The sequence below is a fragment of the Mobula birostris genome, chromosome 1, assembly GCF_030028105.1.
Source record: "Mobula birostris isolate sMobBir1 chromosome 1, sMobBir1.hap1, whole genome shotgun sequence".
NCBI lineage: Eukaryota > Metazoa > Chordata > Chondrichthyes > Myliobatiformes > Myliobatidae > Mobula > Mobula birostris.
Genome location: NC_092370.1, coordinates 109,786,062 through 110,074,419, shown reverse-complemented (window position 1 = coordinate 110,074,419; position 288,358 = coordinate 109,786,062). Strand labels below are relative to the sequence as shown.

General features: G+C 41.1%; 3 protein-coding genes across 10 annotated transcripts; 1 reads left to right on the top strand and 2 right to left on the bottom strand.

Annotated features, from left to right (window-relative positions):
* Positions 1-138,739: 138,739 nt before the first annotated feature.
* On the bottom strand, positions 138,740-163,674 carry snap47 (synaptosome associated protein 47). 5 transcript variants are annotated; one of them, XM_072260079.1, is made up of 7 exons: positions 162,554-163,673; positions 158,614-158,703; positions 156,332-156,886; positions 148,224-148,405; positions 147,909-148,022; positions 145,303-145,415; positions 138,740-140,190 (listed from the first exon to the last, which is right to left on the bottom strand). In XM_072260079.1, the coding sequence occupies exons 3-7, from the start codon at positions 156,829-156,831 to the stop codon at positions 140,044-140,046; spliced, it is 1,056 nt and encodes a 351-aa protein (XP_072116180.1). In that variant the 5' UTR covers positions 156,832-156,886; positions 158,614-158,703; positions 162,554-163,673; the 3' UTR covers positions 138,740-140,043. The 5 variants fall into 5 exon arrangements, with proteins under 5 accessions (XP_072116180.1, XP_072116190.1, XP_072116159.1 ...); XM_072260089.1 differs by lacking the exon at positions 147,909-148,022 and having other exon boundaries at positions 162,554-163,674; XM_072260058.1 differs by having other exon boundaries at positions 147,909-148,405.
* Positions 163,675-164,004: 330 nt separating this feature from the next.
* jmjd4 (jumonji domain containing 4) lies at positions 164,005-219,970 on the top strand. Of its 3 annotated transcripts, none has more exons than XM_072260039.1 (7): positions 164,005-164,849; positions 166,656-166,821; positions 170,207-170,332; positions 172,086-172,353; positions 174,009-174,155; positions 201,408-201,601; positions 218,729-219,970. In XM_072260039.1, the coding sequence occupies exons 1-7, from the start codon at positions 164,594-164,596 to the stop codon at positions 218,967-218,969; spliced, it is 1,398 nt and encodes a 465-aa protein (XP_072116140.1). In that variant the 5' UTR covers positions 164,005-164,593; the 3' UTR covers positions 218,970-219,970. The 3 variants fall into 3 exon arrangements, with proteins under 3 accessions (XP_072116140.1, XP_072116158.1, XP_072116150.1); XM_072260057.1 differs by having other exon boundaries at positions 218,322-218,818; XM_072260049.1 differs by lacking the exons at positions 201,408-201,601; positions 218,729-219,970 and adding an exon at positions 175,684-177,365.
* LOC140198856 (ALS2 C-terminal-like protein) lies at positions 177,853-285,842 on the bottom strand. Of its 2 annotated transcripts, XM_072260016.1 has the most exons (27): positions 285,736-285,842; positions 260,756-260,962; positions 258,359-258,464; positions 257,448-257,634; positions 256,464-256,529; positions 245,662-245,818; positions 243,404-243,532; positions 224,753-224,863; positions 221,461-221,531; positions 220,097-220,163; positions 216,435-216,637; positions 215,071-215,136; positions 211,522-211,617; positions 210,132-210,293; positions 207,590-207,701; positions 204,290-204,367; positions 200,129-200,259; positions 197,453-197,680; positions 195,902-195,989; positions 194,987-195,144; positions 193,092-193,148; positions 191,828-192,004; positions 185,830-185,872; positions 183,414-183,475; positions 181,680-181,829; positions 180,540-180,636; positions 177,853-179,344 (listed from the first exon to the last, which is right to left on the bottom strand). In XM_072260016.1, the coding sequence occupies exons 2-27, from the start codon at positions 260,894-260,896 to the stop codon at positions 179,288-179,290; spliced, it is 3,000 nt and encodes a 999-aa protein (XP_072116117.1). In that variant the 5' UTR covers positions 260,897-260,962; positions 285,736-285,842; the 3' UTR covers positions 177,853-179,287. The 2 variants fall into 2 exon arrangements, with proteins under 2 accessions (XP_072116117.1, XP_072116127.1); XM_072260026.1 differs by lacking the exon at positions 224,753-224,863.
* Positions 285,843-288,358: the final 2,516 nt, after the last annotated feature.

Here is a 288,358-nt window from a genome sequence, read left to right as displayed (position 1 = left end):
TTCAGGCAACTTTAATTCTTTTCTGTCCTATCCTTGTCACTAATGCAATGTCTATGTCCCTCTGGGTTCCTTGTACCTCATCACTAAAGTGCGGTCTATACAGAGTAACTTATAGGATGCAAGGAGAACTCAAAATGCTGTGCCAGCTTTATTAAAAGTTCTTCTGAGATTGTTTACATGCACAAAGCAATATTGACATGATCAATACATCATGCAGTAATGCTAGATATAAATACCACAGAAATGGATCCAGTCTCTTTTTGAAATTTGCTCTTCAGTCTGCATTCACCACCCTGTAGCAATGCATTCCAGATCAGAATAGTGCACATTTCATCACTCACCTTTTCCATTTGCTAGTTACTTCAATTCCGTACTCCCTGTTGGTTGACCCCTGCGTTATGAAAATGCCTAATCAATTTAAACGCTGTGGCGGCTTGCCCACACAGCAAGCAAAGTGGCTCCAGCAGTCGCGGGCGAGTCCGCAGCCAGCGGCAACTGAGAGGGCTCTGAGTGTGGGGCAGACCTCGGCCCAGAAGCCAACGTCACTTCCGCCCCGCAAAGAGCAGGGGATGCTGGGAGCGGGCACTTAAGCGCGCGCAGATTGAAACAGTAAACAGTTCAACCAGACCCTGCTCGACTCAGTGTGTTGTTTTCACTCGTTGCGTATCAGTGCGACCACATTGGTGACCCCGACGGTCCAAAGGCATTTGGACCCAGCATGAACTACTCGGCTCTGCAGAATGCAGTTTCCCTTAAACTGCCAACCTTCTGAACCACTCAACCCCTGGTCTGGATCGAGCAAGCAGAGACCCAGTTCCAGGTCAGGCAAATTGTCTCAGACGCCACCAGGTATTACTACGTGGTGAGCGCTCTCGACCAGGAGATGGCGGGCTGTGTTATCGTCTTTCTGCATCAGCCCCCAGCAACAGGCATGTACGAGGCACTCAAGGCCCTCTTAAACCGCACATTTGGCTGTTCCTTCCTTGAACGGGCTGGGCGGTTACCGCATATGGACGGCCTGGGCGACCGTGCGCCATCATTCCTAATGCGTGACATGCTAGCACTGGCAGACGACCTGCTTTTTGAACAGATCTTCTTGGAGAAAATGGCAGGAGACATCCGCCTCCTGCTAGCAGATGAAGACTTCAGAGACCCGTGCAGGGTGGCTGCCCACTCGGACATGCTTTGGAGCGCCAAACAAGATGGCAGAACCACCATCGGAATTAGTGCTGCAGAAGTGCCAAGAGTCCAGCCCTCCCGCACCCCAGCAGCGGAGCACTGAACACCCACACCAAGGGATGGCACCACTTCTGAGTCTTGGTGTTTTTATCATCAAAGGTGGGTTCCGGGGCCCGCCGCTGCTGACTGCCATGCTCATTCCAGGGAAACGCCAGGATCAGCCGTCACTGATGGCTACGGTGGCTGGTCACCGTATAGCCTCCTCTATGTTTGGGACAAGCCCTCTGGGCGAAGATTCCTGGTGGACATGGGGGCGGAAATTAGTGTCCTACCCCCCTCGAGCCACGATACCCAAACTAGAAGAACAGGACCAGAACTTACGGCAGCCAACAGCAGCACCACCTGCACCTACGGCACAAGAACCATCCCCTTGCAGTTCGGTTCCAGCTGCTTTACATGGACATTTACGCTGGCCGCAGTATCACAGCCATTGCTGAGTGCAGACTTCCTCCGTGCGCACTGCCTGCTCGTGGATTTGAAGGGACGATGATTGGTCGATGTGAAGACATTCCAGACTTTCTCCCTCAGTGAGGCCAGGTTACTGGCCCCGCACCTGGACTGCGTCACTTATTCCGACAACAAGTTTGCCAGAGTGTTATCGTAGTTCCCATCTATCATCACGCCACAGTTTTCATCAGCAGACCCCAAGCACGGCGTGATGCACCACATCCCCACACAGAGACCTCTCCTTCATGCCCGGGCCCGCAGGCTACCGCCCGACAAGCTCCGCCTCGCGAAAGAGGAATTCAAGAAGATGGGGGAGATGGGGATTGTGTGGTGTTCTGACAGCCCATGAGGCTCTCCACTCCATATGGTGCCCAAGTCCGCGGGAGGGTGGAGACCGTGCGCTGACTATAGGAGGCTGAATGACACCACCACGTCCGATCGCTATCCGGTACCACACATCCAGGACTTTACGGCCAACCTGCACGGGGTGCGCAACCTTTTGAAGATTGTCCTGGTTCGAGGGTATCATCAGATCCCAGCCCATCCGGACGATGTACCTAAGACAGCCCTCATTACCCCCTTTGGCCTGTTCGAGTTCCTCAGGATGCCGTTCGGGCTCAAAAACGCAACGCAAACATTCCAGTGCCTGATGGACACAGTAGGGCGAGGCCTGGACTTTCTGTTCATCTACCTGGATGACATACTTATCGCCAGCCGCTCCCGCCAGGAACATCTAGAACATCTACACCTGCTCTGCCGCCGCCTAAGCGACTACGGCCTGGCTATCGACCCCGCCAAGTGCTAGTTCGGCCTACCTGCCATCGACTTCTTGGGATACCAGATCAACCGCCATGGAGCTGTTCCTCTGCTGGCGAAAGTTGAAACCATCTGCCAATTCGCCAGACCCAGCGCCGTTAAAGGCCTGCAGGAATTTGTTGGGATGGTTAACTTTTATCACCGTTTCCTGCCCTCGGCGGCCCGGATCATGCAGCCCATTTTGGCTTGATGTCCGACAAGGTCAAAGAGGTCACCTGGACAGAGAAGGCGATGGCGGCTTTTGAACAAGCCAAGAACATGCTAGCAAACGCCACACTCCTGGTCCACCCACGGGTCGACGTCCCCACTGCCCTCACTGTGGAGGCCTCCGACGCAGCAATTGGCGGCATGCTCGAGCAGCTCATCAAAGGCCAGCGGAAGCCATTTGCTTCTTTCAGCCGGCACCTACGACCCCCGGAACTTAAGTACAGCGCTTTCACCAGTGAGCTGCTGGCCCTGTACCTTGCCATCTGGCACTTCAGGTATTTCCTGAAGGGAGGGAGTTCACTGTCTTCACAGACCACAAACCCCTCACTTTCGTGTTTGCTAAAGTGTCGGACCTGTGGTCGGGCCGCCAGCAACGCCACCTGTCGTACATCTCGGAGTTTGCCACCACGATCAAGCACATCTCCGGGAAGAACAACGTGGTGGCCGACGCGCTGTCACGCGCCTCTGTCCAATCAGTGCACTCTCTGTCTCCGGGGTTGGATTATGCAGCGTTAGCTAAGGCACAATGACTGGACGGTGAGATGCCAGCGTACCAAACCGCAGTGTCAGGACTCTGCCTAGAAGACATACCCATTGGGCCTGAAGGTAATGAGCCCCTTTGTGATGTGTCCACCAGGCAACCTCGGCCCAATGTCCTGACCGCTTGGAGGCGCCGCGTTTTTGATGCGTTGCACGGTTTAGCCCACCCTTCCATCAGGGCGACCATCCGGCTGATCGCAGACAGGTTTGTGTGGCACGGCCTACGCAAGCAGGTCGAGCACTGGGCCAGGATATGCATGCACTGTCAAACCTCCAAAATCCAGAGGCACGTGAGGGCCCCACTGCAACCAATACATAGGAGGTTTGAACATGTCCATGTGGACATCGTCGGCCCACTGCCGGTTTTGAGAGGAGCGAGATACCTGTTCACCATGGTGGACAGGTTCATGAGGTGGCTGGAAGCTGTCCCACTCGCTGACACGGCCACGGAGACATGCGCCAGAGCCCTGATTACCACCTGGGCGGCACGGTTCAGACTCCCAGCCCATGTCACTTCAGACAGGGGTGTGCAGTTCACATCGGCTTTGCGGTCTGCACTGGCACAACTCCTCGGAACCCAGCTCCACCGAACGACTGCTTACCACCCGCAGTCTAACGGCCTGGTGGAACGTTTCCACAGGCACTTGAAGTCGGCCCTAATGGCACGCCTCTGAGGGCCAGACTGGGTTGACGAACTCCCCTGGGTGCTGCTTGGTATCCACACGGCACCCAAGGAGGACCTGGCCGCATCATCGGCCGAACTGGTTCACGGTGCCCGCTCACAGTTCCCGGTGAGTTTGTGCCAGCACCCCGTGGCCCGGAGGACACATCTGCTGGGGTCCTAGCTAAACTCCAGGAGCAGCTTGGAACACTTGCCGCAGTCCCGATGTCCCATCACAGAACAACACCCTCTTTCGTGCCCAATGACCTATAACAGAGCAAGAATGTTTTCATTCACCAAGGCGCGCACAGATCACCCCTGCAGCGACCATACAAGGGACTCTACAAGGTGGTGCGCCATAATGGGACGACCTGCATTCTCGACATCGGCGGTCGTGAAGAGACTTTTACCATTGAGCATCTCAAACCCACGCATCTAGACCTTGAATGCCCGGTTGCGGTGCTAGCCCCATGACGACGTGGCCGGCCACCTAAAAGAACTGACAATGTGCAGGCTGCGGACTCTGCGCCTCCTATCGCCGGTTCTGGGGGGGGGGGGGGTCATGTGGTGGCTCGCCCACGCAGCAAGCGAACCGGCTCCAGCAGTCATGGGCGAGTCCGCAGCCAGTGGCAACCGAGAGGGCTCTGAGTGTGGGGCAGACCTCGGCCCAGAAGCCGACGACACTTCTGCCCCGCAAAGAGCAGGGGATGCTGGGAGCGGGCACTTAAGTGTGCGCGGTTTGAAACAGTAAACAGTTCAACCAGACCCTGCTCGATTCAGTGTGTTGCTTTCACTCGTTGCGTATCAGCGCATCCACAACGCCTTCATTAAACCTCTCTAAACTCAACTAGTCACAACTGATTTTGTTTACTAATAGAACAACTGGGAAATTAAAAAAGGAGTTATGGACAAATATCCCATGAGATGATGCCTTCTAGATAACTCATAACAGCACAGATATCCAAACTATAAATAGGAATATCTACATGCCTTCTAATAGGGTGTCTGGGAACCTCTCAAACTTGGTTCAATTTCAGAATAAAGTTATATTGCCTCTTGCAGCTGTCCTCAAACCTTTTAGCTTTTATCTATCTGACACCAGAGTTGAAAAGCATCATAAATTTGAGTACAAAAGACTATTTAGTCCATCATACCATTCAACCTTCCTATTCCATTTCCATACGCTGTTAAAACCAGTCATGAATCCTACTTCAATGGTTTTCAGAGAATATTCTATGTTCGACTAACTCTCTGTCCTGAGACTCTGGGTGCTGACTTTAGATTAATACAATATACTACTTACATAACTACAAACACTTACTCCCGAGTATCATGCTAATAGTTTATGATCAATCTCTGCAATCAAACGTTTTTTTTTCTTCAGATTGAGAAAATGGGCAATGCAAGTTTTTAAACAGCAGCATTGTGAATATACAGTATACTGAATGCCAAGAAAACACTGTTACAGGTATTTCTTAAACCCTGAAATAAATCATAGGAAATAAATTTTATTACAACATATTTTTTCACATTTTATTATAGTTCTCTTTCTCTCTCTCCCTCTCTCTCTCTCTCCAGAAATTGACACAAATGGCAAAATGGCAAGGAAGGCTTCCTGCTTGAATTTCATCTTTTTCTCATATGGTTTACTGTAACACATCAGGAAAAAAAACTTCAATATCCTAACTACTGTCCTAACACTGGTTCTATTCATAAAAACTACCAGCAGCTTCAGTTACAATTTTGTCAATTTGTCAACTTGCTTAACAAATGATTTATCCAATTGTTGTTTTAGGAAGGTTGTTTTACACTACATTCATTGATGCCATAGTGCTCAAAGAGTAGAACTTCCAGCCAGTGAGCGTTTTACGGTAATTGAAAGCTAGAACTGTCTTCGTCCGAAAGCTGTGAATATGAGACAAAATGAGTTTGTGTAAGTGAGATTGATGTATTTTTACGGCAGAGAGAGAGAGCTAATGTGAATAAATGGCGTTTAAGTGCAGGTTGTTAACAACGTAATTGAATGATGGAATGAGCTCAAGGGACTGAGTGGCCTCGTATTCCCCTGTTTCCTTGTCTGCATGCCTAACACCACTTGTGTTCTATTCCCTTGAGTGCTATTTTAATGTAAACATTAGGCTAATTTAAAATAAATTTGCCTAATTTGCACACAGGGCCATAATATGATTATATGAAGTTTTTTTTAAGTGACATTTCCACTCGCAAGTATGGATGCATTTTTTAATTTTTAAATTAATAAAAAATATCTGTACCACATGCTCTAGAATGAATGACCTTATTCTTGACCTAATTCTTTGAATTATACAAAAGAAAATTATTCAGAATTTAGTTTTTTTTCTGGAATATTATTTTGGCAACTAGTGATCTTTTCTGCTCTGGCTTGATCAGCAGTAAGTTGGTGTACTTTGACTGAATTTTGTTGGCAAGGAAGCAGGAGTATGTTGGCTGGTTGATTTGGCAGAATTTTTTTTCTTACGTTAGTTGTACTGAGAATTAAACTCTGTTTTATAAGACAATAGCAATCATCCATACTGGTTCGGCAGGATCTGCAGAGGAAGAAACTGAATTAATATTTTAGGCTGTTACACTTAGAGCATAATGAGAAGATTTAAACAGCTTTTAAATCATAGTCAAGTGAGGGAAAGAGATGCTAGGGAGGGTGAGGTCTTTGATAGGACTGATAGCACAGCTAATTACATAATAAAGTTCCTGATAGTGCAAAGTAAAATATAGTGATGAAAGGACAACTAAATACACTCAGTGGCTACTTGATTAGGTACGTTTTATATCCCATACACTTAAAGGTTTAACGTGTTGTGCGTTCAGAGATGCTCTTCTGCACACCACTGTTATAACGTAACATATGGTTATTTGAGTTACTGTCACCTTCCTATCAGGTTAAATCAGTCTGGTCATTCTCCTCTGACCTCTCTCATTAACAAGGCATTGTCGCCCACAGAGCTGCCACTCACTGGACATTTTTGTACCATTCTCTGGGCGGTACGGTAGTGTAGTGGTTAGCACAATGTTTCACAGTACTAGCAACCCGGGTTCAATTCCCACCGCTGTCTGTAAAATCTTTGTACATTCTCCTAGTGACTGCATGGCTTTTCTCCAGATGCTCCAGTTTCCTCCCACAGTCCGAAGACATACCAGTTGGTAGATTAATTGATTGTGGTAAATTGTCCAGTGATTAGGCTAGGGTTAACTCAAGGGACTGCTGGGCAGAGTGGCTCAAAGTGCCAAAAAGGCTTAATCCACATTGTATCTCAATATATAAATAAATAAGTAATCCTAGGAGAGCAGCTTTTCCTGAGATACTCAAACCATCCCATCTGGCACCAACAATCATTCTGTAGTCACTTAGGTCACATTTCCTCCCCATTCTGATGTTTGGTCTGAACAACATATAAACCTCTTGACTGTGTTTGCCTGCTTTTATGCATTGAGATGTTGCCAGATGATTGGTTGATTAGATACTTGCTTTAACAAGCAGATGTTGTACTGTTGTGTTGTAGGTAACAAAGTGGCCACTGAGTGTAGATAATAAGGGTCTGGATAAGATAGAAATGATTGTGTCAGAATTGCAGAGAGATAAGAAATAATGAAAAATCTAACGTAATGCTGTTGACGCTCCATTTTCAGGGCAAGCGGTAAATAGTCCTTCATGTTTTTGACTTGTGGCCCAGAGGAGGTGTCAGGAGGTGAATCACTCATCATTGATATCTGTACTCTTCCTGTAGCCACATTAATTAGTTTTTGGTAGATGGTAACCTTCTAAGGAATCTGTGATGATAATGCCATTGAATTGTCAAGAGTAGAAGGGTGGACCCTATCTTGTTAAAGATGGTCATTGTCTGGCACTTTTCTGGTATCTAAGTTGCTCGCCACTGAACAGTCAATATTTGAGTATTGCCAAAGCTTTGCTGCATATGGAAAGGGTGTGGGGGATTGAAGGGCAAGACTGTTTCATCTACCTGACAGGCAAGATAGTGACATTGTAGGGTATGGGCAGGTGGGTAGAGCCATTGCCCCAAAGCTCCAGCAGCCAAGGTTTAATCCTGACTTTAGCTGCTGTCTGTGTGAAGTCTGCACCTTCTTCCTAGACTGCGTGGTTTCTTCAGGTGCTCCATTTTCCTCATAAGTCCCAAAGACTTATCTGGTTGTAGGTTAGTTGAACACAGTAAATTTCTCCCGGTACATAGGTGAATGGTAGAATCTGTAGGAGGGTTTGGGAATTCTGGGGTGAATAAAAATGGATTGTGTGTAGGATTGGTGTAAATAAGTGTTTGGTGGCCAGAGCAGACTTGGTGAACCTATTTTCTTGCTACTTGAGTTCATGACTCAAAATTTGAAATTAACTTGAACATTATGCAACCGTCAGAGAACATCCCCACTTCTGTCATTATGTTAGTAGTTGATGGAGCAGGTGAAGAACAAAAGCAGAGAGAACTTAACTTTGCAGGTGATTATGAACTTTCCTGGAGTTCATTATGGAAAGTCAATGGAACAAATTACACTTAACTCGCTGACTTTCATGAAGGCAGGAGAATAGGGTTGAGAGGGATAATAAATCAGCCATGATGGAATGGTGGTGTACAGTAATAGAGTCATAGAGGTACAGCACAGAAACAGGCCATTCAGCCCATCAATGGGCAAACTGGCCTAATTCTGTTCTTATGTCTTATGGTCTTAAGATCTTATGAACAAAAATAAGTAATGGTTCTTTTAATATTCAGGGAGGTTGCAACATCCAACAAGGGATGTTGATACATAAAATGTCAGTTTGGTGGTCATGAGGGCATCTGGAAGGGCCCTCCAAAACTTTCCAAAGAATAGTAAATGTGTTCAGTGCCTACTCACACTTACTATGTAAGAAGATACGGATTTTTTTGTTTTATCGGTCCTTATTGTCAGTCATTATCACTGGCAAAATTGAATTTATTGTTCAGCCATGTTACCCTTTGAAATGGAGTTGCTGAATCCTTCATTAAATGCTTGTGTAAGTTTGATATGATGGAGCGCCTTGTTATTTCCATTTTTGTCAACAGTTAAGAGACAACCACATTTATATGAGACTGGGGTCAGATTTAGGCCAGTCTGGGGCAGGATGGCAAGTTTCCTTCCCTGGAGGATGTTAGTGAGCCAAATGCGGTTTTCGTGACAATCCAAAGATTCATTGTCACTTTTCTTTTAGTAGCTCCAGTGTTTAGATTTGGAAGGAGTCAGATGAAAATTCAGAAGTGTAAGAACTGGATCCAAGGGACCTGATGTGGCAGCTGGATCAGTATTATAAACAGACAAGGCAAATAAGCAGAGATCACAGCATAGACGTTGACCCAATAAGCTACCCAGCAGAGGGTCAGATAGAATGCTCTTTGATGCTAAAGTCTCTTTTATTAAAAACATTCCATTAACTCGTGAATTTAAGAACTACTTATTACAAATAGCTACAGGTATTGCCTAAAACATGTTAGACTATATAAACATTGCAACAATTCTAACAGGAAATCCAAAGGGCCTTAACGACTCCCTGAGAAAGTGTTTTAATTATAAGTAGTGTATTATTGCAATGGTAAAATCTCTACAAAAACATGAACAACTTTTTAAAACATGAAGCAGTAATGACCATTAACCACCAGCAGCAGTCAGGAAAACCAAAGAGAACTGATCTAAACATTAGAAAATGTTACAGCATTAGAAATCATATATATATTTCACCTCTTTAAAAGTATTTCTGATCATCAATAACAATTCAAAAACTAAGTAGTCACTGGATTACGAGGGCAGCTTCTGACTTGTCAACAGTGGAAAGGAAAGACACAGGACTTTACACAGGAACAAAATTCCTCCTCCTCTCTAAAGTACAGTTGACACAGCTGTCCATACGGAACTTTAGACTGCAATTTTAAGTTCCCAACAATATAGAAAATAAAATTAGAATCAGGTTTATTGTCACTGATGTAAGTTGTAAAATGTCTCGTTTTATGCAGGAATAACAAATTACTGTAAGTTACAATATAAACATCTAGATAAGTCATGCAAAAGAGGAATAGCAAGGTAAAGTTCATGGACCATTTAAAAATCAGATAACAGAGGGGAAGAAAATGTCCTAAAATGCTGACTGAGTGTATTCAAGCTCCTGTACCTCCTCCTTGATGTTAGTAATAAGAAGAGGGCATGTCCTGGGTGATGAGGGTCCTTGAAGATGGATGTCACGTTCTTGAGATACAGCTTTTTGAAGATGTCAATGACGTTGGGAGAAGTTGTGCCCCTAACAGAGCTGGCTGAAGCTACAACCTTCTGTAGCATCCTGTGTATTGGCGCCTCCATACCAGGCAATGATGCAACCAGTCAGAATTATCTCCATGGTACATCTGCAGAAATTTGCTAGAGTCTTTGGTGATATACCAAATCTCCTCAAACTCCTAATGACATACAGCTGCTGGTGTGCAGCCTTTGTGATTGACTATAAGATAATAAGACATAGGAGCAAAATTAAGCCATTTGATCCATTAAGTCTGCTCCTCCATTCCATCATGACTGATTTATTATCCATCTCAATCCTATTCTCCTTGTCTTCTCTCAGTAACCACTGACACCCTAATTAAGCAAGAACCTATCAACCTCTGCTTTAAGTATACTCAGTGATTTGGCCTCCAGAGCCATCTGTGAAAATGAATTCCACAGATTCACTACCCTCTGTCTAAAGAAATTCCTCCTGATCGCTGTTCCAAATGGATGTTCCTCTTTTCTGAGGCTGTACCCTCTGGTCCTAGATACACCCACTAAATGAAACATCCACTCTATCTTGGTCTTTCAGTATTCGATAGGTTTCAGTGAGATCCCCCCTCATTCTTCCAATTTCCAGTGAGCACAGTCCCAGAGCCACCAAACATTCTTCACATGTTAACCCTTTCATTCCTGGAATTGTTCTCATGAACTTCCTCTGGACCCACCCCAAAGTCAGCACACCTTTCCTTAGATAATAGTCTAATTCTGAATTTTCCCTCCATTTACAAAATAGTCTTCATCTTTATTCCTTCTACCAAAGTGCATTACCATACATTTTCCTACATTATATTCCAAAATATTACATTCCATCTACCAATTTTATGCCGATTCTCCCAATCTGGTTGAGTTCTTCTACAGACTTCCTGCTTCCTTAACACCACTTGCCCCTTCCATGTATCAGAATCAGAAACAGGTTTAACATAAGTGGCATATATTGTGAAATTTGTTGTTTTGCTGCAGCAGTATATTACAATACATAATAATAAAAACTATGAATAAAAATAAGAATTATATTATATATATTTTTTTAAATAAATAAATAGTTCAAAAAGAGAGGAAAAAGTAGTGTGGAAGTCAGCATGGATGCATTTACTACTGACTCCTCAGTTAATGAGAGGGCACCATGGTTGGGAACCCCTGTTTCTGAGGAATCACTTTTTTAAAGGTGTACTTAGTGCTGAAGAGGCTTGGTCCCATGATGAAGCTGGCTGAGTTTACAATGTTTTTCCAATCCTGTGCAGCGCCACCCCCCCGCCATATCGGACGGTGATGTCAGCAGATAGAATGATCTCTGTTGAATTTTTCAGGTGCCTTTGGTGAGATACCAAATCTCTTCAAACTTCTAATGAAATATAGCCATTGTAATGCCTTCTTTGTAGCTGCATCAATATGTTGTGCCCAGGATAGATCTTCAGAGATGTTGACACCCAGAAACCTGAAACTGCTCACCCTTTCCACTGCTGATTCCTCGATGAGGACTGGTGTGAGTTTCATAACTTCCCCTTCCTGAATTCCATATCAATTCCTTGGTCGTGCTGACATTGAATGCGAGGTTGTTGTTGTGACATCACTCAACCAGCTGATCTATCTCACTTCTGCAGACCTCCTCATCAGCAACTGAAATAGTTGTGTAGTCAGCAAATTTATAGATGCTGTTTGAGCTGTGCCTAGCACTTGGGTGCAGAGAGAGTAGAGCGGTGGGATAAGCATGCATCCTGGTGATGCAACAGTGTTGATTGTCAGTGAGGAGGAGGTGTTATTTCTGATCCCGGTGTCCTAGTGAGGAAGTCGAAAATCAATTTGCAGAGAGGCATGCAGAAGCCCAGGTTTTGGAGTTTGATGATTGGAACTGAGTGTGTTATTGTGTTGGTCACTGAGCTGTAATCAATAAACAGCTGCCAGACGCAAGTCCAGGTGATCCAAGATCGAGCGTAGAGCCAGTGAGAAATTATCCACTGTCGACCTATTGTGACGATAGGCAAATTGCAGTGCATCCAGGTCCTTACTTAGGCAGGCGTTCTGGCCGTGACCAGTCTCTTAAAGCATTTCATTACACTAGATTTGAATGCCACTGGGTGATAGTCATTGAAGCAGCTCTCCCTGCTCTTCTTAGGCACACGTATGATTGTCACCCTTTTGAATCATGTGCAAACCTCCGACACAGCAGTGAGAGGTGGACAAGCTCCTTGAACACTCCCACCTACCTTCCTATCACCTGCAAACTTGCCCACATAGTCATCAGTTCCATCATACAAATCCTTGACATATGAAAAGAAGCAGCCCTGCCCCAGCACCGATCCCTTCAGAACACCACTAGTCACTGGCAGCCAGCCAGCAAAGACCCCCTTTATTCCCACTCTTTGTCTCCTGCCTGAGAGTCAATCTTCATCTATTCTAGTATTTTTTCTGTAGTACCATAAGCGCTTGTCATGCAAAACAGCCTCATGTGTGGCACTTCATCAAAGGCTTTCCCTGAAAATCCAAGTAAACAACATCCACTGACTCTCTTTCTCTATCCTGCCTGTTACTTTCTCAGATTTGTCAGGGCAGATTTCCCCTTAAAGAAACCACACAGACTTGGGCCTAGTTCATCATGTGCCTCCAGGTACCCAGAAACCTCATTTTTAATCATTGATTCCAATATCTTCCCAACCAGTGAAGTCAGGATAACTGGCCTTTAATTTCCTTTCTTCTGCATCCTGCCATTCTGAAAGACTAGAGGGTCATTTGCAATTTTCAGTCCTCCAGAACTATTCCATAATCTAGTAATATTTGAAAGATCATTACTAATGCCTCCACAATCTCTTCAATAACCCCCTTCAGAAGTCTGGGGTGTTGTCCATCTGGTCCAGGTGACCTATTTACCTTCAGACCTTTCAGCTTCCCAAGCACCTTCTCCTTTGTAATGGCAATTACACTCACTTCTGCCCAGTGACACTCTCGAATTTCTGGCATAATGTTAGTGTCTTCCACAGAGAAAACCGATGTAAAATACTTGTTAAGTTTGCCTGCTATTTCTTTGTCCCCCATTACTACCTCTCCAAAGTGATTTTCCAGCAGCCCAATATCCACTCCAGATTCTCATTTACTCTATATATCTGAAAAAAATACTTTTTGTATCCTCTTTTATTTTACTAGCTAGCTTTCTTTCCTGTTTCATCTTTTCTCTCCTTATCGCTATTTAGTTGTAATCTGTTGGTTTTTAAAAGCTCCTAATCCTCTAACTTCCAACTCATTTTTGCTCTATTATATATCCTTATTTCCTTTTATGCTATCTTTGACTTCTGTTTGACCCCTCAGTCTGCCTTTGAGTAAGTTTAATTTTTGAAGTTACAAATACCTGCCTATATTCTCTTTCCAGAACCTCCTCTCCACCTATCCTATGTCTTTGATACCAATATGTACCAGGACTTCCAGCTGCTCTCTCTCTGCCTTTGCAATACCGTGGGTCTGACCTGAGACATCCCTGACCCTGGTACCCAGGAGGCAAAATACCATCTGTGTGTTTTTTCCACATCCACAGAATTTCCTGTCGACTCCTCTGGCAATGGAATCCCTTGTCACTACTGAACTCCTCTTCTCCCTCCTTCCCTTCAGAGGCACAGAGCCAAACAGTGCCAGAGACCTCACAAACAAGAGAAAAACTGCAGATGCTGGAAATCCGAGCAACACTCACAACAAAAGAACTCAGCAGGCCAGCCAGCATCTTTGGAAAAGAATACAGTCAATGTTTTGCCCCAAAACCCTTTGGCAGGACGGAGGATTACTGGCCCGCTGAGTTCCTCCAGCATTTTCAGAGTGCCAGAGACCTGTTCACTGCAGCTTCTCCCGGTAGGGTTTATTGAGGGGAATAGCCACAGGGGTCCTCTGCACTGGCTGCCTGTTCTCTTGCTCTCTCCTGATAGTCACCCAGGTACCTGCCTCCTGCAACTTAAGGGAGACTACCTGTAGCTTCTACCTATCAACTCCTCATTGTCCCATATCAGCTGAAGATCAAAGGTTTCAAAGGTTTTAAAAGTACATTTAATGTCAGAGAAATGTATACAATATACATCCTGAAATACTGTTTCTTCACAACCATCCCCAAAAACAGAGAAGTGCCCCAAAGAATGAATGACAGTTAAATATTAGAACCGCACAGGTACCCAGCTCCCTCTCCCACGCGTAAGCAGCAGCAAAGCAATGACCCCCTTCCCCACCAGCAAAAAAAGCATCAGTGCCCCACACTGAGCACTCAAGCATGCAGCAAAGCATGAATAAAGACACAGACTTGCAGTACCCTAAAGACTACTCATTCACCCGGTAATTCAACATACCACAGGCTCTCTCTCTCTCCCTAATAAGGGAAAAAGAGGTGTCTCCGTTTCACAGCGAGAGGGAAGATATAACAAACAACTCACTGATTTGTGATGTTAGAAGTCGATTCTGTCACTTTTTCTGAGCTCAATCCGATCATTAGCTGCAACGCCAGTTCCTCAACACGACTTCTAAGGAGCTGTATTTTGATACAATTCACGCAGAGATAGTTATCAGGGAGACTGGAAGACTCCCAGAGTTCCCACATTCCACACAAAGTACACTGACTCTGAACCTTTTCTCAGTGAACTAGTTATGGGCTAATGGACAAAGAAAGAGAAACAAAAACTTACTAGAAACTTACTTAGAACCTCTGCCTGTCTTGCCCAAGCCTGTCCTTGCTGAAACCTGTTGAGTGAAAGCCTGACCACTCTAACACTGGCCCACTCCAACAGTGGCTGCTCTCCTTATACATCCCTTCTTCTTACTGGCTCAGATAAAACTTACTCCCAACAAGACTTGTTCTTCTGCAAGTGTTCCAGCCTTGCAATCATGTCTTTCTCTCACTCACCGCTTCAAATTATGACACATTCCTGTCGAGAGGTGATCTTTAAAAAAGGCTCCCTCCTTGTAAGCATCTCTCTCTCTCTCTCACTTGATTCTTCAAACTCACTCACTCACCAATCTGTTAGACCCAGGCTAGATTATCTGAGATGTTGACACCCAGGAACTTGCAACTGCTCACCCTGTTGTGGATTATCATGAACTGGCAAGCTTAATTGATACCTTTGGGTCTGTTTTTGGTCCATGCCCATAGTTAGAATAAGTTTGGGAAGATGAATTGTTTAGCTGTAGTACTACCCTTACCCATTACTCAGTCAACAAGTATAAGCAAGGGAAACTGTATGCCCAATGTCGAGATATTATGTTCCACTTGAATCTAGATCCTTATCTATCAGCACTAGAAGATTAATTGATTAGCAAGAAGATAAAAAATTATCACAAGTAATGGGAATGCATATGTGAAGGTCCATAAGATTCTCCCCACCTACAAAACTACCTTATGCTTTTTCTTCATTGTTACTATGCTATCATGTTTTGCAATGAAGAAAATAGAAAAAAATTGGAGGGCAATTGAAGGCGTAGGTCAGACATTTTGTTGCAAGGCTAGCAAGCAATAGCTCTGCTTATAAGACTTTAGGGTTCAAAGTGGACAAGAAAGAAAGAAAGAGTACAACATCTTGCCATCACTGTTCTGGTTAGGTCATTGCATTTCTTGCAAGAGCACCATTCAGACCACAACATATCCAAGTTTGAGGTTTGAGACATTGGAGTGGAAGATTCAGACTGGCCTTGCATCCATAAGTCTCCTTCCAAAACCTCATTCTCATAAATGGGTAGTGTCATAAAGTCATACAGAACAGCAACAGACTGCCAAATCCCACCATCACACACTCATTCACACCAATCCTACTTTATACACTCCACATTCCCACCTTCTACCCCCAGCACACACCTAACTAATCTATTAATCTGCACATTGTTAGTAATCTGGGAGGAAACCAGAGCTCCCAGAGGAATCCCATGTCAACACAAGGTGAACTTGGTGATTCTACACAGACATCGCCCGGAGTTTGGGTTGAATTTAGAGCTGCAAGGAAGCAGCTCTCCTAGCTGTATTACTGTGCCACACATACCAACATTGTCTTTTCTGTCCATAAGAAATGAAACATTTGAAACAAGGAGATTTTATGAAGGTGCAGGCATTAAAATTGGGGGAGGGGAGAGTGTAATTTACCTACACCGAACTAACTGATTTCACACAATAAAGTTCTGAACCTCATATGCATGACTTATTTGGTGAGACAATAAAAAGCCAGTTGAATGTTTCCTTATAAATGAAGAATGGGCTATGTTTCAGAATACTTTACTGCCTCTGGTGACATGTCATGGTATATAGACAGAGACATCTGTTATTGCTAAGTCCAGCATTTTTTGTTATCACCAGTCTTATGGCTTTAAAAAGGTGAAGAGCTTTCTCCTTGAACAACTGAGTAACTTGCTAGATTGCCTCAGATCCTGATAATGAGACAGCCACTTTGGAGTTGGACAGGAGCCTGACTAAGTAAGGACACTTGGATTCCTTCAGTAGTGTTAACTAGCTGGGTTTTCACAACGCTTCTTATGCTCTCAATCTCCTCACTAACTTTCAGTTCCCTGGCCCTGATTACCTCATTCTCACCATGGATGTCCAGCCCCTATCCCCTTCTATACCCCATCAAGAGGGCCTTAACGCTCTCTTCTTCTTTCCTGACAATAGACCTAACCAGTTGCCCCCGATCACCACCCACATCCATCCAGTAGAACTGGTGCTCAAATGTAACAATTTCTCTTTCAGCTCCTCCCATTTTCCCCAAACTCAAGGCGTAGCCGTGGACACTTGCATGGGCCCCAGCTAAGTTTGCCTTTTTGTTGGCTTCGTGGGTCAGTCCACATTCCAAGCTTTCCCTGGTGTTCCTTCCTCACCTCCATTCAGGGCCACAAACAGTCCTTCCAGGTAAGGCAATACTTCACCTCTGAATCTGCTGGGGCCATGTACTACAACCGGTACTCCTGATGTGGTCCCCTCTATACTGGTGAGACCTGACATAGATTGGGGGGGGGCACTTTGTTGAGCACCATCACTCCATTTGCAAAAAAGCAGGGTTTCCCAGTGGCCAACAATTTTAATTCCAATCCCCATTCCTTTTCTGACATGTTGGTCCATGGCCTCCTTTACTGCCATGCTGAGGCTACTCTCAGATTGAAGGAACAACACCTGACATTTAAACTGGATAGCCTCCAACCTGATGGCATGAGTATCAATCTCTCCAGCTTCCTGTACTTTTCCCCCTCTGCCCTCCCCAATCTCGCCCCCATTTACCTTTTCTCTACTCCTCACCTTCCTATCACCTCCTCCTGTGTCCATTCTCCTTCCTTTTCTCCCATGGTCAACTCTTCTCTCCAATCAGATTCCTCCTTCTCCAGCCATTTACCTTTTCCACCTATCACCTCCAAGCTTCTTACTTCATCCCCTCCTCCACCACCCACTCAGCTGCACCTATCATCTTTTAGTTTGTACTTGCCCCCCACCACCCCACCCTCTTATTCAGGCTTCTTCCCCCTTCCTTTCCAGTCCTGATGAAAGGCTCTGAGCTGAAATGTCAACTGTTTATTCATTTCCATAGATACTGCCTGACCTGCTGGCTTTCTCCAACATTTTGTGTGTATTGCTCCGAACTTCCAGCATCTGCAGAATCTCTTGTGTTTTTGATTTTTCACACCAGTGTACAGCCACATGGTCATTTTCACTAATATTTCACTTCTCTTTTCACTTTTATTTCAAAAGTAATTCATGTAGTCATTTAGTCATAAAGTATGCAACAGAGAGAGATGGGTCTTCTATGCTAACCATTTTGCCTATCCACACTAAATCCCATTTTTCTCAATTAAGTCCATATCTTTCAATATCTTGTCTACTTAAAAGCCCACCTAATTGTCCTTTAAAAGTAATTTTTGTTATCTGACTCCACCACCTCCTCTAGCAAGGAGTTCCAGATATCAGCTACTCCCTCTGCAAAAACCTTCCCATCAAATGCCCTTTAAAATTCCTTTTCCTCATACTAAACTTCTGCCCTTTTATTTTTGATACTTCTCTGATGGGAAAAAGACTCAGCCTAGCTACTCCCTCTCTCCCTCTTGCAATCTTATATATCTCTGTCAGGTCACTCTTCATCTTCTTTTTTGTTCTAGAATAAACAAGTCCTGCCTACCCTATGGAATAGCTGTGCCTATTTCATTGGGTATATTTAAGGCAGAGGTTAATAGGTTCTTTATCAGTCAGGGCATCAAAGGTTACTGTTGCAATGAGGCGTAGGGGAGCGGACCCAAGTGCAGAACACAGGCACGGAGAGCGGGTTAAGGTTCTTACGCAGACTTGAACATTGACTTGGACTCGGTGCCCGGACTTGGACTTGATTGGACACCGAGCCTGGACTTGGATTTGACTTGGACATCGAGCGACAAAACCAAACAACAACAGACAACTCGTATCGTGGCTCGGAGCAGCGGCAAACAGCCTGCAATACTCAGCCAGACACAAGGTGACAAAAACAAACAACGACAGACAATTCATATCTCGACTCCAGGTAGCTCATGAAGTGGCAAACAGCCAGCAAAACTCAGCTGGATGACAGGCTCTCGACTCGACCCAGGAACAGCAGATTTCAGGCTCTCAACTCGACCCAGGAACTGCGGGTGACAGGCTCATGATTTGACCCAGGAACTGCAGACAACAGACTCTCAACTCAACCCAGGAACAGCAGATGACAGGCTTTCGACTCGACTCATTCTTGGCAGTCCGGAACGAGCATAGCCGCACTGCTGAGGTGACGAACCAGCAGCGAGTAGATGTAAGCCAGAGTTTTTATGCTGCCGGTTCGAATGAGGATCAGGTGCCCTCATCACGGAGCCCGGTGGAACATGGGGAAAAGGAAACGAACTGAAATGAGAAGTCAACAGACCAGACCGTGACAGTTACAGGGACAAGGCAAGGAAACTGTGGTTGACAGGAATAATAAATCAGCCATGAAGGAATAGCAGAGCAGTCTGGACGGGCGGAATGCCCTAACTCTGCTGTTATATTTTACGGCCTATACAATAGCTCCCCACGACTAATGTTCCCCAACCTAGGCAAAATCTCTCGTAAATCACCTGCACTCTCTCCAGCCGATCCGTACCCTTCCTACAGTTTGGAGACCAGAACCACACACAGTTTTTTTATAAAGTTTCAACATAACATCTTAACATACCTTCTATCCCCTGACCTATCTATCTGATTTCTGACCTTAAGGGATCTGTTTATCAACATTCCCTAGTGCCCTCATTTACTATACTATATTTATCTCACTGTATGTGACTTCTGAAAATACACCAGCTTCTGGTTGTTAGGGTTAAATTCCATCTGCCAATACTCCACCTAACTTTCCATCTGAACTGCATCCTGTTGTAGCCTCAAATAACCTTCTTCATCATCCACAACACCATCAAGTTTCGTGCAAATTTAAGAATCTATGTTTCAAACTACCGTGGATTATTAATCCCATAACACCACTACTATAGTGTTTACTCTTATTTTGACTTTAATTTTCTAAGTGCCAGACACTTTAAATCCAACTTTAGACAAATACAATATGAGCCTTGAGAGCCAATTTGAATCATAGGCTGACCTTTGGGAATGATCTGACCTGATCTGTGAAGTGATTATACAACATGGTCTTAAAAGTCAAGCCAAGCAACAGTCAGTACTTTACAAAACAAGGTCAGGCAGTCTCAGCGCAGATGCTGAAATCATTTCTGTCACAGAGAGAGAGCAGACAGTTAAGGGAAACAACAAAGAGCTGGAGACTCATCTAGCATTTGCCAATCATTACTTAAGGTTTGTATGTGTGGAGGAGTGTTTTAATGTTTTCTATCTGGTCAGTCTTTTCAAAAACCAGATGCCTGTTGATTTATTGCAAGACCTTTGACCTCTGTATCAACAGTACAATCTATGGATTCTCGTCCACAGCAAACTTGGACATATGCGGGTCAGTATCACATCTTGTAGAGTTGTCTCTCAAAGTACCTTCCAAACTAATGAATGACCCTAAAGTGCAGAAACTGTCACTGCTGCACAGATGAAGTAGCTACCCAATACCCATCAAGAAAATAGCCAGCCTAGTAACATTTCCCTTCATGGTGATGGTTTAGGAATGCTTTCTGGTCAGGACACCTGTAAACAGCTGGTTGCCCAATCTCCAAACAGCTAATCTTCCTCAGCCCTGCACTAAGGTGATGGGCTTCTACAGAGTTTCAAACTTCCCAACCTTTGCACCAACAGACAGAACACAAAATACTCCGCAGATGCTGGGGTCAAAGCAACACTCACATCACGCTGGAGGAACTCAGCAGTTCGGGCAGCATCCGTGGAAACCATCAGTCAACATTTCGGGCTGGAACCCTTCGTCAAGACTGAAGAGGAAGGGGAAGGGAAGGGAAGGGTCTCTGCCCTTTCCCTCTTCAGTCCTAATGAAGAGTTCTGGCCCGAAACGTTGACTGACCATTTCCACGGATGCTACCCAACCTGCTGAGTTCCTCCAGCGTGTTGTGAGTGTTGCACCAACAGACAGACTCTGCTCCCGAAGTCTGGATGCCAGGTCTCCCAGCAACATAAACTGCTGAGTGGCAGGAGGCTTCAGGTGGAGTGGAATCAAAGGAAGAAATGGAATTTATGTCTCAATCAGAGATGGGTGAATGGAGAAAGTGTAGACTTCTCCTGTGGTTTGAAGCACAGCCTTACATACTGCAGTGCTGCAGCTAGAAGAAAGTGGTATTGTAGCACCAGTTTTCTAAATTCACTTCTGACCTCTGGTGATGTCTCTAAGGTTTTCTTGCTCACCCTGTGACCACTTTTCTTAATATGTTGTAGTTTCCTCTATCTGCCGGAGACAAGCCGTATTGGTCAGTGAACTAACCACAGTAAATTGCACTGGAAGGCGAATGTGAAGGAAGGTGAATCACTAATACTATCAAAATCTGGAGGGGTTGCTGGGAAATGTGGGGTGTGTGATAGTTTATGTGGACTCAGCCTGTTGCTGTGTTGTATGAGTCAATAGCTCATTGCAATTTGCTCACTCTATTTATCACATGTGCATCAAAACATACAATAAAATGTGTCATTTGTGTTAACAACCAACGCAGCCAAGGATACATTGAGAGTCGTCTGTAAGTGTTGCCACACATCCGGTTACCTACATAGCATGCCCACAGAGCAACACAGAACACAGCAAGTGACAAAATGTGCATGAGTCGCAACAGGTTGGTTTGCAGGTGCAGCAGGCTATCAAGAAGGCAAATTGAATGCCGGCCTTCATTGCTAGAAGATTTGAATTTAAGACCAGGGAGGTTACGCTGCAAATGTGAGGCCATACCTGGAGTACTGTGTGCAGTTCCGGTCTCCTTACTTGAGGAAGGATATATTGGCTTTGGAGGTGGTGCAGAGGAGGTTCACCAGGTTGGTTCCAGAGAAGAAGGGGTTAGACTATGAGGAGAGAATGAGTCGCCTGGGACAGTACTCGCTGGGATTCAGAAGAGTGAGTGGCGATCTTAAAGAAACATATAAACATATGAAAGGGATAGATAAGATAGAGGCAGGAAAGTTGTTTTCTCTGATAGGTGAGACCAGAACTAGGGGACATAGCCTCAAGATTCAAGGGAGTAGATTTAGGACAGAGATGAGGAGGAAGTCCTTTTCCCAAAGGGTGGTGAATCTAGAATTCTTTGCCCAATGAAGCAGTGGAGGCTACCTCGGTATATATACTTAAGTCAAGGTTGGATAGATTTTTGCATAGTAGGGGAATTAAGGATTATGGGGAAAAGGCAGGTCGATGGAGATGAGTCCATGGCTAGATCAGCCATGATCTTATTGAATGGTGGAGCCAGGTAGCCTACTCCTGCTCCTATTTCTTATGTTCTTATGTTCTAAAATAATAATGGCAAATTAAGCCCCATTCTTTCCACCAAGCACCCAATGGATTCTGGCCATCAGGCATCAACTTCCAATCGATCTCCAGGCTTCAAGCTTTGGTCTGGTCTCCACGACTCTCCGATCGCTGAACACTTGGTCACAAACTCCAGACCTGCCAATGACAGGATCCCAAACTCTAGACCTCAATTCTGGTCTCACCAATTCACATACTTAGGGAGTGATCAGCCCTTATTCCTCCCATCTGTATGGATCACTAATTCCAGAAGCCGCCAACAATTTGCTGTCCCTGGGCAGGAGGGGCTGTTCACCAGCCTTCATCCACATTGTTCTGGTGGCCTGACATCTGTTTACAGATGTCCCACTTCCAAGTCGTTGGCTTGAGAGAGTGACTGTATTATATGCCATACTGTTCTATGTTTAAACTGTACTTCAAAGATTTCAAAGGTATATTTATTGTCAGAGAAATGTATACAATATACATCCTGAAATACTTTTTCTTTGCAAAAATCCAGGAAAACAGAGGAGTACCCCAAAGAATAAATGACAGTTAAATGTTAGAACCCCAGTATCTCCCCAGCAACCCCCCCCCCACACATGCATAAGCAGCAGCAAAGCGATGATCCCCCTCCCCCACCGACAAAAAAGCATCGGCGCCCTCCACCGAGCACTCAAGCGTGCAGCAAGGCAGCAATAAAGATTCAGACATGCAGTACCACAAAGACTACTCGTTCACCCAGTAATTCACCATGCCATAGGGTTGGGTCTCTGGGCACACAGCCAGCAGCCAGCAACCAGCTTGCTGCTTTCGATCTTCCATCTCCCACAACACACCAATCTCCTGCAACGGCTCCGATCTCGAGTCCACCGGCCTCCAGAGCCACGAAATCCCAGAACCTGAAAGCATGATAGTCCTTGGTATATCAAATAGCGGCCAGTCGTGAGACCCTGACAGCGGGTCCCGTTCCTGCAAAGAACCGAAGTCAGCCTGTAATTCCAGGTCAGGGTCTTCAAAAGAACCCTGAAAGGGGAAAATAGAGACAAAAAAACATTTGGTATTTTGAAGAGTCTGTTGTGTAGTTAGTATGGCCGGCTGCCAGGGTAGTTGTGAGCAGTAACAGGAAGTGAAAGGAAGAGGAGTGTGCCCTACGATTTAATGGTCATTATTCCTTTGCCTTAGTGTGTAATGCAAGAGTCTGCTGCAATTGCCTGGCATTCCTGCATGTCGGTTGTGAGCTGTTTGTACTTTATTCTCCGTGTCCTGATTTTATTTGTTTGGCACATTCAAAGCTGTACACTGCAAAGTGATGATGTTAGTTACTTGTGTCAGATTTGTAGATTGTCCAGTTATTTATTTTGGAAGCCTTGTAAAGGCTGTGCGCTGTCTAATATAAAACCTCACTCCTCACTCCCACTCTCCTTTTTTTAATCAAATAATCACTGATTAGTCTTTCAAGAAGAACCTGCCTTAACTCACTCGAGTCAACCCCCTCAAAGCGATTCTCTGTACTGGTTTTCGTCTGTATAGTTAACCGTCAAAATCTAAATCTGGATAGAACTGGGCTAATTTGGGAGTGGCCATTGTGGGAGGGGCCAGTGTTAGAGTGGGGAGGCTTTGGCTCATAGAAACTTCAGTGAGATGAGATGGAGACTGTGGATATTTTGTTTTTCATTCTTTTTTTTTCTTTCTCATTCCATTTTTTTTCTTTCTCTTTCCACAATTAGAGCAGCGGGAATGCCAGGCCCGTTAGTGGAATGCTCCTCTTGCGGGAAGTGGGACGGCAAGGAGATTTCCTGTGTCACTGACAACTACACCTGTAAGAATTACATTCATCTGCAGCTTCTTTCAGACTGTGTTAAGAAGTTGGAGCTAGAAATTGATGAACTTTGGATCAATTGGGAGGCTGAGAATTGATCAATAGGACAAACAGGGAGGTCATTACATACAAGGTGTGGGACACGGGTAACTGAGTGACCAACAGAAGAGGTAAAGAGGGTAGTCAGCCAGTGCAGAGTACATCTACGGCCATTCCCCTCATCAACAGATATACTAGTTTGGATACTGTTGGGAGGGATGACCTGATAGAGGAAAGACACAGCAGTCAGGTCTCTGGCACTGATTCTGATTCTGTAGCTCAGAAGGAAAAGGGAAGAAGATGTGAGATATAGTGAAAGGGAATTCAATGGTTAGGAGATCAGATAGGAGGTTCTGTGAATGAAAATGAGATTTCTGGATGGTATGTTGCCTCCCAGGTGTCAGGGATATCTCAAATTGAGTCCATAGCATTCTTCAGTGGGAGGGTGAGCATCCAGAGGTCGTAATCCACGTTGGTACCAATGACATGGGTTGAGAGGTCGATGAGGTCCTGCAAACTGAGCTCAGAGAGTTAGGTGCTAACCTGAAGGACCTCCAGGGTTGTGATCTCAAGATCACTACCCATGCCATGAGCTAGTGAAGCCAGAAACAGGAAGATCACACAGCTTAACATGTGGCTAAGGAGATGGTGCAGGAGGGAAGGCTTCAGATTTTTGGATAAATAGGATCTCTTCCAGGGAAGAAGGGACCTGTACAAAAGGGACAGTTTGCACCTGAACTGAAGGGGGATTAATATCTTTATGAGAAGGTTTGCTAGTGCTGTACAGTGTTATGTTTCGTAACTCCAGAAATTAATTGAAAGAAAAACACAGCAGCCGCAATATGTTTTGTCCACTTACTTCTTCTCTAGTGAGGCAGGTGCAGGTGATGTTGTGGCAGAATGACGTATTCCATTCATGTACTTCTTACATGTAACCCATAATCAATTATGTAAACAATGAAAAATGCTTAATCAAATAATATACTTACAAAAAAGATTTAGTGCTTTCCCGGTGTATATGATGAATAAACTCTTTTTGGACTTCCAGCTGGGTACAGGTATTGATTAAAACCGATGTTTCGATGACAAACTCTGCCATTTTTATCAGGGATGATGCCTGCGCTTGCCTGGTCTGGTGGAATTTATACTTCCCTCCTGATTGGTTAGTACTCATCCAATCAGGTTTCCACTCTCCCACCTTGTTTACATTTGAATTCCAGTTCTTACTTAGAGCGAAACCTTCGTCTTTGTTAAAATTCTTTTCCTCTAGTTTTATTTCAATGGCTTCCTTCACCAGGCAGTCCCAAAAGCCATTGGTGCAGCTCAGTAGTCTTGTACCATTGAAGTCAACCCTAAGTCAACCCATTGTCAACCCTATGGCCACTACATATGTAGTGTTCTGCTACCGCCGATTTCTTAAAACTGATTCCTTAAAAGGGCTGACGGAAAAACCAGAAAATCTAACAATGGGGAGGGGCCTTTGGTACATTGGCCTTTATTAATCAAAGTATTGAGTATAAGAGCTGGAATGTTATGATGAGGTTGTATGGTGAGGCCGAATCTGGAGTATTGTGTTCAGTTTTGGTCACCAAATTACAGGAAGGATATAAATAAGGTTGAAAGAGTGCAGAGAAGGTTTACAAGGATGTTGCCAGGACTTGAGAAACTCAGTTACAGAGAAAGGTTGACTAGGTTGGGACTTTATTCCCTGGAGCGCAGAAGAATGAGGGGAGATTTGATAGAGGTACATAAAATGATGATGGGTATAGATCGAGTGAATGCAAGCAGGCTTTTTCCACTGAGGCAAGGGGAGAAAAAAACTAGAGGACATGGGTTTAGGGTGAAGGGGGAAAAGTTTAAAGGGAACATCAGGGGGGGCTTCTTCACCCAGAGAGTGGTGGGAGTGTGGAATGAGCTGCCAGACGAGGTGGTAAATGCGGGTTCTTTTTTAACATTTAAGAATAAATTGGACAGATACATGTATGGGAGGTGTATGGAGGGATATGGTCCGTGTGCAGGCAGAAAATGGTTTGGCACAGCCAAGAAGGGCCAAAAGGCCTGTTTCTGTGCTGTAGTTTCTATGGTTTCTATGGTTCTATGGGCCTGTCTCTACCCTCTGTCTTCCCTATATTTCTACAGTTTTTGGAAGGATCACCAGGATCTGGAAGAAATACCAGATTAATACCATCCACAAACCAGTGAGGAAGCTCAGATCACAGTTTATGCAGATCAAAGATGACTTGGGACTCAGGACAGCTAGTGTTTACAGGATTCCCTGTGAGTGTGGAACAGCATTTATCAGCCATACGGGATGCATGGTGGAAACCCGTATCAAAGAGCACAGGAGGTGCATCTGTTTGGGTTACCCAGAGAAATCGGTGGTAGCAGAACACTGCATTCACAATGGCCATTGGATTGACTTCGACCGTACAAAACTACTGTGCCACGCTAATGGCTTTAGGGATCGCCTGGTAAAGGAAGCCATTGAAATGAAACTAGAAGAAAAGAAACACAGAAACATAGAAGAATTACAGCACAATACAGGCCCTTCGGCCCACAATGCTGTGCCAAACATGTACTTACTTTAGAAGTTACCGAGGGTTACCCATAGCCCACTATTTTCTAAGCTCCATGTACCTATCCAAGACTCTCTGAAAAGACCCTATTGTATCTGCTTCCACCACTGTCACTGGCAGCCCATTCCATGCACTTAACACTCTTTACGTAAAAAATTTACCCCTGACATCTCCTCTGTACCTACTTTCAAGCACCTTAAAACTGTGTCCTCTCATGATAGCCATTTCAGCCCTGGGAAAAAGCTTCTGATTATCCACATATGATCAATGCCTCTCATCATCTTATACACCTCTATCAGGTCACCTCCCATCCTACATTGCTCCAATGAGAAAAGGCCAAGTTCACTCAACCTATTCTCATAAGGTATGCTCGCCAATTCAGGCAACATCCTTGTAAATCTCCTCTGCACCCTTTCTACAATTTCCACATCCTTCCTGTAGTGAGGGGACCAGAACTGAGCACAGGACTCCTTGTGGGATCTGACCAGGGTCCTATATAGCTGTAACATTACTTCTTGGCTCTTGAACTCAATCCCATGGTTGATGAAGGCCAATACACTGTATACCTTCTTAAACACACAATTAACCCGCGCAGCAGCTTTGAGTGAGCTATGGACTCCAAGATCCTTCTGATCCTCCACATTGCCAAGAATCTTACCATTAATACTATATTCTGCCATCATATTTGACCTACCAATATGAACCACCTCATACTTATCTGGGTTGAACTCCATCTGCCACTTCTCAGCCCAGTTTTGCATCCTATCAACGTCCCGCTGTAACCTCTGACAGCCCTCCACACTATCCACAACACCCCTAACCTTTGTGTCACCAGCAAATTTACTAACCCATCCCTCCACTTACTCATCCAGATCATTTATAAAAATCACAAAAAGAAGGGATCCCAGAACAGATCCCTGAGGTACACCAGAATTTTAACAAAAACTAAGGAGTTGTTCTAAGTAAGAACTGGAATTCGATTGTATACAAGGTGGACAAGCAGAAACTGTTTGGATGAGAACTAACCAATTAGGAGAGATGGACTGCAGAGATTTAAATACCATTGGACTAGACATGCCTGATGAAGCTGGCAGAGTTTGTCATCAAAACATCATTTATAATCAATACCTGTACTTGGCTAGAAGCCCGAGAAGAGTTTTTTCATAATATAGTTACAATATTACACATATACTACTGAAATATTTAATACCTCATCCCTGCTTAGCTCTAAACTCCAACTCTATATAGAATGCATTTCAACTCAAATAAGTTTTGTATAGCCCTCTAGTCATTATACTATATAAATTTTACTATGCTGTGGATATCTATTGCGTAGTTATATTATATAGTATACTCACTATATAATATATAGTAAGTGTGTGTATATAGTGTGTGTGTGTGTGTGTGTATATATATATATATATATATATACACACACACATACACAGTATACTGTATAATACAGTTGCTCTATAGATATTCACAGCATAGTAAATTTTAAATTGTCCCATTCAGGACTAAAGATTTAATTGCTCTGCAGGATTTCTTACTCTTGGGGGAGAACATCTTTCCTGACAAGTGGGGTTCAATCTGTGGCTGTGAAACAATCTCGGGTTGGGGAGCCTCCTCTGTAGTGTTTGTAGGAGTTGGCTCAGGGACTGCAGGAAATGGTGCTGACAGCTCTGGATACCTTTCTTCTGGACATGCTGGCATTCTAAACAGTGCATGGCAAGCTGCTTGATCTGCTGATCTATCCCAGGCTACCAGACAGAACTTCGAGCCAACACTTTCATTTTGTCCATTTGCAAATGACTGGCATGTAGCTCCTCCAGCACTTCAGCTCTCAGCTCGAATAGGATAACAACTGTTAATCCCTGCATAAGGCAACCACCCATTAAGGGCAAGTTCATCCTGGGGCTGGTAAAAATGGGGTACTGGAATTTCTACTGCACATTCCATTCATTTTGGGCTGCCATGTAGACCTGAGACTGTGTGGAGTTTTTTTTGCTTTTCCTTTGGATCATCTCTTCCATAATAGGGAGAGTTTCGATTTGCTTTAGGTAGAATATGTCAAGAAGGTTCGTAGAGCACCCTTCTGTGGATTGAAACTAGACATCAGTGGTTGATGATTAGCAATGAGGGTAATCTGTCTTCCATACAGGTACTGGTTGAAATGATTTATGCCCCAAACTAGACTCACGGCCTCTCTGTCAATCTGTGCATATTTTTTCCCTGCAGCAGTAAAGGAACATGATGCAAAGGCTATGTGGTGTTCACGTCCATCTCTCATAACATGTGACATAACTGCACCAATACCACAAGATGAGGCGTCATAGTCAAGCTGCACTTGACGATGTGGATCATAATGTGTGAGTACAGTGTTCAACGTCATTATTTCCTTTATGTTTTTTAAAAGCCACCTCCCACTGTTTTGTCCATTGTCATTTCTTCCCAACCTGTTGTAATAAGTTCAAGGGGTGGAGCACAGTAACTAGGTATGGCATGGACCTGTTATTGTAATTGTCAAATCCCACAAAGGACTGCAACTGTGACACACTCCGTTGGCCTTGGGGCATCCATCACAGCTTGAATTTCCTGAACATCCTTGTGTAGACCCTGTGCATCAATGGTGTGACCACAGTGAATGATGCTTGGATTAAATAACTCACACTTCTTGCATCGTTCTCTGTGCCCGTAATCTTCTAATCTTTTTGACACTGTCTTAAGATTTTAGAGATATTCCTTGTCATCCTCACTGGTAAGAATAGTGTCAACTAGGTAACACTGAGTGCCTGGACAGCCTTACAGGGCCTGGTCCATAGCTTTCTGCCAGAATGCAATAAAGCCCTTTTTCAGTGGGCAGGGGATATTGATCTACTTCCAATACTGGGTTGATAGTGACCTTAAAATCACCACATTTCCTGACAGACCCATAATTTTTAGCCACTGGGAACGATAGCGTTGCCCGTGGACTCCACTCAAACTTAAAAAGAACACTTAAGAAGGAAATGAAGAGAGCTAAAAGAAGGCATGAGGTTGCACTACCAGACAAGGTGAAGGAGAACTTCAAGGGCTTTTACAGATATATCCAAAGCAAACGTATAGCCAGAGACAAAATTGGTCCTATGGAAGATCAGAGTGGTAATACATACATGGAGCTAAAAGGGACTGGGGAGATCTTAAATGGCATTTTTACATCTTCATTTACTTACGAGACGGACACAGAGTCCATAGAAGTGAGGCAAAGCAGCAGTAAGGTCATGGACCCTATAACAGATTACAAAAGAGGAGGTGCTTGCAGTCTTGAGGAAAAACTAGGTTTAGTGACTCAAAATGCTAGAGGAACCCAGGTTAGGCAGGTTAGGCAGCATCTGTGGAAATGGATAAACAGTCAACATGTCAGGCCAGGACAGTTCATCGGTACTCGAAAGGAAGGAGAATGAAGCCAGAATAAGAAGGTGAGAGGAGAAGAAGGGATACAAGCTTGAAGGTGGTAGGTGAATCGAGGTGGGTAGTGGAGGAAAATGAACTAAGAAACTAGAAGGAGGTAGGTAGAAAAGTTAAAGGGCTGGAAAAATAAGGAATCTGGAGAGGAGAGTGGACCATAAGAGAAAGGAAAAGAGGAGGGGCACTGGGGAAGTTGATAGGCAAGTGAAGAGAAGAGAAAAAATAAGTGGAAGGGGGCAGAGTGGGGAATTGAAAAGGGAGGTGGGAAAAATTACCAGTAGTTGGAGAAATTGAAGCTCATGCCATCGGGTTGGAAGCTACCCAGACTATATGAGGTGTTGCTCCTCCAGCTGAGAGTGGCCTCATTGTGGCAGCGGAGGAAGCCAGCAGAAGTGGGTTTGATTTCAACATTTGAGAGACATTTGAATAGATACATAGATGGAAGAGTGAGAATTGTATGGAAACCTATGGTCTAGGTGCAGGGCAATTGGACTTGGCAGATCAATTGTGCAGTATGGACTAGATGGGCCGAAGGGCCTGTTTCTGTGCGGTAATGTCTATGATTTATGACTATAACCTGCAGGAGATTGCAGAATTGTTGGGACAGTGTGGGAACAAGGAATGACATGTGCTGCAGCCATTAGTACCCAGAAGGTACCCAGCAACCAGTGGATCAGATGATCTAGTTCAATGCCTCACCCAAAACAAAAGCTCTCACTGATAGTGCTCTATTCTTCTGGACTATGTAGAAATAAGTAGAATCTTGCGTGGCAGTAACAGACCACTCAGCCGAAAAGATCCATGTGTGTACTTGTGATCCAGTGAGCATCTGCCCTCCTTGTATTTACCACATATGTAACTATTTCTTTCCTAATTATATTTCTTGACATCTCACTTCAATGGCTCCATGTTGTAAAACATTCATAAATGACAACAGTCCTCAAAAGATCAGATTCATCACAGAACTTTTTCTGTTTATTGACTAATTTATATTTAAGCCTCCTAATTTTGAATACCCCACAAGTGGAAGCTTGGGAGTAAATCAGGCTGGATGTAGTCACTGATTATAAAGTCAACATGCCTTTGGCTCACAACCTCACAACCAATTTGGCACATGGGTCTTCATAAATTTTGGCATACTGGCCTTCATAAATCAAAATATTGAGTACAGGAGATGAGATGTTATGTTGAAGTTGTATCAGATGTTGGCGAGGACTAATTTTGAGTATTGTGTGCAGTTTTGGTCACCTACCTACAGGAAAGATGTAATTAAGATTGAAAGAGTACTGAGAAAATTTACAAGGATGTTGCTGGCTTTGGAGGACCTGATTTATAAGAAAAGATTGAATAAGTTAGGACTTTATTTCTTAGAATGTAGAAGATTGAGAGGATACTTGACAGAGGTATACAAAATTATAAGGAGTATAGATACAGTAGCTAGCAGGCTTTTTCCACCGAGTTTGGGTGGCACTACTACCAGAGGTTATGGGTTAAGGGTGGAAGGGGTATAGGAAAGGAAACTTCTTCACTCAGAGGATCGTGAAGGTGTGGAATGAGCTGCCGGCACAAGTGGTGCATTCATGCTTGATTTCAAAGCTTAGGCAAGGTTTGGATAGGTACATGGTCCCGGTGCAGGTCGATGGGAGTAGGCAGTTTAAGTGTTTCAGTATGGTCTAGATGAGATAATGGGCCTGTTTCTATGACTCTATGCTGACCATTATGCTATGTACACTAATCCCACAGCTGCATCCACTTTATATCCCCCTATACCTGTTCATTTAAGTACCTGTTCAGATGCTTCTTAAATGCCGTTACTTTTTCCCTCCCCCCCCACACCTGCTTTGGCAGCTCATTAGCTACAACAGTTCATTAGCTGCCAGCTACACTTCATTTGAAAAATATACCCCTAACATCCCCTTTAAAATTCTTCCCTCTCACCTTAACCCCAATCCCTTTAGTTTTAGACACCTGTATTATGAGATGCTTCTCATAAATTTATATACCTCTGCCATGTACCCTCTTGGTCTCCTTTCCTCCTGAGAATGTGACCTAGCCTATCCAATCACAAACAAGAAGTATCTCAACTCATATCTATCACAAACTGCTGAGTTCCTCTAATATTCTGCGTGTGTTGCCCAACCTATCCAATCTCTCATTATAACCCATGCTCTCCAATCCTGGCACCATCCTGGTGAATCTTTTATGCACCTCTCCAGTTTAATCACGTCATTTCTGTAGTGTGGCAACCAGAATTGCATGCAGTACACCAAATGCGACCTAACCAACGACTTGTACATCCGTAATATGATATCCAAACTCTCATAGTTAATGCCACAGCCATATACCTTGACATATACCTTGTTCACTAACTTATATACTGATACTGTCACTTTTAGCAAGCTGGGTACTTGTAACCCAAAGTCTCTTTTTATCTGAAACACTTCCCAAGCCCCTACGTTCACTGCTTTTTTTTCATCCTGCCCTGGTTTATCTTTCCAAGTATGCATCACTTGCCTGAGTTATATTCCAACAGCCATTCACTTGTCCACTTTCCCATCTGATCAAGATCCCTTTTTCCGAAAGCAAATGAAGTTCAGTCAGTCCTACCTAAGAATATACCTGCCTCTAGCAAACATGAATTGAATGGTCTGAGCACCTGTCATTCTACTGTTACTGCATTCAATATGGAGTTCAGGATCCAGATGAGCCAGGATTGTCCAGTTTTACATTAAGGATTCCACCTCTGCAATCCAACGCTCAGCAGACCCAGCATGGAATCAGAATTACAATCCACAAATTGGAGCCAGGTAGGAAGAATGAAGTTCAATTACCTCTTTTTCTTTAAAATAATCTTTTAAATGGCATTTTAGTGCTTCAATCAATTTTTTTTAATTTCTTGTTTAAAAACTCTTTCATCTTTTTACTTTATAATCTTTGAAAGTAATTTTAATTATTTTTGGGTATCTCTGAATATCAGAGACATCTTAAATCTTTTACAATGCCTTGAGAAAGCTTTAACGGGGGTGAGGCTCCAGTTCCAGCCTTGCCTTCTGCCAAAAGCTAACAGACTGTGGCTTTGCTAAGCTTCGTGCATCCTGGGTGTTGAAGGCAATCTGCGTTAGGAGTTAAGTAGATCCACACTAGCTGAATGTGGTCTGGCAGTGAACTGCAGATATTGGGTCTGGGGTTGGGCTGAATCGAGCTCAACATAACTTATCTTTTCCATTTAATCCCAGGTTGCTCAGACCATTGGGATAGTTATGCTTTTTTAGTCACTGTGCCTTATTTTAAAAGATAGCCTTGCCTTGGTTGCAAGCATTGAATGTGCAAATATAGCAGTGTTGGATATTGCACTCCCTTTCTGAAATTAGCTTTTACTGAAGTCATTTTTTCCTTTTAACTTGACCAGCCAATCTGTTCTATAAGTTCTCTTTGTCCTACAGCTATCCTTTAATAGATCTCTGCACATTTTTATCATGCTGATCTTTGCTGTATTATGAAGCTCAGGTTTATCATAAACATTTTTTGTGTTTCAGATTCTTTAGGCATTCACAGAGCTGTTGTTTTGAATGTGCTTCCTTTCCCCCTCATGGTTAACTCCCTTCTGAGATCACTTTCGAAACAAATTCAATGTCAGCTTGGTTCACTTAGTAGCCTGTACTTCTGAGTCAGACATCATCGGTTCAACTTCTCCACAGCAGGACTTGGCCACCTCAGCCCAGCATTACAGTTCTTGTCTTTGTTCACTTATGTGGGGATGCTGGCAACTCTACATTTTTACCCTGGGAAAGTAACAGTGGGTCTTCTTGAACCTCTGCAGTTCTCATGGTGGTTCCACAATGTGTCAAATATAGAGTTTCAAGGCAACATTTAGAAGATAGAATAGAAGTAACTGCTCTGGGAGGTGCACCAGGGGATGATGGTGCTTCTGTAACCTTGGTGCTTTCTTGTCTTCTTCAGTTACTGTGTAATCTCTGCACTTTCCAAAGGATCTGTGTTTACGTGGCATATCCAATTGAGGACTGTCTGCATATTCATGTACACTCAGAAGATCCAGTGTCAGAGGTTGAAGCAGAGTGCTTCAAATTAAAAATCTGAAGGACCAGCTTTATTCATCATATATATTTATATGTACTAGGAATTTGGTGTGGTGTATTGGCATGACAGGCAACAAAAATCAACAACATTGAACAATTGTATGAATAAAAAAATATAAGAAATAAACTTAGAGATTGAACTATGGATATAGAATAAAATGTGCACCAATTAATAGATATCATTATAAACAGCATTATAACAAATGGTTTAAAGTGTTTATAGTGTAGTGCAGAAACTGAGGTAATAGAGTGGGAGGCAGGGGTGGTTAACTAAAATAGCTGATCAGATTAATTGTTGAAGGCACACATATTACAGAAACAGGTTTAGAACATAGAAGAGCATTGCTCAGCCTCAGGAAAAATGAGGGGAGCACTAATCTAGGAGACATTGAGGTTATATGGACAGCGAGAGAAGCATTCATCAGCCGCAGGGGCAAATAGAAAGAAACCATTGATCAGTTGGATGGGCAGTTTTTAATTAAAGAGTTATCACCTGTACGGCAGCTGCTCGAGTTCTGTAGAGATCATTTTTATGCAGTATTCACCAGCTTTACAATGGAAGGTCATAGACTACATCTCAAAACACAACAAGCAATGAGGTTATTCAAAATAACAAACCAGTATTGGGCCCAGATGAAAAAGATATACTGTGAAAACACTCTTTGCAAAACATACCAAGGACTGGTGATTGACATAGAACCTTGAAAGCTCCACAGTCTGGAAAGAGAAGGAAGCTAGGATATTGATGCTTTACTGCTGCACAACTATGCAGTAAATCTCTGTCTTGCACTCAAGCAGAACAACCTAAAAAGCAATGGCAGGCAGCAGTTCTGTGAGACTTGGAGAGATGCTGGTAACCAGAGAAAGAGAAGGGAATCAAATGTAGAGTGATAACACTTTAAGTGCAACACGGAACAGGGTGAAATGCCAATCTCAAACGTGGAATGAATTGGTAGCCTTGGAGAGTATAAATGAGCTTGTGAGTCAGTCAGCCTATTTATGGATAGAAGGCTACTGCAAATAATACTTTTTGGAGCTGAAGTATCATTGTAAAAATGTGCAAGTACTGCTTTAATTGAGCAATATAAGGCCATCTCAGTATCAGATACTACCTTTGAGGCCTTCAACATATTTACTGTTCCAGTAGCTCCACACAAAGGCAAAGATGTTTCATTCACAGAGGTAGAGCAGAAATTCAAGGATTATTTCAATCCACAGATATTTGAAATAGCAGAGTCTTACAAATTTGGCACAACGAATTGTTAATTGAAAGTCTCGTCCAGACGCTGGGCTGTGGGATGGATTTGTGTGTGGCTTAAATGACAAGCAGGTTTTCTCCTCACTGCTAAATACACACTTATGTTTGACCTGGCTTGCAAGTTGCAACCCAGATGAAAATAGCAGTGAAAAATACCAAATAATTTCCTCTACCACCAAGTACAGACATGATGGCAGCTTATGTAACATATGTGGTAACACTGATTGATGTCACTTTAAGAATAGCATCATGTACTCCAACTGAAGAACCTGCATGAATCAAATGGGATAAAACAGGTTAGGAGAAATAAAGGCATCCAAGCTGCCGAATTTCCAGGCAAGCAGCATGTCCAAGGAATGGAGACACTAGAAGGATTTGTACATGCTGTATATTGATCTGGCTATGGCAGGTAAACTAGAGCAGACTAAAGATGTTATTGCATCTCATTGATTGCAAGAGAAATGAATTGTGCCATATCGTAAAGCCCTCAAGAGAGACCCTATGGAATGTATTGGATGCATTACAAGTACATTGCAGCCTGCCAAGAAATGAAACTGTTGTTCAGCACACGTAACCAGGAGCAGGGGAAATGCTCTTACTTTCTTAAAGGAGCTAAAGCCCAGCAAAGAGTTGCACTTTCCAGGGACATTCATCATAGTTGAGGTTATTTGTGAAATGCAGGAATCCAGCCTGAAGGCATGGCCATTGAATGAGATAGGGCTAACATTAAAATAAAGCATGCAGACATGTGCATAGCTGTCCAAAGTAGATGAGAATAACTGGATGGCAAAAAGAAAAGTGTCCATGCGCTGAAACAAGAGAGAAAAAGCAGAAATATACAGCTTTGATGTTGCAAGTGTACTGTTTAGCTGCAGAAGAAATGTCTGGCATACAAGGAACAATGAAAATATGTGAATTAGAAAATCACATCAATAGATAGTGCAAAATAATGAGGACATTGGAAGTCTGTAGAGTGGATGAGATAAGCCCTGCAGGACAGATACTGGATCAGGTTCAGAGAACTGGGGACAATAAAACACCTGGTGCCAAGCAGGGTCAATTCTGTGGAAGGAACACCCACTAGATATAGAAACATAGAAACATAGAAAATATGTGCAGGAGTAGGCCATTCGGCCCTTTGAGCCTGCACCGCCATTTATTATGATCATGGCTGATCATCCAACTCAGAACACCACCCCAGCCTTCCCTCCATACCCCCTGACCCCCGTAGCCACAAGGGCCATATCTAACTCCCTCTTAAATATAGCCAATGAACTGGCCTCAACTGTTTCCTGTGGCAGAGGATTCCACAGATGCACCACTCTCTGTGTGAAGAAGTTTTTCCTAATCTCAGTCCTAAAAGGCTTCCCCTCTATCCTCAAACTGTGACCCCTCGTTCTGGACTTCCCCAACATCGGGAACAATCTTCCTGCATCTAGCCTGTCCAATCCCTTTAGGATCTTATACGTTTCAATCAGATCCTCACATGGAGAGCAACCAGTGATACTTCGATTTGATGTCTTCTTGAAGCAACCCAGCAAAGTTGAGATGATGCAATTAAAACATGGCTACACAGAAGCCTGCTGGTAGATGCTCTCTGAAGGTCGTAAACCCAAAGAATTAAGAGAGCTATAATGTAGATGTTATTTTACTATACCAGAAAGATGACATTCTTATACTTGAAGATTCACAGTACAGTGATGGGACTGGTAAAGGCACTAATAAAAATTGCTTCAACATGGAATCATTTCAGCCATGCAGCCTACAGCCTAAATTACAGATGTCTTTGTTGGAACATGAAAATGAGAAGCCAATTGCCATTTAATTCAAAATGAATGGATGCAACCAGCAGTACACCCCACTATGGTGTGCTCCAATAACCCTCCTTGAAGCACAGTCCAATGTTCCTCAAGGAGAACCTTAAAGGTTGAGTTTGATGGATAGACTAAGGCAGAGGCAGGAGATCTGTTGGATGTATCAATGTCCAGCTATTTATCATGTAAGGGTGCATTGAGAAATCATGTGGAAATCTGAGAATCTGCCCTGGCATAAGCTGACCCACTTCTCTACCCCAACAATAAATGTCCTGAAGAAGAGTCTCCACCCGAAACATCTACTCTTTATTAATTTCCATAGATACTGTCTGACCTGCTGAGTTCCTTTTGTATGTGTTTCTGCAGAAGATGTTTTGCCAGCCTTGAGTAGAGCAAAAATTATCACTGTTTTCAAAATTCAAAGATTATCAATGCATGTATATGTCACCATACACCAGCTTGGTATTCTTTTTCTTGCAACTACTTATGGGAAAATAAAGAAATACAATAGAATTTATGGAAAAAAAACTATACATTACAAAGACTGAGAAACATCCAATATGCAAAGGAAGACAAACTGTGCAAATAATAAATTTAAAAAGTAAATAAATAATACCGAAAGCAAGAGTTGTGGAGTCCTCCGAAGTAAGTCTAAAGTTTGTGGAGTCAGGTCAGCGTTGAGGTTAGTAAAGTTACCCATGCTGGTTTAGGAGCCTGGTGGTTGGAGGGTAATAACTGATGGTGTAGGACCTAAGGCTCCTGTACCTCCTACCTGATGGTAGTATCAAGAAGAGAGCATGGGGCCTGGATTGGGGGGCTCCTTGATAATGGATGCTGCTTTCTTGTAAACATGTACAATGACGGGGAGGGTTTTGCCTGTGTTGAGTTATGCTGTATCCACCACTTTTTGTAAGCTTTTCCTATTCCTGGACATCGGTGTTTTCATACCAGGCCATGATGCAACCAGTCAGGGTACTCTCCATTGTGCGTCTACAGAATTTTGTCGACGTTTTAGATGACATGCCAAATCTATTCAAACTTCTAAGAAAGTAGAGATGCTGTCGTGCCTTCTATGTGATGGCTCTTATGTGCTGATCCCAGGACACATCCTCTGATATGGTAATGTCAAGGAATTTACAGTTACTGACCCTCTCCACCTCCAGTCCCTAATGAGGATTGGCTCATGGATGATAAGCTTCTTCCTCCTGCAGCTGATTATCAGATGCAATCAATGGGTTCTGGCGTGTAGAATTTGAAAAGCAGAGTTTATATTTAATCTGTTTTAGTAGTTGCTGTGGGACTAACAATTGGAAACAAGACAGCTCCAGGAGATCCTCAGTAAAGTGTGCTCACTGCACATGGAGTAAGGATCAAAATGGATGATTTATTATTCATTGGTGAAGGAGAAACAGAGAAAAAATAAATAATACTTGGAAGCTGAGGGCCTTGATAAGCAGAATTATCTGAAACTGAACATTCAAAAGTTGAATTTCAGAATGAAGGAAGTCTCTTTTCTGACTCACTTGATCTCCCTAGACAGATCCAGTAAAACAAAGGAGATACCATGTGCAAAAGATGTTGCAGGTGTAGATCACATTTTTGTGGGTTTATCAGCTATCTGAACAAGTGTCTGCTTTTTCTCAATGAGATGTGTGAGTCACTTGGACGAGTGACCAGAAAGAATATGGAAAGTGTTGGTAGAGCACTCATGAGCAAACTGACACAGCTCCAGGAGAGGAAAATAGCAGTGTGTTTTAATACTCTAATGAAAAGCTGACATTATCCCTTTAGACAGGTGCCTCAGGAAAAGGTCTTGAAGCAAATATTTTGCAACCGAGTCAAGCAACAGTACATTTTCACAGACTGTTTTTGACAGACATTACGCAAAGATTGAGAAGCTATTAGCTATGATCTTTGGAAAGAAGAATATTTTCCATCAGTGTGGGTTTCCTCTGAGTGCTCCGGTTTCATTCAACATCCCAAGATATGCAGGGCAGTGGGTTAAGTGTTTGCTGTAAATAGTCCCTAGTGGGTAGATGAGAAGTGGAATCTGGAGGCAGTTGATGGGAAGGTGGGGAAAATGAAAATGTTATTAACATATGATTGTAGTAAGGAGCGGAGGAGGAGGAGAAGATGGCGGCGTGACAGCAGCGCGTGCGGCCACTTCGGTGGTGATGTCTGTTACCTGTCAAGTAGGGGACTGTGCACAATTCTGATTTGATGGAGATGGACGTGAGAGTACGGAGGAACATCTGGAAAACTTCTAAAATGCCTGCTTCACTGCCGCTGCTACTGTGTGGTAACGAGAATCTCCGGAGCAGAAGACCCCGAAATCCTCGGCTTTGTTTGTTTCAGCGGCCAGAGCGAGGTCAAAGGTGTTAGGCAGAGGATGGCACTCGGGAGGCTGTATCGGAGAGGCAGGTCGGAAGCTCGAAGTTTTCAGATAGATGGACCCAGTGTCGGCTGTGGTCGGCTGCTTCCAATGCATCGGCAAGTTGACGGTGCCTGATGTTTATGGCAGGGAGTTTCTCCCTTTTGTCGCTTGCTGTGGGGGACTCGGGAGTCGATCGACTCGGGGACTTTTGAGACTTTATTTACCGTGCCCATGGTTTGTTCTTCATCAAATTATGGTATTGCTTTGCACTGCTGTAACTATATGTTATAATTATGTCGTTCGGTCAGTCTTTGGTTTGTCCTGTTTTCTGTGATATCACTCCGAAGAAACATTGTATCATTTCTTAATGCATGTATGCATTTCTAAATGACAATAAAAGAGGACTGAGTGTTCTCATAATCTAATCTAATCTAAATGAATGGTTGATGACCAGTGCAGTGGGGTGAAGGAGCTGCTGTATCTCTCTATGTCTCCATGACTCAGTGGTACACACATTAAAGAACAGTATATGTTAAAAGTGACCAGAAGTCATTTCTGATCATTCCTGTTCTGTCCATTCATTGAGCACCAAAGAGATCACAGATCATTCTTGCGAGAAGTCAATCATACAAAGTAAAGTTTCAGTACTGTCTAAAATATACATTGCTGCAAATGCACATAGCTGAGTCCGTCTCAAGGACACGAGGGATGTTAAAATTCAAATCAATCAACATAGTGAAAGATATTCCAGTCTCTCAGCCACTGATGAAGGTGGTAGAAGAGTCAACTGGACAAGAGGATACAATGCAAAGGCAGAAGCAAGTGATTCAGACAGGATGGGAAAGTGCACAGACACTGATCCTGTTCTCAGACCATCGTCCATGTATAGGATGAACTAGGCAGGGAAAATGACTTGCTCTTCAAAAGCGAAGTGACAACTGTTCATAAATAATTATCTAAAGGCATGGTCAAAGACTTACACTTCTCACATGTGGAGGTGAATGGTTGCCTGCACAGAATAAATGGGAAAGCAGAAGCCGTGTGCAGAATCCAAGATGTTAGATGGCTAGAAGGAAACCAGCCAAAGAAAATACATCATTCCCCATTAACTCCCAGGAAGGCACTGGGAAAGATTTAAGGAAGGTCTGTTTCACCCTTATCTTAAGGCAGTTTGTTTCTTTTTTCAATTTTTTTTCAGAGAAAGTGTTCTTTGAGAGCAACGACTCGACTCAGTGCTGGGTATGGAAACACTGTAGTTCTGATCACAGTTAAAAAGCCACAGTTCCCAGTAGACAACCTCTTGTCACATTCTCAGACTTATGGAATGGAAGGGAATGCTGTGAAGGAGGGATCAGACTGCTGAAAGAAGATAACACACAGTTCAACTGTATCATAACATGAAGACAAAGGTATTTCTGACACTCATTTTCTTTTTCTGGATCTCTCAGTCTCCATTTTGGGCACCAGACTTGCCACTGACATCACCTATAAGTCTAACATCTCCCACAACTACCTTCACTATACTTCCTCCCACCCTTTCCCTGTAACGACCATCCCTTTATCTCGTCTCTGCCTTACTCAAGTTGAAGTCTTCTGCTCTTCAGCCTTTGAACAGTCTTCTGGAAACATGACTTCCCCTCTGTTCTAGGTGATGGAGATGTTGCATACATCTCCTCTATTTCACACAAGTCTGCTCTCGCCTGCCCTCTCTTCAGGTGGTACAGCAATAGATTTCCCTGATCCTTATATTTCACCCCACCTAGGTCCATATCCAACACCTCATCCTGTGCCATTTACACCAACTCCAACATGATCCCACCACAGTCCCATCTCATCCTTCGACCCCATTTTTGCTCTCCACAGGGACCCACTATATGCATGATGCCTTTGTCCACTTATCCCTTTCTATCCATCCCCCTCTGTCCCTTGCCACTTCTCACTGCAGCCATAGGAAGTGTAACACCTGTCTCTTACCTCCTCCCTTACCACCATCTAGAGACATGAAGTGCCTTTCCAGTTGAGGTAGAGGTTCATCTGCACCATATCTCACGAAATGGCCGCACGTAAATTGGTGAAGCCAAGCATAGATTTGGTGACCATTTTGCAAAGTACCTACATCCTGTCTACAAGGGGCATCTCAGGCTTCTGGCTGCATGTCGTTTTAACCCTCTTCCCCACTCCCTCACTGACCTATCTGTCCTTGACCTTTCCCATTGTTGCAGGAATACCAAACGTGAATTAGAAGAATTCGTATTCCATTTGCTGAGGAAACCCTGCATATCAGGCAGCTTCTGTGGAGAGGAAGACACAGCCAAGTTGAGCAGTCCTGCCCGAAACATCAATTACTCCTGAAGATGGGTCTTGGGCCTGAAATGTCCATGAGATTAAGCCAACATTAGGAGGACATCAGAAAGGCAGTGGTGTCTGCATCTACCACACTCCAGATTATATGCTGAAGGAGGGTGTCCAATTTTGGTGGAACTGGATGACTGCTGAAGAAATATTTCTGACCTAACCAACAATCTAGATACTGAGGGTAGACTGCTAACCCTGCAGTGACAATATCGCACTTCAAAAGCAAATCCCTGGTGTCCCATCATCAGTTGGGACTGAATTTAGAATGGTAATTCTTTGGCCTACGTATGTGGAAGACTATGTGGTAATATAAAGCAGAGACTGGGAACTTGTTTAGTTTGTTTGTTTCTTTTTACCCTTTTGGGTTTTTTTTTTATTCTGTCGTTCATCGTTACCGTTGGGTGCCTGTCATATCCAACGATGACAGGAGACCTGTGTAGGAGAGTTATTAAAGTGGAAAGGCAGTTGCATTCGAGCAGATCCACTCTCTTGACCTTGGAAGTCCGGATTCAGTGGTACGAGTAGTCGTGACAAACTGGGATCTTCCTTGGTTGTAGTGGATGAATATGACTTCCTCTGTGCCTTGTCATACCCTTCACTCTCAACAAAGTGTTGGAAAACCACCTTCATGACCACAGGGTCTCACAGTTGATCTCATCCACCCAGTCCACCAGAGCTGACTTCACATGCTAGGATAGGCGTGCCCCTACTTCACTGGGGTATGAGACTCACCACCTAGCCCCAGCTGGTTTAGCCCACCTGTCAAAGCAGTGTACCGGGGTGAGACCACTGTTGCATACTAACAGCTATTTGGAGCCGTAGATGAAAGCTGAGGTTTAGGTGGGGCCCAAAGTTAAGTGGGCTGTCCTAGAATAGACATGATAAGCTCCTTCATCAGAGGAGCCACCTTTGCATGCACACCCCATACACCCCTTTTCATTATTAACAGAATGATATATGGCAGCTTTGGTTGATACCAATTTTAATTGTGCCTTGCGTCGTGTAGAAGCTCAGTAAGTTTGTGAAATAAGCATGCAATCGAACTGTTGTTTCAGAATTCTACAGGACCTCATGAATGAAGGACACTACTAGCATTTCTTTTGTTAGCTTATTTTATCATCCATTCTCAATATCTTAAAGGGGCTGAGATGGCTCTTACTTTCAGAACCGGTGACAAAATCTCAATTCCTGAAGCAGGTAAAATATTAAGTGGCATAAGTTCTTCTGTAGGTTCATTGCAGTAAAATGGGGCTGGGCTTTACCACCTGACATGTGGAAGTTAACCCCACATTTTTTGAAAGACATCAATAGTCCTTAAATTGAGATACGTGGATAACTTTTTTATTTGCTGATAAAGATTGACCAGAACTCTGATCTACTTCAGAAATTGCTAATATTTTGTTACTATTCATTGGATTGCAGTACTTTGTATGTATGTTATAGATCCCATGCCACTATACAAAAAAGTACATAGAGTCTTTCCAGAGCCTGAACAAAAATCCACTCACAAACAATGTCATTATAAAAAACTTATTGAATTTCATTGCTGTTTGAAGTTTTTTTTAATGGGTGCCTACTAATATGAGGGCAATTACTTACTTCATAATAAATAACTTTATGTCCAATAGGGCAATTTTCTTGGCTAGTGTCAAATATTTTCAAGGCAATGGTCTCACATACAAAATAATCAAAAATCACTGATTCTGAATCGGTGTCCATCAGCCTAAATGGATAACATAACTCAAGCACACGCAAGTGATGCAACTGTCCGTTCTAAGCACGGTGTAGTGCCTAATGGTCACACAAGTGCACAATCATCTCCTGTCCCAATTAAGTGGCATAGTGTCCCAAATAAACAAAGATAATCCCAGCTATTATCTCAATTAGTCCTTGTTCTTTAAGAGTTGTCCCAAATAAGCGGCTGTCCCAATTAACCGATCCACTGTGTTTATAAGATGTGACAAGGTTGTCTATAAGCATATGTGCTCTGATACCACACTACCTTAACACTATCCCTCCAAGGAATCCCACAAGATTCTAGAACAGATGTTTTAAGATTAGGTATGATCTGTCAATTCACAAGCTGCTTGGAAGAAACACTATATACTTCCTTGAAGATTGCCATTTTCAAAGATAAACCAAGCAAATTTGGATCATCTCCATGAAATTGGTAACTACTTGTCCACATTGAGGCCAGGAGAAAACCTTCCCTGTTCTGAGAAATTTTGCTGCCTCTCAACCAAAGACACAGATTAAGGTTCCTGAAGTTAGTTCAGAATATCTTCAATCGTGCCCCAGGAAAGTTGTTGTGCTGTGTACTATGGGCAGAAGAAATAACTTGAGAAGTTCCTGAGTCAGAAATACTGTAACTCTAGAAACTACTCAGAGTTCTGATTTCATTCGTCAAAGGTGACCTGATAGAGATAGAGTGGACAGCCAGCACCTTTTTCCCAGGGTTAATAAGAGAGGGCATAATTTTAATGTGACTGAAGGAATGTATAGGGGATATCAGAGGTAAGTGTTTTTATACAGAGAGTGCTGAGTACATGGATGGCAGTAGAAGTAGATACATGAAGGGCATTTAAGACACCCTTAGGTAGGCACATAGATGAACGAAAAATGGAGGGTTTTGTGGGAGGGAAGCATGAGATCAATTTTAGAGAAGGTTTAAGGGTTGGCACAACATTATGGGCTGAAGGGCCTGTACAGTCCTGTACTGTCCTACATTCTATCTTCTATGTGGAATTTCTATCCAATATTTTCTTCTACCGTCCTATCCACCATTAGTTAATTAATCAATTAAATATTAGTTACATTATTCATTGCATTTATTAAATTGATATTAAAATATAATTTAAATAAATGACACAATTAACCATTAGTACAAAGCAATCCTTTAAGATCAAACATATTCTGTATAAATCCATGAGTACTTTGGTCACTTTTCCTGCCAACCAAATTATTAAGCATGCTACGACCTTGACAGTCCTTCATGTTTTGTTTGAATAAGAAACACTGGTGAACTAGTGACTTAAAATATGCAGCAGCAGGTGAAATTCTTGTTAGAAAAATTAAGTCCAAGTATTTAACGGACATTATTCTCCCCCAGAGGAAGGGACGGAAAAATTCCAAGACATCAATCACAATTCCCTCTGGGTAAAGGACTCTCAGTGCATGTTCAGTGATAACAGCTGGCAGGAAGGAATAGGCCAATTCTTTGATCGCACGGATGATGGACATGGTTGCCTTTTTCGTAAATTGAGGATGTGTGAATTGAAAAGGAGGTCACATCAGATGATTTGGTCACGTCAGTATAATAAATCCTCAATTAGAACTAAAAACTGTGGAAATAATCAGCCATGGAAGAAACATTTGTTAACTTTTGAATGTGGGACCTTTGCCAGAATCATGGTTATGGCTGCATGGGTCTGTAGTGGTCATCATCATGGGGCTGCAGACCAACGGTCCCACAGTGCAACAGTGAACAGAGATGCTGCCTCGCAATGCTGGAGACCCAAGGACAATCCTGACCTCAGGGGATGACTGTGTGGAGTTCACATGTTCTCCCTGTGGCTATGTGAGTATCCTTTGAGTGCTCCAGTTTCCTCCCACATCCTAAAGTTAGTAGGTTAATTAGCTTTTCTAAATTACAGCTGTAAATTAATAAGAATGTGGCAAGCATTGACATGGAATGAATGTAGCTCAAGTGTAAATGGGTGGATGACGGTCAGTGGGGACATGGTAAGCTAAACGGTCTATGCTTCTGTGACTCATTGGATTGAAAAAGAAAAGGATCTAAAAAGGAAACGAGCAGTCATGTAAAACCTTTGATGCTGGAAAGCACATCAAGGTATTACACAGGAGCATCAAACTGACGCTGACAAAATGGGAGAATTAGGTCATGTGAGCAAAACCTTAGGCAAAAAAATAACGCCAACTCTTAAAGGAGCTGCAGGAGTGTGAAGGAGGGTGTTCGAGAGCTTATGGTCGAGATAGTCAAAGACATGGTTGCTAATATTGGGAAAGGAAGTGAAGCAAGTAAAATAAATTAGGATTGGAGAAATGTTGAATTATTATTGAAAGACCAGGGGATGTTACAGAGGTGAAGCACCATTGAAGTATTTGAACAAGTGGTAAAGAATATTGAAATCAATGTGTTCCTGGACTGGGAATTAATGGAAATGGTTAAAGCAAGAAAAACTGAGAGTCCAGACTGCTAATAATTTCACAGGGATGGAAGATAATTTCGCAGGCAGGGGGATAAAGGGATCAGCCATGATGAAATGCTGGGGCAGACACGACAGCCAAATGGCCGAGTTCTGCTCCTATGTCTCTTGGTCTTATGGTCTTATAAGATTTAATAGCAGTTGTCACTAATATAGTAGAAAGTCAAAGAGTAGAGAAGTTCCAGAACAATTGGTGAATAATTTGTTTATAATTTTAACCTATGTTTTCCATAGTCAGAAACATTTAAAATGTTTAAATCCAACACTGCTGCGTATCCCAAACTCTGAGACCAGGGAGGTAATGAATTTGCAAGGAAAAACACAAGATGGCAGAGCATTAACTCAGCTGCTTTTTCTGTCAAAGACTTGTTATTCATGTGAACTTGATGAGGAGAGTGCAGCATTTTGTGAATTTCTGCTGACCGAATTTAGTTACGATGGATGCAGCACACCACCAATCCATTGGAGTATGAGATAAATAGTGGAATGAACCTCGCAGGGTGTGAGAAAGTTTGTTGTGCTTCAGGCACAATAACAGGAGGCAAATATGGACAATCTGTTTGATGCTTACTTCTTTTAAAAAGTACCAAAAAAGTAACAAAAGAAAGTACATATATACAGGGAAGAAAAAAGGCTTATTCCAACACTGTAAGAATATCCTGATTCATAACCAACAAGGGCTTATTTGCGCAATTTTAAATAATGCAAGAAGACTTGCAGGTGAAGGTCCTTTTTAAATCTTTTTCTCATGCCACACTTTCTCGAGCTTAGTAAGCAAATGGACTTGCTGGCAAGGAACCCTTGGGAATTAAGGTAGAGAAACACTGAAACAGTCCGTTTGACCTGAAGATATTGCATATTTCTTTATTTTGAAGTTAATATCTTAGAATTGAAGAAAAAATATACATGTATTTAAGAGGCAACATCTGAAAATTTTCAGCAAATCTTGAAGGATGTACAAATCCGTCATAGCATCAAAACTCCTAAAGCAGTTCTGACCCATGTGTAATCTGCTTATTCTTTCACAAATGAGTAGATAACGTAGTTTATGGTATTCCCTAGGACTTTGCAATAAAATCTTTTTCTGGAGCTAGTAATACCCAATATAAAATCAAGAGGGAAGGTCATTGAGGTTGTTCGGTAAAGTGAGACTATTGTAACGCTAAGTAGAGACATAAGGAAGAGAGACATCTGGAAGGCTGAGCTCAACTGACTGCAACAACACAGTATCCTTTGTAATTTTGGCTTTGGCTGTAACTATGCATCATTTAACTTGCAAAAAATGGCAAGTGTTTGACTCTTGGTCCAAGAATTCATCCTTGGCAGATATGTCATATAGTATTACAAAATTTACATTCCTAACAGAACCAAGTCACACGGATCAGGAGAGGATGTAAGAAAACTTGGACAATGACTGTCAAGTAATTCAATGCCCTAGTGTTGAAACATACTTGTATAAGTGTAAATCAGAAATTATCCAACTGGCATTTCTTTGGAATGTGGTTTAATGCTGTGAGGAAAATGTGCCACGTTTACCCTTGGCTCGGTGGTGACATTCTCGCCGCTGACTTTGAAATATTTTGAAGTTGAAGCCCCATGGTAGATTTGAGCACTGACCTTTCAGTACTCAACAGCTGGACCGCTGCGGCCTCTCAAATGAGATACTAAGCCGGAATTCTGTTTGCTCTTCTGAACAGAAGCATTCCCCATATATCATGCTTTAAAATAAACTCTAATCAAGTCACTAACTGATTAACTAACTAGTTATATAATTACTAGTTGTGCAAATATTGGCTGCATTATCCGCATGCAACAATAATCACGCTTTGAAAGTAATTACTTGGTTTTCCAAGCAATTTTGGAAGTCTAATGTACATTCTAATGTATATTTGCACATTTTATCGGAAACTTATACAGGCCAGCAGCACAAATCTTAAGGAATAAGATGTTTATAGAGCTTAAGGAGCAGTTACTTTCCCTCATCCATCAGCCTCTTGAACCAGAGGAGATAACTTCACTCTACTTCACTCATCCGACTCTGAACTGGTTTCACACCAAGGGACTCATTTTCAAGGACGTTACAGCTCATGTTCTCAACATTTATTTCTTTATTATTATTATGACTATACGTTTCTCTTTTTTGTATTTGCAATTTCTTGCTTTTTGCACATCGGCTGTTTGTCTTTGCAGTTTTTCATTGATTATATTGTGTTTCTTTGTATTTACTGTATATGCCTGAGAGAAAGAGATTCTGAGGGTAGTATATGATGACATATACTGTATGCACTTTGATAATAAATCATTTCAAATATTTGAACTTTAAGACAGTATCCACTATAAGATTATTAAAAAAAAGTTTCATGCCACAACTTTAAAAATCCATCAGTGTCTATCACTGAAGTCTTGGTTAATTATTATTCTTTATCCCACACCTAAAACAGTTAAGTACGGTACTATAATTCTTTCTGTAAGTGGTTGTGAAAGAGCAGGGAAATTGATTAGATTTTTAAAAGGTGTAATTAATATTGTGGTAGTCCTTTGGATTCGAAGAAGACATGCTGTTATTCAGTTCATCTGTGGAAAAACTTCTGTGATGAATCGCACAACAGAAACCTGTGTGTGATGGTGGAACAGCCATTGTACAGGGGCAATCCCACTCTCTTGGCAGAAGAGACCTTGATCCAGTGACACGGACAACCGGTACGGCTGGAGAGCTCTCCTGCTTCAGTGGATGACCAGGACGTCTAAGTGCCTTGTCGTGCTCTTAGGGCCCTACAACGCCTACTGGGCCTGTCTTCTTGACCGTTGGACCATTAATCAGTCTCCTCCACTCAATCTGCCAGGGCCAGACTACACACACTGGGATAGACAGATCCCCTACCTCACCGAAGGTCGAAGATCCGTCAGCTACCCTCACCTGGTTTGGCCTGTCTGCCAAGATGGTTTACCGGGGCGTGGCCGCTGCGCGTGTTACAGCTACTTGGAGCCACAGGTGAGAGCTGAGCGCCAGGTGGGGACCAAAGGTAGAGGAGCTGCCCTGAAAAGGGCACAGCAGGCCCCCCACCAGAGGTGCTACCCCTCCTAGACACCCCATAACTAATAAAAGAGACAATATTGAACAGTTCATGTGGAGAAATACTAATCCATTAGAGAGATTTTGTCGCCCAATATTTCAAGACAAATTTATGTAAATCAATCCTGCATTTGCTTACAGGAATCTCATAACAATTCTTGCCAATTGAACCATTTTGTTGCTGTAGTGCAGGAAACACTAAGAGCTAAACTAGAGCTCTCTAGGAAGAAACGGAGCCAGCATCTGTACCTACAACTATACGCACATCATCACTAACGGTGCTATAATGCTGATCTGTTTTATTTTTGCGATCAGAAGCAGGTGGAGAGACTTTGCCTGGGATAAGGGAAGGATCCCTTTATTTGGGTTTGCTGCAACATGTCAGATTCACAGTTTGTTGTCTTTTGCACATTGGTTTTTTGTCCAAACTGTTGGGTGCAGTCTTTCATTGATTCTATTATGATTCTTGGATTTACTGAGAATGCCCGCAAGTAAAAGAATCTCAGGGGTGTATAAGATGATACATATGTACTTCGATAAAAAGTTTACTTTGAACTTTGAATTTCCAAAAGGACCTTCACTCCAATGAAGTGCAGAAGTAGCATATTTGAAATAATCATAGAATTCATAGAACAGTACAACTCAAAATGACCTAAAATGTTGAGCTGAGCTTTTAACCTGCTCCAAGATCAATCTACCTCTTCCCTCCTATATAGCTCTCCATTTCTCCTTCCTTCATCAATGTGCATATTAAAAGCTACCTATTAGCTCAATCAAATCTGCAGGGAAGCATTTCTCTACATGAGCGGACTGGTCTGATTGTAAATGCCTTTCATTCATTGCATCTTCCTAAACGTTAATTTTCTATTTCCTCTAACTACATATCTTTCTCATTTCCCATACGCTTTAATGTCTAATTCACTCAGCTATTCACTTACCACTCCTACAATAAACCAGTTCTGATTTTCTAATTATATTCTACAGCAATTAAAATACCTTGTCTTTCAAACAACTATACTATTCCCTCTTAAAATAATACAGACTCAACTTCATACAGTTTATGATGCATCTCCACACTTCTCCGCAGGGTATGTGGTAACAACTCACTGATGGGTCATTCTGTTTAATCTCCTGTTTGTTGGCTTTGTCATAACCAGTTTAGATAGATAGATGGATACTTTATTGATTGCAAAGGAAATTACTGTGTCACAGTAGCATTACAAGTGCACATTTATACAAATATTAGAAGAGAAGTAAGAAAAAATAAAAATAATTTACCTTAAAAATAAGAAGTACAAAATTTCTTCCCCAGCTATAGGTTGACTCATTGTAGAGCCTAACGGCCAAGGGTAAGAATGACCTCATACAGTGATCTTTGGAGCAGTGCACTTGTCTTAATCTATACTGAAAGTGCTCCTCTGTTCAGCTACGGTGGAATGCAGAGGGTGAGAAACGTTGTCCAGAATTGCCAGGATTTTCTGCAGGGTCCTTTGTTCTACCACAGCCTTCATTGTGTCCAGTTTGACTCATTTAACAGAGCCAGCGTTTCTAATCAGTTTATTGAGCCTGTTGGCATCACCCATATTGATGCCATTGCCCCAGCACACCACTGCATAGAAGGTTGTACTGGCAACATCAGATTGGTAAAACATGTGAAGGAAAGGCTTGCATACTCCAAAGGACCTCAATCTCCTCAGGAAGTAGAAATGACTCTAAACCTTCTTGTACACAGCCTCTGTGTTGGTGCTCCACTCAAGTCTGTCATCCAGGTACTTGTGGGTCCTCACCACGTCAATAGTATCAAGGAGCAATGCAGGCTTGGTCTTCCTAAAGTCCATCACCATCTCCTTTGTCTTACTGATGTTGAGCTGCAGATGATTCAACTTCCATCATTTGACAAAGCCCTCCACCAGGGCCCTGTATTCATCCTCCTGTCCTCCCTTTATACACCCAACTATTGCAGAGCCATCAGAGAATTTCTGCAGCTGACATGATTCAGTGTTGTACCTAAAGTCTGAAGTATACAGGGTATACAGGGTAAACAGGAAGGAAGCCAAACTGTGGCCTGCCAGTCAGGTAGTCTATTATCCAGGATACAATGGAAGTGCCAACCTGCACTGAACGGTGCTTTTCCCCCAGTGATGAAGACTGTATGGTACTGAAAGCATTAGAATAATCAAAAAACATGATCTTCACAGTGCTGCCCTGCTTATCCAAATGGGAGTAGGTCTGTTCAGAAGGTAGATGACAACATCGTCAATTCCAATTTGCTTCTGGTAGGCAAACTGTAGGGGATCAAGAGCTGATCTGATCAGGAGTCAGAGGTGAGCCAGAACAAGCTTCACTAGGATCTTCATGATGTGTGAGGTCAGGGCCACTGGGTGGTCATCATTTATGACTTTCAGTCCACCTTTCTTGGGTTCTGGGTCCACATATGATGTTTTCCACATAGTCAGGACTCTTTCCAGGCTGAAACTCAGATTGCAAAAAAGCTGGAGAACTCCACACAGCTGCTTAGCACACTCCTTCAGGACCTTGGGGTTCACACCTTCTGGTCCCAATGCTTTGCAATGTCTATGTTCCCCCAGAGCCCTTCTCACATCTCAGTAGAGAAGGTGAGTCCATGATGACTGGGAAGTTGGTGAAAGGTGGGGGCTGGGGGAGGTGAAGATCGGAACAATAGCAGTTGGTATGTGGTAGGTGCAGGGGAAGCAAGGGGTGTGGACATCTGTAGCCTGTGTTCTTCATCCACATGTTGAACTAAGGGGGAAGGAGGGAAGAGGGGAGGCGTTGGTGCTGAGGGAGCATTGGGTGTCTTGACACCTGCGTTGATGTGCTGAGGGGAGTATGAACAGGAGGGTAATTGTCAAACCTACTGAAGAATTGGTTTAACTTATTAGCCCATTCACGACTACATTACAAGGCTCTACAGCTAGTCTGATTGAAGCCAGTGATGTGCTTTATGCCTCTCCACACCTCCGGTGTACTACTCCACCCAAGTTTGTTCTCCAAAGTCAGTTACTACAAATGAATTCGAAATACTACACATTGGAGGTAGGAAAGCTAAAAGTATTATAGGTTTTATCACAATATATCACATTTAAAAAGCCAAGAGGTAGCAACAATGTTGTACTGTCTCGTATTTTATGAAGATACAGTAGTGGTATATTACATAAGTCAATGAGGTCCATCCAGAAAGAAAAAAGTAAATGAAGTTCAAGAGCAAAAAATGAGAGAAATTACTTCACACTTCAGGTTTCTGATATACACATATTATATCACTATGTTTAAAAAGCTCTTAGCCACTATAGACAAGGGACATCCCCCGGTCCAAAGAATTTGGGCATGGTTTGACAGAGTTAAGGTTTGGTGTCATTCTGTGCCTTCCCTCCTACTACCCACACAGTGAATAATTGTGCCAAGTTTTGCCAATGCCAACTGTCAAAAATGCCAAAGTTCTTCCTTGCTAATCCTCCAGCTAATGTCCACTCTAATTTTCAGTGCAGGAGCAGAGTGTTATTTGAATCTGAACCAACTAACATGCAAGTCCAAATCGACAAAAACAGGCCAAGCTCGTCTTAATGCACTGTAGAAACAAGTAACCCAGGCATTGGAATAGAAAACCTACTGTAGACAGGTTCTAAGAATGCAATAACAACCACATTTGCCTGGAAATCACACTGATTTCCAAACAGTACATTTCAAAGGGAGGAGAAGATGGCGGCATGACGCAGCTTGCAGCAGCCTCTCCAGTGAATGATATCTGTTATTTGTCAGGTAGAATGCCGTGCACTATCGTGATTTGATGTAGCCAGACCTGAGAGTACGGAGGAACATCTGGTGAAACTTCTGAAATGCCTGTTTCACTGTCATTGCTACTGTGTGATCTAGAATCTCCGGAGGGGAAAGCCCTGATTCCTCGGCTTTGCTTGTTGCTCAGCGGCTGAGGCGGGGTCGAAGCACTCGGCAGAGATGGTGCTCGGTGCTCGGTGTCGGAGGCTCAAAGTTTTCAGACGGACTCAGAGTCGGCTGCGGTCGAGTGCTCCAATGCATCGGCAAGTTTGCAGCACTTCCGTCTGCGTGAGATGATGGGGCTATCGGGACTTGAGACTTTTTTTTACCATGTCCATGGTCTGCTCTTTATCAAATTACAGTATTGCTTTGCACTGTTGTAACCATATGTTATAATTATGTGGTTTTATCAGTTAGTCTTGGTTTGTCCTGTGTTTCTGTGATATCTTTCTGAAGGAACATTGTATCATTTCTTAATGCATGCATTTCTAAATGACAATAAATGAGGACTGATTGTCCTCATAATCTGAAAAAAAATGAAGAAGTAAAACAGAAAATGATATGTAAAGAGACTGATGATTTAAAAAGAAGAAACTTGCTCTGTTAAGTTAAAAGGATTAAAATAAACAAATCACAATTCATATTATACACCCCAGATTCAAGTTATGGCAAAAGGCAGCTTGTAATTGTGAGGAATTCTTTTGTTAAGAAGGACCACTGATGTCACACAAATTGAAAGAGTCTGGAAACTGGTTGGAAATTCCAATTGACTGCAGCTGTCTTTATAGACTCTAGAGAAATGCAAAAAGCCCTTTACAGTGAAAGTATTTGGAAGAAAGGTTTTCCACAGTGACATCAGGCACAGTGAGGTAATACTGGCACCGTGGAGAGGGAATGGACATTTTATCTAATGACTTAGACTGCATTATTCCTATCACAATATGTTCAGCAGGCACTGCAGTAAAATATTCTTAAAATATTTTATCGGACCAAAGGGGAAATTTGGATTTTCTTTGTACTTCGTTCTGACATGCCGTTACACATGTTACAACTAACTAAAGTAATCTTATTTTCTCTTGTGAAAAACTGTTGCCTCCAGTGTCTTTGTAAGCTAGAAATATAGTCCATTCCTTAACATCGAAATATGCCAAATTGAATTAGAGTCAAATATGTAATCCTGAAGTGTAGTAATTGCTATATTATAAAAAACACTGTCAACAACTTGTACACAGTAAAGTTCCACAGCTTCAGTCTTCTTGCTTGATGGCTAAGCATTGGTCAGGGCATTAGTGGGCAGCTCCATAGATCATAGAACATAGAACACAGAACTGTACAGCACCTTATCAGCCCTATGGCCCATGATATTTGGCCCAATCAGTATAAACATATTCCATAATCAATGTAACTCTTTCCTTGTTAACAGCCCATAACCATACATTTCCTTACACTTATGTGCCTATCTGAGACTCTTAAATGTCCCTATTGTATCTGCCTCCACCACCATCCTTATCAGTGCATTCTAAGCACCCACAACTCTGTGCAAAAAACCTACCTCTGACATCTCCACCAGACTTTCCTCCACTCAAATTAAATGGACCCTGAATAGTCTCCTGTAGTTCTTTGCTTCCACCTAAGAGCAAAGACAAGGTTGTGGTTTGACAACTCTTCTACAAAATGCCACTTTTGGCAGGATAAGTTTCGATGGTGTAGTCAAATTCCTTGAGTGATACTTGAACCATCATTCTCAGACAGAGTGTGACCTCTAAGCCAGGATTGAAACTATGAATCATCCTGTCTCTTCTAGATTCCCCTTCTCTGGTGTACTAACCACCTCTGTAAAGCAACAAGGCATACCTGTAATTCATTACATGAACCAGTATTAGAAATCACACAGCTAATTAAAATCATATCTGTGAGGTCAACAGGTGACAAATACTGCCCTCATTTCCTCAGTCTTTCATTTGTCCCATAAAGATGTTGGCTATCAGTAGGCCACTAATAATGATTGTAGCTTTACATTCTTGGTACTGGACAATGCCCCTTCCCTCAGCCATCTAAGTGTCAACCTTGGCATTCTCTTCCCTCTGTGTAAGATTATGGGCTCAAGTCACTGCCCAGAGGCACAAGAATATAATCTATGCTAACATTACACTACAATACTAAGTGAGTGCTGCATTCTTGGGCAGTGATGACTTTCATGTAAAGTAGTAGAGTAAGATGCATATGAGCTCTCAAGTGGGCATAAAAAAATCCAATGCCACTATGCAAAACGTATGTGTGTTTTCCCCATTGTTCTGACTGGTGTTTACTACTTAAGCAACAGACCAAAAAAAATGAACTAGTTACCTCACTACTGTTAAAGTTTTCATGCTGTGCATAAATCTGCTTGTACACATTTCTATAAACATAACTATGGTGATGTTTCCTTAAGGTTATTATAGCTGGGGTTGGTTGTGGGGTCAAGCTCCCGTTACCTATTAACGGCTCCCAATGGCTTGCATCTCAAATAACCTCTGGCACCCAAGTCCAGCTCCTGGCCTTCACATGTGGCTTAGCTACTACGCCCAGCGGAACCGTTTCTACTGACAGGAGATGGGACAAATGCAGATTACTGGCTCCTTAAGACCAGTTGGGGCAGATGGGGCTTGTCAGCAATGATTGGAAGCTCATCCAGGAGAAGGAAAACTCTGATCTCAAGCCTCCACTGCCTTATAGCTATACCCACTTACAGGAAAGGCTTCATGAGTAAATCCTGAGGAAAAATCTGGAGCTGGAATCCCTACGGCAGTCCTACATTCAACACAAACTGAATCGGTGCCAAACTGAATGGGTCTCTGCCATTCCTTTGGATTCATCAGCTGCGTGGAGAGGGTGAGCCTGCAACATGGGCAACAGCTTACTCGCCATATCGTCCTGACCTGGTTTGCACATCATGTAGACAGCTGGGGTGCAACATCCATGCAACAGAGGGCCTCATACCTATGGTGACTACATTTCAACATATTGGAATATTTTGACATTGAGAGCAAGAAATAATGCAAGATCTTAGATTACTTCCAAATAATCCTCTACTTCCACTACCATTGCCACTCAAAAGAAACATGAACATTTATGATTCAGTCCTACATATATGACGGAATTACATAGAGAGACCATTCAACCCACCAGACTATGTCAGCACTTGTACACAACTCTAGTTTCCTCCCACCTTTTGTCATTTAAATCTATTGGTAAAGCCCTCTATCTAACCCTCATATGGTTGTGCTGCCTCCCCTTAACTAGAGCTGCACTACTGTTTTAAACATTTCGGTCTCGTAACAAATTCCACATTCTCACCACTTTCCAAAGACCTTTCTTCTGAATTCCCAGCTGAATTTCGTGATGACAATGTCAAAGTGGAGTTTCATTCACAAGTACATGTATGCACAAGTGCAATTATAAAAAAGTTATTTGCAGCAGCAACTTGACTTGTTTTCATGCTCTTCCCCACAAATCAAAACATCTCTTTGCATCCTTTCAATCAAAACTTCAGATTTTTAAAGACATCAGTCAGGTGGGCCCACAAATTTTATTTTCAAGAAGAATAAAATAATAGTTATTAGTAACTTCCAGGAGAAAACTTACTCAACTAATGATAGCCTGCCCACCATACAGTGGAGAAGGAATGCAGGATTATTCCTAGGACTGTGACTTCAGCCAGAATGGTATTAGCATCTTTGGGCTCAAGTAGGAAAACTACATACCAGATTCTATATAGATTATTATCAGTTGCCTCATAAAGAAGGCAAGTAAATGCAGATTCCAGACTAGAGCACACACAACTTTATCCCACCAAACACTGGTGCACATTGTTGAAACTCCATGTCTTGGCAAAGCCTTTAAAAAAAAACATTTGAATAAATTGTCAGCACAAAGCAAATTGTAGAACAGCAAGTCTCAGAAAACGTCTCCAGAGAAGAGAGGAGAATTTAAATGTAAAGGGAAAAACAATTACCTAAAGGAAAAGGGAGAGCTGATGCTATCCAGATATATGTTTGATTGCACGTTCACATTTATTCAATTAAATACTTCCAGGTTCTCTACCACTGAGATTAAGATGGCCAAGAATATCAATATTGGCTGCAGTAATGGAACTCATCCATTTAATCCTGGCAATTAGGTTGCTTGAGTGACAGACTCCATTCTTTTGGTCTTCATTTCAATTTCCATAGACCTTGGGCAGATTCCACATGCGTGCATATAGGTTCACACCCATCATCTATCAGATTTAGCTCTGCTTTTTCCACTCTCACATGCAATGACCCAGAAGTCTTTATCAAACATCACGACTTGTGAGGCAGTCTTGGTGGAGCTAAGTAAATGTACATTGATGCCTCCCATTAATAGAACCTCAGAACTGGAATTAAAACCAGAAGCAAGGTTATAACCTAATGCGTGAAGATTGGAACCATCTGGAGAGTGGTAATAAACTACAACCAGAGGAGAGTTACTTCCAAGACTTACCACAGTCAGTGAGTTCCTCGATCCTACAGGAATAAATCTGGCCTGTGGATTGGCAGGATAATCAGCGTCAAGCCTTTATGGTTGACGTATGGTAGATATAAAACAGAGCAGGAATCTAAATATTAGTTAAACAGAGTGCAACATTAAAGAACTGTTTGAAAAAGAATATAAGAGAATTGACATGTTTAGCAGGTTTCCATAGTTTCCATTATATTTCACTGGAGGAAGTCAAATACCTAAATCTCATTCTCATTAAACTGCAATGAAATCTTGAGTTGTGGATTTCTCTTATTTTTTCCTAAGGAAAAGTGGTTCCTAACAGTCTAAAAGGACTACCAAAATATAGTTTCAGTTTGTACAGCTCGATAAGGTTTCTGAAGATTCAGCAAAGCACTGTAATCAAATAATAGAAGTAAAATAACAGAAGGAGATTAAAGAAATGAATAAATTTAGCCACTGATGAAGAGTTTTACTGCCACTATACATAAGTCCTATTTTTTTCTCTTTTCAGAATCCTACAACATATTGTCCAATTGAATTTTGTGTCTATTTGAATCAAAACCTTTGATATTTTTCTGAAATCATTGGAAAGATTCACTCTGTTATCATTGGTTCTATAAAAATATCTGGGAGGTCAGGAAGCATGTGTGATAAAGAAGTAAACAGATCAGGTTGATGTCAAGGCCAAAAAGGTCCACAAAATTACTTTGGGGAACGGGATCAAGGAGAATCTCAAGGAATTTTATACTTACTTTAAGAAAAGGAGGGTAACTAAGGAGAGGGCATATGCACATAAGGATAAAGGGTGGAACTCGAGCTTGAAGTCAGAGCAAGTGGCTGAGGTCCTAAATGAATACTTTGCATTGGCATTTACCAAGGAGAAAAATTTAGAAGTTAATGAATGTAGAGTGGGGCATATAATGTATGAGGACAATTTGAGATTAAGGAGTAGGTAGTGCTGGGTCTTTAGAAATTCATTAAGGTGGATAAGTCCTCAGGACCTGAGGGCATATATCACAGAATATTGAAAGAAAGAAATTGCTGGGACTTTGACAAAGATTCTTGAGTCCTCATTAACAACTGGTGAGGTTCCAGAGGACTGGAGTGCAGCAAATGCTCTGTCTTTGTTCAGGAAAGGCATTTCTAGTCCTGTGAGCCTTACGTCAGTGGTAGCGAAGATACTGGAGAGGATTCTAAGGGATAGGATTTATGCGTATTTGGAAAGGCAAATGCTTATGGGCAGTCAGCATGCCTTTATACAGTGCAGGTCATGCCTTACAATCACATTTTTGAGGAAGTGACAAAGGAACTTGATAAGGGTAAGGCAGTGGACATTATCTACAGAAAATGGGCTTTAGTAAGATATTTGTTTGGTCATTCATGGTAGGTTATTTCAGGAAATAAAGATGCAGGGGATCCAGGTTGAATTGCAAGTTGGACTCAGAACTGGCTGCCATAGAAAACAGAAAATAAGGGAAGAAGGTCGATATTCTGGCTAGAGGTATATGACCATTGGAGTTCCACAAGGGCCAATGCTGGTATCTCTGCTGCTTGTGAAATATATCAATGATTTGGATGAAAATATAGATGGATGGATTCACAAGTCTTCAGATGACACCAAGATTGATGGAGTTGTGGACAGTGTAAAGGATTATCAAGGAATACAGCAGGCCATTAATCCATTAGACATAGGAAGCGAACTGGCAGATAAATTTTAATCCAGGAAGTTTGAAGCGTTGCACTTGGGAAGGTCATATGAAAGAAGAAAGTATATAGTTTATGTTAGACCTCTTAATAGCCTTGAGGTACAGAGGGATCTTGGGGTTCAGAGGGTGTGAATGAGGTTTACCAGGATTCTGTCCTGATTAGAGAGTATAAACTATAAGGAAAGGTTGGACAAACTTAGGTTATTGTCTCTAGAGCATTAGAGGCTGAAAGAGACTTGATAGAGGATTTTAAATTTATAAGAGGTATAGATAGAGTAGACAGTCAGAATCTTTACCTTGGGGTAGAAATGACAAATACCAGACGGCATGCTTTTAAGGTTAGTGGGAGGAAGTTTAAAAGCAATGTGAGGACCATACTGAGAGAGTGGTAGATGTTTGGAAGTAGTCCCAGGGTGGTAGTGGATTCAGGCAGTTTGGTGGAATTGCAGTGGCTTTTAGATAGATACATGAATATGAAAGGAATGCAGAGATGGTGCACAGAAGGAGGGAATTTTGCATACATTGGCAATAAAATTGACACAATATTGTGGGCCAAATGACCCATTCTGCACTGTAGTGTTCTATGCCGTATGCTTTGTGTTCAAAGTCCTGTCATTTATCTCTGATTTCCAGCATTCAATGTTCTGCTTTTACTTCCATCTGTATGTTTCCACCACAGTCCAAGTTTTCTCCTTCCCATTACACCATAGTCATTTGGCATTCTTTCCACAAGCTTCCTACCTTCCCGCTCAGTTTAGATCAAGTGGTCTATAACTCTGTTATCCAATTAGACCATTAATCCTCTTCAATCCTTAAATCTTGGTTCTTCTGCAGTAGAAATATTAGAGGTCAATATGACCACTGACATTTGGTGGGAATTCTTTGGGTAGGATATTAGAATATCAAAATTTTCAAACCCCAAATCAGAGTGAAACTGCCTGTTTTGGATTTTAATAAAGGAAAGCTGGAGGAGTAGGTAAATACTTTACTGGTGTGGCTTGCCTTAGCATTATTGCACTCTATTCTTAGTTGTTGTGCTCCTGACTTCTGTGGTAATCAACTATAATATATTATGTATAACACTTCTTACTTAACAAAATGTTTCTTGATGCGTTATCGCCAGAATTTCATATTTTGAAACATTGACAGTTCCTTTCCTTCACGGATGCTGTTTCTTCCAGCAGAGTGCTTTTGGTCTAGTTTCCAACATCTGCAGTCTCTTGTATCTCTTCTCAAAAGTGTTATTTTTAATGATTAAGCAAAAAGTATTAGGAATCAGGTGCATTTGTTACGGTTTGAAATATACACCATTCCTTATGTGCAAAATTAATAAGGAATCAATGTATTTCTGACTGTTTTCAGAATGTGAAAGATAACTTTTGGTATTGTCTATCCTTAGATATCCCTGACTGTCAAGCCATCTGTCAGGGAAGGGATAGAGAACTACTTAAATCATGTGAGAATATTAGTGAACTAGTTGGGAGATGGTCATCTAGAACTTCTTGCAAGCATTTTTTTCTGGTGTTAGTCCCTATAAAACTGATTTGTTTCAATTTTAAAATTTATCATGGTGGGATTTTGAACTCATGTCCTTTGGGTTCCCAGAACAGTTTGACAAACATTATTTCTCTTTTCTTCTTTCTTTCAGGAAAATGTTTTAACACTACATTGGATTAACAATCTTAATAACCCATGTTTCCTCAGTCTTATGGGATCTCTAATAAAGAACACACTAATTATCCTATGATTATGGGTAGGACCACTGTTGGACCAGAGTCCATTGGGATATTGGACTGAATGTTTTCAGCACATTTCATGTAAGTTACAGCCTCCCACAGCTGTTGATAAAAAGCAAATGTACCATCTGTTTGGGTTTGAATCAAAAGCCAAATCTCAGAAGTGAGAAGGAAAGTTCGAACATATTGCTCCATCCGCCTTACTCCTCAGGACCAACATTATTTGAACTGGCTGAAATTAAAGAATTTCATTCTTGAGTTTAAACCCTTTCAAAAATAAATCATAGATTTATGAATAGAAGCAGAAAAACCCCATTCAGTCTGCTTAGTTTCTGAATAGATCATCCTGCCCAATTCCTGAGGTCTTGTATAGGGGCAGCTGAATAACTGGACAATAACCGAGTTAGGGAACTGGAGCTGGATGGACTTCGGATCATTCAGGAGGCAGAGGCAGTAATAGATCGGAGTTTTAGGGAAACAGTCACCCCTAAAAGTCAGGAGACAGGTAACTGGGTGACTATCAGGAGAGGGAAGGGGAATAGACAGAAAGAGCAGAGCACCCCTGTGGCCGTTCCCATCAACAATAAGTATACAGTTTTGGATACTGTTGGTGGGGACGACCTACTAGGGACACGGGACAGAGAGGGTAGGAACAGGAAGTTATGGCAGATAAATGTGTAGCTGAAGAGTTGGTGCAGGAAGCAGGGGTTCAGATTCCTGGATTGTTGGGATCTCTTCTGGGGAAGGTCTGACCTGTACAAAAAGGACGGGCTGCACCTGAACGGGAAAGGGACCAATATCCTGGCGGGCAGGTTTACTAGAGCTGTTGGGGAGGGTTTAAACTAGTTTGGCAGGGGGGTGGGAATCAGAATGTGAGAGCAGAGATTAGAGTAGAAGGACAAGGGCATGATGCTATGTGTTCTGAGTTGGTGAGGAAGGACAGGCAGGGGACAAAACATAAATGTAGCCAGTTAGAGGGGATGAAATTTGTCTACTTCAACGCTAGGAGTATTAGGAATAAAGGGGATGAACTTAGAGCATGGATCAGTACATGGAACATCGATGTTGTGGCCATTACTGAAACTTGGCTGGAGGAAGGGCAGGATTGGCTGATGCAGGTACTGGGGTTTAGGTGTTTTAAAAGGAATAGGATGGGAGGTAGAAAAGGGGGTAGGGAGAGTAGCATTACTGGTCAGGGATAGTATCACGGCTATAGAAAGGGAGGACACTGCAGAGGGAGTGTCCACTGAGTCAGTGTGGGTGGAAGTCAGAAATAGGAAGGGATTAATCACCATGCTGGGAGTAGTCTACAGGCCCCAAAATAGCCCTCGGGACACTGAGGTGCAGATAAGCAGGCAGATTTTAGAATAGTGCAGGAAAGACATGGTTGTAGTTATGGGTGATTTCAACTTCCCTCATATTGACTGGCACCTCCTGACTGCAAGGGGAACAGATGGGGCTGAATTTGTCAGGTGTGCTCAAGAAGGATTCCTGACACAGTATGTGGACTGGCTGACAAGAGGAGAGGCCATACTAGATCTAGTTGTGGGTAATGAACCTGGTCAGGTGGCGGACCTCTTGGTGAAGGAGCATTTTGGTGAGAGTGAAGAGTTAGCCCTTCCCCAGTTAAGCACTTTCCCATTTTGTCTGTTTTTATCCTTTTCCATAGCTATGCTGAAGCGAAGGGAGTTGTGGTCACTCTCACCAAAATGCTCCTCCACCAAGAGGTCTGCCACCTGACCAGGTTCATTACCCTGAACTAGATCCAGTATGGCCTAACTATGAAGGGATGAGGCAGGAACTAGTGAGAGTAAATTGGAAACAGATGCTCAAGGGTGAAAGCACAGAAGTAATGTGGAGGAAGTTTAGGGGCCACTTGTGCTGGGTTCAGGATAGGTTTGTCACACTGAGACAAGGAAAAAATGGTAGGAAAAGGGAACCGTGGCTGACTCGTCAAGAGGAAGAAGGAAGCATATGTTAGGTATAAGAAGCAGGAAGCAGGAGGGGCTCATGAGAAATATAGGGTAGCCAGGAAGGAGTTAGGAGAGCTCGAAGGAGGCATGAGAAGGCCTTGGCATGTAGGATTAAGGAGAACCCCAAGACATTCTATGCGTATGTGAAGAACAGAAGAATGACAAGAATGAAGATGAAGGATAAAGAAGGCAACATGTGCCTGGAGGAAGAGGAGGTTAGGGAGGTCCTAAATGAATACTTTTCTTCAGCATTCACAGGTGAAAAGGACCTTGATCAGGGTGAGGTCGAAATAGAACAGGCCTGTGTGCTGGACAATGTGGAGATTAAGGAAGAAGACGTGTTGGATCTTCTTAAAAACATCAAGATTGATAAGTCCCCAGGGCCAAAAGTGATATACCCCAGGTTGCTGTGGGAAATGAGAGAAGAGATCGCTGGAGCAGTAGTTATGATCTTTGAATCCCCTTTGGCTGCAGGGAGGTGCTGGAGGATTGGAGAATGGCAAATGTATTTCCCTTGTTTAAAAAAGGCAATAGGAAGAATCCTGGAAACTATAGACTGGTGAGTCTTACATCAGTGGTCTGCAAACTATTGGAAAGGATTCTTAAGAATAGGATCTACGAGCACTTGGAGAAGTACAGTCTACTCAAGGATAGTCACCATGGCTTTATGAAGGGAAGGTCATGCCTCACGAGCCTAATTAAGTTTTTTGAAGAGGTAACAAAAGAAGTTGATGAGGGTAGGGCTGTAGATGTGGTCTACATGGACTTCAGCAAGGCATTTGACCAGGTCCCCCACGAGAGACTCATCCAGAAAGTCATGAGGCATGGGATCAATGGAACCTTGGCTGTTTGGATAAAAAATTGGCTTAAAGGAAGAAAGCAGAGGCTAGTAGTGGACGGCAGGTACTCTGCCTGGAAGTCGGTGACTAGTGGAGTGCCGCAAGGATCTGTCCTGGGAGCCCCGCTCTTTGTGATTTTTATAAATGACCTGGATGAAGAGGTGGAAGGATGGGTGAGTAAGTTTGCGGATGACACGAAGATTGGAGGAGTTGTGAATGGAGCAGTAGGTTGTCGAAGGTTACAAGAGGATATAGACAGGATGCAGAGTTGGGTAGAAAAGTGGCAGATGGAGTTCAATCTGGATAAGTGTGAGGTGATGCGTTTTGGAAGGACAAACTAGAAGGCTGAGTACAGTGTTAATGGTTGGTTACTTAAGAGTGTGGATGAACAGAGGGACCTTGGGGTTCAAATCCATACATCCCTCAAGGTCGTTGCACAGGTTGATAGGATAGTTAGGAAGGCCTATGGGATGCTAGGCTTCATTAATAGGAGGATTGAGTTCAAGAGTAGAGAGGTCATGTTGCAACTCTACAAATCTCTGGTGAGACCACACTTCGAGTATTGTGTTCAGTTCTGGTCACCTCATTATAGGAAGGATATCGAAGCTATGGAGATGGTGCAGAGGAGACTTACCAGGATGTCGCCTGGATTGGAAAACAAGTTTTATGAGGCAAGGTTAGCAGAGCTGGGACTTTTCTCTTTAGAGCATAGAAGGATGAGAGGGGACTTGATAGAGGTCTACAAGGTTATGAGAGGCATAGATAGGGTGGATAGCCAGTACCTGTTTCCCAGGACACGAATAGCGAACACCAGAGGGCATATGTACCATGTTAAGGGAGGGAAGTTTAGGGGAGGCATCGGGGTAAGTTTTTTACACAGAGGGTTGTGGGTGCCTGGAATGACTTGCCAGGGATGGTGGTGGAGGCTAAAACATTAGGGGTATTTAAGAACCTCTTGGATAGGCACATGGATGAAAGAAAAATAGAAGGTTACGGGGTAGTGTGAGTTTAGTAAGCTTTTTTTTAAGGAATATATGGATCGGCACAACATCGAAGGCTGAAGGGCCTGTACTGTGCTGTAGTGTTCTAGTGTCTAGTGTCTAGGATCTAGTAGTAACTGAATAACGTGCGTGGAATTGCAATTGTCAGATCATTGAAATCCCCTCAGCAAGTGAATTTTCAACATGAGTTTAGAGAACTCCAGCAAAAATCCAGGTACATGGTACCTTTACAAAGTGCCTGTTCCTGCACACTATCATAGAAACATAGAAAACCTACAGCACAATACAGGCCCTTCGGCCCACAAAGTTGTGCCGAACATGTCCCTACCTTAGAAATTACTAGGCTTACCCATAACCCTCTATTTTTCTAAACTTCATGTACCTATCCAAAAGTCTCTTAAAAGACCCTATTGTATCCGCCTCCACCACTGTTTCCGGTAACCCATTCCACGCACTCACCACTCTCTGAGTAAAAAACTTACCCCTGACATCTCCTCTGTACGTACTCCCAAGCACATTAAACCTGTGCCCTCTTGTGGCAAACATTTCAGCCCTGGGAAAAAGCCTCTGACTATCCACATGATCAATGCCTCTCATCATCTTATAGACCTCTATCAGGTCACCTCTCATCCTCCGTCGCTCCAAGGAGAAAAAGCCAAGTTCACTCAACCTGTTTTTATAAGGCATGCTCCCCAATCCAGGCAATATCCTTGTAAATCTCCTCTGCACCTTTTCTATAGTTTTTACATCCTTCCTGTAATGAGGTGACCAGAACTGAGCGCAGTACTCTAAGTAGGGTCTGATCAGGGTCCTATATAGCTGCAACATTTCCTCTCGGCTCCTAAATTTAATCTCACGGTTGATGAAGGTCAATGCACCGTACGCTTTCTTAACCATTGAGTCAACTTGCGCAGCAGCTTTGAGTGTCCTATGGACTCGGATCCCAAGATCCCTCTGATCCTCCACACTGTCAAGAGTCTTACCATGAATACTAGATTCTGCCATCATATTTGACCTACCAAAATGAACCACTTCACACTTATCTGAGTTGAACTCCATCTGCCACTTCTCAGCCCAGTTTTGCATCCTATCAATGTCCCGCTGTAACCTCTGATAGCCTTCCACACTATCCACAATACCCCCAACTTTTGTGTCATCAGCAAACTTACTAACCCATCCTTCCATTTCCTCATCCAGGTCATTTATAAAAATCACAAAGAGAAGGGGTCCCAGAACAGATCCCTGAGGCACACCACTGGTCACCGACCTCCATGCAGAATATGACCCATCTACAGCTACTCTTTGCCTTCTGTGGGAAAACCGGTTCTGATCCACAAAGTCTTTTGACTTTGATGGGATAGCAAAGTGGCTGAGGTGCAGAGGACAGAAGTAGAGCTACTAGGACTTGATGTTTCAATCCCTATGGTAAGTCGGCATTCTCAACGTTGGCAGTGGGTTTGGAGTGGTGACAAGGAGGGAGGGTAGGTACGTTATCAGGATCATCAGGCGGGCACCCTCCTTCTTTGACATTTTGTTTATAAGCCCACGACGTCTCCAGAGGGCTCAACGGTGCTACCTGGCGTCCCAGATACACCTCCCTCTGTTCCATACCCTCCTGTCTTCATCTTGCTGCCCAGTTGTTGTCTTTCCTTTTAATCCAAATCAAATTGCTGCTTTCTTCTGCTGCATTTGAAAAAGGACTTGATTGCTTGTTGGAGGGAGTGACCCTTCGCCCCTATCTTCTTCAATAGACTGGTCATAGATGTAGCAACGAATCCCCTGCATCCCACTTCTACAGGGAAAATCTTGGTCTTCCAGCCATTCTAGGAAGCTTCAGTTGCCAGTTCAGAGTACTTGGTCTTTTTCCTCTCATAAGCTTCTTCGACACCATCTTCCCATGGTACTGTCAATTCCACAGCATATGCCAGCTTGGCTGTTGTGGACCACAGGAGCATGTCTGACCGGATTGTTGTAGCCGCAATGTCTGGGGGAAACACAAGCATTTTTTCCAAGTCCACATCCATTTTCCAATCCCGAGCAACTTGCAGAATGCTTACATCTTTTGATGTTATATGGTGCTCTGGAGATTGGCCTGCTGGTACAAATCGTGTGATGTGGACATTTCCTGCCAATGTTTGTGGGAGAGCATTTGTGGTGATTTGCCTCTGTTCCAAGATTGATGCCAGCTGTCTGAGAACTTGGTTATGCCAAGTGTACTGCCCCTGGGTGAGGCTCGTGGTGCATCCTGTTAAAATGTGCCTTAGTGATCCAGGTGCTTGACAAAGAAAGCAAGTGGGGTCTTCTCCCCATCACTGGTTCAAGTTCTGGGGTGTGGGTAGGAGGTCATAAGTGGCTCTGATGACAAAACTTAGCCGAGATCCCTCCATCTCCCAGATGTCACGCCAGCTAACAGATTCAGACAGGATGCACTTATTTATAAACACTTGTATTTGCATAAAACCCCTGTATTTTTTAAAGGTAAGTATTATGTTAATGAAGTAAGGAGTTCTGTTAAAATAGCAAGGTTATTTACTAACTTAGAGCTACATTTGCATAGCTTGTTTACAGTTTACAATTACTGTTCTATGGGTGTGCTAAGTATGCTCGCGGAAAAAGAATCACAGGGTTGTGTGTGGTGATATGTATGTACTCTGATAATAAATCTTACTTTAAACTTTGAACTATATATCAGAAATCTATTGTGCATCTTCTATCAAAATGTTTCAACCACTTAAATAGTCCAAAAGGATAGACAGCATGGAGTTGAACCTATGAACTGTAACACAAAACAATTGTTTCTTACTTTTCAGTGGTATGATTCATACAGTGTCACTGCAAGGATCCTATCCATAGTTTCTATACTAAAATGTATTTCACAGTATGTGGCACCTAGGGACAGTGCATTCTAATAAGAAGCCATTTAAGAACTATATCCCTTCTTATCATCACTCTGTTTTACTATGTATTTAATCACATACTTAATCATAAAACAAGTACAGAACCTTTGCTACTTAGGAAGCTTGGTGACATCAGGTGGCAGGTGCGACATGGACATCAAAAAAAGAATAGGGATGGCAAAAGACACCTTTACGAGAATGAAGAGTATACTGACCAATACTAAACTAGTCATGACAGCCCGCCTCAGAGTACTGAAATGTTACGTTTATCCAGTTCTGTTATATGGCTCAGAATGTTGGACAATATCTAGTAACATGAGGAAACAAACTGTAGCAGCAGAGATGTGGTTTTTGAGGAGGATGCAAAGAATATCATGGACGAAACGAATATCTAATGAGGATATCATGAACAGAGCAAACACAAAAAGAGAAATAATGTATGAGATCATGAAAAGGTAACGTAACTTCATTGGACATGTGATTAGGAAAGAGGCGTTAGAATGCACGGTAATTTTGGGAAAGATTGAAGGGAAAAAAGCAGGAGGAAGACAAAGACAAATGATGATGGAGACAGCAGACAGAGAACTGGAAATGAATACCAATGAATTGATCCACTTGACCCGAAACAGGAGTGTGTGGGCCATGGCAGTCAAAGCTCAAACTGGGCATGGCACCTGATGATGATGATGATGATGATTTAATCACAAAAAACAAGAAGAACACCACAGGAGTAAGTTATCATAAGATTTATTTTTCATAGGTTAAGAATTTATCTGTTTTGATGAACTGTGGATCCAGCCATGTGGTAAAAAATCAACATGTATTAGGAGTCCTGTCAAGCAGCCAAAGATTACATTATCCATGGAATGGTTAATCAGTTTATTCATAGAGGAAAGTACCGTATTGCCCACAAATCATGTTATAATTTATCCACAGACGAATAAACAGTTTCAATGTAATAAACAGATTATTGAAAGGTTAAAGCAAAAAAAAAAGGCTTCTATGCTAACCTGCCTATGCTGAGCTGAACAGAATGAGATGATGTGTGAACATACAGTAGTTGCACATAGTAATACTATTGTATAGAATTTATTGGATTGGTGCCCTGATTCCCTGTGAAATCAGGCAGGATCATATAGAGAATGAGGAAATGTAACTGCCCTACTAAAGCTATACTTTGTACAGTCCCTGCTCATCATATGTTATGATCTACAAGTTTTGATACCCACTCCTTTGAAGCCTATTTTAAAAGTCTAAATTCATAGTGGGATGAAGTAACTTCAGAAATGAACCTAGAGGCAACACTACCTACTTTCAACCCATGCCTCACGTTCTCAATTTCCCACTTCCAATCAAATTTTTAAATCAACTTTGCTGATTTCCCCCATATGCCAAGCACTTAGTCTTTTCTCATGTATCACATTGTCAATGACTTTTCTAAGGCTTACTTTGATTACACCTATTGCATCCCCATGCCATCATCACTACAGGCCATGTAGCATATTGTATTACCTCCTCAATGAAGCAAATAAAACTTCAGAATTCTCCTCTTCAAACCAGCTGGATTTTTTTCCCCTGTGACATTCTAGCATCACTCACATTTAACAAGGGTAGTTATCCAGAATGTGCCCAAATCCCTCCAGGTCTACTTGAGTACTAGAAAGCTGGTTTTCTGAAAGTGCCTAGCCCTAAAATAAAACTTGTGTCAGGAAAAGAATTATCAGATCAATGTGAAAATTCTTCAGATTCATTAATGTCCTTTAGGTAAGTAAATCTATCATTTTATACCAGTCTGGTTAATATGAAACTTTACTCTCACAAAACTGGCTTGACATCACATCAATTCTTTCAACAACATCATGGTTTTGAGAGTGCAGGGGGACAGAGAAACTATGATGTGCATGTGCATAAATCATTGAAAATGGTTGAGTGTGAGAGACCAGTTAACAGAAATATTTAAAAAATGGAAAAAAGGTTCAAAGATCAAAGTAAATTTATTATCAAAGTACATATACGTCATGATATACTACCTTGAATTTAATTTTCTTGCAAACATTCACAGTAGAAAAGAGAAATACAATAGAATCAATGAGAAACTGCACACAAAGACTGATAACCAAAGGGCAAAAGACGACAAACTGTAAATTTAAATAAGTAAATAGATAGATAGATAGATAGATAGATAAATAATCATGGAGAACATGAATTGTAGAGTCCTTGAAAGAGAGACTATAGGTTGTGGAATCAGTTCAGAGTTGAGGTGAGTGACATTAACCATATTGTTTCAGGAACCTGAATTTGAAGGATAATAACTGTTCCTGAAGCTGGTGGCGTGGCTCCTGTACCTCCTTCCCAATAGCAGCAGCAAGAAGAGAGCTTGGCCTAGATGATAGGTTTCCTCGATGACGGGTGCTGCTTTCTTGTAGCAATGCTCTTTGTAGATCTGATCAAAGGCTTTGCATGTGATGAACTAGGCTGTGTCCACTACTTTTTGCAGACATTTTTTTAATTTTGGGGCATACCAGGCCATGCTGCAACCAGTCAGGATACTCTCACCTACAGAAGTTGTCAAAGTTTTAGATGACATGCTGAAGTGCTGCAAACTCCTAATGGCTGTATATAGAAGCATTACCATGTCTTCTTTGAGACAGCACTTACATGCAGTCCCAGGACAGACCCTCGGATATGATAATATATAATCAGTGTAAGAATAGAAACGTTTGGTCCTTTGGTCCTGCTTCGCTTTCCAATATGATCACGGTTGATCATCTAAATTCAACAACTGGTTCTTATTTTCTCCCTTTAGTTAAAAGAACTGCAATTCCTTCTTGAATACATTAAAGATTTATCCAACTTCCTTCTTTGATAGAGACTCCACAGGTCTGCAATTCATAAGGGATCCTGGGCTTCATAAATAGAGACATAGAATACAAATGTAGGGAAGTTATAAACATTTATAAAAACAGCATTGGTGCCCAGGTATCCAGTTTGGTCACGTTACTTTAGAAAGGAATTGAAGACCCGTGAGTGGGTGCAAAAACAAGTCACTAAAATGTCATTTTAGCCAGGCTTTTGAAAAGGTCCCACATGGCCGTATGCTCAAAATATCTCATGGCAAGTGGGGTGAAAATGCAAGTTGGATTCAAACTCAGAAAACGTTAACAGTTGACTGATATCTTTGTGACAGTGAGGTTCCACAGTATCAGTAAACATTCCCTCATATTTAATAACTTAGATCTAAATGTAATGTGGGCCTTATGCCTGGTGTGGGAATTGTACCTCCCTCAATCGCAAGACTCTTCAGAGAGTGGTGCTGACAGCCCGGCGCATCTGTAAATGTAAACTTCCCATGATTCAGGACTTTTACAAAGACAGCTGTGCATAAAGGGCCCATAGGATCATTGGGGACCTGAGCCATCCCAACCACAATCTATTCCAGCTGCTACCATCAGGGAAATGGTACCATAGCATAAAAGCCAGGACCAACAGGCTGCAGGACAGCTTCTTCCACCAGGCCATCAGACCGATTAACTCACGCTGATTTGAGTGTATTTCTATGTTACATTGACTGTTCTATTTATTATTATTATAAATTACTATGATTGCACATTGCACATTTAGACAGAGACATAACATAAAGACTTTTACTCCTCGTGTATGTGAAGGATGTAAGAAATAAAGTCAATTCAATTCCAAAGAATGATGTTATGGATGAAATGGGAGGTGAGGACCTCGATAAAATCACTGTCACTACAGAGATAGTGATGAGCAAACTAGAAAGCCTGAAGGTAGATAAGTCCCCTGGTCCTGATGGGATGCATCCCAGGGAGCTGAGGGAATTGGCGGAGGTTACAGTAGACGCATTGGTAATCATTTACCAAAACTCTCTAGACTCTGGGCAGGTCTCGCAGAATGGAAGACAGCAAACGTCACACCACTTTTTAAAAAAGGATGTAGGCAAAAGACGGACAACTATAGGCCAGATAGCTTAACATCTGTAGTCGGAAAAATTATTGAAGCTGTCATTAAGGAAGAAATAGCAAAACATTTAGAAAGGAGTGGTTCCATTAGACAGACGCAGCATGGATTCAGAAAGGACAGGCCCTGTTTGACAAACTTACTGGAGTTCTTCGAGCACATAATGAGTGCTGTGGATAGAAGGGAGCAGGTGGATGTCGTATACTTGGATTTCCAGAAGGCGTTCGATAAAGTGCCACACAAGAGACTTATAAATAAGATACGGATGCATGGAGTCGGAGGAAGTGTATTAGCATGGACAGTGGATTGGTTAACCAATAGAAGGCAGAGAGTTTGTATAAATGGGTGCCTTTCCGGTTGGCTGTTGGTGGTGAGTGGGTGCTGTAGGGGTCAGTGCTGGGCCCACAGCTGTTTACTATTTACATTGATGACGTGGAAGCAGGGACTGAGTGTAGCGTAGCAAAATTTGCTGATGACACTAAACTGAGTGGAAAAGCAAATTGTACAGAGGATGTGGAGAGTCTGCAGAGGGATATAGATAGGTTAAGCGAGTGGGCCAAGGTCTGACAGATGGAATACATCATTGGTAAATGCAAGATCATCCACTTTGGAAAGAATAATAGAAGGGCAGATTATTATTTAAATGGTGAAAGATTGCAGCATGCTGTTGTGCAGAGGGACTTGGGAGTGCTTGTTCATGAATCGCAAAAAGTTGGCTTGCAGGTACAACAGGTTATTAAGAATGTTGGCCTTCATTGCTAGAGGGACTGAATTCAAGAGCAGGGAGGTCGTGCTGCAACTATACAGGGTATTGGTGAGGCTGCACCTAGAGTATTCTATGCAGATCTGGTCTCCATACTTGAGGAAGGACGAAGTCCTGACGAAGGGTCTCAGCCTGAAACGTCGACTGTGCTTCTTCCTATGAATGCTGCCTGGCCTGCTGTGTTCCACCAGCATTTTGTGTGTGTTGTGTGAGGAAGGATATACTGGCTTTGGAGGCAGTGCAGAGGAGGTTCACCAGGTTGATTCCGGAGATGAAGGGGTTAACATATGAGGATATGAGGAGAGATTGAGTCGCCTGGGACTATACTCCCTGGAATTCAGAAGAATGAGAGGGGATCTTATAGAAACATACAAAATTCCATTGGAAGAATTTATAATTTACCATTACAATGGGATAAGCATCATTTATTTAAAATTAAACAAGATTGGGAAAATGAACTTAGAACCATAGAACCATAGAAACTACAGCACAGAAACAGGCCTTTTGGCCCTTCTTGGCTGTGCCAAACCATTTTCTGCCTAGTCCCACTGACCTGCACACGGACCATATCCCTTCATACACCTCCCATCCATGTATCTGTCCAATTTATTCTTAAATGTTAAAAAAGAACCTGCATTTACCACCTCGTCTGGCAGCTCATTCCATACTCCCACCACTCTCTGTGTGAAGAAGCCCCCCCAATGTTCCCTTTAAACTTTCCCCCCCTCACCCTTAACCCATGCCCTCTGATTTTTTTCTCCCCTTGCCTCAGTGGAAAGGAAGGGGAAAGAAGTCAGAATAACGAACTGCTGTAAGAACACACCAGCATAAGTGCCTCTCCTGACTGGAGTTCCTCCAGCACTTTCTGTCTATTCCAGCATCTTGTGTGTATAACAAGCCCAAGCATGGAAAATCTGTAAAGAGGGTCTAAACTCAATGTGCAGTAAATGGATGGGAGATTGACTTGGGAATGATGAAGAATTTGAATTACTTCAAACTTGGGCAACTAGAATATTAAACATTCAGGAAGAGAACAGTTTGTGGATCAGCTGCTGGCTGAATTTGTGGGAATTGATAGGATGGAAGATGTGCTGTTGAGACTTTTACAGGCACCCGGGAAAACAATCCAGTGATCCTACTGAAGAAAGTTTCTTGAGTTTCAACCAGGCAGTTGTAAATCAGCTCAGCAACTAACCCTTTCAGTGTAATGGTTGAGAAGAACTCATTCAGAATGATTACGTCCTGTTGCAGTGTTCAAGGTAAGCAACACTTCTCATTTCTGAGTATGTGGTAAATTGAAGCAGTGACTGATAATTCATTGTTGCTTTGCATTTAAAATTCTCAGTCCGAACAAAAATAATTAGGGGCAATGGATTTTATCTTGTATGACATTATGAGTTTGAATTCCAGTCCTTTTGTTTCTGTTGGAAAGTGTGAGTACTGTAGCTTTAAACAATGTGTATATATTTTGTACATGAACACCCTACTTTGGAGGAATGTTTCTTTCCTGAACTTAATTTGACTTTTATGACGGAAGACTGAACGCGGATTCTGAAGTTGGTTAACTCTTCTTCAATCTGTGCTAGTCATTCACTGATTCAATTTTAAATTGTACATCGTTACTATTTGACAAAGGAGAAATTGTCTAAAATGTCTCCTAATGTTGATCGTTATTGTGATAGATGTAAAACTGAGACAGCTACACTGACACACATGTTTTGGTCATGTTCTATACTGGAACAGCTCTGAAAGTCAGTTTTTTCTACAATTTCTAAAGCACTTAAAATTAACTTACAACCTAGCAAATTAACTGTGCTGTTTGGAATAATTCCTCAAAATATCCGTGGTATCTCTTTGTCTGACCAACATGTTATTGCATTTGTTACATTGATAACTAGGAGGGCCATTTTGTTGAAGTGGAAGGATACATCAGCTCCCACTTTGTCACAATGGTTCTCTCAAGTGATGCTATGTCTTAGTTTGGAGAAAATTAGAAGTCGAACTTTTGAACCTATGTTTGATTTTGAGGAAAGGTGGGCTCATTTGCTCGTTACTATCATTTGAGTTAATTGATAGATTTCCTCCACGATCTAATTGTAAAATCTTGTTTTTTTTTCTTGCTGGTGGTTTGATGTTTATCTTTAGAAGCTTTTTGTATGACGCATGGCTCCGGAGTTGAACACCTAATGGTTTTTTTTTTCTCACTTTTTCTTGCGTAGTAGGGTTTTTTTCTTTTTTTTTGTCACCAAAATTTTTTCAATCCTTAAAGCAATGTCTTTTTCCTTGAGACATTGTAAGTGTTGCTTACTTCGATGTACTCTTGTTAATTTTGGATAATAATAATAAAAAGATTTGAAAAGAAAGAAACATACAAAATTTTGAAAGGGATAGATAGGATAGAAGTAGGAAAGTTGTTTCCATTGGTAAGTGAGACTAGAACCAGGGGACATTGCCTCAAGCTTCAGGGGAGAAGATTTAGGACGGAGATGAGGAGAAACTGTTTTTCCCAGAGAGTGGTGAATCTGTGGAATTCTCTGCCTAGGGAAGCAGTTGAGGCTTCTTCACTAAATAGATTTAAGATACAGTTAAATAGATTTTTACATAGTAGAGGAATTAAGGGTTTTGGGGAAAAGGCAGGTAGATGGAGCTGAGTTTAAGGACAGATCAACCAAGATCTTATTGAATGGCGGGGCAGGCTGGATGGGCCGGATGGCCTACTCCTGCTACGATTTCTTATGTTCTTATGTTCTTATGTAAACATAATAGAAATTGGCCCAGTGAATGACGCAAGGAGGAAAGCTACAAATTGCAGAAAGATATAGATGACTTGGTCAACTTGGTACAGAAGAGGCAGATGGAATTTAATTCCACGAGGTATGAGATTCATTTTGGGAGGTGCATAAAAGGAAGAAAATACACAATAAAAGAAATGTTGTTAAGTGATGTAGAGGAACTAAGTTATTGCAATTTATATCCATAGATCCTTAAAAGCAACAAGGATGATCAATAAGGTAATTAAAATGCAAGCAGGAGGATTTTCTTACTTAAATGAGCATGTAATAAAGAAGCACGGAGTTTATGCCATAATTGAACATAATGTTAGTTGGACCTCGTCAAGAGTACTGAATAAGTTCTCGTCAGCCCGCTGCAGGATAAATGTGATTCAACTGGAAATTGGCAGAGAAGGTTTTCAAGAATGCTGCCGGGAGAGGATAATGTTAGCTCTAAGAAAAGACTAGATAAGCTGGGTTTACTTTCTTTAGAAGAGGAGAAGTTTAAGAAAGACTAATTTGAGATATGACAAATTATGACTGAATAGAGTAAGCAGGAAGGAGCTATTTCCACTGAGCAAAGGAGTCAAAAATCTGGAGAATCTGAGAAGGGATTAAGAATAATGCTTCCATACAGAATCAAATTAACTGCCTGGGTGGGGGCGGGGGGGGGAGTAGAGACAGAAACCTCACAACCTTTAATCAGTTATTCATTTTGACTGTAGGGTAAGGGTCAAAGTAATGGATGTTGCGATTAATCTGAGCAGATTTTTGACTGATACAGAAGTCATGGGCACAGTGTGTTGCAAATTTTCAATGACTCAAGATCCTAAGATTCTATACGTTAAGTTGTTTCAGCTGCAAGATTACACCAAATAAGCTGAACTTGTTCTCTTTGGGACAAAGAAGGCTGAACAGGGATTTGATCAGTTGCATGTAATAATGATGAGTGTAGATAGGATAAGCAGAGAAAAGTTACTCCCATTGGAGGATGCCTCCAGGACCCAGATATAGATTTAACTTGACGGGCCAAGGACATGGGAGCTTCAGAGAGTTTTTTCATGTGAAGCTTTTAATCATCAATAATTCGCTGCGTGTAGCTCAACCAGAGTTTTTACAAGGAAGAAAAAAAACCTGAGGAAGATCATTTGCTGTGATAAGGGGAAGGAGCAGGGACTGATGGGATTTCTGAACAAATAGCTACGATAGACCTAATGGACTGAATAACAAGAATGATTGCAGTACTGAGAAAGTGCAGTTACAAGTTCTGTACCATAACAATTTAATGGCTCAATATTGCACAGGCTATCAGCAATAAATGTAAAAGTGCCAAGCAGAGAGTGCCATAAATACTCAGCAAGTCAGGCAGCATATGTAAAGAGAGAAAGACAGATAACAGCTCAGCTCACCAACATTTCAAGCTGGCATTGCCAAGAATGGATACATCTCAAGGATGTGGTTAGACAAAATGCAGTAAACAAGCAGGACCAATTGGCACAGTGAAATCTGATTTCCACAATCGTTAAGAACAGGGTGATCAGAAAACAAACTGAATGGAGTAATTTGCTGCATCCATCATGAAGTCGGTCATAGTTCTTCAAAAGGAAAACACTTAAACCAATATGCTTGAAACTAATCAAAATCAGTCACAGTTTGATTTTGATTTTTTCTGAATGTTTCTTTTCTGTGAATAAAGAACACATTTCACATCTCAAGCATGAAAGTATTCAGACTAAACAAATTTCTGCAAATTGAGAAACATGGCTTCTATTTTCACCAATCCATTGAAACAGATGCTTCTCAAAAATATCTCATTATTATCCAGTCATATAAAAAGAAGCTAAATTGTTATCTAATTAAAATGGGTGTGAAAATTACGAGTAATGTATTTCTGCTTACACAATTTTAACGTAACATGTTCTATGAGGTAACGTATCATCTTAATTCATCAATACATACCAAATCAAAGGAGAAGACTTCAATATAAGTGACCTTAATCTTTGTCTTTGGAGATCAAATTTGTTGGAAGTAGAGGTGGGAGTAGTGTGCATGTGTTCCAAACAGTGTAATATAGTTAAAAGAGATCCTCATGTATCTGATTTTTTTGCCTTAGCTTGATACTGCATTTATAAATATCTTGGGCCATGTGCTCTTCTTACTGCTACCACCAGGAGTTACAGAAGGCTGATGTTCCACATCACCATGTTCAAAAACACCTTCTTTCTCTGACTATCAAGTCCAGGAACTGTCCTGCACAGAGTTAAAAAATACATGTGGACTAAGATGTTAACTGTCCTGTGCTATCACCAGTGGGATCATCAGATCCTGACTATCAAGTCCAGGAACTGTCCTCCACAACACTAATTCTACCTCATCAATGGAACAATGCAGGCCACCTCTTGTGCAACCATGGACCTATGGGTTATGTTGTACTAATGCCTCACCTTCTGCAGATTTTTTTTTTAAAAATCATTGTCCTGTATAAATAATGCATAATTTGTGTATGATTTATGTTTTATGTGTTGTCTGAATCTACGTGCCTGTGATGCTACCTCACCCCAATGTGCACGTGATAATACACTGGACTTGAATGCCCATGCTAAGTTCAGTGTCACTGTGGATGCAATCGGGAAGTTGCAAAGGCACCTGAGTATATTAAGTGTCTGAAAAAAAATGAGGATAATAGAGTTCAATGTATGGAAAGGGGATTTTAAACCAAAAGAAGATATATTAGAGTATTTTCTAAATCTGAAAGGCTGAAAACTTTGAAAGAAAAGTGGTTTTACCAACATTTACTCAAGTAACATGAAATCAACAGAAAAGTACAAAAATAATTTAAAATGAAATAATTCCATATATGATGGACGTTAACCTTTATTTCAGAAGGAGTGTAATGCAACAGGTAGAAAAACTCAACACATTTGAGAGGCACATTGAGAAGCATGTAAAGTTCAGAAACCAACAGGGCTACCAACTATGGTCCAGTCGTCGCATGAACACTTACATTTCTGATTGGCAGACACACAAATGTGACAAAAAGCCTGATTCCTACATTAAAATTTCTATAATTCATTGACAATTTATTTTGTACAATCCATTGGGACAGGAATGCACCTCTGGACCTCACAGGAAAAACGTTCGTTATGTCAATTGGACCTTCCTCAACTTGTAGAAGGGCCTCCTGAAACCCCTGCATTACCTCCAGCCAGCATTCCACCCCCTTTCTGGCCTACCACACTCCAACCCGCAATCACTCTTGAGTACCGCAGTCAGATCTCTCTGGTCCTTACTTGTGGCCTTCTAGAAAACGTTCTGAGGAAGACTTATGGTCTGATCTTTTCTGTTCCCAATGACATCCTGTGAAAATTGGGGTTTGAAATCCACACTAGACTCTTAGGCTCCCTGACTCCAAATTCATCTATTAAATCTACTGTCTACTGTCTTGCCAATCTCATCATTCTCCAGCCTTCTGTGGTCAGAAACTTCTTTTGTCTTCTTCTCTACCTTTCCTTTCACTGTGCTCTTGATTCAATTTCCCACTTTAAAGCCTTTCCGAGTCTGCTGTTGATTCTCTTAAACTCAAGTTCATTTCTTCCCCACTCTTTACTCTCTTCTCTCCTCTCTCTGTGCTTGTCTTGGTTTCCTTTTCAATAAGGCCTCCTTTTTCTTTGATGCCCACTTGCCTCCCAGACTTCCAAGATCCTCTTGCAGCTTTCTTTCTCTCTTCTTTGCTACTTTCTAGTTCTAGTTCTCTTTGACTCCACAGATCTATCATAACCTTCTCCCATACATTTACATTCTCTTGTCTGTTCCTTCCTCACTTATCATCCACCTCTCCTCTCCACTCAGATGTCTCTGCTTTGGTCTTAGTTTGAGTGATATGTGGTGATAAACCAGTATGAACAATAATTTCTTTTTCCAAGGGCAGCTTTTATTTAAACTTGTCAGCGTGAGAAGCTTTTGTACAGTCGAGTCCCCTGTTGGGAAGATATATGAGATACCAAGTGGCTGTGATTGATGAGAATTTGCAAGAGCCAAGTTACAAAAGGAGAACATCTGCCTTTCTCAACTTAATCAACCTACAAAATGTGTCAGCAAAAGGAGCTAAAATAAGAAAATAACACTAGAGTCACAATGATTCAGGGTTTCCTCACTCTGGCTACTCCTTAATCATATGCCATATAAAAAAGAAAAGTAAATTCAGACCACAACTGAGATCAGAGGCATTAAATCAAACAAATTCTATAAGATCATCACTTCTAAACTGTCTGGGCGTTTTTGTTCCCAGACTCGAGTTTTGTAAGGTAGGAAACACCAGGAGTGGAGGATAGGAAGCTAGGCCCAAGGGTTGAGTTTGGCTTGGCACTGGCTGTGCACCTCCCACGTTCTACAGATCAAAGATTTCATCTGGAAAAATTGAAAAGCATTTGGAATCACAGTGAGTGTCATCAGGAAATGATGTTCAGGCAGATTTCAAGGTTTCCTGTTTCACAGCCTTAAGAGCCGACCTTTTGGACACAGACTCACTGGGGAGAAACTTATCTTTGCATGCTGAAGTGTTGAGAAATTTGACCTTCAACACCTTTTTTTCTCACTGTTTGCACTAGCACAGAAACGGCACGATTTCTTTTCCCTATCAAAGTATTTGCTAACTATTACATCATTTACAAAGCAATTAGATAGTTGTAAGTGAAAATATAAAGGAATCTGAAGAAATTACATTATGAGTTCGTAAAATATTAAATGTTTTAAAGAGATTGGGATGAGTGAGATCAAATAATGTGGAACTTTGGTGTGTGTTGAATGCAAAAGAGATTGGCTCAGACTGGGTAAAGCATTAAAGGCTATGGAAGGGGAGATGCCAAGATGTGATTTGCTCAAATGGGATACTAAAGGAGAGGCTGGAAGGTGATGACAAAAGAGCATGGGTCTTCACCTGGAAGGCAGATGTTCATGTGCTGTTTAAGTGTTCCTTAAGGAGACAGACCATACCTGGGTGATTGATGAGGCGTCTACTACAAAAAGTTAAAGCAGGAGGGGAACACGTTCCAATTTCCCATTTCATTGCCAATATTTCCAACTGAGTTTTTATTAAGTGGAGTGCCCCCACATTCTCTCTTTCTCAGCTGAATCATCCCACAGCTTCCAGCAATGGCTCCACTTGAGATTCATTGCTTTAGGAGCTATGGATACACATGTAGGTTGCATCTTGATTTCTGAATTTGTGTATAGTAAGTGTAGGTAAACTTGCTGAAGCTTTGTGAATCATATCAGTCATGCCGAGTTCAATTTTAGAGACTATTTCATGCTCAGTGCAATGCTGAAGCCCACGTGTCTAAGTTGGTACAAGATTGACGTCTATTTAAGCAGAGAGGTTGGAAACATCAATATACACTAAATTTCTAAGTGATAAGAAGAAGTCAAAATAAACTTAGTGACTATTTAAATGTTGTAGAGAGGTAAAGAAAATAATGACACGAGTGGAGTGCTGGCCCTTATATGTATCTGGAGGACTAGAAAACAAGGGAGTAGAAATTCTTAAAATGAAATGAAATGAAATGAAATATCTTTATTGTCATTGCATAATACATTTTGTCATGCACCAATACAGCGAAAATGAGTTTGCAACTCTGGTACTCAATGCTATAAAACAACAAATAAATAAATGAATAAAATCAAGTAACCAGCCAGTACAAGCAATGTCCAGCAGTACAAAAGCACAACTCAGATGCATGACGGCCATAAAACCAGTATTAAAGTAACAATATAACACATTTATGGATGATGCTTGATCGATTGGTTCAGAGCAATTATAGCTCTGGGGAAAAAGCTATTTTTCAGTCTGAAAGTGCAGGCATAGAAAATCTTATAACGTCTGCCAGATGGAAGAAGTTCAAACAGATGATTGCATGGTGTGTATTGTCTTTACAGATGCTTGTAGTTTTCCTTAGGCAGAGTGAGCTGTAGGTGTCCTCCAGGGCTGGGAGCTGTGTCCTGATGATCTTCTGTGCGCTAGAGACGACCTGCTGGTGTATATGCCATGAAATTATTACCACTGGTGTACAAGCCATGAAATTTTGCAACAGCGTATCGTACAAAGACAAAAAAAAACATTGTAAATTACAAAACTGTATAAATAGTGCAAAAAAAAGAAACATCAAGGTAGTGTTCATGCATTCATAGACTACCCTGAAAATGATGGTGAAGGAGGAGAAGCTGTTTTTGAATTGTTAAGTATGGATCTTCAGGCTCCTGTAGCTCCTCCCTGATGGCAGAAACAAAGTGTCTCTCAAATCGCAGTGTCCTAAGTGACGGATGCCACGTTCTTAAGGCCCTGCCTCTTGAATGTGACCTTGACGGTGGAGGGGCTGTGCCTGCGATGGAACTGGTTGATTCCACAACATTCTGCAGCCTTCTCTGATCTGTATATTGGAGCCTCCACACCTGATTGTAATGCAACCCGTCAGAATACTTTCCACCATATATCTGCAGAAATTCGTAAGTCTTTGGTGACATGAAATTATACTACTGCCACTGAAAGCACTACATGTCCAATGTTGGAGCACTGTTAGCATTTCTAGGCATCATATCTCAGAGAGGATACACTGGCCTGAGAGGGCATGAGAGTGTTTAGATTTACCATAAAGTCACCAGGACACCCAGGATTAAATTATGTTCTAGTTAGACAAACAATTTATTGGAATATTAAGTTATGATTTAGTAAAGATAATGGGACAAAGTGATGGTCTAAAGTTTAAAATTGTGAGTTAGAAAATAATTCTACTCATCGGGGTGGTACTGTAGGTGTTGAATACTCTTTTTCATTCAGGATTTGCTGAAAGTCAATTGTTGAATCTAAATTTTTGATTGATAGATTTTCATTAACCAGAGGTATCAGGGGATATATTGCAGGGCAAAGGGAAATGCATATGTAGAGATGATCACAGATCTGCCATGATCTTTAAGGGATGGTAAAAAGGCACAGAACTAGTGTGTCTAGACTAAATGGTACATTGAAAAATACTGGTAATGGTCCAGGTCAGGAGGACTGAGCAGAAAAGTGGGGTTAGCCTAAATGTCAAATGAAAGAATAGTATCTCTAGATTATAAAATTGTTAGGTAGACTAGGTGATATATTAAGAGATACTGGAATTGAGCAAGCCAATGGGATTAGTGTTGGTGCTTTAAGTGTAGAAAGGCACCGAAACAACTTGCTTGGGACAGTTTCAATAATTTATAGCTAGGAGACGGCAGAAAAGGTGCCTAGGTAGATGTATTTGCAATAACTGATGCAGCAACCATTGAATGTGAAGTGGAAGTGGAAGGACAAAGATGAGCCTTGTGTTAGAGAAACAGAGACAGATCTGGGCGTAATTACATATGAAAGCTTGGATGAGCAAAGACCATTTGGCCATTTAAGTTTGCTTCTAGCATCGTCACTGGACTTTCCCTTAAAGTTTTCCCACTCACTAAACTGAGTGTAGCGATTATGTTCTATTATTTCCTGTATCGTCTATTTATTATTAAAACAAGATTCCTTGTGTGATTCACTCTTTTCACCTGGACTCACTTATTCATATATTATAAGTAGGAGAACATCACTTCTGCTCTCGTTTAGACACAATATTTCAACACTCCATGCCAAAATCAGTTTCCCACATCCTTCAGTCATACAATTTGTCAAAACAAGTTCAGTCTCTGTGTTCAACTTGCCAAGATCATCTGCCTCTGACTGAGAATATTCAAGCTTTATGAAATAAAAACAAAAAATGCTGGAAATATTTACCCAATCAGGCAGCACTTGTAGATAGGGAAACATTAAATTCAGGTTGCTGGACCTTCATCCGAACGGAGAAGTATGAAGTCAAGCATATTTTAAGATGCAGAGAAGGGGGAGGGGTGAAGTGTGTTATGGGAATATCTGTGATCGGGCGCAGACAAGTAGAGACTGAATGACACGAGCCTTAATGGTGCTGGCTGGTTGAAGATAGTGAAGGGTTGTTAGCAAAGTTGATCTGTCTCAAAGATACATAACAGGATGTAGATGAAAACAGAGATAGAATGAGAACAAAAAAAAGATATGAAGTACTAAACACAGGCAGAAAATGCAAAAACTACTCAGCAGATCAGGTAGCATTTGTGGAGAGGTGATAAGATTGTTATTGTTACAGGTTAATGATCACCAGAGCTTTCAAGTTTTCATACAGACCTGAAAGGTTGGTTATTTTAAATTGTTGAAACGTTACATCCTGATAGCAGATACAAGCCTAACCAGAAAATGAGGTGTTTATTTGTAACCATATGTTGGGTTTCATTAGGACAATGTAAGTGGCCAAAGGCAGAAAGGTCTGTGCTTGTTAAGGATTAAACTGACAGATAACTAAAAACTCCGGATCACCTTGGGAACTGAAATAACAAGTGTAGTCACCTAATGAACATGGTTTTTTTCAATGAAGAAGCAAGTCTTTCTTGTTTTTTTTTAATTTAAGCTTTATGCCTAGCTCAGCTAGGTAGGGTGTAGCCCATGAAGGTACCAAGTCATAAAAGTGTATAAATCAACTAACTTGCTTTTTCACTGTTTCAGACATTCCTTAATGGAGTGTAGGCCCACAGATTGCAATGATTTTGTTGCTTAACAACCTTCAATCACATAATGCTTCCGAAAGAGAGAAAAAATACAGGTACCCACAAAGGCAAGAGCAAATTGCACACTAAACCATTCCATGTTCCAAGCTTGTCCAGGTAATGATCCCCAACTCTTCCTGTGCCGCAATTGGTGCTGCTTCATACACTCATGCTGAGTTTGTCAATTTCATCAACTTTGCCTCCAAACTTCCACCCTGGCCTTAAATTCACGACCTATCTCTGACTACTCCTTCCCATTTCTCGATCTCTCTGTCCCCAACTCTGGAGACAATCTTTCTACGAACATCTTTTATAAACCTACAGATTCCCATAGCTATCTTGACTATATCTCTTCCCACCCTGTCTCCTGTAAAAATCAGAATCAGAATCAGGTTTATTATCACCGGCATGTGACATGAGATTTGTTAACTTAGCAGCAGCAGTTCAATGCAATACATAATCTAGCAGAGAGAGAGAAAAAATAATAATAATAAATAAAATAAAACATAATAATAATAAATAATCAAGTAAATCAATTACATATATTGAATCAATTTTTTAAAAAGCATAAAAACAGAAATACTGTATATCAAAAAAGAGTGAGGTAGTGTCCAAAGCTTCAATGTCCATTTAGGAATCAGATGGCAGAGGGGAAGAAGCTGTTCCTGAATTGCTGAGTGTGTGCCTTCAGGCTTCTGTACCCCCTAGCTGATGGTAACAGTGAAAAAAGGGCATGCCCTGGGTGCTGGAGGTCCTTAATAATGGACACTGCCTTTCTGAGACACCGCTCCCTAAAGATGTCCTGTGTACTTTGTAGGTTAGTGCCCAAGATGGAGCTGACTAGATTTACAACCTTCTGCAGCTTCTTTCGGTCCTGTGCAGTAGCCTCTCCATATCAAACAGTGATGCAGCCTGTCAGAATGCTCTCCACAGTACAACTATAGAAGTTTTTGAGAGTATCTGTTGACATGCCAAATCTCTTCAAACACCTAATAAAGTATAGCCGCTGTCTTGCCTTCTTTATAACTACATCAATATGCTGGGACCAGGTTAGATCCTCAGAGATCTTGACACCCAGGAATTTGAAGCTGCTCACTTCTGATCCCTCTATGAAGATTGGTAAGTGTTCCGTCGTCTTACCCTTCTTGAAGTCCACAATCAGCTCTATGCTAATCCCTTTCCCCAATTTCTTCATCTCAGCCACACTTGTTCCCAGGATGAGGCTTTCCTTTTTTCAAAGAACAGGGTTTTCCTTCCCCCACCATTGATGTTGCCTTCACCCACATCTCCTCCATTTCCCAGACATCCATGCTCACACCATCTTCCCAGCATGTTAATAGGGTTCGAGTTCCTCCCGTCCTCACCTACAACCCCATATGCATTCAGAAGATCATTCTTCGCGACCTCTGCCATCTACAATGAGCTCCTACCACCAAACACATCTTTACCTACACCCCCCCCCCCACACTACTCTCTGCTTTCCACAGGGATGACTCCCTCTGTGATTCCCTTGTGCATTCATCCCTCCCCACTAATTTCCCTCCTGGCACATATCCCTGTAAGTGACAGAAATGGTACACCTGCACATTTACCCCCCTCCCTTACTTCCATTCAGAGCCCCAAACAGTCCTTCCAGGTGAGGCAACAATTCACCTGCAAATATGCTGGGGAGGTCCATTATATCCGGTGCTCCTGATGCAGCTTCCTCTACATTGGTGAGACCCAATGTAAATTGTGGGACTGCTTTGTCCAGCACCTATGCTCCATCTGCCAAAAGCGGAATTTCTCATTTTAATTCCTATCCCCATTCCCATTCCAACAGTTGATCCATGGCCTTCTCTTTTGCCACAACGAAGCCACTCTCAGGGTAGAGGGGCAGCAACTCATATTTTGTTTAGGTAGCCTCAAACCTGATGGCATGAACATTGATTTCTCCTTCTGGTATTTCTTCTTCCCTTGTCTTCTTCCCCACTCTGGTGCCACTCTTAACTCTTCACCTCCTCACACCTCCCCCCTGGTGCCCAACCTTCTTCCCTTTCTCCCATGGTCTACTCTCCTTTCCAGTCAGATTCTTTCTTTTCAGCCTTTTATCCTTTCCAACCCACCTAGATTCAGCTAACCGCCTTCTAGCTAGTCCTCCTTCTTCTCCCCTCCCCACTTTTTTATTCTGGAATCTTCCTCCTTCCTGGCTAATCCTGAAGAAGGGTCTCAGCCCAAAACGTCCACTGTTTTTAGATTATGAAGACACGCAGTCCTCTTTTATTGTCATTTAGTAATGCATGCATTAAGAAATGATACAATATTTCCTCCGGTGTGATATCACAAAACACAGGACAAACCAAGACTGAAAAAACTGACAAAACCACATAATTATAACAAATATTTACAACAGTGTAACAATACCACAACTTGATGAAGAAGTCCATGAGCACAGTAAAGTTCAAAGTCTCTAAAAATGTCCCACATCTCACGCAGACGGGAGAAGAAAGAAAAACTCTCCCTGCCATGCCGACCACAGTCCGACTCTGAGTCATCTGAAAACTTCGAGCTCTGATCAGCTCTCCGACACCGAGTACTGTGCGCCATCTCTGTCCGAACGATTCGACCTCAATCTCGGTCGCCAACAGCAGGCAAAGCCGGGCATTTTGAAGCCTACCCGCGCAGTAACGACAGCAGCAAACGAGCGTTACAGAAATTTCTCCAGATGTTCCTCTGTACTTTCACGTCCATTCTCCATCAAATCAAAATTGTCCACGGCCCCTATTTAACGGATACAATATTATTTTTCACCGGAGGGCTGCGCAAATAATAATTTAGTTATTATTCTCTGTACACTCTCTGAATTTAAATCATTTACAATATTATTCCCAATCAAACAGTTTCAATGCCTAAACTGATGTGAATTGATGTACACCAATAACTTTCCCAATAAACTGAACAAGACAGAATCCTGTAATTTGGGGAGCCAAGTCTCTGTTGGCCTGCAGATAAAGTGAAAAAAGCAATCAATTCATGACAAGTTACCTTTAAATAATGAGCTATTCACTTTATCTCTGTTGTAGGTGAAAGAATAGTGTTCAAAGTAAATTTATTATCGAAGTATATATATATCACCATATACCACCCTCAGATTCATTTTCTTGTGGGCATACTCAATAAATCCATAATAAAATAATAACCATAATAGAATCAATGAAAGACTGCACCAACTGGGCATTCAGCCAATGTACAAAAGACAACAGACTGTGCAAATACAAAAATAAAAAAGTAATAATAACAATAAATAAATAAATAAGCAATACATATCAAGAACATGAGATGAAGTGTACTTGAAAGTGCGTCCAAAGGTTGTGGGAACACCTCAGTGATGGGGCAAGAGAAGTTGGGGAAGTTATCCCCTTTGGTTCAAGAGCCTGATGGTTGAGGGATAGTACCAGTTCTTGAACCTGGTGGTGTGAATGCTGAGGCTACAGTACCTTCTTCCTGATGGCAGCAGTGAGAAGAAAGTATGGCCTGGATGTTGGGGTTCTCTGATGATTGCTGCTGTTTTCCTGCAACAACGCCCCGTGTGGATGTGCTCAATGATGGGGAGGGCTTTACCCATGATGGACTGGGCTGTATGCACTACTTTTTGAAGGATTTTTCATTCAAGGGCGTTACTTTCTACATTCCAGGCTGTGATGCAGCCAGTCAGCATACTGTCCACCACACATCTATATAAGTTTGTCAAAGTTTTAAATGTCATACGAAACCTTTACAAGCTCCTATAGAAGTAGAAGTAGTGTTGTGCTTTCTTTGCAATTTCACTTACGTGCTGGACACAAGGCAGGTCCTCTGAAATGAAATGATAATCAAAATGCCATTTGATAGCATTGTCAGGGACTTCTTATTTTCCTCTGCTGTTGATTGAGAGTAAATTGATTAAATGGTATTCAGCAAGATAGTACTTTTCCTTTGAAAGTTCAAAGTTTAAAGTTCAAAGTGAGGGCTAATAACTAGTAAGTAGTGATGTGGATTTTGCTAATGTGGTAACAGAAAACCGCAAACAAAAATAGAGACCTGAAATGCAATGATAACACCCAAGTTTCAGGAACTTCACTAATTATGTTACAGCATACACACATAGTTGTAATAGAAAATTGGATTTATTGTTAGACCTGCGAGTAACCATTTTATTCTGTAATCTGAATTTAGTCTGCTACTCAATTAAGTCTTTCTGTAGCCACTATTTTCTTATGAAAATGTAGTTTTACTGGTAATCTCATCAACTGAGAATGTAAAAGCTATACCAAATTCATGCTCAGATAGGTCCATTTTGGCTGGTCTGGTGCGCACTAGTTTTTTAATAAACCGCTCATTATTTCAAGCACCAACTCTGTGTGATCTTTCAGTTTGCTCCTACAATCTCTTATTTTTCTGTAATTATTATGATTGTTTTCTGGAGATTTAAAGCAAATGTGCTTCCCTTTAAAATGTCCAATGCAAAGTCACTGCAGAAAATGATTGCTTCAAAAGGGTGTCACAGACACCAAGCTGTGACACTTAAACTGAGCAATGCAGGGTATAGGACACAGCCATGACACACAGTCCAGGTCACTATCCCACACCCTGCAGAGTAGAAAGAAGGAAAATAGAGAAAGTAAGAAGGAAGGAGAAAAGATTAATTATTCCTTCTAATCTGATAAATCAGTGCAGAACTCAGTGCCAATACTTTTCGTGATTTTGTGAAGTCAGAGTTAGAACAAAACCTTAGCTAACTGTTCAAATGAATGTAACAGATCTCTATGCAGTTTCTTTGATAAAAACATCAGAGCTGAACAAATTAATCCCTCATCCAAAACAAACAAAAACAGATTAACTGGCCACTCATAGTGTCATAAAGCAATCTGATTCTTTCATTTTAGTACTTTTGAGTCGTATTACTGTTCCATGGTATGAACAGTATGCTGGAAAAACAAAAAGCAGGTGCAAGGTATTTTTAAAATCTTTTCTAAATTATCCTGGACAAAATGTACGCCTAGTACAAAATCACTAATAGCAAATTGTCTGGTTTTGGGAGCTTGCATTGCCGAGATTAAAAGCCAGGTCTCCCAGTACTCTTAAAGCGACCATAAGTTTATTGTGAAGTTAATCAGCATGCCCTGCGGTTGTGAAGAGAAGTAACAGACATGCATGCCCTTCTTTCTCAACTTGGGGGAATTACCTTACTGTTTGGTCTCTACTTGATTTGATGCAACGAAGTGGAAAGATAATTGTGAATTTCTTAGTTTCACTCAGTCTACTCTTCCTTTGCTCATTTCCATGTTAATTCTTAATTCTGGTAATTTGAGGCAACTGTGAGAGCACAACATTTTCTGAAAGTGCTTTTTTTTAAGGTGATTTTATTATTGCAGTGGCACATTGGATGGTATAGCCATTAGATCGCCCCTTTATAGCATATATATGCCAAATCATAGCTAGCTCTGAATAAACCATTCAGTTCAATACTGGGTCAAACATATCCAGATGAGGACTGAATTGAAAACTAGTATATGGTATTCATGTATCTGAACCAAAAATTTTGAATCCGGATATTAACTAATTTCCCACAAATCAGCCCTCTACAATTTGTGAGATGATAAATACCAGCTGGAATTTCATTAACCCAATCCTGTCAACAGATTGGACTATATGTGACATGTCACAGTGGATGCATTATCAGAACCCACATACAATGACACCAGTAGAGATACTGATGACACTCTTGAGTGAGATAATGGGTGAAATTTACTCTTATAAAGCCTTCACCCAGCACATCAGAACCCCCAGGAGAAGAGGAGGGAAAACTGAAGGGGGAAAATAATTATGTTCAAAATGAAATACAGGAAATATGACAGAGCTATGACTGCAGGTTCTATGAAAGCACAATAAATTGCTCAATCTGGAGGAATATCATTACTCAACTTGGAATTTTTACAGTTCAAATTTGAGTTACTGGTGCAATTGTGTAGCTAGAAAAACACAGGGTTGTTCATTTGGCAAGAAGTAGAGTTGTGAGGGAACAGGTAAATATCTGAGCAAAGCGAAGGATGTTAGCTTCCAACGTAATATCACCAAGTTCAAGTCACCATGGTGGTCTGATACCTTCAACTCTTAAAATAATGAGTTCATCATCATTAACATCGTTTCTCATCTTTCTGATAACTTGATACTGTGTTTAATTCCAACTATGCTACCTAATGGTGGTGAGTCTGTCTGGAAACACTGCAGCTGTGCTTGGCAAGTCACTGTGAGCCCTAAGGGAAGTCTCAGTGTTGAATGCCTCCTGGTATGCTGTAAAGCCATTCAAATAATAAAGGTCACTTACGATGCCTCCGGGTAATTAAAAACCATATCGTGGAATTTAGCTAGGAAAAGCCTATTGCCTTTGCACTGTGCATACCAATGAAGAGTGAGAAAGACAATGCTCAAACAGGAAAGGAAGATTCACAATCACAGGTGGGATCAAAGGTGCCATCAATTCTTGTTAAGGTGCTCATTCATACTGTCGTTGATTACAAAGCATTGTTGGCTATACAGGTCTTCATTCATGTCATGGCAGTCTGAAGAATCTAGCAGTGAACAGCCTCTTTCTTGAAATGACTGTGATACCGTTTATCACATTTCCAAACAGATTGTCACAGGCTACTGTTGTTGAATTATCAAATTTACTCCAATATAACACTTATATAGATGTAGAGAATGTAATCCATTTGAGGACAATTTTCCTATAACAACTATGGAGGTGACAAAAAGTCCAATATCAGAGCAAGTGTATAACTATACTTTGAGCGGTAAGATTGATCTGAACACATTTGGGCAAAAGTATAAAAACTTTCCATCATAAACATCACAAACCATGCGTGAGGTAAAGCATGTGGGATCACGTATAACCACACTAGAGAAAATCTCATATCTAATCTTGGGACTCATGGTTTTCTTGAGCAGATTTTATGTGATAACAGTTCACAGTGTTGGTTATTCCAATGTAAATAGCTTTAGAAATGAAATGAGATCAAACATTGCTTCTATCACCTTATTATTCATTATTGAAGCTGACAGTCCTACGTCAGAGAGTCATAGAGACATACAGCATGGAAACAGGCACTTTGGTCCACTGAATCCATTTCCATCTTTAGTGACCCATTTCCACTAGCCCTGCATTAACCCCATTTTTTTTTATTTTTGTTACATTCTCATTAGCTCTCAGTTAGATTCTACAACTTATGATTGCACTAAAAGCAACTCAGAGTGGCCAATTAACCTATCAAACTGCACATCTTTGGGATGTGGGAAGGAACCAAATGAAACTGGCATGATCACAAGGGAAACAGGCAAACTTCACACAGACAGGTCAAGATTGAACTACAGCCTCTGTCGCTGTGAGGCATGGGCTCCACTAAGCTGTATCACTGCACTGCTCCAATAAGTATGTGTGTGGACTTTAGCAACAATTTACTTTGCTTTTATAAATTTGTTCTTGGCTCCTTCTAAAAATCTAAGCCATGCTGGTGGAAACTCCAAATCTGGAGCCTTAAAGCTGCTATTCATTTTTTTCTTGGCCTGTACATGTAGTAAAAGAGACGTTGAAGAAACAAGTCATCTAAAGCTTATTAGGTCTTAAAGCAATGACTCACTGATTTCCTTAAGATCCGCACTCCATGACAGAATACCATGTTTGAGCATGGAATATTCTCAACATATTTGAGAATTATTTAACTAAATATGAAAGGATAAGAAGAAGAAGGAGACAAATGTAATAAAGAGTGAAGAAGTTTAGTTAATGAGAAGGTTTGTGTGCTAACACTGCGAGAGGGGAAGATGGCAAACCAGAGACACTATAATAGAGATATGCAAGATTTATCATATTATCATTATCATCTTCTGTAGACAAAGTGTGATGAATCTGTGGATTTCATTGCCACAGATGACTGTGGAGGCCAAGCCACTGGGTATATTTAAAGTGGAAGTTAACAGGTTCTAGATTAGTAAGAGCATCAAAGATTAAGGGGAAAGGCAGGAGAATAAGACTGAGGGGGAAAATTAATCAGCTATGATTGTTTGGTGGAACAGACTTTTTTTCTTGTCCTATATGATGTCTCAGAAAGGCAGTGTCCATTATTAAGGATCTCCAGCACCCAGGACATGTCCTTTTCTCACTGTTACCATAAGGCAGGAGGTACGGAAGCCTGAAGACACACACTCAGCCATTCAGGAACAACCTCTTCCCTTCTGCCATCTGATTCCTAAATGGACATTGAACTCTTGAGCACTACTTCACTTTTTTAAATATATATTATTTCTGTTTTTTGCACGATTTTTAATCTATTCAATATACATATACTGTAATTGATTTACTTATTTTTTTTCTTTTATATTATGTATTGTGTTGAACTGCTGCTGCTAAGTTAACACATTTCATGACACATGCCAGTGATAATAAACCTGATTCTAATTCTGATTCAGACTTGATGGGTTATGTGGGCTAATTCAGTTCCTGTGTCTTACGGTCTTATATACAGATAGGCAAGAGATTCAGAAAAATTACATGTAGACAATTTAATTACAGCATAATCTACTCAGGAGGAAGGTAATGAGTCTGAATATACTGCTAAATTGTTGAAGAGAGATGATGCAGAACATAACTGAAGAAAGTCAAGAAGTTATACACTTAATGAGTCCATAGATGGGTGCTGCATCATCTTCTGTTGAGTCTCTAACGTCCACACAAGCAGCACAAGTAGAGCTTCAAATGTAAAGATAATTTTAAACGTATTTTATAAACTAAATGTAAAATTCTAAATGTTGTTTGATTAATTTCTCAGTTTCTTTATTAAATGTAGAAAATTGTTCATGTGTGTGCCCTTAAATAAACCAGGCACATTTTCAAGGCTGCCCTATGTTTCATGTGTATTAGTCTGCAAAATCCAAATGTTACTCTATGAGAAACTAAGAGCCCTCATGGGCTTATATATTACATAATAGATTTTTGTTACAGGGGAAGAGTGGTGCCTGATATACCAAGCTCCTAATAAAGATGGGAAAAGTACAGAAATCCTCATAGTTTGTTTAAAAAAAATCCCTCTGTTGATTTAAATAAATCTCGATAGCTCTGTGTATCTACTTGTGGGGTCTATCATTTTTGATTGCCCTCACAAATTTTGTAAAGACTTCCAATCCAGTAACTCTCTGAGAGCCCCTTCATTTCTAGTCCAGTGGAGCTACAGCCAAAGAAATTTAAACTCAGTCGATAAATAAAATTTGTAAAACTCTAAATGTTGTTCAAGCAGTTTCTCTATTTTTTTTAAATGGAGAAAATTTTTCAATGTCTGTGCAGAAAAGATATCAGCATAAAAGCTCCTGGATGATTATTATAAATACAGTTTCAAAGAAGAGACACAGTCACTCAGCCAAAGTTTAACATCCATCCTCATGTCAACATGACCTGATCCTGTCAGAGACATTTCCAAACGTGGTCTTCCCCAAATTCTCTGCTAACAGAGACTACCTTATTTTCTCTCAGCTCTGATGAAGACTGCTGTTTATTGATTACAGCTTAGCATTCAACACAGTTGCACTTTTAGTTCTAATTGACAAACTCCAAAACCTGGGCCTCTGTACCTCCCCCCGCAACTGGATAATGATTTCCTCATTAGGGGACCACAGTCAGTGGGAATCAGAAATAACATCTCCTCCTCACTGCACACCTCTAGGATGCATGCTTACTCCACTGTTCTACTCTCTCCACACCCACAATTGTGTGGCTAGGCACAGCTCAAATACCACCTATAAATTTGTTGATGACACAACCGTTGTTGGCAGAATTTCAGATGGTGGCGAGGAAGCGTACAGGAACAAGATGGATCAGCTGGTCGAGTGGTGTCACAGCAACAACCTTGTACTCATTATCAATAAGACCAAGGAATTCAGGAAGGGGAAGTTATGAAACTCACACCAGTCCTCATCGAGGGATCAGCAGTGGAAAGGCTGAGCAGTTTCAGGTTTCTGGGTGTCAACATCTCTGAAGATCTGTCCTGGGCCTGACATATTGATGCAATTATAAACAAGGCACAACAGCATCTATATTTCATCAGGAGTTTGAGGACCCCGGGTACGTCAGCAAATACTCAAACAAGTTTCTACGGGGTACTGCAGAGAACATCCGAACTGGTTGTGCTACCATCTGGTATGGAGAGGCCACTGCACAGGATCAGAAAGTTGTAAACTCAGCCAGCTCCATCATGGGCACTAGCCTTCCCAGCATCGAGGACATCTTCAAAAGCCGATGCCTCTAGAAAGCAGCATCCACCATTAAGGACTCCCGTCACCCAGGATATGCCCTCTTCTCATTTTTACCACCAAGGAGGTTGGTGGCACAGGAGCCTGAAGACACACACTCGAAGTGTCAGGAACAGCTTCTTCTCCTCTGCCATCTGATTTCTGAATGGACAATGAACACACGAACACTACCTCACTATTTTTACGCTACTTAATTTTATATACAAACGTTTGTGTGTATATATATGTATGTATGTGTGTGTGTATTTCTTATTGTAATTTATAGCTTTTTTATTATTATATAATGCAACATAATACTGCTGTTGCAAAACAACTAATTTCACAACATATGCCAGTGATATTAAACCTGGATTCTGATTCGAGACCTTGTACATCCTATCCCACTGAGAGGGCAACCACCAGCAATGGTGACACAGTGAAGTACTTCAGGAAAGGAGTGAGTTAAGGAGTTTTCCAAAGTGATTCCATTAGTCTTTGACTCATGGATCAGATCAAACACAAGAAAAGAAATCCTCTGATAACTACTCACTATGACCTGATGAATCAGTACTTTTCTTGTTGCATGACAAAGCACTGAGGTTAGCAAAAGCTCAGAAGATACTCTGTGTTGGGTATGTCAGTATTTATCGCCTGATCTAGCTTCATACACCAGCGCTCATCCAACTGGCTAAGGTCAGAGGAACCAGTCAACCAGGAGAATGCAGAATAGAAACAGAATGATTACATTCTACAGAAAGAAGACCTCCAGCCCCTTATAGTTCTCTCTTTTTTTGTCTCCTCTATTGGAGCAATTCACTGGATCCACATGAACTCTTTCTCCAGTAGCATTGCAAATTTTTCTCTACTGTGTGTATTTATGCAATTTCATCTTGAAGTTTGTAATGAATGCTGCTTCGATCACATCGACAGATGGTACATTCCATATTCCAACTACACACCCAATAAAATCATTTCCTTAGGTCATCATAATTTTCTTTCCCTTTATTTTGTATTTGTGACTTCTAATCCTTGAGCCCTCCACCATCATTCCGCCATCCACTCAAAGAACAGAACATACTGCAGTCCAGCAGAAGAACCGGCCCTTCTGCTCACCAGGCCTACACCAAACAAGATGCCAATCCAACTAATCAGGGAGAAATAGAGCATAGGAGCAGGCTTTTCGTCCCAAGCCAATTCTGATGCCACCAAACAAGTGTCGTTTGCCTGCGTTTGGCCCATTTCTTTCTAAACCCCTTTTATCCGTGTACTTATCCAGAGTACATTTCCTGTTTCCTACCTACTCATTTGTATGACTAAATGTCTCTTAAACATTGCTAATTATATCTTCTGCCCCTTCCTTTGCCAGCATGTGTGCTCTCTGAAGGTGCTTATATACCTAATATCCTGCAATCCTGGCAACGTGCTGGTGAACCTCATCTGAACCCTCTCCAAAGTCACCACATATTTCTTTGGGTGTGGCGACTGAAACTACACACAGCCCATGAAATGTAACCTAGTTAAACTTTGTACAGCTGCAACATGACTTCCTAACTTTTACAGTCAATGCCCCAACCACTGTGTGTGAGTATGCTGTATGTTTGCCTGTCCACTTATGTTACGACCTTCGGGCAACTACGAACCTGCACCCCAAGTTACCTCTGTACTCCAGTACTCCTAAGCATTCTATCATTAATTGAGATCTTCAAATTTTCCCATTGTAACTACCTGCTAGTTTGTGCATTTCTCTGTAATTTCTGTACATATTTGCTTCCCTAGATCTTTCCCACTCATTAGTGATGGCAGCTTAGCAGTTAGCCCAACGCTTTACAATGCCAGCCTTAAGAATGGGATTCGATTCCCTGCCTCTGTCTGTAAGGAGTTTGTACTTGCTCCCTGTGACCATGTGAGTTTACTTTGGGTGCACCAGTTTCTTCCCACATTCCAAAGATGTACGGTTAGGGTTACTGAGTTGTGGGCATATGATATTGGCGTGAAAGGGTGGCAAAACTAACAGCCTGACTGCAAAATCCTCACTGATTTGATTTGACACATACAACACATTTCACTGTATGTTTCGATGTACTTGTGACAAATAAAGATAATCTTTAATCATTCAGTTTCTGTTTTTGAACACTATCAATGAAGAACCGCTACCCTTCATTTCTTTCCTTCACTTCCTCTGTACTCTGTCCATCCAGAAGTATTTAATGTTCGGTCCTGTCTGAGCCGTGTTTCTGCTATCACTGTGATATCATATTTCCATGTAATTATTTGTGCCTGCAGTTCACCAACATTATTTACCACATATTCTACATTCATTTACATGTACAGTAAAATAAATTAATTGTCCTTTCATTTCTATTTTCATTGATGCTGACCAAATCCAGTGCGAATTGTGAAACCCCTTTTCTTTCCGGGTGTCTCAGGAAATGGCACGTTGGCCCTCACTGGCAGTCTCCCAACTCAGTGCCAAGGAACCCACATTCTCTGGCCTCGTGGGTCTAGGGTATATACACTCCAGTCCTGCCAAGTCCGTGAGATTGGGATGACTCGCCCAGCCAAGCCCCTGTCTGTGTGAAAGCTGTCTGATTTGCTGCTTGTTACAGCTCATCACAGAAAATAACAGATCACACACTGCATACAATTAAAAAAGGTATAAATGGTGTAAAGACAGTAAGGTAGAAGGGCTGAAATGTGTGTACCTCAATGCAAGAAGCATCAGGAACAAAGGTGATGAACTGAGAGCTTGGATACATACATGGAATTATGATGTAGTGGCCATTACAGAGACTTGGCTGGCACCAGGGCAGGAATGGATTCTCAATATTCCTGGATTTCAGTGCTTTAAAAGGGATAGAGAGGGCGGAAAAAGGGGAGGAGGGGTGGTATTACTGGTCAGGGATACTATTACAGCTACAGAAAGGGTGGGTAATGTAGCAGGATCCTCTTTTGAGTCAATATGGGTGGAAGTCAGAAAGAGGAAGGGAGCAGTTACTCTACTGGGGGTATTCTATAGGCCCCCTGGTAGCAGCAGAGATACAGAGGAGCAGATTGGGAGGCAGATTTTGGAAAGGTGCAAAAATAACAGGGTTGTTATCATGGGTGACTTTAACTTCCCTAATATTGATTGGCACCTGATTAGTTCCAAGGGTTTAGATGGGGCAGAGTTTGTTAAGTGTGTCCAGGATGGATTCCTGTCACAGTATGTGGACAGGCCAACCAGGGGGAATGCCATACTAGATCTAGTACTAGGTAATGAACCGGGTCAGGTCACAGCTCTCTCAGTGGGTGAGCATCTGGGGGACAGTGACCACCGCTCCCTGGCCTTTATAATTATCATGGAAAAGGATAGAATCAAAGAGGATAGGAAAATTTTTAATTGGGGAAAGGCAAATTATGAGGCTATAAGGCTAGAACTTGCAGGTGTGAATTGGGATGATGTTTTTGCAGGGAAATGTACTATGGACATGTGGTCGATGTTTAGAGATCTCTTGTGGGATGTAAGGAATAAATTTGTCCCGATGAGGAAGATGAAGAATGGTAGTGTGAAGGAACCATGGGTGACAAGTGAGGTGGAAAATCTTGTCAGGTGGAAGAAGGCAGCACACATGAGGTTTAGGAAGCGAGGATCAGATGGGTCTATTGAGGAATATAGGGAAGCAAGAAAGGAGCTTAAGAAAAGCCTGAGAAGAGCAAGAAGGGGGCATGAGAAGGCCTTGGCGAGTAGGGTAAAGGAAAATCCCAAGGCATTCTTCAATTATGTGCAGAAAAGAAGGATGACAGGAGTGAAGGTAGGACCGATTAGAGATAAAGGTGGGAAGATGTGCCTGGAGGTTGTGGAAGTGAGCGAGGTCCTCAATGAATACTTCTCTTCAGTATTCACCAATGAGAGGGAACTTGATGATGGTGAGGACAATATGAGTGAGGTTGATGTTCTGGAGCATGTTGATATTAAGGGAGAGGAGGTGTTGGAGTTGTTAAAATACATTAGGACAGATAAGTCCCCGGGGCCTGACGGAATATTCCCCAGGCTGCTCCACGAGGCGAGAGAAGAGATTGCTGAGCCTCTGGCTAGGATCTTTATGTCTTCGTTGTCCATGGGAATGGTACCGGAGGATTGGAGGGAGGCAAATGTTGTTCCCTTGTTCAAAAAAGGTAGTAGGGATAGTCCGGGTAATTATAGACCAGTGAGCCTTACATCTGTGATGGGAAAGCTGTTGGAAAAGATTCTTAGAGATAGGGTCTATAGGCATTTAGAGAATCATGGTCTGATCAGGGACAGTCAGCATGGCTTTGTGAAGGGCAGATCGTGTCTAACAAGCCTGATAGAGTTCTTTGAGGAGGTGACCAGGCATATAGATGAGGGTAGTGCAGTGGATGTGATCTATATGGATTTTAGTAAGGCATTTGACAAGGTTCCACACGGTAGGCTTATTCAGAAAGTTAGAAGGCATGGGATCCAGGGAAGTTTGGCCAGGTGGATTCGGAATTGGCTTGCCTGCAGAAGGCAGAGGGTGGTGGTGGAAGGAGTACATTCAGATTGGAGGATTGTGACTAGTGGTGTCCCACAGGGATCTGTTCTGTGACCTCTACTTTTCGCGATTTTTATTAACCTTCTGGATGTGGGGGTAGAAGGGTGGGTTGGCAAGTTTGCAGACGACACAAAGGTTGGTGGTGTTGTAGATAGTGTAGAGGATTGTCAAAGATTGCAGAGAGACATTGATAGGATGCAGAAGTGGGCTGAGAAGTGGCAGATGGAGTTCAACCCAGAGAAGTATGAGGTGGAACACTTTGGAAGGACAAACTCCAAGGCAGAGTACAAAGTAAATGGCAGGATACTTGGTAGTGTGGAGGAGCAGAGGGATCTCGGGGTACATGTCCACAGATCCCTGAAAGTTGCCTTACAGGTGGATAGGGTAGTTAAGAAAGCTTATGGGGTGTTAGCTTTCATAAGTCGAGGGATAGAGTTTAAGAGTCACGATATAATGATGCAGCTCTATAAAACTCTGGTTAGGCCACACTTGGAGTACTGTGTCCAGTTCTGGTCGCCTCACTATAGGAAGGATGTGGAAGCATTGGAAAAGGTACAGAGGAGATTTACCAGGATGCTGCCTGGTTTAGAAAGTATGCATTATGATCAGAGATTAAGGGAGCTAGGGCTTTACTCTTTGGAGAGAAGGAGGATGAGAGGAGGCGTGATAGAGGTATACAAGATAATAAGAGGAATAGATAGAGTGGATAGCCAGCGCCTCTTCCCCAGGGCACCACTGCTCAATACAAGAGGACATGGCTTTAAGGTAAGGGGTGGGAAGTTCAAGGGGGATATTAGAGGAAGGATTTTTACTCAGAGAGTGGTTGGTGCGTGGAATGCACTGCCTGAGTCAGTGGTGGAGGCAGATACACTAGTGAAGTTTAAGAGACTACTAGACAGGTATATGGAGGAATCTAAGGTGGGGGCTTATATGGGAGGCAGGGTTTGAGGGTCGGCACAACATTGTGGGCTGAAGGGCCTGTACTGTGCTGTACTATTTTATGTTCTATGTATACTTATGAATCTTAACTAAAGAGTTAGTAGACAAAAGAAAGAAAAAAAAACAAAAAGAACCCATTGTAATTAAACAGTCAAATGTGCACAGGTTAGAGCTCAAATCTTCCAATATTCACATTCACCAATCCCCAGTCGAATTCCGTACATTCACTCCATCGAGTCACGGTCCCCACTGGATCGAATCCTACGACCGGTTCTCTCCAGTGTCTTATCTCTTCATCTCCTGCCGAACCAAGACAAAGACTCCCACCAGCCTTCCTTGTTCCTTCAGTGTTTTGTGCGTGTTACTCTGGATTTCCAGCATCTGCAGAATCTTTTGTATTAGTTTCTTTTCTCTCCTTTCTAATTCTACCCTGAGATTCCCAACCCTACCAAACCCTAAACCCTCTTCATCAGCACAAACAAACTTCCCTATGTAGATAGTTGTCATATTCATGATAAAAGATGCTTCAATACACGAGTGTAATTGAGAACAGAATGAGTGTTATTCTGGATAAATAAAACACAATAAAAATAAAGAACACAAAAAACAATAAATATAAATATAAAATAAATCTTGTAAAACTCAATGTACAAATAACTGTTATACGCACTTGGTGTCCACTTTATTAGGTACACCTGTGTACCCACTCATTAATGTAAATATCTAATCAGCAAATCATGTGGTGGCAACTCAGTGCAAAAAAAAACATGCAGACATGAAACATAGAAAGAGAAAACATTCAGCACAATACAGGCCCTTCGGCCCACAAAGCTGTGCTAAACATGTCCCTACCTTAGAACTACCTAGGCTTTACCCATAGCCCTCTACTTTTCTAAGCTCCATGTAGCCATCCAGGAGTCCCTTAAAAGACCCTATAATTTCCACCTCCACCACCACCACCGGCAGCCCATTCCACGCACTCACCACCCTCTGCGTAAAAAACTTACCCCTGACATCTCCTCTGTACCTACTTTCAAGCACCTTAAAACTATGCCCTCTTGTGCTAGCCAATTCAGCCCTGGGGAAAAGCCTCTGACATGGTTGAAAGGTTCAGTTGTTGGTCAAATCAAACATCAGGATGAAGAAGAAATGCAATCTATGTGCCTTTGGCTGTGGAACAATTGTTGGTGTCTGACGGTCTGGTCCAGTGAGCGACAGTTCTGTGGGTGAAAATGTTTTTTTAGTGAGAGAGAAAAGAGGAAAATGACCAGACTTGATCAAACTAACAGAAAGGTGACAGTAACTCAAATAACCACGCATTACAAGAGTTCACATTGAACATTGAAGTGGATGGGCCATAGCAACAGAAGACAACCAACATCCACTCAGTGCATAATTAAGAATAAGGTGCAGGGGGTAATATCATCCTGCCTGCCTTGCCTCATTTGAGATCTTGGAGGACTGATAAGGTTGTTCCATTATTCAAGAAGGAAGCCGGGGATGACTGTAGAAACTATACAGCAGTGAGTCTCATGTCAGTGGGAGAGAAGTTACCGCAGAAAATTCTTGGGGATAGAATTTTTCTTTTTAAATCTTTTTATTGAATTAGTACACAAAAGGTAAACCATGTAGAAACTAATACACTGTTGTAATATAAATTTACAAGAGATATTAATACACAAAAAATGGTACAAACAGTGCAGTTTAGATATAAAATAACAAGGTAATATAATAGTATACTAATTTTCCATACATATCAATAAAGAGAAGAAAAAACCCAAAAAAAACCCCCAAAAAAACCCACCGTGCAACTAATCTGAAAAGCAAAGCAAAGCAATGGGCTAACCAGGTATCAAGTAGACTTAAACAACTTAAAACAATCACGTCCTCAAACCCGACCTCCATTAAAAACAGTTAAAAAGCAAGAAGGGAATGTAAATATGGGCAAAGAGAGAAAAAAATTACATTAAATGAAAATGTTGAATAAAAGATCTCCAGGTCTGTTCAAATTTAACTGAAGTATCAATAAAGATTACTTCTGATTTTCTCCAAATTTAAACATAGTATCATCTGAGAAAACCAAAAGAACATAGTTGGGGCATTAATCTCCTTCCAATGTTGTAAAATACATCTTTTCGCCATTAGAATTTATGAGCATTTCAAAAACCATGGCCGAATTAGGGAGAACCAGCATGGCTTTGTGCAGGGAAAGTTGTGTGTTACTAACTTGTTTGAGTTTTTGACGAGGCAACAAGGTAATTGATGAAAGTACAGCTGTGGATGTTGTCTACATGGATTTTAGTAAGGTGTTTTACAAAGTCACTCACAAGAGACTCATCCAGAAGATTAAGATGCCTGCGATCCATGGTGAATTGGCCGTTTGGAATCAGAACAGGCTTGCCCATAGAAGGTAGTGATTGAAGGGACTTATTCTAGCTAAAGGTCTGTGATTAGTGGTGTTTGGTAGGCATCTGTGCTGGGACCTCTGATGTTTGTGCTGTACAGTATATAAATGAAATGGATGGAAATGTAGATGGGTGTGTTAGTAAGTTTGCAGATGATATCTTGTGGATAGCGTAGAAGACTGGCAAAGAGTGCAGCAGAATATAGATCAGTTGCAGATATGTGCAGAGAAATGGCAGATGGAGTTTAACCAGGCAGATAGAGTTTAACCAAGCTAAATGTGAAGTTTTGCAACTTGGCAGATCAAATGTAAAGAGATAGTACATTGTTAAGGGCAAGATGTTTAACAGTGTTGATGAGCAGAGGAATCTTGGGGTCCAAAGTCAAAGCTCCCTGTAAGTGGTTACACAGGTTGATAAGTTGGTTAAGAAGGCAAATGGCATGCTTGCCTTTGTTAGCCAAGACACTGAGTTCAAAAGTCAGCAAGTTATGTTGCAACTTTATAAAACTCTAGTTAGGCTGCGTCTAGAGTATTGGTTACAGTTCCGAACATTCCATTATAGGAAGGATGTCGAGGGTATGGAGAAGGTGCGGAAGAGGTTCACCAGGATGCTGTCTGCATTAGAAGGACTAGACTAGCTTGGGTTCTTTTCTCTGGAGAGGCAGAGGAGAGATCTGATCGAGGTTTATAAGATTATGTGTAGAATAGATGGAGTAGATAGACAGTATCTTTTTCCCAAGGTTGAAATGTCTAATACCAGAGGGCATGCATTTAAGGTAATTTCAAAGGAGATGTGAGGGGCAAGCTCTTAACACGGAGAGTGGCGGGCCCTGGAATGCACTGCCTGGAGTGTCGGTAGAGGCAGGTACACAGGGACTTCGAAGAGATGTCTACATTGGCCCATGAATGTGAGGAAAATGGAAGGGTATGGACATTGAGTAGTCAGAAGAGGTTAGTTTAGTTGGCCATTTGATTACTGATTTAATTGGTTCAGCACAACATTATGGGCTGAACGGACTTGTTCCTGTGCTGTTCTGTTCCATGTTCTAATAAAGTTGCCACTGAGTGTACTTGACAGTAGGTGATGTGTACATAGTAGTGGTAGGTGGTGGGTGAGGTCATGGGTGATAGTGTTGATCAGCCTGACGGTTTGGGGGAAGTAACTATTTCTGAGTCCAGTGATCTTGGCATGGACGCTACATGTGCTGATGGGAGTGGAACAGGCAGGATGGGTGGAATCCTTCATCATATTGCTGGCCTTTTCCTGGCACCTTTCTGTATAAAGGCCCTGGACAGCGGGTAGACTGGTGCAGGTGGTGTGTTGGGCAGTTTTAATTTCCCTGCAGCGCAGTTTCCACACCACACGGTGAGGCAGCATGTTAGAATGCTGACCACTGTGCACCTTGTTGAAGTTCAAACCATCTGGTTTATTGATGTTCCATCTCTATCAGAAACAGTCCCATACACCTGAGGATCTAAAGCCTTCCTTCCTATACCCTTGGTGATTTCATTTGCTTTAGCTAGCTATTTCACTTTCACTAACTAATGCATAGCTCTGGGAGTATCCTGAAATTGCTTCCATTGAAGTCCTGCTTTGAAGCTTCGTAAAATACCTACAGGACTCTACCACCCTATGATGCTGGTGCTGATCTGAACCATAACTTTGGGCTGTTTACCTTCCCTTTGAAGATGATCTGCATCCATTCAGTGATATTCTTGACTCTGGCATTAGGGAAGTAATGCACCATGCTGAAATCACATCTGCAATCATAGGAAAGCTTGTCTGTCCCTCTATTAGACCCCTATTTTTATTTTTTTCCTAATTTTTCCTTAATTTTTTCTAATTTTTCTTCCTTCCCGCATGCACAGCTCTGTCACTCCCTTGACGAATTGATCCCACCATCAAAATTCAAAAAGGAAAATTTGTTTTTAGGCATGATGTACTCAGAGGACTCCTGTGCAAACAGCTTGTTTACCTGGTGGTCACCCATTCCCTCTTTAGCTGCACAGACCTAAACTGTAACATGACCAGTTTGATAAAGCTGCAGCAGACAAAGTTCTCAACTGTTGGTGACAAAGTCCTGCTTTCACGCTGAGACTTCTCTCACATACATTGCATGGCACTAACGCTGTGCTAGTGGGACAGATGCAGAATGGAGAGACCACTGCAAATCTAGGCATCCCTGAGGTAATATGGACCTTCATCACAAAGGGATTCTACGCCTCCAAAATCCGTAACTTCCTTGTCCAGGAAAGCTCTCTCTCGAACATGACCATTGAGTGGATGAGGTGCGTAAAAGGCATGGCAGGAACAGCAGGCACATCTTAACATTAGAAGCCAGGACTATAAGCACGTCAGAATAAGTTTTTTTATCAATGCCTCATATGACGTGAATCTTGTTGTTTTGCAGCAGTCATACTGTGCAAAGACAGAAAATTACTATAAATCATAAAATAAATGAACAGTGGAGAAAAAAAACAATGAGACAGTGTTGAAGGGTTCCATGACCATTCATAAATCTGATGGCAGAGGGGAAGAAGCTATTCATGAATTGTTGACTGTGGATCTTTGGGGGCCTGTACCTCCTCACTGATGATAGTACTGAGAAGAAGGCATGTCCCAGATGGTGCGTCTTTTTAATAATGGATGCTGACTTCATGAGGCGTCGCCTTTTGGAGACGTCTCAATGGCAGGGAGGATTGTGCCGTGACAAAGCTGGCCGAGCTACAACTCTGCAGTCTCCTGCTGTCCTGTGCAATGGAGGCTCCATATCTGGTTGTGATACAGCCAGTCAGAATTCTCTCTGTGATGTGTGGATCTATTCCACCCCCCCCCCCCTTAGCACTACTTATTGATCTGTTGTCTACGCATGCAGATTGTACTCCCTCTCTCTCGCTGCAATGTGAATACACCAGTTAAAGCCATCTCCCATGTGCGAGCTTTTATTTAATATATATGTAGTTGTGCAGACACCACAAATTGGCGACGAGTATGAACCTGAATGTCAGAGAATATCACCAACTGCACCGACAGTTACAGGACAAAAAAACGAGAGTTAAAAAGCATGAGAACGCCATCACAGATGCTAACAAAGGCACAAGTACAGTGTATAGTAACAGTGAAAGAAGCGCTGAATTTAAAGTGAAAATAATGTGGCGATGGCTTCAATCAGGAAAGCTTACAAATTTGATAGTGCTAATGAAGTCTGGGAGTTGTATATTTAAAAGTTTGAACTTTTGTAATACAAGCAATATGGAGGAGCAAAAAAAAAAGCCCCTCTCCTTCTTAGCCTAATGGGCCCAAGAACATAGAGTCTCTTATGTAACCTTGTAGCCCCTGAAAAGCCAGCAAGCAAGACGTTCAACGAAATTGTTACAGTTTTACAAAATCGTTTGAGCCCTAAACCAATAGCTGAGAGATTTTGATTTTACAAAAGGAACCTGTCAAAAGATGAAAGCCTTTCTAAATACATTGCAGAACTGCGCAAACTTTTCCAGTACTGTGACTTTGGAGATAAACATTCTGATGCGTTAAGAGACGAGCTTGTATGTGGCACGCATAGCCATACTGGCAGAAAGTGACCTAACCTTAGTACAGGCAATGACCTTTGCAATATCGTTAGAGACTGCAGCAGAGGGTGCAACAGAACTACAGAAGAAGCGCTTAGTATGTAAAATGCATAAAATCTCCCTGAATGGTGCAAAAAGCCATTATCAATGTGGCAAATCCTTCCATGATGCAAATGACCATTGGCTCAAAGAATAAGTCTGCATAAAGTGTCACAGACAAGGTCACATAGAGAGAGTGGGCAAGGCAAAACCGTGTGAAAAGTCTCAAACACAAAACTAAGCAAATGCATAAAGTTAGCAAATGTACAACAGAATCAGACAACACAGAGTCTGACAAAGGTGAACTGTCATGCCTAGAACTGCATAGTATAACTGAAGCAGGTCACAAAATCATCTGGATTACAATAGTTGTGTCTGGTGTAAAACTGAAAATGGAGCTGGATACAATGTCAGCTTTGTCCATAATTCCAGAGGCTGACTACAACAGACTGTTTTCTAAAATACCATTAGAGAAGACCTCAGTGATGCTAAAACTTACACAGTTGTAAATGTATCTCCTAAAGGCAAATGTGACATATCAAGGCGCAACAGCTTTATGTATTGAAAAGTGGAGGGCTAACATTTTTCAGACGTGAATGGTTGAGAAAAATCCAACTAGAATGGCACTCAGTCAAAGCTCTTGGTGTAACATCAACAGGCAATGGCAGCTCAAATGGCAGAGAAGGTGTTTGAGAAGGGGATTGGTAAACTGAAAGGCATGAAGGCCAAAATTGAACTGGATGAAACGGCAACACCGAAATTCCATAAAGTGCGTCCAGTGCCCTACGCAAAACGTCCTAAAGTGGATACCGAACTGCGGAACTTGGAGGCATCTGGAATTCTCTCCAAAGTTGAGTGGAGTGATTGGGCCACGCCCATTGTCCCAGTGATCAAGAAAGTGAGGGTCAAAGCCACTCACATGCGTGGGGATTTCAAGGAGAGCATCAACCCGTTGCTGCGTATTGTGCAGTATCCCCAGCCGGGAATAGAAGACATTTTTGCATCTTTGACAGGCAGGGAGAGGTTTCCAAAGATTGACTTGTCACAAGCCTATCGGCAAATGGAGATTGAGGAGTCAAACAGGAAGTTCCTCACAATCAACATGCATAAGGGACTGTTCCAATATAATAGCTTTGTACAATCATCTCACCTTTGGTGTCACATCAGCTCCAGCAATTTGGCAAAGAGTAATGGATCAAGTGCTCCAAGATATCCCAGGAACACAATGTTACCTTGGAGATATCATCGTGACTGGCATAAATAATGAAAAGCACCTCCAGAACCTTGGTAAAATGCTTAACAGGCTCAGTGAGAATCATCTGCGTGCAAAGAGAGAGAAATGTGTGTTTTTCAAGAATGAAGTCTCATATTGTAGTCATGTCATTGACAAGCAGTGCTTACATAAGTCACAAGAGAAGACTGAAGCAGTGCTAGAGGCACCCATACCGAAAAAGGTGTCACAACTCAGGTCATACTTGGGCCTTGTAAACTACTAGCACCAGTTTCTCCTAAACATTGCTACAGTGCTGCATCCATTGAAAGCACTGTTACAGACAGGATCACAGTGGGGATGGTCAGAAAGATGTGAAAAAGCATTCAAGGAAACAAAGAGACTAATAACATCAGATAAACTGCTCAACATTATGACCTATCCTTGTCCATCAGACTGGCGTGTGATGCGTCTCCTTATGGCATTGGAGCCATTTTGGCACATATTATGAAAGATGGATTTGAACATCCGATTGCATTTGCTTCCAGATCACAGAAGGCAACCATGCACAAATTGACCAATAAGGTCTTAGTCTAGTATGGGGAATAAAGAAATTCCTTCACTACTTCTATGGACAAGAGTTTAGTGACAGATCATCAGCCCCTTTTGTCCATTTTCAATCCCAGGAAGGGAATTCCAGTGATGACTGCTACCCGGTTTCAATGTTAGGCACTATTCCTAGGAGCCCACTCTTATGACACACAGAGTTCAAGGGTACCAAACAACACCACGCTGATGGCTTGTCATGTCTTCTACTATAGGCAACTGAAGAAGAAAAGTCTTCATACTGTGACCCAACAGAAGTGATCCATACCGCATTGGTGGGTCAGTTGCCAGTAACAAATTATGAAATACAAAGGGAAACAAGGAACAACCCAACATTGTCAAAAGTCTATGAATCACCATGCAAGGATGGCCAGCTCAAGGTAACCCTTTGTTTCCGGAGTTCTCAGCAAGATGAGATCCACTGTTGATATGTCAAAGAACGCTGATGTGTGGATCTCGTGTTGTGTTTCCCTCTAAACTGTGCAGCAGAGTGTTAGAAAATCTGTGTGAAGGACACTTGGGTACAGTCAAGATGAAGAGTTTCTCCTGGAGCTACGTGTGGTGGCCGGGAATAGATAAACAGATTGAAGACTTGGCCAAAAGCTGTTCGGGATACCAAAAGGTTGAGGATGCACCTCCACAGGCACCATTACACCCATGGGAGTGGCCACCATCACCATGGCAAAGAGTACATATTGACTTTGCTGGGCCATTCATGGACTCCATGTTTCTGATGCTCATTCAAAGTGGCCGGAGGTTATACTGATGAAGTCAATCACCTCAGCAAAGACTGTCTCCCTGCTGAGGACTACCTTTGGTAAACAAAATTGGCTTACCCAAACAAATATTACCACAATACGCATCAAAAGAATTCCAACTGTTCATGAAGAAAAATGGCATTGACATTTCAAGTCAGCTCCTCAACATCCAGCGATGATTGGGTTAGCTGAAAGGTTTATCCAAACCTTCAAGAAGCCCATTAAAGTGATGTACAAGGAGGACATTTCTCTAAAACACAAGCTGGGCATTTTCCTTTTTGTGTATCGAAACTCTGTTCATGCTATGAAAAATCAAACACCTGCAATGCTGATCATAAGCAGGAATCTGAGATCTCACATAGACCTCCTGAAACCAGACCTCAGAGAGAAGTACAGAATAAACAGTTCAACCAGTTGCCAAGAGAAGCAGCAAGGAGCTTTGAGATTGGACAGGAAGTCCTAGCACATATTATCGAGAAGAAAAAATGGACACCCTGTAGGATGAATACAAGAACTGGACCACTGAAGTACCCATTGGACTTTGAAGATCAGACATGGAGATATCATAAGACCATAAGACCATAAGACAAAGGAGCAGAAGTAGGCCATTCGGCCCATCGAGTCTACTCCGCCATTTTATCATGAGCTGATCCATTTTATCCTATTTAGTCCCACTGCCCCGCCTTCTCACCATAACCTTTGATGCCCTGGCTACTCAGATACCTATCAATCTCTGCCTTAAATACACCCAATGACTTGGCCTCCACTGCTACCCGTGGCAACAAATTCCATAGATTCACCACCCTCCGACTAAAAAATGTTTTTCGCATTTCTGTTCTGAAAGGGCGCCCTTCAATCCTGAAGTCATGCCCTCTCGTACTAGACTCCCCCATCATGGGAAACAACTTTGCCACATCCACTCTGTCCATGCCTTTTAACATTCAAAATGTTTCTATGAGGTCTCCCCTCATTCTTCTAAACTCCAAGGAATACAGTCCAAGAGCGGACAAACGTTCCTCGTATGTTAACTCTCTCATTCCCGGAATCATTCTAGTGAATCTTCTCTGTACCCTCTCCAATGTCAGCACACCCTTTCTTAAATAAGGAGACCAAAACTGCCCACAGTACTCCAAGTGAGGTCTCACCAGCACCTTATAGAGCCTCAACATCACATCCCTGCTCCTATACTCTATTCCTCTAGAAATGAATGCCAACATTGCATTCGTCTTCTTCACTACCAACTCAACCTGGAGGTTAACTTTAAGGGAATCCTGTACGAGGACTCCCAAGTCCCATTGCATCTCAGAACTTTGAATTCTTTCCCCATTTAAATAATAGTCTGCCCGTTTATTTTTTCTGCCAAAGTGCATAACCATACACTTTCCAACATTGTACTTCATTTGCCACTTCTCTGCCCATTCTTCCAATCTATCCAAGTCTCTCTGCAGACTCTCCGTTTCCTCAGCACTACCGGCCCCTCCACCTATCTTCGTATCGTCAGTAAACTTAACCACAAAGCCATCTATTCCATAATCCAAATCGTTGATTTACAATGTAAAAAGAAGTGGCCCCAACACTGATCCCTGTGGAAAACCACTGGTAACCGGTAGCCAACCAGAATAGGATCCCTTTATTCCCACTCTCTGTTTCCTGCCAATCAGCCAACGCTCTATCCACGTATGTAACTTTCCTGTAATTCCATGGGCTCTTATCTTGTTAAGCAGCCTCATGTGTGGCACCTTGTCAAAGGCCTTCTGAAAATCCAAATATACAACATCCACAGCATCTCCCTTGTCTAGCCTACTGGTAATTTCCTCAAAAAATTGTAATAGGTTTGTCAGGCAGGATTTTCCTTTAAGGAATCCATGCTGAGTTCTGCCTATCTTGTCATATGCCTCCAGGTACTCTGTAACCTCATCCTTGACAATCGACTCCAACAACTTCCCAACCACTGACATCAAGCTAACAGGTCTATAATTTCCTTTTTGCTTCCTTGCCCCCTTCTTAAATAGCGGAGTGACATTTGCAATCTTCCAGTCTTCCGGAATCATGCCAGAATCTATCGACTTTTGAAAGATCATCGCTAATGCCTCCGCAATCTCCACAGTTACTTCCTTCAGAACGCGAGGGTGCATTCCATCTGGTCCAGGAGATTTATCGACCTTTAGCCTATTCAGCTTCCTGAGTACTTTCTCTGTCGTAATTGTGACTGCGCACACTTCTCTTCCCTGCCACCCTTGAGTGTCCGGTATCCTGCTGTCTTCCTCAGTGAAGACTGATGTAAAATACTTGTTCAGTTCCTCTGCCATCTCCTCATCTCCCATTACAATTTCTCCAGTATCATTTTCCATCGGTCCTATATCTACTCTCACCTGTCTTTTACTCTTTATATACTTGAAAAAGCTTTTAGTATCCTCTTTGATATTATTTGCTAGTTTCCTTTCATAGTTAATCTTTTCTCTCTTAATGACCTTCTTGGTTTCCTTTTGTAAGGTTTTAAAGACTTCCCAATCCTCTGTCTTCCCACTAATTTTTGCTTCCTTGTATGCCCTCTCCTTAGCTTTAACTTTGGCTTTGACTTCTCTTGTCAACCACGGTTGCATCCTTTTTCCACTCGAAAATTTCTTCTTTTTTGGAATATACCTGTCTTGCACATTCCTTATTTCTCGCATAAACTCCAGCCACTGCTGCTCTGCCGTCTTTCCCGCCAGTGTCTCTTTCCAGTCAACTTTGGCCAGTTCCTCTCTCATGCCACTGTAATTTCCTTTACTCCACTGAAACACCGACACATCAGATTTCGGTTTCTCTTTTTCTAATATCACAGTGAACTCAATCATGTTATGATCACTGCCTCCTAAGGGTTCCTTCACCTCAATCTCTCCAATCACCTCCGGTTCATTACACAATACCCAATCCAGTACAGCCGATCCCCTAGTGGGCTCAACAACAAGCTGTTCTAAAAAGCCATCTCGTAGACATTCTACAAATTCTCTCTCTTGAGATCCAGTGCCGACCTGATTTTTCCAATCTACTCGCATGTTAAAATCCCCCACAATTATCATAACACTGCCCTTCTGACAAGCCTTTTCTATTTCCAGTTGTAATTTGTAGTCCACATCCCTGCAGCTGTTTGGAGGCCTATAAATAACTGCCATCAGGGTCTTTTTACCCCTGCTATTCCTTAGCTCAACCCATAAAGATTCTGCACCTTCCGATCCTATATCACCTCTTTCTAATGATTTAATATCATTTCTTACCAATAAAGCCACGCCTCCCCCTCTGCCTACCTTCCTATCCTTCCGATACACTGTGTATCCTTGGACGTTCAGCTCCCAGAGACATGCATCCTTTAGCCAGGTCTCCGTGATGGCCACAATATCATACCTGCCAATCTGTAGCTGTACAACAAGATCATCCACCTTATTCCTTAAGCAGCGTGCATTTAAGTATAACATCTTAAGATCATGTGGGCCAGATACTGGATGCTCAACCAAAGAACACACCTGAGTCAACTGCATCTACCAAGACGGACCCATTACCGTCACCAGACTTACATTTCAGTGATGATGTCACTGACAGCAACGTGACACCAGAAACCGAGAACATTTTCTCAGACAAGACACCTGCCAAAACCAATGCCACTCCACAGGTCCAGAGGTGCTATCCTGAAAGAAACAGAGCCCACCCAAAAGGCTGAACCTTTAGAACTGTGAAGTTGGTTCTGGACTGTTATTGTGAAAGCATCTTTATTTGGAATATGGGTTTATGAAAGAAATTGAATGTTTTGTACATATACAGTTTTATGTGGTATTAATCTAAAGGGCCACCCCCTTAGCACTATGTATTAATCTGTTGTTTGTGCTTGCACTGTTGTCAACACCTGCGCATTATTCTCTCTCTCTCTCTCTCTCTCTGCATTGTGAATACACCTGTTAAAACCGTCTCCTGTGTGCGTGCTTTTATTAAATATATACGTAGTTTTGCACAGACACAGCACTCTCCACTGTACATACTCAGTAGCCACTTTATTAGGTGCCTCCCGTACCTAATAAAGTGGCCACTGAGTGTATGTTTGTAGTTGTTTGCTGCTGTAGCCCATTCACTTCAAGGTTTGATGTGTTGTGCATCCAGAGATGCTCATCTGCACACCACTGTTGTAACAAATGGTTATTTGAGTTACTGTCACCTTCCTGCCAGCTGCCCAGTCTCACTTCTGGATTTCAGACTTGGTCTAAGCATAAAAAACGGAGCTGTGAGAACAACTGCCATTGAGAATCAATTTAGCAAGTCTAGCATCAAGAAACCCAAGTAAAGCTAATGGTAATCAAGGCTAAGAATCATATCTTGCACTAAGGGAGAAGATTGTGATTGCTTGAGAAATATTATTACAACCACAGGCTATCACTGCAAGAGTCCTGATGAAGAGTCTCATCCTGAAACATCAACTATGTATTCTTCTCCATAATTACTGTCTGACCTGCTGAGTTCCTCGTGCTTTTTGTGTGTGCTACCCTTGATGTTTGGCATCTGCAGAATCTCTTTTGTTGTTGGAGATGATTACTAACTCGAACCTGCTTGATGTGTATGTCACACCCAGTCTTATGATATAGGCTGGTTATTGATGAAATAGCAGGTGGTTTTTGGCCTAGATCTTTGTCTGGAGCTTTTACAGTGATATAAACACAAGAGATTCTGCAGATGCTGAGACGACTATCCAACAGCTCTTAACATTCAACATGAAATTAAAACAAGTTTTTCTGTAAATCAAAGTCTTTACCATTGTCTTCGGATGTAAATGAGCATTGAGAAGTAATGTCTAATTAGAAGATCTATAGCTGATCCATGTGGAGTCACCAGCATCAGAAATCATCGTTTTCTAAGAATCACTCATTAAACGTGCATACGGTGGTGCTAGTAAGTTTGTGAACCCTATAGAACTTTCTCTATTTCTGCATAAAATGTGATCAGATCTTCACATGTCCTAAAACCAGATAAAGAGAACCATTTAAATAAATAACACAAAAAACATGGTACTTGTTCATTTATTTTTTGAGAAAAGTAATCCAATGTCACATGTATTACCTGCCGGGGGAATGCCACAGTGACCAGGTTACAGGCACAAAGCATGAGTCCGTGATGCAGAAGGCAACAAGAGAAGGGAGCAGTAGTGATAGGGGACTCAATAGTGAGGAGAAAAAACAGGAGATTCTGTGGATGTGAACAGGACACCCAGGTGCCAGGGTCAGGGACATCTCAGATCATGTCCACAACATATTGGAGAGGGAGAGAGAGCAGCCAGATGTCTTGGTACCAGTGACATAGGAAGGAAAAGCAAAGAAGTCCTGAAAAGATATTTTAGAGAGCTAGAAACAGGATGATTTGACAGATTAATGCATGGCTGAGAAGCTGGTGCAGGGGGCAGGGCTTCAGATTCTTGGATCATTGGGATCTCTTCTGGGGAGGTATGACCTGTTCAAAAGTGACAGGTTGCACCTGAACCCGAGGAGGACCAATATTCTCTCAGGCAGGTTTGTTAATGCTGTTGGGGAGGGTTTAAACTAATTTGGCGGGAGGGAGTGGTGGGAACTGGAGTGATAGGACTCAGGATAAGACAGATGGTAAAAAGGTAAAGACAGCGCGCAGACAGAATGTCAGGAAGGGTGGGCAGGTGATGGGACATAGTCACAGCCAATAGGGTGAGTATCAGTATATTAGGGATGTAAAATCAAAAAGGGTAGCAAATACAGTACTCAAGGTGTTGTATCTCAATGCGTAGGGTATAACAAATAAGGTGGATGATCTTGTTGCACTATTACAGATTGCCAGGAATGATGTTGTGGCCATCACTGAATCGTGGCTGAAGGATGGCTGGATCAGAGGGATAGGAAGGTAGGCAGAGGGGGGATGTGGCTCTACTGGTAAAGAATAGCATCAAATCAGTAGAAAGATGTGACGTAGGATCGGAAGATGTTGAATTCTTGTTGGTTGATTTAAGAAACTGATGGCAGTTGTATACAGGCCTCCCAATAGTGGCTGGGAAGTGGCCCACAGATTACAACAGGAAATAGAAAGGGCGTGTCAAAGGGGCAATGTTATGATAGAGATGGGAGATTTTAATATGCAGGTCAATTGGGAAAACCAGGTTGGTAGCAGATCTCAGGAGAGTGGGTTTGTTGAATGCCTAAGAGATGGCTTTTTAGAGCAGTTTGTCATTGAGCCTACTAGAGCATCAGCTATACTGGGTTGGGTGTTATGTAATGAACCAGAAATGATTAGGGAGCTTAAGGTAAAAGAACCCTTAGGAACCAGTGATCACAATATGATTGAGTTCAACTTGAAATTTGATAGGGAGAAAGTAAAATTTGACGTAGCAGTATTTCAGTGGAGTAAGGGAAATTACAGTGGCATAAGAGAGGAGTTGGCCAAAGTAAATTTGAAGGAGCTGCTGGCAGGGATGTCAAGAGTACAGAAATGGCATGACTTCTGGGAAAAATGCAAAATATGCAGGACATATGCATTCCAAAAATGAAGAAATACTCAAATGGTAAAATACTACAACCATGGCTGACAAGGGAAGTCAAAGCTAATGTAAAAACAAAACAGAAAGCATACAACAAAGCAAAGATTAGTAGGAAGATAGAGGATTGGGAAGTTTTTAAAAACCTACAGAGAGCAACCAAATGAATCATTAGAAGGAAAAAGATGAAATATGAAAGCAAGCTAGCAAATAATATCAAAATGGATAGTAAAAGCTTTTTCAAGTATATAAAACATAAAAGAGAGGTGAGAGTGGATATGGGACCACTAGAAAATGAGGCAGGAAAAATAATAACGGGGGTCAAGGAGATTGCAGATGAACTAAGTGGGTATTTTGCATTTGTCTTCATTGTGGAAGACACTAGCAGTATGCCAGATGTTATAGTGTATGAAGGAAGAGAAGAGAGTGCAGTTACTATCACAAGGATGAAGATGTTCAAAAAGCTGAAAGACCTAAAAGTACATAAGTCAGCCAGACAAGTGGAACGACACCCAAGGGATCTGAAAGAGGTAGCATTAGAGATTGTGGTGGCATTAGAAATGATCTTTCAAAAATCATTGGACCCTGGCATGGTGCCAGAGGACTGGAAAATTGCAAATGTCACTCCACTGTTTAAGAAAGGAGGAAGGCAGCAAAAAGGAAATTACATACCAGTTAGCCTGACCTCAGTGGTTGGGAAGATGTTAGAGTCAATTGTTAAGGATGAGGTGATGGAGTACTTGGTAACATAGGACAAGATAGGACAAAGTCAGCATGGTTTCCTTAAGGGAAAATCCTCCCTGACAAGCCTGTGGAATTCTTTTTGGAGATTACAAGTAGGATAGATAAAGGGGATGCAGTGGATGTTATATATTTGGACTTACAGAAGATCTTTGAGAAGGCGCCACACGAGGCTCTTTACCAAGTTAAGAGCCCATGGTATCACAGGAAAGTTACTAAGATGTTTAGATCATTGGCTGATTGGAAGAAGGCAGTGACTGGAAATAAAAGCATCCTTGTCTGGTTGGCTGCCAGTGACTAGTGGTGTTCTGCAGGAGTCGGTGTTGGGACCACTTCTTTTTATGCTGTATATCAATGACTTAGATGATGGAATAGATGACTTTGTTGCCAATTTTGCAGGCGATACAAAGATTGGTGGAGGGGTAGGTAGTGTTGAGGAAACAAGTAGGATGCAGAAGGACTTAGATAGATTAGAGGAATGGGCAAGGAAGTGGCAAATGAAATACAATGTTGAAAAAAGCATAGTCATGCATTTTGGTAGCAGAAATAAATGTGTGGTCTGTTTTTTAAATGGGGAGAAAATCCAAAAATCTGAGATGCAACGGTACTTGGGAGTCCTTGTGCAGAACACCCTAAAGGTTAACACAGGTTGAGTCAGTGGTGAGGAAGGCAAATGCAGTGTTAGCATTCATTTCAAGAGGTCTAGATTACAAGCACAGGGATGTGATGCTGAGGGTTTATAAGGTACTGGTGATGCCTCACCTTGAGTATTGTGTACAGTTTTGGGCTCCTCATCTTAGAAGTGATGTGCTGACATTGGAGAGCGTCCGGGGAGGTTCATAAGGATGATTCCAGGAATGGAAGGGTTATCATACAAAGAACATTTGATGGCTCTGTGTCTGTACTCACTGGAATTAAGAAGGATGGGGGGTATCTCATTGAAACCTTTCGAATGTTGAAAGGACTAGACAAAGTAGACGTGCAAAGGATGTTTCCCATGGTGGAGGAGTCTAGGACAAGAGGGCACAGCCTCGGGATAGAGGGGCATACATTCAAAACTGAGATGCAGAGAAATTTCTTTAGCCAGAGGATGGTGAATTTGTGGAATTTGTTGCCATGTACAGCTGTGGAGGCCAGGTAGTTGGGTATATTTAAGGCAGAGATTGATAGGTTCTTGATTGGACATGGCATCAAAGGTTACAGGGAGAAGGTTGGGAAATGGGGTTGAGGAGGAGAGTAAAAGGATCAGCCATGATCAAATGGCGAAGCAGACTCAATGGGCCAAATGGCCTAATTCTGCTCCTATGTCTTATGATCTTATGGTTTTGTTGGAAAATGTATGTGAACCTTTGCTTTCAGTAACTGGTGTGACCCCCTTGTACAGCAATAACTTCAATCAATCGTTCCGGTAACTGTTGATCAGTCCTGAACATCGGCTTGGAGGAATTTGAGGCCATTCCTCCTTAATAAACTGTTTCAAAACTAGCATGTTGGTGGGCTTCCTTGCATAAACCGCTTGCTTTAGGTCCTTCCACAACATTTCTGCAGGATTAAGAACAGGACTTTGACTCAGCCATTCCAAAACACAAATCTTCTTCTTTTTGAACCATTCTGTTGTTGATTTACTCTTGTCTTTCAGATCATTGTCTTGTTGCATTATACAATTTCTATTAATCTCCAGGTGATGGACTGCTACCCTGACATTCTCCTGTAAAATGTCTTGATACAATTTTGAACTTATTGTTCCCTCATCAATTGTAAGCTGTCCAGTCACTGAGGCAGCAAAGCAGCCCCAAACCATGATGCTCCTGTCACTATGCTTCACAACAGGGATGAGGTTTTGGTGTTGGTGTGCAGTGCCCTTTTTCCCCCAAACATAACAATGTGCATTTTTGCCAAAAAGTGCAACTTTTGTCTCATTTGTATGTAGGACATTGTCCCAAAAGTGTTGTAGAATATCCATGTGTTTTTTTTGCAGACGAGATGTGTAGCAATATTTTGTTTGGAGAGCAGTGGTTTCCACCGTGGTGTCCTTCCATGAACACCATTCTTGTTCAGTGTTTTTATTATAGTGGACACATGAACAGAGACTTTAGCAAGTTCTAGAGATTCCTGCAGGTCTTTTGCTGATACTCTTGGATTCTTTCTCAGCATTGCACTTTGTGCTCTTGATGTGATCTTTGCAGGATGCCCACTCCTCGGGAGAGTAGCAACAGTACTGAGTTTCCTCCATTTGTAGACAATTACTCTTACTGCAGTCTGATGAACACTCAGGTCCTTAGAAATGTTTTTATAGCCGTTTCCAGCTTGATAAATCTCTACAGTTCTTCTTCTAAAGTCCTCTGTAAGTAGTTTTGATCAAGGTATCATGCACATAAACAGATCTTTCTTGAGAAGAGGAAGCTCTGTTGTAAACTGACTTTGAGTGTCCTTTTTATAGGGCAGGGCAGCTCTACAACCCACACCTCCAATCTCATCTCATTGACTGGAACACCTGACTCCAAATAGTTTTTGTAAAAGGCATTACCCCAGAGGTTCACATACTTTTTCCACCAAACATGCATAATATTGGATGGTTCTCTCGATAAATAAATGAACAAGTATAATTTTTGTGCTATTTATTTAATTGGGTTCTCTTTATCTAATTTTAGGACTTACATGAAAATCTGATCACAGTTAATGTCATGTTTATGCAGAAATAGAGAAAATTCTACAGGGTTCACAAACTTTCTAGCACCACCATATGTGATTTAATTAAAGATAGGGCTAACTTGGCTGTGATAGAACCCATAGGAAAACAGCCAGGCCAATTGCTACTTTCTGAATCAGTTAGACCATGACACATAGGAGCAGAATTAGGCCATTTGGCCCATTGAGTCTGCTTCACCATTCCATTATGGCTGACTTATTTTCCCTCTCAAACCCTTTCTCCTGCCTTGAGGGCCTCTGTTGGTTGGAGTCAACCACGGGTCTTGTGCCCCGGATTTTTTACGCCATGCACAAGCCAGGGCAGTATGATATGGAGAGCAAGCTGCTGGCCATACAGCAGGCTTCCCCTCTCCATGCCCCTGATGAATCCAAAGGAACAGCAAAGACCAATACAGCTTGGTACCAGCAGCATTGCAGTAGATGCCAGTCAGCACTGAACTCAACGTAGGACTGTCTTAGGGACCCCAGCTCCATATTTTTCCTCAGCCTTTGCCATGAGTGGGTACAGCTGCAAGGCTGTGGAGGTTTGAGATCAGAGTTTTCCTGCTCCTAGATGAGGTGCCAATCACGGATGATGAGACCCACCTGCCTGATGCAGTAACCCATCTTTGCTCTTTCTGCCAGGCTTAATAGCTAAGCCACACATAAAGGCCAGAAACTGGACTTGGTTTTCGAGGCTAATGGAGACACATGCCATTAGGAGCATTTAGTAGGCAGTGGGAACTTATCCCCACTACTACCTCCAGCTATAAGCAACCTTAAGGGTTGTTCTGCCTTATCCCCATAAACGTATCAACCTTCACTTTAAATAAACCCAGTGACTTGGCCTCCACTGCCATCTGTGGCAATAGTATCCACTCTATCAAGGCCTTTCAATATTTAATAGGTTTCAATGAGTTCTCCACTCATTCTTTTAAATTCCAGTGAGCATAGGCCAGGAGCCATCAAATACTCTTCATACATTAATATTTTCAGTCCTGGGACCAGTCTTGTAAATCTCCTCTGGACACTCTCCAATGATAGCACTTCCTTTCTTAGATATTCTGCCCAACACTGTTCAGAATACTCCAAATGTGGTCTGACTAATGTCTCATTAACTATGGCATTACATCCTTGTTTTTATATTCTAATCCTCTCAAAGTGAATGCCAACATTCCATTTGCCTTCCTTACCACCAACTTGACCTGCAAGCTAATCTTTAGGGAATCCTGCACAAGGATTCCCAAGTTCCATTGCACCTCTGATTTCTGAATTCATTCCCTGCTTAGACAATCGTCTACACCTTTATTCCTTCTACCAAAGTGCATGACCTTGCACTTCCTTACATTGTATTCCATCTGCCACTTCTTTGCCCATTCTCCTAATCTGTCCAAGTCCTTCTGCAGAATCCCGACTTCTTTAGCTCTACCTACCCCTCTACCTACCTTTGTATTATCTGCAAACTTGGTCACAAAGTTATCAATTCTGTCATCCAGATCATTGACGTATTGCTTGAAAAGTAGTAGATCCATACCAAACCTTGAGGAACACCGGTAAACCCCGGCAGCCAGTCAGAAAAGGCCCCCTTTATTCCTGTTCTTTCTTCATGTCTGTCCATGCTAGTATCTCCCTTTAATACCACTGGGCTTTACCTTGTCAAGCAGCCTTGTGTGCAACACCCTGATGAAGTAAATATCCACTGACTCTCCTTTATCTATCCTGCCTGTTATTTCCTCAGAGAATTCCAACAGATTTGTCAAGCAATATTTTCCCTTACGGAAACCATGCTGAATTTAGCCCATTTTATTGTTGCTTCCAAGTACCCCAAAACTTCATCCTTAATTATAGAATATAACATCTTGCCGTTAACTAAGGTCAAACTAACTGGCCTATAACTTTCTGTCTTTCGCTCCCTTTTTTCTTAGAGTGGAGTGACAGCTGCGATTTTCCAGTCCTCCAGAACCATTCCAGAAACTAGTAATAAAGGAGGCCTTTTCTGATTAGCTGCTGGTAACTAGTGGTGTTCTGCAGGGGTTGGTGTCGGGACCGCTCCTTTTTACCATGTGTGTCAGTGGATGACGGAATTGATGGCCTTGCGAAAATTCAAAAATTGGAGGTACAAGGGGACTTAGGAGGCCTCATGTAGGATGTGCTGATGTTGGAGAAAACTCAAAGAAGGTTCACGAAAATGATTCCAGGAATGAAAGGCTTAGCATTTGAGGAGCGTTTGATGGCTCTGGACCTGTTCTTGCTGGAAATCAAAAGAATAAGGGGGGGATCTCATTGAAACCCATTAAATGTTGAAAGGTCTAGATAGAGTGGATGTAGCCAGGATGTTTCCTATAGTGGAGGAGTCTATGACCAGAAGGCTCAACTTCAAGATAGAGGGACATCCATTTAGAATGGAGATGATGAGGCATTTCTTCAGCCAGATGGTGGTAAATCTGAGGAATTCATTGCCACAGGTGGCTGCAGAGGCCAAGTCATTGGGTTAATTAAGGCAGAGGTTGACGGGCTATTAGTCAGGGTGTGAAAGGTTACGGGGAGAAGGCAGGAGAATAGGGTTGAGAGTGAACTGGATTGGCCATAATGAAATGGTGAAGTAAACTTGATGGGCTGAATGGCCTAATTCTGCTCTCAAAAAAGAGATTCTTGAAAGATCACTACTAATTCATCCTCAATTTCTCCAGCTATCTCTTTCAGAATACTGGAGTGTAGTCCATCTGGTCCAGGTGACTTATCTACCTTCAGACCTTTCAGTTTTCCTAGCACCTTCTCCTTAGTAACAGCAACTACACTCACATCTGCCCCAATACTCTTGAGTTTTTTGCCTTCTGCTGGTGTCCCCCACAGTGAAGACTGGTGCAAATACTTATTCAGTTGGTCTAATATTTCTTTGTTCCCATTACTATCTCTCTAGCATATCTGAGAAAACATTTTGATATCCTCTTTCATTTTGTTGGTTAGCTTACCTTCATATTTCATCTTTTCTCTCCTTATTGCTTTTTTTGGTTGCCTTGCGTTTGTTTTTAAAACCTTCCCAATCCTCTAGCTTTCCACTAATTTTTGCTAGAATGTATCTTCTCTCTTCTGCTTTTATGCTGTCTTTGGCTTCCTTGTCAGGCATGCTTACCTTATCTTCCTTTCAGGATACGTCTTCTTCTTTGGGATGAACTGATTCTGTGTCTTACTCTAAACTACTCCCAGTAACTCTAGCCATTTCTGCTCTACCGTCATCCTTGCTAATATTCCCATTCCAATCAATTTTTGCCATCTCTCATGCCTCTGTAGTTTTCTTTACTCAATTGTAAAACTGAGATACATCCAATTTTCCTTTCTCCCGCCTCAAACCGCAGGGTGAATTCTAACATTGAATTGAATTTACTTTATTTCTTATACCCTTCACATACATGAGGAGTAAAAATCTTCATGTTACATCTCCATCTAAGTGTGCAATCATAGCAATTTATAATAATTTATAATAACTAGAACAGTCAATGGAATATAGAGTACACTCAAATCAGCGTGAGTTCATCAACCTGATGGCCTGGTGGAAGAAGCTGTCCTGGAGCCTGTTGGTCCTGGCTTTTATGCTACGATACCACTTCCTGGATGGTAGCAGCTGGAATAGATTGTGGTTGGGGTGACTTGGGTCCCCAATGATCCTACGGGCCCTTTTTACACACCTGCCCATCTAAATGAGTATTATGAGCATTGTCTCCTGGGAGTTCCTGTACCTTAAGCTCCCTAATCAAATCCAATACTAGATTGCCTTTCCCCCAGTAGGCTCAATCATCAGCCTGAAACATCGACTGTACATGGATGCTGCCTGGCCTGCTGAGTTCCTCCAGCATTTTGTGTGTGAGGCTCAAACGCAAGCTGCTCTAAAAAGCCATCTTGTAAACATTTCATGAATTCCTTCTCCTGTGAATTCAGCACCAACCTGATTTTCCCAGTCCACAGTTGTTGCATAATGAAATCCCCCATGACCGTTGTAACAATTCTCTTTTTACATACCTCCTCTATCTCCCATTGTAATTTGTAGCCCACATCCTGGCTACTGTTCGAAGTCATCGGGTATATAACTCCCATCAGGGTCTTTTTTCCCTCGCAGTTTCTTTACCCTCAAGGACTCTACGTCTTCTGATCCTATGTCACTTCTTCCTAAGGATTTGATTTCCAACAGAACTACGTCCCCCACCCCCACCACAGTCTGCTCACATGCCTGTCCTTTTATTACAACGTGCATCTTTAGAGTTAAGCTTCCAATTGTGATTTTCTTTCAAACATAACCCAGTGAAACCCACGACATCATATCTGCCAATCTCTAACTGTATATCAAGACTTTCTACCTTATTTCATATACTGTGAGCATTCCAATATAACACCTTCAGTCCTGTATTATCCACCCTTCTTTATATCAAAAACCGTACCGATAAACCCAGTGAAGAATTTGCAGCTGCTGGAGCTGAGTAAGTATTGAGAAATGCATAAAGTGTTTTTCAAAAGTGAAGCTGAAAGAACACTGGTTAAAGAACACAGTATCTTTGAAACAACACACACAAAATGCTGGCGGAACGCAGCAGTCCAGGCAGCATCTATAGGAAGAAGTACAGTTGACGTTTCGGGTCGAGAACCTTCGTCAGGGAAAAAAGAGATAGTAAGAGATTTGGAAGTGGGAGGGGGAGGGGGAGAGCTCCATCCCTCCCCCTCCTGTCTGCTCCTATCATTTCTGGTCTCCCCCAACCCCTCCCACTTTCAAATCTCTTACTATCTCTTCTTTCAGTTAGTCCTGACAAAGGGTCTCAGCCTGAAACGTCGACTGTACTTCTTCCTATAGATGCTGCCTGGCTGGCTGCGTTCCACCAGCATTTTGTGTGTGTTGCTTGAATTTCCAGCATGTACAGATTTTCTCGTGTTTGCAGTATCTTTGGAAATTAGTTCTGCTGTAAATATCTTCTCATATCCAAAAAAGTAATCAAAAGGATAGATGGAATATTGATCTTCACATGCAGTAGAATGGAGTTCAAGGCAATAGAAATTATAATACAAGAATAGGACACGCTGGTTAACTCCACCTGAATAGTGTAATCAGTTCTGCACACCACATCCAAGGAAAGATATTAACAAAGGGAGAGTGTGCACGTCTATTAGACCAATTCTGCCATAAACGAATGCACGAAAAGATATTAATAGAAAAAAACTGAGGGACTGAGATAAGAATGAAACAGTATATGGAGCATTGTATTGACAAGAAAAATAAGAATTGGAGAAAGGGAAATGGAGAACTTAAGAGAAATTGAAAGGAGAGCAGAGAAACAAATCAATAAAAGCTGAAGTATGAGCAAAGAGAAGTGGATAGCAAGAAAAATTAATTGAAGGAACAAACAGAATGAGAGACACAATGGAGTGAAAAAAGAGTGAAAATTGAAACAGAAAAGAATGAGTAAAAGGGTAGACAAAACATTAGACTGAGTACACAACCGGCCATGTTGACTCTCTGGAGTCTATACTTCCTGCGTTCAGTCATTGCCAGTTATGGAGTTGAGCTGCAGGTTTAAATGTAAAATGCAGACAATTTTACCAGATCTGGAATTTAGACCTATCTCCAGGAACTCTTACTGCAAATCTTGGCGCACTTATTTACACATCTGTTTGGTATCAACTAGCTGAGAGAAAAAGTGGACAGTGTTTTATTGTAAAATATTTAATTAAACTAGAGCTTTGTAGCATTTTACAGTTTTATAAATATATTTGCCAGTTTGTTAAAATATCAAATAGCTTAAAAAAATTGGAAGTCTGAATAAAAAGGTGAATATGAACAAGCAACATTGACCTGTAGGTGGCTGGGTGTGGAGTGGTCTAAAGCCCACACGTTCTCTGAGACTATTTATTTTTTTAATAACCGGCCGTTTTCTGTTGTTAAGCTTGCTCCAGGCGTAGGGCTTTCCCTGCCCCAAGTGCAGTAATCGTACAAAGTGGGGCTCTGGTGCCCCCTTGTGTAAAATCAATGCATTTCAGCAGGGCATATTTTACCATGTCTAGTCAAATCATGTGAGAAATTGATGGTGCCAGTGGATGGAGGACAGGTAGATATGAAGGTTCATACCCTCAATTTGCTTTTACATGAGAACGTGGATGAGAACGATGAAACTCCAGGCTGACTGACATGATCACTGACTAAATGCAGGTGGTCAATCCAAAGGGAAAAAGCTCTTACTCAATGTTCAAGAGCAGATAAATATCTATCAGGGAGAAAGGGAGAGCAATGAGCAATAAAATTATTTTATTGAGACACCTATTGAATGTCAAGGCTGAAAGTGGAGAACAAAGAGAAGTCTGAACTGCAAGCTTGTGATAGATTATTTCAGACTGATATATTGATGACATCTGGGGTTGAGGGATTTAAACTCAGGAAAATATTAGGCGTCCCTCCTCAGCCATGTGCAGTGAGCTTCAGCAAAGCTTTGCCAGTTGGCATGGGGTATGTTGACTGTCTGCTCACCTAGATAAAACTGGGCTGGTTTTTGGCTGGGACAGAGATAGCAATATCAAAAAGGTAAATGGATTAACAGCTAACATATGCATAAACAATGTGATCTCTTGAGACAGGGTTTGATTTCAGGGAGGAATTTACTCGATTTATTTTGACATTATTGCACCTTTTCTTCCCCCTCTCTTGAATTACAGGAGTATGAGAAGAGGTAGTGAAGACAGGGGGAGATAGGAAGCCCCCAAGTGATGTGGAGACAATTTGATGGGCCAGCTGGAAATCTAGTTCCTGGTAATTTTTTTTAACAATTAAGCAATGGCCTCAAGGTTCAAAGAAGATAATTCACGTCATGGTTAAGTATTGCTGAATATAAAATTCTGTGTTATTTTAAAGACTGTATAAAGTGTTTCATGATTGAAGCAGATTAATCAAACTGCAGTACGGTTCTGGGATCTGCTGAGCTTTCCTTTGAACAGTAAGGATTCTGTGTGACGCTAGATCACTGAGGCAAAAACCACAGGAAGAGCATCAGAAGTTAAGAAGAAGCAGGTCCATGTACTTTGGCACTCGGAGGAAAATATATTTGTTTAGATTCAGTTAATATTTAATCAGAGCTGGCACACATCGCTACCATTGCATGACTGTGGTGAAGGCGCTCTCCTCACCCAAGTCCTCTCCTGCCAATTTTAAGCATCTATTTATATTTGCAGGGTCGATGAGTCATGGAGACAGAAGCTGAGATTCAGCAGTGACCACAGGCGGTCATCGGTTCCCCTGAATCTGGATAAAACCCGAGAAGCCACTCAACAACCTGAGTATCTGGTGGGATAGTTTTCTGTAAATTGGGTCTGCTCCATGGAACAGTAACCTTGCGTGCTACCTCAGTGAGGTTACTGCTTGTACGTACTCTGCTCCAAGCCTTTGCAATTCCTAAATGGACTGAGCCGTTCCTTTTATATAAACAAGGTTTTCTTGTTCCCTTGCTTTATTTTGATGTATTTTGTGCTCATCAAGTTGGAGGAATGTTAATGCCAGGAAACACTGCCTTTTCCATTTCAGCTTGGACTGGAAGAATCAGGAGCTCCCAAGTTCAGTGGCAGGACTTGCTGGGGTTGAGACTCATTTGAAGGCAACCGAGCATATAACCTGAGTCACCAACTCCATACACAAAAATTGTTCTGGACAAAGAGCACTGGGTATGGATTCCGATAGACGTCCCACGTGAAATATGGGCCCACGTCGAAGCAAACTCAAGATGCCTCAGCTCCAGAAGCATGGGTTCACTCCTGAATTCAGTGTTACCTGAGAGGAGATTATAAGTTCTCCCTGTAACCACGTGGGTTTCCTCTGGATACTCAGGTTATTCCCCATGTTCCAAAGTCAGTCTGGTGAGCTAATCGGTGACCGTAAATTGCCTCCAGTGTAGCTGGTTAGCAGGAGAATGGGGGGAAATTGATGGACATGTCAAAAACAATAGCTCCCTGGGAAATATGAGGTGGTAGGGTGAAGCTACATCTCTACCAAAGCAGGCGTAAGGTGGTCCTTCCCTCCACTAGCCTGTAGGTCACCCTTAGGCAAAGTTATTCCCTGGATCAGGGTCACGTGAAGCCATGGGCAGGTGATGGATGGTTGTACGAGCAGCTGGTGCACATCACAAATCATGGTTATGTGACAACTGACACCAGGCAGACAATTCGTAATGGCTGGGGTCACCTGTCTGGTAAAGAGTCTGCCCAGAAGAAGGCAATGGCAAGCCACTTCTGTAGAAAAATTTTCCAAGAGCAATCAAGGTCAAAAGACCATGATTGCCTACATCATACAACATGGCAGATAATGATGATGATGACTGGGAAATAAATAGGGAGATCATGGGAATGCTCCAAGAACCAAAGAGCCAAACAGCCTCCTTTTATGCCATGATAAAATATAAAATAAAACTTCTTTTTATTCCTAAATATTTGAAACATTGAACATAGAACAGCACAGGAACAGGTCCTTAAGACCACAGTGCTGTGCCAAACTAATTAAGCAAATGATGAGTAATTATACTAATCCAATCTACCTGCAATAGTCCTTATTCCTCCATTCTCTGCATATTCATATAGCTATTTAAGAACGTCTTAAATCTCTCGGTTGTATCTCCCTCTTTCTATTCCAGACACCCACCATTCTCTGTATAAAAAAAACTGACCCAACATCTCCTTTGAACTTTTGTCCTCTCACATTAACCCTCTACAGTATTAGATATTTTGACTCTAAGGAAAAGATACACAATGTCTTCCAACATAAAGACTAGATAGAAACATTTTGTCTCGGGGGGGATAGCCCACTGTATGTTTGGCATTTCATACTTACACAAGTTCAGGGATTTAAAATTCGTCCAGAACTTATTTCCTACCCCAGATCAATTAATAATCAAGAATCATGCACTTTTTTTTTCTTTTCCAAACTGTTCTTTGATAGATCTTTATTTACTGTAGGTGGGGAGAACATTGCAATGGTGGTAGGAGAGATAATTCAGTTTTTTCTGATGAAATATTATTGACCTGAAGCAGTAACTGTTATTGACATCGTGGACTTTTATTGTTGATTACTGACTTCAGGAGGAGGAAGCCAAAGGTTCGTGAGCCAGTCGTCTTCAGAGATGGAGAGGGTCAGCAACTTTAAATTCCTTTATGTTATCATTACCTGCCTTGGACCCAGCACATAAGTGCCATGAAGAAGAAAGCACATCAGCACTTCTACTTCCTTAGAAGTTTGCGAAGATTCGGCATGACATCTAAAACTTTGACAGACTTCTATAGATGTGTAGTGGAGTGTTGGTTGACTGGTTGCGTCACAGTCTGCTAAGGAAAAACCAATGCTAAATGGAAAATCCGACCAAAAAGTAGTGGATGCTGCCCAGTCCCTCACAGGTAAAGCCCTCCCAACTATTGAGCACACCTATACGGAGCGCTGTCAGAGGAAAGCAGCATCCATCATCAAGGACCCCCACTCCCCAGGCCATGTTCACTTCCTGCTGCTGGCATCAGGAAGAAGATACAGGAGCCTCGGGACCCGCACCACCAGATTCAGGAACAGTTACGAGTTATCCCTCAACTATCAGGCTCTTGAACCTGAGGGATAAACTTCACTCAAATTCACTTGTCCTATCACTGAACTGTTCCCACAACCTATGGACTCACTTTCAAGGACTCATCACCTCATGTTCTCTATATTTATTGTTTCTTTTTTCTTTAGTATTTGTAGTTTGTTGTCCTTTCGTACATTAGCTGTTTGCTTGTCCATCCTGTTGGGTATATGGTCACATGTTTATACTTCAAATTTACTTTGAACCAAACCCTCCAGGGCTGCTGACTGACTTGGTGAGTTCTTAAGTCCTGTTTATAGTAGGGATGTTACCTCTCTTGTACAGGAGTTCCCAGTGTAATAAGTTACTAAGTTTAAATTGATAAATCTGGTAAGTTGTGCTTTGAGTAAATATTGTCGATGTCCTTTCAGGAATGGAATATATCACCTGCACTTGCTCTAACCAACATGTAACTCCTGGCCAATGCTGCATAATTCATTGTGCTTGCAGCCAAGGGGGCTATTTGCTTACTGCATCAAAAAGGGGATTTCTGTCATTTGCTCAGAAAGAAGAAATAAACCAAGATATCCACCAAGTTTTCAACTGGGTTTCCAAATCAATTTTAGAGTTGGGAATAAATTAACCACAGAATACACAAGATAGCGTACGGTATCATTATTACGTAATACATAGTAGCATAGCAGTTAGTGCGACACTACTACAGCTGAAGATGTCGGAGATCAGTGTTTAATTCCGGATCATTCTGTAAAGAATTTGTATGTCCTCTCCATGAATGCATGGGTTTCCTCTGGGTGGCCTGGTTTCCTTCCACCTTCCAAAGATGTACCGCTTGGTCAACTAATTAGTTATTATAAATTGTCCTGTGACTAGGCTAAGGTTAAACAGGTGAGTTGTTGGGCCAGAAGAAACTGTTCCATGCTGTATCTCTAAATAAATAAAGACAGAGAATATATAGAATAGTTTGTGGAGAGTGTGCACATGGAGACCGTCAATATATTAATGTTAGAGTTGGATACGTATTTGGCAGAGAAAGGACCAAATTGTTTTTGGTTAGTGGTCACCAACCTTTTTAAGCCCAAGATCCCCTACCTCGATCTCAGTGAAAGGCAAGATCTACCTACTAAATCATTTAGAGAGAAAACAGCTCAGATTGTACTTCCAATTTGAGGCCTTTTATTTGTGTGAATTGTATTTGAATTACACAAAATACTTTTGTCAAACATTTAAATTAATTCCAACAAGAAAACACTGTAACTCTCATATCAAACAGGTCATAGCTGTCTTTCTTTAAGAATATTACAATACTTCACACCTTTAATTCTAAGTTTTATTTTCTCAATTTTATTTCAACACGAAAAATAAATGAATAAAAATTGACTGTTGCACTCAGTGTGATGACTGGGGCTGAATACTTTCTGCTAGTTCCTGAAATTTGGCTCATAACTACAGACAGTCATTCTGAAACAGTCTGTGAGGTATAGGGTTGCCAAATGTCCCATATTTCCCCCGCTAAGGTAGAGCATTCCTATGAAACCTTTCATGCCGAAATGCTTTACACCGAAGAAGCAATTACCAGTAATTCATATGGAAAAAAATTTTGAGTGTCCCCAGACCCAAAAAAATAACCTACCAAATCATACCAAATAACACATAAAACCTAAAATAACACTAACATATAGTAAAAGCAGGAATGAAATGATAAATATACAGCCTATATAAAGTAGAAATAATAAAGATCAAGCCAAAACCAATTCGTGGGGTTAAAAAAAATCAGCACATCACGCATGCGTACACAAGTGCCCGTGCAAAGCTTCATGGTCATGGTAGTCTTTCTCGGGGTAAACACAAATATCCCGGGAAATATCCTTCAGTTAGTCCTGACAAGGGTCTTGGCCCGAAACGTCGACTGTACCTCTTCCTAGAGATGCTGCCTGACCTGCTGCATTCACCAGCTACTTTGATGTGCGTTGCCGGGATTTGACGCTACTTTTGTCCATTATTTGGGAGTGAGAAAGTTGGCAACCCTAGTGAGGTGTCTGTCAGTAAGTCAGCTCCTGTACTTAGATTTAATAATTTTCATCTGTGAAAATGCAATTTCACATAGATAAGTTGACCCAAAGTAGGCACTGACTTTTAGTGCTATAAAACTAACGCACACACCACGCATTGCTCAGCCCCGTCAGTAGTAATTGCGATCAGTTTATAAATGGGGATGTCATTTTCACGGACGTATTTTTTAAACTCATTGTAAATATCCTCACCTCTCATTCTTTCCTTTAATTGCAAAAGAGTGAGGAAATCCTCCTTTGCTGTAAAATCCTGGCAAGCCATTCTGACAAATACAGCAAGCTGAGCTGTTTGCATTACATCCGGGGATTCATCGAACTGTAGTGAAAAATATTCACGTCCTCTGACGGTGACTCTACCCTCCTTGTCACTGTTGCAGGGCCGAGCGGTATATTATGTATTGCGGTTGTGATGTTGTTTTTGTTTTTAAAGTCATTAAAAACAGTCTCTGCGGTAATGACCATTGCTTCTTTGAATAAATCGTCATCTGTAAAAGGCTTCTTGTGTTTAGCCAAAAGGTGACTTACACGAAATGATGCTTCAATAGCAGCCTTATTTTGAGCAGCATGTTTTGTGGAAAACGATTGCTGGGCCTTCAACCCCGGTTTCAGCTCAACTTTCCAGGCACGAATTGCACTCTTTGGGGGGTAGGTGTCTTTAAATTCCTGGTGGTTGGTGTTGCGGTGCTGCTCCAGATTCCCTCTTTTAGTCAGTGCTTGTGTTTGGTGGCACAACATACATACACACTTGTCTTTCACCAAGGTAATCAGATATTCCTCTTCCCATTCTGGATGGAATTTATATGTTTTCGCCTTCTTTCGTGGAGCCTCCACTATGCTATCAGGATATCACGAGCAATTGCCGATTGCGTCACCTCTGACCTGAGCCGACATTTACGTGCCGGGCAGCACCTAATGAATTAGTTTGTTTATTTTGGCTTTTTTTTCTTAAAGATGTGCTGTGTGCATCCCGACTACTGCTGCACCACTGCATGCTTCGCAGCCCAGAGGTTGGGAACAACTACCATATATTGATGTTTGCGACAGTCTGTACTCTTATCTAACCTGATTGGTCACTTTGATGCAGCACAGGCTGCGCTGAAAACACGGTGCATGGCGGGGGAACTACACACATGCGCACTGGGCAGAAAGAATGGAACTAAACCCCCACAACCCAGAAACAATCTCTCTTTACAAACAGCTTTTTAGCGAAAATATTGCTATATTACCATTATCCTAATTAGTATTACTTTTATAATGCTCACATTACAACAGTATTTGTGTATTTATTTTTGATTTTTCTTCAGGATCTGCTGGGAAAGTCTCAAAGATCGACGGGTCAATCGCGATCGACAGGTTGGCGACCCCTATTTTAGGTGTTCTGGTGAAGAGCCTCAACTCAAAACATCAACTGTTTATTCCTCTCCATAGATGCTAACTGACCTGCTGAGTTCCTCCAGTATTTTGTGGGTGTTACTCTGGAATTCCAGCATTTGTTATTGGTTTTAGGATCTGGGCTTATAGAAAGTTTGGGTGAAGCAACTCTGGAATTCCAGCAATTGTTATTGGTTTTAGGATCTGGGCTTATAGAAAGTTTGGGTGAAGCAAGATCGACAACATTAGTTTTTCAGAACCGTTACTCTAGTTGAAACACAAAGACAAAATTGAAAGATAAGAAATTAACAAATGGTAGAAGTTTGGAAAATTAATTTCCTTAAGGGAAGACAGGGTTCCTGAAGAACTATTTGTATGTTTGCACAAACACTTAGTGGCCATTTTATAAAATACACCTGTACATCTACTCGTTAATGCAAATATCTAATCAGCCAATCATGTGGCAGCAACACATTGAATAAAAGCATACAGACATGATCAAGAGGTGCAGTTGTTGTTCAGAATAAACATCAGAAAGCAGGAGAAATGGGGTCTAAGCGATTTTAACTATGGAATGATTGTTGCTGCCAGATTGCTTCGTTTGAATATCACAGAAACTACTAATCTCCTGGCATTTTCACACACAACAGTCTCCAGAGTTTACAGAGAATGTTGTGAAAACAGAACATCCAGTGAGGAGCAGTTCTGTGGGCAAAAGTGCCTTCTTAATGAGAGAGGTCAGAGGAGAATGGCTAGACTGGTTCAAGCTGACAGGAAGCCAACAGTAACAAATAATCACACATTACAACAGTGGTGTGCAGAAGAGCATCTCTGAACTTACAACACATCAAACCTTGAAGGGGATAAGCTAAATCAGCAGAAGACCACACTGGGTTCCACTGCAGTATCTAATAAAGTGACCACTGTGTGAGAATAAACAGAGAACTATAAAGATAGAGAGCGGAGCATGGCTGGGTAATTGGTATTTTATGCCATCAAAATTAACTCAGGTCAGGGTATGCTTTCAGTTTATCTAATTCCCTAAAGTTCCTTGTAAAGATATAAAATAAAATCTAATAAAATGGCAGCGCTTAATACTTCACCAAGATCTTGACCTGCATTCCGTGAAGAAAAGGACTGAAGTTATAAGGTTAATTTTGTAATGACAGCCAGATTTCACCTGCTCTAATAACTGCTTGGCCTGCTACTCACACTGCACATTCTAGACTCTAGAATCTAGAGCAACTTTGCTTATACGCATGAACTTTTGTTTTTAAGTAAAATATAAAAACAAGATCAACTAATCAGAAAATTAATTTATTGAGAATTTAAAAACCTGAATTAGAAAAAATAGCAATAATTTATGTACTTTTTTATTTGCTTATTTCTCTAACATGGACCATAGATCAAGAAAATAACCCATTATGACAGTGAAATACATAAAAACACACCAGGCTCACCATGAATCATCAGTATAGTGCCGTATGGGCCAGCTATGCCTGGATGAGAAAAGAGAATGCCCATGGGTTGCCTGGTCTCTGGTGGGTCCTGGTGGAAATTAGGCCAGGATGAGGTTCAGACTTTGAAACGTTCAAAAGTCACCATCCAGACATAAACAAGGCCCAAATAGCCAAAACTAAAAGTGTGACCGGTACTCTTAATAAGGAGAGAGTTGGTATTCTTCAGAAGCTCCCTTTGTCATCATCAGATTGCCCTTTTGGTCAGGATTATTTGCTTCCACTTTGTAACAAGTCAATTAATGCCAAAAATGGACATTAGAGCTAAATAGTCAAAGGTATTCAATATTTAGGAGGGTAGATGGAAAAGGGGGCATTGTATTACTATCATTAATAGAGATCAATATAGTATCTTTGCTTGATTGATCAGAATTCTCCAGGAATGCAGCCGTGACTGACAAAAACAATAAAGATGCTGTTGAATCCAAGGAAAAGGCTTATAAAATTGCCTAAAGTATCACTAGGCTTGAAAATTGTGAGCAATAGAACATTGCAAATGAGACCCATAAATTCATAAAGACCAGCAGGAACATGAAAGCAGACTGTAAGAACTTTCATAGGTACATAAAAAAAAAGACTAGCAAGGGTAAGCTTAGACTCTTTATAACAGAGACAGGGAAATTTATATTGAAAAACAAAGATATGACAGAGTTAAACAATTACTTCGCATCTGTCTTCATGAATAATACACAAAACCTGCCAGATATATTTGTGAATGTAGGGTCTTGCGAGAGCGGGGAACTGAAACTAAATATTCATCAAAAATGATGCTAAAATGTTGTGCTTGAAGAAGCTACCACCTTCAAAGCTCTTATCACAGAGTTTTAAAGAGGTAGTTTCAGAGATAATGGATGCTTTGGTTATCATCTTCTTAACTTCGACTGATTCTGGAACTGTTCCTGTGGATTGGAATCAGCAAATGACTGAAATATTTGAGAGGAAATGAGAGATGGGGCATTATTCACTATAGGCCTGATGTTGTTGGAATTTATAAGGAAGGACGTAATAAAAATAACTTAAAAATAATTGGATGAACCAGGACCAAAATAGATTTAAGGGAAAACTTTGTTGACTAATTTGCTGGAGTTCTTTAAGGATGTGACTAGTAACAAGCATAATGTATAATTGGGTATGATATTTTTGAGAAGGACCCACATGGGAAGCTGTTCAGCAAGGTTAGAGATAATTGACAATTAATAAACAGATTGTTCTTAGGTTAGCAGACAATGGACATCGGGATCAATGTTTAGATCCCCAGCTTTTCAAAATTTATATCAATGATTTCGCTGAGGGGAGCAAATGTCACTTTTCCATCATCACTGACAACACTAAACTAGGTGGAACTGTAAACCGGTATTTTATTGATTTATTATTGTCACATGTAACAAGATACAGTGAAGACCCTGTCTTGCATACTGTTTATACAGATCAAATCATTGCACAGTGCATTGAGTAGAATAAAGTAAAACAATAATAAAAATGCAGAATAAAGTGTAAAAGCTACTGAAAAAGTGCAGTGCATGTAAAAGTGCAAAATCATAACCAGACAGAATACATTAAGTTCGTCAGGAAGCAATGTGCTGATGTCAGCAATGCCCAATTTCATTTTGTAACCTGTCGTAGTATTGATACACACAACAGAAGAGTATTTATTAAATGATGAGAGATCAGGAAGTATTAATGTTGTTGAAGACCACCAAGTTAGTGCAGCAAGCAATTAAGGGGGCAGAGAGTACCATGATCTTTTCTGCAAGAGGAGAGACCTCATTAAAAAGATTCAAAATTCTTAAAGAGCTTTGCAGGCTAAGAGAAGATGTTTCCCCAAGATGTAGAATCAAGGGCTAGGGGCTTAAAAGGAAGGTGAATAAAGGGCAAGAACTCAGTAAATGAGAGGGAGAAATTTCTTCACTCAGAGCATGCTGTATCTTTAGAAATTTCTACCCAAAATGGCCATGGAGGCAGAATCATTCAAAACACAGAACTGGGGGTACAGTTTTTGCACTGACCCCTAAGTATATCCCTCATAATTTTATATATCTCAACCAGCCAAGGATGTGATAGAGCTGAAGGAGGAATGTTACAATTGAGGACAGGCCAGTGACTAGTGGTGTTCCGCAGGGGTTGGTGTTGGGACCGCTTCTTTTTATGCTGTATATCAATGATTTAGGTGATGGAATAGGTGCTTTTGTTGCCAAGTTTGCAGATGATATGAAGATTGGTGGAGGGGCAGGTGGTGTTGAGGAAACAGGTTGGCTGCATAAGGACTTTGACAGATTAGGAGAATGGGCAAGGAAGTGGCAAGTGAAATACAATGTTGGAAATTGCATGGTCATGCACTTTGCTAGTAGAAGTAAATGTGCTGTTTTTTTCGAAACTGGGAGAAAATCCAAAAATCTGAGATGCAACAGGACTTGGGAGTCCTTGTGCAGAACACCCTAAAAGTCAACTTGCAGGTTGAGTCGGTGCTGAGGAAGGCAAATACAATATTAGCATTCATTTCAAGGAGTCTAGATACAAGAGCAGGGATGTGATGCTGAGGCTTTATAAGGCACTGGTGAAGCCTCTTCTTGTGTATTGTTAACAGTTTTGGCTCATCATCTAAGAAAGGATGTGCTGGCATTGGAGAAGTTTCAGAGGAGGTTCACGATGATTCCGGGAATGAAAGGGTTATCAAACGAGGAACATTTGATAGTCTAGGTCTGTACTCACCGGAACTTAGAAGGATGAGGAGGGATCTCATTGAAACCTTTCGAATATTGAAAGACCTAGACAGAGTAGATGTGGAACGGATGTTTCCCATGGTGGGGGAGTCTAGAACAAGAGGGCACAGCCTCAGGATAGAGGGGTGTCCATTTAAAACAGAGATACAAAGAAATTTCTTTAGCCAGAGGGTGGTGAGTTTGTGGAATTTGTTACCACAGGCAGCTGTGGAGGACAGGTCAATGGGTGTATCTAAAGCAGAGTTTGATAGGTTCTTGACTGGACATGGCATCAGAGGTTACGGGGAGAAGGCTGGGGTATGGGGCTGAGGGGGGGAAAATGGGATCAGCCATGACTGAATAGCACAGCAGACTCAATGGGCCAAATGACCTAATTCTGCTCTCAAGTCTTACAGTCTTATGGACTACAACTGCTTTCCTTAGAGCGGGAAGTCAAGAGAGGATACAAGTGATAGTGATGAAGGTTTGAGAAATTCCTCGACATGTTTTCTCCTGTTTTTTCTTGCTTTGGAAGAGCTTGGAGTAAACTGATTAGGCAATAAGGCGCTGGTCATGTAGAAAATATGGCTTGCCAATAGGAATTTGTTGAACACAGTTAGTGACTTGATACTGGAGATACTGACCTAGGAGCACATGGTGATTTTTCATTTCTGTCTTCAATCAATGGATCAAAAATCCATTGTGGTGATAACACTGGACTGGTTATCCAGTCCCTGTACTTATGAATCAATATTAAGAGAACAAAGGAACAGGAGGATTAGTGTAGCTCAGAATATTTTAAGCTCTCAAGTTCACATACTGTCATTTTGTTTTGAAAATTCATATTCAGTTTCAAAACAGCACATGAAGAAAAACAAAATCAACAAATTCCTTCACAGCGAGGGCTGAAGTAAAACCTGCTGGCCATACGCACATGGACTATGCGCAAACTGAATCCAACACTGACAAAGGTCACTCTCATATTTTTTTTTGGGGGGGGGGGCAGACGAGATCACCAACAGTTGTATGAAACTGTTACTGCGCTTCACAGCAATGACCCAGCAACATCCAAAAACAGCAAGGCATGGGCAATATATGCCAATCTTATAAATAGGACAATTGGGGGGCAGGCGGGGGGAGAAATGAGCTTACATTCTGTGCGAGAAACAATCAACACCTATGGGACCAAGTTTGAGAGAGAATGTTTGGAGCTCGCAATGGGAGGGCTGAAGCCACCTTTGGGACTAACTAATAAATCTTTGAACTATTTCTGTGTTCTCGAGTCAGAGATGCAGTCAGTCACCTCCAGCTGTACCCTGTTGCTATAGAACCCAGAACATAACAGAGAAAAACTGTGTAAACACATGGGCAAGGGAGCTGTAATAAACACATTCAAAAACTTTCAAAGCAGCCTCTGTAATGTGGTTTGCAGATATATTTCAGTAATTAATATACAATGTAAACATGACATTGAGAAACTAGACTTTTGTACAGTAAATCAGAAATATAGCACAGAGATTTAATAATTCCTGTTTTCCTTTACAAACCCTTTCACTAAAGAGTCTGTAGACAATTACCCTGAAAGTGCTTGAAACTCTACTCCATCACTGTAATCAACTGTTGATCTTAAAGACCACACGAACTAAGGACATGTATAATTCCATTTTAAAATCAGTGCTATAATTTGCAGAATGACCCCATCTGGCAAGAATTCTACATCCTCCATCAGTCTGGTGGGGCTCTTTTCATGAGCATGGAGTACAAGTCAGGGGTATCCAAATTTTTATTTTGTGAGCTGCATAGCTGGCTCACAAGAATTTGAAATTAAAACACTGAACTAAAGGAAAATGCATAAAATCAATCTTTTTTAAGCTAACTGAAAGACTAATTTGTTTTTGTAATTAACAAAATCCAATATCCACTCAAGTTAGACTTGACGCAATTTACAGTACTGCCTCACATTGCAAGAGGACATACAACTACATAGCTGGAAAGCATAGGATTATGGACTGGTGAGCCATGGCCAGTTATCCAGGACTCGTAGACCCTGGAGAGTCCCAAGCCAGATAACTAGGTCTGTTGACAGGAGGTGTAACCAGATAGCAAGTGATGAAGCACAGGATCTTGTGGCCAAGTAACAAAGGATCAGTAACTGGATGCTTATAACTAAGGGCTGATACATTGGAAACACAAGCAGCTCGGGCAAGTTTATTTCCCATAAATGTAAATCCAAATTCTTTTGAGATTATTGACCATCTCTACACTTACAATAAGCGTTTCGGTCATTATCACTTGAAAAAGTTCTTCAACTTATCCCTTTGTATCATTTTCCCCAAACCCTAAATCTCTACTGTCTATTGTTTGTCCTATCATCTATTGAAGTACACCTAGAACTTAGGTTGAAAATATACACGTTATGTTTATATTTATTCTGCCTGTCTGTCTCTCTCACTTATTTACCTCATTTAAAAGCACAAGTGGCAAGGGCTTCATAATTACCTCTAGGTTCATCCCCAACTCCTCTCCTCACTTGTTTCTCCCCCTACAACTTGTGAGTAAGGTGGGGTCAGCAGATACAATTGATCCTCCTTCTGCACTTAACAGTCTGGTCATTAACATTTAAGAACAGGCTTGGCACGATGCTGTGTATGAGTATGCAGCAAATAGGTAAACAATCATATCAAATTTCAATTAGTTAAAGTGCTTCATTACATACAGAATTTCTCTGCTCGATTTGGAAGTATCCAAGAAATGGAAATAGGGGTCACTTCAGTGAACTCTCCCTATTGATATTACAGCAAACGTAGCCCAACACATATTCCATTGTTGGGGAATATGAACATTGCACAATTTTCTCACTTTTTATTGTGCATTATAATTCATATCAACAATGCAGTCAGTGGTTATGAAAGATTAAAATTATTCCAGAGTTTCTATAAAATATTGCATGCCAATGTATATGACTTTTAGTCTCCAAAATGGCTAGTTTCTACTGTGCAAAATATATATTTGTGATTTTATCAAGAACTGAGTGGTATATCAGTCTACTGATTCTGGGTTTTTTTTCTATCCTTGAAGCAAAGCTGCATGCATTTTCAGTGCTGACAATATACAAAAAGTTCTACTGAGGTTAATTATTATCAAAGGGAGAATATAGTAACTAACAGCGCTTTATATTGAAATATGAATATTATGCTTGCTTTGCTAAATCTTGTATGGATTCCAATCAAGTAAAAACTCCCTAAATTCATGCATCATCCTCTTAAATACATTTGCAGCTAACGAGCTGTAGAAATAGACAGGAATGCTAGAAGGATTACCAACTCACACGAAGAAAAAGCTCAGTAACTGGCCAAAATTCCAGTTAATCAGCATAAAAACATCCAAGCTAATTTTGAGAAATTGCTAGAATCAGAGGTTGATACAGCTTTGACACTAGTCATAAGAATACTAATTAAATACTACAATGTTTATTTAGCATATTGGCACCAAAACACTAGATACTTGGAGAGTCTTAATTCTTTTTTAATGCATTGGTTGATATACTCAATTCTTTATAAGTTGCTTTACTAGTACTGTTACCAATGACACTGCAGAATTGTAATCAGTACTTTGTCAACACTGTACAATCAGTAATTCTACTTTATTCTCCCCCACCCACAACAAGCAAAATACAAGTTCATAGAGTGCATGTCTTCAGACACTGTCCATTTATCAAAATCCCACTGACATTATGTTCTTAACTTTTGTATTACATTTTCAGTTAGCTATCGAGACTTCATCAAACTTACAGGTCTGGTTAGATTAACAGATTGAATTGTTGGTTTTTTGTTTGTGGAGAAAGGCAAGCTAGGCAGGGACTAATTACATCCACCAGTGTAGCCAAGATGGAATTCAACCAATGTGCCAGCTGATAAATCTTGCAAAAAATATGGCTTTAAAAACTGACCTAACAATATATTTAAGGTTCTTTCCCATTACATCTAAATCTCAAAGCTGGTTACCATCTTTCCCTCTCAAGTACACCTAATTATGCTCAAATCTTCCATCTTTCCTCCACTAAATGATAAATGTCCACGCTCCTGATCACTGATTTGTTACTGCCCTGATGATTCAGTCAAGCATGGCATGGCCTATGAGCCATTATTGGTACATTCTTTTGAAGTGTAGAGGGCGAGATAGACCAGGTAAAACCCAAGAAGAAAGCAACACCATGGCAGTACACTTAGAGCATTAAACTGCACGACATACCAACAGTCACGGAGTGTCAACTGTAAACTTGCATGCAGACAGGTAAGCTATCTCAAGGAACACTTCTGTTTATATTTTTAGGGAAAATAATCAGTCTTCATAATACTAAAAAGATAATTACAGCCATGATTCTAAACAAACTACATTTTGCAAATGACAGAACAGCATCTGTATTTGTAAATAGCAAGCTTTCGCATCGTTTTAGCTAGTCTTATAAAATGACTATTAAACTAACGAGCATTTTTCTGGCATCTCTTTGGATATTGATGTGTCAGTGGCGAGACCTCTTGAAGGCAAGACAGCAGAACATCACAGAGGCCACAGACTGTGGCAACAGTTTACATGAAATGTTAACAGTCCTGTGCCAGTTACAGTTGGAACATGCCTGTAGGAACTGGGTGAACACAGGTGCTACTCAGCACAGCACTGATCGCCATCCTGAAGCATTCTTTCCATATGTTGAAATTCTGATGGAGAGGGTCACAGTACCAGTTGGTCACTCAACTCCTACAAAAGTTTCCGTATTCGTCTGTGACTGGTGTTTATCCGGGATGTTGCTTGGTCTGTTGAAGAACCTATGACATCCAGCACTTCATTCTGGCGTTCCAGCTCAGCCTCTGTGTCCAGCGCGATACTCTTCAGCTTCCGTAGAACCTGAAATAAAAAAAGTCCTTCATTAGGTGCATTAACACATATGCACAGTATCACACTGGTATTGATGGTCCTTATTCATTCACCTCATAACATGCTACAGCTGAATCCTTATGTTGGTGTACTACATTTCAAGAGACTTTGTGAGACATGGCTGAAGGAGAAAAGAAATTAAAAGCACAAATGAGATTGGATGATAAGAGCAGAGGAGGAAAAGTAGACAGAAAGGTAGAGAAGATAATTCCAGAATATGGGACCTTTACATCTTGAAGCCAAGAAAATTTTCAGGAGAATAACGGGTGCAAGCCTGAGCATGGGCTTTATGGAAGTCAAATTCTGAAATGTATTAAAGATGGGACTTGGGTAAAGAATCTACAATGATTCTGGTTAATTGGGCCATTGGTTAATTGGGGCAGCTGCTTATTTGGGACACCTCTTAAAGGGAAAAAAAACTAATCAAGAAAATTTCCAGGATTCCCTTCATTTATTTGGGACACTATGCCGCTTAACTGGAGCAGGAGATTGTTGCTGAACAGATTCTAACTAGCATCACTCATGTGCACTTGTATGGCCATAGATGCAACACCGTGCTTTGAGCAAAGAATTTTTAAAAAACATCGATTGCATGTTTGTGTTCAAAAAGCAATTGTCACTGATAATGTAGTTGGCGACAATTAAACAGTAAGACAATTCAGAACTATTCACTCACTACAGTTTCAAGCATTCAGGCTTGAAGATACCAGAAACGGCTGGGAGTAAACAATGAAATGATAAGGCTACTCTCAGGGTGGAGAAGCAACACCTCATATTCTGTCTGGGTAGCCTCCAACCTGATAACCTGAACGTCTACTACTCCAGCTTCCGGTAACTTCTTCCCCCTTCTTCACTCTTCAATTCCCTCTTTTCTCCTCACCTGCCCCACGGTGCGCCTCCTTTCTCTTTCCCGTGATCCACTCTCCTCTCCTATCAGATTTCTTCTTTGCCAGCCCTTTGTCTTTTCCACTTCCCAGCTTCTTACATCATCCCCCCTCCCCCACCTACCTGGCTTAACCTATCACCTTCTAACTTGTCCTACTCCCCCTCCCCCACCTTCTTATTCTGGTTTCTTCCTCCTCCTTTTCTAATCCTGAAAGGTTTCATGCTGAAACGACAACTGTTTATTCATTCCTATAGATGCTGCCCGACTTGCTGAATTCCACTAGCCTCTTGTGTGTGTTGCTCTGGATTTCCAGTATTCTTGTGTTTAAACTTCTTAGTGGTTGAGATGTGATTTTCACTGGAGGAACTGAAAAGGGGGTTTATATATTTGATGTCTCTTTAAGCATCTACTGTAGATTTATCTTTAACTATAGAAGTGAAGAGGACCAGCTCAGCACCAAGATCTGGGCACACATATTAATTCCAAAAACATGACAATTTTTATAGTGCTTTTGTCACTTAGTAATGGGAAGAAATTCCTAAAAACCAGCTGAAATTTACAGCACTCCCGTAAGAGTTCAGTTTTCTCAGCAGGTCCACCAAAAGAATGCATTTGGAGCCCTCTAGTGTCTGGTTTTATCAATTTCCCCTCACATAAATTGATAAACCTAGAACTAAAATTAATAAAGTACACACAAAGAACATGATGGAAAATTAAAGCTGGAGAAAGAACAAACTAGCATTTTAATTCATCTTTTGAATCCACCCAAGAGGACTGTTTTTTTACTTAACGCTGTATATAATATCGTCATCACATTATCAGACAACCACCTGCAGCATCTAGACTTCGTTATTGACAATAGCTTTCAGTTATCAAACTCATCTGTGACCAGGGTCTCCAATAAAGATAACTGTCTATTCTATTAACACACATATATTTTGTCTGTATTCTCCCAACTACAATCCAGCTTTGAATCTGTAAACCAGGATTTGTTACACATGATCCCTGCATTCAAATCATTGATATACGTCATAAACAACTAAAACCAAGCATCAGAGCCTATAGCTACAAAAAAGCTACAACCTCCTAATCCAAAAATGAGCTAACAAGCAATCCAAAGCTACAGGAGAGAGGTATGAGATGAGTGGTGGTGGTAAGTTACATTCCTAGAAAATGATTTTCTGTAAAATGAAGCCATGCCATCTGTGCATGCAATCTACACGAGTTGGAAAAAAAAAACTGGATTTACATTTTATTCCCCATGACCACCCCCAATAATCACACGTGCTTGCGAGCAAGTGAATTCCTTGAGTGTGGATTTTATTTTTTTATCTCTGATATTTTGGTTATTGATTTATGAATTGTTAATCCAAATTTTTACTACCCAGATGGAGGCGGTCAGTGGTATTCCTGCTCTCCATTTTCTGTCCATTAACTAATCTTCAATCAACACTGGCATGTTAATGCAATTCTGAACCTTCTGATTCTATTTCATAAGCATGTGAGGTGTTACGGCATTCCAAGTACACCACGTCCATTGGGTATCATTTTACTCTACTGGTCACAACCTCAAAAAAACTAACAGATCTGTCAAATACGATTTTCCTTTCCCAAATCTGACTCAGCCCAATCTTAAAACGGTTTTAACTGCTCTGTTAATACATCCTCAATAGCAGATTCCAATATTTCCCTCGTTACTGACAGCTTGCTAACTAGTATTGTTTCCATTCTCTCTCTTTCAAGTTTATTGCCATGGGTATACATACTCAAGGTATAAATGCCACGAAAATCTGATTTTTGCAGCACACTACAAACCTAACAAACATAAATTATTCAAATAATTTCAGATTTTCATGGTTTATACCTTGAGTATCTATACCCATGACAATAAACTTGAAAGGAGGAAGAATGGAAACTAAACTAGTTAGCAAACTGTCAGTAATGAGGGAAATAGTGTGGTTACATTTACCATCTTTCAAACTGTGAGAACCAATCCACACTCAATGGAATTTTGCAAGGTGTTGGCATGGATGTTCATTAACTCCATACCCACCTCCTTCTGATTTCTTGGGACACAAATCAATAGGTTCTGAAGACTTACCAGTTACGCTACTCATTTCTCTTTTTTAAAAAAACGAATAAATGCTAATTTCATTTAGCTGCTCCATCATGCCAGACCTGACATTCTCCACTTTTGACCACAATGAAAAGGCTATAAAGTGATCTAAAATTCCTTTCTCCCCTCTGCTTTGTTAAATGGTGAAAAAAATGTCCTGTTTCAACACCTAACTAAATATAAAATCAGAACAGGAGCAATAGGTTACTCAGCTCCACAGCCTGTCCTACCATTAAATATGATCAAAGCTGACCTACTCCAGGAGCCATTGCCTCTTTGTGCCAGTTCCCCATAACCTTTCTTGATCTTTCAAACTAATCTAATTTATCTTGGAATATCCCAATAATCTAGTAAGAAGCTTCTTTACACAACAAACAGATAATAGCAAGTAGTGAGCACAAATACAGGTTTCCCCTGCATCCGAAAGTACAGCGTTCCTATGAAACAGTTCATGAGCCGGAATGTCGTAAAGCAAAGAAGCAACTACCATTTATTTATATGGGAAAATTTTGGGAGCATTCGCAGACCCAAAAATAACCTACCAAATCGTGCCAAATAACACACAAAACCTAAAATAACAGTAACATATAGTAAAAGCAGGAATGATATGATAAATACACAGCTTATATAAAGTAGAAATACTTTTCCACAATCATTGCCTGAACTGTTCTCTGTAGTGAAAATCTCACACAAGCGCCATCGGCAAAATCATACCAAATAACACGTAAAAATACACAGCCGATATAAAGTAGAAATAATGTATGTACAGTGTAGTATCACTTACCGAAATTGGGACAGCGTTGAGCACACTGATGATGGTGTGTTAGGCTGAGTCGGAGGTTGGGGTGGTGCAGTGGCCCCTACCCTCCGGGCAGCAACCCAATACATTGCCGCGAAGCAGGGGTCCAGCGGTAGCTGTGAGGCACACAGCACATCTTTAAGAAAAAAGCTGAAATAAACAAGCTAATTAATTATGTGCCAGGCGGTACCTAATTAATTAGCATGTTTATTTTGGCTTCTTTCTTAAAGATGTGCTGTGTGTCTCCCGGCTACCGCTGCATTCTCCGCGAATCGGTATCTGTCCGCGGCCTGGGTGTTGGGGTGGTGGGACACGGGGGTGTCACCTCATCATCGTCTGTTTCCATTAGAGCAAGCAGCTCATCTTCTTCTATCTCTGCCTGCCTCGATGTCGAAGGTCGAGGTTCGACATCTGCTGTGGCTGGCTTGCTTGACTGCTGAGCCTCGCGCATTTTTCTATCATACAGTTTTTTGTAAGCACTCAAACCATCCTGCAAATATCCCCTAAACCTACATACCCTTTCAAAATTAAAGTCGTACTTTATCATTACTCAATCCGTTTCGATTGTTATCCTTTCCTCTTCCAATTGCATCAGCTCTTCATCTATCAGTTCTTGGTCATGGGATGCCAAAACCTCTTTGACATCATCTTCATCCGCTTCCACAAGCCAAACTCACTTAGTCCTTACTTCATTCACCACGATCAAAATGCTTAATTATGTCTAGTTTTACACTAAGTGTAACACCCTTACGAGCTCTTTCAGGCTTTTCCAATACCTTAGAACTCATCTTGCAAACGGCTGCTCACAGGCATGTGTTTAAGCAATGCCGGCGAGAATGCAGTTCCGAACTCAGGGGAGAGCGGCTGCTTGGGGCGCGCGCTGCCTTTTATCGCGCACCTTTTCGTAACAGTGAAAACACCTTCTGTTAGCGAAAACAGAGTACTATTGTAGGTCTTTCGTAACAGTGAGGTTTCGTAAAGCGAACGTTCGAAAAGCGGGGCGACACCTGTAGTAGGCAGTCAAGTCAAACAGTCACACTTGAATTTTACTCTGTGCTTTCTGGATCACAGATCTTTATCTAGACACTTTCATGTCATCACTTTCTCACGTGAACTAAATGTAAAATTGTGAAACTTGGCACCATTACTACAATTTCTTAAAAAAATGTTATTCAAAGTGATTCAATAGGTACACAAATAATAACTAGGGTTAGTTTACAGGTCTCTCCATCTCATAGCATTAAATCTATTAACAGAAAAGATCTTGGGGAATGCACTTACCTGTCTCAGCTCTTGAACTTCAGCCTCTGAGACTGTCTGCTCACACACCTGTTGGGACATTTGTCCACCGCTTGCTGAAGCAGGATGCATTACCCTATCCAAGAAGCCAGTTGCTGGAGAAATAAAAGCAAATGGGTATTTAAAGATTTCAGAATCAACTTGGATTAGTGGTGCCTACCGGTGGTCATTTAGACACAAAAAATACAACCAATCCCATGAAACGGTGCAGTAAAAAGCAGAATTACCTGTTAGCACTGATTAATGTTGACAGAGAAAAGAAACTGAAAACAGTGATCAAAAAGTACATACAATTCACGTAAAAGCAAGTAATCTATAATGACAGGAAGAATATATTGTTTCATTCTGAATCACAATGCAAAACCTAGAGTACTGAAAAAAAATATAAAATTGATTAAAAGTATACAATAAGAATATTGCTTCAAAAGTTGTATTAAAATCCACTATATTGCTTAATGGCTGTGTGTGTGTGTCTGTTTCCCTTTCACACCCTGCCCATCAATGTTTGCTTCTACTTATAGCCAAAATGCCTCCATCATCACAAAGATCTTTATTCCTACTTTGTCTATTTATACAAACTTCTCCAAAATTCCCTTTTCACTCCAACTAGAACCACACAAACACCGCTCGTTAAGCACCTCCCCTCTTGACTTATTCCACTGCACCACAATTACAGAATAATTTCAGGTTATAGTTTATAAATTCTTACAGGCTTTCGTTCTTCAACCTCTAATGTACTGCATCTTCTGCTTTTCCCAGCATTATACATCAAGAAATGCAAGGAAAGGCTTTAGTGATGGATGCTAACTTCTTAAGGCACTACCGCTTGAAGATGTTCTCACTGGTGGGGACAATTATGCCAGTGATATATCTGAGTCAACAATCCTCTGCAGGGTCTTGTAATCCTGGGCAATGAAGCCTCCACACTAAGCTATGATGTAACCAGTCAGAATGCTCTCCATGGTACATCTATGGAAATTTGCAATTTTTTTGTCACACAACAAATCCCCTTAATCTCCTAATGGAGTAGAACTGCTAGCATACTTTCTTTATGATAATATCAATCTGTTGAGCCCAGGAACTTGAAGCTACTTATCCTTTCCACTGCTGTCCCCTTTGAGTCAGTCAGTCAGTCAATCAATGGGTGCCATCCCGAATCCGGGGTTGGTGGCTGTGCACCTCCATTTTCTTCCACCTTGCATCGGCACTGAGTACTGCCTCTCCTCCAGTTTGCTCTCGCTGGCCGCCTTGGCAACCCCTTTGAGTACTGGCGTCAAATTCCCTTCCCAAAGACTACAATTAATTCCATGGTCTTGCCAATGTTGAGTGTAGTGTTATTGTCATGAAACCACTCAAACATCTCATTCCTATACACCTAGTTGTCATCTGAGATTGTACCAACGGTGGTGTCATCTGCACACTTATAAATGCTATTTGAGCTGTACCTAGCCACACAGTCATAAGTATAGAGAGAGTACAGCAAGCAGTCTTGATTGTGCATTTGTTGATTATCAGCAAGGAGGAAAGTTACCACTGATCCAACTGACTGGGATCTATCAATGAGCCTAGGATCCAGTTGCAGAGAGAGGTAGAGAGGCCAAAGTATTTAAGTTTCTAATGACAAAAAAGTCAATTTCCAAAGTACACATATTTAAAGTAATTGGTAACGGCAGCAGAGGTAATAGGAAGAAACTTTCTTTGTAAACAGACAGCAACTTGGAATCCAGAAAGTGTTGACTAAATTTTGAGTAGTAATTTTCAAAAGATAATTGTATAAACATGGGAGAACAAAACAAAATTATAGAATTTTGGGAAGCAAACAGGGACGTGGATTATTTGGATAATCCTACAAACGGGGTGACAGAGATGATGTGCAGTACATTACCTATCTGTGCTACACCATTCAATGATTTAATGAATTTTTAATCAACAAAATTGCAGTTAGGAGCATTCATTAATGCCAACAAGAAAGCTCTTTGAGCCTGTGCATTAGTTTTCAATGAATGAGTCTTAAGATAAATAATATGGAGCCGGCTGATGGCGCAACGACATCGGCGCCGGACCCGGGAGCAGAGGTTCCCTGGTTCGAAACTAGTCAGGTCTGCTCCCGAGTACGCTTTCCATCCGTGCCAAGTTCAGTGTCGAGATTGCAACTCGACCTTATAAATTAAAGAGAAAATACTGCGAAAATGTCTGTGTGAGGAGTGGCATGCCACACACAGTCTCTCTCTCTCTCTCTGCGCCTTGTAAAAAGCCATGAAAAAAGACATCATCACGGACGCACGCACGGACACGCAGACACACACGCACAGACTCGCACGCACGCAGGCACACGCAAAAAAAGGTAAATAATATGAAAATTCAATGAATTACTTGTAGTCCAGATAATGATGGAAAAATGAAGCAAGACAGATCCAATTGATTACCCTGTGCACAAACAGTGGACAGCAATGAATACAAATTTCTTCAGCCTTTAAACATTCTTGTAAGTTGCATGCTTGACAATAATTTCACATTCAGCACTACTACTGTATTGTGTCATCCTAAATGCAGTAACAGTGGTATCTGAGAAATTTAATTTCCCATACCTGCATTCCATAAGGAGCTACCCATGCCAAGGTTCTCTGAAACAGAAGAGTCCTCTGGTCTGAAGAGTCCTAACAGGTCCTCTTTAAATTGCACTTTTTTGGCATATTGGATCTCTACAATGGAAATCACATCAGTCATCCTTGCAGACTGCAATGTAAACGAGATGTCAGGCTTCCCAATAAACCTCTGGCGCACAACGATCTCATAAGGATTCTGCACTTTAATATCATCAATATCCTCCCGCCAGTACTTGTGCACAAGCTGCTCATTTGTATCCTTAATTTCCAAACCTGAGCAAAGAACTGCGAGTGTACCCTGTTTTAGGTTGGCGTCTGGACCCTGGGAGTAAAGGATGGGGACTTTTAATATCAAGCCATCCTTTCCAAAAGCCTGTGAAGAAGGCAGAGATTCTGGCTTATCCTTCACTTCCTGCTGACTCTTTCGGAGGCGACTGCTGAAAGGCCACCACGGTGGAGACTCCAGCTCAGTTAATAGTCTAGCACACAAGAAATATATGTATTATTTCAAGTTAACAGAAATTCTGATACAGCAAGCCAACAGCTTCTTAAGTGTCAACTACAGAACTTAAGTTGGTTACTTTTAGGATGTTTATTAACTTAGTAGTAGTTTATACTATTGGACCAGAGTCGAATACAACATGCAAAATTGAATGAAATAAATCGGTGTTTGACAAAAATTAGTTCTGGGAAGTCATAGGTTTGCTGTAAATACAGAAATGTATAACTAATATCGTACAGGAAGAAAACCAATTTCGTGAACTGAGCCTACATGTTGCTCTAGTCTTAGTTCATCTGGTGAACTCCCTCAGAAATGAATAATTGCAGTGCTGACAACAATGAAATACAAAAGTAACAAGCTTCACAGTAACAAGAGTCAAGCAAAAGTACTTTTTATATTTGAATCATAAAGAGCAGAGATTTTAAAAATCTGATTAGCTTACATTTCAGATGGAAAGTCATCAATCTGAAATTTCTGGGCAAACAAGATATATACTATGCAACTGAGCTTGCAAAACATCACATTGAGGTAAAATGAAAAATAGAGGGCAAAAAAAGCTGCTCATATAAAAGATGAAAATATATTGCCCAAGGCAACACAAGTTTTATGCTTTATTTTCAAGATCCTTGTGGCCTTCAAATTTCCATCGCCATTACTTTATCAACGACATCTACAGAAACTTGAGTCTGTCATACCAGGTTTGTCAGCATTTGGCCTGCAGTTCCCTTCTGCACATTTTAAAACCACCCTGGGTTTTGGTATTGCTGGAATCATTGGATATACCAGTCTCAGTAACTTGCTACTCTATTTCAAACAGCAATCAAAAGTCAAATCAGACTGGTGGAATCTCAACTCTTGGCCCAATTGCTAGTGCCAATGAAATAAACACTGGTATGTTACCTTTGCTTCTGGAACTTCTCCACCATTTTAAAAAGCTTCATACCTTTTTTTCTATGCATGAAAATCTCATACAAACTTTTGAACCATGAGGAGCGCTACAAATGCATAATGACACTGAAGGAACCCTTAAACATTCACTTGAAGGGCTAAAGGTTTGTACAGACTCATTTTATAACTAGCATGGCAGTTGTGAAGTTTAAAAAAAAAAATAGCTTTAAGACAGGAGAGGGATGGGTTAGCATTGTCAATTTGATCCAACATTGGCTCAGCTGGAGAAGCCAGAGCAGTAGCAGACGGTTATCTCTCTCTGACTAGAGGCCTGTGATTAATGGTGTGCCACAAGGATCGCTGCTGTCTATTGTGGTAAACTGGATCAGCAAATTTGTGCGTGACACTGAAATTGGGTGCATGGTGGATCCCAAGGAAGGCTATCAAAGCTTGAAATGTGTTCTTGACCTGCTGGGAAAATGTACCAAAAAATGACAGTTGAAATTCAATGCAGAAAAATGTGAAGTGTTGTACTTTAGCAGGGCAAACCAGGGTAGGACTTACCCAGTGAATGGTAGGGCTCTGAGGTGTGCTGTAGATAGGAACTGAGAATACACATTCATAATTCCTTAAACATCGTATCATAGGTAGACAGGATAATAAAGAGAACACAAGAAATAGGAGCAGTAGGCCATCTGGCCCATGGAGTCTGCTCTGCCATTCAATAGGATCATGGCTGATCTAGCCATGGATTCATCTCCACCTACCTACCTCATAACCCTCAATTCCCCTACTATGCAAAAATCTATCCAATCGCATCTTAAATATATTTACTAAGGTAGCCTCCACTGTTTCATTGGGCAGAGAATTCCACAGATTCACCACCCTCTGGGAAAAGCAGTTCCTCTTCATCTCCATCCTAAATCTACTCCCTTAAGTCTTGAGGCTATGTCCGCTAGTCCTAGTCTCACCTATCAGTGGAAACAACTTTCCTGCCTCTACCTAATCTATCTCTTTCATGTTTATATATTTCTATAAGATCTCCTCTCATTCTTCTGAATCCCAGTGAGTACAGTTCCAGGCGACTCAATCTCTCCTCATAGTCTAACCCCCTCATCTCTGGAATTAACTTGGTGAATCTTCTTTGCACCACCTCCAAAGCCAGCGTATCCTTCAAGTAAGGAGACCAGAACTGCACGCAGTACTCCCGGTGCAGTCTCACCAGTACCCTATACAGTTGCAGCATAACCTCCCTGCTCTTAAATTTAATCCCTCTAGCAATGAAGGCCAACATCCCATTTGCCTTCTCGACAGCCTGCTGCACCTGCAAACCAACATTTTGTGATTCGTGCACAAGCACTCCCGTCCCTATGCACAACAGCATGCTGCAATTTTTTACCACTTAAGTAATAATCCGCTCTTCTATTTTTCCTTCCAAAGTGGATGACCTTGCAATTACCAATATTGCATTCCATCTGCCAGATCCTTCCCCACTCACTTAACCTATGTCAATCTCTCTGCAGATTCTCTGTAACTTCTGCACAATTTGCTTTTCTACTCAAATTAGTATCATCAGCAAATTTAGATACACTACACTGGGTCCCCTCTTCCATATCATTAATGCACATTGTGAACAGTGCAGGCCCAGCACCGACCCCTGCAGCACAACGCTCACCACTGACTGCCAGCCAGAGTAACACCCAAGTATCCCAACTCTCTGCTTTCTATTAGTTAACTAATCCTCTGTCCAAGCAAATACATCACCCCTAATTCTATGCATCCTTATCTTATGGATAAGTCTTTTATGCGGCACCTTATCGAACGCCTGGAAATCCAAGTAAATAACATCCATCTGATCCCTCTATTCACTGCGCTCGTTATATCCTCAAAGAACTCCAGTAAGTTTGTCAAACAGGACCTGCCTTGGTTAAATCTATGCTGCGTCTGCCAGATGGATGCATTTCTTTCCAGATGCCTCATTATTTCTTCTTTAATGATAGCTTCAAACATTTTCCCAACTACAGATGTTAAGCTAACTGGCCGATACCTACCTGCCTGCTTCCCACATCCTTTTTTTCTGAACAGTGGCATGACATTTGCCATCTTCCAATCAGTCAGAACTTGCCCAGTCCAGAGAACTTCGGTATAGAGAGCTCTTAGCGGATTGGCTTTTATAAATCGGGAGTACAGAAGTCAGGATGTTATGTTGAAGTTGTACAAGACATTGGTGAGGTTGCATTTAGAGTACTGTTTTCTCTTACCCATGTAAAAGATAACAATAAGCTTTAAAGAGCAACAAGAAAATGTACAAGATATTGCTGAGACTTGAGTAAGAGCGGAAGTTTGAATTGGTTAGTACTTCATTCCCTGGAGCATAGGAGATAAGGGGAGATCTTGTTGAAGTATATTAAAATTTCAAGGATATGGATAGGGTGAATGCATACAGGCTTTTTCACCTCAGGTTGGGTGAGACTATAAATAGAGGTCATAGGTTCAAGGTGAGGGGAAATTTCTTCACTCAGAGAGAGTGGTGCAAGTGGGGAACAAGCTGCTAGTGGAAGTGGTAGATGAGGGTTCAGATGTAATATTTAAGTTTGGATGGGAGAGGTTTGGAGGGATATGGCCCAAATGTGGGTAGATGAAACTAGGCAAAAGATCAGGTTGGCATGGACCAATGGGCCTTTTTTTATGCCATAGTACCTTTATGACTCTAGTCACAGTCCACAGTGCTGTGTCATTTGAGCATGTAGCAAGAAATGCATGTTTTAAAAAAAACTTTTCCAACATAAACGCTGTGAGAATGAATTATAATCTATATCTTACATTTTTGGGTACTGATTTCTGAATTATGCAAGGAAAATTTGTGACAACTATCTAAACACTAACCAACCTACAAAAGCACTGTTACCAAGTCCTCAACATTAATAAACAAAAGCTTAACTGGGACAGCCATAATGAGCATATGAAAATAACAGGTAGGTGATTGTCTCTCAAGCTTGCCCCACCACTCATTGAGACCATTACTAATAAGCCCAGTCCTTTCCCTCCACTGGAAACCTATTTCCTCAATGAGTTCTGTCTTTCCAACTCTCCAGGAAAGAAAATTCCAGAATCATACAGTGTGGAAAAAGACCATTTGGCCCTACTCTCCCACACTGACCTGCGGACACTACTCCCTGTTGGTTCTTGAACAACAAACCTTCTCTGTCGAAGAATCCAGTGTATAGTCTTTCCAAAGATGTAGTACTCTCTATGGGTGGCTGCTACATACCACTGCTTTATATGATCTGCCCATAATCTTGTAACCACTGTGTATGGTTTCAGCCCCTTTGCCAAAAGAAGCAAATACATCTCATGGATTCCAAGTGTGAGGGGTGGACTAATGAGGAGAACTTGTACGAAATAATTCTACAAAAATATATAGGAAAAAGTAAATGCTGAAGCCACTTCCCTAGCTCAAAATTCAATCTCAGGACAGGGTTGGCCATTTAGTACTTAGATGAGCAAGAATGATTTCCATTCAGTAAATTCTCTCCTCAAAGAGGCATGTGCTTTTTTTTCTGTTTTGTTTTCCAGAATGCTGGCCTTGCTAGCCTTTATTATCTAGCCCCAGGTGCTTTCAAGATGGTGGTGGTGAGTGAACTACTGCAGTACTGCATGCGAGGCTTTCCTTTACAATTATTTTTGGAAGGAAATTTCCCAACTTACATCTAGTGATGAAACAGTGACGTATATCGAAGCTACGATAATGTGCGAATTGGAAGGGATTCAACAGCAGTAATGAAAGTGTTGAAGCAGTGAAATAGAATGATTAACCATCTTCCTTTGTACAGTGTGACTCCTGCTTTTGGAGTGTTTTTCCTTTAATACCCACTGACTTCAGTTTTACTCGGCATACAGAATGCTGCATACTGCCTTGATGTCAAAATCAGAAAACTCAATAGTGAGTTGAAAATGTAACTCGGTAGTGTACATTTGGACCAAGGCTATTAGGATGTCTTCGTGATAACAGAGCACACTAAAAACACTACCAATAATACCTTCCATTGCTGATTATTGATAGCGATTTACTAAATGGTAATTAACTAAATTGGATTTGTCCTGCTTTATGTATAGAGCACAGAGCTGGACAACTTTCAACACTGTCAGACAGATACCCATATTGTTATTATATTAGATCAGCTTAGTCAGAGACAAAGTTCAATTCTTTGCTATAATAGCTAGAATTAGCCTTTACTATACTCAGTTGTTTCTAGAGTAAATGGAATTGTCTGAAGTCTCATTTCTGTGACAGCGTGAATCATAGCAGGAGGAAGCTGGCACTTCTGCCAAACATGGTAGTTAATCAGTCCGCCTTGTAAAAGGACGTGTGGTGGAAGGGATGCTTCGTTTGGAAGTATTTTGAACTAAGGAATATTGCTTAAAATTTGGATGGCCATTTAAAGAATATTTTTCCTCTGCAGGTGCAAGTCTTTGGAATTCCTCCTCAAAGGGCCACACAAGCAGGTCATTGAATATATTAAGATCAGGGTAGATGGGTACTTGATAAGTGAGAGAATAAGAGGCAAGCAGAAACTTGGAACTGAGGTTACAATCAGATCAGCTATCTTCTTGATAAATGACAGAGCAAGCTTTATTCATATTGGAACCTCATTTAGCTATACTTGGTGCTTCTTTAAACATGCTCTCTTCTATATACCTTATTGAAGCAGGGTTGATCTTCAAGCTTGAATAGAGTAACCAAGTAAGGGACATACCAGACCATAGGCAAGGCTAGCAACCTTTACCCATTCTCAACTTCCCTTGAGAAGTTCTGAACCACTGCAGTCCTTCTGGGGAGGTTCTCACAGTGCTATTGGGCAAGGAGCTCCAGTACTTAGACACAGAAACCACAAGGGAGTGGTGATATTTCCAAATCAGGGAGAGATGTAAATTGGAGGGAACCCCATAAGTGATGCTGTCCCCATTTACTTACTACACTTATCCTGTGATGGTAGAAATCACAGATTTAAAATGAATGCAGTGGGCTTTATATATTGTATTCACATTGTGCCAGTGTTGGCATGAATGATGTGGTACACATCAAGTTGATTGCTTTGTGCTCAGTTGCGTTCAGCCTCAAGTTGTTGGAACTGACCTCAATTGGAAAGTAATCCATCTCACTTTCCACAAGTTTTCAGATAATGGAAAAGCTTTGGAATTTCAGACAAATTGCTTTCTGCAGGCTACTCAGTTTTTGTCTTGCTCCTTTTATGGTTCATCCAGTTAAGCTTTTGATAAATGATGGCACCATTACATTGATAAGGATTCCCATCTTCAGAGGAATAGTAATCTAATAGTCACTGTTAAAGTTCATACACAAAAAGGCAACAACCAGTTGACAAAGTGCTGTCTCCAAAAAGTGAACAGATGCTTTAACATTGCCATCAAATTCTGCTCGTGGCAGCTTCACACAATTAAAATGATTAAAATGTGAGACACCCAATTGAAGCGCCTAGATGACTAAAACAAATGGGTGTTTGTGCTTTAATCCATACAGCTGCTCTTACATGCTCCCTGGTGATTTCCAGTCACTGGGGAATTCTGATTAGCCATATCCAGTCCCTATAAAATGGAGGAATTACTAGTTCAGAAACCGCCCTGCAGGGCTTCTGTTGCAAATTAAAATATATGAAAAATATCATGCTCATTGGCAAAATGCATTTCGAATGTAACCATTAGCCAAGCAGTGACAGTATCCAATCCCTTAGGACTTCATTTCTTGGAATGTGGAAGATGAGTGGAGATTTGATGGAGGGTATAGATAGGGTAAACGCAACAAGGCTTCTCCCCCCCCCCCCCAAATGGGTGGGACTACAACCAAAGGTCATGGGTTAAGGGTGAAAGGCGCAAAGCTTAAGGGAAACACTAGGTGAAACTTTTTCACTCAAAGGGCTGTGAGTGTGGAATGATCTGCTGCCACAAGCTGTGCATGCAAGCTTGATTTCAATGGTTAAGAGAAGTTTGGATAAGTATATGGATGGTAGGGGTATGAAGGGTTATGGTCCTGGTACAGGATGATGGGAGTAGGCAGCTTAAATGGTTTGGCATGGACTAGATGGACCAAAAGGCCTGTTTCTCGTCTGTACTTTTCTATGACTTATCTAGCACTGTGAAACAAACCTGAATTTCCTCATCCAAACAGGCATAACTCCAAAATACTAGGTCTTCCATTCAAATATAAACATTGATTACATTACACATGTATTGAGTTGCACAGAAGCAGGTGTACAGCAAGCTGTTTCTTTGTAACCCCATGTGCATTCTTCAGGTACAAGAGTGCTTAGAAAAAAAAACACACTACTCATACAATGCCAGACAACAACTTGTATTGATGTAGTACCACCGATGTGAAAAAAAGAGCCAAAGTTGTTTCTCAGAATATACATGAAGAACACTGAAGCAAATGAGATGAGCAAGCAAGTTTTAGGGAGTATTTTAAAGAAGGAATTGATGTTGAATCAGAGAAATAGAAAAGGAACTCAAGAGCACATGGTCCAGTTGGTCAGATTCCTATCATAGAGCAGAATGAGAGACTTGCAAGGTTAGAGCCGTAACTTCTTGGTGAATTGTATTTTACAGAGATAAGGTGTCACAATTAATAAGGAGGATTCAGAATACAATTGCAAGTTGTACAAGACTGGAATTAGTTTGGATGCAAGTTTCATTTTCCTTGTAAGGAATAGATGCAATGCAAAAGGGTTTAATAGTTGGTGACCCAAAGTAGATTTTATTTTTAGGAAAAGTTTGGAGAAGGGATCTTTCCGTCATTTTAATGTGCATTTACAGATTTTAGAAATCAACTCAAGGACACGCACACACGTGGAACAAAGCTGTTTCCTTTAATTAACCACATCTTTTGGGGCATAAACTACTGCATCCCTGGCCTCCTTTTTTGTGACTTACACTGACATACATCTTAAACTCAAATCTCACCATCCCCACACACACGCAATGAACAAAATGGCCAGAATACCTGTTTGCTACATCCAAGTCTGACTCGATCTTGTCCAGCCCCTTCATGATGCGATCAAATTGTTCACCCTGATGATGCAGCACTTTGGCTGTGTCTCCCAAGCGTTGCTGAGAACTGGACGCCAGGTTGATCAACTCCCTGCCCTTTGACATGGGCCTGGTGTCAGCCTCCATCTCTTCTCCTTCTGACGAGAGCAGCTGTGCACGCCAGAAATGCTCAAGAACATTGAACACCACCGTTCGGTTGGGTTGAAGTGAACTAAACCAGTGCTTCTCACCATCACCCACCAGCACAGTTAGCGAGCTAAATATGAAGCTGGATGTTTCCTTTTTGATGCCAGTGATGCTAGAGAGTTTGAAGCTGATCAGAGTGACCCTTTCTTTGTCAGATGTGAAAGCCAACTGGTATGGTGTGAGTGAGAGCTTCCCATAAACCCATCGCTTCTCACTCTGTAGATAGTAGGAACCAGGCCACGAATGGATGCACAAGTCTCTGTTCATTACAGTAGCTGCTGCCCCTTCTAGAGAGGTCGTACATCAATATATGCAAGAAAATCTAGAGAATCAAAAAAAAGTAGGGAATGAAATTTGCTTGGCATTTAGAAGAAACCATAGATCAGCTTAAAAGGCCAAATAAGCATTCTTGCTTTCTTTTAAAAAAAAAATTCTGAATTTCTGGTATCTGGCAATTTCTTCTCAAGTACAAGAACAACCTACAAAAATATTAAGCCTTTCATGGAATTCAGAATTTGCATCACAAAGAGACATCAGCAAAACCTGCATCATACATTGCCTTGAAAAAGTATTCATCTCTCACAACTATTTTCACATTTTACTGTCTCATTTTCTAAAGTTACAATATATTGAAGCAGGATTTTTCAGCTAATCTACAAAACATTGGGTGTGTCAAATCAAAAGAAAATTCCAAAACCTGTCAACAATTTATTAAAAATTAAAAACCAAAATTGAGAGACTGAAAAAGTATTCATTCCCTTTGTAATTAGTACGCTTGCTTTCCTCAGGTGCAATACTGTATATTACCTTACCAACTCACCCAATTTGTTAATGTAAAAAACTGGGAAGATCACCTAAATAAATAACCCTATCTCTGCAAGGTCCAACAGTATGGTAGATTTTCAACAAACCAAATCAAAATGAAGACAAAAAACATTCAAGGCAAGCTAGAGAAAGACGAATCTGAGGAAGGGTACAAGTGCAAAGGCACTGAACTTTCCTGAGTTCAGTGCAAATCCATCCTGGAAAAAAATATGAAACCACAGCCACACTGCCCAAGTCAGGCCAGCCCTCTACTCTTAGTAGTCACAGAAGAATGGCATTTGTAAGAGCGGCTACCGTGATGCCAACAGTCACTGAGCATGCTGCAGAAGTTAACGGCTACAATGGCTCCACAATCTCCAAGGACTTGCACAAAAAGGGTATTTATGGAAAAGTGGCAAGGAAGAAGCCCTGGCTTTAAAAAAAAATCATATCTTTGCCTGTAAAGACTTTGCAAAGCATCACTTAGAAGGTACTGTAAAGGTGTGGAATATAGTCTGAGGTCATCAGACTAAAGTCGGACTTTTTGACAACACTAAGTGGTACATGTGGCACAAATCTAATACTGCACATCCACCAGGTAACACCATCCCTATTGTAAAATATGGTGGAGGCAGCATCATACTGGGGGGATGCCTTTCAGCAGCAGAGACTTGAAATCTGGTCAGAATTGATGAATGCTACCAAAAACAGAGATATCCTGGATAAAACCCTGCAACCCTTTGTCAGAAAGCTTAATCTGGGGAGAAAGTTCATCTTTCGGCAGGATAACAACACAAAGCACACAGCCAGAGCAAACATGAAGTGGCTTCAAAAGAAGATTGATGTCCTTGAGTGGCCCAATCAGAGTCTGGGCCTTAACCCAATCAAACATCTCCGACAAGACTTCAAGATTGTTGTCCACCAGCACTCCGCAACTAACCCGGCACAACTTGAGCAATTTTACAAAGAAGAATCGGTAAATCTTGCTCCTACATTGTGCAAAGCTAATAGAGACTTATTCAAAAAGACTACTCGCTGCAATAATTGTGAGAGGTGATTCAACTCAGTACCGAGCAAAGGAGGATGAATACTTTTGAACTGCTGACATTTAATTTTTTGGATTTTTAGTTTATAATGCTTTACAATTTTCCCCAGTCTTTTGGGGGTTCTACTGTGGAAAAAGAGGAACATGTGATTCACATAAAAATTTGCAGTTAAATTGATCAAAATTCCTGATTGTAATACCTTATGTGAACAAAGGGTCGGGGGATGAATCCTTTTACAAGGCACTGTACCAACCCGACTGATCTTTCTCTGGCAAAAATTCACAAGGCTCTGGAAAACAGTAAAACAAGACTTTTTAAAATTGCACAACAACTATCCTCACCCATTCCCCAAATCCAACAAATCCCTAAACAAACAAATTTAAATAGTATAAATATTGATACAATTTACTTCAATGGTCACATTTACTGTACCAAAATTTCCTCAGTGGCTTGACTTTTCATGTTTCGAAAGGGTCCATTAAGTCACCAAGTCCCTTCTAGAATAATTGGATGTGTGTTGAACTTGAACAGTTGCTCATAGCTTAAGTTTCCTGAACTTTCTAATTATCGTTCTCTGCTGGCTGCCACCATCAGACAGGAGGTACAAAAGCCTTAGATCCCACACAGATTCAGGAACAGTTACAGCCATTAGCCAACTGAATCAGTGAGGATAATTTCACTCACCACATCTCTGAACTGATTCTATGACCTACAGACTCATTTTCAACGACAGTTTACAACTTATGTTCTCAGTATTACTTGCAGTCTATCTTCTTTTTCATGTTGATTGGTCATCAGCCCTTGTTTTATGAATAGTTTGTTTGCAAATTCAACTGTATTTCTTTATTTTTTCCAGTACAGGCCTGCAAGATAATAAATCTCAAAGAAGTACATAATCACTGAGTCGTGGCTGAAAGGCGGCCATAGTTGGGAGCTTAACATCGAAAGATGTACTTTGTATTGAAAGGGCAGACTGGAAGGCATAGGCAATGATGTGGCTCTATGGTAAGAGATGGAGTTACATCTTTAGAAAGTGGTGACAGGGTCAGAGGATGTTGAATCTTTGTGGGTAGAGTCAAGAAACTGTAAGGGTTTAAAAAAAAACCATTATAGGAATCATATATAGTCCTCCAAATAGTATCCAAGATGTGAGGTTGAAATTATAAAGGGAGTTGGAAAAGGCATGCAATAAGGGTAATGTCACAATTGTAATGAGGGACTTCAATATGCAAGGGAGTCAGGAAAAATCAGGTGGGTGTCAGATCACAAGAGAGGGAATTTGTTGAATGCCTACAAGATGGCTTTTTAGAGCAGCCTGTGCTTGAGCCTACTACGGAAAAGGCTTTCTTAGACTGGGCGTTGTGTAATAACCCAGATCCTATTAGGGAGCTTAATGTACAGGAACCCTTAGGAGACAGTAATCATATTATGTCTGAATTCATACTGCAATTTGAGGGGGAGAAGCACAAGTCACATGTATTAGTTTCACAATGGAATAAAAGGAATTATAGAGGCATGAGAGAGAAGCTCACCCAGGTGGATCAGAGGAGGACACTGGTGGGGATGACAGCAGAGCAGAGATGGCTGAAGTTTCTGGGAATAGTTCACAAGGCACAGGATACATATGTCCCACAGAAATAGTTGTTCTCAAACAGCAGGGGAAGCCAACCATGGCTGACAAGGGAAGTTAAGAACTGCATAAAAGCCAAGGAAAGGGCATATAAGGTAGCAAAAGTGAGTGGTCAGTTGAATGATTTGGAAGCTTTTAAAATCCAACGAAAGGCAAGAAAAAAGTCTATAAGGGAAAGGATGAAATATGAGTGCAAACTAGCCAACAATATAAAGCAGGATACTGTACTATAAGCTTTTCAGTTATATGAAGAGTAGAAAGGAGGTGAGAGTTGATACCGAACCACTGAAAAAATGATACTGGTAAGGTAATAATGGGAGACAAAAGAAATGGCAGATGAACTTAATGGGCACTTGGCATCAGTCTTCACTGTGGAAGACACTAGAAGTGTGCTAGAGGTCCGTGACTGTCAGGGAGCAAGAGCGAGTGCCATTGCCAAAGGAAAAAGTGCTCAGCAAACTCAAAAGTCTTAAGGTGGGTATGTCACCTGGACCAGATGGACTACGTCCCAGAGTCCTGAGAGAGGTTGCTGAAGAGATAATGGATGCATTGGTCATGACCTTTCAAAAATCACTTGATTCTGGCATGCTCCTTGAGAACTGGAAGATTGCAGATGTTACGCCACTCTCCAAGAAGTGAGGAAGGCAAAAGAAAGGAAATAATAGGCCAGCTAGCCTAACCTCAGTGGCTAGGGACGCATTGGAGTGTATCACTAAGCATGAGGTTTCGAGATACTTGGAGACCAATGATTAAGTCGTCAGCATGCTATCTGTAAAGGGAAGTTTTGCCTGAGAAATCTGTTACAAGTTCTTCAAGGAAGTAACAAGCAGGATGGACAAAGGAGAGGCAATGGATGGCATTTACTTAGATTTTCAGCAGGCATTCAATAAGGTGCCACACATGAGGCTGCTTAACAAGAGCGTTACAGAAAAGATACTAGCATGGATAGAGGAATGGTTAACAGGCAGGACACAGCAAGTGGGAATAAAAGGGGCTTTTTCTGGTTGGCTGCCAGAAGCTAGTGGTGTTCCTCAGGGGACAGTTTTGAGACTGCTACTTTTCACATTGTTTGTCAATGATTTGGATGATGGAATTGATGGCTTCGTGGCAAAGTTTTCTTGTGATATGAAGATAGATGGAGGGGTAGGTATTGTTGAGGAAGCAATGTGATTGCAGCAAGACTTAGGCAAATTGGAAGAATGGGCAAAAAAGTGGCCTATAGAATGCAGTGTTGGGAAATGTATGATGATGCATTTTGGTAAAAGGAACAATAGTACAGACTCTTACCTAAATGGGGAGAAGGTTCAAACATCAGAGATGCAGAGGGACTTAGCAGTCCTTGTGCAAGACCCCCAGAATGTTAAGTTACAGGTTGAGTCTGTGGTAAAGGTGGCAAATGCAAAGTTGGCATTTATTTCAAGGGGAATAGAATACAAAAGCAAGGAGATAACGCTGAGGCTTTATAAGACACTTGTCAGGCTGCACTTGGAGTATTGTCAACAGTTTTGGGCCCCTTATCTCAGAAAGGATGTGTTGACATTGAACAGAGTCCAGAAAAGGCTCACAAGTATGGTTCCAGAATGAAGGAGTTAACATACAAGGAGTGTTTGGCAGCCCTGTACTCATAGGAATTTAGAAGAATTTGGGAGGGGGGGAGAGAGGGGGGGAGAGAGGGGGGGAGAGAGGGGGGGAGAGAGGGGGGGAGAGAGGGGGGGAGAGAGGGGGGGAGAGAGGGGGGGAGAGAGGGGGGGAGAGAGGGGGGGAGAGAGGGGGGGAGAGAGGGGGGGAGAGAGGGGGGGAGAGAAAAAAAATTAAAACCTACTGAATGCTGAAAGGACTAGATAAGGTAGATGCAGAGAGGATGTTTCCCATGGTGAGGGTATCCAGAAGTAGAAGGCACAGTCTCAGAATTGAGGAGCGACCTTTCAGAACAGAGACAAGGAGGAATTTTTTTCATCAAAGTGTGGTGAATCTATGGAAAGCTCTACCACAGACTGTGGTGGAGGCCAATTCCGTGGGTATACTTAAGGCAGAAGTTGTTAGTTTCCTGATCAGTCAGGGCATCAAAGGATAGGGCGAGAAGGCAGGTGTATGGGGTTGAGTGGGATCTGGGATCAGCGATCAGCCATGATGGAATGCTGGAGCAGGCTTGATGGGCTGAATGGTCTAATTCTGCTCCTCTATCATATGGTCCGGCATATACATACTTCGATAATAAATTTACTTGAACATTACACATACACACTTTAACAGTAAAATTTTATGATTAAGCACCTTCATACTTTGGGGAAATATTGTATATTCAAAACAATTAAAATAGATATATTACATGATCTAGCATCAATGCATTTGAAAGTTATTTTCATCTAGTAACATTTTCTCTCTACCAACCAAACTCTAATCATCTCCCCAAAACCTGAATCTCTGAAATATATGTAGTGCAAACACAAAACATACTAAATCATCTTAGCATAATTTCTGAATCAAGATTATTTGCCCCACTGCTTACCTCTGCATCCCTTCCCTTTGCGGTAGTGCGGAATATCCTCTATTTGTTTCAATAGTTTTTCGCGTTTTAATTCGGAAATTTCCCTTTGTATCAATGAGTTATTAAGCTCAGAATTTATTCCTTAAAATCTCTCATTCTCATTACGCATTCTATCTGCATAACAATCTTCGCCGTTCTATAACTCAGTACTTCCCATTATCAAACTGCTTGCTTACCTCCGTGCATTCTTTTGCTGAAGTTCCTATTCCTGCCCCCAGTTCAGTCACCTTTCTATATTACCTTACAAGATTATATTCTTTACAACCTTTTCTTGATGTCTGATTTTTTTAAAACTTTCCGGTTCTATTCGGTCTATTCCTTGCTGGCTGTTCCGTGAGGTTCGCTTTACCTTCTCTGGTTCCTATGCAACCCAATCACCAGCCTCCCTGCGATCTGTGCTTGTCAACCTATTCCATTTTATTCCCTTCAGCTTCTTCGTTATAGCCTTTACTCCGACATACTGTCTGCAGGATTCACTTCTGAGTGTTTTCCAGTGCAAGATTTCTTCCAGGATATTCCTATGGTCCCTGCGGGTTTATCTCAGAATAATTCCTTCAATTGGGCTTCATCAAGACACTTATTTCAATTGGGTAATAATTGTTCAAACATTTTAAGAACTGCTCCTAGAAATTCTCTTCACGAGTCTCTAGGGGCCGTTTTCTTCTCAGTCCCCCAACTCTCCTGCCCCTTCAAAACGCCTCAGCCGCGGCCAAAACATTACCCGTTCCCCCTGTCTCTCGTACCAGGCTCAAACCCTTCCTTTCCCCGAGGTTGAAAACGGACAGCTTTCCGCCGCCGAACCCAAACCGTGTCTGCCCACCTGAGAGCGCTCACTGACCATCGCAGGCACTACCCCATCGTATCAGTTCCTATTTCTCCCACAAGCACCGCCCCTTGCTCAGCAACCACATCCACATGTCCGGTCCGGTCCGGCCCGGCCGAGGCTCCAGCAACACCCCTCCCATCGGCCTGTCAATCATTCACATACCCATACGTCATTCTCTTTCTTCCCGTCCTCGTCAATGACGACAAGCCCCGCCCATATGGCATATCTATCTTTCACCTGAATCGGTCAGTCATTCCTGCATCGCCCCCGACATCAATTATATGTGTCCTGTTAATCATCCCAGACCAAGGCCGCTGTCAATCATTCCCTATTATTGGTGTCAACGGCGTTAGACTCTCCCTCAGTCATTCATTGGCTTTCTTACCCTATCAATCACTCCAATTCCCGCCCTCAGCGTTGCAGCAAGTTCTCAATAACTCGCCCAGACTGTCAATCATTCCCAACCCTCCACTCAGGCCAATCGTTCACCCTGTCAATCAAACCTCCTTCACGGCACCGCCCTCCTTATGGCACCGCCTTCACCCCAATCTCCGCCCACGATGACGTTGCTCCTGTCCGGTCACGTTCTCTAGGCCGCGCCTCGGGCTCTCAGCCGCCGAGTGTCACATGGTAATGGGTTCGCCGGTAGACTGTGTTGTTTGATGGCGGGGAGTCTCTTGATATTTTATTCACGCCATCAGAAGCCGAGGGATCTCGGGCTGTAGCTACGATTTAGGATACCAAATAAGGGCATTAATTTGCTTGTTCCCTGCAATGGGTGTGGGGCATCAATTCCCCTGGATCAGAGCGTGTTGGAATGAGAGCTTGCGGACCTGTCTGTTAATAATGTAATTAAATGTAATCGTTCTGCAGGCCCATTTGCTGTCCGTCAGTGAAAATTCAATCGTAGCCGAAACCTTACTTCACTACCTGGATCAGTCAAGACAAAAGCGCTTGTTGGTCTGCAGGTGTCAGGATAGAGAAAATAAACCAATTTAAATACTGATACCGATATTTATTTGAACAAGCGGATGTATATTTGCATCTAAAGACTATTATTAGTGATATATCTCACGGATGAAAATTCACAGCTTCGGAGAGGAAGACTAGGATTTACTGAAGAATTATTGGTGATCATTTGAAAATAAAGCGTTAAGCGAAAACAATTTCTGAATATGAACAAGGAAACTTTGAACACAGCACTTAGATTTTTCCAAACTGAAAGGCCTTCTTACGAACTGTTTGACAAAGGTCGGAGACTCGATTACCTACGCAAACATGATCTGAATTACTCTGAGTTTTTCCGAGATTTTCTGCTTCCTAATTACCCATGCGTTCTGTCACCCGAGTTCACAGCTGACTGGGGAAGCAGACAACAGTGGGTGAAAGGGGACGGGAGTCCGGACTTCGAACACTTGCTGAAACACTTTGGTTAGTATCATCTCGTTGTGACCGTGCGTGTACTAGTTGGGGGTTCAGATCCCACATTCACCTTCACATTTCCCATTCTGGATTTTTGCATACTGATCAGGCTTGGCGAAATCCACCCGGCACGTCAGCCTTTTATTTGCAACGGAATTAAAGATTAATCTTCAGAATGTCGTTGCGAGTAACGGAAGATAGAAAAATAAAGCGGGGGGAGGGCATCACAAATGTTTTATTTCTAATTTGAAGGGGGAAAACACCAGGGAACTATGCATCCTATTAGTATTTTTACATTGGCATTTTATAAATCAGTATGTCGGTGTGGTTGACAAAAATTATCTAGGAAGTTCAAATTGATTAGGGACTAGCAATAAATGCCTACATTGCCAGTAACACCCATATACTAAAATGACGAAAGAAAATATTAGACATTAATAAATGTTATATACATATTTCAGATATAGAAATCGTGTGCTTGATTACTAGTCAGATGATCCAAGGAACATCAAATAGTATTTGATTTCTGCTGCAATAGGTTAGAGATAAAAGCAGAAAATGCAGGGGTTACTTGGCAGAAGAGGTAGCATGCCTTACGAGAGAAAGTTTCATTTTGAGAACAATTGTGATGTTAACCTTAGAGATCGTTGAGCTGCTGTTCTTTTCTTAGAAATGTCATCAAAATAAGATGTAGCTTTTACCACTTCTGACCTTGGGTGCTGTCTGTGTGCAGTTTACAACCACTTGGGTTTCCCTAGGATATTCCATTTTCTTCCGTCATCCCAACGATGTATAGTGAATTAGTTCTGTAAATTACCCATGGGATAAGTGGGTGGTAAGGAGTTAAGGCAGAGTTAATGGGCATTTGAGAGAGAACAGGTAGAAAGGAAGTAAGTAGGGAAATGGGATTGCTTTGAGAGCCAGCGTTATCTTGATGAGCTGAATGGCCTATCTCTATGTCGTAGAGAAAGATGAAAAACTACCTGACCGACTGACTATTCCCAGCATTTTCTATGTTTTATTTCTGTTATACACATCTACTGTGTTTTTTTTTTGCTTTTAGGATGTAAGTTTATGCATCTTGGACAATCAATTGCATTATTATGGGGTGGTGAGGAACAGAGGGTAGTAAATACACCCAAAGAATGCCCAAACATATTTATTAATCCCAAAGTCTATGAGGTACCTATGGAACATTATCCATATACTAATAATGAAAAGGACGTGCATTTGAAAACTAATTTTATCACAAAATGGCCTTACACTTGTTTCAATCAATGAAGAACTTTAAGTATTCCCAATGGAATAATAACTTGATAATTCATTTTGGTGATTTTGTTTGAGTCATGCCAGGGTTTTCCAAAATCTCTTCACAATCTAGACTGACTTCACTCAATAAATTACTAACAGGACTCTGTTGTGCTTCTCATCTTGACAGCATGAGACTTTCCTGAGCGGCGGGGGGGCGGGGGTGTGGTGTTGGAGGGTACAGAGTAAAAAGTTTTAAACAGCAATTATACCAGAAGAGTACTTCACTAGATGTAAAACACTTTGAGGGTCTGAAAGACACTGTACAACAACACCAGACCACAAATTCTGTGGCTAGTGGTTGAAAATGGTCTACACTACCTTGGCTGTCTTATTTCATGCTGCGTGGATTTAGTTGTGGACAATTGGCAATAATTAATCTTCCATTAATAATTAATCTTGAAGTTTCAAAGCATTTTGTGTTATAATTACTAAATTGTTTAATCATTGAGCATTCATTGTCACACTTTCTATTGTATTGTTCATACCGTTCCCCTTTCGTTACAGGAGATTCCATTGTACCTGTGGCCAACTGTGACGTGAAGGAATATAATGCAAATCCAAAGCACAATATTCCTCTAAGGGATTATTTCAGTTATTGGAGAGAACACAGGGAGAGTAGTTATTCATCTCCACGCGGTTGCCTGTACATGAAAGACTGGCATATGCGCAGGTTTGTGCAAAATGGAATCAAGCTCCACATTGTTTTTTTTTTATTTCAGAGAAATAAATCTCTATTTTTGAATCCTGTAGTGTTGGGTCAACAGGATGAAAATCAACAATATCTAATGTTCAGAATGAAATGACCTGCCATTGTGTATGGGACTTCACAGTGCAAGTGTAGCAGCCAATTCTAACCAAACCAAAATGGCCACTGCTGCCAATCCCCACGGATTTGTTATACTTGTATGACCATGCTCTCAGCTCCAATAATAATTCTTCCAATCCTTTATTAGCAATTAGCAAACATACAATCTTGAAGCGATGTGACTAGGCAAAATTAAGCGTAATTGGGTGTAATAAACAATACGACATCATTGGCTGCCAGTTGCAAACTGCCATGAGCAAAGCATGAAGACATAACTTATTCCCTGTGCTCTTACCATGCCCCCACTCATGTGACTAGTTACCATGCAACACAGAATACAAAGGAGATGGAGAACAGATGCATGGCTTCTACATTCCAGGCCTCCAATTATTATACTATAATAACTACAACTATATGCTACCAAGACACAGGAGACACGAAATCTCAACATTCACACAAAATGTCCTCTTTCTGGTAAGGTGACTATCCTTCATCGTGATCTTCTTCTGACCAACCAGGTTGTTCCTCTTGACTGCATTCAGGAAAGTTCGGCCTGATTGGCTGCTGCCAAAGCTCATTCAATTTCAGAACTGAAATCCTGTTAACTGCAAGCTGTGGCCAAGTGTATTCTCCTCCTTCTACCACCACAGTCTCCTTTTAATGGTCCATTAACAGTTCAACCCAGGGTGGTTCTGATTGCACAGGGGCCATCATTTACACCGCATACCCCTTGCAACGACTCCTCTTATTTGCCTACAGATGAGATTTGGGGTAATTTTTGTAAATGAAACAATTTGCTTCTTAGAAAAGTGAAAAGGCACTGCATAAATATAAGCTTTTGTTTGACAGAAAATTAACAGTCTTGCTTGGGTGATAGTCAGAGTAGTTTATTTTGGGGGGAAAAAGCTACGGTGATACAGTAAGAAACTGAGGCAGACGAGACTATGTTTACTTTCTGACCCAGAAATATTTGATGCTTATGGAATATACATATATATATGACAAAAAGTTCCCTCCAGCAGCACTGACAATCTGAGTTCATTTAGTTCTTTCAGAGCATAATTCAAACATATCTAACACGTAAAGTTAAATGGGGAGGGAGTGGAAACAGAAAACTGGTACTTTACATTAAACTTTTTACAGCTTGTGGAGATCCTTAAGCTCTTTATAGTAAATTAAATAATTGTTCAAGTCTAGATGCTGTTACAATGTTACAGCTTAACAGCCATTTTATAGAAGAAATTCTAGTGCAATATGACTCACTAATCTTATTCTGTAGAGGTGTTCATTGATTAATAAATGTTGACCGAGACATTGGAAATATTTTCCATTGCTCTACTTTGAATAAGGATCCAGGACTTTTAATGCTTCTCTCAAAAGGGAAAGGATAAAGGATTTGTACCAATTATAATATAAATATGCTGATGGCACCTTGTTGCATGGCTGGGACATCACCTTGAGGAAGAATAATATGGAGAATCAACAGACAGAGAAAGGATTTCCTTGTGTTTTTAAGAGTTGAACTTGTTCTTTCTTTCTTTTTAAACCTTTTAATTAATTTTTCAAAATTATAAACTCAATTACAAAGTTGGTACAAAGAGATTGGAAAAATGTTCATCAGCATATATAAAATGAATTTTAAGTAACATAGAAATAAAAGACTTCCAAACTCATAATGAGATTAATCAGTAGAAAAAGAAATAAAAAGAAAAAATATATATAAACAAACAAAAACCCCAAAAGAAAAAGAGAAAAAAAAAACCCAAAAAAAGCAAAACAGGGCTAGACCAACAGCTTGTATCAGACACTTCAATAATGTCGTTAACTCCGCTCCTCTCATCATATAATTTAAGTTTAGAAAAAAGATTCGGAAAGGTCAGATTACATCATATGAAAATGTTGCATAAAAGGTTTCCAAATTTCTTCAAATTTAACCAAAGGGTCAAAAATATCACTTCTAATTTTTTCTAAATTTAAACTTAATATGGTTTGAGAAAACCATTAGAATGTAGTTGGAGGATTAGTTTCCTTCCAGTTCAACAAAATAGATCTTCTCACCATTAAAGTAACAAAAGCTATCATTCGACAGGCTGAAGAAGACAAAGATCTATGTTCTACCATTGGCAATCCAAAGATTCCCGTAATAGGATGGGGTTTTAAATCAAATCATAGAACCGTTGAAATAATATCAAAAATGTCTTTCCAATATTTTTCCAAAAGAGGACAGGACCAAACCATATGAGTTAAAGAAGCCACTTCAGAGTGACATCTATCACAAGTAGGGTTTATATGGGAATAAAAATGAGCCAGTTTATGTTTGGACATATGAGCTCTGTATACTACTTTAAATTGTATTAATGTATGTTTAGCACATATAGAAGAAGTACTAACTAATTGAAAAATTTTTTCCCATTTCTCTATAGGTAGGGAAAGTTGAAGTTCCCTTTCTCATTCATTTTTGATTTTATCAGATATATCTGGCTGTAATTTCATAATTATATCATAAATTATTGCTATTAATCTCTTCTGCAAAGGATTAAAACCTAAAATTTTATCAAAAATGCCAGAAGGATTTGAAGTCGGAAAGGTAGGCAACGTAGTATTTAAAAAATTTCTTATTTGTAGGTATCTAAAAAAATGGGATCTAGGCAAATCAAATTTCTCGGATGACTGCTCAAAAGACATAAAGCAGTTATCCAGAAATAGATCACGAACACATACCTTTCGTTTTCCATTTCAAAAAGGTTTGGTCCATTACCGAGGGTTGGAAAAAGAAATTAGATATAATAGGGCTTGATAACATAAATTCATTCAGGCCAAAAAATTTACGAAATTGAAACCATATTTGCAATGTGTATTTAACTATAGGGTTGAAAATTTGTTTATTCAATTTAAATAGTGCAAAAGGCAGTGAAGTTCCTGAAATGGAAGCTAAAGAAAACCCTTGTACAGAATGGCCTTCAAGGTTTACCCAATATGGGCTTGGAGTTATATTCCAATCTTGCGTCCAAAATATTAAGTATCGGGAACTTGTACTGCCTTAGTTGAAGCTTAGTCATGAAATGCAATTAAATCACACAGTGAGTATTAAACCTATCAGTACAATTGGTAAGTGATTTTCACTGTGATAAAGTAAACAAGGAGATAGGAAACCTGAGAACTAAGTTTAGAGTTTCTGCAGGAGTAAGGCTGGGGTTGACTTGATACGTGTTTTACATTGTTGTATTAATCTTGATACTGTGCCTTCCAGGGACTTCCCCAATCATGGAGTGTACAATACACCCGACTTCTTCCAATCTGACTGGCTGAATGAATACTGGGATACTATCAAACTGGATGATTATCGTTTCACTTACATGGGTCCCAAAGGATCATGGTAGGTATATCTTGTGTTAAAGTTCAAAGTAATTTTTGTTATCAAGTTGTATATGTCGCCATATACAACCCTGAGATTCATTTTGTTGTGGGAGTATTCAGCAAATCTATAGAACAGTAACTCTAACAGGATCAATGCAAGATCAACCAGAGTGCAGAGACAACAAACTGTGCAAATACAATATAAAGAAATAGCAATAAATAACGAGAATATGAGATTGTGAGATAAAGAGTTCTGAAAGTGAGATCATTGGTTGTGGGAACATTTCAATGATGGGATAAATGAATATAGTTATCCCCTTTTATTCCTGATGGCTGAGGGGTAGTAACTGTTCCTGATCTTGGTGGTGCCAGTCCCAAATCTCTTGTACCTGATGGAAGCAGTGAGAAGAGAGCATGAGGTATTTTCTACACTAATAAGGGCAACACTAAATTATATCAAAGGATCTTAGAGTTGCATGGAGTCGTATCCTCAGCCAACAGACCAAACTACTTGATCCAACTGCTTTGTGCCAGAATTTATGCTGTATGAGACTCCTCTCGGCTTACTTGCAAATTTTGTAGCATATCTTTATATTCTTTCGCCCTCAAATGTATCTAATTTATATGCCTCAGCTGGGCACCAAAGTTGTTTTCTCCTGAATTCCTGTTACATTTAGTTTTAGACTTAAGTTTCGACAAACAGTGAAACATTTTCTGTATGTTCAACCTTTCATCTTATAAACTTAACTTAGGTTACATCTCATCTATACAGTTTTTTGTAAAAGGTTTCAGTTAACCAGAAGCTAACTGATAATCAGAAATCTGGTAATAATCTGTTGAAAATAAATTTCCCCATCAATTGATTAAAATCTAATCCGTGTTCTAGAGCAGTGGTGAATTACTATTGATAACTAGTAGCCATGTTCAAGTATTATTTAGTCTACCTTCTAACATGTATTGCCAATCCCAGTTGCAGTGGTACATTTTAAAGGAGCAGAAGAGAACAAATTACTGTATCAAACAGAGTCCAAGGTTGAACAACGTACTTTTTCATTTTCCTCACAAATGTCTTAGCTGAATAGGTTTCCTGTTCAATTGTTATTTGAAGCTAATATGTGCTGCTACCATCTCCTTGGACTGGTTTATCACTGTATTAGCCTCTGACAATTAGCTAGACTATGACAACTCTCACTCATTCCTCAATCACATTTCATTTACTTATGCCCAAGGAGAACAGCATGGCCACTGTTACAAAATTGTTCGAGAGATTGACAAAGAAATGCCATTTTTCTACAGAAATTGACTAATTGGAAACAGATATTGACCAATTGGTAACCTTGTGTATGTTCAAATTCCTTACTTGCATTATCACTTCCCAATCACAGTATGATAATTCATACGTTAATAGCCAATAGTATCTTTGCGTTAAAGGCCATTAATATTTCTGAATTGGTAAAATAACTGTCCAATAGTAAATAGAATTGTTCGTTAGCATGTTTACCTTCTCTTAGTATGCCAAATAGCTCTGGTTCTGTGTTGCGCAAAAGGGAGTTATGTTCTTCAAAGGCATTTCTTGCCAGCGTTCATTACACACTATCTGCAAATTATCCTCTCCTGAACGTATCTTAACCCCCACCGCAATTTATACACTTCTGGAAATTGTTTTGGATGAAAAGAGAAATTGGTGGAATGAAAAGAAAGTAGAAAATCTTATAGGTGCTGGCTGAGTTCATAGTGATGTAATACACATCCCTTTCCCCCTGCCTCTGTAGGACACCATTCCATGCTGATGTATTCCGATCCTACAGCTGGTCAGCCAACATCTGCGGGAGGAAGAAATGGCTATTGTTTTCTCCTGGACAGGAGGAACATCTGCGAGACTGCAGTGGTAATCTTGTTTATGATGCTGAGTCTCCAATCCTGCAGGACAAGAATTTATATCCAAACTACAGCCAGTGCTGTCAACCGATTGAGGTGGTGCAAGAAGCTGGAGAGGTCATCTTTATCCCGAGTGGTTGGCACCATCAAGTATACAACCTGGTACAAAAAAAATCTTGTTTTTTTTAAATTCCCTTTGACATTGGGGCTGGCATTGGTTTCATTAGCCACATATTGTCAGTGATTTGTTGAACTTAATTATTGGGGCACTTAAAGCAAAACAACGTTTATTTTACTATATCATTATAATTTAACAAATTTTATTAAAGAGGGAACCCATCATAAAAGTAAAAGGGATGGCGGACTAGTCGCTTATCAGATAAATGATATATATAATCTAATCTAATCTAATATATTTATATACGGTGTACCTGAGTCATCATTTTTTGAATCTGAAAACCATTGCCTGAAGTATACGCATATAATTTTTTGTCTTAAACTTTCCATAGATTAATTAGAGCTGCGGTCCCCAACCACCGGGCCGCAGAGCATGCGCTACCGGGCCGCGAGGAAACGATGTGATATGGCGATATGAGGCAGCTGCACCTTTCCTCATTCCCTGTCACGCCCACTGTTGAGCTTGAATGCACGCGAGGTCATTACCCACGCGACATCCATGTCAGCGCAGGAAGGAGATCAACTCCTTGAGCTTGCAAATGACGGCGGGCTGAAAAGCATGTTTGACATAACATCTCTGCCAGCGTTCTGGATTAAAGTCAAGGCTGAATATCCTGAGATGGCCACGAAAGCACTGAAAACGTTGCTTCCATTTCCAACCTATCTCTGCAATGAATGCAACGAAAACTAAGTTGCGGAATAGACTGGAAATAAGGAACACCCTTCGAGTATCGCTGTCTCCCATCACCCCTCGATTGGACCGTCTTGTTACAGGGAAACAAGCCCAGGGCTCCCACTGATTCAGCAATATTGGTGCATTGCAATGATTTTATATGTTCATACGGGGAAAATATGCGCTGTGTGTTTAATATTCAGACGTTACTTAAAATGTTATGATGCTATGACTTATATAACCATATAATAATTACAGCAGGGAAACAGGCCATCTCTGCTCTTCCAATCCGTACCGAACGCTACTCTCACCTCGTCCCACCGACCTGCACTCAGCCCATAACCCTTCATTCCTTTCCTGTCCATATACTATCCAATTTAACTTTAAGTGATAATACCAAACCTGCTTCTGCCACTTCTACTGGAAGTTTGTTCAACACTTAGTTCAAGCTCCTCTGTCCTTCCCTGATAATTGACTTATCGCTATATTCATGCGAGGAAAATATGCGCTGTGTGTTTAATATTAAATTCGTTAGATTATCCCCTTTAGAAACGAAATTCAGTGTATTAGCCACTGATCACTGATATTCCGGTCGCGATTAACACCACCCCCCCCTAACCCCCACCGAACAGAATCGCCAAAAACGATTTGTAGAAAATAATCGGCAGGTGCACGCATGCGCACTGGTGCCCGCGCAAGGCTTCATGGTCATTGTAGTCTTATCTGGGTAAACACAACGTATTTGACTGCTACTCTTGTCTGTTGGCAACCATCTCCCCCCGCGCCCCCCCCCCCACCGGTCGGCCGGTCCGCAAGAATATTGTCAATATGAAACCAGTCCGCAGTGCGAAAAAGGTTGGGGACCCCTGAATTAGTATAGCTGATATTTTTGGTCTGGTCTTTATGCCCTGAATGGGAACATCTCTTTTCTTTTGAAGAGGTGTAATGTGTAATAAATCTCCTTCAGGAGGACACCATCTCAATCAACCACAACTGGCTGAATGGCTGCAACATAGACATTATGTGGAATTTTCTACAGGGGGAACTAACATCTGTCCAGGACGAGATTGAGGAGTGGAAGGACCATATGGAGGATTGGCACCAACACTGTCAGGTAGGATTATTATTATTATTGTTCTCCTTCTCCTTCTCCTCATTCCAAGTTTTTATTTAAAAATGAAACAGTATACCATTACCAGACTTTTTAATTCTCAGGGTCTGGGTACAGCTGATAGTTTCAACTACTCTGAAAATATTTTTTTTTTAAACTGCCTATATTTTTACAGCACTTTTAATGTGGCAATATATAACAGTGTTATCAATTAAAGTTTGACATCCAGCTACATAGAAGAGGTGGATGGGAAAAATAAATATAAGATTGGAAATTTCATAGCTTAAAATTGTGACAGTTGATGGCATAACCACCAATAATGGGGTTATTGTGACCCCAAAATTGGAAATATGTAGACATTCAGAAGGGTTAAAGGTCTGTTAAAGACAGTAGAGATAGAAGGAGAAAACATATAGATAGATTTCAAAATAATCTTTTCAATCTTAAATCATTGTTTAATCAGGAGCCAAATTTGGACAGGAAGCATTAGAGTAAATAGAAGCTGGTGTACTTAGATATTGGATTATCTCAAGTCTACCTATGCAAGACAAACTGGGGAAAACCAAGATTGTATTGGAAATGTCATGTCTACCAGTAACAGTCAGATGGATACCCCTTTTAAATGTGAAGTGGAAAATGGCAGTAGTGCAGGTGACACAGATATGTCATCTATTCTTGGGAACTCGTATGTTTCAGAGATTGATAATGATCTGAGTCACTTTTCAAGAACTTATTCATGTGTGGGTGTGGGATTGGAATTACTATCTAAGGTAAAGAGTTTGCAATTTTGGTCCTCTGGATAATGAGATGAATTCTGCATGTCATTCAACTTGTCTGGAAATTTGGAAATCACAAGGACTGAGAGATTATGGTGATATTATCCAGAAATATTGCAGAAATGCAGAATATACATTCAAATTAGGGATGGCATCCGTTAGTCTTGCGAGACCATGGACCTGCACCTGGAAAGTCTTCACTCTCCAGGGCGCAGGCCTGGGCAAGGTTGTATGGAAGACCAGCAGTTGCCCATGCTGCAAGTCTCCCCTCTCCATGACACCAATGTTGTCCAAGGGAAGGGCATTAGGACCCATACAGCTTGGCACCAGTGTCGTCGCAGAGCAATGTGTGATTAAGTGCCTTGCTCAAGGACACAACACGTTCCCTCGGCTGGGGCTCGAACTCACGACCTTCAGGTAGCTAGTCCAATGCCTTAACCACTTGGCCACGTGCTCACATGAAAGAGAGCTAATTAACAAACTTTGCACAAAAAGGGATTATCATGCAGTGTGCTCCTCTGAGGGTGGATTGAAATCTGATGGCTGAGCAAATTGCAATCTTGATGCTAACTTTTGCTGACGTCTGGTTTGATGGTCACCAATCCATTCTGTACCTGGCCAGGCTACGTTTAGTGGGACACAATGGCAGAATTTTTACTATTTGGCCACAACTAATATGCTAGTTGATGAGTGTATTAAAATTTGTGAAACAATAACTATAGGCAGTGACTGTTCTTTATTCCCATTTGGCACAGGTACTATTGAAATCATGCACTGGAATCAACTACTGTGAATTCTACACCTTTCTGAAAATAATTTCTAAAAATAGGATGGCCATACTAGATACTTCTGCAGAAGGCAGCGCTCCTCTCAAAAATGCATTTCCCTTAGAACTGTCTGCACTTGGGCCATATCACGCAGTGTTTGATTTATACCGAAGTGAAAGTGTGCTAACTTCATTGCTTGCCAATGAGATCTTTAATAGACTAGATATAGACTTGCTAGATCCTCGGCCTGAGGACATGTTACGCGAAATTCGAGAAGTATTGGATGCTACCTCATTGTAATGTTCTGCTTTTGTGTGGTCATTTCATGTAAACTAAGTTATCTTCTAACCTCTCTTATGAAGTGAAGGGAAATCATAAAACAGGCTTAATGCTAAGAAGATCAGAGTGAGAAGAAAATGGTCAATGTAATACTCACTGCGTACCTGTTGCAAGCTGGTACATGGATTTGGGTGCAATGCACAAGCACTAGGATAGTAGGTAATTATGTCATTTTCCTGGCAATCCAGAAAATAAAATTTCAAATCCCATTGATGTTGAAACATTGGATTGTGTGGGGAAAACAAATCTGGAAATGAAAGGCTTGAGCTATTAAAACAGCGGCCATGAAACTGGAAGAGAAACCAAGCTGCCTTACTGTGCTTCCTTTAGCAGAAAATATGTAACATGGCCAGCTTATGATTCTGCAATGCTCCTTTAATTGATCTGGTGAAACGCTCAGATACAAAACAAAATTGTTGGAGCCATTAATTTTTCAGATTGCAGCTACTTAAATGAAAAGTGGACTCTGTTACAGTCCAAAACACAAGGCTGTAACAGATATTCCTGCATGGATAAAGCACTGGAGGAAGACAAGCCAGTGACTTTATTATAGTGCAGCAGCCTCTGAGAAGTTGGGTTCTTAATCACAGGAACGGGACTTCAAACATATAGAAAGCACACAGAGGTGCCATTGAAATCAAAATGATGTGTTGAAGAGTAACTAAACATGTATTTCAAAACAATTGTTGAACAGCAAAGTATTTTATTTTTATACTTTCACTGCTAATTTTAAATGTTTTTTTTGGCATCCTCACCGTGAAAGCTGTGCTGAGGTAACCCGGAGCTGGAACCTGACCAGGGTTCTGATCCAAGTGGAATTAAGAGACTTCATTCTTTGCCCAGAGTCTAATGGAATAACTTCTGTTAAAAAGTGCAAAGGGCTGGTCAATATTTGAAAAATGTCAGGAAGTAAAATGTTCAAAGGCCAGCGGCAGGGGCTGATTGGAGTTCAAAGCCTAGTTTTCGGAGTCCCATCATCACTGCTTTGAGGTCTGGAGCTTGAGCCCTCATCCAGGGTCCTCAGTTGTCAGCATCTGTGACTCCTGGGTTGATATCAAAGATTAAAGCATAAAGGCCAATTGAAGCAGTTGTTGCCTTATTGCTTGGCATGTTCTGTTTTATTGTGTTCTTGGTTCTGCTGAGCATTGTGGGCATGCTATGTTGCCACCATGTTGTTGGGCAACAGTTGTGGGCTGCCCCCAGCACATCCTTGGATGTATTGGTTCTTAATGCCAATAACACATTTCACTGTATGTATGTTTCGATATATATTTGATAAATAAATCTGAATTTGATCTAGACCTATTCCTTGGATTGTAGATGATAACTCATAAGCAACACTTTCAAAACCAAGTTATTGCTGAAATAAGAAATGTAGACAAACATATCAGCAGATTTTCAGACATGCCACACAGCTGCTTACTAATTGTTCAAACGATATAAAATATAAAATTAAGGTGAAAGCCAACAGAACAATGTCATGATTTATTCAATAAGTGCACCAAGTAGTGTGAACCTGACACTGACAGACCATGGGAAGTTCAGTTACTCTTGTAGTTGAAAATGAAACTTGAAATTTCTCAAATTTAATAACCTTAGCTGAAATAAGTGTTGAGTTAAGCTTTATAAGTCATTCCAATGTCAAGGGTTGGAGAAGGGAAGAGAGAATCAACCAGAATTTCTGCTGCTGGTAACATTGTCAATGGAATTCAGATGTAGGTAAGTGAGCTTGATTCAGATTCTAATCAGCATTGGAGTGCAAAAAATAATTTCAGGATTCATAGTTGGTAATACAAATAAATGTTATAATATTTATTTACAAAAGCAAAATATATATACATTAATTCCCTTATCTAATTATATACTAATGAACATTCCTCACAAATGTGATGGAGTCAATGCTAATGGCCTATAAAATTAAATGGCTTTTGAATTTGAAGTGGAATTGTAGGAACAGGAAATGTAAATTAACAGATCTTTCAGTTTTACCACACTAAAAACATTGATTACGTTACCCCACAAGTTATTTACAGATTTAATGCCATAATAGTTGTAAGGTGGAAAACAGTTTATACAAAGTTCTCAGTATATACTTTTAGCCACCAGTACCATAATGATATACTGTATGCATACATTTCAATTTCAATAACTAGATGGTGGTCCCTACGAACATCACATGAGAAAAAGTATTTGAAACATTCAATCTGTACTCTATTTTGTGTCCTGTATGTCAGCCAAGAAGTCCAGCCTCAAACATTGAGTTGCAACTTGCTCCAAGATAAATTTTACAGAAACTTAAAGCATTTTCTTTCAGCTTATATGCTTTAACCAGTTCTGTTAATCAACCAATATGTCCAATACACTCTGTATTTGCTATAAAATGGACCTTAATGAGTTATCCTTTTAATAATTGTTCTCTATTTAAATTGCTCTGTTGCATGCCTGTTTAAACTAAACAGTAACACCAATTTTCTTTCCAGGGCTTCCAAACTAAGTTTCTTAATCTCCTTTCAATCCTATATTCTACAGCTTTTCGAAGCCCAATATTAATTATTTGATTTATGTCACCGAGATTTAAGTTTGTCTACCCAGTATCATTAGCTTTGAACAATTATAAAGGACTTCCATGAATAAAGAGGACCTGGATAGGTAGCCTAGAGAGCTGTCAGTCTGAAGAAAATGGAAAATGACAGTCACTTACTATTTGTCCAGACTGATAGTTACAACTCCGAGAATATAAATTGCGGCATTTCTTTATTTACTAGGTTAGATTAGGAAATGAGGCTGAAAATTCTTTACAGGAACAGAAGCTCCTTGGATTCTGTTACATATCTAAAATAAAACTCCTAGGAGAAAAAACTTGGTATGTGTGGTTGAATTCTGAAAATGCAGCAAGTCACATTCCTCCAAAGATAAAATAAAAGACTTTAATGTTGAAATCAATTGTTGCTTTGTTTTTAAACTATAATGGGGTTCAACAGGAAAGTACTACCCTATCCTTTAATTATAGTTGCTGAAAGTGTTTTAAAGTGACGCCTTAATCACCTCCTAATTAGTTGAATCCGTTTGAAGTGAAGTTTGAAGGCTCTTCCAGACTTGGGTCAAATTCTGCCTGATACTATTTCCACACCAAATGACGTGCTGGCAGAGGACCTGTTCTGCAGCTCCACTTTTCAACAATATTACACGTTTTTCAGGATCAGGATTCCTGTAGTGCTTTCTTTGCCTTCCATTCTTTCTCGTAGCTGGCCCATCATTCAGGCAAAATACTGGTTCGGATTTCCTCTTTCTGAATATGTTGGTAGCAAGACTGTAATGAAACAAGATGTAACCAGAAGGTTACCTATGCCATCCTAGAATATTAACTAGAATTTTAAATAAAAAGGCCTTATTACAATGCTTTGATTGATCATGGAGCTGAGACGTTGTTGCTGTCTCCACAGATTTTGCCTGACCTATCTATGTCCAGCATTTCATTTAGGGATAGAAATGCATACATCCAATCAACTCATGAAGATATCATAGTATATCTCATTACAATTTGCTAATGAAATTTACTTATATTGCCTTCAATTGAACTAGATTTCTGAAAAAAAGAGTTCAACAAGCACTTGCACTTTTCAAAATACAACAAACTTGTGCTGTTTAGCACATGTAACTAATGATGAATTTCTACACCTGAGAGTCATAAATACTATTTAAGATAGATAGATGTGGTCTAGAATGCTTTCATCTTTCAGCAATAAATAACTTAAATTGCATTGATGCTTATGAGACAATATGTATATAAAATGACTTACATATTGCCTTTATAAAAATAAGTGCCTTTCAAAATGATGGGATCACTATTGTTTGAAAGGCAAGGCATACGAGTGAAAATTTCCATGTTTTAAATTGCTGCTTACTTTCTGAACAAAATCATATTCTCATTAGGAAGGGTCCAGTTTATTAACTAGTTATTAACAGTATGCTACAATAGAAAATTTTGAGTGAAATTAACTTCATAGTTGAAGTTCTGTTGCCCAGCAACATTTAGCTGTAAAGATGAGGTTCTATTACATGAGCTCAATTTGTGTTTTGTTGAAAGATGAAAACAGATATTTATCTTTCTTAAAAGACATTGATGATTTATATGTATTTTGACCAAAATCCTGACAGCTTCATTGTAAATACCGCTTCTTAACAAGGTATTCAGATTTATAAACTGTCTTAAGGTAAAAGAGAAAGCACTGGAAATACTCAGCGGTAGATAACATTTTATCAACCGTAAGTGTTACCTTCCTCCCTCAGATGCTGCCTGACCTATTAATTATTTCATGCACTTTATTTCAGATTATTAACATTTGCAATATTTTGCATTTACTAATATTCTTATCATTAGATGTTTAAAATATTTACTAAAGATAGGTTATCTCTTCAAAGAATTCTTCAACAAGAAAGCTGTCTAATTCTACATAGCTTTGAGCCCTGAGATGGCAGGTGTTTCACAGGCTATAGCAACTCACGTCAAGAGCAGTAAGCAGGAAGTCATTCATCCCACCCACAGTGGAAGGATCCATCATGTCTCGAATTAGATGGAGTTCTGCACCCAAATGCTGGATTCTATTGTGTGGAGAAAAAGTCAGATCTGAATTAGTTCTGCTTTATAGTAAAAAGGAATTAAAGTACCCAAATTAAACACCATCTACCCAACTTCCTCATTGGACAAAGCATGGATTAGATACCGATAAGTCGTTACACTATTGATACTCTCGTGTATCAAGGAGTGCCGTGTCTCACTCCCCAGTGACCCAGGTTCAAGCTCAAACTCCAATGCTGTTTTTGCGAAGTTTGCACGTTCTTCCTGTACAGAGTATACTTCCCTCAGTTGTTCCAGTTTTCTTGCACATTTCAGAGACTTGCTGTTGGCTGGTTAATTGCTATTATATATTACCCCTAGTGCAGGTGGACAGCATGAGAATTAAGGTGGATTTGTACAGTCATATAGCACAGAAACAGGCACTTTGTCCCCTGACTAGTCAACACTCACTTACACTAATTATGTGATATTGATGGACATGAAAGAAAAAAATGCATAAAAGGCAATTAAGGGGAATGAGATTGAACGAAGTGCTCTGAGAGCTGACTTAGACTTTAAGGGCCAAATGGCTTTACATGTTTTTAAGCAGAAATGGAACAGACGGAATCTGAATATGCTGCAATGCTCCTCCTACAGAGCCTGATCAAACATTGAGTATAATGGAAGAGACAATCACAAAGTAGCAAACATAGCAAAGCAAATTCTAGATCATTATTTTGAATGAAATTGTGAAAATTTAAAAAATCAGATTGGTAAAAGGAAAATTCCAAAATCATAGCAGCAGCAATCAACAAAATAGGCTTCTCTGTAAAACACTGGAGGGAAATGTTAAGAAAGTGTTTTACAAATAGTTGGATACTAAGAGCAATACATCTGAGCAGAGGCAACAAAATTCCCCATCTTGCCATCAACTCATTACTGATCATGTTTTCTCAAAGGACGGTATCTAAATTTCCAAAGAAACTTTATGGTCATTTGTCAATAATTTTCCAAGCTCTGATTCTTTTTCAAAGACACCCCCTCCTACATGTTCAGCCATCATAGTAACATGCAACCTGGCACTTACTTTGCCCTGGACACCACATAAACCAGCAGTGGCAGCAAGTCATCCATGGGAAGTTTGTACTCCCTGTTCAGCACTCGAGTTACGGTTTTCTCAACCTCTTGATAGGTTTTCATGATGGTGTCCAGCTTATCCTGAGGATCTGCTGTAGAACTGCAGAGATAGTTTTAGATTTGCCGCATCAAATTCAAAGGACCGTAAAGCAGCTCATCCACTTTTGTATATTTTAATGATGTTATGAAGTTTTAGAGAGTTATAAAGTTGTACAGGACAAAAAAGGGCCCTTCCAGTTAATGTCCATGTCAAACTTTTTGCCCATCTACACAAACCTATTTGCCCACATTGGATCTCTATCCTTCACGCCTTGCCTTTTTAAGTGTCACTTAAATGTAGTAATTGCATTTGACTCCAGCCCCTCCTCTGGCAGCACTTTCCAAATATCAACCACTTCATGTATGAAAGATTTTCACCTCAAATCTCCTTAGCACTCCTTCCTCACACCTTAAACATGTACCTTCTTATTTTTCTGACTATCTACCCTACTTATGCCTCTAAAAAATATGTTATCGCTCTATCAGATCATCCCTCAGTGTGTAAATCAAGATGCAGGGTCTCAACCCAAAACATCAACTATTCCTTTGCCCCCAGAGTTGTTGCTTGGCCCACTGAGTTCCTTCAGCAGTTTGGTTTTAGTTCACATTCCAAAATCTAGAGTGTCTTTCATCTCTACCCATTAGTCTCCTTCATTCTGGAGAAAAACAAACAAAGCCTATCACAAATTTTCCCCTAACTAAAAACCTCCATATCCTGAATCTCTTCTGCACTCTCTATAGTACAATAAAATCGACCAAAACTACATATAACAATCTCTGCAGTCTAAGCATTTTTACCTGAGGTTCTGGCATAACATCCTAATTTTTATATTCTAAGCCTCTACCAATGAGGGCAAGTATGTCACATGCCTTCTTCACCACCTCATCTTCCTGTGTTGTGACTTTCAGGAACTGTGAACATGAATCCCAAAATCTCTCTTTTCATCGATGTTGCTTAGAGCCCTACGACTGACTACCCCATTTGACTTCCGAAAAAGTATCAGCTCACACTGTCATAATTAAATTGAACCTGTTGTGCTCTATCCCACTTTCCATCTGATGTATATTTTACACTTCAGACACTGTCTACACCATCAACTTTCATGTCATCCACAAATGTATTAAGAATACCTCTTTTATTCATATTCATGTCAAAAATTCTTGGGTGACGGCTGATAAAGGGGTAGTGACTCCAGGAATTTAATACAGTGTGAATTAAAGGAGATGAAAATTCTCCCAGGTTAGACCTTGGATATTGAAGGGAACACTATTAAGCAATTGACCCCTGTTCAATTAGGTGATGGCTTCAAAGGGATATTATAATGTAAAACATTTGATAAGCTTTTTAAATGCTGTTTTTCTGAACGAATTGGTGCTCCACATCACAATGTCAATACTACCATTTAAATAGCTTATACATTTGATAAAACCAATTAGTCCTCATCTCAAAGGACAATCTATCTGGCATCTTATTGTCTGACTGCATTGCACTCTCTCTGTAAATTATATTCTGCATTCCACATTGCTTTTTCCTTAAGCAAGAATTGTTCTGATGTGGTGAAATGATCTGTATGGATGGCATACAAAACAAAGTTTCTAATGTACTTTCATACATGAGACTGTAATAAATTACCTCACTGCTCACCTTATTTTTTGGAAACACAAGATGGCAGAAGTGAAGCACACATCTTTCACAATGGAAATCCTCTGCACCAAAGAACAATATTTCAAGACTTAGTATTATACAAATCTGCAATATTGATTCTCTGTGATATTTTTTCTCTAATTCATTCCCAGCTGCTTTCAATACAAAATTGTCTGTGATGGAATTTCAATGATGGGTTAAGAAAACCTTCCAGTTTAATTACTGCACACAAGCATAGGCAGTTCAATTCAAGTCTAAAGGTTACCTCCAATATTTTACTCTCTTCCAGGATAAAAATGTAATCTTAGATGTCACATCATTGCTGAACATAAAGCTGTAGGGTCATAGGGCACAGAAGGAGGCTCTTCAACCTATTACGTTCATGCAGATTTTTTTTGCCAATCTATATTAATCCTATTTATCTCCATTACATCTGTATCCTTCTATGCCTCGCCTATTTAGGTATCTGTTTAAATACTTCTTAAATATTTTTGCCAAAATATTCTTAAGTGAAATAAGCGGCATAGCAGCTTGAATTGGTTTCTAAATTCCAGTGACCCATACTCAATCCTGACTTCGGATTTTGTCTATGTGGCGTTAACATATTCTCCCTGTGATTGCAGAGTTTTTCTCTGGAATATTCAATTTTCACTTAAAAGGCATATATTGCAAAGGAATAAATGCAAACAAGGAATTTTTTGCACTCCTGTCTATATGATAATAAACTAATGTGAATCTGCGAGAATAGGACTGATAGAACGGCTCTGAGAACTGAGAGATTCAAATGGACATAGTTGTTTACTTACTCTTTAAGGCAACCCCTATCAGGATTTAGGCTGGTTGTATTTCAATACAATTGTTACATTTCTCATGGCAGAATGCAGTCAAACTGTGCATTAAAGGTGAATATTTATTTATTTATTTTACCCTTTTTATATATATATACACACACACTCAGGGTTTTAGCAAAACTATCCTGCAAGTGTAGTTTTGGTATCTGTTCCTGAAGTAGGGTTAGCTTGGAGGCAATACTCGATTGATTCATTAGAGTAATTCCAGGAATGTTGAGCTTTGTCTCATAAAGCAAAATTAAATTAATGGTTTACATTGATTGGAGCTGAGAATAGAGGTGTTTAATTGTATTTAACAATGTGGGTACTGGGTAGGTATATTTTTGGAATTACCTAGAAATAGGGAGCATAGTTTCAGATATAGTAGTACAACAGGTACATTCATTGATTAAGTTACTGAGCTAGCATTCAAATGCCTGGACCATTACTCCAGACGCACAAGTTTGAATTCTATCATGGGCGCCAGGGAAATTAGAGTGAAATAGTTCAGTTTATCTGGAATGATAAGCTAGTGTTAATAATGGTGACCACAAAATTACTGGATTCTCAATAAAAAACAACTTGAGACAAAGATTTCCTTCAGGGATGATAACTTTCCATCTTTACCTAATCTGGTGTACATGTGACTCCAGAACAACCAAAGCAGATAATCTAAAAAGCTACAGATGTGTGAAATCTGAATACAAACAGAAGATAAAGAAAAATTGAAGCAGGTCAGGCAGCATCTGTGTGGAAATGAAACATTTAACATTTCAGATCAAAGAGCCTTCATCAGACCTTAGAAATAAAAACTTTTATTTCATTTCTGATGAAGGGTTTAGACTTGAAGCCTTAGCTCTGTTTCTCTTCCGACAGATGCAGCCTGACCCGAAGAGTATTTCCAGCGTTTTCTATTTTTATTTTATATTTCTTAAATGTGCAGTTTTGCTTTTGATTTTCAGAATATCTGAGTGTTGCTCACATCATGCTCAATGTCAAACAATGGTCAGCAATGGTCACCAGTGACATTTCCACTTCAATCGCTAATGAAATTACCTGAGGACTTGTGAGCTGCCGATCTGCTGTCAACAGTACAAACCTATGATCACTAAGCTTGTTTAGGTTGCATCCAGTCCTCTCTCAAGCTCAGGTCTCAGGTCTCAGAAATAAAAAGGAAAGTATTGCAATCTTCCTGTGGTCCTCTCAGCCCTTCTTTTCCCCCTCCCTTGCCCTCACAACCTGCCCATCACCTCACTCTGGTTCTGCACCTCCTTCTCTCTATTCCATGGTCTACTGTTCTTCCCTGTCAGATTCCTTCCTTTTTGGCCCTTTACCTCTTTCACAATTCACCTGCTATCTTCTTATAAAATTTCACTCCCCTCCCCTACACACCTACCTCCCACTCACTTGAATTCACCTCTTCCTCTGTAGGCTTGTGCACCTCCCCTCCTCCCAACCTTTTTATTCTGGTTTCTGCCCTCTCCTTTTTTGGTGCTGATAAAGGCATCAACTGTTCATTTCCTTCTGTAGATGCTGCCTATCCTGCTGAGTTTCTCAAGTACTTTTTGTGTGTAGCTTGGGCTTACCTGATTGTTTGTCAGATGTAGATCTTGAAGAGGCCACAAGTTCCTGTAAAACAAACGAGAGTACGTTCATTAAAGTACACCAGGTGCTTTTTCACAGTATTATTCATGATTGAATTCTGAGAGTTGCCAGCAAGGCCAACAATTATTCACATAGATGAATGTTCCTATTCAAATACAATCTATGTGGGGTTGTTTAACTGAGAAAGGGTTAGGGAAAGAAGGGGTGTTTCCCTTGTTAATACCCCCCAAACACAGCTAAAACAGGTCTTCTGGTCATTTTTCTAATGCCGTTTTGTGGGGGGCTCACTTAAACAAAATGGTTGATTGACACTCGTGACCAAACAATGTTCTTGGCTCGGAATTACTTTTGGGGTGTTCTGAACTCATGACAAGTGGCCTTTCTAAATGCAACTTCTTCCTGTAGTAACTCCTACTTTGAAAAAGGCACACACGACAACTTCATGCCCAAGACACAACTTTAGCTCGAACTTCAAAACCATTACGTATATACAGAGGCTTTCACAACCCGTACAGCATGGCAGGGACACTATATACAGAGACCACCTGAAGTAAAAAGAATGGAAGTAAAACCCCCCATTATCCTAATTAGTATTAACTTACTTCTAATAATGATCACATTACAACACTTCTCCCCCTTTAAAATCCAACATCCCCAAATGTAAAAAACTAGGAAATAAAAACAGTGGTGGTATTAACTTGCGTACCCCTGAAAACTTATACTAGTATCTCAGCAACAGTTCATCAATACAAAACATCTGGAAAACATGACAGATTCAACATTCAATCTAACAACAACAAAAAACTGTCCCGTCAAAGATTCAGTCTGTCAGGAGGTTTACGAGTGAGCTGTGATCTGCGCACTACCCCCCATGACCCAGCAGGCACTGCTGGTGAGGGTGTTTTGAGTGGATCTGGTTTTGGGGGCAGGAGAGGGGTCTGTGTGTCTGCGTGAGAATGTCCATCCTCCTCAGCGGACCTCGACCCCTCTGCCAGCGTCTCGCCCTCTGGACATGCTTCCACTGTAGTCTGTCTCACATATGGAAACTCCATGGAACTGCCTGCCTCTGAGCCGGTATCATGGCGCAGGTGCACATGGTCCTGATGTCTGCGGAAAACACGCCCATCAGTCAGCTTAACAACATAGGAGACAGGACCACTCTGCTTAAGAATAACCCCAGGCAGCCATTGCTGATTGTTTCTCACACAGACATTGTCATCCGGTTTTAACTGTTACTCTCACGCATGTTGATCATGTCCCTCCTTCTGCTTTTCCTGCTTTCTCTCCATTTTTGCCTTCATGTCCGGGCACAGCTAGTCCAATCTTGACTTGGGCCTACACCCTATCAGCATCTCTGCTGGAGTGCGGGCAGTCGTAGTCTGCGGCATGAGGCAGTATTTAAACAGGAGACGTGAAAGCCGCAAGCTTAGAGAGTCCCCTGTTATCCGCTTCAGGCCCTCCTTCACTGTCTGAACAGCCCCCTCAGCCAAACTATTTGAGGCTGGGTGGAAAGGTGCCATCCGAATGTGATGAATGCCATTCTGCTACATGAACTCACTGAACAGTTCACTGGTGAACATCGGGCCATTATCAGTGACCAAAGTGTCAGGCAACTTGTGGACTACAAATACTTGCCTGACTTTGTCTATAGTTGAGGGGGCTGTGATGTTGCTCATGATGTGAGCTTCGATCCATTTAGAATGCGCATCTACCATTACAAGAAATATCTGCCCCATAAAAGGGCCAGCAAAGTCCAAATGTAGCCTAGACCAGGGGTGGTCTGGCCACTCCCATGGATGCAAAGGAGCTGGTCGTGGCATATTCTGATTAGTCTGACGTTGCGTACATGATTTTACCTTGTTCTCCAGATCCTGATCCATTCCTGGCCACCAAACATAGGATCTTGCAAGGCTTTTCATTTGAAACACTCCTGGGTGAGTCTCATAAATTTCCTCCACAATCTTAATTGGCCAGGAAGAGGCACAACAACCCTCGCCCCCCAGAAAATGCAGCCATCCTGCGGACTGATTTCTGTCTTGCGTTTGGCATAAGGCCTCATTTCCTCTCCTTCCACGGCTCTGGGCCAACCTTGTAAAAGAAAAGTCTTGACTTGGGACAGGACTGGGTCCCTCTCTGTCTGCTGCCTGACCTGGGTCACCTTTACAGTCTCTGGAGGCACATATGTAGTAACAGGTGTCTCAGGTAAAGGTAGTCGACCCAGTGCATCAGTATTTGCATTATTCCCACCCACTCTGTACAGTACACTATAGTGTACCAGTAGGCTGACAATGCAAGAGCCCAACACCGTATCCTGGTTGACGCTAGCGGTGCAATGCATCTAGTCTCACTGAACAGGCTCATCGGTGGTTTATAGTCCGTATAAATTGTAAATACGCGTCCATAAAGGTACTGATGAAAGCGTGTGTCCACAAAAACAATGGTCACACCTTCTTTGTCTAGCTGTGAATATCCCTTCTCAGCAGCTGTCAAGGTACGTGAAGCAAAACCAATAGGCTTCTCTGAACGGTCCTCCATTACATGTGAGAGAACTGGCCCGACTCCATAGGGCGCAGCATCGCATGCAAGGGTGACCTCCTTCTCTGGGTCATAGTGAACAAGCAGCTTCGCTGAGTGGAAGAGTTCTTTCACTTCCTTGAAAGCCTCCTCTTGCTCTTCACCCCAACTGCCACTTAGTGTCATTGTGAAGCAGCTTATACAGTGGGGTCAAAACCCTTGAGAGGTCAGGAAGAAACTTGCCATAATAATCTGAGTTCCGTGATGGTCTTAGGGCTTGGGACCTCCTTAATAGCTCTCACTTTGTCCTCCACAGGGCAAAGCCCCTCAGCTGTGATCTTGTGTTCCAGGTAAGTTACACTCAATGCCAGGAACACACATTTTCCGCTTTGTGAACTGCTTACCTCCTGACAGGGTCGCAAACAGGTCATCCACCGATGGCAATGGGTACTCCTCCAGCCTAGAGACCTGATTCACCGTAAATTTATAATCCCCACAAATCCTCACCATTTTGTCTGCCTTCAAAACTGGAACAATGGGAGCCGCCCACCTTGAAAACTGGATGGGCTCAATACTGCCCAGCCTCTGTAAACGTCCCAGCTCCTCCTCGACTTTGCCTTTTATGGCATAGGGCACCGACCTGGGCTTAAAAAAACGTGATGTAGCCTCAGGGTCGACATGGAGTTTCACTGTCACGCCCTTCAGTGTTCCTAGCTCGTCCCTGAAAACGTCGCTGTACCGCTGCAGAATGTCCTCCGTCGTGTGTGCAGACTTAATTTCATGCCAGTTTAGCCGCAATTTGCGAAGCCAATTGTGACCCAAAAGACTGGGCCCCCTGCCCTTAGCTATCACTAGCCTGGCTTCATCCTTCTGACTCCCGGCTGAAATGTCCACATATAACACCCCTAAATGAGGTATGGGCTGCCCCATATACATCCTAAGTTTGAGCTTTGACGGTCTAATGGGAGGCAGGTTGGACCCCCATGTCCTCCTGTAGGTCTCCTCACTAATGACCGATGCAGTAGCCCCTGAATCAATTTCAAACTTAATGTCCTTTCCCCTGACAGTGACTGTGGCATAATATGGTTCAGGTGGTCCCTCATCTGTTTCCACTCCAAACATGTTGTAGGCACACGCTGCCTCTTCATCTGCATCTTCTAGATGGTGTGTGGCTGCCTGAGCCTGTTGAGCTTTCCCCTGCCCAGGCTTAATCTTACCTTTTGAACTTCTGCACTTTTTAGCTACATGTCCCTTTTTGCTACAAGATGGCAGACAGTGTCCTTGAATTTGCAGTCATTTGCATAGTGCGTCGCTCCACACCGGAAACATTCCACCCACTTTGCCTGTTTACCAGTCTCCCTCCTGACTTTATTACTTTATTACTTTATTGTCACCAAACAATTGATACTAAAGCATACAATCATCACAGCGATATTTGATTCCGCGCTTCGTGCTCCCTGGAGTACAAATCGATAGTGTATATAATAAAAATTTAAATTATGAATCATAAATAGAAAATAGAAAATGGAAAGTAAGGAAGTGCAAAATAAACCAAGGTGCAGGTCCGGATATTTGGAGGGTACGGCCCAGATCCGGGTCAGGATCCGTTCAGCAGTCTTATCACAGTTGGAAGGAAGCTGTTCCCAAATCTGGCCGTACAAGTCTTCAAGCTCCTGAGCCTTCTCTCAGAGGGAAGAGGGATGAAAAGTGTGTTGGCTGGGTGGGTGGTATCCTTGATTATCCTGGCAGCACTGCTCCGACAGCGTGCGGTGTAAAGTGAGTCCAAAGGTGGAAGATTGGTTTGTGTGATGTGCGGGACTGTGTTCACGATCTTCTGCAGCTTCTTCCGGTCTTGGACAGGACAACTTCCATACCAGGTTGTGATGCACCCTAGAAGAATGCTTTCTACGGTGCATCTTTAAAAGTTAGTGAGGGTTTTAGGGGACAGGCCAAATTTCTTTAGCTTTCTCAGGAAGTAAAGGCGCTGGTGGGCCTTCTTGGCAGTAGACTCTGCTTGGCTGGACCAAGTCAGGTCATTTGTGATATTGACCCTGAGGAACTTAAAGCTTTTGACCTGCTCCACTTGGGCACCACCAATGTAAATGCTACTCGTTCTGAAGTCAACAACCAATTCCTTCGTCTTGCTGACATTGAGGGATAGGTTATTGTCTTCGCACCATGCCACCAGGTTCTTAATTTCCTCTCTGTACTCAAACTCATCATTACCCGAAATACGACCTACAATTGTTGTGTCATCGGCAAACTTATATATTGAGCTCAATGGAAACTTGGCTACACAATCATGGGTGTACAGTGAGTACAGCAGGGGGCTGAGTACACAGCCTTGTGGGGCACCAGTGCTCAGAGTGATTGTAGAGGAGAGCTTGTCCCCTATTTTTACAGCCTGGGTCCTGTCTGTGAGGAAGTTGAAGATGCAGCTACAGATCTGAGTGCTAAGGCCCAGGTTCCGGAGCTTAGGAATCAGTTTATTTGGAATGATGGTATTAAAGGCAATGCTGTAATCAATGAAAAAGACGACTTGGGGCAATGCTGCTACCGGCGATCCCCATGTCCTTTCTGGATATCTTTGACATTATTAGCAGCCATCTCCATGCCTTGGGCAATCTCTAAGGCTTTCTTGAAAGTCAACAGTGGGGTGTCCCCTAACAGGAGGTGTTGTGTTCCTTCATTATTAATGCCGCATACCAATCGATCACGGAGCATGTCTTCCAACACCGCTCTGAAATCACAATGCTCCAACAGTTGCCAAAGCTCGGCCACAAAATTGGCCACAGACTGACCTGGCTTCCTGAAACGGTTGTGAAATTTACACCGTTGGACTATCACAGAAGGTTTCAGATTGTAATGGTTCCCCATGAGCTTGACCAGTTCGTCATATGGAATGTCCCCCGGTTTCCACGGTATGGCTAAGTTCCTTATTAGCTTGTAAGTCTTCGCCCCACACACACTCAGGTGAATAGAGCATCTCTTAGCCTCCTCAGTAATTCCATTAGCACAGAAAAAGTGTCCCATCCTTTCCTCATACTCTAGCCAGTCCTCGTTTCCTTCCCGAAATTCCCCGATAGTTCCAAACATAGCCATCTGAAATGCAAAGCTCCCATTCGAAAAACGTGCCAATACGTTCACAAAACCAGTTCACCTCGTCGCCAAAAATATGTAGTAACTTCTACTTTGAAAAAGGCACACTCAACAACTTCATGCCCAAGAAACAACTTTATCTCGAACTTCAAAACTGTTATGTATTTACAGATGCTTTCACAACCCGTACGGCATGGCAGGGACACTATATACAGGGACCACCGGAATTAAAAAGAACGGAAGTAAAACCCCCCATTATCCTAATTAGTATTAACTTACTTTTAATAATGCTCACATTACAACACCTACCATCAATAATTTCATTCAGTGTCTCCAGTCAAGATCCATAAAGTAATCTACACTTACTTTTGTACTTCTAGGAACTCCAGGAGCTTAGTATCAGAGAGGTACTCCAAATGTAATATTCCCTTCCAGTATCTTGAGTCCTCATCTTCATGATACAGCATATAGAGCATGAAGAGATCAGGATAGAACCGTGGCAAGATTAGGGGAAGAACCACTGTGTAAGCATTTAGCTCTTCACTACAGACACAAAAAATAGACAAGTATAAAGAGAATGTCTTCTCTATTTGGGTATAACATCCATTAAACTATTAATGAAAGGGATTTACCTTCCATGGTACATTATAAAACATCTGCATTAGTATAACAATCGTTTCAAGAATTACTACTTATTTGGACATTCATAATTTATTTCAAGCTCATGTGAAGTTAATGCTGCATTTAAATATTACTTTTCTGATGGTTTCTTGCAGGAATAGATTTTGCTAGGTTTGCAAGAGAAATAGAATTTACATTACAGTTTCTGTTTTTGGATTTAATTAATGATAGAAAATCTATCATCATCCATCATCAAAGATCCTTACTACCTTCTTGCAGCTACCATTACACATGAAGTACAGAACCCTAAAGTCTCGTACCACCATTTTCAAAAACAGCTACTTCCCTTCAACCATTTGTTTCTTGAATGAACCAACACAATCCTAATCACTGTCTCGGCATAGCAATACTGTGACCATTTTGAGCACTTTGCACTAAAACATGTCCTGCTGTAATGCTCATCCTCCCCGGCTAGTGGTTGAATATTTTCACCTGCTTTAGTTGTCAGTGCACCTGTGCCTTGCTTTGTTTGTCAATTTAAGTTCCCTCTGTTTTGTTTTTCATTGCTCAGTTTTGAGCCTGCCTACACTGTGCGTAACAATTCTTGGGTTCTGGCCAGTGTTTTCTACAGATCAATCCACAAGTAATGATTCTTTGTTTAACTCCATCCTTATCGCTGGTCTCCGCTGCACCTGGTTCCACCTGGTCTAAGCCTCTCCTGGTAGTTCACTGGTTGAAGATACAGAACTTCACCTAACAACCACGGATCAAACCCAGCCTGGCAACCACCCCTGTTAAAAATATGGACTTTGATATGTTGTTCTTTCTTGTATAATTTTTATATATCTTTATAGAATTTATGTTCTTCTGGTAAATGTTCTGTCTAATGCTATGTGCCTGTGATACTGCTACAAGTAAGTTTTTCATTACACCCGTGCATACATGAACTTGTGCCTATGACAACTATGTCAACTTTGATTTTGATAACATTATTAAAGTCTGGTTTTACCTGATTTTACTTTCTGCGGAATAACATTCTTTCTCTATTGCCTTGGGCAAGAAATATCTGAAAAACAAATTAATTGAAAGGCACACTGTTCACCTTTGACTCTTCCAGAAGTCAGAGTTATCAAGATTGTCATTGAGTATGCAGTAAATTAAAAGCACAGAAGTGGGCTATTCAGCCTATTAATTTGCATCAGCATTTGTGCTCCAAATAAGATTCCTTCTTCTACCATGCTGCACCTAAACCTATGAAGCACATCCTTTTTTCTTCATGTTTTCATCAATTTTCTCCAGAAATACAACTATGCAATAGGCCTCAACTACTCCTTGGCATGGCTACACTACATTTAGACAACTCAGTGGCTAAAAACAAAATTCTCCAGAAATACCAAAGTAGTAAAAATTAGTAGGAATGACTATGATGAACTAAAACTTACAATACTATATTAATATTAATCTCAGGGATCACCTTTATCAAGAAATGCAGATATGATGTGACACTTAGTTAAAAATATTAAAGTTCTAATGACTGACCATTGATCTAGTACATCTAAGTCTGTTTCTTTATTCATCTGACAATCTGACTTATTCTAGCATTTACACTATTTCAATTTTCTATCATCCGCAGTATCCAAGATAAGCAATTTAATTTTATTATTTATAAGTAATGGTCACGTGTCAATTTTTCTCAAGAAGTTGCAGTGTCTACAGCCTTTCATAATAAACACCTTCTCAGTTTGCTTTCCATGTGAATACTTTTTGCAGCTTCTATTTCCAGAGTGACCAGACCAAGGACATTAATTTAAATATGGTTTCAATAAGTTTCTAAGCACACTGATACAATAAATTTTCCTGAACTGTTGCATGAACTCATCCTTCACACCATTACTGTAAATTTGTTTCTCTTTGGCTGTATGATTACTATAAAATCCTGCTTAGATCCACCTACAATTATCTGATTTATGCTCTGCTTAGCAGTACAGCTAATGATTGGAGAGACTTAAACCATTCCCACCAATGTGTTCTGTCCTTTAACAGTACTCAGTTTTAGTCAAATTGATTGTAATCCTTAAATTTCTGAGCTGTGGTTCTTTATGTTGTTGGCAACCCATTCTTATTACCAGAGTGGCTTCTGAACATTTTCTTTCTCCTCCCCCCACTTTTTCCAGTTTGTTTACCATTTCCAAAATAGTTAGTTCTTTGAACACTCTCCAACTACTTTAATATTAATAAATTAAATTTATTAACATTAGTAGGTCTTTTAAAGATCCAATCTGCTTGTTTCATTTATTCTATTTTGTTGCACAATCCTACCAATACTGACGGTAGAATCAATGAAAAAAAAATTCTTAATTATTTGGCTAAATTCAAAGCAGACCTGAAATTAAACTCAAAATATTAATGAGTGATCTACTTTTTCTGAACGGAAATAATGATTCCTTTTTTCCGCGCTCAGTGGTTAGCTGAGAATTTGAAGCTCAGTAGATCTGTGGTCTAACCATTCTGCAGTTTTAAACTTTGGCAATGTTTCCAAGTGATGAAATACTAGACATTTGATTCCTGCTGCATAAACATCAGATTTATTGCTGTTTTTTTTTTCATTATGCCCTCATTCCATACATATTCTTCCTTCCCAGGCTCTCCTCTAATGTTAACAAGTTTGCCAAGAGTATTTACCTAAAGCAATTCCAAGCATCAATCCTTACCCTAATTTAAGTAAATTACATATCTATACATTTAATTTTATCTGCCTTTGAAATGCTATGACAGATTAAACAGAAATTTGGCCGGTTGAGGAATATGTCATCAAGAAAATTTGTACAGAATATGCAAGTCAGTAGAGTTGTGAAGAAAACAAGTACATTAATCCAAAGATGGAGCAGAAAATGTAACACTGACCTGGCCAGCTCAAAGAGCTTGTTGGCATGGGACACCACTTCCTGCTGTGCTATTGAGAGCAACCGTTTACACATACAAATGCCAGAAAATGTGTCCTGGAAAACCAGGATCAGTGTCTGGAGCAGTTTCCCTAGAGGATGACGGTAAGACTGAAAAGCCTAGAACAAAAATTAGAAACGTTGATCATCTTTTCTTAAATTGTATTTTCCTTATTTTTGTTTTGTCCGTTCAAGGCAGTTTATGAAGATGATAGGTTACAATGAGTAGACAATATTAAAGCACACAGTAACCTAGCTTTATTTTCATCACATTCTGAAATACAAGAGCAAAGTTATGGTAAATCTTTATAAATAATAGATAAGGCCTTATCTGGAGTTGGGTCTCATTTTGTGCGTGGCTGCAGAAAAAATCCACTAGAAATATATACGCAAGGACTGATGAGCCGTATGTATATGGAGACTATCAAAACTGAGATCTTTCTCCTTGATAATATGGGCTAACTTTTCCTTCAATAGACCAAATGACTTCCTGCTGGTTATATTATTCATTGTGATATTATAGCATGGCTGAGGCAACTGGTTCCTAATAATATTAATTAACATTTCCCACTCCAGATATGTGACCATCTAATCTTGGAATGGGTGGGGGAGATGATGTTGAAGGTAACACCTTTTGAAGGACAGGATAAGTAATTATTCAGCTCCTTCAGGTAGAGCACTATTTTAAATAGCAGCATTCATGTTGTTTCATCTAATGACCAATAATTGAGCCAACATCATGAGATCAATTTAAATTGTCAAAAGTAAATAGTTTGTGTGGATGCCATTTGCAAATGAGCTGATGCATTTTGTCCACAATATTTCAAGGAAGTGCTTAATTGGAAAAAAAATTTGTCCTTTAAATCAAACGGCTTACCTTCTTCAAGTACTCCTTCAATTGGTTTAGCTTAGCCAAGTTACCCTGATTTTGTGTGATTTTCTCAGAAGAGGTGGCATCATTTGGCCTAGAAAATGGAAAAAATAAGTGACTTAAAGAATAGTCTTTTAGATTGTAGGGAGAACCAATGTTCTGTGTTTGGACCAAGGACTACTCAGCCATGTCATAATCCAATGCAGATTGATAGGATTAAACCTTCTTGCCATAAATTCACCCCAGTTGGTACAATAAATTGGCAATGTAGTGGTAATGTATGGTCTAATCTATTTCTGAAATTTGGTTCCACTGATTTCAATTTCCAAAACTTGGAAGAATGCACAGCATTGTAGCACCTGTAACATAACTAACAGCAGTGAATTTCCAAATAGCATTGCTGGATGCAAGCTTTGTTATTTATTGTGTGCTGTTTTCACTAGCATGCAGCTTCATGTAAACCTGGGAACACAAGCATATGTGTGATCCTCTTGTGTCCATGGGTTTCCTAAAGGTCTGTGCACACAAAGCGTGGCAACAAAATTCCGTCCCCTTTAATTTCAAAACCAGAAAATTAATAGCCACAGATTCCAAGAGCCTTCTTTCAGAAAGTAATTGTACTTCTTGGAAGTATTGTTGGGAGAATAATTCCTAGGGCTTTTGATTCACAGTACATAATATATTTTAAAATTCAAATTATACTAGAGTGGTACCATAGCTCACTGATTATATAAATATGATTATTTGATTCATTACCTGTAACTTAAAGTAGTGCCAGCTTATCCAGTTTAGCTCATGGTTGCCCAGTATGTCTGCTAGCCAGCTAACACATAGTATGCCGAACAATATCCCTGAGAATGTGAGTTGAGAATTTGAATAAAATAAATGGTAATAGAATGCTTGTAACAGCAAAGGGGACGAGGATACTCTCTCATTTAAACTAGTGTTCTTCAAGAAAAGCAGCCGGCATTTTTTTTCCCTCTCATTCATGACTATACATGACCCTGGTCCCTCAAATGTAGTTGGCCCCTATACTCTGAAATGACCTAGCGGAACACTCTGCAAAATGCAGGATGGACAGTAAACGCCAGCTTTATCAGTGAAGTTCACATTCACATTATTTTCCAAACAAGGAAAGAATCAAGCCTGACTGATGTCTTTCATCATAAAATAAGGTGCAGAAACTTACACTGCTCTCTGCTTATTAATGTGGTTGGGGCGGTGGTGAGCTGTTGGGTGTGGAGCCATACAAAATCATTTCCATGAAAGGAAGAGAGAAAGAGGAAGTATCATGGAGCAAAATGTAGACTTTGCTGCTTCAGTTTCAGGGATCTGGATTCTTGTCCTCCAGTGCTACCTGAGTCAAGTCTGTGCATTCTCCCTGCATGTTCACCCAGATTCCTTCCACATGGGTAAATTGATAGAAGTAGGAAGAATAAAATAGGTTTGGTGTAAATGTGTTAATGGACTCTGTGGGCAATGGGCCTGTTCTGTGCTTATGACTCTATGACTTTTGTGTGAGCAATGTACCAACAGGAAAGGAGAAACAAGTCTTACCTGTCACAAGGCAGAAATTTTTCAGGACTTTTAAAGAAAGTTGTATCCACTTCTGTAACCATTACCCTGTTCTTTAGATTTTTACGGTATTCCTTGCCATTCTCTGAATAAAACCCAAGGAAGGACTCCATTGAACTCTCATCAGAGCCAGATTTGATGAATTCCCAGAACTGATCATAAATCCCCTGCCATCGATCGTTAGCTGCTATGAGGTGGCTGCCTAGTTGCCTAGAATGAGAATGAATTTCCTCACAAATTGGCTAAGTTGCATCTCTTAATCACCTTTCTGTCTGTAAACCAGAAAAGTTTATCAATTTTCTGGTTCATTTACAGTATATTAATCTTTGTACATTTAAATACATGGACTTCAAAGCCGAAAACATCCAGTTAATATCTAAAACATCAACTATACTCTTTTCCATAGATGCTGCCTGGCCTGCTGAGTTCCTTCCCATTTTGTGTGTGTTGCTTGGATTTCCAGCATCTACTGACTTCCTTTGTTTTCAGTTAATATCTGACACCTTATTGAGCATTCAGTGAAAACACGTACTGTATATATCAACTACTGTCAGGGCTTTTCTCATAATTATTTTTAAAAAAACACAAATAACTGTTTTTAAACACTAATAAATCTGTAAACAACAGGAATTCTGCAGATGCTGGAAATTCAAGCAACACACATCAAAGTTGCTGGTGAACGCAGCAGGCCAGCAGCATCTCTAGGAAGAGGTACAGTTGACGTTTCAGGCCGAGACCCTTCGTCAGGTCTAACTGAAGGAAGAGCTAGTAAGAGATTTGAAAGTTGGAGGGGGAGGGGGAGATCCAAAATGATAGGAGAAGACAGGAGGGGGAGGGATGGAGCCAAGAGCTGGACAGGTGATTGGCAAAGGGGTTATGAGAGGATCATGGGACAGGAGGCCCGGGGAGAAAGACGGGGGGTGGGTGGAACCCAGAGGATGGGCAAGGGGTATAGTCAGAGGGACAGAGGGAGAGGGAGAAAAAGGAGGGTGAGAGAAAGAATGTGCCCCATCCGTTATTTATTTTTATACACACATTCCATCCCATAATCCTCTCATATCCCTTTTGCCAATCACCTGTCCAGCTCTTGGCTCCATCCCTCCCCCTCCTATCTTCTCCTATCATTTTGGATCTCCCCCTGCCCCTCCCACTTTCAAATCTCTTACTAACTCTTCCTTCAGTTAGGCCTGACAAAGAGTCTCGGCCTGAAACGTCAACTGTACCTCTTCCTAGAGATGCTGCCTGGCCTGCTGCATTCACCAGCAACATTGATGTGTGTTGCACTAATAAATCTGTGCTGGCTTTCATTAATGACGGTAGCATTCTAATTAAGGGAGAAAGATGAAGCCAACATGAAAAGCCACTATTGACATAAGATTATCCATCAGATATATATCACTTTAGGCCAGCAAAATCCTTTAACTGTAAAGAGAAAATGCATACAATATAACCTCAGAGATTAAGGCCAGGCAGAGTTTTGCAAACTAAAATATTACAAACCAAGCAAGAATTCTGTGTATGATAAACACAGATCATTGAAAACACAAAGAGGCTGATATAACATGAAACTAGTGAGTGACCTGGAGGGTAGCTTGAAAGGTACATATCCTGCCTGCAGCAATAATGGAAAAGTATAGTAATTTTGAAACCAAAGTGAAAGTTAAGGATCAGTAAGGTGATATGAACGTTGCTACATCTTTTGCATGCTTGATTGTAGACATTAGTAAGCTAGTAAAAGACATGCTGAAAATGCAAGACATATTTAGGTGAGTCTCTGAAGCACTCTGTCAGATGAGCTGCATGATTTGCCATGATTGCTAAAGTGAAGTTATAATTCAAGTAGCCAATTACATGGACCAACACGATCATGGAAATACTGGCTCTAAGAATTAAAAGCCGTTTGCCAGAATGTCATCAGTGGGACCACTTTGTCATCATATCCACATATGCTTCCAGCGCAATATTCAGCTCTGTTGAAGGGTTTGCACGCCGACATTAAAGGGCACAAAGACACATACATATTTAGCTTACAATCAAGCTAATTTACTGCAAAAGTGCATTAAAACATGAACAAATAGAGAAGTTGGAAAAAAACAAAAGATATTGCTTGTCAAAAGCTGCCACAGAGTTATTAAGTGGCACACATTGTCATGTTCCCAAAGCAGATGAGATTGTTTGATTCTGCAGAGATCAAGTATATTGCTTTTGCACGTGTATGGTGTGGTACAGGTACACTGAAAACAGTGCTTGCAGCAGCATCACCCACTTCTCAATCTACTCTCATATAGACAGCCTACTCCAATATGTACTTTCCTTGGATCTCTACAAAATCATAAAAGCATCCTTTTCCTGCAGTCATCTTGGAAGCTTTGGCTTTTAATAACCTTCTTTTCTTCCTTGTTGGAAATATCTAATTTGTATTTAACTTTTCTTTTAAGATTCCATGAGCTAATTTTCTATTTTATCAGCTGACGGCTTAATTTAAGCTTCCTGCATAAGGGGATTATTCAGTCTGTTGAATTTGACATTTCCTCATGCATTTACTGTACATTTCCATTTTAGATTTAATGCTGTCAATGTTGAACGTTGCAATGTAATGGGAATTTCATTGTTAACTCTGTGTCTTACAATCTTTGGATATGGATGATTCATACTTACAGCTTGCTGGTGATCGAAGGTTCTAACTCATCGGGAGGTTTGGAGAATACTCCATTGGTCTTCAAGCCACTTCCCCACTTGCTACTGAACAATCCCTCAATGAAGTATCCATTGCTAAAAGTAAGCTTTCCCTGGAGCATAAAATCATAAGTTAGTGCATTTACAAATAAACTGGGAAATGCTACAAGGTGTGTCATTGAATCTCCTGCTCTTCCTTCAGGACCAGACTAATGGAGAATCCCAGAGGAAACAGTCACCATGAGATGATCATGATTTTTTTTTCTAAAAGTAGTGCATTAATTCATTAAGTCATGGAGGTTTATGTGTTATTCAAACCATGAAACATTTATGCAGCGCTTATCTTTCCCTTAAAGATCGGGAGACAAAAGGCCTATTCAATTATTATCCTTCTGTCAAAAATCAGTGAGGTTTATGTGTTATTCAAACCATGAAACATTTATGCAGCGCTTATCTTTCCCTTAAAGATCGGGAGACAAAAGGCCTATTCAATTATTATCCTTCTGTCAAAAATCAGTGATCTAATCCAATGTTCTATTAGGCCTCTTGATGATAGTAATTTATGTTTTCAGTGAGAAAGGTCCACTTAAGTCCATTTAACATACCTTTGAGTGGTCTCCAATTTAGCAAAAACTCATTGCAGTTTTTAAATAGAGTATTTGTTCTTTATTTGTATCCACTTTATCTCCTCTGACTCAAACAGCGATCTTCAAAATCAGAGTCAATTAATCTCCATTGACTTTAGCAAAAATCAGTGCTCATCTTTCTATTTCTGTTTCCACCACCACACTACCCACATCTCAATGAAACAAAAATCATTTGCCCTTTTTTTTTCACAAACAGGAAAAAAATTCTGCAGGTGCTAGAAATCCAAGCAACACACATGCTTTTTTTTTCTCCAGCCTGATGAAGGACCTGGGCCCCAAACGTCAACTGTACTCTTTTCCATAGATGCTACCTGGTCTGCTGAGTTCCTCCAGCATTTTATGTGCGTTGTCATTTTTCTTTCTTCCCCCCATCCACCTTTGGCTACATTTATCTGGTCTAACTCACATGTGCTTCCTTATCCCTACATCGACACAGGTCAATGACTTCCTTTCTCTCACCCTACTTTTAAGCCAAATTGTTGATATCACCTCAATTTTAAAGGCAAAAATAGAAACACTCTGTTGCGCATTTAATATTTCAGTAATATTTGAGTAATATTGTAAATATATTAATTGATTAAGCATTTTTTGTTTGTTTAAATAATTCATTACAGGTCATATGTAAAAGTACTTGGAAGGCCTCCAAACCCAAGACAACTACCTGCCTACTGAAGTGTAGCAGGATGTTCAAAAAAAAAAGTGAAACATTCCAGCTAAAAAAAGTGCAACATGTGGATTCTTTGGAAAAGAAGACAGTAAAGTTTTTAAGAAAAGGCAGAAAATGGATGAATTCATGGGATCATAAACTGTGAGTACTGGGAGATAATAATATATTTAAAACAAAACAGAAATGACAAGTTCCATCAGAAAGATACACTAAACACATTCGATTGCACAAGAGGAAACTGGATGTTACATACTGAGTGATTTGAGCAGTATTTTGAAGCAAATTAGATAGCCAATGAGAAACAAGTGCCAATTTTGCTGATCCAATTAGTGGAAGAGCAATAAGTTTATTTAGATGTTCTCCAATCAAACTAACCAAAATGAGCTTTGCTGATATTGTGAAAGTAGTGCAGGAACATTCAGAACAGAAACCATGGTGGATTGCAAAATGCTTTAGGTTTCATAAGCAGAATCAAAAGGAACGGGAGGCCATTTCAGCGTACATGGCTGAATTGAAGAAATTGTCTGATCATTCTCAGTTCAGTGATGGGCTTAGTGATGCACTGAGAGATCGTTTGGTTTGTCTGTTACAAGAAGCCATTCAAAAATGGCTCGTAATAGAAACACAGCTCATTTAAGAGAGAAGTTGAAATCGCTGTATCAATGGAAATAGAAGCCAGCGATGCAATCGGCTACAAATGGTTTGGCGGAAAGGTTTGTCCATAGTCTAAAGAATGCACTGTGAGCAACGTCAGCAAAACTCACTGCACTGACGCGGGTTCAGAAGCTCGCCAATTTCCTCCTTGCATATCACACGGCAGCACACTCCACACCAACAACACACCAGCAGTGCTGTTCTTGGGTTGTCCCTTGCCCTCACACTTCAATGTCCTCTAACCCAGTCTCAGAAGGAGTATGCAGGATAAACAGCTGAGGGGTTCTCAAGCAAGGAGGTTCAATGCTCACTCCTGGACAAGCAGTCCTGGTGAGGGGCTACAGAGGTGATCAGAAGTGGCCACTTGGAAAGATTAAAGACAGAACAGGTCCACTCTCCTACACAATGGAGTTGGTGTCTGATGTCATCATGAGCTGAGACATTGATCAGTTGAGGAGAGCAGAGTCAATTCTTAGAGAAGAAAGGTGTCCAGAGCTGTCAGAACCACATCCTGCAGTCCCAGAGTCCTACAACCACCACAGGGGAGGCCCCAGAACCTGAGATTGTTTCACAGCCACAAGTCTCACCTGCCAAGCAGAGTGACATCCCCGGTCAGGAAATACATCAGCCCACAAGAGCAAGAAATCTTCCACCGTAATTAAATCTAAAGACCTGAATGTGCCATTTACAATGCTGTGGATGTCTATAGACTGTAGTGGTTATATTATATAGTTCACTGTTGAGATGCATTCTATATTGAGTTGGAGTCTATAGCTAAGCGTGGGGGAGTGTTGTGTATTTAATATTTCAGTAATATTTGTATGATATTGTAAATATATTGCTTGATTAAGCATTCTTTGTTGTTTAAATAATTTATTATGGGCTGTGTCTAAAAATACAGAAATAGCATACATCATTCTATCACCACATCATAAGTGTGCTCCTCAGTAAAAGCAGAAACGAAATTTACATACATCACTCAGGCTCCCTTGTTTCTCTTTCAATTAGTTTTATGTTTTGGAGTTACAAAGCATAAAACACTCTGCAAATAGAGTAGTGATTTATTCTGCTCGATTTGGACTTGATAATGTAGAAAAAGAAATTTCAATCTAATGTCACGTGTTCCTGTATTTTGCTAAATATAGTTATGACATAAAATGCAATTCCTTCTCTTAATCTTCCTACTACTCCCAATCATTTTAACTGAAGTTTGCAGTCAAATAATCATGAATGTGGCCCTTGTTTTTCAAAGCTGGAAGCCTGCAATGTTATAGATCATTTTTTCTTGGGTACTTCATAAAAATACAAATACTGTACTTAGTTCTAGAAAGAGTTGCAGATAGTCACTGTAAATAGCGACAGTTTTACTTCAGCAAACATGCTAACCTTTACTTACTACTCATGCTGCCACATTGCCTGTTAGCAACACGGAGTGATGGGGAAACTCAGCGGGTCAGGCAGCAAGTATAGAGGGAAGTGAACAGATGATGTTTTAGGGCATGACAGGAGGGCAGAAATGAGAATTTAAAAGATGCATTTTTGAAAACTTAAATCATACCAAGACCTTTGTGTCCATGAACTATGCTTGCTACCCTATGTTGACTCCTGGAATACCTAGTCTTTCCAAGCTTCATTTGTCTTCTCATACCTTTAATTTCCCAAAGACCCACTATGCTCAGACCTGAGTAATTTTTGTTTTTGATACAAGTGTTTCACAACATTTTACTAACTTAATAATGCAATATGAATCTATTGTTACCATATTGTATGCTTAAATATTCTAAACCCCTCAATTAGCTCTCAACCTATATGTAATAGCCAGACATCCTTTCTTCTATAATGAAACCTCCTGAATTCCTGTTCCATCTGGTGTATGTATTTTACTAATTAATATTCTGTGCACTGCCTTGTTTGGCAGGAGGGATAGCTGCCTCATGTGTACAGCATTGCTGGCACACGCTTTAGTTAATTAATTAAATTGTGCAGAGCTCAGTGACATTTGCACCCAAGTTCCCAGTGGTTGTTTCTTGCACATGGGTGAACACCAGTAGTAGTAATTTATTGAACACGATTTCCGTCAGTCATTTGAAATTTGTAATAATTTGCCAACTGGGACATCTTTACAGAACACACAAATAAACATCCTGTTTATAACATGCAGGTTAAAATGTATACCTTTCCAGTTAGAACTAGGTCTTCTGTAAACTCTCCTTCATAGACAGAATCATCCTCTGACAAAATTGTCCCAGGACCCTGATGAAATAGTGAATATGTCATTAGATGCTGAGAAGTTTTAAAAAGAACAGTTAATTTGACAAAATTGTGGAAAGTGAATTAGTATTCATTGTGAGGGTCATTATATCATTTGAGTAGAGTAGAAGACCAAGGGAAAAAGGCATGACGTCGAACAGAAAGTCATGAAGAACTGTTATAAAACACGGACTTCACCATGACAGCAGTACTTCATCCAGTCTGAAACCCAGCCTTAGCAAAGATGTAATAGTTGTACGAATGAAGCAAAAAAAAAATAATCCCATGGATAGACTGGAGAATTTGAGACCGTGTCTTTTGAACAGAGTGAGTTGTCTATGCCTAGATTTGCAACAGATGGGTGGGATTTTTAATCAATATATCTCATCATTGTTTACTGAGGAACATGGCATGATTGTTGAAGGTTTAAGGGAAACAAGTGGAGATGTTTTGAAGGGCATTCATATTACTAGGGACGAGGAACTTTCAGCATTATAGTGCATTAAGAATAAAGACAAGAACTTTACAGTACAGTACAATCTCTTCAGACCGTGATGTTGTGTCAACCATTTAAAATATCTAAGATTAAACTGAACAATCCCCAAAGCCCGATCAAGTGCACCCTCAGATTTTGTAGGAGGCTAGAGGAGAAACTGTGGAGGTCTTCTCAGAGATACTTGCTTCATTACTATCCATTGATGAGATTTCTGGAGATTGGAAACTGGCTAATGTTGCTCCATTGTTTAACAAGGGTAGCAAGGACAAGCCAGGGAACTACAGGCTGGTCAGTCTGACATCAGAAATGGGAAAGGTACTGGAAGGAATTCTCAATGACAGGATCTACCGGCATTTGGATTGAATCTGATTAGATGGAGTCTGCATGGCTTTGTGTTTTGAAGATCATATTTGATCATTTTTAAAGAGCTTTTTGAAGAGGTAATCAAAAAAGTAATTGAGCATAGGGCTGTGAATGTTGTCTATTTGGAATTTAGCAAGGCTTATGACAAGTTTTTGTATGCTAGGCTCATCTGGAAGGTTTGACCCCATGGAATCTAGGGAGAGCAATTAAGTGAATTCAAACTTAGTTGAGAGGTTGATGCTTTCTCAGAATGGAGGCAGGTGACTAGTGGTGTGCTTCTGGGATTGCTGTTTCGTTCATTGTTATTCACTACTTATATTAATGATTTGGATGTGAATGCAACAGACTTGATCAGTAAGTTTGCAAACGACACAAATTTGGACTCTTGTTGATAGTGAAGAAGGATATCATAGGTAACAAAGGGCTCTTAATCTGTATTGAAAGTGAGCCAAGGAAGGGCAAATGGATTTCAGTTCAGATAAGAGTAGGGTAATGCATTTTGAAAAGCTAAACCAGCATAGGACTTGTGCAATGAATGATAGAGCATTAGAGAGTTTAATGGAACAGAGGGACTTAGGAGCACAAGTGTATAATTCATTGAAAGTGGCCTCACAGCATATTCAGTATTTAGGCCTTGGTTCAATGGCTGTGGGGAAAGATGAGATGACTGAATCTATTAACAACTAATCTTTCAATAATCACTAGATTCTAGAATGCTTCCGGAAGACTGGATAATTGCAAATGTCTCTCCACTCTTCACGAGAGTTAGTCTGACCTCAGTGGCTGGGAGCCACATGATAAAGTAGTCCTTAGTCAGTATGGTTTCCTCAAGGGAAAGTCTTGCCCGACAATCTGTTAAAATTCTTTGAAGAAATAACAAGCAGGATAAACAAAGGAGAATTAGTTGATGTTGTGTACTTGGATTTCCAGAAGGCCTTTGACAAGGTGCCACACAAGAGGTTGCTTATCAAGCTATGAGCCCATGGTATTACAGGAAAGATTCTAGCATGGATAACGCAGTGGCTGATTAGCAGAAGGCAAAGAGTGGGAATAAAGGGAGCCTTTTCTGCTTGACTGCCAGCGACTAGTAGTGTTCCACAGAGGTCTGTGTTGGGACCAATTCTTTTTATATGTCAGTGATTTGGATGATGGAATTGATGGCTTTATTGTGAAGTTTGCAGTTGAAATAAAGATATGTGGAGAGGCAGATAGCTTTGAGGAAATAGACAGGCTACAGAAGGACTTAGATAGATTAGCAGAATGGGCAAAGAAATGGCAGATGGAATGGAGTGTCGGGATATGTTTGATTATGCACTTCGGTAGAAGAAATGAAAGGGTTGACTGATTTCTAAATAGGGAGAAAATACAAAAAACTGAGGTGCAAAGGGACTTGGGCAGGATTCCCTAAAGATTAATTTGCAATTTGAGTCTGTGGTGAGGAAGGCAAATGAAATGTTAGATTTCATTTCAAGACAACTATAATATTAAAGCTAGGATGTAATGTTGAGACTTTATAAATCACTGGTGAGACTTCAATTGGAGTATTATGAACAGCTTTGGGCCCTTCATCTTAGAAAGGAAGAGCTGAAACTGAAGAGGGTTCAAAGGTGGTTCACGAAAATGATTCCAGGATTGAATGGCTTGTCATATGAGGAGCGGTTGATGGTTCTGTGCCTATGTTCCCTGGAACTCAGAAGGACGAGGGGTGACCTCATTGATACCCATCAAATGATGAAAGACCTTGATAGAGTGGATGTGGAGAATATGTTTCTTATTTTGGGAGAGTCTAAAACCAGAGGACGCGGCCTCAGAATAGAGAGATGTCCTTTTAGGATGGAGATGAAGAGAGTGATGAATCTGTGGAATTCTTTGCCACAGGCAGCTGTGGAGGCCAGGTCTTTATGTATATTTAAGGCAGAGGTTGATAGCTCTTGATTGGCCAGGGCATCAGGGGATACGGGAAGAAGACAGAAGATAAGGGCTGAGACGAAAAATGAATCAGTTATGATGAAATGGCGGAGCAGACTCGATGGGCCAACTGGCCTAATTTTGCTCCTATATCTTATGGTCTTATCTTATAATAAAGTTATTAATGCTTTAATTTTTTAAACAAACTCAATAATCAATTTGCAAACAGAATCCTACTTGTGTTGAAATTATATTTTTATTTACATTGCCTGAGAAATAAATTTTGGCCAAAGCTACAGAGAACACCGTCCATTCCTCTCAAAAAAAAGGCACAGATAGATAAATCACATCAGCAGAGGCAACAGACTGGGTCTCAGTTTAATATAATGAAGGCAGGACAAGAGAAGGCTGATGATCCAATCTATATTGGGTCAGTGGAAAGACTAATTGCTACTCACGATGATCTTGTTGTTTTGGAAGTTGCCCTCATAGCTCACTCCTGACTGTGTGATAACAATGCCACTTCCATGTCTGCAGTCCTCCAGCCACGAGCCAATGTACCTCTCCCCTCTGCATAGAATCAGAGGTTCAGTTTATTTTTGGCTAATGATTGAAAAGCAGAACAATTTCAAAAATAATGATAGGCAAGTACACTACTTGAGAAAATAGTATTTCAAGCATCTTCTCTTCTGTCACAAATTTCTATACCTTCTGAACAACAGCATAGGTTCAAGTATATGTCTGAAGTGTAAAAATCTCCTTGCATGCCCAAAAAAGCTTCTTTATTAGAATAAAGTATGGTAGGCAAGGTTAGAGCTCACTTCACATTTAATTTTTTAAAAACTTGCTGAGGAAAATAATTCTGGTTGAGCTGTCATGCACCTTGATAGAAAGAATAAAGGTGTAGACCATTTCCTAAATGGGGAGATAATTCAAAACTCAGAGTTTCAAAGGGTCTTGGGAGTCCTTGTGCAGGATTCCCTAAGAATTAACTTGCAGGTTGAGTCCGAGGTGAGGAGGGCAAATGCAATGTTAACATTCATTTCAGAGGACTAGAATATAAAAGAAAGGATGTGATGCTGAGGGTTTATAAGGCATTAGTCAGACAACACTTGGAGTATTCTGAGTAGCTTTGGGCCACTTATCAAAGAAAAGATGTGCTGGCGTTAAAGAGGGTCACTTCATGCTGCCTTACTAAAACAACCAGCATAATCAAAGACCCCACGTACCCTGGACATTTCTCACTTCTCCCCCCTCTTTGAGCGGAAGATACACATACAAGGCTCATGGAGAGCCTCTATCCTGTCATTATAAGATCATTGAAATGTCCCTGAGTACAACAAGCTGGACTCGTGACCTCAATCTGTCGCATTATAGCATTGAACCTTATTGCCTGTCTGCATTTTTCCTGTAACATTTCATTCTGCTATTGCTTCCCTTGTTCTACCTCAATATACTGTTGTAATGAAATTATCTGTAGTAATATCATGCAAAAAGAAACCCTTTTCACTTTGCCTCAGCACATGTGTCAAGAATATACCAGTTTATCAATTAACCAATTTTAAAATGTTCCTTCAGTGTAGCACTAAAGTTCTAAACGTGGACAAATCAATTAGACTTGGGGTGGGATCCACAAATAACTAACTCAATACAGTGGACAACAATTGAACCATGATGATATTTTATTTTGAAGGCATTTTTATGGAAGATGTCAATGAATGTCGTTGTCTTTCTGCAGAAATACTAGAAAATACTGTAAGTCATTGGTACATAAACAGCAGCATACTTCAAGTTATCAGTTATAGGCACTTCCAGAAATGATGTGGTTTCATCCAACATTATTATTTACAAGTCATCAAAACATATAAAGTTGGAGGCAATCTTGTAATTAGTAGTGACTAGTTTCTCCATATAGAAAATTCTTTTTGCTGACATCAAAGACACAGGAATAAAAAGTGAGTAAGATGTAGATTTTGTTGTAACCCATCAAAAGTGGAGAACATCTGGAACATGCTCATGAAAAGTCTGTTGATGCAGGTTAATTATACACTCAACACTAAGATCGACTGTTTATTGCCAGTTTAAGGTTGTAGTGAACTATGCAGAAATGCAGGTCAATGTGATTGAGATACAGAGAAGTCAAGACCTAATTAAATACTAGGAGTCTGAATGTCCAATCTTCTACCCTGAAATATAACTCAAATATCAGATGGAGGAGCGCATACTAATGTCCATGCAAAACTAAACATAGAAGATACAAAATCAGCTGTCAGTTGTTAATAGTCTTATTAAAATATTTTCAACCATTATTGCTGATTAAGGACAGAGACCAGCCTTGATTTCACCAGCTGAGGCAAGTGGATAATCTTGAAGATTATTGTTCCAAATCAAACTTTCAAGGAAACAGTCGATACAATGGGAGTGTTGTTGTGACTATGAATGTGAACATGGCATGAAGGGAAGTTAATTTTGTAAAGAGATATCTGACTGTCAACTCTACTGCTCAATGCATCAACTCACTCCTGGAATATGTTCTACTGACATCACTTTCGCCATTTGGTTTATTGTAACAGTTATTCTTGTGGATTCTTGATAGTCATGTGGCTAGCATCATGTGAATCATAAAGGAGAGCGGTGTCCTCCACCAAAATCAACTCACACACATTTCTAAGATCTATGGTTGAATAACAATATGCAATAGGCCCCAGTTCCACCTAGAGCCCATCTATCACTATCCCAACTGGGTTAACCGTGGTGCATGAAGTTGAAGAGCTATCTCAGCAAAGGTAAATGACAATTAGGTGTCTCTTTCTGGGTGCTAGAAAACTTCTAGAAAACATGCACCTCCATAAAACATGGTGAAGATTATTCTCAAAATTGACCCAAGCTGACTTTGAGGCCATCTCCACACACAAGTATATACATTAGTTTTGAGGGGAAGAGTCTTTTCTCCTCTTTGACTGTTGATTCAATATTACAATATATTTGACAGCCTCCTACCTTTCAGGGTCATCAAGCACTCCGTATCCTGTTTTTTTATCATTCTCCCAGTGCCCCATATACTTAAAGGCTTGCTTTTTCAAACAAGGGTTGTGTAGAATTCCAAATCCATGCCTTTGGTTGTCTTGGAAGTAACCTTTATAGACCATGCCATTTCCATACCTAAGAAGAGAGTGACTTTTGAGTATTGTTTTCACATTGGGGTGCATATTATATTAAAATTTGGCCATGTTGTTCCAAATTCAATCCACAGTCTTCAATGAAACAGCAAAATGGGGGGCGGGGTGGTTTGAAATCTCAACAAAAGTTATTATTCTTATTCCTTATCTAGTGAGCCCTGTTGAAATCATGAGAAATCAGGAAATACCAGACGTATATCTGTGGCAAGTTACCCCTATGATCACATCACAGACCACTGGCAAACAAACTGGATTGATATTGAACGATACTTGCTTATGTAAGGCATCAGAGTTTACAAGCATTTGCACAAGTGGAAACTGTCTGCTGAGAGAAGTAGAGTCAACCGAAGGTGAGGTTAGGGAAAACTTAGAACCATTGTTGCCTTAGACACTGGAGCTAAATGTCTCATTTGGCACATTTTCTCACCACCCTAAACAAATATTAGAAATTCAAATGCACAAATAGGCCTGAACCTGTCTATGCAACTTTCTGTGCTAACAGATTGAATTCCATAATGAAGGTGCAGGTAGCAATTGTACTACAATTTCTCACTGAAAGAAAGCATGGAATGTTCTTGGAAATAGTCCAAAGGTGATTCACTAAGATGAAACTTTGGGTACGAGAACTGGTTTCTCCAAGTCTCAGCCATAAATGTGAATATAAAAGGATGTTTTCAAATGGACAGAAGGCCAAACACTGGACTGTGTCAGTTGTGAATACAAACTAAGAAATGTATTTCCTTGAACATAAAATTAGAACTAAGCTAATTAAAGCATTACAGATGATATTTCTTCATAAAACTAAAAAGGAAGTACAATAGAAGAGCATTCAGAGATGGCTGTGAAGAATGCACTAGATCAGCACAAAATGAGCAGAATCCAGGATAGCCAGTATAGAAAATAGTTCAGGCATAATTGATCAATCTTCCTGTTTAATGTCAATGGATTCAAGAAATGCATATGCCAGATCCCTGTTTAAGAAGAAGGGGCAGAGGGAATGGAAACAAGGCAAATATGGAGCAGATAATCTAGTTTAGTTGAGGGAAATACTTCTAGCATTTGGGCATAAGTTTAGTACTCAATTTGAAATAAGTGAGTTAATTTAACACAGATCATAAAAGTTGCTGGAGTTTAACTCATCCAAGCTGATCATCTTATACTATAGCCTGAGAGCTGACCATTTTGACGAATCGAAAACTAGTTGTACTTACTCACAGATGCCATAACCATGCATCTTTCCCATTTTCCAGTGACACTTGTAACAGTCAAAGCTCTCTGGCCCTCCAGGAGTGACATATACACCAAACCTGGAAGAAAGCACCAATGGTTATTTCAGTCATATCATCGAAACATTGCATTAGTGTAACAGTAGCATTCACATGGTCATGCAAGAGCTGGTTTTGTTCCCACTCAAAGCTCTGCAAAGCTAATTAAGCCAGAGTTCAATAATGTTCTCTCCTGCTTTCTTACTGTGCAGCCGTAACAATACTTTAAAGAGAATCAGCCAACTCATCTTGCCACTCAGCTTGTCAGGAAGGACCACACAAAATGGTAACATAAATATGGACCACTTACATTTATTCTGCAGATTCCCACTTCTTCCCACCCCCTCCATCAAATTGTTAGAGCTGTTTCCAAGAGGTTTTTCATTGTTCAGTTTGGAAGCTACTCATCTAAAATTTGGCGTTCCCATTTATACATAAAAGAGCAGTTTGCACCATTAATACAACAATAATCTTCAAGGTATTCTAGGTAATCAAAGGACCTTGACAATAAGCCACAGAGCGAGTTTTGGATGGGTGATTAAAAGCTTCGTCAATTAGATAGGTTCTTACAATATTTTAAAAGGAGAAGTGCACAAAATGGAGGAGGATCTCAGCAAGTCAGGAAGCATGGAGGGAAGCAGACAATCAACACTTCAGGTTGAGACCCTTCACCTAGACTTCAAAGGAGAATGTCCTCGTAGGCAGGAATCTCAGAAGTAGTATATATAGCACATTCTATGTACCACACTGATCATATTTTTGTGCCACTGTCATCTTTTCCCACTAATTGCAACCTTAGCTAAACAAAGCAAATCTCCTTTTCATTTATCAAAGCAAAATGTTTGCCTCACTCAGGAGTAAACTGAATGTCTCATTTAATTAGTGAGCAATTTCAAGTTCCTGGGAGTCAATATCTCTGCGGATCTATCCTAGGCTCAAACATATCGATGCAGTTACAAATAAGGCATGACAGTGGCTATATTTCATTAGGAGTTTGAGGAGACTTGGTACATCACCAGAGACACTTGCAAATTTCTACAGCTGTACCGTGGAGAGCTTTCTAACTGACTGCATCACCGCCTGGTATGGGGGAAGGGGCACTGCACAGGATCGAAATAAGCTGCAGAAAGTTGTCAACTCAGTCAGCTCCATCGTGGACACGAGCCTCCCCAGCACCCAGACCTAAAAAGTGATGACTCAGAAAGGCAGCATCCATCATTAAGGACCCCCATCACCCAGGACATACCCTCTTCTCATTGCTACCATCAGGAAGGAGGTACAGGAATCTGAAGGCACACATTCAATGATTCAGGAATAGCTTTTTCCCACTGAAATCAGATTTCTGAAAAGACATTGAACCCATGAACACTACCTAGCTACTTTTCTTTTTTCCCTTTTTGCATTACCTTTTATGTATTATATATTTATATACATTATATATAATTACTTACTGTATTTGCCATTTTTATTATGTATGGCAATGTACTGCTGCCGAACAACAATTGTAATTTAACAGTTTAACAGGTAAAGCTCTGTAAGTATGGAAATATGCCAGTGGAATTAAAACTGATTCTGATTTTGATTAGCTCAACAAGCCTTCAAGCCACAATTGAAAATAAATGTTTGGGCAAAGTTTCTGACCATGACAGCAGAACTTAGATTCATGCAACATAAAAATTGTAAAATATCCAATGTTCTAGACAGGAGAATTCACAAATAAAAGAATTATTTGGACAGATGCTAAGATTTGCTCAAAATGGCTCACATTAGGGGATATGTTCAAGGAAAAAATATGGTGGTAGAAAAAGCAAACACGAGGAAATCTGCAGATGCTAGAATTTCAAGCATCACACATAAAAATTGCTGGTGAACACAGCAGGCCAGGCAGCATCTATAGGAAGAGGTACAGTCAACGTTTCGGGCCGAGACCCTTCGTCAGGACTAACTGAAAGAAGAGATAGTAAAAGTGGGAAGTGCCCCTCTCACTTTCAAATCTCTTACTATCTCTTCTTTCAGTTAGTCCTGAAGAAGGGTCTCGGCCCGAAACATTGACTGTACCTCTTCATATAGATGCTGCCTGGCCTGCTGTGTTCACCAGCAATTTTTATGTGTGTGGTAGAAAAAGAACAGCATTACCAGGATTGTAATAACCTAAAGACACTGTCAGAAATGAAATCACTTATAAGCCGGGTGTTTTCAGTGCCTTGCAGAGAGGAGTGCACGCAAAATAAACATGTTTCCATACATATCGAGCCCCTCCTTTTTAACTGTTGAATCACAAATGTTGTTTTTAAGTGGCAACTAAGAGGAACAAGACTAGACAAGAATAAATGCTAATGTGAGTATGTGTCTTTAGGCTTTTTACAACTTACTGCAGCTTTTTCTGATCTTGTGCAGTAAACACTCCATACCAGATGGAGATGCAAACAGTTAAAATGCTTTCCATGAAACATCTGTAGAAATTCATTTTTCTTCGGTGATATACTAAGTCTCTTCAAGCTCTGAATAAAATATAGCCGCTGCTTTACCTTCTTTGTAATTGCATCAATATGTTGGGCCCAGGATAGATCTTCAGAGATGTTAACGCCCAGAACCATCATTTCAGGAACAGCTTCTTCCCCTCCATCAGATTTCTGAATAGGCAATGAACCCATGTACACTATCTTGCTTGTTTTTGCTCTCTTTTTGCACTGTACATTTAATTTAATTATTATTTATATACATTTCTTATTGTAATTTAGTTTTTTATTATTATGAATGCAATGTACTGCTGCAGCAAAACAACAAATTTCACGACATATGCCAGTGATAACAAACCTGATTCTGATTACTTTTTAATGTTTTGGAGTTATTTTTCTGGAGCGGAGGATCAAGTTAATTTCACTGACGTTGTGATTTGGGTTTTCACCATTTGTGTTGGGTCAGATGTAGAAAATCACAAATGGTTATTTAGACTCTTAATAGATTGAAGAAGTAAATATACAGAAAGATGGAATGGTTTTTAATCACAATTTACATAGCAGAAGGAAAGAAATCCATTCTGTTTGCATCCGTGGGTGCTAAATCATGCTAGTTAATGAAAGTCCTGCTGGGCCCACCCAAACACAAAGGTAGGGCAATTAAGGAACTAGTCCAGCTAGTCAAACAGTATGAGTGACTCACCTTCACCCAAAACTAAACAGAATATCAACTGCAATGGGCTTTATTGCACAATTAAGACAAATTGCTGAATATTTCTAGTGAGATATACGTTTGGATGCTACATGATTAGAGTTTGTGGAACCTTGATAATTATTGTCAAAGGAGAATGCGCAGTGAGCAGAAAACAGAAACGGCAAAGATTTGGATCATTTTAGGTGAGGTTGAAAGACTGAAGACATACAGAAGAAAGGAGAATAGTCAAGCTGAACAATACCAATGATTCTTATTACAATAAAAGCAAGTCAAGGGAAAAGCCATTTGATAATAAGTCAGTGGAGATCAGGCATTACCTACCCTTGTTCCAGACCACCTTCATATTGTCCAGCATAGTTTCGCCCACATGGCCATTTCATGATTCCACTGAAGCAATGAAAATATCAGTTAATAACCATTGCACTGACATGCTGAACTTGTTCTGGAAAATGCAAGGTTATAGCAAAGATGGAATGAAGGTGCTTAATCCACATCTGCCTTATTCAAGTTTGCATCGATCAGAAAATTGAGAGTCCACAGCCTGCACCTCTGGAATTGACAACCCCTCTATGAAGGATCCAAAAATAGAATGAAGTCTTTACTCCAACATTGAAACCATTGTTTACTTTCAATATCTGAGTACAATCTTAGAAAGAACTATCACCTTCTGTTACCACCATTGGTGGTATCTACAGGAGGCACTGTCTCACACTTAACATCAAAGGTCACCATGATCTGAGCCACACCAGCTTTTTGCAGCACTCAATGGGCAAGACGTACAGAAGCCTCAAGTCCCACACCACCAGGTTCAAGAATGGCTTCTTCCCTTCAACCATTTGATTACTGAACTGACAGGCAAAACCCTAATCACTACAGTTTAGCAACACTATGACCACTTTGCACTGAGGTGGACTTCTCTTGTATTACAATTCTGTTTTTGTTTTTGGAAAAATCCTGTATAATTTATGTTCTTTTGTGAATGATGCTTATATGATGCTGTGTGTCTGTGATACTGCTGCAATAAGTTTTTCACCGCACCAAATAATACACGTACTTGTGCATATAATGGTAATCTCAATTTAGACTTTGACCCATAGAACAGGATAACACAACGACGGGCCTTTGAGCCCACAATGCTGACGAATTAAACTAATCCTATCCCTTCTGCCTGCACATGACCCACACCCTTCCATTATCTGCATATTCATGTGCCTATCTAAAAGCTCTTGAACAGCACAGGTATCTGCTTGCTTCAGCGTATGCCAGCCACTTACAAATCTTTGTGTAAAAAACTTGCCCTGGACGTTCCATTTAAACTCCCTCCTCTCACCTTTTAGCCAGACTCTCAGTAACCCCTGCAATTTATCATTGTTCAACTCTTTCAGTGTTGTATTGTCTAATCAATACTCCTCTCTCTCTCTCTCTCTCCCTACTCCTTAGAGTGAATTGTATTTAATGGATACCTGCATATTTTTGCTCAATACAAACACAGTTTAAATAACCATGTATAAAGAAGGTTTCATTCTACATAGCACAGATCAGTACAGATACAATAGGTAGCTTAATTTAATTTTACTCAGAACATATATTTTCATGGCAAACATCCCACTTCTGAGTATTTTTTCCCAATCAGTATTTTACTGGTAGACTTTCTATAAAAATGTTAAACTCCAAACAACGTATACCTGCCCTGGGGTTTTCCATTGTACCAATCTCCCTCATAGATGCCTTCCTTAAATCGAGGATTGTTGACAAAAATGTAGGCAGCAAAACGACAAGCAGGAACATTGCACGAGTTCTCAGTTCTGCTCTCACCCCACAAGGGGAAATCTAGTTTGCCGTCCAAGAACTGTCGAATGGCTTGGCTCAGCTTCCAGACCCACAGCATCTGTGCATCAAAAGAGCAAAATAAGAGAGCATAAATATTTGTGTTCATATTGCTTCTTTCATCATTTCACAAACGCTACATATTACTGCTGTAAAATCAGTAATGTTTTAAATACAAGTACAAAAGCTGCTGATTTTTTTCCTGTTTTGTTGCACTAATACTTTAATTGCCTTACTCTTTGGACAGAGCAGTTGAATCTTTGATATTACCTCAGTGGGGAGACAAAAACTCATTTTCAGGTCTGATCTTGGAGACAGCAGGCTTTGACAATGCAGCTTGTTTTCAGCCCTTTATCAAGAAACTAACTCGGATTTTATCAACTCTGTTCCTAGAATGGGGCTTCACTCTGGAATCCTAATACAAGAGAAGCAGAGGTTCTGCTAGTGAATCAAAGATTACCCAGGCCTATCTTAGACATGTGTGTGGACAGAAAGCCTCTGCCATCATTTTTGCACCAGTTTCAATTAAACAAGTGCATTATCGACACGCATAAATGAACTGAGGGATATTTGAGCAGTCTGAAGGATATTTATAGTGAATATTGAGCAGCACTTTCAATTCAGAGGCTGCATAGGATTCAAGGTGAAAATAGATCACTTCACTAAATTGAGCAGATGAGGGCTGAACCTGATCAATCTAGAAATATCTGATCTTTCCTCAGGCTCTTTCTAATGAACATCTTGCTGGTTATTAATTGCTCCAAATGGATATATCTGCTCTAGTTCATCAACTCCGGTTGACAGTATGTCATTGGCTGAAAAAAGTTCACAAGTGGCAGCGAGTACCAGAGGCTACTCTGGTTTCGCAGGGTGAACTAAAATAAACTTTTACTTTCACTTTTTTTTATTGCTCATTACACCACTGGTGTTTAGGTCAGCAGTTAAGGTCCTCCATGTCTGTATGTACTTGGCCTTCTTCTCCATTGTGCCCCAGATCTGGTTCAGGGTCTTCATTTCTGCCTTTATGGGACAGCGCCAAGTTGTTTTTTTTGTCTCCCACAATTCCTCCGCCCTTCAGAGGTCCAGTGAGCTTCTGTCTAGGTGAAGACTCAGGAATACCGTTGCACGCAAATGGAGAAGGATTCTTTATTGCTGTTTCCACAAGTTTTACCTAACCAGTCAGCGTTGTTAGTCTTGACCAGGCATTGTCTGGCATTTACCCTTTGACCTTTTTGGCATGGGTGACCCTACCAAGAGCCAAAGCACAATGCCCTGATTCCAGCCAGCATAGCTCTCCAGTTCATTGATACACGCAAAGAGGGTGTGGTCCTCTTGGAAGTATTTTCCTTTCAAATTCTTTTTATTCTTCACCCCATGGTTACATTTGGTTGAGCAGGTCTATTTTTGATACCTGCTTCCCCATGTTGGACAGGTAGATTGAAATCAAAGTGTGGATCCCTCCTTTCTGATCATACTCCAGAAAGAGTTCCATGGTTTAAAATATGTTCATAGATGAAGTTTGCAAAGCCAGCGATTATTGTCCATCCTTAATTGTACCAGAACTAAGAATACTTGAAAATGATCTGCACTGCTTGCTCTAGAAACACACATAGACCAAACTAACAGTAGCATAGAGGTTAGTGTATCACTTTACAGCACCAGCAACCACCAATCAGGGTTCAAGTCTCCCTGCTGTCTGGAAGGAGTTTCTAAGTTCTGCCCATAACTACATGGGTTTCCTCCAGGTGCTCCAGTTTCCTCCCACATTCCAAAATCGTATGGATAGAGTGAATGAGTTGTGGGCATACAACGTTGGTGCTGGAAATACTGCAACACTCATGAGCTCCCCAGCATAATCGTCGCTGATTTGATTTGACACAAAAGACACATTTCGCTGTATGCCAGTGTAAGGAGTTTCTTCTTTTCTGTTACTGCTAAGGCTAATAATATGGCTTCTTTGTTATGTTATAATAAAAATGGCTTTTCTGTAATAATAACTGCGATGTAAGGAGTTCTCTCTCTCTGTTTGTTTGGGTTATATTATTGATAAGAGAAGGGACGAACTAATGAGTGTCCATGTTATTCTTTTTGTCGGTGATATTCTGTCTCATATGGCTGGGAACCGTGTGGTTTGGCGGGCTTTTGGGAGGAGACCCGAAGAGGAAGGACATGCTGGAAGTGCTCTGGTTGACCACCGTGGTTGGTCCCGAGCAGCGAGTCGAGGGGGTCGGAGAAGATTGAATGGTGGAAAGAGGACCCCGTTAATTGAGCTCCAACTGTTGTGCACGAAGTGGTTGAACTCTGATAATTCTGGCGCCTTTTACTTTCCCTTTTATATTGTATCTAATACTAATTACATAGTTCCAGTAAGATTTATATCATGTAATCTGTAAATCGTACATTGTGTGCTGTCTGATACTTGATGTGTGAGTTTGTACCAGGTGGCATTGCACAGCAACGTTGCAACCGTGAGACACGGTTTGGCGGGCAGACGGGGTTTCTCCTAGGTAAACACGAGTCGATAGACCTGAGCATTACACTTCAATATTTCAATGTACAAACGTTTGTATATGTGACAAATAAAGCTAAAGCTAATCTTTCTTCCTGAATACTAGATGTGCTTTTATACCAACCCATCATTTTCCTGGCTCCATATACATTCTTGCACATCTTTAAATTAATTCTGCTAGATTCAAATGTTCCAAAAAAATCAATTTTGAATGTCATTAGGAATACCAAGCAAAGAGAAAATCTGACTGTCATTCATCTACAAAGTACCTTCATGTTTTTCACAGCTGAAGGATAACTTGAGCTGTGGTCAATGTTTATAGGGATCCTATTAAAGCAACAGGAGATAAGCAAGTAGTTATTTGTTCTTGTTTTGGAAAGAAGCACTAGCCAGGTGTTTTTAGAGCACCCACTAAACTAGCAAAGAGATTAGGTTGACATTTGACATAAAATACCCCTGAGGAACATCTGAATAAATGTGTTAGCGTTTATCACACAGTCAAATTCCTGAACAGAGCACGAACCTTTAGGCCTGTTTCGGATTCATTGCCTGAAGTGAAAAGCCCTGTGGATTAGGGTGTGGAATTGTTATTTTTCTTTCATTTTCCTTGTAGCTGAACTTTTGTACGCTTGCTAGTAATCTTCATATGATCACCTGTAAGTGTGTGATCGTTCAGTGAATTTCCAGTAAGTAAGGTGTAGTTGATTCTGTATCTTTCTATGTTTCTCTGCAATCTATGTCACACCACTGAACCTGCCTATTACATAGGCTATTTCTTATCACTAAAATAAGTTGACATCTCTTCAGTCTGATTTAGTTTTTAGTATAGGATGACCACGACTTCTTGTTGCTTTGTCTTTCTTTGCTCTTGTTACACTTAATAAACAGCTGTGATCATCAAAGTTTTGCGCCTCATTCTTGATTTCTGAAGAACCTTTGGATCACAAAATCATCAGATCCAACAACTCTCATAACTTCCTGATATGATTCAGGATATAAGTCTATTCTTACCATACTCTTGGAATCCTGCATGTTGAATACAAATTCTTCCTCTGGAACAATGATCTTCAAAAGATTCCTGGACAAAATAGAAATGCATTTTATTTCTAGAGATACTTACTCTCAATCAGCAAAGTAGCTGTCACCAGACAGCCATTGAGATCGGCATACAATTCCTCTGCAGTTTTCTGTTTTTTTAAATGACCTTGCACTGTGTTTGCCCCCTCTCTACACACAACAGTATCCCCTCTGGAATATGTTCAGGGAAGACAGTGGGAGGTGTAGGGTGTGAGGTGGAGTGGTGCAACATAAACTCTGTTCAAGGGATAAGTGAAGAAAGTACTGTTATTCCAAGCAAACATCATCAGTTTCTGGAGCCTGCTTCCCTCTGCTCTGTCAGCCAGAAAGTCAATCAGTAAAGATAGGCAGCAGCACCTACACCACAATTATTCTAAACGCTCATGCTCCACAAGGTTGCATCCTCAGTACCCTACCCTACTCCCTGTACACTCATGGCCAGATTCTGCTCAAACTCCAGCTACAAGTTTGCAGATGATACCACTACCGTGGGCCTCACCTCAGCAATTAATAGGAGTACAGGAAGGAGACAGAGTTTAGTGACGTGGTGTCATGTCAACACCCTTTCCCTTGATGTCAACAAATTAAGAAGCTGGTCATTGACCTCAGAGAGGGAAGTGGTGCACATGCTCCTGCCTAGATCAACAGTGTTAAGTTTCAGAGTGTTGAAAACTTCAAGCTCTAAGTGTGAACTTCACCAATAGTCTGCCCTGGTGCAATCCTGTTGATGTCACAGGCAAGGAAGCTCACCAAGGCCTTCCTCAGGAAACTAAAGAAATTCAGCCTGTCCCCCTCAACTCTTACCAATGTTTATCAATGGACCGTAGAAAGCATTCTGTCTGGCTGCATTGCAGCATGGTATGGCAACTGCTCTGCACGCGACTGCAAGAAATTGCAGAGCTGTAGACTCAAATCAGCACATCACAGGAACCAATCTCCCCTCAATGGACTCTGTCTATACTTCTCACTGCCTCAGTACGGCAGCCAGCAGAGTCACCCACCCAACACATTCCCTCCTCTTCCCTCTCCCATCGGGCAGAAGATGCAAAACTCTGATTCAGGCTCAAGGACAGTGCATGTAATTGAGTCTGCCATGACCAATTGTCCACACAATTATCCATAAAGCCTGCATATGCAAGGCCCATAAATATATGGGAAGGAATACTGTACATGTCAATAATGCTGCAGCACACCAGCATGGATACCGCCTGTAAATTGCCCCTGCTGACCTCACATTCCTTCCCTGTGCATGCTTTGAGCTGATTCCATTTACAATCTGCTTATCCCTGCCCGCTCACCTTTCAGAGGTAGTGTCGGCCAGTCTTTCCATCCAGACTGTGTTGAGCTTGTAGCTGCTGGCTTCTGAGCCCTAGCAAGAGAGAAGAGAGTCATTGGAAAACAAATATATAAACCACAGGTAGCTGAGAAACTACCAGAGCACGTCAAAGTCAGTACCCATGTACCAAGAGAGAGTCATCAACTGGGCCGCTCTCCTGGGCCAATCTTGCCTCAGTTGATCTACTGCTGAAGCTCCTGTCTGCTCTTGAGAGAATCCACGCCCAGCTGTACTCCCATTTCCCAACACCCATAAGTGTAAGGTCATCAAGTTCAAGTTCTGCTTATTGTCATTCAACTGTGCACACGTATATCACCAAACGAAACAATACTCCTCTGGACCAAGATACACAACTCAGTACATATAACTAACAAACATACACATACAAAGTAATATAACCGTGAGTAAATCAACAAATAAAAGATGCACTTACTACACAAGTTAAAAAGTAAACTGAATAACTACTGGTGTTTTCATACGTGATGAGACCTGGGTGGTGGCAGGGAGTTCAGTAGTCTTACAACCTGGGGGATGAAGTTGTTTCCCATCCCAGCAGCTGTCGCCCTAATGCTACAATACCCCCTGCCTGACGGTAGGGGGGTCAAAGAGATTGTTGGATGAATAGAGGGGATCATTGACAATACTGAGGGTGCTGCACATGCAGCGCTCCTAATAAATATCTCTGATAGGTGGAAGAGAGACCCCAGTGACCATCTCAGTGGTCTTCACAATCCTTTGTAGGGACTTGTGGTCAGATGCCTTGCAATTCCCATACCAGAAGGTGACGCAGCTTGTCAGGGCACTCTCAAGGGTGCTCTTGTAAAATTTGATTAGAATGGGAGCGCAGGTTGTAGGAGCAACCTCAGTCTCCTCAGGAAGTGCTGTGTTTTCTTAACCAAAGAGGTGGTGTTGAGGGACTTAGTGAGATTGTCTGCTAAGTGCACTCCCAGAAATTTGGACTCTCTCCATGGAGGAGCCATGTACGTGCAGTGAGGAGTTGTCAGTTTGCACCTAAAGTCCACAATCATTTTATCCACGTTGAGACTCATGTTGTTGTGCCTGCACCATTCTACCAGCTGCTCTGCTTTCTCTCTCTATGCCGCCTCATCATCGCTTTGAAGCCTGAAGGTACAGTGGACTGTTCCAGAGAGATGTTGAAGATGTCTGTAAGAACTTCAGTTAACTGGGCTGCACGGTCCCTCAGCACATGACCAGGTACATTATCAGGCCCCACAACTTTACATGTGCTGACCCTGGCTGGGGTCTTCCTCATATCCGCTGTAACCAGACAGAGTGCATGTTCCTTGAGGGGAGGGGGGAGCGGGGTCTTTCTCACTGGCACATCGCTCCATGTATCAAGCTGAGCGCAAAATACAATCACCCTATTAGAAAGAGAAGCGTCACTATCGTTGATGTGCAGGGTGGACTCGTAGTCCATGATGGACTGAATGCCCTGCCATGTCTCTGGCGTCACAGAAATAGCAGTACATTGATGACCTGAGAGCTGTCTTATTCCCCGATCTGAAGGCAGCAACCCGATCTCTCAGCCACGTCCAGACCTCTGCTGTCAGCCATGGCTTCAGATTTACCCTCACCCAGATATGTTTAATAATGGTGACGTCCTCAATGCACCTCTCATAGCTAGTCACAGACCTCACATATTCATCGATGTTGACGAGATGGTCACAGGTAGCCACCTCCTAGCACTTGCCCCAGTCCGTGTTTTCAAAACTGTCCCATAATGCGGAGGATGCTCCTTCTGTCCCAGTCTTTATCTCCCTTTGAACTGTTTTAACTCATTTAATCAGTGCAGGAATTAACATAACAGAAAGTGGTCAGAGAAACCAAGGTGAGGTCAAGGAGCACTTTTATATGCAGCAGAGATGTTGGTATAAACTTGGTCTAATGTATTTTCACCTCTGGCAGCAAAATCATCATCAGGCAGAACTATTTTTAAGTCATCTTGGTTGAAGTTGCTAGCTCCAATAAAGAAATGTCACTAATGGCAGCACAGTGCCCTCTCAGCACTTCCCCTGGGGCAGACAGAGGTGGGTGTGGACAGCCACAATCACAATAGCAGTTGTTAAATAGAAGGGCCTGCAGTTCACCCTACCAAAGGCAAACAGTGTGTCATCACTATCGAAGGTGATCAAAAAATCAGCTTCTGATGTTTTAGCTTGCACTTTTCCATTCCTTATGACCCTTTAGTTCTTGACTCAGCCAGTTATTTGAACAATGAAATGCTCGTCCATTTCAAATCCTTGCATTACACCTTCCCTTCCTTTCATTAATCTCCTCCAGAATAACAACATGACAAGATATGTCTGCTCTTCCAATTCTGATCATTTGGGATCTCCATTTTTAAACAGAAGGAAGGACTCCAATCATCGGTATTTACCACCAAAATTCTTCTCTTTGAAAATTGCCTTCTAAATTTTTTCTTCCCACAAAGCTTTTGTTCAAGTGAATATTTTCTGATGTGCCACAGTGTCAAATTGCTTGATGCTACTGGTGAAGCACTAAGAGGCATGCTATTAAACAAAAGGTGCTTGGTAAACTCAAGGGCTTAGAATTGCTATCACGGGTCTCAATCTCATGTGCACCACACAACAGTATTGTAATGCAAAATTGATTGTTGAAAGCTTAAATATTAGCTAGTTTGCAAAATTGTTTCTGGGTTTTCATTACATGATATCAACTTTCATCCATACACTCCATTCCCTACATGATGAACTTAGTCCCTGACTGTATCACAGACTGAACTAAATATTCTTAATGTTGTATCCTGAGCTGAGCTTTCAACCCCACTCCTTTACAAGGACTGTTATACACTTTTAACTCTATGATACTGTCCATCTTTTCCTGTCTCTGTTCTTGTGTTGCTGAATGACTAAAGCATGATTTTGAAACCTCCAGCATCTGCAGTCACAATGCTCTTCAGTATGAAACTATCTTCTAAACTCATTAAACTTCTGCTCACCCAAAGTCTGCAGACAATTTCCATTATCTTGTACTTATTACTATGTCCTGGCCCTTGAATGCCACAAATTTTGAAGTTGTCTTTGTTATTTTCAAACCTCCTTCACTCATACCAGACTCCAGGAACAATGTTGTTCCTGGCCTTCCTCATGCATCCAACTTCTAATAAATATTTGAAACTTTGTGTTAACTTGCAGCCTACAATACACTTAGGTATTCAATGCTCCTTGTGCATGCGAGTCAAAGATTCATTTACTGAATGCAGAGATCTTTACCTGAATAACCACAAGACTATCATCAAAAAGCAAGAGCCTGACTTCGCAACCTGATGCTGGGATGTTGTTGCTATCTTCCCGCAACCGGCGTTCTGGGCGAAATAAGAGGTCCTAAAAAGAGAAGAGTTAGGCTTAAAACAGCAATAGTAATACAATTATAGAGATGCAAAAGAAGATCATTTGGGTCCATGCTGGTTTCCAGGGATGTATTTCCACTCTCCTGAGATTATTTTCTTTCACAAATTTCCATCATCATTGAAGTTTAGTAGAATAAAGAGGAATTGCATTGAAACCAACTGAATATCAAAAGGCCTAGATAGAGTGGACACACAGAGAAAGTTCCCAATGGTGGAAAAGATTAGCACCAAAGGGCACAACCTCAGAATAGAAGGACATCCCTTTGGAACAGAAATGAGGAACTTCTTTAGCAGAAGGGTGGTAATTCTCTGGAATTCATTGCCACAGAAGACTGTAGAGACAAGTCATTGGGTATATTTGAAGCCAAGGTTGACACACTTAATGATCAAGAACCCAAAGGTAACGGGGAGAAGGCAGGAGAATGGGGTTGAGAGGGAAAATAAACCTGCCCTGATCAAATAGCAGAACAGACTTGTTGGCCAGAAAGAACTACAATCTACAGATCAGTGAATTCAGATGAATCAAGAACAGTGGAAGCAGATAGGCCAATTGCCTTTGTTTTTGCCATGGGGAAGGAAATGGAGGCTGCCATTTTATGAAGAGACTCTGTGTCTTCCATTTTGTGAGATGAAATTGCTTGGCTTGATCTGTGTTTTAAAGTAGACACAATAATACCTTAGGTAATCTGCTGGACTAGGGATAACTTCCAAATAATGTTATTTATGAGGTGTTCTTTGGTTGGACATTACATGCAGGTTTGAGAGTGTTGGGGTCTGTGCTTGCCCTGCATGATTCAAGCTGGTTACTGAAGAGAACAAAGAGCCACAAATGACAGCACAATAAATGGATGCTGGCTAGGAGCAGAGCCATTAAAAAGCTGTTAAATGTCAGATACACCACCAATAGTCAGTGACACGAATGAAATATTTGAATTGGTGAGAAATGAGTATAAAAGCGGAGGTGTTCATATACAAGACAGGGATGACTCTGCCAGAGATTCACCATTGTGAATGGGAGGCGGCACGGATACACAAGGAACACAAGGCCAACTGCAGAAACTGGTAATAATCTGTGAGCCAGTAGGGTTGGTCGGTACCATCTGAGAGGAATAATGCTCATTGTGATTTTTGGTAAGGTATACATCTCTAGAGTTAGAAAATATGTGATAGCATTGCACCAGTGGTAGTTTTATGTGTGCTATCATGCATTTTATAACACTATCTCCTAACATAAGCATTTCTGAAAAGTGGCCAATATAAATTACAGCATATATATTCAACCTAGTGGCATTTTGTCATCAGTGATCCCACAGCATTGAAATTTGTCACAATGATAGCTGAGTTCAAGCACTTTTCATCAAATGTTGTTATAAAATTCTACATTGAAAACTATGTCATTGGTGGCACTCACAGTACAATGCCCAATTTCAGTAGAGTGAATCATCTCATTTTTAGAAAAAATATTTGTCTGTTGTTTATTTTGGAAAAGGCAATAAAAACCCTAGGAGACATATAATCACATGGATTTGTAGAGAATTTATTCAGAAATTCAAATATGTAATCACTTTTTGTAAATATTCCATATTAACATCAGTACAGCAGAAAATGTTACCCCACCCCCACCCCCAAAGGTAAAAAAACCTCAATTGGAGAGATTTCTGGAGTTTTATCAATGTCATATTTTCCATATTGTTGTATCAAATCAAAACAACCTTAAGCTTTTGTCATAGCATATATAATTCAAATGTGAGGTTCCAGACGGCCGTAACCTAGGCCCCATTTGGTTGTAAGATGAATATATTTAATCAAAGACTGCTTTCCATACTTTCATAACCTATTAATGATCATAATAATTTTCCAAGTCTTCCACATCTTCATCTGAACTTTCCATACTCTCTCAGGTGGATGCCTGGTTCTCACAGTCTGCCAATCTACACATGTCAGTACACCTGAGGCCATTTGCAACACACATACATCTTGGGAGTGAACGTTTCTTTGGACAGTTACAGGCCAGTAGATCCAGGACGGCATCAGGTGCTGGCTGGCCTTCCATCCAGTGCACCACCAACTGTTCAGCTTCCTCTTCTCTCCACATCTTCCATCCTCTGGCAACAGGGCTTGGCACTTGTGGGTCCTTCTCCAAACACCAGCCTGGTAGTTGGCTTGTTGTGCATGTTTTATTAAGCAGTCCTTGCATGGTGGGAGTTGATGACTTTCAATTTCACCTTTTTTAGCACAGAAAAGGTGATACCTGAGCTCACTGACCTTGGTGGTCGATGCTTTTGGGGCATACAGGAGATATGTAAATGCCTCCAGTTTGTCCATGAGTTCTGGGGAGAGGTCTTATTCCTGACCCAACTCTAAGAATGTGTCCTGAGTTTCCCTGTTGCTGGTCAGAAGTTTTAGGGCACTTGTCTTCCCTTTGCCTACAAAAGCGCTTACAGTGTCACATCCTGTATATGCGTGCAATCCGATGAGAGCCCTACATACCTCTATGCCAACAGTGGCAGCAGCCTTCCTGATGTCTACAAGCCTTGTACGGGTTCTAGTGCCACACTTCTGGAACAATGGGGCCTCAATCTTGTTACAAAATGCTAAAGACATGATAAAGACATCTGTGTCTTCTGAGCAGATCACTACAGATTGGTATCCCTCTCTTGTGGCATGAGTAGTATGGAGAAGTAGGCGGCCATCTGCTTCTTCTTGTTGACACTGAAGAGCTGACACCTCTTCACCGTCTTGAGATGTGATTATGTATCATTCGTCATTCACAGTTGCATACAGAATCTTCTCCTGTAGCTTTGCTCTGTGCTCTGCCTTCCTCCATTCATGGACTATGAAGCTAACGAGACTATTTTTGTTACTGACTTTGGTTAGGAAGCTCCTCCACTGCCTCACCATCTGTGTGCCTGTGATACCTTGCAACTTATAACCAGTCTCTTCACCCCGTAGAGATCTTTCACTATTCTTGTAAGAGTTCTCCTTGTATGTGTCGAACACAACATCTATTCTGCTACTCTGACTGCCTTCCCTCAGAGCCATACCCAGAATTGTCGTGGCAACATCTCTGAAAGTAACTTGATCACCTTTCACTCTTTGGACCAAGTTTACCCCAACAACCACTGTAGCAGAGTTTCCTGGGAGTTGCTCTTCTACTGCTACATTTTTCTGCAAGGTTGTGGCTAAAGTAGCTTTATTTGTCTTTCTCAACATCCTTCTGGTATGGACAGGGCCCTGGGCAATGGTCCAAGGGGATAAGAAAGGATATCCTCCCTACGTAGACTGCACCCTCGTGCCATCACTATGAAGCATCCAAACAAAGACCTGTCTGCTTTTAAGATGATCGCCTTCCCATTTGATTTCACTTCTCTCTTCTTACATATATCACTGAATGTTTTCAGCTTGTTGGTTTTTATTGGGTCATGGAATTTCTTTGCTGCTGGGTTTTCCTCTAGTCTCTCATCCTTGAAAGTTGCATAGCATTGCTCACCAATCTCATATGCCTTCATCAGGTCGGAGGCAATGTCCTTGGGTACTGCCTTTGCTGTAGAGATACTGATGAGGTCCTGCTTCTCTGCAAATGGGTAGACCCATTCATGAATGAGACTAACCACTGCTGAAACTGCTTCCTCATCTTTCTGGATTCTTGACCGCTGTACTCCGCATTACAAAGCTCTGATTTGTTGCCTTGCACCATATCCCTTAACTGTCCCAGGAATGCACTGTGGTGCTCAGCTGTTATGTAGTAATGCTTGATAGCCCCAGCATTCAGGCTGAGCAGTGATGTGCCTCCAACAGTCTGTGTGTTCACTGTGGCTTCAATAGCCTGGTCCACAGGGATCTGCCCAAAGGGGTTGTTACTTGACAGCTGCGCTGAGAATTGGCCTGTCTTGAAGGCCTCATACACAGAAGGATTCTTCTCTGGGAGGTTCATCATCTGAGCAAGGTAAGGGTACAGGTACCTGGTATAATTCATCTTATCATAGGCGAAGCACCATGGGATCATGGTTCTTATAGCATGGAGGTGCAACTCCCATCCCCCTCACAGAAAGCTACCACAGCTGCAATACTATCACATGTTTTCTAGCACTAGGATTTATAGCCAAAAATCACTATAAGAATTACTTCCCCCAGATAGTACCTGTGGCCCAAATTTGGGGTCCTGGCTCACAGACTGTCATATATTTCCTATTCTTTGACTGCTCATGGAAGGTCAGGGGAGCTTAGCAGGTTCACGTGTCCTTTCGTTGAGACAATGAAGGTACTAGTTGGTAATTACAGATTCTCTGTGCGCCTCCCTGATCATTATCGCAAGGATTGATTTTTGTAATAGAAACGGCATCCCTGGGTAAGCCTTCCGTTTTGTCAGCAGGAGACCCGAATCGATTCCCGCGGGTGAGAGACAGAGAGATCTAGGACTGGGTAGCGAGTTAGTACTGGCCCAGGGTGAAGAGTGCCGGCAATTCTGCAAGTCGGACTTGAATTGTTCCGATTGGAGGCGATTCCTCCAGATGTACGTACGTAACTGGGGAAATGACCGGAATATGGGGAGAATGCTGGATACACCAACGGTGACGGCGGCGAAGCTCTTTTTAAAAATGCCAAAGCGAAACAGTCAGACAAAGAATTTAAGCAGCTATTGAAACCAGCAGCTGTTGCCTGCCTCATTAAGGATTTTAAAGAATATCAGCAAAAAGCTGACGTCAAACGAGATAGGTTACAACAGGAAATCCTGGAATGTCGGTAAAAAGCAGAAGATGTGCGAAGTTGATTACAACAGGAAATCCTGCAATGTCGGCCAAAAGCAGAAGCCAAGCGAGATAGATTACTACTGAAATCCTGCAATGTCGGCAAAAATCTGAAATTGAGCGAGGTAGATTACAACAGGAAATGCCGGAATATCAGCAAGATACTAAGGTACAGCGGGATAGATTCGAAGACCAAAAGGCTACAAAAGGTGGTAGAAAAACTTAAGGGAAAAGTTATGGATTTGCAGGAACAGAGAACTATGGATTTGGTGTATATGAACAGATTCCAGTTGAAATCTGAGAAATTGGTTAAAGAAAGAAGTAACCAGAAGGAAGAAGTTAATTTCGCTAGGAACGAATTGGAGGAATTAAAGAAACCGCGCAGTGATTTAAAAGCAGCTCTGAATGTCATACAGAAATCAGTACACGAAAAGAAACACAATACCAGCGATCATACAAAGTATTGAAAATATACACAAAAGCTGTAGGACCAACTTGCTGCAGAGGGAGGAATAATATGTGTTTTTGGATCTAAAAGAGGTGTGGAGAGTGAATACGGAGATATGGCAAGATTAACCAAATAAAGTGACCACATATGAGGACCTTCTAATCGAGAGCCCCCCCCCAACCGCCCCCCCCCCCACCCCGCTACTATCAGAGAGGGAGGTGCCGAAGCAGGAAATCAAAACCGGATTATAACATACACTGCAGCAGTTGAAGGATTGCTAGGGATATCGGGACATATGTGCCCGGGGAATAATTCTCGGGAAACATTCCAAGCAATTAAGTACCAGAAAGCAATACTTGAATTAGATGATACCGAACAAAGAATTGATTATAATGTGCCTGCATCCGAACATGCACATCACTTTGCCAGTAATATCGCGACAGCTGGCGAAATAAATGAAGCGATAAAGAATGTGATACTGCCTATTATGGGTAATAACAGCGGCGACCCAATAGACGAGTTACGTAAGTGTTACCAGAGGAAAGAACACCTCGCTGCATTTGCGTCCCGTCTGTGGATCGTGTTCCAAGGGGTATATGGATCAACATTAGATCGCGATCATTTAGAGCCAGAACCCACACATAGATGGTTAAGAACATTAGTGCCCAATAGCACGAACAAATCTAAATAAATGTTGGAACTGTTTGATCTCAGTAACTCTACACATACTGAGGCATGGGTACTTAGGAAAATGATTGGAGCATGGGAGAAGGAAGTGCGGGAGCTACATTTTAACTTTAGGAATACTCCAGAGGCAGCTAACGTGTTTTCCCTTCAAGAAAATACACGGAATATCGTGTGGGGAAATGCGAGTCAGGTCAAGAGCCGGCGGAGAGATTGTAGAAGGGAAGTAACACAGTGCTGGAATGCACCTTCACCCAATATGGGAAACTTCTGTCGTGAGCAGTGCAGTGCTCAAATCTATGGTCGTAATGCCCGGAACTGTACTGCACAGTTCATGTAATTTAAATCCTAACAAAAATCAGAGATTGGAGCTACAGAGGAGTCAGAATATGTCGGAATTTTGGTTAATGTGAAGATTTCATGCTTTGAACTTGTTGAATGTTGTTACTTGGACATGATTTCTGTGTCGAGTAATACACTCCCTCAGTTTTGTCGGGTTGTAACTGAATATTTTGGTGACAGTTTAACCCTTAGGGAAAAGAGATTTTCTGAAATGATTTAAAGTGTATATCGTTTGCATGTTTCAAGTGTGGCCGTTCTGAGTTCATTTCAGTGAGAGAATCCGCCAGAGACGGTAGCAGAGAGAGTACTTTTAAGAGATTGTGCCCTTAGGAGACTGCATCAATATATTAATGTGTCAAGGGTCCCCACCCAGCAGTTTTTTTTCCCATATAACCACATAACAATTACAACATGGAAACAGGCCATCTCGGCCCTTCTAGTCGGTGCCGAACTCTTAGTCTCACCTAGTCCCACCGATCTGCACTCGGCCCATAACCCTCCATTCCTTTCCCGTCCATATATCTATCCAATTTAACTGTAAACGACAACATCGAACCTGCCTCAACCGCATCTGCTGGAAGCTTGTTCCACACAGCTACCACTCTCTGAGTAAAGAAGTTCCCCCTCATATTACCCCTATACTTTTGCCCTTTAACTCTCAACTCATGAGTTCCTCTCAGTTTTTTTTTTGAAAAATGTGTGAAAGCTTTTTGGGGTCCTAATTAACTGTCTATTTTAAAGCTCCCAGTCACTTATGGAAGGTTCTAAAGGAATAACAGTGCAAGCATGGATTTTTGTTTGTTCTGTCTGTGTTTTTTTGTTTGTGTTTCTTTACTTGTTTTCCATGGAATTGAATTTAGAGGAATTCAGATTCCACAATGGCCAGGTGTAATCTGGGTTGAGGATGAAATTTGTGCATCTCTGTACTAGATATTTCTGAAGGAAATTGCTCATTGGTGGACAGTAAAATTTGAAATTTAAACTTAACATTTTGGGAAGATTGGAATATTTGGGGACCAATCCTAAAAATTGCTTTTACTAACAAAACTGCTTTCCTTTACAGAATATAAAAGATACTGCTCAAGACTTTTGACATATTGATTTTGAGTCTGAGATCCCTTGGAAGATAATTTTGAAGCAACCAGTGCTTTGTATGTAAAGTGCAAATGGAAGTTCAATTTTGGACTGGTTCAAACAGCATTTCAACATTTATCTAGCTACTGTTGGATGTTTGAATTAAAATGTTTTGGCACTGCAGGGCTGAGATACCCCTGTAAAGGGTATTACAATGTTTATCTTCCTTGCAGATAGTCTTTATTGTACTGGAGAACTGCAGGGGGTCAGGATATAATAGCAAATTATTCCAAGGGTCTATTTCTATCAAAATAATTTGGGGGGAGGGGTGGAAGGAGATTAAAAAGCAATACCCAAGAACAAAGGCACAAGGGGAAAACACAAAGGAAAAAGCCCTATTTTAATTTTTTCTGTCAATGACTCATCAGTACAGATAGGTGAGAGGAGAACTGTATGTGGTACATACTGTATGCAGAGAATGAATATGGCCATACAATAAAGGTATAGTATAGCTTTAAAGTTACCCTACACTATAAATGCACAGCAGGAGAAGTGACAGCTGTAGCATATGTGGTTAGCCACCAAGAATGTTTTCTGCCCGGACCAGTCATACACTCTGTTAGTGAGAATGTTTGTAATAGGCTTACAGAACATTTGCCTCTTTGGGAAGTAAGAATATTTGTTTCAGCTAACGGAAAGCCCCTCTGACCTGCTGCTCAGTTGCAGTATATTTTTGAACAAGCGAATGAAAGAATACAGAGTCATGAAGATGAAAGCTTAGTCTAAATTATCCCCTAGGGTAATAAGAAGGCTGAATTAGTGAATGGGTAGGAATGACAACTACAGATTAAGGAGATGGGAAGGCAGAAGGAGCAAAAGGTTAAGGTTATGGATTTAACTGAGGAGCAAAAGGAAGATACAGAATTAAAAAGAAGTGTAAAGAAAGGAGCCCTCCAACATTCCAGACCAGTGAAAGGGCCTTGGACTAATGCAGATTATATTGGACCTTTGCCACGCACACCAGGAGGGTAAAAATATATTCTTGTAGTTGTAGATAATTTCACCAAGTAGAGGTACAAACACGGACAAAGCCACAGCAAAAATCTCATTGGAAAGTGTTTTTCTTCACCAAAGATCAACTCAGAGTACAGAATCAGATCAAGGCACACATTTTACAGCCTAGGTAGTGCAATATGATATGGCAACTTTAGAAATTAGGCAGAGATTTTACATGCCCTATAGACCACAGTCTACTGGAATTCTGGAAAGGACGAACTGCACATTAAAAAATATGATGGCCAGAATGGTGCAACAACATGGAACAACAGGGCAGGTAGCTTTGCCTTATGTCCTGATGATAATAAGGAATACAGTGGCTTTATCAATGTGTTGCACTCCTTATTAACTCATAACTGGAAGGGACATGAGATGGTTGGAGGTGTTGTTAGGATTAGACTTGTTGGAACCCAAAATAGATGGGTTGGTGTCTGAAAAGTGGGTACAGTAATTGGTAGAGATGGGAAAAAAGGCCAATTATGTGGCAGCCCATCAACTATGAAAGAACGGCAACAGAATAAAGCCTACTTTGACTCAAAAGTCAGTCCCATAGAATTGTCCAGAATGAAGTGATGATTAGAATATACCATTCCACCTCATTTTTAAATCCAAGATTTGGGGGGCCCCAATGAAATTACAGACAAAGCAAGTCCATCAATATGCAGGGTACTGATTTCTACTGATAAAAGTGAAGCATAATCACACAGTTGAAATTGGTGGGGGAGAAACAGGAAAATTATCACCATCGGCATGTAATAATTGACGTCCATGATGACATTCATTTTGGAGACTTGACAATCAATATACATGGCAATCCTGATTTGTCAGATTTGGGGTTGGAAAAGCTGTTCCAAGTAAATGGTGACAAATTTGACCAGGGAAGCATTATCCTGTTCTCTCAGTCTGAGAATCAGGGGAATTTTGTTAAGAAATAAAAGAAAAAGGAAAATATGCCTGCTCCAGTCTCCTCTATCCTGAATTGGAATTGGGTGGAAAAAGATGGATGGCTTTAGTCCACAGACAATTGGGAGCCTGGATTGGATCAGTTAGAAAACCATATAGAAGCTATGGACAAAATGATTTATGATTGAAATTTGAAACTGGAAATAAGAGCAGAAATTACACTTGTGTGTTACAGGTTTAATTTGGTATCACAGGAATAATGCAAAATCAACTACCCTTCAACCTCAAGTAGCTGAAAGTACGGCAAAGTATAAATCTAGTGAGACCCAATGTAACACAAAGGGGCGGGAATAGTGTTAGGAAATACAGGGGAATTTGTCACTGTGCTACCAGGGTACCAGCATATGCAGGTAATTTTTAATCTAACTGAAATAAGGTACCAGAATGGTGCTTATTTACAATGGGATAGCTACTCACTAATTTTCTTGGGAGACAACTAAGCAGGAGTGAGTTTAAGGCAGTCCAAAATAGAAAGAAGAGAGGACTATTGAAATTAGTGGAAGCATGTTATGCAGGGGGATAGCAACAGTTGACACTTTAGATATAGCAGAATTCGGAAACCAGATATGATCCCTTTAGCAGAAAATGTGGGATATTACTGGAGAAAATTATCAGGATACAACCTGATGCGTATCAAGGACCAAATTGGGTATCAGATGAACAACTAAAAGAAGGGGATTGGGGAAAGTACCCTTGTGTCATACGAGAAGGCTTATACTAACCATAAGAGTAGAGGGTACCTGTGATTACGATAAAGAAAGGTTTTATGTTGGTGCAGTATTTCATATTTCAACATGGAAATAATTCAACCTACTCTTTGAAAAGAGTTCACAGTGTGGGCAAATATCATGAGAAGAGTTGGATATTCTTAAGTAACCTACCAACACATGCTATTGTTATGAATGGTATTGGAAATGGATAGATTTATCAAAGTGTCATCAAAGGAAGAGACCACTGGGCTTGCCCAGTAGAGATGACATGACATGAATTTGTGAATTATGGTTTCATTAATGAGAATTGTTCATTTTCCAATCTACCTATAAATAATGAGTTTTTCTTACAATATACATTGTTGTGAAGACATATTATAGCAACAGTAATGAATTATACCAGGGGATGGAAATAGTATCCTTGGAACATCATGATGTTGCTATTAGGAGCATGGCTTTAGACTGGACTATTGGAGAATAAACTTTGTCTCAGCCCAGCGGTGGATAAGGTAATGAAGGAGAAGCTTACAATCCTACAAACTGATATGGATTGACATTTGTGGGAGTATGTTGTTACCAAATTGCCATCGATTCCTCATATGACTGCTGACAGGATGAGTTGTGGAGGAAGCAAAGGAGATAATCCATCAATGGACTAAGCATACAGAAGTTATAAGACATGCTGATAAAGCAACTGACATATTGAGTAACACAGACCCTTGGGATAAACTTTGGAACTGGGGATCAAATGATCAAATACATCCATGGATGAGGATAATATCATATGCTGCTGTAGTATCAATTTCATATAATCTGATAATGGTATTGTTTAATTGTATCACTTCAGAAGGAGAAAGGCTGAAGTTGTACAAGTTCAAGAGGATAATGGTTTTGTAATACAGAGAAGATGATTGTCTGTATAGAGTGTATGAATTCAATAAGGAAATGGTTACCTTTATCTTTGTATCATTTATTTTTCGCACACCTGATAGGGGTTCATGGCAATCCTACGTGAAGTCAGCAGAATAGAGGAGGATAGCGATCCTAAGATAAATATCTTTGGATCAAGAGGAGGGGGAAATTGGCTAGAAAGAAACACACACTATGGATCAATGAATTCAGATGAATCAAGGACAGGCCAATTGTCTCTGTTCTTGCCATGAGGAAGGAGATGCAAGTTGCCATTTAATGAAGAGACTGTGTCTTCCATTTTGTGAGATGAAGTTGCTTGGCTTGATCTGTGTTTTAAAGTAGACATGATGATGCCTTAGGTAATCTGCTGGACTAGGGATAACTTCCAAATAAGAAGTTATTTGATTGCATATAACATGCAGCTTTGTGATTGTTGGGCTCTGTGGCTGCCCTGTGTGATTTGAGCTGGTCACTGAAGAGAACAAAGAACCATAAGTTGCCTGTTGTCACTTGCTGGAGAGAGCCATAAATGGATGCTGGCTAGGAGCAGAGCCAATAAAAAGGTGTTAAAATTCAGACACATGACCAACAGCCAATGACAATGGAATGCAATATTTGAATTGGTGAGGAATGAGTATAAAAGCAGAGGTTTGTATATACAAGACAGTGATGTCTCTGTAGGACATTCATCAATGTGGATGTGAGGTGCCCCACAGATGCAGAGATTCAAATCGGGTATACGAGGAACATGAGGCCAACAGCAAAAAGTTCTTTTTTTAGCTGGTATTATATTTCCCATTCTTTGACTGTTCATGGAAGGTAACAGAAATTCTTGTTTGGTCAGGCCATGAAGGGTTTTGGGGAGAAGGCAGGAGACTGGGGCCGAGAGGAAAATAGTATCAGCCATGATAAAATGGTGGTGAAAATTCAATTGGCCAAATGGCCTAATTCTGCTCCTATATCTTATAGTCTTATGGAAAACTTAGTAGCTGTGCACACAAGGATTCGGTTGTGTAAATTCACATGTTCTTCCATTGGGACAATAAAGGTACTTGTTCATAATTACAGATGTCTTTCTGATTATTATTACAAGGGGTGATTCTTGTAACAGACTCGGTGGGCTGAATGGCCATATTCTGTTCCCTTGTCTTATGGTCTTATCTCCCCATTGGTTCTTACTGCAATCAACCTACACTAAGAGATAATTTACAAAAGCTAATTAACCAATTCAAATACCTTTGAGATCTGGAAGGAGCTGGAAGCTTTCAAGAAACCCGCAAGGTCATGGGAGAATGAACAAACTTCATACTGACAGCACCCAAAGTCAAGATGAAACTGAGAAGGCCTGATATGTGTGGCACCAGTAGATTCATCACTATAAAGTGGTACAAGTAGTTATGAACTGGGAAGACGCATAACAAATAAAACTTAATGTGCAGGGAAATGAATTGATTCATTTTGAAAAGAATGAAAATAAATACACAATAAATAATATAAAGGGATACAAGAACAGATGAATCTGAAGATGCATGTACACCAATCTCTGATGGTGTCATGACAAACTTAGATGGTTGTCAAAAATGCATACAGTGCATTTCGCTTACAAAGAGGCTGACTTTCAAACTATGAATGCTACATCCAGTTGCAAACACAAGAATATCTGCAGATGCTGGAAATCCAAGCCACACACACAAAACACTGGAGGAACTCAGCAGGTCATGTAGCATCTTTGGAAAAGAGTAAACAATTAACGTTTCATTTCGAAAAAGGGTCTCGGCTGGAAACATCAACTGTTTGCTCTTTTCCATAGATGCTGCCTGGCCTGCTGAGTTTCTCCAGTATTTTCTGTGTGATGCATGTTACATCCAAGCTTCATTTAATACATATTAAAAAGAAACAGTTTGGTCCCAGATGGAGTACACTCCCCAATTCTGAACGCAATATCCTTGGAAAGAATCTCAGGGCCTTCCAAAAGCAGTTAGACAGAGGATTTAATAGAAGGCAATTGTGAATGAAAGTAGAGATACTGGACAAACTGTGGTTTTCCTTGAAAAAGAATTAAAAAATAATAAAAACATTATACTGATCTATCTGCACTTCTGTCTGTCCATATTATGACTATCAAGATCTTGAAAAGATTTTGATAATTAGTAGGCAAGCTTTCTCCACTGGAAGAATGAGGATCAGTAAACAAAGGACACAGATTTAAGATGATTGAGAGATAAACTGAGGGAAAATAAAAAGTTTTAAATTCTGTGCAGCGGATCAGGAAGGCACCACTTGGAAGAGTAGTGGGTAGTACATTCAACAAAAGCCTTTATGGAGTTTTGCAAATACCCAAGGTAAGAAAGTTGCAGAATGAGGTGGAATGAATGGCCAACCACCTGGATAGCTTTTCCAAACACCGAACACATGAAGACACAACAGAACTCCCCCTTTGTCCTGTTATCCGAGGGTTCCATATGCCATCATGCAGCTAACTTGCAGACAGTTCACTAACTGTGATGTAGAGAGTGTGTGCGGTTGTGGAAAATGTGATTTGCATGCCACCATCCATTTTGTCTTTTTCCAATCACACTTCCGAAAACACAAAGAAATACATCATCACAAGCATGCGTAGCCTTTTGATGAAGCAATGAGAAAATAGCTCATTTATGAAAAACAATTGATTTGCATAACTTGAAAGTTAGCGGAACAGAATTAGCTGATTGTGTAGAGAGTGGGAAGTGAGAAAGTCAGCCTTGTCTTTGCTTTTCTCCAAAAGAAGCAGTGAAATCACCTAATCATTTTGTCCCCTAGTTTGAGTGACAGGTGAAGGACAGCATGCTGCTCCTTTTCACACAAAACATTTCCAACAAGTATCAAGAATTTTCTCCTTACCATTTTAGTTCAAAAGGATCAACGAGTTAAATCTGTGAGAAAATACTTGAATTATGAAATTAGCCTGCATAATCAATTAGTACACATCAAGGACATGGATTTCGTAATTGGATTAGAAATTAGTTCAAAAGGTTAAAGAAAAAACAGAAGGATGATGAAAATATGCTCTTAATAACAGGATGTGAGATGATATTCATGAGGGTATGGTAATAGTCACCAACATGCATTTCCCATACCAGTTGTGGCAAGGTTTGCATGCTATGACAGGCCACAGTATGAAGTCAGACAGCATTGTGACAATGATTCCTCTCTTCCTGGTAAGAATGCATGTACATGTTGAACCGAGTAGGAATGAAATGATGCTGTCCATCCTGATAAGCCTCCAACCACCAGTCCACCAGTCCCCATAGTGTTATCGTAGCTTTCAGATCAGCCTTCCTGAAAGTGAACCGAAAGAATGCACCGGCCTGGATGAAATCCTGGCTGTGCTTTCAGATTCCCCGCGGATCAACTGGTGGGAGCATTTGCAGATATTTTTAGACTCTCCCTACTACAATCAGAAGTTCACCCGTTTTCAGAAGACCACCATCACTCCGGTGAAAAAAAAATTCCAAACTCCTCGACCTATGCAACTCCCTCTGCAACTGGACCTTTGACATTCTAACCAACATACGGCTATCAGTAAGCATAGGCAAGGATATCAGCAGGTCGGGCAGCATCTGTGGAAAAGATCGGTCGACACTTCGGGCTGGAACCCGAAAGGACGAAGGGTTCCAGCCCGAAACCTCGACCGATCTTTTCCACGGATGCTGCCCGACCTGCTGAGTTCCTCCAGCGTGTTGTGAGTGTGGCTTTGACCCCAGCATCTGCAGAGTATTTTGTGTATAGGCAGGGATATGTCTGCCACAATTATCCTCAGCAATGCCAACCTGCATGCCGTGTCCTTAGACCCCACATTAGACCCTTACTATACACTCATGACTATGCAGCCAGATTCTGCTTTAATTCTGTCCACAAGTTTGCAGATGGCATCACCATAGCTGGCTGGATCTCAGATAACCTGTTGATAAAAGAGTACAGGAAGGAGATACAGCGCATAGTGATATAGTGTCAAGACAGCAACCTTTCCCTCAAGAGCTGGCCATTAAAGGGGGTGAAGAGCTGCACCTCCTGTATGTATCAATGGTGCTGAGGTGGTCCAGCATGTAAATATCACCAATATCTTGTTCTGGTTCAACAACATAGATACTATAGCCAAAAAAGCACACCTCTCTTTCCTCAGAAGGCTAAGAAAATTCAACATGTCTCTATTGATCACTGCCATCTTTTATAGATGCACCATAGAAAGCATCCTAACCTGATGCACCAGAGCTTGGTATGGGGACTGCCCCAAGACCTCAAAACTGCCAAATATATGGCAATATCTGTAATCTGTCAAGTAGGGTGCCATGTACAATTCTGATTTGATGGAGACAGATGTGAGAGAACAGAGGAACATCTGAAGAAACTTCTGAAATGCCTTTTACGCTGCCGCTGTTACTGTGTGATCCTGAATCTCCGGAGGGGAAGGCCCTGAATCCTCGGCTTTGCTTGTTGCTCAGCGGCTGGGACGGGGTCGAAGTGCTCAGCAGAGATGGTGCTCGGTGCTGAAGGGCTGGTTGGAGGCTCGTTTTCGGACGGACTCAGAGTCGACTGGGGTCAGATGCTTCCAAGGCATTGACAGTTGTCGGTGCCGGAGGTTTATGGCAGAGAGAGTTTCTCCCTTCTGCCGCCTGCTATCAGGAACTATCAGGAGTCGATCGGAACTTTGAGATTTTTTTTACCGTTCCCATGGTCTGTTCTTTATCAAATTATGGTATTGCTTTGCACTGCTGTAACTATATGTTATAATTATGTGGTTCGGTCAGTGTTAGTCTTTGGTTTGTCCTGTTTTTTTTTGTGATATCACTCTGAAGGAACATTGTATCATTTCTTAATGCATGCATACATTTCTAAATGACAATAAACGAGGACTGAGTGTCCTCATAATCTAATATAGCTTGTACAGACATCGTTCTGTGGTCTACCGAAGGCAAGAAAATCATCCTGGTGGAGCTCACAGTACAGTGGGAGGAAAGATGTGAGGAAGCTCATGAGAGGAAGGACCAGGAGTGCAGGGACAAAGGATGGCAGTCGTGGCTATTCCCCGTAAAGATCAGCTGTAGATGGTTCCCAGCAAGCTCAGCATGGAGGCTGTTGTCTGTGTTGAGCCTTGATGAAAATAGCAAGAACCAAGCAGCTCTCTGGAAGGGGGTGGGGATGGGTGGGAAGGAAGCATCAAGAGCCTCTTGCCAGATATGGAGCAGGCAAGAGGAGCAGATGGGCAGTGACTTGGCCAACACTGCTGACCTGCCAACTGGAGAGTGTTGTGGTTAAGGATTGAAACACTATGAAGGTTGGGCACCACCTAACGACATCTTCTCCTGGCCAAAGGCTATGATTACCTCATCTGGTAACTGCAGACAGCACTCTAGTGTATGATGCATCCATCGTGAATACCAGCCTCCCCTCCACTGTTCTGTCCACACCTTCCACTGCCTCAAGAAAGCAGCCAAGATAATCAGAGACGGCTGCCAACCCAATCAGATCAAGTTTATCATCACCGGCATGTGACATGAAATTTGTTAACTTAGCAGCAGCAGTCCAATGCAATACATTATCTAGCAGAGAGAAAAAATAATAAAATAAAAAATAAGTAAATCAATTATGTATATGAAATAGATTTTAACATGTGCAAAAATAGAAATACTGTATATTAAAAAAAGTGAGGTAGTGTCCAAAGATTCAATGTCCATTTAGGAATCGGATGGCAGAGGGGAAGAAACGGTTCCTGAATCTCTGAGTGTGTGCCTTCAGGCTTCTGTACCTCCTGCCTGATGGTAACAGTGAGAAAAGGGTATGCCCTGGGTGCTGGAGGTCCTTAATAATGGACAATGCTTTTCTGAGACATCACTCCCTAAAGATGTCCTGGCTTTGTAGGCTTGTACCCAAGTTGGAGCTGACTAGATTTACAACCTTCTGCAGCACTTTTTGGACCTGTGCAGTAGTCCCTCCATACCAGACACTGATGCAGCCTGTCAGAATGCTCTCCACAGTACAACTATAGAAGTTTTTGAGTGTATTTGTTGACATGCCAGATCTCTTCAAACTCCTAATAAAGTGTAGCCACTGTCTTGCCTTCTTTATAACTACATCGATCTGGTGGGACCAGGTTAGATCCTCAGTGATCATAACACCCAGGAACTTGAAACTGCTCACTCTCTCCACTTCTGATCCCTCTGTGAGGATTGGTATGTGTTCCTTCGTCTTACCCTTCCTGAAGTCCACAATCAGCTCTTTCATCTTACTGACGCTGAGTGCCAGGTTGTTGCTGCGGCACCACTCCACTAGTTGGGCATATTTCACTCCCGTACGCCCTCTTGTCACCACCTGAGTGAGATTCTACCAACAATGGTTGATTCTTCAGCAAACTTATAGATGGCATTCGAGCCATGCCTAGCCACTGAGTCATGTGTATATATAGGGTAGAGCAGTGGGCTAAGCACACATCCCTGAGGTGCGCCAGTGTTGATCGTCAGCGAGGAGGATATGTTATCACCAATCCACACAGACTGTGGTCTTCTGGTTAGGAAGTCAAGGATCCCATTGCAGAGGGAGTTATATAGGCCCAGGTTCTGCAACTTCTCAATCAGGATTGTGGAAATGATCATTCTTTCACATCTTTCAGGCAATATGTATCAAAGCTTGGAAACATACACCACCAATCTCAAGGCTAGCTTCTATCCTGCTCTTCAAAGACCCTTAAACAGACATCTTTCATGATAAAGATGGACACTTGATCTCCTGACCTTTCTCATAGTGGTCCTTGCACCTTACTGTCTGTCTGCACTGCATTTTCACTGTAAACTCTAACTATATTCTGCATTCTGTTGCTGCTTTTCTCTTTATACTACCTCAATGTGTTTATTTTGAAATGATCTGTCTGGACAGCACTATATCTCAGTACATGTGACAATAATGAACCAATTTCCATGGATGAAAAAAAATTATAGTACGTATCTTCAGCAGTTGCATGTTAAAAAGAGACTATTCAAATTCAGTGAAAGGGAAATTTGAAATGATAATAAAGTTTATAGATATGAGACATTTATAGGTTCAAAAAAAAAAATCATATTGCTTAATGGAATATTTGACTTCATTTCAAGGGGACTAGAAAGTTTGCCTATAGTTATACAGAGGCTTGGTCAGGAACCATCTGGAATGAGTACCACACCATAACCACTCATGTATGCATTGACTTTTCCTGGCAATTCACCCACTCTATTTTCATTGAGAAGTCATTCTGTTAGATTACCCTATATTCTGATTACTGAAGGTTTTTTTTAGTTCCTTATTAATGAGTTCCTTGTTCAGTACTTTTGATCTCATCATCATATGATTATGATCAAATCAGAAGGCATAGATTGAAGCCTCGCTCCAGAAGACATGACATTGATACTACTGAGCCGAAATATACTTGTGTAAATCTGAAGTGATTGAATTGTTATTAAATACAATTAGTCTTAGGTAACATGAATCAAAGATTTTTAGATTGGCAACAATAATGGAGAAGTAACTACAACATTGAAAATAATGAGAATAATGTACTCTCTACTCACAGTTAATTTGCTTCCAAGAGAGTTCCAGAGAGCCTTGGTTAAAGAAGCCACATCCAGTGTCTGTTGAATCCATTTGTTAAGATCTATGAATGTCGCAAGAGCATCTGTGATAGGTTTTGTCTCTGGGTTCTGAAAATGAGCAAGAGGAGAAATCCCAAATAATTGAACTGAACTTCCTTGTATAATTCCCTCACTTTGATCTTACTTTATGTAAGACCTCTCACTCAATGTTTTAACTGACAGTTAACTCCACAAACCAACTCCATATTGCGTTTCTAGATCAGATTCAAGAAAAAAATAGTTGAAGAGGAATTAGATAAATAGTAAATGATTAAAAGTTTATAGAGAAAGCATAAAGAGGAACGGGGCATGCTGAACTGAATGATCTGCATCATAAGTTCAATCATAAGGTTTATGTTTCTTCTTAATAAAGACAAAACTTTGTGTGGGTAAACACCAAAACATTTTCTTTACAATATGGCTTCAGCTTAACACTGAGCGCGTGCGACCAGCTCACTATCATAAGCTTCCAGTGCTGGGGTAAACTGCCAGCGTAGCCCACTGGAAACTGAAGTTCTTTTACTATATACAACCATAGTAATGCAATAAGGTCCAATTCCAATAGTGTAGGATCACACCAAAAGTTAATACATTCAGAAATCACAATTTGTAGTCAACGAGCTTGGATTTCATCGGCTTGCTGATTATTAAAGGAAGAAAAGATTGACACGCAAGGAACCTTAAACTAGTAAAAGAAAGAACATAAAACATAATTACTTCTTTCAGTTTGGTACTTAATGAAAAATCACTGGATGGTACATAAACACAAAATAATCTGCAGATGCTGGGATCAAAACAACACTCACAACACGCTGGAGGAACTTAGCAGGTCGGACAGCATCCGTGGAAACGATGAGTCGACGTTTCGGGCCGGAACCCTTCGTCAGGACTGAAGAGGGAAGGGGCAGAGGGCCTATAAAGAAGGTGGGCCCCCACTCATCTTTTCCACGGATGCTGCCCGACCTGCTGAGTTCCTCCAGCGTGTTGTGAGGGTTACTGGATGATACTGTTTTTTGAAAATTGTGTGTCTATTTGACATTTGTCTGTCCACTATTTAAACTGAAGCAAAATTTATTTTCCTTGAACCCTAACCTTGGTAAACCCATACAGAGGAATTTAATGTATTAACTATTTATTTTCTAATATGAGATGGTAATTTCTAGTTTAGAATTAGAAGGTCAGTCGTTATTATTCAACTTGCTGCTAGAAGCTGAAAGTCTCAGCCCGAAACGTTGACTGCTTATTCACCTCCATAAATGCTACCTGACGTGCAAAGTTCGTCCAGCATTTTGTGTGAGATATCTACAGAATCTTTTGTGTTGCTGCAATGGATTTTCTGTCACTCAGATATATTCAGAATCAATTACTTAAGGAATTTTAATATAAAATTGGTCATCTCTCATTATTATTATTACAGGCTTTGGTCAGATTTTACTGTTGAAATCTTTAGCTCTAGATATGAAGAATACTACATATACTGGCCTATCAGTACAGATATTGATTCTAGGTTCAAATCTGATCAGATGAATCTTGCAGCAGATCCAGGTAAAATGTCTTAATCCTCATCAACAGTATATCAGTTCTGGTTCTGAATTACTGCATTTTTAACTCCAAAGAATAATGACGACAGCTGGCCATTTCTTAATATCACAAATAATTAAATAACTGAATATCAAAGTGTCTTCCCTACACTAATCAGAATTATAATTCAGAACAGCAAAGGTAAAAGCACTATCTGCTTCCACCTAATTGGCATGTATGTTTGGCTGGAAAAACTCAGCAGGTTAGGCAGCATCTATCGAGGAGTGGAGATGGTTGAGGACTGCATAGGTTTTGTTGGAACCTGGCTGGACCTCTGTAAGCTGGAATAACCTGGTTAGATGGAGCAAAACCCAAGCAATGATTAGGCAGCCCTTTCCTGATGGTCCATCTACAAAGTTTCCCGGGCAGGCTTTGAAGTTCAATTGAAACGATGTTCATTAAGGCTTCAGATTTCAATGGGATTTCCTTCATTACTTAATAACATCAGGGATACCAACAAGATATGGTATATCTGTACAGTATTTAGTCATCCAGCTGTAACCATGCAAATCCCATTGAATTCTAAGCCTGTGTTTATTCACAGAGATTCCAGATCTTCAGCACAGTGTGCAAGTCTGTATTACTGTTTGTAAATTGAAATTCTGCAATGCACAGACCTTTACCAAGCCCCTGCTTAGTTTCCTGAGGACGTTGACATATTTCTGGATCTGTAGGCATACAGGCTCATGAAGGATCCGGTGCAGGCTCATGGGAAGGGAAGCTGAATCCAAGTGAAAATACTTCAGAGTTTTCCTGTTCTTTTTCCAGTAGTCACTGTATTATTTTGAATAATTAGATGATAAAATTAGAATATGTGTGAATAACAACATTTTCAGGACAAATTTTACCAACAAGTTCAGAATTCTACATTAAATATGTGTTCAGTGGCCACTGTATTAAGTACACCTGCTTATTAATCCAAATATCTAATCAGCCAATCATGTGGCAGCAACTCGATGCATAAAAGCAGGCAGACATGATCAAGAGGTTCAGTTGTTGTTCAGACCAAACATCAAAATGGGGAAGAAATGTGATCTAAGTGACTTTGATTGTGGAATGATTGTTGGTGCCAGATGGAGTGGTTTGAGTATCTCAGAAATTAATGATCTCCTGGGATTTTCACACTCAACAGTCTCTAGAGTTTTACAGATAAAGGTGCAAAAAACAAAAAAAATCCAGTGAGTAGCAGTTCAATGTGCAAAAACACCTTGTTAATGAAAGAGGGCAGAGGAGAAAGGGCACTGGTTCAAACCAATAGAAAGGCATGTGTTACAACAATAGTGTGCAGAAAAAAAATCTCTGAATGCACAATATATTGACCCTTGAAGTGGATGAGTTACAGCCTCAGCAAGTCCTGTGGTCACTTTATTAGCTACACTCCTGTAGTGGTCACTGATTGTGTATCGAATAATGAGGATCTTCTTTTTCTGCCTTCGCTATAATCTTGACTTGTAAGTGGACCTTATATGTTAAACCTGATAAAGCTAACGATTCGGTCTTAAAAATAAAACTGCAAATCCTGGAAATTTAAATTAAGACAAAAAAAATGCTGAAAATGCTCAAAATGTTAACAAGCATGTGTGGAAAGAGAAACAGATGTAATGATTCATATTCAGACCCCTTTGACAGAATCACACAACACACTCAAGTAGCACCATCTGCTGATTCTGTTCTCTCTCGCTACTGTCAGCTCCTGTACTGCAGTGAGTTTTGTTTTAAGTGATTCCCTGTCTGGCAATGCTAAAAACAGACAGTTCAAGTTCAACTTTATTGTCATGTCTGTACACATATACAACCAAATGAAACAACGTTCCTCCAGAACACAGTGCACCCAAAAAACGTACATCACACATAACACATAAACCAAAATATTACCCTAAGTTAATAAAATATAATTCAAAATGTATGTAGTGCACAGCATACGTAAACAGTGAACATCACGGTAACCAGAATAAACTCTTCTTGGGCTTCTGCTAGATACAGATATCGATTATATCCGGTGTTTTGATGAAAAACTCTGACACCTTCTTCAGGGTTGATGCCTGGGCAAGTCTAGTCCGGTGGTATTTATACCCTTGTATTCCATCCCTCCTGATTGGTTAGTCCCTATCCAATTAGCTTTTCACTCTCCCACCTTGTTTACAATCGAATTGCAGTTCTTACTTAGAGCGGGACCTTCATCTTTGTTAAAATTCTTTTTCTCTAGTTTTATTTCAATGGTTTCTTTTAGCAGGTGGTCCCAAAGGACATTGGCACAGCACAGTAGTTTTGTGCCAGTCAATCCTATGGCCATTGGGCACGCAATGTTCTGCTACTGCCAATTTCTCCAGGAAACTCAAACAAATACACCTCCTGTACTCCTTGATGTGGGTTTCCACTGTGCATCCCATCTGGCCGATATACACTGCTCCGCATTCACAGGAAATCCTGTAAACACCAGCCTGTCTTCCCTGTATTGCCATGGTTTCTGGAAGAATCGCCAGGACCCTGAAGATATATCAGATTAATACCACCCACAAACCCATAATGAAGCTCAAGTCACAGATGTGCAGGTCAAAGATGATCTGGGACTCAGGTTGGCTGGCGCTTACGGTCTCCTCAGAAAGTGTAGATGCTGCTGTGCCTTCTTCACCAATGAGGTGGTGTTATGGGTCCAGATTAGATCGTCCATTATGTGCACATCAAGAAGTGTTGTGCTCTCCACAGCAGAGCCATTGCTGTACAATGGAGAGTGGTCGACCTGCGCCTTCCTGAAGACCAGATCATCTCTTTCGTCATGTCCACGTTGAGACTCAGGTTGTCGTTCTCTCACAATTTGATAAGCCTCTACCTCCTCTCTGTATGCTAACTCATCATTAGTGCTGATGAGGCCGACTCATCATTGGAGCTGATGAATATCATCAGTGACTAGGAAATGCAGTTTGAACTGGATCTCGCAGTGTGGTCATGAGTCAGTAGCACGAACAGCAGCAGGCTGAGCACACGCCCTGGGGGGGGAGGGGCGTGCAGGAACCAATGTTTAATGTGATCGTGCTTGAGATATTGCTGCCAACTCACACTGACTGGGGACTTTCTGTCAAGAAGTCCAAGATCCATTTACAGAGAGCTGTTGAGTCCAATCATGGATAGTTAATCCACCAGCCTATGAGGGACGACTCTGTTAAATGGTGAGCTGAGGTTGATGAACAACATCGTGGTATGTGAGGCATTGGTTTCTTGATGGGACAGGACCGAATGGCGGGTCAAGACAATGGCATCATCAATGGACTGGTCTGAACAGTAGGCGAAGGGGTAACAGAAGGGGTCCATCGTAGCCGGAAGGTGGGATTTTAAGATCCATTACTGATTGCTCAAAGCACTTCATGATTGTTGAGGATAATCATTTAGGGCAGTTAGCAGCACTTTCTAGGGCACTGTAATGATGGTAGCTACCTTGAAGCCTGTAGGGACAGTAGGCTGCTAAAGATGTCTGTTAAGACTTCTGTTCGCAGGGCTGCACAATACCTTGGCACCTGACCAGGTATGTTGTCCAGCCCCACAGCTTTTTGTGGGTTTACCCCGGCTAGGAGCCTCCTCACTTCAGCTGTGGCCAGAGAGTGTGCCTGTTCCTCAGGGGGACAGTGGGTTTTCCTGAATGTCACATCATTCAATACATCAAATTGTGCATAGGACATTCAGTCCATCAGGAAGGGAGGCATCGCTAGCATTGTCATGCAGGGTGGACACAACTAGTTATGGTTTGTGTACCTTGCCACATGCACTGCAAGTCCCTAGTAGAAACCATAGAAACCATAGAAAAACTACAGCACAGAAACAGGCCTTTTGACCCTTCTTGGTTGTGCCGAACTATTTTCTGCCTAGTCCCACTGACCCGCACACAGACCATATCCTTCCATACACCTTCCATCCATGTATCTGTCCAATTTATTCTTAAGTGTTAAAAAAGAACCCACATTTACCACCTCATCTGGCAGTTCATTCCATACTCCCACCGCTCTCTGTGTGAAGAAGCCCCCCCACCTAATGTTCCCTTTAAACTTTTCCCCCCTCATCCTTAACCCATGTCCTCTGGTTTTTTCCTCCCCTTGCCTCAGTGGAAAAAGCTTGCTTGCATTCATTCTATCTACACCCATCATAATTTTATATACTTCTATCAAATCTCCCCGCATTCTTCTACACTTCAGGGAATAAGATCCTAACCTATTCAACCTTTCTCTGTAACTGAGTTTCTCAAGTCCCGGCAACATCCTTGTAAACCTTCTCTGCACTCTTTCAATCTTATTAATATCGTTCCTGTAATTTGGTGACCTAAACTGTACACAATACTCAAGATTTGGCCCCACCAATGCCTCATACAACCTCATCATAACATTCCAGCTCTTATACTCAATATTTTGATTAATAAAGGCCAATGTACCAAAAGTTCTCTTTACGACCCTATCTACCTGTGATGCCACTTTTAGGGAATTTTGTATCTGTATTCCCAGATCTCTCTGTTCTACTGCACTCCTCAGTGCCTTACCATTTACCCTGTATATTCTACCTTGGTTTGTCCTTCCAAAGTGCAATACCTCACACTTGTCTGTATTAAACTCCATCTGCCATTTTTCCAGCTGGTCCAAGTCCCTCTGCAGGCTCTGAAAACCTTCCTCACTGTCCACTACACCTCCAATCTTTGTATCATCAGAAAATTTGCTGATCCAATTTACCACATTATCATCCAGATCATTGATCTAGATGACAAATAACAATGGACCCAGCACTGATCCCTGTGGCACACCACTGGTCACAGACCTCCACTCTGAGAAGCCATTCTCTACTAACACTCTTTGGCTTCTTCCATTGAGCCAATGTCTAATCCAATTTACCACCTCTCCATGTTTACCTAGTGACTGAATTTTCCTAACTAACCTCCCATGCGGGACCTTGTCAAAGGCCTTACTGAAGTCCATGTAGACAACATCCACTGCCTTCCCTTCATCCACTTTCCTGATAACCTCCTCGAAAAACTCCAAGAGATTGGTCAAACATGACCTACCATGGACAAAGCCATGTTGACTCTCCCTAATAAGTCCCTGTCTATCCAAATGCTTGTAGATTCTGTCTCTTAGTACTCCCTCCAATAACTTACCCACTAGCAACGTCAAACTTACCGGCCTATAATTTCCCGGATTACTTTTCGATCCTTTTTAAAGAACAGAACAACATGAGCCACTCTCCAATCCTCCAGCACCTCACCTGTAGACACTGACATTTTAAGTATATCTGCCAGGGCCCCTGCAATTTCAACACTAGTCTCTTTCAAGGTTCGAAAGAATACCCTGTCAGGTCCTGGAGATTTATCCACTTTAATTTGCCTCAAGATAGCAAGCACCTCATCCTTTTCAATCTGTACAGTTTCCATGGACTCACTACTTGTTTCCCTTAATTCCATAGGCTTCATGCCAGTTTCCTTAGTAAATACAGACGCAAAAAACCCATTTAAGATCTCCCCCATTTCTTTTGGGTCCGCACATAGCCGACCACTCTGATTTTATCCCTTAGAATCCTTTTACTCTTAATATACCTGTAAAAGCTCTTTGAATTATCCTTCACTTTGACTGCCAAGGCAACCTCAAGTCTTCTTTTAGCCCTCCTGATTTCTTTCTTAAGTATTTTCTTGTCAGAAAGGTGTCTGTGAATTCTCTGTGCATACTCATACTTTGCCTTCCTTTTGGCATGGGAGAGTGTGGCTCTTTCTGACCTTAGGGTCATCCTGTCCCCTGATCTGAGGTCAGCGCCCTGGTCTCCAAGCGGTGCACATGCCTCTGCAGTCAGCTATGATGTCTGGTTTGCCCTGGCAGTGCAGTGTTTAATCCTCAATGCACTTTCCTATGTAGCCAGTCACCAATCCCGCATATTCATCAATACTAACGTGATGATCATAGCTAGCTGCTGAATATGCTCATATGGCACATTCTAGCCAGGTCCTGGTTTGATTTGTTTAACCAGTGGTTTACATGAAGGGATTAACAAAATAGATTTGTGGTCTGAGTATCCAAGGTGAGGGAGAGGGTCATGTGGGGGGGGGGGTTCAGCCTTGTAGACTCCATGAATGTTGGTATAAACCTGGTCTAATGTATTTTCTCCTCTGGTTGTGAAGTTGACCTACTGATAGAACTTTTGGCAGGACTCATTTTAAGTTGGCATCATTGAAGTCATGAGAAACAATGAGAAACCATTGAGGAGGTCACAGATGGAACCATAGGGTTTCCTCTTGGGGTTACGTGGTTTTTAAGATTACTCGAACAGACAAGGGAAGTGTCCCCCACCCACTTGACCACCCACAATGATCATGCACAGCCTTCTTTTAATATTAAGACTGCAATGAGAGGAGATAATGCTCAGAATTGATCATTAAACCACCAAATTTTTCATTATGTCACTTCCACCACTCCGGACTGAGTATGAACATTATAAGGAAGTTTTACAGGGACATGGTGAAGGAATGCTCAAATTGACTGGGGTGTCTTTATCAATATGACTACTCACCACCCTAGTATAATAATTCACAGATAAAATTCGTCCATTTGTAAACCAGTGAGCATGAAATTGCACACTACCAGCATGGTTACCAGTTTTGTCCAAAATGCCACCATCCAGTTTCATTTGAGGATCTACCATGCAGCAGCAAAATTTCTACCGATATATCTGAAACTCAAAGATGCACTGCCAAGACAGCTGAAGGCCAACAGACTTTTCTAGAATGACACAGTTATGCTTCTGTACAGCTGAACAAATTTCAAGATTTGGTGACAAGAACAGACATCCCACCCTGCAAAAACTCATTCCAGGGAGGTAGCACCCCCTCCCCCCAGCAACACCATATCCCACCCCTCCTGCCCGTCGACCTCCAAGGGTGTATGTAATACTTTGTTTAGTGATTTTGTCTAATCTGTAAACTAAGTTAGGTATATGCAGCAAATGTGACATTAAAATATGTGCTTATATTATATTATATTATCATGTTTATTCTATTACAACTTTAAGCAAGTCTACAGGGAGTTTGGCCTCATCACGTAGGACATCAATAGCGTAGCTCCTTAGCAGCTAGCCAGCTAGTTTAAATAACGTTAGCTATGCTGTAATGACACCTGTTAAACTCACCTCAACATGTCTTTGACATTTTAACCCACCATGGGCAATAGAAAAGTCACTGTTTCAAACAGTGCAGCGAGCAACACTGTCATTATTTTGACCCCTATTAGGCAGGGGTACACTTTAGTGTAGTCTGGGGTGACGTACGTTTTATTTTTTTAGAGCACTCTGCAAAGTCTCTCAGTGTCTCTGTCTCTCTCTCTCTCTCTCTCACGCGCTCTTGCTTACTTTCTCGCTCGCTTGCTCTCTCTCGCTTTCTCACTCGCTCTCAAAAAAATTGATTTTCGTGATATCGTATATAATTTGCGGGCATCAGGGAGCCACTATTAATATGCGGGAGACTCCCGGAAGTTCCGGGAGAGGTGGGATGTCTGGAATGTATAAAATTATTACAACACACCAATATCGCTGAATCAGTGCGAGCCCTGGGTTTGTTTGCCTGCAACAAGACGGTCCCATCGCGGGGTGAGGGGAGACAGCGATATTCGAAGAGGGATCCTTATGTCCAGTCTATCCCACAATTTAGTTTTCGTTGCATTCATTGCAGAAAACTCCACTTCGCAGCGATATGATGTTGGAAATGGAAGCAACGTTTTCAGTGCTTTCGTGGCTATCTCAGGATATTTAGTCTTGATTTTGATCCAGAGTGTTATGTCAAACATACTTTTCAGCCAGTCGTCATTTACAAGCTCGAGGAGTTGATCTCCTTCCCGCGCTGACACGGATGACGCGCGGGTAATGACCTTGCGTGCGTTCAAGTTCAACAGTGCGCGACAGGGAATGAGGAAAGGGGCAAATGACTCATATCGTTTCATATCGCCAAATCATATTGTTTCCTCGCAGCCCAGTAGTTGGGGACCACTCTTAGCACGAAGGGAGACCAATCAGGATGCTCGCTCTCCCTCTCCCTCTCAAAAAAATCTATTTCTGGGATATTGTATATAATTTCCGGGCGTCAGGGAGCCACTATCGATATGCGGGAGACTCCCAGATCTTCCGGGAGAGGTGGGATATCTGCAAGAAAGCTAGACGATCTGCAACATCTGGAACAAGCACTTGATGGAATCTTTCATGTTGGAATTAATCGGTTTGTCATGCAGTTTAACAGGCATACACAAGCAACATAAATGGCAGGTTAAATGGAATCCCTGTACAGACATGATAAAAGTCGAGTCCATCCAATCACATCAGTGACCATCACCTACTTCATACCTAACACAGTTGCTGTACACCGAGCAGCTTCTGATGCCATTGAATAGATCCCCAAACTCGATATTTGGCTCCGAGGCCGATGTGCGAGCAGCCTTCAGGAGAGTGAACCCACAAAAAGCATCCAGCCCAGACGAAGCACCTAGTCAAATACTAACAACCTGTGCTGATCAACTGGCTGGAGTGTTCACTGAGATCTTTAACTTCTCACTTTGGCCGTCTGCTTCACACAGGCTTCAGTTATACCGATGCCCAAGAAGAACGTGGTAACCTGCCTCAATGATAATTGTCCAGTAGCACTTACATCCACAGTGATGATGTGTTTTGAGATGTTAGTGATAAAACAAATCAACTCCTGCCTGAGAAGCGAAATGTATCCACTCCAGTTTGCCAACCGGAGCAACAGGTTCACAGCAGATGCCACCTGATTGGCTCTTCACTCAACCCTGGAGCATCTGGACAGCAAAGGTACCTGCACCAAGATGCTCTTTATTGACTACAGCTAGACATTCAAATCTCCTCCAAACTAATCAATGAACTTCAAGACCGTGGCTTCAATATCTCCTTATGCAATTGGATCCTCTATTTCCTCATTTGCAAACCCCAGTCAGTTCGGATTGACAACATCTCCTACATGATCTCCATTAGCACAGGGAGACCACTAGATTGTGTGCTTAGTTCCTTGCTCTACTCACATTACATTTATGATTGTATGGCTAAGCACAGCTCCAATGCCATATTTGTTTTCTGATGACACCACTGTCGTAGGCCAAATGAAAGGTGGTGACAAATGAACATATATGAGAGAAACTGAAAATCTTGCTGAGTGGTGCCACAACAACAACCTCTTACTCAATGTCAGCAAGACCAAGGAGCTGATTATTGACTTCAGTTTGAGGAACTCAGATGTCCATGAGCCAGTCCTCACTGAAAGATCAGAGGTGGAGAGGGTCAGAAACTTTAAAATCCTCAGTGTTATCATTTCAGAGGATTGGTCCTGGGCCCAGCACACAAGTGCAATTACAAAGAAAGCATAGCAGCGCCACTACATTCTCAGGAGCTTGCAAAGATTTGGGATGACATCTAAAACCTTGATAAACTTCTATAGATGTGTAGTAAAGAACACAATGACTGGCTGCATCACAGCCTGGTATGGAAACACCAATGACTTTGCATGGAAAATCCTACAAAAAGTAGTGGATCCAGCCAGTCCTTCACAGGTAAAGCCTTTCCCAACATTGAACACATCCACATGAAGTGTTAGCGCAGGAAAGCAGCACCCACCATCGGGGCACCCACACAACCAAGGGCATGCTCTCTTCTCACTGCTGCCATCAAGATGGTACAGGTGTCTCAAGAGGCACACCACCAGGTTCAGTTACAGTTATTACTCCTTCAACCATCAGGCTCTTGAACCAAAGGGGGAGATTTTACTCAACTTCACTTGCCCATCACTGAGCTGTTCCCATAACCTTTGGACTCCCTTTCAAGGACTCTCCATCTCATGTTCTCAATATTTATTGATTATTGCTCATTTATTTATTTCTTTTTGTATTTGCTCAGTTTGTTGCCTTTTACACATTGGTTGGACAAAAGACAAACGGTCTTCCATTGATTCAACTATAGTTATTATTCTATTATGTTTTTACCGAATACGCCCACAAGTAAATGTGAATCTCAGGGTTGTATATGATGACATATATACACATTTATAATAAATTTACTTTGAACTTTAAATTATTACTTGTTTCTTTGTGTCACAAGATAAAGTAAAGAGAACAAAAACATTCAACAGTGTTTAAGGAGGCATCATTATTAGCAAAGTATAAAGACTCAAGCTGGAAACTATTCAACTCAAGCCTAAAGATTTTGCTCTTTTGTTAGAGACATAATCTGCTATTGCATTTTCATCTGCCATTTTTATTGCTGAGACACTAGCTGTTCCCGCCTTCACTTGTAGCAGGCTCATAAGATCAGGCAGAATTTGCAAGACTGGTTCCAGATATTTTCCATCATCTTCCTACTGAAGATTGTGGCAAGCAGGAGTATCAACTTATTCCAGTGGGGATTATGGAAGGAGTTACTGTCAATATCTTTAAATGCAAATCTGATGAATTCCTCTTGCGACATACTTTTAGATACAGTTCCAGTCATTGAAGTTTTTGGAAGGAACAAGAGAGCAGACAGAGAGGTAGATGGAAGAATAGGTCTGAACAATGGCAAATAATTATTAAACTGAGCACATTCAAAGGAGAAATGAGAAATTTTAGAGGTGGTAGTGTGATTGACATTCAAGAGGAATATTGTATATAGATGAGGAGAGTTGTTTCAGCTTGTCCATAACAGTCAAAGACAGAACCTTGTGCTTGCAGGAAGCAAATTTATAACTAAACATATGACAAGTATTGTCTAGAAATCAGGCAACACCCTTCAATCAGTTTGCTGCATGCCCGCAATTGACTTGTATGTGGAGGTGCAGCAGGGAAGCTCAGTACATACCAATCCAGGTCACTGTGCAAAGGGCATCAGAGAGATTCAAGACAAGGGGGACACAAAGGAAGAGAGGTTGAACGGTGGCAGTGGATATGGGAAGTGGGCTGAGTTCAGCAGAAAGGTGAGTAGTAACACTGATCATTAAGCGGAGTAGTGTTTAGAGTTGGTGGCAGGACAGAGTGTGATGAGGTCACTGGGTGTGATCAATATCTAGGGCAGTTATATGGTTGACATTCCAAGGATTGCTTCACATGTGAATGCTCAAGCTACAAGCTGGCTGGTGTGGAAAGAGGAAAAATTCACACCAACATGAGAAGAGAGATACACTAAGCTTCAAATCAATACTGCACCTGAACGGAGGAACTTCAATCTGATCTTTATCCCACATTGCACCCGAAGTCTTATTATTTAATTGTCTAATGATCCATATTGCTGTTCTTCAGGAACCAAAACTTCTAAAATAGGTCATTAAACCCCTACAGGGTGAAGTAGGGTTCAACATCTCAAATAGTAAAGCTACTCCATTTCTTTTAAAAGTGCAATATTTTTTAAATGCTTCTGTTTTCCATTGCCCTCATACCTGGTTTGTTTTGCAATGTGTTCAAAGCCAGAGAGGACAACATAGTTTGTGAAAGCCATGAAGTACCTGTAAGAGAGAAAGATGAACAAATATTGAACTATTCAGTGGCACAGATTAGAGAAATATGGAGCAGAAGGAAGATGCAGTAGGAGAATTAGTTCGGTAAGGGAGGAACAGGCTGAAGATTGTGAGGAGGGGCGGATAAGGGGACAATGGAGAGAGACAAGAAAAAAAGTGGGCAGAAAGGTGAGGGGTTGGATGAAGCAAGAGATTAAAGGAATTTGGATAGGTGGAGGGGGTTAGAGGTGTGGAGCTGCACAGGACAAAACAGGGCAAGGCTGTAGTTTTTGGACTCAGGTCCTACAGGTTGATAGTCCAAGACCTTCATCACTTGGCTACTCTATTCAGGTTCATAAGAAATGGTCCCAGCACTCCACTATATCAACACCCCTCCATGCTAATATCAAATACATATCAATGCTAATCCCATGTGCAGTGATCTGTAGTCTTCTATGCTTTGGTGATTCAAGTGCTAGTCCAGGTATCCTTTAAATATTGTACGTGTCTCTTCACACTTATCAGGATTAACTTTCATCTGCCATTGTTCTACCTAATTTACCAGTTGATCAACATCTTTCTTTATCCTCAGACTATCTACTTGACTATCAAAATACCACCAATTTTTATGTCAATCATACCTCCTATGTTAACATCTAGGTTGTTCCTACATATAGCTAACAGTGAGGTTCCAGTACACCACTGATCATAGGCTTCCAATTCCAAAACAACCCCACCGTCATCCTCCATCTCCTTCCATTACACTTACTAATTTGTCTTATAACCTGCGGACTCTAACTGTTTGGACCAGCTTTCCATATAGGACCTGAACAAATGCTCATTAGTGATCTTCATACACTGACCTGTAATGAATGGCTAGTCAGACATGATTGCCAAGCATCTGAAATACTCAGCTTAGTCACTTACATAATATACATCTCCTTAAGCTGCTGTGCATTTTTGAGCAGGTAGAGCTCCTTGTGGGTTGAAGTATTGAATCTTTCGCTAAGGTGCGAGCAATTGTCTTCTGTCTGATTGCAAAGTGCCTCCAAACTTTCCTCCAAGGCAAAGAGCGATTCTTTCAGCTGTGGTCGGGATTTTAGGTCAGAAGCTTCTACAGAAATGAAACACACATAGAACAAAACTGGGAAGGTTTACTCAGGCAATAATGGAAAGTAAAAATTATTGTATCAGCAAGCCACAAGACGCCACATCATGAAATTCAGTAGGGCTGAAGTCAATAGAAATGAGAATCAGGAAGCTTAAAAACCAGGCAGATAATTCATCCTAGCTAATCAACATTTTTAAGTATATGCGCTACCTATTAATTTCACAGTGACTGTATTTTAGTTTCATCCACCATCTTTTTCAGATATTTGATCCATTGGTATGTGAAGTCAGTGAATTCTTTTCCAGAAGATACAAGGTCCATCAGGAAGAAGGTACAAGAGCCTCAGAACTTACACCACCACATCCAAGAACCGTTATAACCCCTCAACCATTCGAGCTCTTGAATAAAAGGGGATAACTACATTCATCTATTGAGATGCTCCCATGACCAATGATCTGATGTTCAGGACTCTTTATCTTGTTATTTATTGCTATTTATTTATATTTGCATTTGCACCGTTTGTTATCTTCTATGCTCTACTTTGTCTTTCATTGATCCTGTTATAGTTTCTATTCTATAGGTTTTCTAAGAATGCCCACAGGAAAAATAATCTCAGGGTTGTATGTGGTGACATGCATGTGCTCTAATAATAAAATTTACTTTGAACTTTGATCTTAGGACCTGTGTCAGTCTTTGTAAAATAATGCAGAACCTAAGAGCCACTTACCAGCCTTGACAAGAGGCTGCAGAATTTCAGTTTTAATATCAGACAACAAATCTTTGAAGGACTGTTCCAACTTGAAGAGGTAGGCAGCTTCCCTTTGGCATTTTTCCTTTGGCAATACAAACAAAAATAGTTAGAGTAATAATAATCACAGGGATATCTTAGTCCACAGTGAACGCCGCACCAGATCTGAAGAAGAATTAAGAGTGGATACTGGACATTATATTGTAGAAGGTAAAAAAAAGGGATAACCTATAAAAAGTAAGCTCAAGCAATTCTGTGCATGCTAGAAATCTAGAGCAACACACACACACAATACTGAAGGAAATCAGCAGGTCATGCAGCATCTACAGAGGGGAAACAACCAGTCGACATTTTGGGCCAAGACCCTTCATCAGGATTGTTTCAGTCTGAAACATTGACTATTCTCCTCCATTGATGCTGCCTGACTTGCTGAGTTCCTCCAGCATTTTGTGTGTTAACCTGTAAAAAGACCCATTCTTCAGGAAGGGATAGTAACAGAAGGATGGTGAAAGGCCTTGATAGAGTGGATGTGCAGAGGATGTTTCCTTTGGTGGGAGAGTCAAAGACCAGAGGACACAGCCTCTGAACAGAGGGGCTTCCTTTTAGAATGGAGATGAGGAGGAATTTCTTTAGCTAGATGGTGGCAAATCTGTGGAATTCTTTGCCACAGGCAACTGTGGAGGCCAAGTCTTTATGCATATTTAAGACAGAGGCTGATAGATTCTTGATTGGTCAGGGCATGAAGGGATACGGGGAAAAGGCAGGGGATTGGGACTGAGAAGAAAATTGGATCAGCCATGATGAAATGGTGGAGCAGACGTGATGGGCCAAATGGCCTAATTTTTTCTCATATCTTATGGTCTTATAGCAGAAAACAATTCGCCTATCAATGTTCTCTGGGAAAGTGCTGGACTCCAATATTAAGGAGGCAATAGCAGAAGATGTTGAAAATCATAAAACTTCCAAGCAGAATCAATATGATTATTATGAAAAGAAAATTATGATTGACATTCTTACAAGAGGTCTTTAAGTAATTAACAAGAGAGAAGATGAAAATGAATCAGTAGGTGTGATGTATTCAGATTTCCAGAGGGCATTCAGTAAGGTACCACATAAAAGTTTAATACATAAGATAAGAGTACAGAAGCTTGGCAATGATATACTGGCTTGCACAAGAGAGTGTCCAACTATAGAAATCAGTGAGTCTAGATAAATGAAATGGTTTTTGAATTGAGAATCAGTTACTAAGGCAATGCCACAGGAATTAATGCCGAGACTTCAGCTATTTATAATGTATTGGGATTACTTGAATGAGGATTTCAGCCAAATTTGTTCATGATAGACAAATAGTTGGATGAGCAAGTTCCAAGAAAGAACACAAAGAACAAGCAAAAGGCCATAGTTAAGTGAATGGTACATGCACTATAAGGTGGGGAAATGTGAGGTCATCCACTTTGTTGGATGGAAAAACTAAAAAGCAAATTAACATTTTAAAAAAGTGAGATTACAATTTGGAGGCATACAGTGTCTGATTGTGACATACTGTGTCTCATTGTGCAATGTTTCAATCTGAAACATTAACTGCTCATTCCCTTTCATACGTGCTGCCTGACCCCCTGAGCTCCTCAAATTCTTTCGTATATTGATTTGAGTTACAATATGTTGTGGTACAAAATGATCTGCAAATTCTTGTAGATGAATTACAAAAGATTAGCATGCAGTACACTCATTACTTCGGAAGACTAATGGAATTTTGACTTTTCTTGCAAAAGGTCATGGAATAACCTTAAAATCATGGATATTTTGATGGAAGTGTGCAGGGCATTAGTAACACCAAGCCTCGAGTATTAAAGTTTTAGTCTTCATATTTAAGGAAGGATATGCTGTATTAAAGGCCATGCAGAAAAGGTTCATAGGTTAAATCTTGGGATAATGAAGTTGATGTATGAAGAAAGGTTGAGTAAGTTAGGCCTATTATACTCAATGATATCTAGAGGGAAAAACACATTAAACATTCTGAGGGGCTTTGAAAATTCTGGAAGGATTTTTTTTTTCTTTCTGGTGCAGATAAACAGAACTAGAGGCATAGTTTCAAGATAAGGAATTGCTTATTTTTGGTTAATTTTAGAAGGGGATAAGGAGGATTTTCTTCTCTCAAAGAGTCATGAATTTTTGGAATTTCCTTTTCCTGAGTTGTAAAGGTGAATCATTGATTAAGACAAAATCTGACAGACATTTAAGCTACAAGGTACACCAGGGATTTGAGCAAATATCTGAATGTAGGGAAGTAGCATTTGGGCTTAAATTGCATCTGCCATGCTCATTGAATGGCTGACGTGACTGGCCTATACTTGCCCCTGTCTCGAATGTTCTTACCTTAACATCTGGCCCCAAGTTAACAGCTTGCCGGGAGCTTGACACAGATTTTGAGCAGGGTGTCATCCAGTTGACAGGAAAGCTGGACTTCTGCGGCAGTACATCTGAATCAGCCCGCTGCACAGGGCAACTCTGATCCATTCTGAGGCTCAAGTGAGTTTCAGAATTTCCATCTCGCTCAACAGATCCTTTTCAGTTTACTTATTGCTTTAATTAAAAAGGGAAAAACAGATATGTCAAAATATCAAGCTCTAATTTTCTCATTTCATCCCATTTCATTTAACATTGTTTAACAACTTTGCTTCCACTTGTGCAGGATTTTCTGTTTGAATTTATGAACTCCCGTTGAAGAATTATATTTTCCGCAATGATTTTCTGCTCCTTATTTCACTGCTTTTTTTCCAGTGTTTTATCCAAATACTGAAGTGTACATCCAGTCTGCATGTATTTCAAAATATTTTCCAAAATCACAACTGTCTAGCTGGTGTCATGGTGTCAAGCCAGCATATTTCCTGTGAAAATATCTCACTGCTCTCAGAATGTTAAATAATAATTATTCACATCATTTGGCAATTCTCAATTCAATTCAAGTTTAATTTTCATTCAACCATACATGAATATCCATGACCACAGACAAACAAAACAGTATTACTCCAGGGCCAAGGTACAAAACACAGCACCAACAGTCATACACAGCACAAGGCACTTGTAGTACATACAAGATAGCAAGCACATAGATCAGTACAATATAATCACACAAAAAATATATAGTCCAAGACCCCGTCCATGATTGTTACAGCAGTCTGCAGTCGAACACAACATAACTTGTCTTCTGCCAAACAAATACTAGAGAATGGCACTAACTCCAGCTTGGACTCCACGCCACACCACCCCCTGCACTCCGGTGGAGGGCACCAACTCCAAGGCCTCTCTCCTGTGCGGCTACTAACAGTTGACACCACGGCCTGAGGCCCCGTCCTCGCCACAACCAAGGCCATGCGGAACAGCCCCCATCCCCCACCCCACCCGTAGCCCACCAATACATTAGTGAATCGGACTTGCAACACTCCACATCAACAATATCCAACAGGGTATTGCGGTCACAAGAAAAATGACTAATGCGATCCATCTGCTGTTGTCTGCACATAATCTCATTCACCAACTCCTTTGTATCACAGGCAGTAGCTCAATACACACCATGCCCAGCTCCATACACGAGGACAGAACTTCCCCAAGCACCCCTTGGCAACACTGACCATATAATGACTATGCTTGTTCCCAGCTATAAACAAAAACTGGATCAGTCAAAACCAATGAGGACTATCAGACAGTGACAGACCCCTGGAGCTGTTGGAAGGTCAAAGGCTGCTTAGGATCCATGGATTGGAAGGCCATGGAAGATTGGTGTGGCATATAGATGAATAGAATGATACTGTAGCATCCTGCATGTCCTTCTGTGAAGATGAGTATCTTCCTAAAAAGATTATTATGAGGTATGACAATGACAAGCCATGGTTCATCAAGGAGCTGAGGATTCAGAACTACAAAGGACCTGTAGGTCTGGAAACAGGCAGAAATATAGTTCTGCAAAATGGCAATTGAATAGAGCTCTGTAAGTGGTGAAAGCCACATAAAGATCAGCTAGAAAGAGAATTCAACAACAGCAGCCAGGCAGTCCGGAATTCCCTACAAAGTCTGCCAACATCTAACAGAAGTGCTCTCAAGCCTTCCCTCTCCCCTACCTCGGTCAATCAGTGTTACTGCCACTTTGATAAGGACAATCACTATCTATCTCTTATCACTTCCTCTGATCCCAATATACAGAGCCCCAAACCCCCCCCTCCCTTTCACAATCACTCCAATGTCACCATCCCCCTTTCACCCTCAGCCTGCCTCCTCCTTCCATCCAACCCTATACTTTCTGTGAAGCAAGAAGACATTTGCAAACTATTTGGAAAACAGAGCATTAGGAAAGCTGCAAGTCCTGCTGCTGTCTTACCTGGTACTCTGAGGCACTGTGCTAATTAACCAGCACCTGTTTTCACTAAGATATTTAACACCTCCCTGCAGGGTTCCAAGTTGCTACAATTGCTTCATTTCCCAAGAAAAATAAGATCACTAGACTTAATAATGAAAGGCCAGCCAGTCTAACTTCAGTAGTTATGAAAACTTTTGAACATCTGAAGTTGGCCTACCTTAAGTCCATTACTAATCCTTTCCTTGACCTGCTACTGTTTCCTTATAAGGCAAACTGCTCATTTGAGGACACAGTTAACTCATGCCTTCATTTCATTCTTCAGCATTTGGACTCCACAACACCTATGTGAGGATCTTGTTTGTGGATTTTAGCTCCGCCTTCAGCACTTTTGTTCCGGAGTTGCTCCACAGCAAGCTCGCCCAGATAGCTGTACCCTACAACATCTGGAAGTGGATGATGAATTTCCTGACAGGAAGGAAGTATTATGCAAGGCTGGGTTCCAACTTGTCAGTCCAATGTCTATAAACACAAGCTCTCCCCAGGACTCAGTTCTATCACCCCTCCTTTTATCACTTTATACAGATGACTGTACCTCCACAGACAAATGCATTAAAATCCTAAAGTTCACAGATGACATGACTGTAGTTGGTCTCATCTCTAATAATGAGGTGAATCTGCTATCATAGTGAGCTTACATTATAGTGAGCTTGTAACAACTTGGAGCTTAAGGAAGTGAGAATTGATATCTGTCAACAACCCTCTAACTGTCTTTCCTTGGAAGTTAATGGTCAGGCCGTGTCTGTGGTCAAGTCATCCATATTCCAGGGGACTACCATTACCAATACATTGAAGGGGAGCAAGTGTATGACGTTCATCATTAGGAAAGCCCAGCAGAGACTGTTCTTCCTATGCCAGTTTAGGAAACTTAACATCTCAGTGTGTATCCTAGTGAATTTTTAGTCAGCCATCACTGAGAGTGTTGTGGCAACCTGTATCACCATTTTTTCCCCACCATCTCCTCCTTCTCCAAGTCCAGGTTGCAGTGAATGGTTCACTCAGTGGAGAAAATAACTGGCTGCCAACTACCAACATTGAATGACTAGTGCGTCGTCAGGGTGAAGAAAAGAGTTGAAAAAATTACTGCTGGCTCTACCCATCCTAGCACCAAATTGCTATCAGGGGAACACTACAAGTCCATCACCACCAGGACTACATGTCATTTCCAAAGCTTACAGTATCTCCTGTAGCAATGCAGTTATTCAACAACACTCACTCAGGTGGAATATCTGAACTGTCCCTGCACAACATCCATTAAATGATCTTTCCTGCTCTCCTTGCTCTCTTGATAGTTATTTAGTCTGTTCCTATGTTCACATTTATTTAAGTCTGATTTTCAACATTTATGCTTGTGACCATTCTGCTAATTGTTGATTATGGCTACATTCATGGCTACTTGCACTATTGTCTCGTAAATTGTTGATTGCGATTGTGTTGTCTGTTATGGTCCTGTATTTTATGATAGCATTTGAAGTGAGTCCAGTCTCAGTCTGTCAATGTTCAAAATTTACAATCACAAAGTAATTTCAAATCAGACGTTGCATTCATTGATTTGGATGCCTCCTGCGTTGACTTCAGAGGAGTCTCGAAGGAAGAGAGGGTGACACAAGAGTGTAAATGGAAAAGCGGGAGAAAGGTGAAACATTTAATGACTAGGAAACATGCTAATTAAAAAGCAAACGAGAACCATTTGATGGAAAATGAATGTGGAAATAGGAGACAGTTAATCAATAGGATTGACAGACAAAACTGTGAAAAGCTCCAAATTGGTGAAAGGTTGTCATTCTTGGATGAATCAAAACCTGCCGCTACTTACACCTCCTTGAGTCACTGAAGAGGATGATGGCCTACACAAGATTAATCATGCGAAAGCAGTAACCCAGGGAAACTCCTGCTTCAACAATCATCACCAAAAAAAGTGCTGTTTCATTATCCTGGATGCTGTAACCTCTAAACACCATTCTTGTACCTTTCCTTCCCAGGTCGAAGATTTTTCATCTGTAGTAACAACTTTTTTTTCTCTTTCTACAGATGCTGTCTGACTGGCTATTACTAAGATGTTTGCTTTTATTTTAGATTTCTGACAGATGCAATTTTTTCATTTTTTTAATTGTACTTAAATTTAAATTTTACTTCCTCAATTCAGAGTATAACACATTACTAATGGTTCATACTCTATGTTGCCTTTACTTCCTCCTTGTCAAAAAAGTTCAATGCAGATTAACCACTTTGGGAATAACTATGATGTTTCTCTTCAAATCAAAAAAACTCGAATTTTGTCTGGCATAACCAAACAATCTAAATTAGTATACTGCACTCTGAGTCAGCCTTATGTGGATGTGTTTGACCTTGGCAGCTATATATGACAATGTCTTGTATGAAGCAGTCATATCCCTTAACATAATGAACACACACCCAACAGAGCTGATAGCTACAAATTAAACTGAGAAAATATTTAGAACAGAAACAAGTGGGCTTTGTGGTATAGAAATCTTATATGTAAGTCAATTTTACAGTAGTTTTATAGCAAGTGGATATAGTGTCCTTGATTTTAGATATCTTACCTTCCAGTGAACTATTTTGCTGTTACATTGTTAGTATTATGCTGACTGAATAAATTTGGTCAAGGTCATGAGAGAGGAAGGTTTCATATTTCAGATCTACTCTCTTTCAATCCATATTATCTCTGACCTTCAAAAGAAGCTTTGTTCTAACAAAAGGCAAAAAATCCACATTGCTATTTACTCTTTCCAATTTATGGCACCTGCAATATTCTAGGCTTTTTATAGAATACTCGGGGCTCTAAATTGACAGATAAAAAGAAAATTGACATGCAATGGGAACCAGGTTATGAAGTCCATTGTGGGTTTAATCTTCTCTAGCTCATTAAAAAAACAGTGGATTTTGGGTTTAGCACATATAGTAAATAACTTCCACCACCTATCTTCAAATCTGTATCTAGATTGTAGATTAAATTTAAAATCCAGCTCTTAGCAATGGTTTCTAAAAGCTTTGACTCACAGATGGGACAATGCTGATTAAAATTAATTTAGATGACTGTGGTGTGCATGCGAATTGGGAGGCGTGAAGTTTGTATGTAGTTCAAACAAAGCATTGTGGGTATGTTGTAAGTATGGGAATTGTCCTTTGATGTTTAACACATAAAATGTTTTGCAGCATTGGGCCAGGCAGATGTTTCACTCTCTCTCTCTCTCTCTCTCTCTCTCTCTCGCTCCCTCCCTCCCCTCTCTCTCTCTCCCCTTTTCTCTTCCTCCCCTTTTCTCTTTTCCTCTCCCTCTCCCTCTTCCTCTCCACACCACCCCCCCACCGACTCCAAAGGCTGTCAGCTTATTTGAGTTTATTTGTGATATTTTGTCCAATAAAGACATTGCTTTAAATCTACTAATACTTTTTTCTGATGAGTTTGTTCATGCAACAACATTTGGTGTCAGGAGTGGGATACCTTCTTGTGACCTATCATGTGGCCATCGATCTTAGCAGTCTAGGTGGGTGAGTATTTTTAAAATTAGCATTCACACTTGGACCTGTTTGGGTTAGTGGTACACGGTGTTGGAGCGATTTCTGGGTTTAGCATTTTTGCATTTAACAAGTGACTTCTCGGCCACCGATCTTCAAATCTTAATGTAAATTGTTGATCTAATTTAAATGAACAATAGGTCCCTAAAAGGCATGAATCACAGACCAGACACCGCTGAATACAATTCATTTAGATGTCTGTGGTGTGGGTGTGAATCAGGAAGTGTGAAGTTTGTGTGTAGTTTCAATGAAATCATTGTAGATACATTGTAAATATGGAATTGTCCTTTGAGGTTTAGCACATAAAATATTAAGCTCCATGTTGGGCCAGCCAGACCTTTTGACCGACACCATCTCTATATGATGCCTGCTGTATCTTGTTTTGTTGAATAAAGAAGCTGCTTCATATCTATCAGTACTTTTGTCCAGTGACTTCATTCATGTAACAACACATGGAATCACAAACACGAAGAGCTGAACTGGTAGATATAAGAGTAACGAGTGCGCATGCATAGGATTTATGTAAGCGACCAAACTTTGTGTATTAATTTGGTGAGACAGGGCCACCAGTTGTGCAGGATGGTTATTGAAGTTTCAGGATGCCAGTGGACGCACGTATACTCATTCCAGGATCTGCCTTTTAGCAAATGCATTTGCAAATGTGTGTGTGTGCGCGCGCACCTTGGTGTAACAGTTAGATGCAGAGGAATACAGTAAGCATCATGAGTTCAGACACACGTAAGTGTCAGATTGCAGAGCACATACTCTGCGGTTTTAAGTACGTACTGTCTAACTTGTACCTACCATTTATGTTTTGCATTGTGTGGAAATTAGTGTGGAGAGGTTTTACCCAGATCTTTACTCAGAGAGTGGTGGCTGTGTGGAACGAGCTTCCAGCAGAAGTGGTTGAGGCAGGTTCGATGTTGTCGTTTAAAGTTAAATTGGATAGATATATGGACAGGAAAGGAATGGAGGGTTATGGATCAAATGCAGGTCGGTGGGACTAGGTAAGAGTAGGAGTTCGGCACGGACTAGAAGGGCCGAGATGGCCTGTTTCCGTGCTGTAGTTGTTATATGGTTATATGTACATGTCAGGATGGTGCCTATTGAGGTCAGGCAACATCAGGTCAAGAACCCTGAAGACCAAAGTTAGCCCCTGACCCTGATTACAACCATTCATAAACCCTTCACCCCGGGGAGAAACAGAGCATTTTGTCAGAGTTACCCTCGCTTAAAGTCATATGTGGGAATTCAGAATTCTGGTGCAAGCTCAAAGAAATGCTTGAAATTCACCAGAAGCACCCTGAAGATGTACACTTGTTGGTAACAGCAAAGTGCCCGAGGAATATGTGGGACAGTATGGCCTAGGGGGTGCAGGATGGTACATGGGCAGCTACAAGGGACACTAGCAATGAAGAGAGATATCACTTTAAAGGGAAGGTGAGCCAGCGACTGGGGGGAGTAACAGGGAAACAATAATGTCAGTGATTCAGAGAGCTGATGAGACAGCCATGGATTATGCAGAACATAAAGTGTATTCCAGGTTGGATACTGTTAAGGAAGGCTTGAGCTCAGCCCAAAGTTAGTTTTAGATTTGTGAATAACCGTGGTTCAACCTGCTCTGTGTTAGCTCTATGGGCCAGTGAGATGGAGCAAAGGAAGTGCAAGAGAAATCGCAAAGCGGCTGTAGCAAATGTAGCTGCCGTGGTGTCTCAGAGAACCTGCTTTGTGTGCTGGCAGCAGGGGCACGTAGCAAGAATCTGTGGGAGGGTAAAGGAAATGATTTGTTACAGCTGTGGCTTCTCTGGCCATGGTTGGAGGCAGTGTTCCGAAAAAAGTGAAAAGGGTAAAAGTCATTTACTAAAGCAGGCAGAGTCCACAGCAGTGCTCTCTCTTTCCAATTTGGTTACTGACCAGATTATAAAGTTGGTGAGGTTAGACAAATGGGTGAAGGCTGCCTCTTTTGCCAGAGGTGGTCATCCATGGAGGCACACAAGAGGTTTATCAGGGGCCAGCAATGCACAATGTTAGTGGACACGGGATTATCAGTATCGATAACTGATCTACCCTTGCCCACAACGGGAGAAACGATTTACATTACCAGTGCTGGAGGTAAAACAATGAGGGAGGAGAGAAGTCAGTCCCAGGTACTGGAAATTGGCGGAGTGTGGCTTCCAGTGTATTTCTGGGTCTTTCCAAATACTGAGGGTACTATCCTTGCATAAGACATCCTAAGGGAAGCAGGAGCCATTATAGGTTCAGAAAAGGGAGAAATAACGTAGATGAGACAGGGACAACGAACATGTGTGACCCACAAAGCAGCTAACGTAACCCACAGGGAGTCAGCAGCCCCGAGCAGGGAGAAGAGAGAGGGTGATATGTGGGAATCATGTCAGGAGATCCCAGGGGGAGGGGGCCAAGCACAGTCAGGAGCTGCCTGAGGTGTTTACAGTAAAGAATCACCAGAAAGGGGAGAGGAAGGAGCAGAAAGGGAACAAGTGGGGAGACATCAGTGCCTGGACAGCAGCGGAAGGACAAGAAGCAGCAGAAATTACAAATGTACAGAAAAAAACTACAACTGCCGGTTTAGTAAGATTACATGGAAATGTGAATGACCGAGCAAAGCAACAGCAGCATGTTGCTGATCAGAGGGAGCCAGAGGGAAGGGAGATACCCAGGTGACCAAGTCATGGTGCGGGTGCTGCCTGAAAGGGCGGGTTTTCTTCCAGATGGATCGTACCACAGATGGTACTCTTAACAAATGATACTTGTCCCTGTGTGCAGACTCGTTGAGGCAGCCAGTGGAAACTCTGGACTCAGGTTAAACCGTATGACTCACCTTCTTGTTGCCCCTACAGACAGAGCAGGAGATCAAGTGTACCCAGTAACAGTGTAATTATAGAGAACCTAAGAGGTGAACATCAGCTGGCCACTCCAGACCTGATCACAGTCGATGGAAACAGACCCCCAGGCAAACGCGAAGGCAGAAGACACTGAAAGCGTGACAGAAACCTGTGAATAGCATGCTAAAATGTGATGGTAATGGTACTCTGTAATGAAGGCTGGTTGCTGAAGGTAGAAGGTTGGTTCAATAGCATAGAATAGAAAAGATATTGTGAAAAATAGATGGGGAGGGATTTAAGTTCAAGCTGAATCACCAGGTTTCAAAATTCGATGGCATGGCAGACTGAGAAAGATTACACATGGCATCTGAAGGCCGTCACCCCCAGCCTGAATGAGGAGTGAATACAAACGAGCTGGGCCCTTTCAGCCGTTGGACCAGAGATCGACTGGGTAGTTCGGAAGGGGGTGCCACGGGGGAGAAGTCCTTGCAGTCATTCAAATAGAAACTACCCCAACCCCTTCCTGTACATCAATGAGAGGGCCTGTGAGTCTGATGCATTTACTTTGCTGGTGCCCCTGGAAAGAGAGAGATTAAGCTACCAGAAAATGAAGGGGTGAAGACAAGGATGTGATTAAGCTGCAGTTAGCTAGCAGGGAAACCCGACAGGAGCACAAACAGAACCACATTTCTAAAGCCTGTTGTTCAAACTTCTGGAGCAATCTCTCCACTTAGCATTTTGTAGGTAGCGATTAGGGATGATTGGGTAGATTTAGATGCATATAAAATAATTGGGGGTGGAGGGGAATTCTGAAGCAGAGCATTTTTGCTGCACTATTTGAGTAGATCCTCCTTAAGGTTAGCCTTTCCTGGTACAAATTTATTTTGTCCTGCCGGCCAAGAGGAGGGACTGTTAGAGCTATTTTTGGGTTTAGCACATATCGCAAATAATTTCAGCCACCAATCTTCTCTCCCAGTATCTCTCTCTGCCTTTCCCTCTCCCTCACTTTTTCCCTCTCCTTCCCCTCCACTTCTCTCTATCCCCCTCTTTCTTGTGACTCCAAAAGCTGTCAGCTTATTTATGATATTTTGCTGAATAAAGAGGCCACTTCATATCTACCAGTACTTCTCCCCGGTGAGTCTGTTCACGCGCCTCACTAATGAAAGGAAAATTGGAAAAAACAGAGTAAACACGTTATCCCAGGCTCCCTTGTTTTTTTCTTGATTAGTTTCAGGAGTTACAAGACTTAATAGTGGTGATGAGTAAGTTTTAAAATGAACATAAGACGACTACCTACCTGTTGAAGCACAGCAAAACATTCAAGTTAAAAAATATTGTTTGATTAAGCATTCTTTGTTTGTTTAAATAATTCATTGTGGGATATATGTAAAAGTATATGAATGGCATACAACATTATGCCATCACATCAATGTGCACACCTCACTAACGAAAAGAAAAGTGAAAAATGGACACACTATCACAGTTCCTAGTTTTTTCCTTCTGATTAGCTTCTGGAGTTGCAAAACATAAGACCATACAGCACAACTAGTAGTTATAATGTAAGAGTGGTTACTGCATTTAGAACAAGATCATTTCATGGAATCAACATTCTCAGGAGAAAAAATGAAGTAAAAATATTGTGCAATATGCCCTTTTTTTAAGAAACTTTTTTCCACTAGTAAAGTATTTTTACTGGTCATAAGATATTTCAAAGTACTTACAACAAATCACTGATTTAAATATAGAGCCCCTGTTGCATAGGCAAATATGACAACAAATGAGTGGAAAATTAATTCTCAAAAACAGGAAAGAATGTGCTTTTTTTAGTGGCGGTGCTGAATAATAGGGTAATATTGACAGGTCATCAAGAAAACACAGTGACCTTTAAAGAAACTTCTGCATATTTCCATCACTTACTGCTCAAAGTGGCGTAGAAGAGTCAAGAAAATCAAAAATGGATTCATCCTTTTCTTTCAAGAACTTCCGTACATATTCCACTAAGATTTTGGAGAAGGAAGAATACATGCATTCATGAAGGAGCATGCCAGTGTTTGAAGTGAAGTTGATTCATGCAGGAGAAAATTGTATTTAAATATTAATGCACAGAAAACTCACATGTATTTCGTCCAGTATCATCCAGTACCATTAGTATGTTATTTCTGTGTGTATCTTGTGAAATAACCTGTGCATTTAAAGATGTATAAATTGTGACATTTTGCCCATTGGCTCATGTTATGTGTAACCTATTTCAGGAGCATTGTACACCAGCTGATATTAACCTGTACAAGGCTACAGCTCTTAAGAGGGATCTTAATAGGAAGAAATTAATCCATTTATGAGTAGGGCCTTTGAAGGACTAAACTGGAACATGCACGTGGTTACTGAGGGCAGATTTAAAGTACGAAATGAGTACGTTACATCTGTCTTCACCAGGGAAGAGGTGCTTACAAGGCAGCAATGAATGAGGTTTGTTGAGACAATAGATATGATAAAAATTGATAACACAAAACTGCATTCTTGAAGAACTTAGTTGGTCGAGCAGCATTTATGGAGGCAAAAGTTATATGTCAATATATTGGGTCTAGACACTGTATCAGGAATTGGGTGGGGGGAGGAAAAATTGCCAGCATATCATGGAAACAAATACAATATAGGCGTTCAAGAAGGTCTCAAAGAGGCACATGAATTTGCAGAGAATGGAAGGATGTGGACATTTTGTAAGCAGAAGGCACCGGTTTAGTTAGATATATAACTACTAGTTTAATTAATTTGACACAACATCAAGGGCCAAAGGGCCTGTTCCTGTGATGATCTGTTTTATTTTCTATGTTCTATAATGCAGTACAAGGGAGGTGTGGGACAGAGCTGGTGCGTGATCGGTTTAAACCAGGGGTGTCAGACTACCGGCCCGCGGGCCACATCCGACCTGTGAAGGAGTCCAATCCAGCCCGCGGGATGATTTGGGGGGGGGGGGGAGAAAAGTATATGCACGACTATTATGTATCTGTACGGCAGCCGCTCTCTCTCTCCCACCGCTGTCTGTGCTGCTTGTTGTGTGTACTTAGAAAACAATAGGCGGCAGTTATCCACCCGCTGTGCATAAACACCTACCACCCCGCACTGAAGACCACTGGGGCCCCACTTACGTCGTCAGACACAGTATAAACACACAGAGTACTCAGGTAAGTAACACCTGTAGCAAGATTGAAACTGTTTGCTGCTGTGGTTCAAAATGCTTTCCAAGAAAAGAAAAGTTGACATCGAGGGTCAGATATTCAACGATAATTGGAAAGATCGTTTTTTCTTCTGTGAGATCAACGGCAAATCTGTGTGTCTGATATGCTCACAACAAGTGGCTGTGGCAAAAGAGTACAATATCAAACAACACTATGAGATGTCGCACGGAGAAAAATATGACAAATATGCACGACGACTCAGAACGCAAAAGGTAAATGAGCTTGAAGCAGCTCTGAAGAAACAGCAATCAGTGTTCACCAAAAGTCGAGAGACTCATGATGGAGCTGTCAAGGCCAGCTATATTATTGCCAACAAAATAGCTGCTGCGTTGAAGCCATGCTCAGAGGGGGAATTCATCAAAGCATGCATGCTGACGGCGGCTGAGCTGGTGTGCCTTGAGAAGAGACAGGCTTTTGGTAATTTCAGCGTGTCAAGAAATACTGTGGCAGAGAGAATCGGGGACCATGCAGGAGATCTGAACAGTCAACTAACAGACAAAGTGAAGTCATTTATTGCCTTCTCTATTGCAATTGATGAGAGCACCAACGTGACTGATGTAGCTCAGTTGGGAATATTTATTCGTGGTGTTGATGCATCTTTGAACGTCACCAAGGGGTTTGTGGAGATGGTGCCCATGACAAACACCACAATGGCGAATGACGTTTTCTTCAGCCTCGTCGAGGCCTTGGACAGACTGGGGGTTGACTGGACTCACGCTGTCGGTGTGGCAATGGATGTCGCACCGTCCATGGTCAGGAAAAAGGCAAGTGTTGTCGCGAAACTCAGAGAGAAAGTTCAGACACAGAATCCAGAGCAGAAATTCTGCAATTTTCATTGTATTATGCACCGAGGCGTTATGTAGCAGGAGCCTGAAAGTGGACAATGTTATGGATGTAGTCATCAAAACGATTAATTTTATTAGAGCTAAGGAACTCAACCATTGGCAATTTGACACTCTTTTGTGCGAAAGTAATATTGGACACGGCCTCCCCTACCACACTGAAGTCCGCTGGTTGAGCAGAGGAGTTGTTCTCAAACGTTTTTTTCCAATTACATGAGGAAACTGGACTATTCATGAATGAGAAAGGGAAGCCAGTGGCAGAGTTGGATGACCCAGACTGGCTTCATGATCTTGCATTTTTGGTGGATATAACAGAGCACTTAAATATGCTTAATGTTAGCATGCAAGGCCGTAACAAACTTGTTATGGAATACTACGACAGCATTCGTGCCTTTCAAGTTAAATTAGGCCTGTGGGAGATGCAACTATCCCGGAGCAACCCAGCTCATTTCCCCTCTTTGCAGTCTGTGCGTGTCGCTCATGGGAATAATGACAACATGGACAGGTACAAGGACAAAATATCACGGCTGAAAAGTGAGTTTCAGAATCATTTCCAGGTCTTCACTCAGCTCGAGAAGGAATTCTCACTATTTTGCTCGCCGTTTGCCGTCAACGCAGCATCAGATGTGCTGGAGGAACTCCGAATGGAACTAATTGAAATTCAGTGTAACTCGGCTTTGAGATTTGAGACTGTGGGTCTGGACTCATTCTATCAATACCTGGGACCGATGTACCCCAAGATGACAGACTTTGCCTCAAAGATCCTTTGCATGTTTGGGACAACATATCTCTGTGAGCAGGCATTCTCCATAATGAACATTAACAAATCCAAACTGCGCTCGTAGCTGACACACAGACATCTAAATGACATTATGAAAATCACAACTGCCCAGAAACTGGTCCCTGATGTTGACAGGCTGGTTAAAGCCAAGAGATATCAGCTGTCTGGAAGCAGCAAGTGAAAGTGAGTGACACTGTCCGATGCACTGCCACAAGTAAGCAAAATGCATTATGAAATATTGAGTGTCATAATATTGTGACTCATTCATTTTCTGACTATTCTATTATTGTAAATGTTATCACTTCAATAAAAATTAGAGGCTAACTGTGTTCATTGTCTGAGTTTGATTGCCGGAAGCAGGCTAATAAAAATTAGATGCAGTTGTGTAGCCTACATTTACAATTTGTTTCGTTAGGTCTACATTTGTGTATGCTAATGTTTGATTTCAAATGGTTTATTAATGGAAAGGGTATGGCTTCCAAAACGACCTTAGCCAAAATAGCATTGTTTTTTCTCTTTCTCATCGCAACTTTCTTGTAGCCTACGACTGTAAGTTAATACCAATCATAAAAATAATGCTTGCTAGGCAATCTTCTTCATAAGAAATGAAATTCATAAAGTGAAACACTTTGTAGTTATAGCAGAGACTGAGACACACGAGAGCAGGTTGAAAAAATAAAGGCTGTGGGAGCATGTGTGCGTGCATTTGCACATGCACTCACACGTGCACAACTGATCCGGCCCACATGAAGTCGTATTTTGCTCAATCCAGCCTGTGACCTAAAATGAGTTTGACACCCATGGTTTAACCAGATGAGACGGGTAAAAGGTGGACAAAGGAATCAGTTGAAGGAGCAGGAGAGGGGAGTGGAGGGGATAGGGTAGGATAAGGAAACTAAAGGAGGAGGTATCTAAGTGAACAGGTAAGTGTGTGTGAGTGAAGAACTCCAGGGGTATGGGTTACCTGAAAGTGGAAAATTCAACATGTAGCTAAAAAAATTAATGTTTAAAAACTTGGCATGGAAGTGCAAGAAAAGCTGCTGAGCTTAAAATGGGTCAGTCGCTGGAACCATGTAGAATACAAGTATGGATTTTGAAGAGGAAATTGCAAGGGTAATGATCATAATCTTTCGATGCTTTTTGGTATGACAATGGTTCTAGAGGACAGAAGAGTAACAGATGTAATTTTCTTATTCTTTTCTTATTTGAGAGAAAAGGAGCAAGAATGAGTCCAACAACACCAGGCCAGTTAGTTTAACTTTGTGGGAAAATTTTCCAAAATTTTTATCCTACCCTGGATTAATAGCCACTGATGGCGCTGGTGAAGCATGGCAACATGTTGCAGGCAGCTTATAAAACTTGTAAATATACTTCTGAACAACTGTCACTACAATCAGTAATTTCTCCTTAAGTGATGTACTTTTGAACCATCATAATTAACTCGTGATTTCATGATCTTCCGAAGGACTTGACAGACTTAACATTTAAGAATGCAGGTATGGCACCTTTAATCAGATGAAGGTACGTCACCATGGCTGAAAGAGAGGGAGGAGGGGAGGATTCTAAACTAGACTAAAACAACAGGGTATGAAACTTCCTCTACCTAGTACCTAGTTAGCAAATATACAGTCACTGGAGAACTGGATTGAGGACCTAAGTGTTTCTTATCGAAACAGTTCTCCTCCGTGACCCTGACCACAGCTTACATACCATACAAGCCTGATGTTAAGCAGGTACTTTCTTTTTATTAAGTGCAATTGTGAACAATAGCCAGATCAGAAATGCTGATCAAGTCAACTAGTTCCCAAAGAGAATTCTGATAGGCCAGTCAGATTGTTCACTGCTGCTCAGCGATAGAACACAAAACAGGCACAAGGGTCACTATCCCCTGTACCCCAAAAACACACCTGAGCAGTGTGGCGGAGGTATGTGCTGTGCATGACCTGATCTGAAAGCATCATGTTGACTCATTACAGATCGTGTTCACGGTGGAACAGCTTAGTCAAGGATGGGGTGATCAGCACAGATGAACAAATTATACCTCCACTATTTGAAGTACTAAGCACCACCATCAGCAAACAAGAAACAGCCTACACTGTTGCCTTTCCAATCATTGTCATGGACTTTGGTCAGGCTTGTTTGAAGAAATCTTGGCCCAATTATCATGAGCATATCACCTGCAGCACCTGAGATCCCAATACACTTGGCCACTGCAATACCACCATAAGGAATGCCTGCCGTTTGATCTTAGACCACATTTTGGGAAAACTGATTATTTGGTTGTCCTCCTCCTACCTGCATACAGGCAGAGGCTAAAGAGCAAGGCTACAGGAGTGGACAATGAAGAGGTGGATGTAGGAGGCAGAGGAGCAGCCACAGGAGTGCTTTGAGTTGGTGGACTGGGCTGTATTCAGGATCTGAATGAATACCATAGTTATCATGGACTTTATAAAAACAGTCATAGCTGAGTGTGTCCCCACAACAACATTTGGAGTCTTCCCCAACCAGAAGCCCTGAATGAACCATGAGATCTGCAAATTGTTGAGTGGTCTTCAGGTCTGGTAATCAGGGAAAATACAAGAGGTCCATGAACAACTCCAGAAAGCTATCTCTCCAGAAAGTGGCAAATCCAGACCAGCTTGAACCTTTGAAGGATACTCGACAGCTATAATGGGCTTTAATGCTATCACTTCCTTCAAAATTAAACTAAGCAACATTGGTGACAACAAGGTTTCACTCCCAGATGAGCTCAATATGTTTTATACTTGCATTGACCATCAAAATACAGAGGCACCTTTACAAACTCTACAGCCCCTGATGCCCCTGTGATTTCAGTCTCTAAGGCCGACGTGAAAGCATTCTTCAGTAGGGTGAATCTACAGAAAGCATCCGGCCCAAACAGGGTTCCTAGCCAAGTACTAAAGACCTAAGTTGATCAGCTAGCTGGAGTGTTCACCATTATCTTTAACCTTTTGCTTCAACAGTCTGAGGTGCCCACCTGATTCAAGCAGGCTTCAATTATACCGGTGCCTGAGAACAGCATGGTCATCCGCCACTGTGAAGGAGTGCTTTGAGAGGTTAGTTATGAAACATGTAACTCCTGCTTGAGAAGTGATTTGACCTACTCCAGTTTGCCTCCCATCACAACAGATCCACAGCTGATGCCCTTTCAGTGGCTATTCACTCAACCCTGGAACATCTGGACAGCAAAGATCCATACAACAGGATGCTCTCCATTGAGTACAGCTCAGCACTCAATATCATCATCCTCTCAAAACTAATCAATAAGCTTCAAGACCTGGGCCTCAGTACCTCCTTATACAACTGGATTCTCAGTTTCCTCACTTGCAGACCCCAGTCAGTTCAGACTGGCAACAACATCTCCTCCACCATCACTGTCAACACAGGTACACCACAAGGCTGTGTTTAGCCTCCTGCTCAACTCACTTTACACTTATGACTGCGAGGTTAAACACAGCTCCAATGATATATTTAAGTTTGCTGATGGCACCACTGTCATTGGCCAACTCAGATGTGGTTATGAATCGGCTTAGAGAAGGGAGATTGAAAATCTAGCTCAGTGGTGCCACAGCAACATCCTTTCACCCAATGTCAGCGAGACGAAAGGAATGATTATTGATCTCAGGAGGAGGAAACTGGAGGTCCATGGGCCAGTCCTCATCAGGGGTCAGAGGTGGAGAGGGTCAGCAATTTTAAATTCCTTGGTGTTATCATTTCAGAGGATCTGTCCTGGGTTCAGCACATTAGTGCCATTATGAAGAAACTACAGCAGCACCACTACTTTTTCAGAAGTTTGTGAAGATTCGGAATGTATTCTAAAACTTTGAAAACTTCTATAGATGTGTGGTTGCATCATGGCCTAGTATGGATATACCAATGCCCTTGAATGGAAAAGACTACAAAAAACAGTGGAAATAGCCCAGTCCATCATGAGTAAAGCTCCCCACCACTGAACACATCTACACAGAACATTGTCACAGGAAAGTAGCATCCATCATCATCAATCCCCACCACCAGGTCATATCCTCTTCTTACTACTACCATCAGGGAGCAGGTACAGGAACCTCAGGACCCACAGCACCAGTTATTACCCCTCACCATCAGGCTCTTGAACCAGAAAGGCTAACTTTACTCAAGTTACTCACCCCCTCACTGAAGTGTTCCCACAACCTATGGACTCACTTTCAGGGACTCTTTATTTCATGTTCCTGATATTTATTGCTTATTTGCTATTTATTATTATTGTTTTATTTTGTTTTTTCTTTCTTTTTGTATGTGCACAGTTTGTTGTCTTTTGCACATTAATTGTTTGCCTGTCCTTTTGGCTGCGATCTTTCATTGATTCCATTGTGTTTCTTGCATTTACTGTGAATGCCTGCAAGAAAATGAATCTCGGGGTTGTATATGGTGAAGTATAAGTACTTCGATAATAAATTTACTTAGAGCTTTTGAACTTTGAGAAGGAAATGGATTCATTTATATAGGTTGTTGGACAAAGTTAGAAAGGATAATGCAGTTGATGTGGTGTACTTGGACTTCCAGATCACTCTTAATAAGGTGCCACTTAATAAGTTTAGCAGAAAAGTTGAGGCACATACTTAAAATGAACATTGTGAGCATAGATACACAGATGTTAAGTAACAGACAAAGAAGCATGATGAATGAATGTTTTTCAGACTGGGGGAAGAAGGTGCATTGATTTTTCTTTGATCTACAGTATATTAATGATTGAAGTTTGGGAGTTCAAAATTTTGTGGATGAGACAATACTTACAACATTGTGAATTGCAAAGAGGATAGAGATAGATTGTATCAAGACATAGACTGGCTGGAGTAATGGGCTGAAACATTGTCGCCACAGGCACATTCGAGGAGTAGCGGAGTGGGAAAAAGGTGCTGATTTGTACCTCCAGTGCATGAGGATTTTCAGTGGTTCAGGGAATATTTAAATGGTCTTGTGGTAAATTAAAGGTTTTGTAAAGAAAAAAAGTCTTGAACAGACTAATACAGATTGACTTGTTGTTAAGTAACTAAATTGAGTAAATAGAAACACATCTAATTGAATACATAAAATGAAATTTGTATGGAATAGTAGGGCACCTAATGTGTTATAGCTGCAGTGTTTGGATTTTATGAAGACCAGTGAAACCCCAGCAATACCGAACTTTGAGGAGCCTTGATCTACCTGTTGTGCTGGAGGCAGAGAGGGAGAGGTTACCTGTACTCGGGCATCCTGGATTTGGTTATTGGCCAAGAGGGAAAGATAATGTGACACAAGGATTCAGGTGACAGAGGTGGAGAGGTTCTGGAATTTCACCTTGCAAAAACAAGCTAAAACAATTACTACACTACTGGATGTTGACAAAGACTGCTGGGTGGACGTGCAGTCTTTGTTTACATTCATGAATGTGACCACAGACTATATGACCACCCTGACCATAGCACCATGGTATAGCAAGATTTTCAAAAGGAGGTATCACTATAGTGAGGGAGAACGGGGGAAGATAAACTCTTTGCAGCCACGACTGATAACTGTCTTGTATATAACCATATAACCATATAACAATTACAGCACAGAAACAGGCCATCTCAGCCCTTCTAGTCCGTGCTGAACTCTTACCCTATCCTATTCCCACTGATCCGCACTCAGCCCATAACCCTCCATTCCTTTCCTGTCCATATATCTATCCAACTTAACCTTAAACAACAAAATCAAACCTGCCTCAACCACTTCTGCTGGAAGCTCGTTCCACACAGCCACCACTCTCTGAGTAAAGAAGTTCCCCCTCATGTTACCCCTAAACTTTTGCCCTCTAATTCTCAACCCATGCCCTCTTGTTTTAATCTTCCCCACTCTCAATGGAAAAAGTCTAACCACGTCAACTCTATCAATAATTTATATATTATTTCAATATTCAAAATTAAATATCAATATTTCCTTTTCCTTTACTTTGTCTGCTCACTCCCAGGATTAGGAGCATTTCCAGATCCGAAGGAGAAATTGGGAATGATGGAGAACAGTTAATAGGAATAATATTCTGTTGAGAGACTTTTAACAGTTAGGTTTCAAAATAAGGAGAAGCAATGGTAAAATATTCAGAAACACAAGGAGAAAGTGCTGGTGATGCTCAGCAGATCAAGCAGCATCTGAGCAGAGAGAAAAACAAAGGTAATATTTCAGATTAATAAGCTCTGCGAGAAAATGAGGATGCCTTAAATTGCAGAGGTGGGTGTTTCTGTTGGAGGAAACAAAGCAACTGCTTATGTCTTGATGACAGACATGTTGTTGGTGACCTCAGAAAGTGTGATGAATGCTTGCTCATCACAGCTGATCTGTGTGGAGGAGCGTAAACAGAGGGCAGTGAATAAAGGCAAAAGGGGAAAGAAGTCCAAAACTGTGAAATGAAGAACAGAAGAGCTGCTGGAAATGTGAAATGAAACAAAGTGCAGGGTAGAATCAGCATCTCCAGTAGCATTGATGGAGGGAAAACTAAAGCTGACTAAATTAGTGCATGACCTGGCATCAGTAATGGCCAGTTCTGACACAATTTGGAAATGTTGCTTTACTAAAACTGTCAAAGTCAATGCTGACGGTAGATGAGTTGCTGTTCGAAGAGCTTATGTTGGGTTTCATTGGAACAGTGGGAGAAGCCAAGGATACAGAGGTCAGAATGGAAGTTGGTTTGGAGAATTAAAGTGACAGACAGCAAAAGCAGAGTCGCCCTTGCAGACAAAATGGAAGTGTTCTTCAAAGTGGTCATCGATCGATATTTGTTTTCTCCAAATTAGATCAAGCTATTTCATGAGCACAGAATGCAATAGGCTAAATCAGAAGTTGGTTGAATTATTGCATAACCTGGGGGGGGGGGGGAGCTGTTTAGATCCATAAACAGTGGAGTGATGGATATTCACTGTCCAGGAGGCCTTTATATTTTTGCCAAGCTCAGCTTTTAAACACTAGCGGCTGAGCAGATTGTGAGAGTAATTTAGTTGTTAGGATTAGTAAAGTTTCTATATGCATCAAATTAAATGAAGGCTCCGGAAAGGCAACAGATGTTATGCTGAAGATTAAAAAGTACCTGAGGCATTAAAGGAATATCTTACCTTAACTATTCTTCACTGCTGAAGGGAGTCAATGGATATACTGTATGTGAAAGACAAGGCACAGACAAGTAAAGCGAGAAGAAATGGGGCTAATGCGATTGCTGCTGGAAGCCAGTAAGAGCTCAACTGAAAAAATGTCCTCTTGTGTCATGACAAGAGAAATGCAATAAAAATGGAGCTTTGGTTTTTGTAGCCAAAGCTTTCTACATTTCCTTCAGATTTAGTGTTCCTATACACTCAGAGATTTAATTTCAGTGTTGGTTCAAACTCAGAGAGAAGAGTTGAAAACAAGTGGTGCAATGAAAACAAAAGCTTTAACAAGTGCAGCATCGAGGAGCCTAATATTACAAGAGTCAATGTGAATTAAGGCTAAGCTCCATCATTAACCAATGAACACTATTACTATTGTCAGAAGACAACTATCTCACTCCTCGGGATATTATTACAGGAGATCCCAAGGGTTTTGACCCAGGCACAATCAACTTCAGTTTCTTCATCAATTAAAGTAGGAAAGTTCCCTGATGACTACAGGCCATTTATATCCAATAAAAATTCTTCAATTATGTCATGAATTAGTCCATCCCTGCAAACAGGGTTGGCAAGGCCAAAGTAATATTCACGTACCTATAAATGACATGTAATGTCTATCTCCAGAAAACGTTTATATGACACAAAAACAGAAAATGCTGGAAGAATTCAGCAAAGCAAATAATATCTATGAAAAGGAGAAACAGACTTCAAGATAGGGTCTCTTACAAAATGTTAACTACCTGGCTAAGCTCTTGCAGTGTTTTTGTTTAATTTTCAAACTTTGTGTTTTTACTTGTTTTAATTTTTGATTAACTGGCATTTACCACAATCAATAAGGGCAGTACAGTGAAACTGCGATTATCTGACACTCTCTGGCTTTAATGGTGCCAGACTAGGTGATTTTCCGAACCATACAATTAATGATTCTGTAGAATTCTCTGCCACAGGAAACAGTTGAGGCCGGTTCATTGGCTATACTTAAGAGGGAGTTAGATATGGCCCTTGTGGCTAAAGAGATCGGGGGTATGGGGGGAAGGCTGGTACAGGGTTCTGAGTTGGATGATCAGCCATGATCATACTGAATGGCGGTGCAGGCTCGAAGGGCCGAATGGCCTACTCCTGCACCTATTTTCTATGTTTCTATGATTACATACTTAAAGGGACAAGAAACATAAATTTTAACTTTAAAATTCACTTGCTTCCACAAAGAAATGTAAAAACATGACACTTGCAGGTTACTAAAAGGTTCTATTAAAATTTCTGTTTTCAATTGTGACATCATTGCAACACAACAAGCACACCTCTCTCCTTATCACCTTCTTTTAGTCAACACCTAAGTCAGTCCATCAAATATCCTTTGTACGTATCTTAGAAACCATCAGAAATGAATGCAAGATGAATAAAACAGAAAGCCTGTAAGTTCAGAAAATCCGATATCATCTTGTTGGAAATATACAAAGAAGAAAAGCGTTAATGTTATACGTAGGACTCCTCAAGGACAAGGCACCTCAGCTATAAGAGTAGAAGGCTGAGCGGAGCTGAGAGCAGAGTAAAATGCTATATCTTGTCACCAGAGAGCATTAAAAAGCAATTTTATGGCTATGCAGTTTATTTAAGTGGTACACATACATAGAACTTATTTCTATTGGCTAATGAATCAGAAATAAGGGGACACAAGTTGGTAAAACATCTGCAATTTTCCTCCAGAACGGATGCTGGAAGAAAGCTTCTGAAATGTCAAAAGAGAAATGGTTACGTTAAAGAAGGGAAATAGTTAAATTAAAGAAGGGAAATGAAAAACATCAGGGTGTGTAAAGAACAGTGGGAGTGGAACTATCCAAATAGCAATTGAAGAACTAACATGAAAACATGAACATTGGGGGCTCATGAAGTGTATAGCTAGTTGAAGTCAATAACAAAGGCAATGGCTACTGCCAACAGAGAGAGGAAGTACTGTAATGAATAAATGATTCAGTCACTGACAACAGAAAATAATAAAGCAGACCTACGCTCTGTCCGCCAGAGAAAGCAGGATCTCCCAGTGACAACATATTTTAATTCCACGTCCCATTCCCATTCTGATATGTCTATCCACGGCCTCCTTTACTGTCAAGATGAAGCCACACTCAGGTTGGAGGAACAACACCTTATATTCCGCCTGGGTAGCCTCCAACCTGATGGCATGAACATTGACTTCTCTAAATTCCGTTAATGCCCCACCTCCCCTTCGTACCCCATCCCTTATTTATTTATTTGTTTGTTTGTTTGTTTGTTTGTTTATTATATATTTTTTATTTTCCCTTTTTTCCCTCTTTTTTCTCCCTCTGTCCCTCTCACTACAACTTTTTGCCCATCCTCTGGTCTTCCTCCCGTCCCATGATCCTCTCCCTTCTCCAGCCTCATATCCCTTTTCCCAATCAACTTTCCAGCTCTTAGCTCCATCCCTCCCCCTCCTGTCTTCTCCTATCATTTAGGATCTCCCCCCTCCTCTCCCACTTTCAAATCTCTTACTATCTCTTCTTTCAGTTAGTCCTGACGAAGGGTCTCGGCCCGAAACATCGACTGTACCTCTTCCTATAGATGCTGTCTGGCCTGCTGCGTTCCACCAGCATTTTTTATGTGAAGCAGATAGAAATGATGTGAAGGTTACCACACTGATGCAGTGAAAAGTTTATTGAAATTGGAAAATAGCATATTAGTTCATTAAGTGGATTAGGAGAGAATGAGAAGAGTAAAACAAAGAGAATTAGTGTATCACCTTTAACTTAAAATATCCCATGTGAACAAATCTACTCACATTCAAAAAAGTTTGTAAATCTGGCCAATGAATACATATTATAAAATTTCAACAAATTTCATGACATGTGCCAATGATGTTAAACGTGATTCTGATATAATCACAACCTAGAAAATATTAAATCTCATCCTATTAACACAGAAACGCAGAAGCTTCTGCAGACACTGGAAATCTTGAGCAACACAAACAAAATGCTGGAGGAACTCAGCAAGTCAGGCAGAATCTATGGTGGTGAATACCAGGATGAGGCTGTTCAGGTCTGCTTAACTCAGTCAAGTTCATCTGCATTATTCAACGTTAATTGTGAAATTAAAATTAAAATTGGGTCTTGTGTAAATGGGGAGAAAAGCAGAAGTTGTACTTTGTGATTGCAATCTGGTTGCTTGGATTATGAGGAACAGATTGTGTAACTTTTAAAACATAAAACATTATGTTCACTTAACACTTCAAATCATCATTTTTGATGCTCCTATGTTGTTCCTCATAACTTTTAAAAATGAGCTCTCAAAAAGAATTCAAACAATTCTGTGATCAGTTGATGGCAATGGAGCATTCTAGGTGATTAGGGAAAACTTCCAAAATGTTTCAGAAACTAAAACACTGAAATATGGTTATTTGCAATGTAATGAACACAACAATCAATTTATCACAGCATAGCTCCAAAAGAGCAATGTGATAATAACTTTATGGATGAGTGTTGATGGTCAAAATGCAAAAGTGGATTGCCCATTACCTCTGAAATAGCTAATTTAAGTGTATCTTTAAAGCAGGGAAGTGTTCTTTCACCAGTGCCATACTTCCTCAGAGCTGCACTGAAATATTAGCCTTGGCTTCTTGCTCCAATATCTGGAAAATGCGGTTCTTCTCCAAACTAAAGCTATGATGCATTTCATTCTGCCTGTTTGTACTTCAGTAGAATTTTTCCACTCCAGGAAAAAGAGGGCCATATTCATGCTTTGGAAAATGTCAGCAAATAATTCTAATGTAGTGCAGAACAAAAGGAAATCCCCTATTGAAGAGAAATTATTTTTCCTTCTGATTCCATTTGCTAGTAATAGGAGCCAAACATTATGTCCATACAGTTTTGAGCATAGTACACTAAACAGTTTGCCATCTCTGGGGATTATGCCAGGAATTCCCACTGCTGCTGGGTGCAGTCCAACATCTTGCCACCAGGCTAAATTATGTGCTTAATACAACTTTGCGTGTTTCTTACAAAAAAGGTCAAATGTAATTGCCGGGCACAAGCTCTTATTTCCATAGTTCATGGGATAGGTAAAAATTAAGATATTTTCAAAGAGTTATTGAAGAAAGGAGCGTGTGTGGGAATTCCATCAGCACTAAGAGAAGGACGTTGGTTTCCTCCTACACTAATTTTATCCTGTAGTCAGCAATGCTAGTTTGCATTTCTCTGTCAGTGTACAGATTGGTTTTACAAGTCTTGATTGTTTCAGTTCAACTATTAAGAAAGAGAGAGAATCTGAACAAAACCAGAATGCTGATTTAGCAGTAAAGTAATGTTTGTTGCTGACAGATTATCCAAGCAATTGAAAAACACAGCTCAGGAAAACAAAACAGCACTTGTTATAACATGCCAAATAGGCATGACAGAGAATTTTCTTAAATGAAACAACCGTCAGGGGATTAACTTTCTTCAGAATAAAACTAATTACATCTTTGAAAAGCAAAAAGTTCTTGCAGAAAACATTTACTCTACAGCAACAACAGAATTTATAAGCAAACCAAGTGCCTTACCTATAGTTGCAGTGATGCTTAGTTTGTCCTGAGTGGACTAATGTTTCACATCTGCCCGCACTAACAATGCAAGCTTGTGATACCAAGAATATTCCACTGTAGTGTAAACTGCCTCAATAAGGAAGTATAGTTCAGCAAACAAGCTCCTCCTTCCCATGTTGCTTTGCATAAATTCCAAGTAACCATAGAGATGACTGGTGCACCTTTCCAGACTCAATGCCTCCCTCTAGCCAATTAATTTTTAAGAGTCAAATACAGAAATCCCACCAGATTTACCTTGCTTTACATATACTGAAATGTGGATTATATGCATCTGCGGTCACAGGAATAAATTAGATGCAAAAGTACAGGACAAAATTACTCATAGAAACATAGAAAACCTACAGCACAGTACAGGCCCTTCAGCCCACAAAGCTGTGCCGAACATGTTCTTACCTTAGAAATTACCTAGGATTACCCATAGACCTCTATTTTCCTAAGCTCCGCTGCCGGCAGCCCATTCCATGTGCTCACCACTCTCTGCGTAAAAAACTTACCCCTGACATCTCCTCTGTATCTAATTCCGAGCACCTTAAAACTATGCCCTCTCGTGCTAGCCATTTCAGCCCTGGGAAAAAGCCTCTGACTCTCCACACAATCAATACCTCTCATCATCTTATACACCTCTATCATGTCACCTCTCATCTTCCGTCGCTCCGAGGAGAAAAGGCCGAGTTCACTCAACGTATTCAGGCAACATCTCCTCTGCACCCTTTCTATGGTTTCCACGTCCTTCCTGTAGTGAATTGAGCATAGTACTCCAAGTGGGGTCTGACCAGGGTCGTATATGGCTGCAACATTACCTCTCAGCCCTTAAACTCAATCCCACGATTAATGAAGGACAACGCACCGTATGCCTTCTTAACCACAGAGTCATCCTGCATAGCAGCTTTGAGTGTCCTATGGACTCGGACCCCAAGATCCCTCTAATCCTCCACACTGCCAAGAGTCTTAGCATTAATACTATATTCTGCCATCACAGTTGACCTACCAAATGAACCACTTCACACTTACCTGGGTCCATCTGCCACTTCTCGGCCCAGTTTTGCATCCTATCAATGCCCCACTGTAAGCTCGGACAGTCCTCCACAGTATCCACAACACCTCCAACCTTTGTGTCATCAGCAAATTTACTAACCCATCCCTCCACTTCCTCATCCAGATCATTTATAAAAATCACGGTGTAGGGGTCCCAGAAGAGATCCCTGAGGCACACCACTGGTCACCAACCTTCATGTTGAATATGGCCCATCTACAGCCACTCTTTGCCTTCAGTGGGGAAGCTAGTTCTGGATCCACAAAGCAATGACCCCTTGGATCCCATGCCTCCTTACTTTCTCAATAAGCCTTGCATGGGGTACCTTATCAAATGCCTTACTGAAATCCATATACACTACATCTACGGCTCTACCTTCATCAATGTGTTTAGTCACATCTTCAAAACATTCAATCAGGCTTGTAAGGCATGACCTGCCTTTGACAAAGCCATGTTGACTATTTCTAATCATATTATGCCTTTCCAAATGTTCATAAACCCTGTCTCCTCTCAGGATCTTCTCCATCAACTTAACAACCACTGAAGTAAGACTCACTGGTCTATAATTTCCTGGGCTATCTCTACTCCCTTTCTTGAATAAGGGAACAATATCTGCAACCCTCCAATCCTCTGTAACCTCTACTGTCCTCATTGACAATGCAAAGATCGTCACCAGAAGCTCAGCAATCTCCTCTCTCGCCTCCCACAGTAGCCTGGGGTACATCTCGTCCAGTCCCAGTGACTTATCCAATTTGATGCTTTCCAAAAGCTCCAGCATATCCTCTTCCTTAATACCTACATGCTCAAGCTTTTCAGTCTGCCGCAAGTCATCCCTAGAATCACCAAGATCCTTTTCTCCTTTTCTCACGTAATTTATCACAGAAAAATGGCCATACCAAGCTATAGGGACATCTCTAGAGAAGTAAGTGTCATGTTTGCTTAAGTGCAAATATGCTGTTGATTGTATCACATTGGAGTTCAAATACCTAGTGATAAATACACTTCCCCACATCAGTTTTTGCTGGCAATGATATAGTAAATCATCCAGCAATCTTGGGACTTTGGTAATAGAAGACTAGCAGATTTTCCAGATATTGGATTTTACTCCCATTAAATCCAAGGGCACTTTTATGCAGACTGGACCAAGGGTCTCAACCCAAAATGTTGACCGTGTGTTTCCCCCCACAGAACCTTCTGAACTCACTGACTTCCTTGAGAAGCACTTTGCTTTTGCTTAGCTGTCAGCATCCACAGACTCTGGTGAGTATAGTTTTATTTATCTTTATTTTAACATGTTGCGCAGAAGTGGAAAAAGTCCCATTGAACACTGTATGTTTAAAAGAGGTAAGTAATAATGACCATTATGGACCTTGGCTCCAACGACAAGCCTGCACACATTCCTGACCCCTATCTCAGGCTGGACATCGGGCTCACAGTCCACACCCAGGTCCTGGCCGCACTCTGATCCCTGTATCTGGTCATGTACCCTCCTTGCACTCTTGACCCTACGTTCTGGGCTAATGAGTGACCTGGATTCCAGGCCCAGAA

Bases quoted from the DNA above. Each gene is read 5' to 3' on its own strand.
- snap47 (XM_072260058.1), bottom strand. From the start codon at position 156,831: ATGAACAGAGACTTGTGCATCCATTCGTGGCCTGGTTCCTACTATCTA. The intron at 148,406-156,331 runs GTATTCTGGCCA...CTTGTGTGCTAG, and splicing joins GACTTGGATGTAGCAAACAG to ACTATTAACTGAGCTGGAGT. The intron at 140,191-145,302 runs GTAAGTGCATTC...TTTTTATTTCAG, and splicing joins AAGTTCAAGAGCTGAGACAG to GTTCTACGGAAGCTGAAGAG.
- LOC140198856 (XM_072260016.1), bottom strand. From the start codon at position 260,896: ATGGATCAGAGTTGCCCTGTGCAGCGGGCTGATTCAGATGTACTGCCG. The intron at 258,465-260,755 runs GTAAGAACATTC...GTATTGCCAAAG, and splicing joins ACTTGGGGCCAGATGTTAAG to GAAAAATGCCAAAGGGAAGC. The intron at 245,819-256,463 runs GTATGAGGGCAA...AAAATAATACAG, and splicing joins CACATTGCAAAACAAACCAG to TGACTACTGGAAAAAGAACA.
- jmjd4 (XM_072260039.1), top strand. From the start codon at position 164,594: ATGAACAAGGAAACTTTGAACACAGCACTTAGATTTTTCCAAACTGAA. The intron at 166,822-170,206 runs GTTTGTGCAAAA...TGTGCCTTCCAG, and splicing joins AAAGACTGGCATATGCGCAG to GGACTTCCCCAATCATGGAG. The intron at 172,354-174,008 runs GTACAAAAAAAA...AATCTCCTTCAG, and splicing joins ACCATCAAGTATACAACCTG to GAGGACACCATCTCAATCAA.